The sequence below is a fragment of the Trachemys scripta genome, chromosome 11, assembly GCF_013100865.1.
Source record: "Trachemys scripta elegans isolate TJP31775 chromosome 11, CAS_Tse_1.0, whole genome shotgun sequence".
Taxonomy (NCBI): Eukaryota; Metazoa; Chordata; order Testudines; family Emydidae; genus Trachemys; species Trachemys scripta.
In genome coordinates, this window is record NC_048308.1 from 48,142,501 (window position 1) to 48,430,858 (window position 288,358).

The 288,358-nt window shown below is 40.1% G+C and overlaps 1 protein-coding gene across 3 annotated transcripts; it reads left to right on the forward strand.

Moving 5' to 3' along the window:
* The first annotated feature begins 102,630 nt into the window (after positions 1-102,630).
* On the forward strand, positions 102,631-235,258 carry GULP1 (GULP PTB domain containing engulfment adaptor 1). 3 transcript variants are annotated; one of them, XM_034785252.1, is made up of 12 exons: positions 102,631-102,653; positions 103,906-103,982; positions 120,369-120,430; positions 166,950-167,021; positions 175,671-175,769; positions 182,247-182,384; positions 190,464-190,580; positions 191,017-191,109; positions 210,485-210,709; positions 214,027-214,165; positions 222,976-223,070; positions 232,968-235,258. In XM_034785252.1, the coding sequence occupies exons 1-12, from the start codon at positions 102,646-102,648 to the stop codon at positions 233,037-233,039; spliced, it is 1,197 nt and encodes a 398-aa protein (XP_034641143.1). In that variant the 5' UTR covers positions 102,631-102,645; the 3' UTR covers positions 233,040-235,258. The 3 variants fall into 3 exon arrangements, with proteins under 3 accessions (XP_034641143.1, XP_034641145.1, XP_034641144.1); XM_034785254.1 differs by lacking the exon at positions 210,485-210,709; XM_034785253.1 differs by lacking the exons at positions 210,485-210,709; positions 232,968-235,258 and adding an exon at positions 224,020-224,124.
* Positions 235,259-288,358: the final 53,100 nt, after the last annotated feature.

Here is a 288,358-nt window from a genome sequence, read left to right on the forward strand (position 1 = left end):
CGGCGGGAAGCGGTGAGGGATGTGCTGGCCGCGGCTGCCGACGCAGCAGGTAAACAACCTGGTGAGCCACGTGCCAGAGGTTGCCAACCCCTGACATAAGGTTTATATTAGGGCAGTAAAGCAATTAAAAAAATTAATCACGTGATTAATCGTGCAATTAAACAGTAGTAGAATACCATTTATTTAAATATTTTTGGATGTTTTCTACATTTTCAAATATATTGATTTCAATTACAACAGAGAATACAAAGTGCTCACTTTTATATTTATTTTTGATTACAAGTGTTTGCACTTTAAAAAACCAAAAGAAATAGTATTTTTCAATTCACCTATTACAAGTACTGTAATGCAATCTCTTTATTATGAAAGTTGAACTTACAAATGTAGAATTATGTACAAAAAACCTTGCATTCAAAAATAAAACAATGTACAATTTTAGAGCGTGCAAGTTCACTCAGTCCTACTTCTTGTACAGCCAGTCGCTCAGACAAACAAGTTTGTTTACATTTGCAGGAGATAATGCAGCCCACTTCTTGTTTACAATGTCACCTGAAAGTGAGAACAGGCATCCTTGTGGCACTGTTGTAGCTGGCGTCAGAAGATATTTACGTGCCAGATGCACTAAAGATTCATATGTCCCTTCATGCTTCATCAGCCATTCCGGAAGACATGCATCCATGCTGATGATGGGTTCTGCGCGATAACAATTCAAAGCAGTGCGGACCGATGCATGTTCATTTTCATTATCTGAGTCAGATGCCACCAGCAGAAGGTTGATTTTCTTTTTTAGTGGTTCGGGTTCTGTAGTTTCCGCATTGGAGTGTTGCTCTTTTAAGACTTCTGAAAGAAAGCACCACAACTCGGCCCTCTCAGATTTTGGAAGGCACTTCAGATTCTTAAACCTTGGGTTGAGTGCTGTAGCTATCTTTAGAAATCTCACATTGGTACCTTCTTTGCGTTTTGTCAAATCTGCGGTGAAAGTTTTCTTAAAATGAACAACATGTGCTGGGTCATCCTCCGAGACTGCTATAACAGGAAATGTATGGCAGAATGCGGGTAAAACAGAGTAGGGGACATACAATTCTGCCCCAAGACGTTCAGTCAGAAATTTAATAAGCTCTTATTTTTTTAATGAAAGTTATCAGCATGGAAGCATGTCCTCTGGAATGGTGGCTGAAGCATGAATGAGCATACGAATGTTTAGCATATCTGTCACATAAATACCTTGCGATGCTGGCTACAAAAGTGCCATGCAAATGCCTGTTCTCACTTTCCGGTAACATTTTAAATAAGAAGAGGGCGGCATTATCTCCCTTAAATGTAAACAAACGTGTTTGTCTTAGCAATTGGCTGAACAAGAAGTAGGACCGAATGGACTTGTAGGCTTTGAAGTTTTACATTGTTTTGTTTTTGAGAGCAGTCATGTAAGGAACAAAAAATCTACATTTGTAAGTTTCACTTTCACAACAAAGAGATTGCACTACAGTACGTGTATGAGGTGAATTGAAAAATACTATATTTTTATCATTTTTACAGTGCAAATGTTTGTAATAAAAAATAATATACACTGTGTTCAATTACAACACAGAATACCATATATATGAAAATGTAGAAAAAATCCAAAATATTTAATAAATAATAGAATACCAATTGAAATTTAACAGTGCAATTAATTGCAATTAATTTTTTTGAATTAATCACAGGAGTTAACTGCGATTAATCAACAGCCCTAGTTTATATTATACTTCTCATGCTACCATCACAATACTTTAAACTGCCATTTCAAGGAAGATGAGATCATAATAACTATAGACCAAAGGCAGTTAATCTGTATCCAAGACCATTGTGGGTGGGAAGGATAGCTCAGTGGTTTGAGTATTGGCCTGCTAAACCCAGGGTTGTGAGTTCAATCCTTGAGGGGGCCACTTGGGGATCTGGGGCAAAATCAGTACTTGATCCTGCTAGTGAAGGCAGGGGGCTGGACTTGATGACCTTTCAAGGTCCCTTCCAGTTCTAGGAGATAGGATATTTCCATTAATTTAATAATTAAATAAAGATCTCTTGACTTATGTCAACTTTGTTTATTATTCATAACCCCTCCATGTCACTTTCCTTCTTGGTTACTTTTTATCTCATTTTCACATGCTGCTTATTTTATTTGTTGCTTTACTTTTGTTTCTTTGCTCCTCCTTGTCAGGTTAGATCATGGAATGTGCAGATGTGGCTGTCAGTACTTAAGACAGATAAAGGAATGTGACTGTTTATTCAAAATGACATTGTCACTACCGCTTTAAGAGATTAACAAAAGACCAGATACTTCAGTATTTCTGCTGCTTCTGAAAAAGTGCTTTAGTGAAAAAAAGATTGATAGTTGTGCTTCTGAGTACCGCTGTGCTGTTGAGTAACTTGCTTCTAATGGAACAGTGTGTAAATGTTTGTTCTCTCCCCCCACAACTTTATAATATGGGTAACTCGGAAGCAACTGTGGTGTGGGAAGCCAATGACAGAAGGTGCAGTCTAGTGGAGTTTGAAGTCAAAATGGATCTCCATTTGGTTACAAGGATGTGGTTGTGCTGAGATGATTGCTGATTAGACCTTAGACTGTTTATAAAAAACACAGAGCTTCTATCCAAAGCTCCAGAAGCCTTTGGCATGTTGAAGACAGACATAGAAATAAACAAACAATGGGGTAGATTCTTACTACTGCAGGGAAGTAATAGAGGGTAACAACCACACATCCAGGCTCATAGCTGTTGGCAAGTATGTTACTATGGGTAAAAATCCAAGTAATTATTAATTTGCATAGATTTACATAAATTGAAGTAGATCTTGTCAAGACTGGGAATTTCCCCAATTGTAGTCATTGGTGAGGCCGCATCAGGCAATCTCACTAGAAGACCGCACTGGTGCAAATAACAGCCTTTTCTGTCTACATTAAAGGTTTGCTGTGTTCTCTCAGGAGACGAGGGAGTGGAGATTGCCAGTTTAGAGGCATTTTCCATGTGGACTAACAGGTGTTCATTGTACACCCATAGGAGGGTCAGAGAACCTGCTGTCTCTGGGGAAAACCTGTAGGACTTGCAACTTTATAGTAGAAAGCAGGAACATTTAGTGCCCTAACCCTTCCCTAGAGCAGGTGGGAAAAAATGGGTGGGGTCTTGTCCAGTCACAGGACAAAATAGCTGAGTTGAGATGGGTATTAATGGACATGGACAGCAGTAAATTACAGTCTCTTCAACCACAGGAGTAAAAAGAAACTGGGGAGGAATTGAAATTTGGTCCTGAGACATTTTAGTTTACATACCACACCTTGCTTGTGTCTGTACCAAAAGCCCTGAATAAATAAAATGCTAAGATGTACTTTTCTGGTGTCATTAGTTGTCTTGCTTCTGTACAGCTCTGACTCTCTTCTTATCAAGGTAGCACAATAGGCAGGGTCTTCAGTCCTGACACATATGATTAGTGTCCTGAGAACCTGATTACCTTTTTTGAATTGAGCCCCCTGTTTTAGTAATGTATGGAATAGTTAGCAGAATACTAGTTCTGAATAGCTGTGACCTCTGCACACTGTCAAGGAATATCAAATAGAGAGGAGCGTCAGGTTATATAACCACTGCTGCTTGGAATGTGAAAAGTTTCAAAGGTATTATTTAAGTGTTTGGGAGAGGGGAAACGAAAAGCAGCCAGATTTTCTGAGAACATACCATGAAATGTTAGATTTGTCTTAGCTTAATGGAAGTTTTGTGTAAGCTGTACAGTTGAGTTGATATGATTGCTTCAAGCTTACTGTGGAAGGTCATTCTAATATGTTGGTTTGTTGCCGTTGTAGGGCCTGGTCCCCTGAGGAGCTGAGTACTCTCAGCTCCCATTCTGGCCTTACCTACTGACTTCGGTATGTTTGTAAATGACACCACATAGAAAAGTGCCAATAAGTATTTAACTTATTTCTTGAGGCTTAATCTAATGACCATTAAGATCAGTGAGTTTTTCTATTGACTTCAAGGGGCTTTGGATCAGGCCCCCAATGAGAGATTTCATCCTCATTACTTGTCAGTGACAGAGAATCAAATATAACGGGCATCTTTCACTTGTCACACAGAAAGACAGTCACTCAGTCAATCTTCCTTATATATAAGAAACTGTGACCTTCTGCCTACTTACTAAAATAAAGGTTTTTTTCTCAATTAAGTTGAGAATTAACATTAGGTCTTTTAATTATAGAAACCACTCTTCCAATGACTTTGTTTTAGTCTTTACTATACTTGAAGCTAGTTTAACTCCCATCTTTACGTTCTGTGTGTGTTCTTGCACTAGTGTACCACATTTCCTAGGAATACGGTAAGCAAGTAAAAAATGATTGTCTACAGTGTGATATGAGCTAAAACACTGTAAGTGGCACTCACTTAAAGCTTTCTTTCCCAGCACCCTGACTCTCCCTGTGGGGATAATGAAACAATCCAGTTGCTTGTTTTCTCCCGGAGATTGCACACAATCCTCAATCACTGTTCAGCCTAGTCACATCTGACTGGAAGAGACAGACAGAACTAGTGTTAAATATTTAATAAATTCAAGCACCAGATTCCCTTTCCTAAAATGTTGTTAGAGAGTGGTGCCTTCACCTTTTTTTCTAAGGAGGGGGGTGCATTCCAGTAGGGAGAGAAAAAAGATGGGGCTATGTTTGGAATGAAAAAGGAAATAAAATCTTACTCACTGCTCCAGAGCCAGGTGCACATATCACAGGAAAAGCCTTCATTGGATCAGTCAGAATTAGTCCTATCTCTGTTAATTACATTTGTTGGAATTACTTTAAGATGCATACGTTGTCTACTTTCATGGGTTAATTGGATCAACCCCATATACAAGAACCACATGCTTTCATACATATCAACTAATGAACTCTTCCAACTTGAATATATATCAATATGGCATAGGAAATGTAATGTCCTATAGCCAACATATACATTTTAGTATACCGGTGTTTGGGTCATGAAGGTCCCTTGAACATTCTGAATCATATGAATGGTATTTTACTTCTCAGACTTGATCAGAAGAAGTTTTAGGATAGAGTCTTCAAAATAAAACACTAGATAATTTTACATACTAACCAATATGTTGAAATCATTAAAGAATAGATATTGAAATAGCACAATATACAGAACAAACTGTCATAAGTTGGAAGTCTCAGTTCAGAGTGAACAGAACTAAGGCTGGCTGTATATGTTTCCCATTAGAAACCTATTGCACTCTTTTCAATTCCAGAACATAGAGTATGTATATGAAAACAGTGTGAGGAGGGTAAAGGGGGAGATGGGCTGCTTGGTAACAGAAGCACTTGTATATGCTCTTGCACTTGCTGGGCCAAGATTGAATGATGAACTGGGATGGATGTCTGTCGACAGAATAGTGAAGTTTATTGTCTAATTACAGCGCTCTGATACTAGCTGGAGATTTACATGATGTGTTGTGTGACAAAAGGTCTTGGTTAGGGTCTAAGCAAACCGCTGTGTTGTAGTAACATGTTTGCTTGTGCTTCCCACTGGATAGTTGTGTGTTTTCCTGGCTGCAAATACATTTTCTCTGTGATTCAGTTCATGCTGCTGTACGTGAAAAATCTGATATTGCAATTTGAAAAAGAAACCTTTACTCAGAATTCATGAATATAAATCCACTGGCATGGAGGAGATCTTAAAGGAAATGCAAGCACCTCTATTAGATTTTGTGCACTCTATTAAGACTGAATCACACCAGCAGCTTGTACTAGCCCTTGCAAGCTCTCTGCAATATTTGACATTAATGACAAACTCGGTGATTTTCAGGGTAACTTCTCAAAAGACAGCTTAGATCTTTAAGTTTTTAATTATTCTGTTCTACGCTCAGCATGTTTTATCCCTCCTGCCCATGGTACAAGCTGCTGGTCTGATATGACCTGCACTTCAAGACCCTGAGTGCATTGACTGACTGGAGGCTGATAAATGAAAGCTGTCTTCCCATCTCCGCTTCCTTGTGAACAACACCAAATGGCAATTGCATTTCATTCTGCACTTCAGAAAGAGCAAGATACATAATTAGCCATATGCATTCTTCCTGAGGTGCAGTGTAGTGTGTGACTGGCTAACTGTGCCGGAGGAATTTAGCAGACTGGTCAGGCAAATCATCTCTTTCTTCTACAGTTGGTGGTACTTAAAGGAAACTGAGCTGAAAGGGCATTTTACGTGGTAAGATGGAGGGGGATGTGTTGGTCAGCTAATGAACAACTGCAGGTTTTTAAGCTTGGCAGCTGATGTCTGATAGGCAGCAAGTGGTTAAATTTCACTTGTCTGGACTGGTGTTTTGTTTGTCCTGGACTGTAATACAATAGGTTATTTTTTTCCTAGCCTGTGCTCAGCCAGTAATTTTACTAATTTAGAAATATATTGTGATTCCCAAACAGAATAAACTGCCATAGCACTGGAACTAAACTTTATAGGGTAAAAACATTGATTTTTATTGTATTTTTCTATTCTGTCCACGTGGCAGTTAGGTGGCATACAGTTTAGTTATTTTATTACAGTTGAATAAGCTATTACAATATAGAACTCCAGTAACTTTTCGGTGAAGAGCATTGACACTTCATTAAAATGGACAGAAAGAATCTACTTACTATTCTTTAAAGAAACCCACTAAGATCTGGAAGGCCAACACCAAAATAATTTACCAGGATGATATATAGTTCAGTAAGACTATTCCATAGATGTAGGTGGCAAGCAGTGAGAGACGTTCTTAATTTTATCTACCACAAAAAGAATTAACTGTTACTATAGGGATTGAAACAAAAATCATGGCAGAATGATATAGTCTGTGTTCTGTTGGACCTGTTCAAGTTATGTGTTCCTTCTTATAAAAATTAATAAAATAAAAACAGATTAAGCAAGTATCATTCTAATGGATCCTTAATAAGTCTTAAGTATGCCTTCCTGTGGTTTAAGATATGGTAAATGACTGGATCCTAAACTTATCTCCTTATTTTTAGAGTAGTTTCTCAATGAGGCTTACAGTTCAGACAGCTGCTTCTTTGATTTATTTCATCATATCCTCATTAAAGATCCAGTTTGCACTGCTGGGGAGCTGTGTCCCATTTTTTTTTTCTTTAAAATATTCATCCAGAGGCATCCTTTCAGAAGAGGGAGCTGATCTGTTGGTGAATTCAGAAACATGGTGTTTCAGGTAAGAGTGGCTTTGAAAATGAATCTGGACACTTGGTGTCATTTGCTGAATGAAAGGCACAGTACATTTATTCAATGTTGTTATTTTTATTTATTGCTTGTGAATTACCCAGATTGTAAAAGGTGCTTATTGTGCAGAGGTTTTTTTTTTTTTTCCTTTATCTGTGTGTTGTCAGTCAGAGTTCTGTCTCTTTTGTTTTTACTGCTTAAAAATAAAAATAAAGTTATCACATCTTCCAGTTATTTGACATTTGCAGAACTGGAACTTTTACTCTATTACAATCCACATGGTGTTAGTTAAAAAAAAACAAAAACTATACAGTACATTATTAATAGGCATCTAGAAGTCTAATTATCTTGCAACTTGTGTGGTCATGTATTTCTGTGCAAAATGTACAGATTCTTACAAGGTGTAAAATGTTACTAAATCAAAGGTTAGCACTTCATACCCACTTTGAATTCAGTGTGAATGATAATACCAGGAGCAATGCAGTGGATAATAAGCCCCTAACAGGCTAACTTCCATTGCACTTTCCCTAGCATGGGAGAAAATATATATATTCACCTACACTCCTTAAGGCCCTAAGTGTCTTCTGACGCTCATTGTGCATGATGAATAACTTTACAGAAGTCACTGGGGTCATACCCGTGTAAAACCAGCATAAGTGAGTGGGGACTCGGGTCCTGAGACTATATTGCAAATTCAGTTTGAATTATGCACATGTATCTGATGATAGAATTGGCCCAGTTTCTGTATCTAATTACTTCTAAGTTATAAAAAAAAGTCATCCACTGGTCCTCTTGACCTAAGGTGTGAGACTGGTGTTTTGAAGATTATGTAACTAAGTTCTATAAGCAGCAAATCAAAGATTTTAAAAACTTTTAGCAAGAGGCACGCTAGGATTAATCCGCTGTTTACTGTAGTATATGTTGACAGTCCTCTCACATAGATGTTCTATACAAAATAAGATGAATGTGTTGGTTCCAGTGGCTGTTCTGCAGGCTAATTTTAGTGTTCATTTATATTAGGGATTTTTTTCTCTGATGGGGGTTCAAAAGTTGTTAATGTAGACACGCTCTTAGTTTAATGCTTCCTTCTATCATGCTGATTCTTTGTTGGTTAGGTCAATAGTGAGACCATTATTTTTATTAGAGCTTTTCAGTAGGAAGCATTCTACAGTTTATATCAAGCAAGAGTTTATCAAACTTCTAGTTGCATTTTAATAAAGGGTGGTAGATTTTAAGGGAAAATGCTGCACTGAGGATTTATTATTACTATTTTTACTATTTTATTATTCTACTCTGCTTGCTTAATGTCTCCAGGCTAGTTGTTGGTTGGTACAGTGGGTAGCATTTACAAAGACAGATTAGAAAAAAAAGAAAAGTAATTACAACTCTGTGTGTGAAAATATTAAACTAAATAATCTGTAACAATTGTGAGATATCTGGGTTAGAAACCAGTTCTCAGTGGGCCTGATTTGGCTGGGGCCAGTAGGCACAATTGAGATGTAACTTGAAACTTACATTGACAGTTCTCAAGCAGTGCCTTTACCTGAGTCCAGGTTGACTGACTTTTTCATTGATTCCATGCATCATTAATGCTAATAAACAATAGCAATATGCAGTGTTCCTCTGCCATATGAAATGTTCCCACTACTCTTCCAGGTTGGGCTGTAAACCCTCTGCTCAGATATAACAGGGCAGCATCCAGAGCAGAAGTGCTTCAGTTTCCTCTGCAGCCAGCCATGCTAGGATTATTTATTTATTTATTTATTTATTTATTTAAAGAATCCGTGTACAGGCCTTCTGAGCATTAATAGTGAAAAGAAAGGTCCAAGATTATTTGCTCTCCGTGTGTGTGTGTGTGTGTGTTTGTTGTGTTATATGGCACTAATGTCGTCTCCCAGCTTAACATTTTTCCTTTGCCATTGATGCCAGCCTGAAGGCCCCCTTGGTTTTATTTTCCATTCTCATATTCATTCATTCCCCCATGGAGATCTTATGCTTGAAACAACCTCCCTATCCTATCCTCTTTTTTTTAATCCTTTCTGAAGACCAGATTCTTGTATGAGAGTTTGAGACCTAACCCTCATAAGTATACTGCCATAAACCTTTCCTTTTCTGATTTATTTTTTAAAAAACTTTTAATTTACCATCTTCTGGGACGTCCAGTGAATTCTCATCTTTTTTGTGAAAGTTAGATCGTAAGTTCCTCAGGGCGGGGGAATTTTTGCTTTATTTTATTTATTAATTTTTTTAGTGTGTGGCGCACAACATGGTGCTTAACAAATAAGTATTAATATCATAACTACTAAGAAGGGCAATCTAGTGGGTGATAAAATTATACGTTTTGGTCGCTCCACTCTAAATGTTGGTGTCTTACATAATTCTAAGTGGAAAATACCAAATCTGCATGTCATTGTTATGGAATATTTTCATGATGACGGTGTCCAGAGACCCCAGTCAGGAGTGGGCTCCACTATGGTAGATGATGTAAAAACATAGGCCCTAATACTACCAGGACTTAAACAAGTGCTTAATAATGTGAGTAGTCCCCTGGGAATATGTGTACCTTTACACACTCTGAGTAGTTCCATTTACAGGTCTTTGAAGGACCAGGGTCCTAGGAGGTAGACATGGGTTTTCTTCTGAAGAGCTTTATGATCTACATTATCTCACCAATATTAGGACCACAGATAAAATTTTCAAAACCAACCAAGTTCCATTTTTAAAAGTTGACTTTGGCACTTGGGAGAATAAGTCTCACTAAAAGTCTATGGGACTTAAGGTCCTAAGTCACTTAGATGCTTTTGAAAAGTTTATCCAATGGTCCTTCACTTCTTGCATGATGTGGGGACTCTTAACTTCAACGGGAATACTCATGATATTAATCCCTACACTTGGTAGGAAGTGTCTACAGGATTAGGCCCCAGTAAAAAAAAAACAAAAACAAAAAACAGACACACACACACTCACTCTCTCTCTCTCTCTCTCTCTCTCTATTTCCCTTCTGACAGTACAGTATCTATATTGATACTTTTTGGTTACAGAACACACATTTCATTGCCTGACTTTATCAGGTCATATTATTTAATTGGCACTTTCCTTCCAATAATTAAAATTTTGCTCGAGTGATTAGCTGAATAATATGATAGCTATCAGACACAAAATATTTGTGTCTTTGCTGTTCAACAGAATACAATAAATTGAGTAATGTAATATAGAAAATTATTGGCATAGTAATCATGAGTATAACAGTAATTTACAAAGTGCTAGTAAATATATTGTTTGAAAATTTAAAATGCTGAAATATACATTTATCACTGTGTACATATTTTGTGTGTGAAAAACAGTTTTACATTTCAGAACTCTAAATACTTAAGATGAGATTTTTTTTTTCAAAAGCACTTAAGTGTCTGAGGAGCACAAATCCTATAGAATTTCAGTAATAAACATGTGACCCCTTAGATGGAAACTTTAATGCAAGAAGGTTATAATATGTTACCAGTGGTTAGGGCACTAGGAGACCCAGATCCAGTTCCCCATTCTACCACAAACTTCCTGTGTGATCACTGGCAAGCCTCCCTTATGGCCTGTCTACATGGCAAATTACTTCATGACAAGCCAGGGTGTGAATCTACAGCTTGCTGCTTGGTAATATTCTGCATGGAGTATGTCAAGCCTCATTCTGGAACTTTGTGCTCTGTATCCCTGTGCTGTGGCAGTGTTCACATGGGATGTTACTGTACAGCAAGCTGGCATGCTGTAGTGTCACATCTTGGCTTGCCGTGCAGTATCTTGATGTGTAGCAAAGCCCTTAGTGTCTCTGTGTACCTTGGTTGTCCATGTGTAAAATGGATCCCCACTTTCCTACCTCACAGTGGTGGTGGTGTGAGGATAATTACATTATCATAGTTTCTGAGCACCCAACATATTTAATGAGGACCATGTAAGAACCTTAAATAGATATGAATGGGATTTCTGCATGTATAATGACTGGATCATGTGGGGTGCTGCACATGCTCCTCAACTCCTACTGAATGCCAAGGGTGTTGACACTCGGCACCTCCCAGGTGGGCTCTGAGGGGCCAGTTGACGTCAATAGGCAAAGGATTGGATCTGAGAAATGAAGGACTTGCATCTACGTTCACTATACATCTAGAACATCAATTGATTGTATAAGAAATTCAGGATCAGGTCCTAAATGAAGACATGTACATGTGTGTTGAATTAATTTCCAAGTGTGAAGTGCAGTAAGAAAAGTAAAAGAAACAAACCCACTGAGGTCTTAATTAGCATAGCATAGCATTGAATTATGTGGTTTTAAGCTTCAGTGAAATGATGTTACTGGGTAGAGAGAGTTATTTTTGTATAAAGCATACAAACTCATTATCTGCTGCAGTAAATTAACACAGCTTTGATTTTTCAGAATGTGGTAATCAATAAATATTCATAACAATCAGTGAATATCTGATGTTTAATTTTTTACATTTTTGCGGACTCTCAGGTGCCTGCAACTAATGAAGTAAAACAAGGGTTTCAGGAATAAAATATTTAGTATTCTGAGTGCTGGCAGGCAGCATTTTAAAATTAGTCTTCATTGAATTAAACATGATGAAAAGTAAATTAAGTGTAAACTGACCTTTTTGTGTTTACAATTATGTTTGTTCAAGTTACATTTTTACAAACTGCCCTTCTTTTTTACTTTGTACGCTTTTTTTCTAAAGAATGTCTTTTCAAGTATTTCTTTTTCCTCCCAATGTCTCAGAAGCATCATTGAAGCCTTATTTGGCTCCAGCAGGCTGATAGTGGTCACAAATATGCTTATAATCCTATAGCAGGGCTGCAGAGCTGATCTTGATTACAGTCAAACTGTAGTAGTCCTGCTGCTCAGACATTGAGCAACCATGAAACAGATATGCAGGGGAACTGTATGCCCCTAAGCATGCAGGTTCTGCCTAAGCCACCATCATAGTTTGGCTTGGGCAAACTGGGGAGGTGCATGTCCACGAGCTCTATAGTCCTGCACCTCTACCTGGCCAAAGATCTGTAACAGGGCACTGGGTTTTGGGGGTGCATTCACATCCAGTGCACCTGTTACAGTCCTTGAGCCCTTTTAAGACTGGGAACTCTAGCAGGTCCCACTCTTGCTTCTAGTCATGTACCCTGCAGGAAGTTGTGTATAAGGCCTCCTGACGCTTAGGCAGTGGAGCAGACAGGGAGACCCAGAATGAGAGAAGGGTCAGAGAGTGGGCTCTCTGTACCTGTTATGCAAAAGGCCTGAGATGGAGACACCTGCTGGGAGCAGGAGTCAGCTATGTGGAAGCCCTGGAAGAAAGGCTTGTAAAGGCAGAAGTCCCAGAGATATGGACTAGTCCAGATTCTAAGAGCAGTGAGACTGCTTGGGGGTGTCAGTGGGCCTCAGTGGGTCACAACAGAGAATATCAGATTCAGCACAACTGCTGGGAAATAGCGCAGACTCATCCAAAACTGGTGGTGGTTCTATCATTATACCAAGCCAGTAACAAAAGTAAACTTCTGTCTCACCACACTGGTTAACAAGAAATAAAAAATGCAGTCTCCTTAGGTATTCCAGCCTTTGTCTTACCACCCAGACACTGAACTCTATGGTGAGTGGCTACTGAAAACCAATTTAATCAAGTATAGGGTCCTTCTAATCCCAAGAGATCAGCACTTAGCCAGGTCAATATATAACTCTGATCTTATCCAATAATCACGCTGTTGCCAATCTTTTAGTAAATAAAATCTAAAGGTTTATTAAGAAAAGAAGAAAAGAGTTAAAATGGTTAATAGATCATATACATATAATAATTGCAAAGTCCTTATATCAGGTTTGTAACAGTGATGGAATAGACTGGTGGTTTGTAAAATCTCTCTGGTAACTTCCAAAAGATTGGAAGGTCATTAGTTCATAGTTCAATATTCTCCTTTTAGTTGTAAATCCACAGCCCAAAGAATCAGGGCAGGAAAGAGCAAATGGAGTCATTCCAGGAATCTTTTATAACCTTTGCCATGTGCCTGAAAATTTTCTGTTTCAAACAAAACTCACAGCCCAGTTTGTGGAAAGTTACTGGCACAAGATGCGGTCTAGGGTTACATGAGTATATCACATGTCCTTACAAGGCTTGATGATTCACAATGGGTAGCCAATGGCCACTTGGAGGCTGAGGCGTCCGCAGAAAGAGATGTCTTGGTGGAATGAGTTTCTTCTATGGGCCATTGTGAGAGCTAAGGGCATGTCTGCACTACAAACTTAAGTCAACCTGTGTTAGGTCGACTTACAGCCATCTCAGTAATTACTGTGGTGATTCATGTCCACACCGCCCTCTTTCTGTCAGTGGTGCATGTCCTCACCAGGAGCGCTTCCACTGACTTAAGAAGAGTGGTGGGGAGGAGGGCTCAGAGCCACCGGAGCCTGGGTGTCTGCCGGGCTCCGAGCAGGGAACCTCATGCAGCCCGCTTGGGAGCCGGGAGCCTGGGCAACAGCTCGCCTGGGAGTGGGGAGCCAGGACCTTGGGACAGCCAGAGTGTGAGCGAGGAGTCAAGAGCCCGGGGAACAGGTGGGGTCCTCACCTGCCCCGGAGTAACAACCCGAGCTGTGAGTGGCTTTCTTTGTGCTGGAGCAGTGAAATTGACAAGAATGACAGTCAACAGCTGATGTAAGTAATGTGCAGTGTCTGCACAGACACAACATTGTCCTAACTACACTGATATAAACCCTACACCTCTCGTGGAGGTGGAGTTATTATGTTGGTGTAGCAAGATAGCTTACACTAAGGCTAGGTCTATACTACCCGCCTGAATCGGCAGGTAGAAATCGACCTCTCGGGGATCGATTTTGGGACGCGACAATCGATCCCCGAATCGGCGCTCTTACTCCACCAGCGGAGGTGGTAGTAAGCGCCACCGACAGAAAGCCGCAGAAGTCGATTTTGCCGCCGTCCTCACAACGGGGTAAGTCGGCTGCGATACGTCGAATTCAGCTACGCTATTCACGTAGCTGAATTTGCGTATCTTAAATCGACTCCCCCTGTAGTGTAGATGTACCCTGAGGGAAGCAATGCTGTAGTGTATACACTGACATAATTAGGTCAATGTAAACTGCCTTACATCGACCTAACTCTGTAGGGTAGACCAGACCTAAGTGTCTTTAATGGGCCGTGAAGCTTAAATAGTCCATTCCCAATGTGCTGGCTAGACTGGACGTAAACTTCATTGTGAGTGTTTCTCCAGGAACAAACCCATTTAAACTACAGATACATAAACTACAGCATTCATAACTTCAGATACAGTGATGGTACATGGATTTAAACAGGATACTCTTATTTAGCAAATCATAACTTCTCCATTGACACCGTATATGATATACTTTTTACAAAGATTTGTTGCAATTGCCTAGCAGTGGCAATATCAATGATATACATAGTCACATTTCACTCATACAGCATCACAGGGAGGTTGTGTTTGGTTCTACACCTTTGTTAATACAGATAGCTATGAGAACTGAGGGTATGGTATTCGGGGAGTGTGCTATTTGGACTTCACCTTCCCTAACTGGTAGATCAGCCTACCAGATTATTCCCTCCCGTAGTCTGTGCAGCTCTTTACACTGTGATTGCCCCTCTACTTCTACAAGCTTCAATCAGCCATGAAATAGTGAACAGCTAATTTAAATATGTTAACATGGTTAAATAGTTGTGATCATTGGCACCTTAACTACCAACATATTGAGATGAACAGGAGCACCGCAGTTATTTTTTTTCAGGCTGTATACAAACTCGGGCAGACATCACTACATCAGTTATATTCTGACTAAATGTTGAAAGTTCTGCTCTTCTAGAGGACAAAATGGCTGTTTGTGAAAGGTGGGCGTAAGCTATATACCTGTGCTAACCCCCTTCCATTTGGACTCCTGCCCATAGCGAATCATAAACACACTATATTTATTTAAAACTGAGTATTCACTGGAATCTTTTTTTTTGTTTTTTGGCGGGGAGGGGACCCAAACCCCATAGCTGTCATGTTTAATGTCATCTTCAAAAATATCCTGAAAATTTAAGTGTCTTTGTAAAACCTCACTTTCTTCATGTTCTCACATCACGGAGTATTTTACTTCACCAAAAGGGTCTTGCAGCAGAAAAATTACTTATAGATCTATCATATCATATATTAATTTAAAATTATGCAAGCATAAACCTTATTTCAAAAGTTTTCCAATTCAATTTTATGTTTCAGTAGCACAGGTACCTCACTTGTCACATGTTATTTCCTTCTGCTTACTGTCTAAATGAGCTTTAGAAGCTCTTAGTGTAGCAGCAGAATCCTCATTTTGCAAGGCATGGTGTCAGTAAGAATCAGATTCTTCCTATTGGGAAGAAAATGTAGGCCAAAAAGGCAGTTCTATTTCTGCCCAAGCAACTTCATAATTTTTTTATTATTTTTTAAGCCTGTTCCTGCTAATTCTTCATGAGATCTCTCAACATTGTGCCAACATAATCCTTGATGTATCACCATCATTGATTTAACTCCAGTATTCCAATGAATCTGGCTATTATTAAATACATTGGGCAAAATCCAAATCTGGCATTAGCAGGTACAAGTTGCATGATCTCACATCTGCTTACACTAGTTTTGTATCTTACTTTTTTCCCCTCCTTCCTTTCTCCATTCTCATTACCGGTCATTCTAGTTGGCATTTTGGAATTTTTCAAAAAACGTTTTCCTAACCACAAGTAATTTGAATAGGCAGGTGCATAAAAACAATGAACAAACTTTTCGCTTGCCCTGTGTATGAGGAATCCCTCCCCATCATGGTTTTCATTGCTGTGTAAAGACAGTGACTTATATACCATTTATATTATTTGGCTTTCAATATTTATTGTAATCACAGCAGACCAAGTTCATTCCTGGTTTTACTCTACCTATAGAGTTTTTAGAACTATTCAGGAAAATTTTTGCATGATGCATGAAATACTCGTATTAGCTTTTCTGATTTACTGTGGTGCTTTCACAATTCAAATGTTTTATCAGTTCATCCTTGGCCAAATGTTGTGGACAGGTTCTAGTATATACACTCAAGGTCTGAAAGATGCTGCTCACGTAACTCACTTTTATCATTTCCTTTGCCTGAGTGCTCTTTTAAATGAAGTAATGTTTAGAGTAGAAAATTCAGCACCAAATCCTGTTCCCACTACCTCCACAAAGCCCTATGTGACAGAACTGCCTGAAGGATGAGATAAAATACTTCCTTTTAACCCCAATGGAAGGCCTGGTGCTTTGACAAAGCCAGGTTACTGCTGCAACTCCAACCTTTGGGAAGAAGTCACAGGTGCAATCCTCTTTTCTCTCACACTCGCACATATATGTGGGCTTTTTGGCTAGTGAGTCCTAACCACATCTACTGGTCATGTCCCGTGATTCTCTTGGCCTACTGACTGTGTCCCCTTGCTTGGAGAACCTTTACAGAGCATTTCTCTGTGGAATTCTGGGCATGTAGGGTAGTGGGAGTGTTTGACTAAATTATGTGCAACTCTGAAAATTTAAAGGTTAAAGTCCAGCTCCTATTGGACAGTTGGGTTTAAAAAAAGCTTCACTGTTGAGAAATTTCCAAGCTCAGTTATCAAACTTTAAAAGATTGGTTATTAAAACGTCTGCAAGAAATTTCAAGTAAATTAGTACCACATAGCAAGCTATGCAGCACTACCTGCATGCCTCCAGTTTATTTGAAGAGATGTATAAAGTGCTCTTGAATGGTTATTCACCATGACTGCATATTCTCTTTATAAATGACTGATTGGATAATTGTGGTATTGTTGTAAGGCATTTTATCATCCACTCTCTCTCTCATTTATTTTGTTCCTTTGGTTTATCTTTTCTGTCAAAGGCACAGAAATGACTCCTGAATTTTCATCTTCTGTATCACACACCTGAAGTCTAAATATGAAATTTCGCGTACACGTGTTTGGAGAGTGAAATGTATCTTGAATGCAACTTTTTTTTTTTTTTTGAGGGACGTAAACAGAATTGTTGAGAAAATTCATCTATTTGTGCAATTTTCAGTTCGTGATATATTGCTGTCTGGCTGTGAAGCACGGTGTGTGAGAAAGATAAGTCAATTTATGAGACAGCGATAGTAATATTATTCTTATTAATTGATTCTACACAGTCTCCTTCATAAATATCAGGGTACTTCATAGGGAAACACAGATTATTAAAATAAACAATTAAAAGAGACTGGGAAGGAAATGTCTTAAAGCATAACTTTAAAAATATCATCACATTTAAAACAGGAGAGCATTCTACCCAATAGGTACAAAAATTCCAATCCTGCAAGGTGCTATGCACCTCAGTGAGAAATGACGGCTCAGCACCTTGAAGGATTGGTAACTACCATGGAGAATGTATAATGTTTGTTGTTTCAAATATTTTAGTGTCCATGACTGTATGTGCTATATGTGGAGACCACCTTCCCCAGCCCTTTCCCTAAAGAGTGCACCATTTGGTATTGTAAACTACACAAGTGCCAAATGGCACCGCAAAACAGATTATCATATTTAGACTGCAAGTCCTGAATGCGGACATTAGATGCAAGTTAGACCATACAAATTCAATGGGGTTGTAGAGTGAAGAACTTTAAATACCAAGGCTAATAACTTAAACCTGATCCTAAAGTTAGTGGGTAACCAGTTCAACTCAATAAATAAATGAGACACTATGAAGGATGGAAAATTTTAAATATGCTGTCGTATTTTGAACTGATGCAAACAAGTGATGGATGGCCAGGAAGACTGGCAATATGACTGTTGCAGTATCGCAGTTGGGCACTTAAAGGGCTTAATGTTTTAGCAACTGCAATGGTTAAGTATTTACTAGAGCTGTCGATTCATCACAGTTAACTCACGCGATTAACTCACAAAAATTAATCGCGATTAAATCACAGTTTTAATCATACTGTTAAACAATAGAATACCAACTGAAATTTATTAAACAGTTTGGGATGTTTTTCTACATTTACAAATATATTGATTACAATTACAACACAATACAAAGTGTACAGTGCTCACTTTATATTATTATTTTTATTACAAATATTTGTTCTGTAAAAATTATAAATAAAAGAAATAGTATTTTTCAATTCACCTCATACAAGTACTGCAGTGGAATCTCTTTATTGTGAAAGTTCAGCTTACAAATGGAGATATTTTTGTTACATAACTACATTCAAAAACAAACAATGTAAAACTTCGGAGACTACAAGTCCATTCAGTTCTACTTCTTGTTCAGCCAATCGCTAAGAGAAATAAGCTTATTTACATTTATGGGGGATAATGCTGCCCGCTTCTTATTTACAATGTTATCTGAAAGTGAGAACAGGCTTTTGCATGGCACTTTTGTAGCTGGCATTACAAGGTATTTACATGCCAGATATGCTAAATATTCGTATGCCTCTTCATGCTTCGGTCACGATTCCAGCTTCCATGCTGACGATGCTCATTAAAAAAATAATGCATTAATTAAATTCAGGATGGATTTGATTTAAATAATGTCAGGAATTTAAATTAAATAGTCAGGAAGACTCTATTTTAATAATGGATTTCTACATAAAATTGCATTCTTGTTGGTTGTTATAACCTTAATATATGTTCTTCACAACTCAGAGATAGATGTAGGTTTCATTTTTAGAAGGTACACACTGTACATTTTTAAAGTGATTTATTTTGAAAACTTTTCAGATTAGTTTTACAGCTATATCAAAAAATGAATGAATGAATGGTTATTTCATTCACCAAAGGTAATTGAAGCAGATATTTATGAAGTCATTGGGAGGAGAACTATCTCCAAGTCAGTGGGTTAATGATTAATATTTTGAGGATTTTCTTACAATGCTGTATTAGGAGGAGAACATCAAGAGACAGACATTTAAATTGTTTTATTTAACTAAAACAACAACATTATGTATTCTGGATTTTTTTCTTCAACAGCAAACAGATAATATTTTAACAAAACAAGCATATGAATTTTTGAATTTAGTTAAACATTCAAGATTTTTAAAATCAGGTTTGTTTTTGTAAACATTGTTTTTAACTAAAATAGTTAAGTGAAATATTTAAAAAAAAACAAAAAAATTAAATCGACTATGTTAGCCAGGTCAACATGAGAAACTTAAAATATTGGCTTCTGCCGCTAACTCAGTCATCTTCACCTTCATTTTCCTGTTTGTTCATAATCTGGAAAAGAAAAACAAGCTTTTCTGCTTTTTCAGATCCCAAATGATTTCTCAATTTGGAATGAATTAGTCCAAAGGAAGAAAATATTCTTTCTATATCGGCAGAAGAAGCTACTGCTGTTAAAAGTGAGATTATCACTTCAACAGTCTCTGAATCCAAGTGCTTAAGTGACTTCCACCAGCTCACAGTTGTGACTTTCTTTAAAACATCATCAGCAAATATATTTCTTGAATGGTTCACCCTTAGCTCTGCAGTTCATTATACTTGCCATTATGGAGGAATGATTGCTGGATGTCCATGTCATAGCCAACTCATCTTCTTCAGCAGTTAAGGTTTGACCCTGGTACCGAGTATTGAGAATATTTGCAAGAAAATGAGCTGGAGATAGTGCTTGTCCCATTTGTTTTTTTAATGCTTGTAATTTAACTCTATCATTGCATATTTCTCTTCTTAATATCTCACTCAGTTCCTTCCAAATTTCAACAGCTTCAGCAATAAAACAGCTATTTCCCTACAGTTTGTTTAAGGCTACAGAAATAGGCTTCTGGGTACTCAGCATGTGTTCAACATTTCTCTTAAGCCCAATGTGAAGAACTTTGTCTGTGATAGGGCCATCTATTTTTTTCACGATTTTGTTCACAAACTGTCATCAGATTAGGCCAGTTATTAGCTTGGAACTTTCTTCACTCTCTTCTGAATAATTTCTTCTCATCTTGCATACATTTGCAGCATTGTTTGTGACCAAGCTGCATGCTAGACATTTGAATTTTTTTCAATTTGTTATAGTTTTTACTGCTACTTCTTGTAAGTATTCTGCTGTGTGTGCATTTCCTGATGTATCAATTATTTCTGTAAGGAAGACATTCCCTTCTTCTGCTGTCGCACAAGCACATACAACAGGATCATTGTGGACATTGCTCCACCCATCAAGACTCAGGTTAACAATTTCACCCTCTAAACCTTTTGCACGCTGCTTAATTTTTCTTTCATACGCTTTATCCAGCAATTTGTCTGCGACATTTGCTCTGTTGGGTGGACTGTATCCTGGTCTTAATGACTAAACCATGTTAACAAAGTGTGGGATCTCAATCATACGGAAGGAGAGTTTGTTGCATAAACAAACCGGGCAATTTTTTCATCAACTACCACTTTTTGTAATCTACTGGTTCTTATCACAAACTTATCTATGGTTGTTTCTGGATGATGGAGATTTTTTTTTTCTTTTTGCTATAGGTGATATACTGTGACAGTTATCATTCAGATAACTCTGAAACTATAGAAAATGAATGTGATCTTGAAGGTGGATAGTCTTCAGAATCCTGTATGTTGAGGATGGATTCTCCTAAACAAAATAAGTCAATGCAGTTATTTAATTATTATTACCATACTGCTCATTTAGTATTACTCCTTGCATTCACTGACACTCAGTACTACTTTAAAGGTGAAATTGTAAAAGGAAGATCTGCCTATTTCAGCTATTTATTTTTTTATCACAACTGCATCTAAAATGATATTACCTTAGAGGGGGGGTCGGCAACGTTCGGCACGCGGCTCGCCAGGATAAGCACCCTAGAGGGCCGGGCCAGTTTATTTACCTGCTGACGCAGCAGGTTCGGCCGATCGCGGCCCCCACTGGCCGCGTTTGCTGCCCCGGGCCAATGGGGGTGGCGGGAAGCGGCGCGGCCCGAGGGATGTGCTGGCTGTGGCTTCCCACCGCCCCTATTGGCCCAGGACGGCGAACCACGGTGAGTGGGAGCCGCAATCAGCCGAACCTGCTGCGTCAACAGGTAAATAAACTGGCCTGGCCCTCTAGGGTGCTTATCCTGGCGAGCCGCGTGCCGAACGTTGCCGACCCATGCCTTAGAGTAACAACTATATGTTTTGCTCAAACATGAGAATTCAAGAATAGTCCAGATGATCTGGTGGCCCCATCTGACTGTAAACTCTATAACTCTATGGCATACTAGAAATTCAACTCCGTGCAGGCTGTGTTCATACACTACACTTTTCTCCCTAACATCGTCATCCCTTGCACAACAAAACTTCCCTGGTACTACTACTAGAGGTGATCAGCGCAAAAGACAAAATTTGGCTCTGAGAAATAAACATTTAGGGTTGGATTTTTTACAAGCACTTAGCATTGATCAAACTCTGCTCCCATTAAGTCGATGGTAAAGCTCCCATAGACTTCAGTGGGAGCAGAGTTCGGCCAGTATTGAGTGCTTCAGGAAATTCCATTCTTACTATATCTGAAAGTGTAAATATTAGTAGCCGTTGGAGAGCACCAGAGTGACCTAACATCTACATAGTGCATGAAATACAAAACTGGAGGGACCAGGCACAGCAGAAAGATTGCCAGGCTGCTCATCCTCCCGCCCTTTTAAAGCTAGGTTGCTCCATGTGTGGGTGTGCTTATGTATATGTTTTTCAAAGAACTGACTGAATGCAAGTAGGGAGAAAAGGATGAATATTTTTTCATCCTTCTGTAGTTGGGAGTACAGAAAGTCCCTGTTTTCATCATCACTGAAGAGCCTGGATGCAATGTGAGTGAGGTGGAGCAGAATTCCTAGAACCCACGCAGGGTATTCTCAGCCCAGAATTCACAGCTATGCTGATCCAGCATTTTTGTGTGTGGATTGGTGGTGGTCAGGAGAGATATTAAGGCTGCAGAGATAGCCATGGAGCAGCTATCTTGCCACTTTGCAGTCTGATGAGTGGAATCCATTCTTCTTAAATCCAGTGGTTTCCATCCTCTGTAAGAGTTTTTTTCCTCATGAATAAGACTCATTGTATTTCCAAGGTGAGGATAACTTGCTTATCTTGGTTTTATTTTTTTGAAAGACAAACATACGTTAAAGAAGTTACTTAAAGGAACCGTATCTTTTTTAGGTCTGTGCCTTCACACTGGCTCCCATCCTGCTCCATCACAGCTCAAGTTATAAAGTCAAAACTTAGAAAAAAAATTGAATGAAAAATAAGAATTCTTTAAGAAGAAGAGATTATTCCACAAGTCAGAAAGAGGACACTTTGGCTAAAAGTCCATCCTGGTTCAGTGGTGAGGTGAAGGCATCAATTAGAAATAAAAAATAAATATATTAAATGAAAAAAAGGGGAAATAGATAGAAATTTACATGAACTGAAAGCTATGAAGTGCAGAATGTTGATAAGGGAAGCTGGAGACATCAGAGAAAGATCCACTGCTGGTAGGGGCTAACGACAATGCGTAGGAGTTTTTAAAGTATATTAAGAACAAAAGAAATCCAAGCAATGGTGTTGAACCATTACTAGATGGAGATGGTAAAACTGTTAATGCTGCAGCAAAGGCAGAAAAATTCAATAAATATTTTTGTTCTGTATTTGGAAATAAGCAGGATGATGAACTCATGTCACATAAGGATGATAAAGTACTTTCCAGACATTAGTAACTGAGGAGGATGTTAAACATCTACAAGGGATAAACATTTTTACTTTGGGGCATTAATTGATTTTTTTATTTTCATAAAGAAACAGACAAGGAAAAAGAACAAAAAAGTAAATGAATTACAGCTTGTAAATTCCAAATACTGCACAATTCATGAGCTCGCCAACAGAATTATGGATTTATGCAATTTTACAACTTGTCAAAGCTCCAAAAATAGACAACATTACAAAGAGGTGACATGTTAGGGTGTGAAGAACAGTAAAAAAATAGAAGATGTACATTAATATGGAGAAAATGGAGGAGATGGGTGTAGAGAGAAAAAGACAGGCATTCTTTGAGCTGTCTCAACATTTTTATCCAAATGTATTTAGAAATGGAGTCCAAATTGTTTCAAATTCAAATAATTGCTCTCTCTGGTGACAAATTGCTCTTTTTTGGCTGCTAACTCAGACAGGTCCAAATGCCACTAACTTTATTCTGGGTGTTTGCCTATTTCTTCTGATTTTATAAAATGATTCTTTTGATGATGATTGCAGACCTCCAGAATCAAAGTCTTTGTGGCAGAGTTAAGCCCAATTTAGCTGTAAATAACCTTGGATATAATTTTCAGCAGAGGTTTGACTGCTGAAGCTGAGCACTATTTTAACTCTTATATCCACCTCTTTCCACAGCTGCCTGATGATTGGAGAGTCCCACAGCATATACATTAAAGTCCTTTTCTCTTTGTTACAGCACCCAAGAGTACTGAAGGAACTCAAATGTGAAATTGCAGAACTACTAACTATAGTCTGTTACCTATTATTTAAATCAGCTTCTATACCAGATGACTGGGGGATAGCTAATGTGACACCAATTTTTAAAAAGGGCTCCGGAGGAGATCCCGGCAATTACAGGCTTGTAAGCCTGACTTCAGTACTGGGGAGACTGGTTGAAACTGTAGTAAAGAACAATATTGTTAGACATATAGATGAACATACTTTTTTGAGGAAGAGTCAACATGGTTTTAGTAAAGGGAAATCATACTTCACCAATCTACTAGAATCTTTGAGGGGGTCAACAAGCATGTGGGCCAAGGGGATCCAGTGGATATAGCGTACTTAGATGTTCAGAAAGCCTTTGACAAGGTCCCTAACCAAAGGCTCTCATGCAGAGTAAGCTGCCATGGGATAAAAGGGAAGATGCTGTCATGGATTGGTAACTGGTTAAAAAGATAGGAAACAAAGGATAGGAATAAATGGTCAGTTTTCAGAATGGAGAGAGGTAAATAGTGGTGTCCCCCAGGAGTCTGTTCTGGGACCAGTCCTATTCAATATATTCATAAATGATCTGGAAAAAGGGATAAACAGTGAGGTGGCAAAATTTGCAGATGATGCAAAATTACTAAAGATAGTTAAAACCGAGGCAGATTGGGAAGAGCTACAAAAGGATCTCTCAAAACTGAATGACTGGGCAACAAAATGGCAGATGAAATTTAATGTCGATAAATGCAGAGTAATGCACATTGAAAAGCATAATCCCAACTATACATATAAAATGATGGGATCTAAATTAGCTGTTACCACTCAAGAAAGAGATCTTGGAGTCATTGTGGATAGTTCTCTGAAAACATCCACTCAATGTGCAGCGGCAATCAAGAAACCAAACAGAATGCTGGGAATAATTAAGAAAGGATAGATAATCGGACAGAAAATATCATGTTGCCTCTATATAAATCCATGGTACACCCACATCTTGAATACTGTGTGCAGATGTTGTCGCCCATCTCAAAAAAGATATATTGGAATTGGAAAAGGTTCGGAAAAGGGCAACAAAAATGATTGGGGATATGGAACGGCTTCTGTATGAGGAGAGATTAATAAGACTGGGACTTTTCAAGATGGCTAAGGGGAGATATGATTGAAGTCTATAAAATCATGACTGGTGTAGAGAAAGTAGATAAGGAAGTGTTGTTTACTACTTAAGACAAGAACTAGGGGTCACCAAATGAAATTAATAGGCAGCAGGTTTAAAACAAATAAAAGGAAGTATCTCTTCACACATGCACAGTCAACCTGTGATGCTCCTTGCCAGAGGATGTTGTGAAGGCCAAGACCATAACAGGGTTCAAAAAAGAGCTAGATAAATTCATGGAAGATAGCTCCATCAATGGCTATTAGCCAAGATGGGCAGGAATGGTGTCCCTAGACTCTGATTGCCAGAAGCTGGGAATGAGCGACAGGGGGTGGATCACTTGATGATTATCTGTTCTGTTCATTCCCTCTGGGGAACCTGACATTGGCCACTGTCGGAAGACAGAATACTGGGCTAGATGGACCTTTGGTCTGACCCAGTAGGGCCATTCTTATGTTCAATAAACATCACCAGGGATCACTTTTCCAAAGCAGTCACTCTGTATCTGACTTGTCAGTCCTCATTCTCAAAGGAAATCTATGCAACACTTCAAAAGACAAGCCTGCGAGCTTAAATTCATAACTTGGCTAGACAGTCATTGTCTTAATAAACAACACTGGTCACTGAAATCCACTGATCACTAGCTCCCGGAGGAGAACAAGCACTGCAGGTATCTGAACCCACTTGGACCTATAGGGACAGAGTGCTTGGTACACAAGTACTACAGGCCAGATTTGCAGTCTGATAGTGGGGGAATCGGGTAATTCCACCCTGAGGGATAAAAGGGATGAGTCCTGACACCTGGCAGGGTGCACTCAGGAAGATCACAGCGGGGACAGAGGTGCAACTAGCCTTGAACAGTGATACCTGTCATCAATCCCATACAAAATAATGGAAATCTAATATGGGATTCAATTGATAAAACCTCAAAGGATGGGAATATAATTAATAACATGTAGTTTTATGGAATATAGGTCTGATCAAACATACCTGATTTCATTCTTCAGTGAAGTTGCAAGTTTGGTTGATAAAGTACACTGCTTACATGTAATATACTTAGACTCTTGTAAGGCATTTGTTTTCGTGCCACACAAAATTCTGATTAGAAAAATACAATATCAATAGAGCACACGTTAGATGGATTTGAGAATTTGCTGAGAAGAGCTGACAGATCTTAAAAAGTAATTATCCGGGGGCGGGATCATCACTGAATGGGGGTGTTTCTAGTGAGGTTCCAGAGATTGGTGGTAGGCCCTATAACTCTAGTGAACGTTTTCACCAATGACCTGGAAGGAAATAGAAAATCTCTGCTGATAAAATGTGTAGATGACACAAAGATTGGTGGAGTGGTAAATAATGCTGAGGGCAGGCCTCTATACGGAATGATCTGGATCGCTTGGTAACCAGGGCCCATTAAAACAAAATTTGTTTTAATATAACCATATGCAAAGGTCTAGGAACCAGGAATGCATACTGTGCCTACAGAATGGGAGACTATTCAGGAAGCAGTTACTCTGAATAGGATATATATGGTGTATAAGCAACTTAATGTAAACTCCCAGTGTGATGCTGTAGCAAAAAGGGCTAATACAATCCTTGGATGTATAGGCCGATAATGCATCCAGTTCTGGTATCAGCATTTTTAAAAGGATGTTGAAAAATTGGAGAGGGTGCAGAAAAGAGCTGTAAAAAATATTTGAGTGATTGCGAAAATGTCTTACAGAGAGACTTAAAAAGCTAAATTTGTTTAGCTTGTTGGAAAGAAGACTGAGAGATGATTTAATTGGTGTACAAGTGCTTTGATAGATAGAAAATGAATACTAAGGGGCTCTCCACTGTAGTGGAGAAAGGCACAACAAGAACAAATGGCTGGAAGCTGAATGAGGACAAATTCAAATTAGAAATTAGGCACAGATTTTAATAGTGAGGGTGATTAACCACTGGAACAAGTGAAGTGATGGATTCTCCAACTCCTGATGGGGGCAAATCAAGTCTGGATACTTTTCTGAAAGATATGCTTTAGCCAGACTCAAGTTATTGGGCTCGATACAAGGGCACAGGGTGAGATTTAATGGGCTGTATTATACAGGTGATTCTAGATGATCCTATGTTCCCTTCTGGCCTTAAACTCTGTGAATCTATTATAGTGTTCCTAGCTGCATGCTTTGCAATTTGCTCTTGACCACTGGGAATGCAGAGGTTCTGTATTAGTTAGTGTTTTTTGCCAAAATGTATTGTGATCCTGTGGTACAGATATGAGCTTCTTGAAATATTTGATCATTTAATTACTTGCCAACTCAGTGGATGTTATTCACTTGGACTGCCGGGTCACTACACTTTTCATTGACACTCTCCACCTGTATGCTCCGTGCTTCTAGAAGATTGTTCAGAAGACTTTGAATTGTTTATTTTATTAGCATTTGAGAAAGAGCCATGTGCCTCTAGCCTTAAGAACGTGATAAGAAGAGATTATTTTGTTTCATTTCCCATTTTCCTAATAATCTATATTTTGAAACTAGATTGGCTTTTAATTTGCGGGCAATTCCGCCTTTTTATTATCACATGGAGATTTAGTATGGTGAATTTATAAAAATATGTAACTTGTATAAGTACAAAGTTATATAACATACTGTAGCATTGTTTCTCAAATACACTGCAATTTTCACATCTCATTCTTGAGGAGGGGAAGCATGAATCAACTTCTGACACAATTGCAAAAAAGAGGAATGACACATGCTGTATTTTATTTTTACATTGTAGTATTCTAGGTCCACATTTTATTCTGCATACTGTTTTATTTTTGTTGCAGTGAAATATTAGCTCTAACTCTCCAAATGTCATCTCTACACTGTAAATGCTGGGATCTTTCATACTCCTCAGTTTTTTTTAACTAAAATTTTGCATATGAGAAATAATTGCATGACTCTTTAGTTGTCAGCTTGCCCTGAAGAAGAGCTACCATACTAATGGTATCAAAGTGTCATGTGACAAATAAGCAGGATCAGTGATATCAAATATAGGAAATGTGAAGCAAGAAAAACGGCAGATGGCAGTAGCATATGTCCATTATGCTATTGAGAAAAATACACAAACATTTAACACCATTGTCACTTATAAGCAGCATAGGCTGCTGGCCTGTCTCCCCAGTCCAGGATGGACTGACACCATGCCCAGAGTCTGGGCCAGGCCCTTTTCTCAGCGCTTCAGTTTTACTTCCTGCAAATAATACAAATTCAGCACAGCAATCATCCGTTCCCCTGTAACCAGGGATCTTCTGCAGGGGCCTTTCTGTTCCCTACAAGTTCCGACTCCGCTGGCCACTTACCTGAGAGTCGATCTGCCTCAGGAGCCAACTTGCTTCCTGTATCTCTCTCCACCACTCCACATCTCCTGCAGGAGCCGTCCTGCTCCCTGTAACACTCTACTCTCCCTGAGTAACTTGCTGATCAGGCTGAGCTAGGAGATAGCTAAACCCCAGCTCCTCTTTAAAGGACCATCCACCCTGTGAAAAGCAGTAATCCCCAATAAGAACTTGTGCACATATTTTCTTTGCTAGAAAGGCTGTATGTGCAAATTTACAAATGCAAGGTGAGTAATGTGGTACAAAATAATTCTGCAATCACACCATGTATGGAATTTCAGTTGAAGTACGTTGTATTTTTTTTTTTTTTTTTAAAAGCTGAATCTCAAAACATTTGCAGAGTTAAAAGACAAGGGCAGAAGAAACTTGAAATAAAAAATGAGGTATAGGCAAGGGAGAAAACTTATGCTCCGCTGAGATTTGGAATGGAATGGAGAATTGATGAGTTTCAGATGGCAAGAGCAGCAATGGTGAGACTGGGTGAAAAGACAAAATGGAGGCCAGTAGTAAGTGCATGCTCAGAATGGCAAAAGGAGAAGGTAGGTGTGGGGCAAGTTCTGTTCTCTGTTGTGTATATACACAACCCCTCTGGCCCTACTAGGGTTTCATTTGTAACTGAGAGCAGAACTTAGTTAAATGTCTGTAAAATAGGATTTTTAGATAAGTCCATACAGAAGATTTTAAAAGCAAAGTTTCAGGATGGTTAGCTATACATCTTAAAATAGTTACCTAGCTCCTAATTATTTTGTTTACCTTATTGTTTCCTAAAGAAGCAAGTATAACCAAAAAGGGCAGTGCTCAAATAAAATTCCTGCAGCGTTGGGGTGGAATCATACCTTCCAAACTCAAACCTGTGACACTGCTGTAAGGTAGTGGGGGAGGAGGGAGTGGCAGATGTGAGCCCCTCCTTAATCCCCATTTTGGGTTACATGGATCTACAGTGTCTACAGCCTATGCCACTGGCGTGTCATTATTTCCCAATGAAATGCTTTGTAGAGATCTACAGTAGTGGCCTTCTCCAGGGCACTTGGGCGCATGCAGTCATTCTGTGCAGGTTCTCTCTTGTTTTTGTTGCCCACATAATGGTCCTTACAGTCTGAGCTACTGACAATGAAATATTGATCTCTTGTCTTATGAAACACTAAATGTAATATCATTTGCTGTATTGGTTTATACAAAGGTGGAAAACAGTAGCTGGTCTTACTAAAGCCATCTAGTATCAATTTGAATTTCAACCATATTGATTTTATTTTGCAGTGCTAAAATGTGATTCCCAGGCATCAAAAAACAATGCAAGTCTTTAGGAAATACAACTGAAAATAGAGCAAAGGTCAGAAGGAAAAGAAGTAGCAATATTAGACTGTACAAATTAGGTTTTGATTAAGCCACTATAGTGGCTTCACTATAGCAAGAGGAGCAGCTTATAGAGTTGGCATCTAACTTTATGAAGGAGGAAAATGTGAAATAAGTATGTATCTGAATTTAAATGAAACATTGTCCACCTTACTGCAATTTTATATTTTTACCACTTAAGATATATTGACTTGTATAGTGATTGCGTGGGGAGCACTGAAAAAAGAATTGCCAATATGGACTTGTATCTGGTGTAGAAGGAGAAGGGAGATTTGAATCACTTCAATGTAAATTGGAAAGTGAGTGCATAGGGATTGATGCAGCCTGCTCTGCCCTTATTCCGGTGCTGAAGGATTTAGCCATTGGGATGGAAGTTTCTGGTGGGAGCTGAAGACTGGAGTTTCAGAAGGGAATATATTAAGGATTATGGCATTAATGCATTCCAGAGATTTTGTAGCAGCCTTATTTTAGTGCTGTGTGTCTCTGGGGAAGACATCTAGTAAAACTGTCTTTTCATCTTTGCTTCTGTAACATTTTTTGCATTTTCAGTGACAAGGGTCATACTGTACTTGTGATAATTAACTAAATTGCAATCCTCAGCTGGAAATACCTTCACACCTTTTAGCCTTGGTAGTATCTACTGATGTTGGTTGTGATGAAGGGCATGCAGGAAGTATTATTTTTTATATAAGGAGGATAGGTAGAGAAATTTGAGTTCATTATATCCTGCAGGTTTTGAGGCAGCGATAAACTTCTCACTACTGATTAAGAAATTGATTTTAACAGAGTTTTTAAAATATATTGTATTGACAATTATGTAGACCATCTTTCCTTTATCCCAGTATTGTTTGCAACATGAAATTTTGGGACATAGGCATCTCAGTCCTGGAATAAACACACTTCTCACTCACTATTAGGATTTCATTGCACTCCTCTCATTATGCAGCCAGTGTTTCTTGGTTTCCAGCAATATGTTAATCATAGAATATCAGTGTTGGAAGGGACCTGAGGAGGGCGTCTAGTCCAACCCCCTGCTCAAAGCAGGACCAATCCTCAGACAGATTTTTGCCCCACGTCCCTAAATGGCCCCTCAAGGATTGAGCTCACAACTCTGGGTTTAGCAGGTCAATGCTCAAACCACTGAGCTATCCCTCCCCCTCCATCAATTGATTTAATTGCAGACCTGTCATACTCACAGGGATACACATTAATCGTGGTTGCACTGATCTGCTAACGAAGATGGCACTCTTCATCCCAAACTGTACCTTTCCTACCACATTGGGACCCAGCTTCACTCTTCCTAGAAAAAGTTTTTAGTTAAGTCTTATGAAAACTCACTTCATCGCACTGGTACCTCTCTAAAACCACGAAAATGTGCCACGCGTGCACTTATGTAATGTACTTTATTTCTATGAAATCTGGTAACATTCATATGCTAATTCATAGAAGTTCTCTTCCAGTGGACGTTTAGTTTGATATATTTGGTTGTGGTACAAGATTCTAGTGGGTTTAGCTGAGTCTGCTGAATAGGAATATACAGTGCAAAGTGTGCAGAAAAAAGACTTGTATTAACATTTTAGTAAACCTCTCTGAATCTGACAAACTACTTACATTTCTAACAGAAGAATCTAAGCTTTTTTAATTGATGGTGATATACAAAGGTGTGCCTATAGCACTAAAAAGAAAACATATTTTACATAAGACAAGAGAAAAAATCCGTCCTCTGTCTGCACAATTTTGTTTTTTACTTTAGGTATTTCTATTGTGTCTTAGTTTAGAACTAAATGCCTAGTGAAGTCATTGTATGTAGCCCAGCCTCGTTAAACAAATATTAAAAATAAAGTTTCTGTAGGTCTGAAGTTCTGCCATCCATATCTTGTAATCCCTTTCTGTTTCTCTCTCCTTTTCTCTTAAAACCTGTCCATCCATTGCTACCTTTCTTCTTCTATCTGAAACATGCCAGGAGATTTCTTGCATTTCACTTGGTCGGCTGCATGACCGTTACTGGCTATTTCAAAATTCATACTATCTAATTTTTATAATCTAGCTATACAGTGGCTTCCCTAGATAATTCACGTTGACAACACCTGTTCACCATATGAATCCAATAGCAAATATAATGCATCCGCCTTCTTTTAGCATCTTCATGAAGTGCATGCGCCTCACCACTTGTATCATTTTCACCCACAAGCATGCTTATAGTTAGTGCCTTACCTGCTTACTTCTAAAGAAGGGGTGGACAAACTTTTTGGCCTGAGGGCCAGATCTGGGAATAGAAATTGTATGGTGGGCCATGAATGCTCAAAAAATTGGAGTGCGGGAGGGGTGATGGCTCTGCTTGGAGGTGCAGGCTCCGGGGTGAGGCCAGAAATGAGGAGTTCAAGGTGCAGGAGGGGGCTCCAGGTTGGGGCAGGGGAGTGGGGTGTTTTGGAGGGGTAAGGGCTCTGGCTGGGGGTTCAGGCTCTGGGGTGGGGATGAGGAGTTTGGGATGTAGGACGGTGCTCTGGGCATGTACCTGGGGTTCAGAGGGTGGGAGGGGGGCTGGGGCAGGGAGTTGGGGTGCGGGAAGGGATGCAGGCTCTGGCTGGGGATGTGGGCTTTGGGATGGGGCTGGGGATGAGGAGTTTGGAGTTTAGGAGAGTGCTCTGGGCTGGGATCAGGACTGGGGCAGTGGGTTGGGGCGCGCAAGAGGCTTGGGGTGTAGGCTCTGGGCAGCACTTACCTCAAGTAGCCGCTTGTCCCTTCTCGGGCTCCTATGTGGATGCACAGCCAGGCAGCTCTGCACGCTGCCCCGTCTGCAGGCACCACCCCTGCAGCTCCCATTGGAGCGCCAGAGGGGCCATTTGAGCAGGGCTATTGGGGCGTGTAGGAACTGGAGGGGGGCCATGCCATGGCTGGGGCCATGCCGCAGCTTCTGGGAGTCGTGTGGAGCAGCCCCCGACCCTGCACCTCGGCTGGAGCGTGGGAGCAGGGCAAGTCCCAGACCCCACTCCCCAGCGGGAGCTCAAGGGCTGCCTTAAAACGGTGGGCTGGCCAGATCCGGCCTGTGGGCCATAGTTTGCTCACCCCTGTTCTAAAGGGTTCAAAGCTGCCTTCAATTACCTGCATTCACCTTCATTGACTTCCATGGAAGCGGTATGCTCTTAACTGTTATTACTTCCCTTGTAGTTCTGCTCCTAAAACCAATGATGTGTTTTCCAGAGTTTAACATATGTGATCTTTCAGTGCTTGCCCATAAGGAAAACCTGCACAATACCATCAAAAGGCAAGCCTGGGAACTTAAATGCGTAAGTCTGCTAAACACCAAAATCCATGGACTTAACAGGGATGCTGGCTCTATGGCTCCTTACAACAATTTATGACTCACCACACTGCCTGCTATCCTTAATTGCACACTCTAAAACTTTTATTTGGAATACCCTAATCCCCAATTGCCCTCTTCATTTCAAGTGAATGCCTCCTACATGCATTACTCCTTCTGCTTAACAATCTGTATTGTATTGCCCAACTTGTATTTAGCTCAGACTCTCTGCTTCTTCCCCCATATCTGAAGAAGAGTCCTGTGTAGCTCTAAGGGCTTGTCTACACTACAAAATTAGGTGGATTTACTGTCATTTAGATCAACCTACAGCCAATGCAGTAATTCAATCAACTGTTAGTGTCCACGCTACCCTCCTTCTGCTGGTGGAGTGCATCCTCACCTGGAGCGCTTACACCAACTGAAGCGGGGCACTGTGAAGCACTGACAGCTGAGTGTGGGGCATTGACAGCCACACGGGACTCACAGCGGGAGCTCCCCATCTGCCCAGCGGTGACAGCTCCAGCTGTGAGCTCCACATGGGCTCAATTTCACAGCACAGAGCCAACCAGCAGTGAAAGTGACATTTTTGTCAATTCCACATTGTGTTCCTGGGAGCTGGGAGCCCAAGGTCTCAGCGGGGACGCTGGGAAGCAGCCCAGCTGGAAGCAGGAAACTGGGGGAAAGCAGGGCCCCCAGCCGGGAGAGGGGAGCCTAGACAGCAGCCCACTGGGAGCGGGTCGTCGGGACCCCAGGGGCAGCTGGGCTCTAGCTGGAGCCCCTCATCTGCGCTAGGGTGAGGGCCTGAGCTGTGAGCCAGCTTCAGGGATCACAGCAGGGAACCTACCAGCCTTTCTTGTCAATTTCATGGTTCACACAGGGAGCTGTGAAATTGACAAGAATTTTAGTCAACAGCTGATATGAGTAGTATGGTGTCTACACAGACACTGTGTCACCCTAACTACACCGACATAAGCCTTACGCCTCTCGTGGGGGTGGAGTAGTTATGTCTGTGTAGTAGGGCACTTATACCGGCAGGAGCAAGGCTGTAGAGTAGACACTGTCATAGTTAGGTTAACATTAGCTGCCTTATGTCGACCTATCTCTGTAGTGTAGACCAAGTTTAAGGCTTGTACCTGCCACCAACAAAAGTTGGTACAATAAAAGATATGACCTCATCTGCCTAGGCTCTTTCATACCATTATTATTGTGTCAAGACGGAGAATATATAATTAAGACGGAGAATATATTATTGCCCTTATATAAATCGATGGTACGCCCACATCTTGAATACTGCGTACAGAGGTGGTCTCCTCATCTCAAAAAAGATATACTGGCACTAGAAAAGGTTCAGAAAAGGGCAACTACAATGTTTAAGGGTTTGGAACGGGTCCCATATGAGGAGAGATTAAAGAGGCTAGGACTTTTCAGCTTGGAAAAGAGGAGACTAAGTCTCTTCTGCAGGTCCTTATGTTTCCTTCTTGAATACTAGGTTATCTTCTCTGGGCTCATTGTTTCATTCATTCTGTTATCCAATTCCACAGTGTTCAGTTTACCCATCAATGTCCAGTCTCTTAAAGTATTATCTTAGGAGCAGGACTGGCTCCAGGCACCAGCGCAGCAAGCAGGTGCTTGGGGTGGTCAACGGAAAGGGGCAGCATGTACGGCTCTTCGGTGGCAATTCGACGGCGGGTCCCTCAGCCCCTCCCGGAGGGAAGGCCCTGCCGCCAAATTGCCACCGAAGAATGAAGTGGCGGCGGTGGAGCCGGCCCTGCTTAGGAGGTGCTGACCTTAACAATGCTTTTGTGAGGCCATCAGATGAAAACAACATAATGTTACTTTGCTCTTCCATAAGCAGCTTTCGTCAGAGGATCTCAAAACCCTAACAAACACTGATCACCTTTGTGTGACAGTATTCTTTCCATTTTACCGGCTGGTGAAACTGAGGTATAAAGAGGTTAAGCCCAAAATTCTTGCGTAGCCACAGAATATGAGTGTCTCGATTATTAGGCATCCAGTTAGACACATCTAGGGCTTGATTTTAGCAGTAGACAGTGGGAGGGCAGATGCTGATGTTTGTATCTTTAGCAATGCTGACTGAAGGTTAAGAGCCTGTTGCACCCTCAATTACATGCCCACAGCTCCTAATGAAGGTAAAATCAAGCCATAGGAGTCTTAAGTAGGGCACCCAGATTTAATGGGTTAAAGCTGTTAAAAACTTGGGTCCGGGTGAGTTACTCAATGTTGTGCAGCAAATCAGGGTCAGAACCATGTCTTCTAAAAAGTAGACCACCATGCTTTCTCTCCTGGACAGCTTCAAAATCTTGTAGGATGAAAATCCTTGGATAGCTATGACTTATGTTTCAGTTGTAACTATTTACTCTTTCTACTGAGCAAATGAATACTCAATACATATTCATGTGCAGATGGCAGGGGCTGATCTCTAGACCTTGCCAATACTTTGCAATTGAAAAAGTGTCAATGAAGATAATTGTCCAGCTGTAATAATGAAACCATTTTTCATAAATAGTTGTGTAAATTGCTGAATCAATACATTTTGACATCACATTTATGCGTTTTCAGTTTATATAACAGCAGTAATTATCATTTTAAAGGTAGCTAAATAACCTAATTAAGATCTTAAATAACATACATTTTGGGAGATTTATGAGATTTCTTTGCTACTTCGGGACCCCTAATCCAGTACACCAATGCAAAGATGGAGGAACTTGCACTGACATCAGTTACTCCAAATGCATGTACAGCTGGATATCAGAATCTGTTCCTTTTATCTTTATTGCCTTAAAGGGACTGTCGAGGTTATTTTGGAACCAACACTTTAGTTATTTTGAGGCTGTTATAATCTGATGAGATAAATTCTTCAATTGTTAAATACCTAGTGGCAAAAAGCAATACACACAGTATTAGGGCACTAAAAGTGATTTAACATTCAATACATTTGCCCTGTATCGTCTCTGCCTAAAGGAAAAGGACTATTTCCAGTAATTTAAAGATCATATATAAATTTTAGGGCATTATTTATTCAGACTACAACACAGTGCCTATAGTTTATATTTTCTGGGATAAAAATTCTACTTTTGTTGGTTTATTCCCATGAGTGCAAACACTGCAAACATGAGCCCATCACAAATTATAAGTAACTGTGCTTCTCAAACTCTTCATTTATTCATTTAATTAGGATCAGTACATTCACGCACATTATCAGGTGTAAGCATGCCTCATACAAAGTTATCCTATAATATTTTATTAGTTTTATCAGTATCAGCTCACTGAAAAAAAGTAACTCTGTCATTAATACGGTGGCCCAAACTGAATAAGTGATTTGTCACAAAATGTTTGAGTTTGAAACAAATCTTCTATTCAAATGAAGGTAAAATTACCATCATCAGCATGTGGAAAGCTGTCTGACCTTGGGCAAGTCACTGTCGCCAATTTTTAAAGAGTGGCCAGAGATAATGTATTGGGTGCTTTATTATTTTTTTTTTTTAGTGTTCCATTTTTTGTTGCCTGGGCCTCAGGATTGATTTCCAGAATATTGACTTCAACCATATTTCTGGATGTCCTGTGCTTTTAAATATGAGGCCAAAGGTGCCTGAAATTGGGCACCCAAAATCAGTGGATGGTTTTGAAAACAGATTCACCCACCCAGTCTCTTTGTGTCTCATTTCTGCATCTGAAAATGGGGGTATTTTCCTATTTCATGGGAGAGTTGTGAGGATAATCCATTATTGTCTGAGGTGCTTAGAAAGGCCCATGAATAAAAATAGGAGGATATTTGGACCACCATTCAGGCATTAATTAACCTGTTATGGCCCAAATGTTCTTTATTATGCACAAAACAATTTGGACACCAGTCAGGTTAAGTACAAGATTTGTTAGATTGAATGGGTGCATTGCCCCAATGTGGGGCTCTGGCTAAATGCCACAGTTTTTAGCACCATAGGTTAGTCAGTTTAGCGATTTGAAAAACCCTCTCCGGTGTATCTCATTCAATACTCAACCATGTCTGCAGGGTGAGCAAAAATAAAACTAATTTCTGAAGGGGATAATCCATTATTACATTTCTCTGAGGTTTGGGAAAAACTGAATTGACAGATGTGCCCACTAGAAGATGAATGATCTCTCTTCTATAGCAAGTAAAATGTGTCTTCCATGCCCATGCCTTCTCTCCACCTTCTCCAGCTCTATTTCTAGCCTTGTGTTCTTCTCTTTGGGCAAGATTTTACCAGTATGCTCTGGCTGTGTTGCCATAGCAGCTGGATGGATGAGTTGGGCTCAGTATACTTAAGGTTGTTCACCTTGTATTTATTTCTGCCTTTTGATAATGGTACTTCATATAGGCTTGTGCTTCATGTAAAAGTTTAATGTTCTGTGGAATGTTTCACTTATGATTCTATGATGATTCAAATATAATCTACAATAAAAACACTTTGTTAAATTTGGAAGGCCACTCTACACAGAAGCAAAATTTAACTTCCCTTTCCTACATTCAAGCCTCCATCCCCCTGCAGCGCCGAGGGCCCCATAGGAAGGGATCCTATGTGTAGCTCAGATGTGGAAGGGTAGGACAGGATTAGAAGGGGTCTAACTGGGAGATGCATATCTCCTGTGTGATGAAGAATTCAGATTGGTGACATCTCTGTACTCACAACTAGAGCCCTGCAAATCTGTGGATATCCACTTAATATCCACGGATATCTGCGGACCATGTTTGTGGATCAGATGCAGACAAAAATTTTGTATCCACCCAGGGCTCTATGCACAAGCATGCCAGTAGTGGGCTACGCTAGATGACCGCTGCGAAATTAGAAACAAAAGCATTATCCCAAAGGATTTTCCCACTCCCTTTCTAATGCACTCATCTATCAAAAGTACCAATTTCTAGTCCTGATGGTTCACAGAATATTAATCTTAAAGCTGTCCTTTGGCCAGGACTTTGGTCCAGGCAATACAATATAATTCAGGAGAGAAGGAAGGAAATGTTTGGGAGGCAGGTTGCTTGTTGTTGGAGAGCATTACTAATAGTCCCACAAGGATGGCTCAATATAGGGCTCAATAGAAATAGTCCCACAAGAATAAAATTGCAGGAGAGGCAGTTAAATTCCATTTATCTGTTGTTGTTTTTTAATCACATTGTTTAGCAATTTCCCACAGGATACTTTTATCATGTGTGATACTAGCATATACAGAATACCACATAATGTATACATTTTCTTTCATACTGACAGTAATATATTTCAATCCCTTTCTTTTTTTGTTGCTTTAATGATCAGTTTTACCTTGTGCCTGTGACCTCGGTGAGGCTGCTATGATCTGTTTAAACCAATTTAATTTGTTAAAGTGTTTTTGGCTGGTGGCTGTATAGAATTATATATATTGATTTTAAGTCTGCACATTGATTAAAAAGATTCTGGCAGTCAAATACTATTTGTTTTTTGTTTCTTCCTTACCTCAGATGCCAAAGGTTTTATCATTCTCAGTGTAGCACCTAAGCATTAGTCATCACAGATAACTATTTTAATGTCTCTTTACCTTGTTTCTATAGTGCCTGCTAGAAAATGGGCTGGAGGTAATTTTTTAACTGTTTTCTGGTTACAACTTCTATATGTGTAACCATTTGTTGCTATAAATCAACATTTATATGGACAAATAATTGCTTGCCTCTCTGCCTAATTTGCTTAGACAAAGCCAATTTATGAATCAAAAGGTGGATTTGGGATGTGTAAATCAGGTTGTGCACATAAAAATAGGATTAGCTGGGTATTTCGGTACAATCTGTGTGCAGTCGCTACTTGGATTGTGTACTCTTTGGGCTGGGGACTGTCTTTTCATTGTGTATCCAATATCTCGTAGAACTGAACCCTGACTGGGATACTACCACAATACAATTCCTTCTCTTAGTCAATAGCTTGAAAAAAAGTTTGGCTAATGAAAGAGACATAGTGGAGTGGAAGTGCTGTACTCTGCCATGGCACTGGCATTTATTCCTGGGTGGTGAAATTATATGTTCATCTCTGTCATTTTACCTTCTTCAGAAGTTACCTTTCAAAATACCTGTCAATTGTTTGATACCAAAAGCTACTGCTTTGTTCTTTTTTTTTGGTTTGAGTCAGTGTTCACCTTGGCTCTTATATAATTTTCATCTAGCGATCTTAACGCATTTTACAAAGGAAGGTTAGAGTCATTATCCCCTTTATACAGATGAGAAAAGTGAAGTGTAGAGAGGTTAAATGAGCTGCCCATGGTTGTAGAGCAAGGAACAGAACCCAGGTCTTCTGACTGCCATTCAGTGCCCTATCAGCTACAGCAAGCGAAACTATCAATATTTAGGCCTGGTTCTTTCTTGTGTATATAGACTTTGTTGCTCTACATTCCTAAAGTTTGTAAATAATGCTTGTTGGACCATAGACTCGTAGAATAGAATCCTAGAATATCAGGGTTGGAAGGTACCTCAGGAGGTCCCAGCTTTGTTACTGGTTCACTGACTGACTTGACTTAACCTTTTTTGTGCATCTGTTTACTCATATGTAAATAAAGATAATAATGCTATATAGCTAGATATGAGAATGTTAGACCCTGAATAGAATACTAATTCTGTTATATCTGCTGAGTTGGAGCATTTAAATTATTTCCAGCAAACCAGAAAAGGAGAAAGGTGTTAAAGTAAGAAGAATGACATTATGGGGGCTAATGGTGAATGTTACTTTTTGGGGACATAAACAGGAGTGGCAGTAGGGTAGCAGAAACGAGGGGTGTTGAGTTGAAAAAGGGTTGCAAGAGTAGGGCGTGATGTGTGTTTGTGGGCATGGAGTGGGGCAGAAATGAGGAAAGTTAAGGAGTGGGCAGAAGTAATTGATCGGTGTAGGGTGACCAGATGTCCCGATTTTATAGGGACAGTCCCGATATTTGGGGATTTTTCTTATATAATGCCTATTACCCCCCACACTCTGTCCCAGTTTTTCATACTTGCTATCTGGACACCCTAGATCAGTGGGAGTTTGGGGGAAGGTTGTTTGAAACCAGTGATTGCATTACTGGACTCATGGCGAGGAGACTGTTGCCTCCCTCCATTTCTCAAACATTCAGAGACAATGTTTAGTCTGCTCTGGTGAAGTAATCAAAGTTAGAACAACATTTGGATTGGGTGTGTTGTATGTATCTACCAAATCAAGTGTGGATGTTTATCCAAGAGTTATTGAGAAGCAGAGTTCAAATGAATTGGAACTTTTGCTCTGAAATTATGTCAAGCATACTGTAGCTAGGGCAGATTTTACAGTTTTGGCTGAAATGCTATATGTTTCCTTCTAAAATTGGCTCAGCTGATGGAAAACTATAACTACAACAACATGTTTTAGTTATATTGGAGCTAGTCTGGGAGTAGAACACTTGGGAAGGATTTTTACTATCCTCCAGGGTTTCTTAGACATTTTCATAGTGTAGGCACATGTTAATAAGCAGATTTGTCTTGTGGACATCTCCCTTCCTGTCTGTGATTGTACACGCTGCCTTGCATTTATTCGCAATCACCAAATGCCCTTACTCAGATAAGTAATAGGAACATATTTAATGTATTTTAGCAGTCTCTTAATGTGATTTAGCAGATGAACATGAGGAGAACCAGTCCCATATGGCCAGCTACCATTTCACGGCACACCAGCATGTACTCCACAAACCACTAGTGATCCATGGATCACAGTCTGAGGATTGCTGCTGTGCCAACTTTGCAGTGTAAATAAGAGTGCAGCAAAAAGACAAAGAACCAGAGCTCTTCTCTGATGCTGATTCTGCTTCATCTTCTTTCACATACTTTACGCATTTAGATCTGTTGCTGTAATGTCAATGGCCTGTGTGTAATTTGTGCACCGGTTTATGTTTCAAAAGCACTTAAGAGTTCTTTGGGATGAAAAGTGATATATAATATGTTACTCTTGAAATCTAAGTGACAGCGTCTGTGAACGGTGCAGTGCAAATTAATTGTTGGCTTATAATTTGCCAGCAGCCAGCTATGTCAAATACTGTACTTGAGTAACTGTAAGACATTTAGAACTGTAGAACAAACAGGGAAAGAGAGAGGAGTCATTGATCCAGTAGCTCCCAAATCCACTGCACACACCCTGTCCATGCCTGAGCTCTACAGTCACTACTGTGGTCTCTCAAGAGAGCTTTATGGAGAGAGGCTGCTCCCTGTCTCTGCTCTTCCTGCGCTGTGGAGCCTCCTGACCTATTATGTGGATTCCAAAAATATGTAGGGGTGAGCATGCATTATAGCTGCTATCTTATCTATATCTATACCAGAGCCTCCTTTTCATCCTTTATTGCACCCCTCTTCCTGCAGGAGAGGGATGAGAGTATTAGCTCTGTGGTTTAGTCCCTTTCACCTGGGGTTTTGATTTTTGAGACTGTTTAAACTTTGTAGTGCCTAACTTAACAAACTATATTTGATTTAAGGTAAAGTCCTTACCACACTCTTCCAACAGCATTACTGACCAAAATCTTCAGGTCAGGATCCCGATCCCAAAGTCCAATGGCTGTTTCTTTTGTCATCTTAGGTGAAAAGATGGAGATGGACAGGGAGATAGATATCTTGGGGTGTTTGCCCCTCCCTTTTATAGTTCATCCCCCCTCAAAAGTGCTATCCTGCTAAGCATAAACATGCAGTCTAGTGAAGAAAGATGCTCTTTTCTTTCATCTGTGTGTGCTGAGATGCAGATGTTCTTTGTCTCCTTTCTTTTCTCTCTCATTGTCTGAGAACTCTGTTTACAGCTAATATGCAAATTGAGGTAACCACACATCCCTTTGTATAAGACCTCTTTGACCACTTTTGCCTTAATTGGTGCTACATGAGTTTGAACATGTGCCTTTAACATTATACAGAGTGGATTTCATAACTTTACACGCAACATTGCTGCATACATTTTCCCAGGATATTATTGACCAGTGAGTTATTAGTTGTCAAATGGTGCCTCACAAGGCATATTTTGTACAAAGATTATTACAATACCAGGTAGGAGGTGAATGCAGGGGTGCATTCACTCACAGGGGGGGCCGGCTCCAGGGTTTTGGCTGCCCCAAGCAGCCAAAACAAAAACAAAAACAAACAAACAAAAAAATCCGCGATTGCCATCTGCGGCGGCAGTTCGGCGGGAGGTCCTTCACTCCCAGGCGGAGTGAGGGACTGTCCGCCGAATTGCTGCCGAATACCTGGACGTGCCGCCCCTCTCCAGAGTGGCCGCCCCAAGCACCTGCTTGAGAAGCTGGTGCAAGGAGCCGGCCCTGGCTGTCATAATGATTAAATGGTGGATTAAAACAACTCTTCATATTTTGTAGCTGCAGAACACATTATTTTAATAAATGCTGAAGGTCATTTATGTATCTCAGTATTTCTGTGAAAGCATGATGGAAACAAGTAAGATGGATGAACATGATATACCACATACTTAATAAAATTGGCACATATGCAGCTTGGCAGTACAACAAGACATTCAAATGATTAAAATACTTCAGGCTCCACAACATAACACTATATTGGATTATGTACCTTTTAGAAAATTCTAACATAAAATGTGTTTCTGATCTACTATAGCATTGTGTGTGCAGTTATTCTTTTACTTGTACTAGAAAATAGCAACCATTACTCATTGGTACTATAATTATTGTTTTATGGAAATTATTAAGGTTTACAGGTATAAGAGCAATGGAGATTAAAAAGCAGAATTTAGTAGGGCTGTCTGTAACACTAGAAAGAAAGGAAGTCAAGTAGTAACTGAGAGAGAATAAAATTGACAATGATTTTGAAGTGATCTACTCGGCTTCTTTTTTTCTTTTGTTTTTTAACAAGACTAGGTAAAGAAAAGGGAGAAAGTATTGGTGCCCTTCTTATTTTCTGTTGCTAAAAAGCAGGCAAGGGAATGCTTGGAATGGTCAAACTGTACAAATCAGCAGGTCTGAATGATATGCATTGTAAGTTGTTAAGGGAATTAATTAGTTAATGAACTTACTAAACCACTGGCAATTATTCTGAAATGTTATGGACAGCTGCAGAAGCCTGCAGGATGGAAATAAATGTGGTATCAGTGTTGGAAAGAGAACATTTTTTGTTCAGTGCATATAACTTCAATCTCTAGTAAAATAAATATTATGAGAGAATGTGTGAACACCTGGGGCTAAACCTGAAGTTTTTCCTTAATCTTTACTCAGGAAAACCCCTTGTGATTTCTTAGTAAGGAGAAAGGCATTTGCCTAGTCTTCAGTGAAAACGTTCGCATGCTTAAAGTTAGGCACAACCTTAAGAATCAGGGCCATAGCGAGACTTCAGGATTTGATCGTGAGGAGTTAATAAAACTGTGATTAATAAATATTAAGTGAGACATAGAATTCACTGTGATGGCGAAACATTGAAAGCCGTAGGAACAATAGTAAACATCCAGTTATTGTAGATATGAGTTTGCAGTGCAACATGGAGGCAAAAAAAGGCCCAAGTGTGATTTTGGTCTTCATATAGTATGCAGAGTTGTTTCATGGATTAGGAAGGTAATTATACAGCATTGATTAGATGACAACTTTATTATGCAGAGGTCTAGGTGTGACATACCAGGGAACAATCCAGACTAATTAGCTACTGTGTTACCCCTGCCCTGAAACCTTGGGTGCCTTACAATGCTTTGCTGAAGCACCTCCCATGTGGACCGCTCACAATAACCTGTCAGCATGCAGTCCACAGCCTGAGTATCTATGTGCTACTGCAGCCAAACCAGTCTTGGTTATACTGCTGGGTGACCCCAACACATCCCAGATATTCTCCAAGAAATGTATGTCCTGTACTGCCCAGCATTCTCCTGGACAGGACAAATGATATTAGGTCATTTATTTCTTTAATAGAAATAATATGTATACAACTTGTCACCCCAAATGGAGTTTCCCAGACACTTCAATTTAAACACACTGGATTAGATAAAACAATAAAACAAGTTTATTAACTACAAAGAGATTTTAAGTGAATACAAGTAATGAGGCATAAAAGCCAGATATGGTTACAAAAAAAATAAAGATAAAACACTACTGGTGCCTAATTTAACAAACTGTTTTTTCACCACATGTTTTCAGCACTCTTACTGGCCAAACTTCTTAGGTCAGGACCCCTCCCTCAGTCCAATGGCTACTTTCTTTTTGTTTCTTTGAGTACAGTGGGCGGGGGGAGGGGGTGACTTTGGCATGTCTGTCCCTTCTTTTTATAGTTCTGTCTCCACTTCGAGAACCATTCCAGCTGGGAGCAAGGCTACAGGCTGTCTGTATGGAAAGGAACTCCATGCTATTTCTTTGCTAAGATGTAGGTTTTTTGGCCCCCGCCCCCGCTCCTACCAAAGAATGGTCACTTAACAGGTAATGGGCATCACCCTTATTTACACTTGGGGCAGCTCTATGTATTTTGCTGTCCCAAGCACAGCAGTGAGGCAGCCTTCGGCGGCATGCCTGCGGGAGGTCCACCGGTTCGGCGCCTTCAGCGTACCCGCTGCCAAATTGCCGCCGAAGCCGCAGGACCGGCGGACCTCCCGCAGGCATGCTGCTGAAGGCTGCCTGACTGCCACCCTGATAGTAACTGGCAGGCTGCATCCCGCGGCTGGCCGCCTCCCGCGGCTGGCCGCCCCAGGCACGCGCTTGGTGTGCTCATGACTGGGGCCGCCCCGTTTACACCAGACTGGAGCGTCCGCTTACCCTTTGTCTCTGAGAAACTGGTTTGGCCACTCCCCAGGCTTCTCTGGAAAACATACTTTTAGTCATGATCTCAGCTTATGTTTATAACTTCACATATAACACTGCTACATGCTTGTTGCCAGGATTTTATTGACCATGAGTTTTTAAATACCTCACAAGACATGCCTTGTACAAAAATTGTTACAGTGGTGTGTAGGGTGTGAACATGGGAGTATATTCTGTCACACTAGGCATCTCACTACCTGAAATATTTTGACACATTGAGAGAATTCAGAGAACAGCAGCTGGTATAAAGAAAGGTTTGGAAGAATGACTTATCAGCAGAAGCTACAAAAATGAAATGTATCAATAAGGGTAGAGGAGAGTGTTTGTTTGATGAGCATCCATAAATATCTCAAAGATTTACAATCTCGTGGAGGGAGGAAAATTGTGTAGGGTGGTGGAAAAAACTCTCTCTGTCTCTTTGCCAGATTACACATTTGCCTGTTAAAATTAGCAAGGGTGGGAAAATACTCTGTGTGATTGGTCTCCCAGAGATTCCTTCACCTGGGTCTATCAGAGAAAACTAGCTTGACCTCCCGATTATGAAAGAGGTTGTGGAGCCATTCTGAAGAGCCTGTAGATCCCTGGAGATTTGTGTAGGCCATGGGGATCCACAGGAACTCACTGCCAACTCTTACTTATGTTTGGTGGTACCTTACTCTGCAGATAGTCCCCTTGACTTTATATGGAGTTAAGATACTACTCATTGGAAGCAGGAACATCACAGTTTGGCCCATGACTATTATAGTCAGTTGTTCTGACCTTGAACTATCAAAATGTGCATTCTGTATTAGCACAGTTGCTTGATTACTGTAGCTCCATGGTCTAATGCTGGGGTTGGCAACGTTTGGCACGTGGCTCATCAGGGTAAGCACCCTAGTGGGCCGGGACAGTTTATTTACCTACTGACGCGGCAGGTTTGGCCGATCACGGCCCCCACTGGCCGCGGTTCGCCGTCCTGGGCCAATGGGGGCGGCGGGAAGCTGCAGCCAGCACATCGCTCGCCCGCGCCGCTTCTCGCCGCCCTCATTGGCCAGGGACAGCGAACCGTGGTGAGTGGGGGCTGCGATCAGCCAAACCTGCCGCATCAGCAGGTAAATAAACTGGCCCGGTCCCCCGGGGTGCTTACCCTGGCGAGCCGCATGCCAAACTTTGCCGACCCCTGGTCTAATGGAAACATTTAAGCTCTAAGCTGAATATGATGGGTAAAAAAATTAATGATAATGAGATCTCTTAGGAGTAGTCTCCCAAGAGAAAGTGTGAAACCCTTGTTGGTAAGGATATTTGAAACTATACTGGAAATAGATATATTAGGGAATGCTCTTGTTGGAAACAATCCTGCATTGATGGAGAGAAGACTCAGTAACCTAACAGGTTTTTACCAACTTGTTTAATTACATGAAAAATAGGAACAGATGTAAAACTGCAATCCATAATTTATTACCTAGTAATACATAGATAATAAATGTATATGACTTAGACACTTTAAAAATTGAACGTATATTGATTCTTATACACATTCTAGTCTCATCACGCTTTACAGATATAGGCCCTTATTCTGTATGCTAAATGTCCTTTAAACCAATCTGACAGTGCAAATACTTTTCCCCCCCTCACCTTAAAGCCCCTTTATGCTTTGGTGTAACAGAGAATTGGTGTAACAAAATTAAGTCAACTTAGTGTAGTCTATGGACTAGTATTAGATGGTGTAATGTATTTTGGATGGAATATTTATGTGATAAAAGTTTACATATGTTCACAAGTTGCAGATGCAGTGACATTCTGTTTTCTCTTGCCCATTATCTTCTGGTAAAGACTGTCTTTGATGTTTATGATTCTCCTCAAAGTGCAAGCTGTTTACTCAAAATGTCTTGACCATCTTTATTTTCTGTTTTCAATGTAAATCTACAAAACCCTTTTTTGTTGAATCTTTTGGAAATGCTATATACTTCAGTCATGAAGGCTTAAACAGATTCTGTGTGGAACTAAGGCCAGAATATATTGTAGCTGGAAATGACTGTGTTTCTGCCTATACTTCCACCAGTCTGGACTTCTAATCAACTTTTAAATGCAGAAGGATTTGTGGCCCAATTCTGCATATGCTGTACATCTAACTCCCAATGAAGCTAATGTGAATGTTAGCTGTGCAAATAATGCATGATCAGACCCTTATTTTCTATAATGAACAGTCCTTTTGTTTATCTGAGGGATTTGTGCACAAGGAAGCCACAGGAAAAAAATATCTGGATTCAAACTTCCTTTTAAAAGCTGCAAGTCTGTAGCTTCTGGCATTTTTGTTTGATGACTAAGAATTCTGATGCTACAGAGGTCTATTAAAAATGTCTAGCATGAAGTACATTTGATGCCTTAAGCTATTTATATCAGTCTTTTTAAAATGAGAAAATAACCAGCATAATAAAAATAATTTCTGTGCTTTGTTACAGCATTAGCTCTTACCTGACATTTTTCATTGTTTCTCTCTCCCTTCACAGTGCATTGGAAGCTACAAAGCAGAAACGATACAAGTTGAAAGATGTTGACAAATGAGTGATATGCGATCAAGTGTCTGTTGTGCCCCTGGCCAAGAAATTTTAAAATACTAGGGTAAGGTTTGTATTTAACTTTATTTCCTTTGCAAGTCAACTGCTTTATGTAGTAAGTGTATAGGTCTGTTGGCTCACATTAGGTGAAATGATTTTGTCAGTCAACAGTTGAGAAGTAAAACGGATAATGCTTAACTTATTTCATTCAAATATAGATGAACTCTAATATCTACTAGTTCATTTCTGAGTTGATTGGTGACTTTGAAAGCGATGCTGATCACTTTTGCTAAACATTGGTCTCAACAACTTAAAAAAAGTAAGTATAATAGAAAGCAATTCAAAATTCCATAAAGAGTAGTAAGAAATAATGTGTGAAATCCTGAATTCACTGAAGTCACTGGAAACCTCCTCCTCCATTGACTTGAGTGGGTCCAGAATTTCACCCAGTGAACCAAATTCTAAGCCCCACTATAACTGCTTTGTGCTGCTAGTTGGCTTAATGCCACCTTTGCCTCCCCCTGAGCGGATGTAGCCCAGATTCTGATCCAGCATGTTCATATGTAAGTATTTATTAAAATTTTAGTGCTGTATTTTCAGTGTTATTTTGCATGACAAGGTCCATAAGAAAATCACTAGGCCAAATTCTTCCTTTGGATACAACTGTACAAGTCTCATTTAAGACAGACAGTTGTGCATGAGTAGATGAGGGCTGTCTTTGCTCCACTAGTCCAGTTCTACTTTAGCTGAAGTCCGTAGCAAAACTCCTCTTGATTTCAGTGGCAGGAGAGTCACGCACAATAGCACTGAAAATCCAGAACTTAAATTTTAATAAATACTTTCCTATGAACATGCTGGATCTGATTCTGGGCTGTATCAGCTCATGGGGAGGCAAAGGCGGCATTAAGCTTTTCTTCCACCATAACATTTACACTGGGGAAGAGGTAGAGGGATGACCAAAAAGAATAGAGAGCTTCCTCAATGCCCCTTGCCATACTGAAGATAAAATGTTAAGCTTCCTTAATGTGTTTGGCTTTGAACATTTGTTTAGAAGTTTCAAGAGAGAATGTTGCATATCACAGTCCCTGAAAGATAACCTAGAAATTACATTCTGCAATGAAATACTTTTGTTTTTATAACTTAAAATTGAAGTGGGTGAACTTTCAAATTTGGATACAGGGAGTTGTTCAAAAAACATCTGTTAGTTGGAAAGAAACAATAAATGTTAATGTATCATTATCTCTTAGATTGTACAAGCTGGCATTTTCCATGATCAAACATTGATAAAAGTTGTATACCTACTCAGGATCAAGGAAAGAAACATAAAATTAATGAAATGGTGCTTGAAAATATGAATTTAGTAGATGGCTGAGAGCTAAATTGTGTTGACCCTATTCATGTATCATAGTACAAAATGGAAATCATCATTTGTGTTGAGCAAACCTCTAAATTTGCCTGAGGGCTGCTTATTGTAATACGTTTCAGACTGTTGCCTTACCCAGAAAGATGTTATTGACCCTATCACAGAGAAGTCATCATGGCAGCAATCTGGAGCCACTGACTTTCAATGACTCTAAACCTTTGGCCTACCCTCATGGAACAGTGGTTTCTCACCTGGAGGGGGCTGGAGATTCCCAACTTGAGCATATGGCACAGAAGAGAGACCCTACTGAAGAACAGGATTCTGTACTGTGCAGAGGGGACCTAACATAGCTGCATGTAGGATGGTCTTGCAGGAGAGGACAAGAGGGACTCTGACCAGCCTGAAATGCTGACAAACCTTGGACTCATGTAAGGAGTGAGATCAAACTAGGGGAGGGAGCATTTGAGGACCTTGGATTATTTTCAAATATCTGAACCTCCAACTGCTTTTTAAAAAATAGGTCACAATGATTAAGAAATTCCTTTTGCTAAGCCGGTATTCCTTACTTTCCTGACATGTTGTCCCCAGAGGGGTTAACTAGAAGACCAGGATGCTCACAGCCTAGGTGGAGTTCTGGAGGATGGTGTGAAAGCAACTGGGTGTTTCAAGAGGTCTCACACATTGATTTTGGGATCTAGACTGGCTGTGCATCAATGCCCCATATCCCAAAGATGGATGTCAGAGAAGAGTTCTGAACCTGAGGGTATGCCCTATAGAGCCCCAGAGCTAGAAACAGTGACTAGACTTTACCCTGACCAGTTTGGAGGCTTGTGGGACCCAATATCTGGGACAACTTGCAACAGAGTGGTGACCATATAGTGGGGTTCTGGGGCACATTACACTGCTCTACAGCCAAAATGCTTCTGAAATAAATGAAGTCAAACTTTACTAATTCTGGGTCACTGAGAACGAAAATGATGCTTAAAATTGTTGATTGGCTCTAGTTTTCAAGATATGCTATTGGGTCAGTATATACGACCCTTGACTTGGGAATGGCGGACGATAAGTGAGTTATAAAGGGAAGGGATCTCAATTTAAACCAGAAATGACTAAAATACATCTTTGACTGGATCTATGAATAAATCTATGACTGGGTTTGGACAGTACTTGCTTTTTAGGCACAACAATGAATGATGCAATCTGAAGCTGGTATTGCGTCATACATGATATGAATTGCATCATCTTATTCCTAGAAGTCATGGATGATGCAATCAAAACGAAGCTTACATCACTCTGCTGAACAAATTGCCCTATATCAGCTCTAGAAATCCTCCAGTGTCGTGCTTTCTTATTTGTCTGTGTTTGATTTTGCAAAGGGACACATTTCTGTTTAGCCAAAGTGAGCAGAGATGCCTCGTACTTGTGTGAACAGTGCAGATAACTTCTGCTATGTTTGTGGTGAAGTGACTTTTGCATCACAAAAGCGCAGTATAACCATTATAGTTAAGAAAGCCTATCACCTTTATTTTGGCTGCAAAATTGGAGATCAGGACAAGAGGTGGGCCCCACACATATGCTGCAACACTAGTGCAACAAATCTTCACCAGTGGTTGAACAGGAAAAGGAAATCTATGCCTTTTGCAGTGCCAGTGATTTGGAGAGAGCCAACAGATCATACCAGCAATTGTTACTTCTGCATGGTGCCTCCAGTTGGGAAAGGTGTGTCATAGAAGAAAAAGAGGACTGTGCATTATCCAAACATTCCATCAGCTATACGCCCAGTACCCCACAGAGAAGGACTGCGGGTTCCTGATGCACCGGAATCATTCTCACTTGAGTCAGAGGAGGAAGAGGATGAAACTTCTGGTCCTGAACCATCAATGTCACAGGACCCACATTTTCTCCCATCCTCCTCCTCTGAACTACACCTCATAACACAAGGTGAACTGAATGACCTTGTCAGGGATTTGGAACTACCCAGGAGTAAGGCAGAGCTGTTGAGCTCCAGACTACAGCAGTGGAATCTCCTTTCAGGTGATATTAGGGTTTCCATGTTCCATGACCGTCAAAAGGATCTTGTCCCATTCTTCTTCATGGAAGGTGATCTTGTAGCCTGCAACAACATTGATGGTGTGATGGCAGCCCTCAACATCGTTCACGATCCAGATGAGTGGAGACTGTTCATTGATTCATCGAAGACGAGTCTTAAAGCTGTTTTACTGCATAATGGCAATGTTTTGCCATCAATTCCAGTTGGTCATGCAGTCCATATGAAGGAAACCTATGACAACATGAAACAACTTTTGAGGTGCATAAACTATGACTAACATCAGTGGCAGCTTTGTGGCGATTTGAAGGTTGTTGCTCTCTTGCTTGGTCTGCAGACTGGATACACAAAGTACTGCTGTTTTCTCTGCGAATGGGATAGTCGTGCAAGAGATTCCCACTACATCAAGAAAGATTGGCCACTCCGACAATCATTGGAGCCTGGGTAGAAAAGTGTTCAGCATCCACCACTTGTTGAATCAAGGAAGATTTTGTTACCACCCTTACACATCAAGCTGGGTCTGATGAAGAACTTTGTCAAGGCCATTGACAAAACACAAGCAGCTTTCAAGTACCTCCGTGGAAAATTTCCAAGGTTAAGTGAAGCTAAGATAAAGGAAGGTGTCTTTGTTGGTCCTCAGATTCGTGAACTTCTTCGAGATGATGCATTTGACCATGCCTTCCAGTTAGTGGTAATAAATTTTCTCGGAAACAACAAGGCAGACAACTACAGGTTGTTGGTGGAAAACCTTCTCAAGGCATACAAAAGCCTTGGTTGCAACATGTCACTAAAGATACATTTTTTGCACTCTCATCTAGATTTTTTTCCACCGAACTGCGGAGCAGTGAGTGACGAGCACGGCGAGTGATTTCACCAGGACATTGCAGCAATGGAGAAACGCTATCAGGGCAAATGGAGCCCATCAATGCTTGCAGACTATTGCTGGACAGTGACAAGAGATGCTCCATTTAATGAATACAAGAGACAAGCCAAGAAGCGCCGAGTAGACACTGAATAGGACTAAACTATGTACATAATAGTTTTTTGCCTTTTGTTTCATAATAAATTTAGTTATATAACCCTTTTGCTGATTTTTGAAGTGTTACATAAACTGGACAGGTGAAATATTATCATGTAAAGCAACCATAAACACATGAAAAGACCTAGGTTTACAATTTATGATTAAAACTCTACTATCTACACAATATAAATAGACATAAAATGTAAAAACTTAAATATCTTAGAAACAGTAGCCAATCAGTTGTTTTAATTGTCATATTTGAATTCAGCACATCAAAATACATAATAAATAGCACATTTTATCTCTGAAGCAGACGACTTCTCAAAAATTGTAGACCAGTGTTATAAGTCTTCTCACATATGTAAAGCGGACAGGATTTGGCTTTGAACATATTAAATCAGCATAGGGCGATGCTTGAGAATAATTGTTCAGTACTGACTAAGTTATAGTGTATTTGTTTTTGTTTTACACAAGGGGAATATACTTTATGTAAATAAGATTTTTTTCTCAAACTTCAAATTATAGTATACAAACATATTCAGATTTGATGCATCATAATTTCTTTGCGATAATCTCTGATCAGTGAATGAAGCAATGGAAAGCTAAAGGTAATAAACTGATCTCAACTCTCTCTCAGGCTGTGACAATCTAGAAGTATAATGCTGCATGTCAGTACTTTCCATTATCCGTGATAGAGTTTAAAAGAATGATTAAGATGTGTTTATATTGTATGCTATTGTCATGCATAGCATAAAAAAATTAGTATAACTTGATGACAAACTATTTTAAAGGTGCTTCAAATTCTACGGAGACTATTGTAGTATGTTTCCCTTTGATTTTCAAAATGATGTTGCTTAAATTGTCTGTAAAATAATCTGTAGGCACATCCTGGATGCTGTTAATATTTGTCAAAGCTATCTTTGATCAGCTGGTAAACCTCCTTAATTCTTTGACTGAGATTTCCCCTTACTGTCACTTTGCATCATACCACTTTAGTTATTCCTCCCCACAGTATCCTTAGTCCCAGAAATGCCTCCCCAGCCATATTCCTCCCATATTAAACCTCCCCAACCCAGTTCCTGCCCTCTGGGTTTTCAGCCTGCAGGCTGTCTGCGGATTACTGGTTGAGACAGCAATCTCTATCCTCCTCTTTTTCCCCTATGCCTCCTTTGCCGTGCTCCCCAGCCCTGCATCTGACTGTGCCATTCTTCAGACAGGAAATCACTGATGGTTCAGCAAGTGATGTTCTCTCTGGCAAATCACAGGTGAAAGTTTCCCCACAACATAACCCCTTCCCACAGACCCCAACTTCCCATTCAAAAGCAAACCCTATAGGCGCAACCTTCTTCCCAACCCTACTACTTACATTTTCAGTCAACATCTGCTGGGGTGAGCAGCTTGTCCTTTGCTTGCTTTTTCACTCTGTTGGAAGATGTTGGGGGAGAATCACGATCTTTGAGGGGGAGGGGCTGCTGTTTGTGATGCACCTGCAGACACAGTCTGTCAGCATGGGTGGTGAGGAATATGAGAGAACTGACTTTGACAGGCTCACTCATCTGCCTCACCCACCCATAGTGGATAGTAAATTGGATAGTTTCTAATTTTAAAAGAAAAACATGGATTAAGGCAACAAATGTCCATTTTAATTTAAAAAATAGGCTTTCAGATAGACCTTGTGTCATCAAATGATCCAGTTCCTATTTGCCCTGGCTCTTTAGCCTTTGTCAAAGACTTTATACGTTGTTTTATTGAAGAGATGGGGCTAGAAGTCACTGCCTCCACTTACACCAGCCTTGTATTTGGCCAAGAAAACTATTGTCAAAATTCTTTGCTTACTTTGTGTTTTGATTTTAGTGTGAATTTATGGAAACAACTTTGTACTGCATTAGGAAATGCTGTTTACTTATAACCCAGTCATGAAAGTTTATGGATTACTGATGAAAGACAGTAGTGGCCTGCTTTTCAAAAGTGGAGAGCTCCCACACATCCCACTAAAGTCAACAGCAACTACATGTGCTCAGTCTGATAGAGTGGGACATGCCTCTAGCAGATTGTGAACTCCATTTTCTATTGTCTTTCTTTTTGTGCCCTCTGTTATGTGTGCAAACTGCCATATTGTGTTCTGAGTTGACAAGGTCAGTCCATTTCAGACACAGCCCTGCCAGGGAGGGATGTGGGATACCTCAGAGAGGACTATCAGTGAGAGAGCCATCAAAGAACCATCACGAGTATAAGGAACTGGAGACTTGAGAGGGATGAGGCATTTGTTTTGGTGTCTAAGGTAGCTGGTCTGTGGACCACCACAGCCCAAGAAAGGGTGGCAGACACAAGGTCTAGCCCAGGGAGGGTACCTTAGAGACCCGGAGCTAGGGGCAACAACCCCACTCTGATTAGACCTGGTTTGATTAGGAGCACATGGGATTCACCAGTTGGGTCCATTCATAACAGATTGGTATCCTTCCAGAGACGGGGGTTGGGCCAGGTTGTGATAGTTAGCACCTTTAAAAATCAGGCCACCTAGATATTGTTTAGCTGGAAACAACTTTGTAGACATTTTATAGGAAAAGGAAAAGAAATATCTAGGTTCAAAACAGCTGCAGGTCTGCTCAGTGTGAAAGCATAAATTAATATGTTGCACTGTTTCTTGGCACCCACTGAAGAGTGAAAAAATACCATCCCCTCACAGAACATTGCATGGGGCAGTATAGACGTTAGGGGCTATTGGGCTGATGGGGAAGCTGGTTTCTGAGAGGCGCTTCTAATTGGAGAGATGGGGGCTGAGGCAGACTAGAAGCCAGGGTCTGTGGTGTATGGGGAAGGAGCTGTGGCCTGGGAGCAAAGGGAAAAAATCTGCTCTTTCCTGCTAGTTATAGCTTGGGCTCCCTGGGTGAGTCAGTGCTGGCTGTTTCCTCTCTCCCTCCTGCCCTGGACTTTGAGAGTATTTATTCCTTGAAGGAGAATAACCTCTGATTGGGCCCCCTCCTGTGCCTTTAGAGCAGGGGTGGGCAAACTTTTTGGCCTGAGGGCCACATCTGGGTATGGAAATTGTATGGCGGGCCATGCATGCTAACAAAATTGGGGGTTGGGGTGCGGGAGGGGGTGAGAGCTCTGGCTGGGGGTGTGGGCTCTGGGGTGGAGCCAGAAATGAGGAGTTCAAGGTGTTTGAGGGTATTGGGGTGAGGGGCAAGGGGTGAGAGCTCCAGCTGGGGGTGCAGGCTCTGGGGTGGGGCTGAGAATGAGGGTGTAGGAGGGTGCTCCAGGCTGGGACTGAGGTATTTGGAGGACGGGAGGGCGATTATGGCTCGGGCAGGAGGTTGGGGCACAAAAGTGCGTCAGGGGTGCAGATTACAGGCAACGCTTACCTCAAGCAGCTTCTGGAAACAGCGGCATGTCCCACCTCTGGCTTCTACGTGGAGGCGACTCTGCACGCTGCCCCAGCTGCAGCACCATGGCCAATGGGAGCTGCGGGGGTGGCGATTGGGGCAGGGGCAGCATGCGGAGCCCCCTGCCTGCCCCTATGCATAGGAGCTGGACAGGGGACATGCATGCAGAGAGCGGGGCAAGCCCCTGACCCCACTACCCGGCGGGAGCTCAAGGGCCAGATTAAAATGTCTGATGGGCCAGATGAGACCCCCAGGCCATAGTTTCCCCATCCTTCCTTTAGAGGAAGGGGTTACAAGGCTTCACACAGCCCCTTCCTACCGGGGCTGGGAGACAAGGCAGGTAGACACAACATTAGAGAAAAATTTAATTAACATGATATCTAGAACTTTTTTTGCAAGTAGATTCATTTAGTGCTGAGAAGCCGCTTTACTTAAGATGATTAGGCACAAATTCCAATGTAGATTTTACTGATTTGTTATAGGCTTATGTAGTACTTAGACTTGGAAATTTCAAGCCAGAGCTGTTGTCTCATTTTTTAAAAGTCTGTTTTTGAAATCCATCAAGGTAGGTTTGTTTTTTGGTGACTAGAAGACTTTAATATCATGGGAAGCAAGAATATACAAAAAAAATCCTCACCTGTAACATTACAATAGAGTTTATAGAAAGGCACAGTGAATTGATGTATTTTTTTAAAAAATATTATACATCTTGGAGAGAGAAGTTTAATTGCGAGTGTGTGCGTGTGCGGGGGAGGGTGCGGGTGTGGGGGGAATTCTTTCTTTATGCTGAATAGCACCTTATTCCACAAGTTGTCCCATTGAAGTCCTTGTTATTTAACATATGTAAAGAGATTACAGTTTGGCTCTTTATAATGAAACACATGTTTAAACTAGGGGTAACTAGTGTAATGCTTTATGACTGTATTTGTAATAAGCTGACGATAATTGCTGTAAGGGTCTATAGTAAGTCTGAAACGCTTAAAGTCTTGTAATTTCACATTGGCTACAGCGAGTTGTAATAGTTCAGTGGAAGTTCACAGCTTTCCTGTTTTCTGCTGGAGAGATGTAAAATTTATTTTTACTGCTGTAATAGTTTACAGTGGGGCTCTGGTACGCCTGATCGGTTTCAGCTGGAGAACACTATTGACTTTTCAGTGCCTCTGGTTTGGTTAATTTTAGCTACAGAACTCCTGCCTTTCTGGCACTTGATGTGCTCACTGACAGGTCGTTATTCTAGCAGTGGACCCCTGAGGATATGATTTAAAAGGGAAGGATTCCTAATGAAGGGCCATGCTTCAGCTAATGCACAACATCACTTAAACAATGATTGTGTCGGAGAAAAACAAAGTTCTCACTCTCGGGGTGGGTCCAGCATGTACCAAAATCTACAGTAGTGGACTCTGAGATGTTGGAAAACCGAGGGCTTGTCTACACTTACAGCACTGCAGTGGCGTAGCTGCACCAATACAGCTGCGCTGCTGTAGCATTTAGTGAAAACTTCACCTACACCAATGGAAGAGCTTCTCCCATTGGTGGTTGTACTCCACCTCCCTGAGAGGCAGTAGCTTTGCCAATGGGAGAAGCCCTCCCGTTGACAGCACTGTCTACACCAGAGGTTAGATCAGTATAACTGTGTCACTCGAGGGTGTGCATTTTCCACACCCCAATTGATATAGTTATACTGATGTAAGTTGGAAGTGTAGAAGACCAAGTCTGAGGTTGTGATACCGCAAATCATTACTTACTCCAAATAAGTGGTCTTTTTACACTCCAGTAAGAGGTCACTGGGATTACTTGTGAGCTTGGGTATTCATGATAAGGCTCTGAATATCTCAAGAAAGATACAGCAACCTTTAAATTAAATGAAAAATCAAATATATATAATCTAACATGGCCTGTAAGTGCTTTATTTATTTGTTTGGTTTTCGTATTACATTATATATTATATTTTATATTATTTATATTATATATTATATAATATAAAAACCAAACAAATAAATAAAGCACTTACAGGCCATGTTATATATGTATACAAAGTTAAGAAATGCCAAAGTTGTTGCCATAATATTTATTTGCTTACATTGCATGCAATGTAGGTGTTTAATGACCTATTCAAATCAAAACACAAATATTACATATGTGCCATGAGAGAGTGTTAATGAACCTTGGCTTTTGCATTTACTAATTTTGCATTTAATGTAACCTTAATGTTGCATTAACTTTGGTTATTTAAAGAAAACAGGATTAAAAATCATAACAAAATTTCCTGTACATGATGACATTTAAATAGCCCCACCAGGCTTTTTGAAATTGAGCTCTGGAGAGTTGCACTCACAGTTCTCCATTCTCCGCAAGATACGGGAAAGGTAAATTAACACCCAGGCTGCTGTTCCTTGACTAAACCATCACTGAACCCCAGCACTTCACCTAAATAAAACCCTTAAAGAATCTTTTATATAGGTTAAGTGAAATTCCTCCTGTGAACATGCTATAAAATAAATGAGCCATATAGATTCCTAGTGCAACTTTTTATATATTTTTAAAAAGTTGAATGAGGGATAAATTTGGTCCAATGTTTGGTCCAACGTTTAGCTGTTCTAAATTAAAATTAAATTGAGTAATTGACAGTCATAACTGGGTTAAAATAAGTGGCTACAGTAATTTAATAAAGAATGAATCAGTCTGGCAAATACTGTCCAAATTAACTATTTTTTAAATATAGGTGCATTTTAGTATGATTAAGCCAAAATGGTAATGAGTGTGATAGATAATTGATGTATTAATTCATAATTTAATTGTTGGGTTATGATGCTTGTGGTGTATTGTAATTAGTAATTGTTAATTATAATTATTGACTATTTATGAGAGAAACAACTTTCTTTACAGGAGTATAAAATTGCCCGCGCAGATTAATAATAACCTAATGTTAATAAAATATCCAAACTCTAATTGATAAGTAGAAATGGTAAATGTATCTCTTACAGACTTTTTGGGTAAAAAATTCAAAATTCATAGATGTTTAAGACCAGAAGTGTTCATTATGATAGTTTAGTCTGACGTCCTGCATAACACAGGCCATAGAATTTCACCAGGTGATTCCTGCATCAAGCCCATAACATCGGATTTGAGCTAGAGCATATGCTTTAGAAAGATGTCCAATCTATTTAATGACTGCAAGTGACAGATAATCCATTATATCCCTAGGTAAATATTTCCAATAGTTAATTATACCCTCGCTGTTAAAAATGTGCACCTTATTTCTAGCTGTGTTGACTTTCAGTGAGATTTAGCCTAAGTGGCTAAGTCACTTAGTGCTTCTTAAAATGTTACCCTTTAACCTGTCTGTGATGTTCTTTGCAAAACAAGTAGGTTGCAATGCTGATGCCTTTTGGGAGAATGCAGAAATAAGACTGCACTCTAGTAATTTTTTTTTTTAGGCTGAAGTTGCAGTACCTATAAGTCCAGAAGATTTGTTATTACTAATATCCTAAATAATCATAAGGACTGGGGCACCCTTCCTGTGCCCTGGACATCCACAGGAGAGGGAGTTGGACTACACCAAGATCTTACCTGGCTACTGGTGTCACAGTGCCCAAGTGCTCTGTCACTACCCTTCCCTATGAATAACCAGTATACAGCTAATCACCTCTATATAGTACATTGTAGGTAGCATGCTAGGAACATAACATACCCTTTTTTGGTTCCTGTGCCATGGGACTGAATTGTCATCCTATACTTGCTTTCATTATCTTGCGGCAGGGGGTTTGGGGCCAGCCGAAAATGGCCAAGAGGAGTATATAATTGGTAGTGGAGGAAGAGACAAGTGGTATAGGGAAGAAGCTGGGACCATCAAATAAGGATATCCGGAGGGAGGAGGTAATTTTTTCCCTGAGATCTGAGGAGAGAAGGCCACAGCTGGAATTCTGTCCTCAAGCAAGGAGGGCTCTGTGGTTGTTGTTGGGGATGGAAGGCTATAGCAGAGAGCTTTCAAAAGCTCCCAAATATAGTATTTTTCTGTACAACTTGTCGAAGAAAACATTGTCGCCAGTTCACAGGCAATGCACTTTTACTGTGCTGAGAAAAGCCTCTGTCACTCACAGTGGAGGAAATGTTAATTATCCTGCTTGTTTTCCATGTCATTCAACACTGTTACTCTTGATAATCAGGAGAGCAAATGAGCTGAAAGCAATGAGACAAATGAGCTGACTGGAGCAAAATGGAGTGGTTTAATACATTTAACAGGTGTAAAAACATTTTACCTAAAGCGGACTTCATGTCAGCCAGGTTTCGAAAACCTGAATCTAAAAAGTGAAACACGGGGGGATAAAAGGTATTTTCTATGTGAAAAATAACACACTCCTTTGCTTCCTTTTGGAAACTCATTTGCCCTATTGTGGGAATAAGTGGTGTTCAGGAAACATAAATCCTTATTTGCACAATGAAAGCATCCAGCTGATCAACATTTCTGTGTTGCCCTCAAGATAATACTTTATTTGAGCTGCTTATCTGAGATCCGCTGGGAGGATTAGCCCTTGATGTGAATGCACATGATTGTTTAAGGGAAAATATAAAACATATTGTTAACTGCATTACAACTTTGAATTGTTTTGTGCTTGAGCATCAAGCTCAGCTTAATTCTTTATTTCTGTTCTGCAGGCTTTTATAACAAATGCCACCCATAAGTAATTTTATTTTTAAAAGAAACAAAATACTCTACAGATAATCAGTAGCTGTAATTTCTTCTGCTTTACACATAAGGCAGTGGTAAAAGAACACTGTTTGTTTGATTAAAGCATAATAAACATGAGCAAATAAATTAAATTGAACAAGGAAAAGTATATTCCTTATGAAACTACTCTTTGAATCACATCCTGTTAGTAACCTAGACTGTGCATTTAATATTGGAATGTATAATTTTAATGTAAACAATTAAGTGTTTAGTTTTATTTAGTTCATAGGAATTTATACTAGCCTAATAAATTTCACAGTAAGTTTCCTTCATTTTTATGTAATCAGGAGCAGTTGGAAAACTGATGTACACTATAAAATGGTTTTAATCAAAATTTTATTGATAACAAATATAACAATAATCTTTATTATTATTTAACCTGCTAAATGGTTTAATTTGGATTGTGTTTTTCTTATTATGTCGGTATACGTATTTGCCCTCTGCTTTGTAAGGATGTTTCAGACTATCCTTCCTTCATTGTGTACTACTGCAGCAGCTGAGATGAGCTGCAGAGCTCATACTAAGGGTACGTCTACAGTACGAAATTAATTTGAACTTATTCTATTTGAATTTTCGGAAGCGATTTTATACATTCGGTGTTGTGTGTCCCCACTAAAGCGCGTGAATTTGGTGGAGTGCGTCCACAGTACTGAGGCTAGCATCAAATGTTGGAGAGGTGCACTGTGGGAAGCTATCCCACAGTTCCCGCCACCCATTGGAATTCTGGGATATGGTCCCAGTGCATAATGGTGCAAAAATATTCTCGCGGGTGTTTCTGGGTGTGTGTCGTCACTCGCTCCTCCCTCTGTGAAAGCTACGGCAGATACCATACTGCCAGCAGATGGTGCAGTATGGTGCACCGCCTGTCTCCTAGTACTTTGAATTCACCTCGCATGGCCTCTCGTCTTTCTATCTACTCTTTTATCTAACCATTTTCCGCCTTTTTTCGACTACCATGAACCGAGCAGCACAGCTTCCGCCGCAAACTCTGCTCTCCCGCTCTTGCATCGCTAGCTAATTTCTCCATGTTGTCTGTCCTGGGCTCCCATGGAAGCTACAGAAGGCAACAATTTCCCGCCGTTTTTCAGCCATTGTGAATTGAGCCGCACAGCTTCCTCCCCAAACTCTGCTCTCCCGCTCTTGCAGCTCTAGCAAGCTTCCCGCTTCCTTGAAAGCTACAGAAGACAACCATTTACTGCCTTTTATCAGCCATCTTGAGCCGAACAGCTCTCCTATGTTTCGTGCCCTTTTTCCAGATCTACCCTTGCAGGCGCCATAGTGCGGCACGTATGGAGCCCACTCAGATCTCTGCTGCAGTTTTGACCATTGTAAATACCTCGCGCATTATCCAGCAGTATGTACAGTACCTGCAAAACCAGGCGAGGAAGCAACAGCAGCGCAATTACTATACTAATGACAACATGGACACAGACATTCCTAGAAGCACGTCATGTGGCGATTGGGAGATCATGGTGGCGTTGGGCCAGGTTCATGCCGTTGAACGCCAATTCTGGGCCCGGGAAACAAGCACAGACTGGTGGGACCTTATAGTGTTGCAGGTCTGGGATGATTCCCAGTGGCTGTGAAACTTTCGTAAGCGTAGGGCCACTTTCATGGAACTTTGTGACTTGCTGTCCCGTGCCCTGAAGCGCAAAGATACCAAAATGAGAGCAGCCCTCACAGTTGAGAAGCGAGTGGCCATAGCACTGTGGAAGCTTGCAATGCCCGACAGCTACTGGTCAGTCGGGAATCAGTTTGGAGTGGGCAAATCTACTGTAGGGGCTGCTGTGCTGCAAGTAGCCAATGCAATCATTGACCAGCTGCTATCAAGGATAGTGACTTTGGGAAATGTGCAAACCATTGTGGATAGCTTTAATGTCCTGGGATTCCCTAACTGCGGCGGGGCGATAGATGGAATGCATATCCCTATCTTGGCCCTGGCAAACCGGGGCGGCCGTTATGCGAACCAAAAGGGGTACTTTTCCATGGTGCTGCAAGCACTGGTGGATCACAAGGGACGTTTCATTGACATCAACATGGGATGTCCGGGAAAGGTGCATGACGCTCGCATCTTCAGGAACTCTGGTCTGTTTGAACAGCTGCAGAAAGGGACTTACTTCCAGACCAGGAAATTACTGTTGGGGATGTTGAAATGTCTATAGTTATCCTCAGGGACCCAGCCTATCCCTTAATGTCATGGCTCACAGGCACCCTGGACAATAGTAAGGAGCAGTTCAACTATAGGCTGAGCAAGTGCAGAATGGTGGTAGAATGTGCTTTTGGACGTTTGAAAGCAGGCTGGTACAGTTTACTGACTTGGTTAGATCTCAGCACAAACAATATTCCAATTGTAATTGCTGCTTGTTGTGTGCTCCACAATATCTATGAGAGTAAGGGGGGTACATATATGGCGGGGTGGGAGGTTAAGGCAACTCGCCTGGCTGCCAATTTCACACAGCCAGACAATAGGGTGATTAGAAGAGCGCAGTAGGGCGCACTGCGCATCAGAGAAGCTTTGAAAGCCAGTTTCATGGCTGGCTAGGGTATGGTGTGACAGTTGTGTGTGTTTGTTTCTCTTGAAGTTACCCGCCCCCTATATATATATGAAAGGAAATAAAGTCAAAATTGTTTAAAAACCATTCTTTATTATTTGTTGCACAACACATTGAGAGAAACCAGAAGGTAGACCGGGGGGGGGGGGGGGGGGGGGGGATTGGGTTATGGGGGTGGAGGAGGAGGAAGGAAGGACAAGTCCGGAAACCAAATCAAAAGTTCGCATATGCCAGCTTTCTGCTGCTTGGGCGATCCTCTGGGTTGAGTGTGTGGGTCCCTGTAGCCTCCCCACTTGTGTTCTTGGGCATCTCGTGAGGAGGCTATGGAACTTGGGGAGGAGGGAGGGTGATTATACAGGGGCTGCAGCGGCAGTCTGTGGTCTTGCTGCCTTTCCCGCATTAGATCCACCATACAGCGGAGCATGTCAGTTTGCTCCCCCATGAGCTTGACCATAGCATCCTGCCTGCTCTCATTGCGTGTGTCCCTCCTCTCTTCATGTTCCTGTAATGCTTTATGGGACTCTGCAATTGTTTGCCTCCATGCATTTAGCTGGGCCCTATCAGGGCGGGAGGACTGCATGAGCTCGGCGAACATGTTGTCCCGAGTTCGTTTTTTCCGCCTTCTAATCTGGACCAGCCTCTGGGATGGAGTAGATAGGAGCTGCATTGAAACATTTGTACCTGTGGGAGGAGAAAAAGGGAGGGTAGTATTTTAAAAGATACAGAGAATAAAGGGGACACTCCTTCTCAGTGAAACAGGCAATTCATAGTACACAACACATGTTCTTTCTGTACAAGTTAGCATTTTGCCTCTTATACTGAAGTGCCTGCCACACACAGCTGGGCAACAGAATTCAGCTTGCAGGCAGCCTAGGGGCACGCGGGGTTCTGCTTCTTCTATATTCATTTCAATGCTTTCAAACTGCTGGGTCCCCTTTCCCATATCAAGCAATGTCTGGTGGTTTTGCCATATAAAAGGAGGGCCTGCGGGCTCTCTGGGATGATTGCTTCACACAACACCCCTCCCCCGCCTCCCCCCCCGCACCCACTGCGTGGCTCCGATGAGGCTCTGAGCAGGGATGAGCCCTTTAAACTAAACGCAAACAGCCCAGCATGCCTGGGTTCCCCTCCCGTCCCCCACCATGTGGCCTTGATCAGGCTCTCATTCACCAGAAGTTCCTTCTCCAGGGTCATTGCTTCATTGGTCCAAAGTTCCTTCTCCAGGGTCATTGCTTCCTTGGTCCAGCAGATCTCGGACTTGTTCATCTTAAAGGGATGTTGGGCTCAACAGCCATCTCTTTTTAGATGTTTTCCCAAGAGAGGAAATGGGCATTGGGGAGAACTGGTGTTGCCTCCTGGGATTTATTGTGTTTGTTGTTTGTCTAAAAAAGGGAGCACATCAGTCCTATAGATTATTTTAAAATGTATTTTACAATTGATTGTATGTGCTCCTTTTCAAACGTTACAGTTTACATTAGAGTGGAGGAAACGAGTAACCTGATTCAAATGTAGACACAAAGTGTCTTAATTGTTTGTTTTTTTATTATCCAACCAAAATTGGTCTATTGGGTTATTATTTTCCATATCCTGTGCAACCTTTGCCAGCAGGGCTCTTACAGAATCCCAGCCCCCTTTAAGGGGTGCGTCAGTCATACTGCTGCCTACCCTTCCCCATGTGGGTGAAGGGGGATTGCAGTTTTCTCCCTAGGTACTTCCAGATCCAAAAATCTTTGTGTGATGCATGTGTGGGTTGTGTACAAAGAGTTATAAATGTGTGCTGAAAATAAGTTGTTAAAATGTGTTTGGGTGGCACTGCATAAGCCCAGCCTGCTCTAGACAATGGTATTTACCTGTCTGACCAGCTAGGTTACTGGCAGAGGACAATAAAAGTACATTTACATAGAAGATAAACAAAACTATCAAGCTAGAAACAGGGGAGAAGACCATTTAACAGTCACTCCAGGGGACAGAATTTGTACCTCAGGAAGCCTTTCTGGGTCTTGAGCCAGAAACTTAGGGTAACATAACAGGAGCAAAAAGACCTTTTAATTATCCATCACTGATGGGAAATAGGGTACAACATTCTTCAAACTGTGAAAGTTGGATCTCCTAGAGTGGAGGACTAGGAATGTTGGCAACTTGATGTAAATAAGAAAACTGCTTAGGCAGAGCTTGTAACTCGTTAAGTTTTTTGTTTTAGTCACTAGAAAGTTAGTTTTTTGTTTTATTTGTAATCATGCCTGTGTCTTTTTCTCTTGCTTAGTACCACTTAAACCTCTCTTCTCTGTTAATAAACTTACAGTTTTATTAGACAACCATTTCAGTGCTGTGTATTAAAGTGAAGTGTGAGTGTTCATCTAACCTGGTGTGTGTGCTTCTTCTTTGGAGACAGCAAACTTAATTTCTGAGAGTGTCCAGGGCACTGGACACTGCAGGGAGATGTCTCTGGGAAACTCGGAAATTGGTATTCACTGATTGTTAGCTGTTAGGCAAGGTTAAAGCTGGCAGAGTCTTGAAGAATTTGCTGACAAGGCAGACAGGCTGGTGTCAGGGAACTGACAAACAGTTTAGCGAAAGCAAAGCACTCCCTCTTGATAAGGCAGAGTGGTAACACAGTAGCTCCCCATTCTTGGTGTTCTGAGTACAACATCACAACATGTGGATCTGGCACAGCAGGAACGTGTAATACACACTGACCAATGCACATGCAAATTCTGAACCACGATGTAACATCTTCTGGGGGTTGAAGAAGGATGAAGGGAGATCTTAAATGGTGGTGGGGACTATGTAGTGACTCTTAAGTTGTATTTCAGAATTTTCTTTTAGTGCAAGTGATTTGTCTATGCAGCATTTTATGATGCTCTGGCACTTTATGCAAAAACACATTTCTCTTGGGTAGAGGATACTTATTCAAAACTGGAAAGTGCAGTATTAATTACCTTATAGCCCATAAAGTATTTTGACTGAGATTCAATCCTTTAGGCTTGTGGCTTCAGGCATGCTATCTGAGGCTTACCAGTCCAGGGGCGCCATGCCACCAATCAGCCTGGCAGCACAAAAATCAAAGAAAAACTACGCTGGTGTAATGCTGTTTTGGGAATCTTTTAAAATTCCCTGTCCATTAAGCAATTTTCTGTAACCCCAGCTTCCCTGAATATTTGAGTTTACCCATCTGCAGCAACATTAACCAATAGGTCTACAAAACCTATGGCTGGGGCTCAGCAATTGTTGGGATACTATACTGGAAGGGAATTCAGCGAGAAAAGCAACAAGGGGAATCACATGGGCATGGAGAACCTGTGGAGCGGCTGGCAACGCCGTGCATTTAAGGGAAGCAGTGGTGCTGCTTAGCCTAGGTTAAGCATCTCCATCTGTGAGCCGGCTGTGCACAGCAATGGAGCACTGATTTTTGCCTTTGTCTTTGATGTTCTGTGTGACTTGTGTACAGGAACATTCACATGTGGATTCAGCTCTCTGGTTTAATGGTTTGGGTTCCTCCAGGGGTGATCCTCCATCTGCTCCTCTGTTACAATATGTCTTGAAATCTTTGATCTGGTTGAGATTTGTTTAGTTTCATGCAGTCTTTTGCTCCAGCTTTCTGTTCCTCTCTAACTTTGCCTCTGAGCCCATGCTTCATAACATGCACTAGCTCCAGTCTCTTGCACTGGTTGCATACATACAGTATGTCTCTGTTTGTTTTCGTGTAACCTGCAGTAATCCCAGGTACAGCCCAGTAGAGATTGGTTTGAGTAACAGAGTTTGGATAGAGTCTCTGATTCAAAATTTCCTAAAGTTTGGAGTCTGGATTTTGGTTTAGCTCATCATGGTTGTCCCCTTTCTCAGAAAGTTCAGATCTGAAGCTGAATGTCCCTTAAGTTTATGTTGGTTTTTAGAATACTTTTATTTTTGCTGTTTTAATAGGAAAAATAAACATGTGCCTTTGAAGGTTTATAAGATCTTTGCCAAGTCCGGTTTCCTTGTGTTCAAAACTGTTTTTCAGGAACAATTATACTTAGATCAAAATGTTGTTTTTCCCTTCGTGGCATCTGAGAGCTCTCTCCATCTCATTTGGGCTGGCTGTAAAAGCTCTCTTTCAGAAGCTTTCTGCAGAGAGACCTCAGCCTATGATCCCCTATGGTGTGATTATATGGTGCTCACCCTTCAAAATTGCAGTTGCTTTAGATAACAATACTGCATCTGCAGCTGGTTAATGTTAGTATTTGCAACTTAACTACCTCAGTTAAGAGTCTTTCCTATACTGCAAGTACAGAGGTGTAACTATCTATTTTGCTAAATTTAAATTGCCACGTTTGTAGGGGCCATCACCATAGCTCCTCCTCCTCTCACAAAGGACCCAATAAGATTGCAGAGTTCCTCATCAGATGAATTAGTAATAGAACAGGTTATTTTTGGGTGGCGGGTGGGGGACTGTATTAGTCAGCCTGAACATATTGAAGAGATCATCTATTCAGTAGAATATTGTGCTTTAGTTATGGTGGAAAAATAAGTTATTTCATATCCTTGCTCTATGCTGTACAAACATCTCTATTTATTAAAAATGCTTTTTCCTGTATTTAAAACTTAATATTCCATTTTTTTTTTACACAAAAGCAATGTACAAGTATTAAAAACATACTTATACAGACATATGGGCCAGAATCTCAGCTGGTGGGAAACAGCTGACAAAGCTTGAAAAATCTGTCCTCATGTATTTACATAACTGTTAGGATAAACAATACTGTTTTATTCTTAAATAACTGTAAAAATGGAAATTCACAGATAAATGGCAACATTAACCTAGAGTTGTTTTGAACTAGTGAAAATCAGAAAATCCAGAGGGAAATGAAAATCTGCCCTTAAATAACTTTAATCTATAGATATTTCAGTATCTTGGTATCACAGAGCTCATAAGGATGGATTTTCAGCATTAACTCTGAGAATTCCCTGACTTTTGTTTGTATAAGATGGTCCTGCTCACTTATTTTTGTGATTATTTTTTTAAAATATTTTAATAAGGAATATTTTCAGCCGATGAAAATATTTTATTTGCTTTTAAAACCTCTAAATAAGCTTTGTGTTAATTGGCTTCCAGACTTTTTAGATTAGTTTACTCTGCATTTTACTGAGAAACTACATGAATTAATATAGATCTTAATTACCATATTGACTACAGCTGTGCAACCATCTCTGAATTCACCCTGTTGATTGATTAGTATAATGCTAGCCAGCAGGAACTTATTTTGAAGCATAAAAGCACAATAACCTACAATGGAGAAAAAACGTAATGTGTGTGTGCTTAATTTGGCAAGAAGGTGGTGGGGGATTTACAGTAAGAAGCTGGCTTTTGCCTCTTCAAGCATTTAATGGAGTAATGCAACAGGAAAACCTAACTAAATCAGGAATTTGAGTCCCTTGAGTTTCCCCACCGTACTCCCACTTAAAATAATTTCTCATCTCTGACTAAATAATCTTCTGTATATACTTGACTCTATGTTCGTGGGCATTTTATTAAAGGGACTCGAAAATACAGCAAGAAACTATTTATTGTGTAATCCAGTCATTGCATATGCAATTTATGGACTGGAACAAATGAATGCTCTCATTCTAGAGGTCAAATTCTCACATCAAAATGCTAGTAGCACTGAGAAAAAAACAGCCTGTGTAGGGGTGATCCAAAGCTCATTTAAATCTGTGGAAAGACTCCCATTGGCTTCAGTGTACTTAGGATCAGGCCCCTATCCTGCAACTTACAATCACACACAGTTATTTAAATAATAATAATAATCAGCATGTGACCATAGAATTACTATGAAAAAGGAACAGACCAAGATTTAAATTATGAAGATTAGATGTTCATGAAAAAAAAGGTAGGTTAGGTCTTCCTAAGCTAGAACTGTTACACTGAAAACTGACTTTCATTATTGGCTCCATTTCTTGGATTTACTTCAGAAAGCCTACTTACTGTCATACATTTAGAAGCCCCTTGAAATAGCTCCTTTTCCAATCCAGTCCTGCAGTCAAATTCTATTCAACATATTCATAAATGATCTGGGAAAGGGGGTAAACAGTGAGGTGGCAAAATTTGCAGATGATACAAAACTATTCAAGCTAGTTAAGTCCAAAGCAGACTGTGAAAAGCTACAAAGGGATCTCACAAAACCAGGTGACTTGGCAGCAAGATGGCAGATAAAATTCAACATTGGTAAATGCAAAGTAATGCACATTGGAAAACATAAGCCCAACTATACATATAAAATTATGGTCTTTATAAAAATGAATTGTAATTCTGATGGGTTTTGCAATGGTTCATGCTGAGAAGATGGAAAAGCATTTATGGACCTCTGTAGAAAGATTGGTATATTCACCTGGCATCAGTTGCTTCACATGAACATCTTATTTATTAGATTAATGACAAAATGAAGAATGTCAGGGAAAAATTTATTTCTTGCCTATTTTCCTGTAGACTTGCAGTGAGAGGCAGATAAGATTGCAGCAATAGATTTTAAAAATTAATTTTCATATGTAAGGGCCATGGGTTCTCAAGACATGAGGACTTCATTAACTCAGCCAGAGGTTATGGGTCTACTGCCGGAGTGGGTGGGTGAAGTTCTGTGGCCAGTGGTATACAGGAGGTCAGACTAGATGATCATGATGCTCCCTTCTGTCCTTAAAGTCTGTGAATCTAAATGAAACTATTTAGAGACAGAAGGCCGCTTTGTCTGAAGGGTTTAAAAAATGTTTGCGTGCCTATATCCTAAGATATAAAGGGCTTCAGAGGAGGGTCTTTTCAGAGGAAAAAATGTCATAATTGCTGAAGAAAAGAAACCTGCAATTTACTGTTTCTGCAGAATATTTAGCTCAAAAGCTCCTATATTTGAGATTTTGAAATCTATTTTTCTTTTAAACTTCACTGCCACATTACAGGATATGAAAATAATGAAAAAATATGTAAAAAAAATGTGTCCTGTTAAACATACTCAGGAGCATTATGCACAGTGACCAGCAAAGCTGACATTAACAAATGAAATGTGAGTATGTAAAGTCTGCTTTGAATCCCTTAGCTCTTTTAATCCACCCTGGCCTTTGTATTGCACTCCTCTGGTGGCAGACCAGCGCCTTTCCTATGCCTTGATTCAGGTTAACATTACCTCCACCTCACTTTGTTTTCTATGTGATCAGAATTTTGTTCCTGTGACAAATGTCAGCTAGATATAATCCTCAAATTATTCAGGTTAGATTAAACAAAGTAACATCTTTTGGCAATTTTACAAAAATGAGAGAAAAACAGACATGAAAATCGGTTCCAAATTCATTCATGTCTAAATAACTATGAAAAGCATCCTTAGATTGCTTCTAAAGGTGAAGGTACTGACTCTTTATTGAAATATGAGTGCTTTCTTGCTGCTTATGAGAAATGCAACTGCATGGCTTCTGTTGGTGTAAAATAGGTGACAAAACACAAATTATTCTTTGATTATCCTGTGAATGTAATCAGATTATAGGGTTGTCTTAAAAAACAAAACAAAACCTAGTTTTATTTGATTAGTTTGTCCCCTGAAATTACTCACAAAAATGTAATGTTCTTTCTTCTGGCATTTTATGCTAAAATATTGTCTCTTCTCAAAATTATAAGTATTGGTGTTCTTTCAGTGCTGTGGTCCAGGCTTGGCAATCAAACAAGTTGCATGCCTATAGTTGAATTTACTGTTCTTTGGCTAACAATTCAAGATAATACTTCAAAGAAGATCATTCCCATGTAGCGTATCTCAATTAAAAAATATACACGTAGGTAGCAGAAATCTAGATAAAGCAAAGATTAAAAATTGGCTTGGCTGGACACAGCTCATCAGGTGGGCAGAAGCTGTACACATTAAGGACAAATTTCAGTTTAATTTATCCATGATAGCTTCTGCTGCTAGTTTAGAGGGCTACATGACCCTCTATACCAAGAAAGAATTCTTAGCAGGTAGTAATTGAAGCTACAGCACAGTTAGGGTCAGACCATCTCTTTGCACTCCACTTAGGGACCAGCTATTCTCTATATTCTCTATATTACTGAGTTCAAACACTGTGCTAGCACCTCCTAGAGTGTGGCTGGGAGGAGGTGGGAGTGAAGTCCCTAAATGTCTGGCCAGGGCATTCCAAAGAGGGATTAAGCTCTGCTGAGATGCCTCCTGATGCTCCCACCGGGACAGTGCATAGCCAAACCTCACTTTTCCAGATGAAGAGCAGTCTATAACTGTCACAAATAACACATGGAAATGAATTTTAATAAACCTCCCTATCTGTTTCTGTGATGCAGAAAGGCTTGGTTTTCTTGCATTTTATCTACACCCAGGATTTCTCAAACTTTCATAGTGTGGGTCATATTTTGATGCACAGGTTGTCGCATGGACTGCCTTCCTCCCAGTTTATAAGTGTATGGGCCACTGCCTCATTTGTGGCATATGGCATTATTGTGGCAAGCAGAGCAATTTTTACTTAGAAAAGAAATCTTACAGTATTCAGTGTACATGTAACCACATTGTAATGCAATTTAGTAGATGCAAATGGAAAGGAAAAGCCAACATAATTGAATAGCCATCTCTCTGCAGACCACAAGTGGTTCATACACAATCATTTGGAAACCTCTGACCTGCACAAGTGCATCCAAGTGGAGTCTGAAAGAATGTTTATAATTTGTGTTTTAATGTGTAAATTTACAAATTGAAAGAAACTTATGGAGATGCTATCTTCCCTTTGTTCATATTAAACCTTAGAAAAGAAAATGTCATGTTTAGACTTGGAAGATAATCAGATAAATCATTTTTGCATCTTAGGTTGAGAATTTAATGAAGATATTTTACTAAGTCAACTTTTCTCTATGGCCCTTAGAAGTCTCATTTGTTCAAACATTAAACATAATCTGAATACAATTTGTCTATTAAAGTAAGATTTTAAATGATACTGTAGTTTTGGAACCAAGTCCCAAATTCTGCTTTCCTCACAAAACAATGGGCTTGCACAAATATAGTAAAGAGCAAAGCAGCCCAGAGTGCAAGATATTAATCAGATGTCTTCATGATTTCAGATGAGTTTAGTTAATTGTTAACCAGTGGTTTGAATCCTGGCTAATATCCTGTTTGAATCTTAGAATATTTATTGGATTCAAAGACCTAAAAAGACAGGCTATAAAAACACAATATAGGCTGAACCGAAGGAAAGGAAGAGAGAAATAGATTAACATGACATGACATGACATGAAAAGAGGATGATACTGGGTGAGTTTAGTGCTTTATTAAATTGATTTTTTTTTAATGTATAGTACCCTTTTATTGGATTATGGTAATCATATAATTCTAGTGAATTACAGTTTATATCTACGTTTAGTATATTTAAGTTTATTGAAAGACATATTCTGTTCTCTCTGTTTCATGGTAAATTTGGACAGTCTTCTGCTGCTATGTCAAGACCTCTGTCATTTCAATAGTAAAAGAATCTCTTCCCCTTGTTGTTGTAGTTGTAGAGCATTTATGGGCCAGCTACTGGTCTAGAGGATGAAATATTCACACATATTTGAGTGCGATCAACAACCTATGCCTTGTCACAGAGTTTAGGTGCAGCTTGACATAGAATGCAACTGGCCTTTCATCTAGTGGAGGACATATACACCAGCAGGGGAGAACAAAACAACAGGGTAGAACATTTAAACAACAAGATTTAACTTCAAGTATCAGAGAGGTAGCCGTGTTAGTCTGAATCTGTAAAAAGCAACAGAGGGTCCTGTGGCACCTTTAAGACTAACAGAAGTATTGGGAGCATAAGCTTTCATGGGTAAGAACCTCACTTCTTCAGATGCAAGTAATGGAAATTTCCAGAGGCAGGTATAAATCAGTATGGAGATAACGAGGTTAGTTCAATCAGGGAGGGTGAGGTGCTCTGCTAGCAGTTGAGGTGTGAACACCAAGGGAGGAGAAACTGCTTCTGTAGTTGGATAGCCATTCACAGTCTTTGTTTAATCCTGATCTGATTGTGTCAAATTTGCAAATGAACTGGAGATCAGCAGTTTCTCTTTGGAGTCTGGTCCTGAAGTTTTTTTGCTGTAAGATGGCTACATCTGCTATTGTGTGGCCAGGGAGGTTGAAGTGTTCTCCTACAGGTTTTTGTATATTGCCATTCCTGATATCTGACTTGTGTCCATTTATCCTCTTGCATAGTGACTGTCTAGTTTGGCCAGTGTACATAGCAGAGGGGCATTGCTGGCACATGATGGCATATATAACATTGGTGGACATGCAGGTGAATGAGCCGGTGATGTTGTAGCTTAAGATTTAACTTAACTCTCTTCTGGCCAGCTTGCTGGAATGATTCTCAAGAAAATTTCTTACAAGTTCAAAGAGATCCTTGTTGGCTTCAGAACAGGAAATGCCACCTCAGTTATAAATGGAACATCCAGGCAATAGCTATGCACCAGGAAAAGCACCCAAACACAGGCAACTAAATTCAAGTGAGACCATAAGCCACTCTACTAATAGTTCCAATTTGATTGATCCAGACCACTTAGACCCTAGATTCACAGAGGACACAAAAGAGTTGGATAATGCTACAATTATTTCCATTCTCCTTAGTCTTTAGAGTTAGAAATTCTGGAGCAGAGAAACTAAGTAATCTGGGGGAATGTACCTTAACTTAAAAAAAAATAGTAAAAATAAATTCCAGGAGTAATTGCTTGCTTATAAAAACGTGGGGGGAGAGGAGGGACAAGTGCAGTTGTCTTGTGCCACTTGGTAGGCCTGTCAGTGATGTTAAAGGCATATTATGAGCTGGCTTTTCAGCTGTGATATGCCACCTAAGCTATGGCATGCCTCAGGAGAAAAGCCAGAGTGTGACAAGCCATGACTTTCACATCGCTGGAAGACATGCTACATGGTGAAATTATGCTGCAGTCCCTCACTCTCACTTTTTAGGTCATTTTCATTACATTATGTTGTGTCCTCACACCAGAAGCTGCTAAATACAATGAGGGATATTTCTAATTTACACTGAATTATACTTTGATGAGTGACTAAAGGAAGCATGTTACTGATGTTGCATCTATCACCCATGTGTGGGAAAACTACATACAATATACATATCTGTGCATACAGCCAATGAGATGAGATGTGACCTTTAATTAGGCTATACTTAATCATGACAGATCAGGATTGATTCAGTCAATTTAGTCAATAATTAAGACAGCAGGATGAACATATTAGCAGGATGCTAAATATGGACAGACAACTGTGGAAGATTATTTCTTCACTGGATGTTTTATTTTTTTATATTATTTACTGCATATGAGACTGAAAATTTGCTGTTGAATTCCCTCAGTGGGCCTGTTAAAGGCATCTTACCCAGTGGCACCCATCTCTAGCAAGGAGAAACACAGCCCCAAGCCTAATGTCCCCTTGTTGAAAATGGATAATTATAAATCATAGAGCTTACTGTGGTATAATTTTGGTATATCCTCAAAGGTTTCTGGCTACATTAATTGGGCAGGCATGGTACAGATGTGTGATTGGAGAAAGAAGCTTGTGACCTTTAAAGTTTCTGTTGTTTTAATTATTCAGGTTTGATTTTGATATGTAAGTTACAGAGAATTTCCCTAATGAATCCAAAGGATGCCCATTCTCCCATAACTCAGAGTACACCACTGTTCTAAAGTTGGCTAACTGAACCAATGAATGCTAAGTCTTTAGTATTAGGAAAGGCCTGTCGAACAACATTCTGTCTAATTTAATCAAAACATTTTAAGGAGAAAACATTAACTATGAATATTGTAAAAGCATTTGACTCCATTATACATATGTTTTGAAGTGGTGCCATATGTGTGAATATGCTGCCGCTGCATTTCTTAAAAGCCTTTAATCAAGTTAACCCCACAATTTAGTTTGTCCTCAGGTTGGAAGTTAGTTTTCTGAATTCAAATACTTCTAGGGAGTTGAGTTCACCATAGATAGCTGAGTTTACCGTATTGTGGAGTAGACACAGAGATGTGCATTGGGGATAGTTTTGTCTGGGGGAGCTGCCCGAGGAATTTCCCTAGTTTAGCCCCTAGTAAGGATTGTACCTCAAGAAAGCACATTTCTTCCTGGAACTCCCTGCTGTTCAGAGTGAAGTGTACATGCTACACTTTCCATTATTATACTGTGAGCTCCCTTCTCGGCATCCTGCCAGTAGATCTGGCTGGTGCCAAGAAGGATTCAGAGCCACCTCCTTTGGAGTGGCCTTTTCCCCAGTGTTAGGAGGGAGCATTCCCAGAATTTAGGAGTGAAGCAGTAAAGGGATATTGGGGCACACTTTCCACCTCTATCCCTTTTGTGCTTGCAGAGCAGCCAGACTCAGTCTGGCCTCAAATGCGGGTGACATATCCAAGCTGTTTCACAGAACAGATTAGGCGAGGTTATAGTAGGATAAAGTGACTTAATAAAGGAATCTTTATAGAATGCACTTCACTCCTGGCTTTGGAAATGAATAGCACTATAGAACAAAAAACTGGAAGAGGATAAATCACCAGTGAACAAATACTGGCTTTTATTTTTTTAACATACAAGATTGTCTGTAAGTCAGTAGTACTATAATAGCCAGATGGAAACTCTGAAACTCTGAACTCTGTACTATCAAATGCGAAATGGGTTTGTGTTGTCTGCCATAAATGCTGCAGTTTAAGCAACTGGCATTATAGCAAAATTGCCAGAACATGCATTTTATTTAAATAGAATGAAAAACAGATGCGGGGGACGGGGGGACTTGTTTTTTTAAACAAGTTAACATATATTATTTTTGTAGAACAGAATAACACTAGACTAAACTGTGGAGTCTACATTTGAAGTGACTTCCAAAAAAGGCTGTTAATTTGTTACAGTGAATGTAATGTGTTTTGATATTTGTATATGGAAGAAATCAATGTAAGATCATTTGTAATGCATGCTCTTCCAGGACTGTGATTTTGTTTTCCACTCCTTTTGAACTAAACATGGGTGAAATCAATCTGTGTTTATACTCAATATGTGTCCTTTGTCTGGCTAAATGCCAGCTTAAGTAATTACATTCTACCTATCAAAATTCTCCCTAGAAATCACACACTCACTTACCTTCCTTGAAAAAACAAGCAAATAAAAAAAACAAACAAAAAAACCCACCTCTCCCCTACTTTACCCCTGCAGAAAAACACCAATCCCAACTTGTTGCAAGTGCAAAATGGCTGATACATTGCACCCTGTAAATGGATGCGTTTCAGGGGTGGGTAAAGCGATCCCAATGAGTATAGTCTGTAAATCACTTTTAGATGAAAGGAGACATATAACAAAGTGTTATTATATTTGCCCTTATTTCCATCAGAATTTCCTCTTCACCCATTTTGTAATGTAAACAGATGTGTTTTAATAGTGCCTTGCCTTGTCTATCATCTATGTTATGACTATGTATATGGATTTTAGGGAGGATGCAAGATTCTTCCTTAAATAGAAACTCTGATGCTGCCTTAACAATGATTGGCAGTTGCTCCATAATACATTAGTTATGCATCTTGCTTTTGTTGTAATTTGTCCATTTAGGGGCCAAATTCTGAGGCCCTTTCTCAGGCAAAAACCTCATTGTCTTGGGAATATTCAAGAAAAGGGAGAAAGTAAGAGACAGAGAAGAGCCAGTTTATATGAACTACAGATGCAAATCCTTTCCTTCAGTTCTGCATAGATACAGTAGCTGCTCTAAAGGAAGAGAAATAACTGCTCACTTTGGGTCTGGTTGGGACAGAGAGATGATCCTTCCTCTCCAACCCACATACAGTTCATCCATAATTGCAGTCCATGACTCTGAGGAGTTCTGGGATTGCCACCTTTCTGTGCCCCTGGAGGCATAAGCCATCTCAGAGGGCAGGGATGGTCCAGGTGGAGCAAAGTGTATCACTTGAAGGAAAAATTTTTTGATGTGGGACATCTCCACGCCATATCTTATTGTGGACTTGGGGCTAATTGCACAATCCAATCTTTTATTTTAAATCAAGTCTGCTCTGAATTTTCATACTTTGATTCATGAAAAGTCTTCTTACAGTTGTGGTAAGAAGCACAGTAGCTTTTCACAATAGATGCTTATTTATTAGGTTAATTCACTTTAATCTGGAAAATGTTACATGATATCTGAAATTGAAAATAAAAGCTTATTTTAAAATTTTCAACACAGCACTTTCCATTGCCACTTTGTCTTTTCATTTATAAATCATATTAAAATGGAAATTTTCCTTCATAAAAATCTGTCACCCAATGAGTTTGTAAGGTTTCCACTCTCTTGAAACTAAATTTAACTGCATTATTATTTATGCTCTTGTTTTGATAGATGAATTGTTACATTTTGGATCTCTAACTACATTTACCGACTTAGCACTGCTAGCTTTTAACATTCCCCACTAGGAGCAAAAGTAACGAAATACCAGAATTTCACATAAGGATGTATCCTTGTTCATCATTGTCACTTCCATTGGTTTTTATTTTAATATTGTCTGTTTGTTTATTTATATATTTCTCACCAAAGATAGCATCTTTGTCTTGTTAAAAATGATCCCCCTTGAGACTGAGAGGGCAGGAAAATCGCTTTTGCTTATACCTTAGAGAAACAAAGTCCACAATGAGCAACTAAATATTGAGGAGCTGACAATAGCTACAAATAGCTGGAAATGTTTAAAGTCAACTGGACTCAGTTGTTTACCTCATGAGCTATTAGTACTCACTTCAGGACAAGAGCACAGAAGTGGGTTCTTGACTTCTTCAGCTCTTACCTAGAGACAGTGCAGACACACAGGTTGTAGAGACAGGCCAAAGTGGTTGCCCCACTCACACCATGTAAAGACTGCCACCCGGTATCTTTACTCTGCTTAACTAACAAGCTATATGAGCAGATGATAATGAGTAGAATAACACCAATAGTGGAAAGGCAACTGATGACCAAGCTGGTTTCTACCCACTATATCCATGCTATGGCCAAGTTGCGAACCTAATTCAATATATCGAAGATGGCTTTGAAACCTGCAAAATCACAGGGGCTGTGTTTGTTGATCTGTTGGCTGCTTGCTACACTGTGAACCATCATGCACTTTTAATGAAAACAGCTGGAGTTTTGAAAAAAGAGCAAGATGGTCCAAGTCATCACCTCACTGCTTGAGAATTGCTGTTTCTTTGTTGAGATGGATGGTCAAAAAAGTCAATGGCAAACTCAAGAGAATGGGTTGCCTCAAGGTTCAACACTAGCATCCTTGGAACAGCACACATCTACACAAATGGCCAACCAAAATTATTTGATTTTTGAGGATTTCTTTATGCAGATGATCTTTGTATTGCCACTCAGTCAGAAAGAGTTTAGGACATTGGGTGCATTCAAACTGGCTCCCTGAGAATGCTTGGAGAATACTATTTCACATGGCTACTAATTACCACACCTAGCAAGGCAAAAGTGTGCACCTTCCATCTGAAACACCATCATGGAATGGTACAATCCTTGAGCATTGTGAACATCTGGTATACCTTGGGGTCACATTATACCAAATGATGATATTCAAAGAGCACAGTAAGAAGCTGAAAAAGAAAAAGTGTACTCCAGCAACTGGGGAATTTGGCCAATACAAAATGGGGAGCAAACACCAAAACACTCCGAGAAACCGGTCTGACTCTGTGTTACTCAGTTGCAGAGTACTGTGCCCTAGTATGGTCACACTCGAGCCATGCACACACAGTTGATACTGAATTCAATTGTCGCAGTAGGATCATCACAGAGACTTTGAAACTGACTCTCACACTCTTGCTATTCTGCTTACCAGGGATTGCACCACCGTCAGTGAGGTGGGATGCCTTTACTAGAAAGGACAGACAAAAGAGAGGTGCATGATCCAAGACACCCAGTGCATGGACACATTGGCTGAAGTCCAGAAAGATCTCTGCCTCTGAAAATCTCTTTCCCCAAAATACCAGTGGAAGGCTGCAGAGTAACAAAAAGGTGGGAAATGCTGATGATTGTAGAGAACCTGGCTCATTCAGAACAACTCTCCCAGGCACCAACCTGGAATGAAAATACAGGTATACTCTAAATTGCGTGAGCGCTGAGGTGACAATATGACCAAGTGGAAAGGGAGGAATAACCCCAAATGTGAACGTGGAGAGACTAGACAAACACTTGGACACTGTCTAATGCAATGCCCTCTGTCAACATCCTGTAGCCTTAAGGAACTATTCAAGATCAGTAACTCCACCAGGTCTTGGAGGTGGTTTTGAAGCAACAAGCTACATGATGTTTGTTCTTACCTAGACTAAATTCTGTTACACACAGAAACACAATCCTGACTTGTGATTGACTGAAAACAGTCATGTGACAAGTGACATTTCTATTTTTTAATTCTTCAGAGGTCAACGGTGCTGTTGTCTCCAGAAATGTAGACATAGTCCAGTGCATAGTCTTCAAATAAATCTCCAATGACAATCTAATAGCTATAGATTACTCAATGAAAAGCCTAAAATGTTCAGACCTGGAGGAAACATTACTTTCTTTTCAGTAGACCCAGAAGTTTCACAATTGATTAGAGTCACCGTTGTGACATGTGTGTTACCTGAAGAAAGTTCCATGATCTCTCAAGGCAGAACCAAATATGCCTGGCATGCACTGAAGCAGTGGATAGGCAGCTGTATTAGATTATATTTATATATATAAAAATTAATAATACATGTGTGTGCATGCACACATGTTTTCCTGCAACTGTAGACTTGAATAGTAGGCCACTGTTGTTTATACATCTAGAAAATGCCTGGATCAGCACATACTCCCATTCAAATGCAATTAGTCTGTTTCTTGGTAAGCCTCTGGACTTCTGGGGAGTTATGTTCTTGCCGTGTTAGGCTCCACTGACAGAAAACATATTGTTAAGCACTGAATAGACTTAAAAAAATTCTCTTTTGAGGAAGCAGGAGAAAGACTTGTCACTGAACCTCAACATAGAGGCTTTCTTCCTTGGAGCATTCCTCTTTTGGCTCTACCGGAAGTATTGCCCAAAAACATAATTGAATGTGGGCATTTTTAAAACCAGACAAGATTTGTTTAATATAGTGTAGAATTTAAATTTAGTTTTACACTTCACAAATTATTTTCTAAAACATTTTGCTGTTTCCTCACCTAGTGGACAGTTTGAATTGAAAACAAACATTACTTTGATTACTTAAGTGGGTCATATTTCAATAACATAAAAAATAACCATGACAAACTAAATAATGAAAGTCAAGAGCCAGCTGATAAAGCATTATCTGTCATGCTGTTGGCAAAGTGCAATTGCTTCAGATGTTGAGTGCTCTGATGTGCTGCAAGCACTCAAATGACTGCAAGTGGGGCCTTCCTGACGTTCCCCTTTGCCATCATGGCCAGTTAGATGATGTAGATCATATTCTTGTAGGCTGCATCCATCAGCAAGGGCTGCCTGGTTCCTAGACTTTGCACAATACCCTCCCCTCAGCAGTTAGACTAACACTCTTGAGTTGAATGTCTGTGTAAATGCAATCTCAATAAAAAAGAAATCCATTACCTTTTGATTGTTTTAAGTAATCATTCTTCAAAAAACAATTGCAGAGGTCATTTTAGAAGGACACTGAGAACAAATACACATTGCACTACCTGAAATAGAAGTATTTATGGGCATATTTTTAATTAGTGTAGTATTTTTTTCTTTTTAGGATAACATGCTTATAATGGATTTTGACCTCTCCAGCACTGAATGTGGGTATAGTCTGTTTCTTCTTTCCATGTTGCTTTGGTTTCCCCTCTGGAGATTGTTGCCCTCTGTAAGATGGGTGACCTTGCTGCGGGTTGGTCCTCTGTCCAAATTTCTATGGCAGTAGAGACTTTTCCCTACACATGGGGAGTTTTTTAGGGTCAATCTCCAGCTATTTTAAGTTCACTTCAGCAAACTGAAGAATCTGACTCTAAGTATTTAATGGCAGAGAGACTGAATTGCCCCTACTGACGTTTGGCTGTGGATACTTGAGCAGTTCAGGGATGAGGCATATATGGATAGTGATGTAAGAAATCTTGCACTGTGGCTGCCTGTACTGTAGCTGTTCTGTGAAAAATAGAGTTGAATTACCGGTACTGCCAATCTGGTGCCTTTCTCAAACATTACATTATTTTGAAAAACTGTTTGGAGGTGTGATTTTTTCCTTCACTTGAATATTCAGGAAACACAGACTGTATTGCCAAGTGAACTGGCTGGCTAACCCATTGTTTGTTCCCCATCTGTAATATCTGTGATGCTACACATTGCTTTCAAATATTCCATTATTCTGATAAAGTAGTGCCTCCAACTCATTCCTCAAGTCACCATTGCTAAGAAGTGAGAAATATCTTGTTTAGAACATTAGTCTCTCTGTGCCTTAGTTTCCCATATGTAAAATGGGGATAACAGTACATACTTACTGTACTGGGTGTTGTGAGAGATAAATGCATTACAAATTGTGAGGTGCTTAGATACTATGGTAATATAAGTACTGAAGATGGATGGCTACTTTGTGTGATAAAACCTAGCAATGTGATCAGTTGCCTCAGAGTGATGTTGTTTTCTGATACTATCTGGTCCAACAGTTCTGTAATACACAAAACTTACAATGTGAGTTGCAGCTTCTTTAACAAATCCAGCTTGCCAAATTACTTTTGGAATTTATCATCTTGAACTAGGAAGACTCAAAATTCTTTTGCTTCCAGTACAGCACAGTGTCCTCTGAGCACAAAGATGTTACAAGATTGCATCATGTTGCGAAACATATTCATACTGTATAAGGTCCAGGATGTGTAACCACCTAGTGGATATTACATGTTGCACTACTTTTTCACAATGGCAGGCAGTTCTCAAAAAGCTTGTCTCTTGAAAAGCCCCTTTTGAAATGGTATCAGAAGTGCTGAGTGGATATTAGGATGTTTAAGCCACTGAGTCACATAAACAAGGAAATAATATTGGTGATCAGAAACCCCAAAAGTCCAGTGAATTAAAAAGCCTATATGTTGCAAAATAAACTTGATTGGCGGGGCGGGGGAAACTACTAACAGCTTCCCAGTTTCATCAGCCTTGAAGTTCAATAAGGTCTGGTTGCTGACTGAACACTTTTTGGTCACGCTGGAAAAACACAGACTAGCAACTGAACTGGGAAGGTGAAGATGGGGGCGATCCTAAGGTAAAGATTATTTCCTTATGTTCAGTAGTGAGAAAAAGAAATACTTAGCATATCTATGTCAACAATATGGGTGTTACACAGACCCTTAATGCACTGAAGTAACATTTCCTTCATCCTGAAAGGTTATATATGAACAATATATTTTAACACAACAAATCCCAGAAATAAAAGGCCAGAGATATGAATGAGAGTGTTAACTTCCATGAACAAGTTCAAAACATGAAATAATCAAATGATGAGTGCATACAGTGCTGGGGTCTATGGTTGCAAGTGGTAGTGTTAGGATATTAAGAAGTTAATCTAGATTTTCCATGTGCTATGGAGTTGTGTAGAGAAACAGTATAAATGCAACTGAGTGCTGCAGGCATAGGAAAAAGTACAAATCTTACTTAAAAAAAAATAAAGCAAGAAAAAAAAAGTATAAACATTACAATATAGATGCCATTATTTTGATAGGAAGTAGTTTAGGATCAGAGAGAAGTGCTCAGATTACAGAAGAATTACAAGAAAATCAATTTATGAAAGGCTGAAGGAAGCAAAAGTAGTTAACTAGCACAGTAGTAAAGTAATTCAATGACAAAGAGGATAGACTACAGAAAAACTGTATTCAGTATTGTATGTCATGTAAGGGCAATGAAAACACAATTAAAATGGTGGGTCATAATAACTAATATGAGCACTGACAAGCACCTGGATAAAGAAATCCTATGACAAATGGACTGTTGATCCATAGTGAATGAAACTTAATCAGTAGCAAAGATTACTGCAAAATAAAGCAAGACGGGAAGGTGACTTTTTAGAGCACAGTTGAGCCCAGCAAAATGTATAATAGTTCAGATGCTGCCTGTAGGCCAATACACATTGAACTGCACAAACAAGTATAAGGATCTCTGTGTACTCTTTTTGATAGTGGGGAAAAAATCCAATAAACCCCTCTTCTCAGTACAAACATGCAAAGAAACTTAAAGCAGTCAGAGATTTCTATTGGAAATTCCAATTCTCCGTGTAAGAGAAATCTCGACTGATGTAAAACTGGTGGAGGTGGTGCTACAGCTTCTAGTGCCAGAATCCACCTTCCATCATAAGGGAAATGTTGGGGGAGGAAATGGGAGAGGAGTTGGCGGGGGAAGAAATGAGGCTCCATGCTCCACTGATGTATGTTCTCTCAGGATCTTATATCAGAGGCTTACATTAAAACCACCCCACTGCATCATTAACATACACTAGGGCTGAGCAGCTAAAAATTAGGGAGCCATGACTAGCTCCTTGACAGCCTCCCTTCTCCGCGAGGCTTGAGCAGGCAACTTGAGCAGAGTTCACATGGAGTGGTGAATGACATCTTTTCTGTTCCAAGTAGATTGGTCTCAAAGGAAGTTCAAGATAGAAACACCTGGTTCTGCATCAGAAAAGAGACATCCTTCAACAACAACAAAACGAGAACAAATCAACTATGCTGAATTCCTCAGAGCTTCAACTTGGCCCAAATACAAATACAAAAGATGAAATACTGCAGGCAGCTAAAGCAATGGTTTTAGTTGGACGGCCAGATGTGAAGGACAAGGTTCCTTCCAACATTAGAGAGCATGGGACATATTGTGAGGAAACTGGTGTGCAACATGGAGTCCTTACAAATGACCGAAACTGATTATATACAAAGTTAAGAAATGTTAGCAAGAATTTATCCTAGCCACCCTAAGAGCAGAAGGACCTGCTTAGAATGCATGAACTGGTCAACTGACCTTGTTGCAAAGTGAGTATGGATTTTTTGAGGCATAAGATCATATTTATTTAATATATATTTTTTTAATATTCTGACTTCTACGAGGTCTCTTTTCATAGATATATAACAACTTGCGGAATATTGAAAAAATGAATGTTAGCTATAATTCTCCCCAGCAGTGGTGAATAATGGTCTACAATTCACAACTAATGAGCTTGCTAGGTTTGGTAAGGAACAGGCACATAATCTAATTTACATATTACATACAGTCAGATGGGGAAAGCTGAATCACCAGTAAAACCAGAAAAAAATAAAAAGAAAGCCAAAGCCATTTTTGCAAAGCAATGTAAGTATGGTAGAATACACTAGCATAAAATACAAATAGCAAACTTGGACAGCATCTAATGTCCAGTTGAGCCCCAGTACTGCTCTGGCTTGTGAGGAACTTTCTGCACTCAAATGTACTTTCAGGAATAATAAACTAGTAAAGTCAGTCTGAAAAAGGTGTACTGTGAGCCAGGAGCCAGGAATCAAGTAGACCTGCAAATAAATTAGCTGAGAGAGGGAAAGTGGGGAGGAGGAACCAGACTACTGGTAGCAGTATGCTTATTCACTGTGCAGCGGGACAGAAGACCTTACAGTGGAACTATGTTCTGAAAAGAAAGAGAGGCACAAATGAGGACAGAGGCAGGAACAGGTCCTACTGGTAAAGAGCCAATAGCTCCTCTTGTTTCTGTGGACAGAAGAAGCTGTGCATAACAAAGGCACAGCAGCATATGAAAAGGTGCCATTACAACACCTCAGCTGACAATGGATGATTAAAACATTGATAAACATGGGCTTGAATACCTCCTGTGGGGCCCAAGGTAGCTGCACTGAAGTAAGGATTCACTCCTGGAGGAGTGGTATTGCTACTGACATCCTGTGGAGCTCCACCAGGGGGAGATGCTCTAGTTATAGCCAGAGTTTCAGAAGAGCTAGCAGTGACTGCCAAGGAGATGTGCTGAATGAGCACATTAGCTGCCTTTTTTCTTACCTGTTTTTCCTCTGCCTGGCTGTGGAAACATTCTTAACCATAACCATTGGAATAAAGCCACCCAGTTAGTGGAGGTTATTGGCAGCATGAATTCCCCACAACAGAAGACTTTCCATCAGCACAGCAACACCCTGTATTCCACTGCCTCTGAGTGCAGATGCTACTTGTTTATACAATGAGTTAAATATACTTCCCACTTTGGTTCACCAGTCTAATATAAAAGTCAACAACAGACGGTTATGAGATCCTCCATGTGAATCATGTTGGCTGCATTTCTTGCTTTGCAATACTGTCTTGACATCTGTCATTTAAGGGCTTCCTAAGCTATCTATAAAAGTGTGTGTGAAATGGAAGAGATTTTGAATAACTATAGTTTTTTCAATCTAAAATAATTTTGCAAACTATGAGAAGGTTTAGTGACAGGCAGGGTTCATGGTTGGTGTCATATGTGATGTACTCACACCTCATACCCCAGTAAGAAAGGAAGACACATGGAAAAGAAATATTCAAAACCATTGGCAGAGAATGGATATTCCAAACTCAAAAAGAACTAGCCTGATTATTTTCTTCCTGTCCAAGGCAGTTTGAACTCCTTTAGTTCGTCCTGCCTAAAACAATGTACCACTTAAATAAAGGTATAATTAGAGTCACAATTTACTTGTACTTTTTTAAGTTTGTTTCATAGTTTTCAATGAGAATTTCAGATCTTTTTTCTCTTTAGTTGAATTACAATAACATTATCAAATAAGTGATAGGAAGAAACTTTTTATGCTGCTAACTTACATAAGATAGCATAATCATATAAAATAAACACATTTTAAAATTTCCATTTCCACAGTAGAATCCTTTCAAATTGGCAGTGAGCCTTACAATTCTGCTTTGTCACAAAGTTTGCAAGAAAATGTTCCAATTTACATGCAGTACACCAAGAAAGGTTTCTTACACCTCAGAAGTTGTATTTGAGCAATTCATCCAGAACCTGGCAGTCAGAATGCCTGGTTTGTATTCCAGAGTTGTTGACTGATTCCCTCTGTGACGTTGGGCAAGTCAGTTATTTTCTCTGTGCCTTAATTTATCCATATGCAAAACAGAAAACTAACATGGCTCTTATAGGGAATGCTTATGGACACACTGCAAGTACTCTCATATCCTCGGGTGAAAGAAGCAATAAATGTTAAGTGTTATAGAAGAGCAGCAACATCTCCATTATCAGTAACATTGCCACAAGCTTATTTTATAAAGCCTTGTGTTAGCTCCCCTGCCTCCATCACTTTGGCTTGGAAAACTGGTTTAGCTGAAGTTTGTGGTATTCACTGTGAAGACAAATGAGAATGTCTCTGCAGTGTCAAGAAAATTTAGATAGTGGTCTTTGAGGGAAGTCACTTTAATATTAAAGTGATTTTTTTTTGGCTATCTTTAATACAATTTTTTATTGTTAGTATTGTAATAGCACCTAATATCCCCAGTCATGGACCAGAAGTCCATTGTGCTAGCTACTGTAAAAACACAGAACAAAAATGTAGCCCCTGCCCCCAGAGAGCTTTTGTCTCCTACTTGCTTATAATCAACATAGCATTAACATTTCAAACTTTTACATATAACTAAAACTTTGCTATATTTGAATGCGCTACAGGTTACGTAGGAACACTTAATTTACCTCCCACTCAGAAGTTTTCACTTAGGGCATGTCTACATGGTCAGGTAATGCATTTTCTGGGGTGTGATTTCTAAAAATGTACTCAAAGGTGAGCATTAATTAATTGGTCCATGTAGACCCTGCTGGTGTGCTTTAATGTAGTATTGTTTCAAACACAACTATGTTAAAGTGCACCAGTGGGGTCTATAACATGTACCTGGGTAAATTAATGTGCATACACTAGTGCATTTTAGAAATCACACCCACAGCACATTAGACAAGCCCTAAATGGAAGATCCTTTTCTTATGTTCAATCACTGTATTAATGGAGTATTCTTTTGTTTTGTTTCTGAATAGTTAGAACCAACCCTGCTCCCTCTGATCTCAGTGAAATTATTTTGACTTCAGTGGAAATAGGCACTATGAGTTGGAAGTCAGTGGATTTACACTGATTTACAGTAGCTGAGAATCTTTCACTATACATCTGTTTAAGTCTGTTGCTATATGAGAACAATTGGCTGGCTGCAGCCTAGAAAGAACATAAAGGTATTTTTTATAGCTGACAGATCACTTCCTTTAGTTCAAGTGGCAGAGGTCTATGATTTTGGATTTGTAGGATCAGGTTTCCAGTTTCAAGTCTTCACTTGTCTTTCATTGCAGAGAGGCTGTGACTTAAGCCCATTATGAGGCTGATTTTAATCCCCCATTTAACATTCCATATACTTTCAACCTCTTAGGGTTAAGTCTGATTTTTTTAAAAATGCTTTTTATAGATAAACGCTTTTTAAATGGCTCCTTTTAAACATTTTTATAAATTCTGTCTTTTATTTATTTATTCATGCCTCTTTTTGCCCAGCAATATCATATTATGCCACATCATCTGAAACACAGATTTTTACATTGGCTCTGTGCAAGAGGCAGTTTTCAAGGACAGGAAATATAAAAATGTTAAGAAATTTCCATTTATTTGAAAACTAGAGATGATCCTTTGTCAGTGAGTCTGGTGAATAAAAACAAACATGGTAACCGAGGATGTTTTCATTGTTGATCATTTAGCTGACCAGGGCTACTTTTCAAAAGAGAAATCTAGACTCCAGTAAAATGGCTCCTCCTCGTGCATTCTCCACCAGAATGTCCACTTAGCCTGAGGAGAATGTACACAGGTGGGGTAGCAGAGAAGCAAAGAAGCTGCTTTTCCACTGCCTGGCCTTTTATATGGTCATTTAAACTTGTGCAAAGGATTGTCGTTCTGCTTTGGTTGCATTTTTCACACACTTTGCATGTCTGTAAGTGACTACACAAGGCAATGGAGAATCAAGTCCAGAGAGTTTAAGTGACTTGCCAATTGAGGGTTTGTGGCAGAACTGTGATCAGAGCTCTAATCTCTGTGGCTGTGCCCTATCTCTTTTCCACAAGGAGACAGCAGGCATTGGAAGCAGCCTGGAGGTGACTGCAGGTAATGCTACTATGATAAGTACTGTACAAGTAACTCTACTAATCAGCCAAGCAAACATTCCCAGGTTTTACAGAAATTGGTACCAACCCCTTAGTTTCAGTAAAACTAGAAGGACATCCAAACTGGGACAATCCTGTAAACTGGATATCTTGGTCTCACGTTGACCAGACTTCTGTTATGCTAACTAATCTATATGAATAAGTGATTACATTAAATAACAGCATGACTTTCTTAGGAAAAACAAATCTTACATTTCTCCTCCTCACTTTCTTCACTTCCCTGAGGACACCTACCTTCACAGTATTTATGTCTCTGAGGGGCAGGCAGTGAGGCATATTTTTGAAAATCCATTAATATATAAAGTATCCCGTTCCTCAGTAAAATAGAAAGATAAGAGGTAATTATGAATTTTGGTGTGTAATATGCAAGTCCAACAGGATTTAAATTTAGGTATGGTAATCTTAAGATAAATTAATAGGCTGCCTGTTCAAAATTCCAAACAAGCTAGCGGGGAGTAATATGGTATTCAGGGACTTCTATTCATAATACTTTAAGTTTTATGATCCAGTTTGTAGTATCACACATCGCCCAGCTGAGAGCCATTAAACCGGGCAACAATGCTTCCTCCTTCAGTTCCTTTGTGATTTATCAGGGCAAGTAAGTAGTTTCACATTTACCATTTTTAAATCATTTAGATATCAATAATTCGATACACTTGTGGTTTTCAAGGTAAATGCTAATCATTAATCTGTTGGGTATTTTTTTTTTAAGTATGCTTAGCGGCACTAGATCTGCTTTCTTTATATATTGTTTAGATTTATGTTCTATCCACTTTTATGATTTACAAAAATAGTGTTTGACTGAACATCTCATACTGAACACTTTACCTAAGAAATACAGCACCCTGGGTGGGAATAAAAGTACTGTCATTCCCACAACACCTTTCAAAAGTTTTAATCTTCCAAAGAGTTCAGTAACAATCCTCTTTTGTCTGCATATTGTCAACTATCTGGTGTAGTATGCATATTTATATAATCTCTAAAGCATGAGCTTCGGCTGAGTCTTGTCACATATGGTTCCCATTAAAATAGAGGGAAACATGGCTCCAGATGTGTTGCTTGGCTAACCAAGGTTTATATTTAATCTCTTTTAGTACAGTACCTCTTTAGTATATATCATAACAACTATTCACTGTTAAAAAGAAATTATTTTGAAAATAGCTAATGAATATCTGTTAATGTTCTTAAATTAGCATGCTGAATACTAACTGCAAAATTACATGCATCAGATTAAAAGCCATTTGAAATTATTAATAATCATGTCATATATTTTTTTAGCTCAACTGCTTCTGCAATTCTTGATCATCCTGTTATCGTATATTCCCCATTTTATGCTCAATTCATTTTTTTTAAATTTTGTTGCTTTCTGGGAAATGTCTATTGCATTAGACTTTAACAGAATAGAAGTTTATTTTGGTCTTTGCTTAGTACCCCCCACTCCTGATTATGAAAATGATCTACCATGAAATATACATATGTAATTGAATGTCTCTAGTGATATCTGGCTCATCGTGTGGGTTCTTTGACTGCTTAGTGAATTTAAGGTTTTGGTTGGACTGGTAACATGTTTGGATCTGGAGCTCAGCTCTGGTATTTTGATTTGGACTCACTTGTATGAGTAACTAATTATACTGATTGCAGTTTACTTTTGGGGCTAGCAGCAGCATGGAGCTAAGGGACCAGGCTGAGGTAGCATAAAAGGAAAAATTCCTTAGTCTCTGTAAAAGCCATAGTAATTATATTTTATGTAGCTGTCCGACAAAGGAGGAGGAGTATGAAATACAGCCCCCAATTTTGGGGCAGGTTACAATGCAGCCTCTTCATTGCATTCTGCCACCATATCTCTAGCCAATAAATTGGAGTCAAGTGTCTGCTTTCCCCCGCATGTCCCAGCCATGTGAATGTGTCCAGCTGTTGGAACTGTGTAAGTATAATTCCATTAGTCCAGGGCTAAGTTTAACATTCCTCTCTGTATTGGAGTATTTGGATCCAGCACTGAATGTTCCGGTCCTGCGCACAGGACTGCAGGAATCTTATTGCTGAGTGACTTCACCCACATCTTGCCAATGGATGTATTTCATCCTAATAGTAAATTCTACCAGATTCTACTGCATAGGGATGTGCATATCTATGCAAGAAATACAAAGGGTCAAAAAAAAAAAAAAGGTAAAGAAAAGAGGGATTCTGACATTTCTGTGCTCTACTGAAAACACTTCAATTAAATACAAATCAAGATAGCTGTTCAGCCCCATGGTTCATTTAATCTAATGTGATGTCTCTAACAGTGGCCGAGTGATTTAGAGGAGGCTGTAAAAGACCCTATAATGGATAATTCTGCAATACCATGCTTATGGGAGAAGTTTCATCTTAACTGCCATCAGTCAGTGGCTCTTTATGTCCTGAAGCATGAAGTTTGATAATCCTTATACATTTTTATCCTACCTAATTTTACTATGGGTGATATTAATATAAATGTCTGATCTTATGAATCCTCATTACTTCAACATCTTCTGGCAGTGAGTACTGCCAGATAATTATATGTTAAGTAAAAAGTAATTTCCTTTCATTGTAATATAAATAATCAAAAAGAATAAACAAGGTTCCCAATTAAAAAAAGGTCACAAAATACCTGTTACTGCAAGCTTCTGGATTCTTGTAGTCATGCATTAGACTTTGAGCGAATAAGTGAGGGTGGGGTAGAGGAAGCAATGGAGGGTTGGGGAATGGAGTGAGTGGGGAGGGGTCTCGGAGAGGGGGAGGAGCAAGGGTGTTTGGTTTTGTGCGATTAGTAAGTTGGCAATCCTATGTATATTCAAGTTCATATTTATAAATATTTAGGTTAGATTTTCAAGAGTGAAAACTACTCTAATACAAGTCAATGGGAACTTTATCATTGACTTCAATAGAAGCAGAGCTAAGCTAGCACTGAACACTTTTGAAAATCCCACCCATTATCTCTCTACTTTTGGCATTATTAATGAGAGCTGAAACCAACTACTAGTTTTCATGAATGCAAACTGCATACATTTCCCACGCTTGTGTTTATTTTTTTAAAAATGTATACACTTGAGTATTCAGAAAATGTAGACTTTGTATTTGTGGATGTACATAATCCACACCAATATGTCAATTAATCTGCAAAAATCAGTTTATACTACTACTTTGCAGTTGTCCTGGAAATAGCTTGTCTGTCTGAATAATTACATGAAAACACCTCTCTGGATGGGAGTGTATTGTATTTTTCAATTCTGCATGTGTGTGTTTTCTAGAAAAGAAATGAGTTCTTTGCAATTTGGTTCATAGATTAAAATCCACATACTAGCACTTCTATGAAAGTTTTAGGCAACAAAATAGATGCAGAATGAAACTGTTTGCAAATGGACTGTTTTAGAGGGCAAATATTCTCATCTCATATGTTTTTACTTTACTTATACTTCTTTTGGAAGCCAAAATGTTAGTCTAGGACTCATAGACTGGAATGTTTCATTTTAGCAACTAAAACTCAAGGAGTACTATATATCTTAAAATTCTAATTCTAATGTATTTAGAGGTCTAAAGTGTGTGTTATATATAAAAATAAAAAATCTGGCATATTAATTTATTCTAAACATTATTATTTTTTTTAAATTTTCTCCTAGCCTGGGACCTTGAAAATTAAATTCCAGCTCAAGGTGAATCCAAAAGACTATAGACCTAGATATGTTGGATCTTAAGTTTTCAAATATTGTGGGCTGGCAATTGAAGAAAAAAAATACATACAAATAACTTTTTGCATAATTTAAATACATTAATTCTTGGAGACGAGTAACACAAGGAAGTATCTTCCTCTGGTAGAAGGCATAAACAGAAGACAGTGAAAATTAAATTTAATTTTAGTTCTCAAAGTATCTATCTCTTAATGTTTTGAGTTTTTGTTGCTGTTTTCCCCTGAATATGTTCGGGACTGGTTTTTGAGCTTGATTTCTTCATAATGACATTTTGCTCAAGTCTACAACACACATGCACACACGTTTTCTATTCTGAGTTTTATTATATCTATTTTTAAATACAGAACATCTGGTGAGTTATATGAAAAGAATTATCTATGAGTTTGTGTCACATGGGCTACATGAGGGAGTAGGATGTACATTGCTGGAGCTTTGCTCCTCACACAAGAAAGGGCGAGATTTTCAAGAGTTCCAGATAAGATTTTCAAAATGCTCAGAACCCACTGCTGAGGCCAGATTTTCCAAAGCACCGACATGAGTTAGAAACACAAGTCCCACTTTGAATGCTTAGGTGCTTTTGAAAATCCAGTCCACTTATGGCCTCATTTTACATATTATGACCCAACATGCTGAACTCTTGAAAACTGGCACAAAATCATCAGCATCTAGTGTCTGATCTAGACCCCACTGAAGTTAATGGGAGTCTGTCCATTGACTTCTGAGTGTGTTATATCAGGCCCTTACATTTAAACAGAAAACTCTTCCTAGCAAGGTCCTTTCCAAAATCTTGGGTGTGACAAATTCCATGGGCAAAATTGAAAACAGAAAATGAAAATGCCAGATGATGCCATTATGAGATGACACAACAGAAGATGAACTGTCAGAGAACCATGCAGCTAAGAAATTGTATCCAAAATTACAGCAATCTCATAGTTCTGTTGGGTATAAAATTTGAAAAGCAAGCAGGGAAGACACATGAAAGAAAAAATCTTTCCATGGACAATGGTGAGCTGAAGCAACAGGTATAATAGAGGTTAATCTATCATTTACTCTTAAAAACCATCATGCTTTGATCCCATCTCTGTGAAAAACTATAGAGGACTCCTTCAATTTTTCCTGCCTATATGTTAAACCACACTAACTTTGGAATTTCTATTATGTGGGGTGTCAGTCCTCAGTCGCTCTCATGATTTCAATTAGTAATTTGCTCCAGGATGGAACACATACTAGTCTCTTCAAATAAAATCCCTAATAACCTCAACAGAATGCAAAAGTTTAACATCACTCCTTTAACATAAATTATTATTATTAAAGTAAGGAGATTAATCTCCTCATCTCAGTATTTGGTGGATCAACTAATGATTTTGCTTCCTTGGTTTTTATGCCAATCTCTTCTGTGTTTCTATAACCTAAACCCATATTGTTTCAAAATATTGTGTAAAGGATATTCAGCTTTCATTTGGAATAAAAGATAAATAAGAACTATGTTGTTACAAAATCCTGGGAGACTTTACTCTGCCAAATTTTAAAACTATAGTTTTGAGCTTGTCACCTTGGTTATGACTCAGAAAGGGTCATAGGATGTTCTTTCCAGTATGGTGACCTTTGACTGGATATTGAAAACAATCATGATCGTTCATAGCTCAGCAGAAGAATATATTTGTTTATCTCTGTCTATGTGATTGGTTGCCTCATACTAACCTATGCAGGGCTGGATCCTGTGTGCACAGAAGTGAATGGGAAACCATTGGCTTCAGTGGTGCAAGATCATGGCCTAAGTCATAAAGACTAGAGAGATACAATTATATTCAAAAAGAGGCTAGATAACATAAATAGATTAAGAGTATGTTAATAATTGATTAACAGACGCTTTAATAAACGGCTGATCATTTGTTAGACAATTATAGAGTCCAACAGATGAATGTCGCTTAATACTATCTTTGATGCTTCTACTAATATGCTTATAATAATCCAAAACATGTACTAGTCAAATATTTTAATAAACTATTTATAAATGTATCCTTAATAAAAAGTGTGACCCCAAAGTGTTATGCAACAATTGATGACATTAGGATAATTTTGATACACAACCCTCTGAGATATTAGGAAAATTGGAGGAAATGCTTTCTTTCTCTGTGAATGTCTTGCCATATCATAGGATCTCTATATTGACCTAAGTAAATGTTTGGGAGCCACTAATGGAGCTAGTTGGAAAATGGACACATTTCAGGAAAATCCTCAAGAGGCTTTCCCTTTTTAATTTGTTGATGTCATTTCTAAATGTTCCAACTTGCTTTAATCACTCAGGTGGCCATGTGTGCGTGTAAAGTAGGACTGTCCCTCTTTTTCAGAGCCTGTCTGTCCTGGTGTCCTTGTTAGTTTTGTGGAAGAAAACAACCAGTGCTGTGTCCTGGTTTTTGCATAAAATGGCTGTTTTCGAGGATCTCCCACATGAGGTCTGCTTCCCTGCACCAGCCCTACATGACTCTTCAGTTTCAGAGAAGAAAGGGTTGTGAATAGGCATTGTTTCAGGTATTGTTTGAATAGATTCATAGGGCTTGTCTTCACTACTGGGGAGATCGACGCTCCTGCAATTGATGCAGCGGGTGTGAATTTAGCAGGTCTAGTGAAGACCTGCTAAATCGACGGCAGAGCACTCTCCAGTCAACTCCAGTACTCCAGGTCCCCGAGAAGAGTAAGGGAAATCAATGGGAGAGCATCTCCTGTCGATGCAGGGCAGTGAAGACACCACGGTAAGTCGACCTAAGCTACATCGACTCCAGCTACATTATTCCCATAGCAGGAGTAGCATAACATAGGTCAGCTTACCCCGGTAGTGAAGACAAGCCCATAGAGTTTAAGACTAGAAGGGACCACTAGATCACCTAGTCTTACCACCTGTGTATTACAGGCCACCAACAGCGCCCAGTACTTGCACACAAAACCCAACAACAGCATAGGAAGAGGAGAATGTGGTATGATTATTCTGTGATTTTTCTCTCGCTTTTATTTATTGCTTCTGTGTAGCCTTTCACTGTTACTCCTGGCTTTACATCTGGAGGGAGTCGTTCATTTATTCATTTAGTCTGTTTGATTCGTTACTCTTACATACTTTCCAGATTTCCTCTCATTGTTGTGAGCCTTTTAGTTGGTGGAGTAAAGATTTTTTCTGTTAAGACAGACATCAGGGAGGTTTCAAATTGGAGAGGGAGGTTACAGCGAGCTCAATATTAGAGCAAGGAGCTGCTGGATAGGGATCAAGGTCTTCAAAAGGAGAAAAATTATATTGGAGAATGGGGGGTAGAAGTTGCAGAAGCTGTGAAGAATTGTCTGGCAGGGAAGTAAACCAACAGTGCATAGGGGGAATGTTTGGGAGTGGGAGGGAGGAGAAGAGCTGGAAAAGTGCCAGCAGATAACTGGGAGAGGAGGAGTGGTACAGAGAATGTTCAGATAAACAATTTCTATATGGCAAAAGCAATAGAATAAGCTATACTGATACTTGTTTTTGCAAAGTATAAGTCAGAGATGGGAAGCTGCAGAGGGAGCATGAAACATGCCATTATGTTTAGATTGTCTAGACAATCCATATCTAGTGTAATTTTTCAATGCATCTACTTTTTCTGCATCTACTTGCATTCCCTTCCCAGCCCACTGGCTTAGGGGCTGCAGTTTGTAATCAGTTTCCACATTCAAATTATTAGTGGCAGCAGTGTGTCTCATGGGAATTCAGAGACTGATGAATGATTACTGTTTCTGTTTGCAAGAACTATATTTTAATTTGTTTATTGCAGTTTTAACTGGAATTTGTAGGATTGCCACCAACTGATTAGTTTCTAATGCCTTTACATAACACTGGAGAGAAAATCAGAATGAGACGCTTCATTTCAGGTTTTTTTATCATCATGCCACATCTAATTGCCATAGTCAGTGTCATTCAATTCAATCGTGTACATTCATAAAGTTTATGAAGCGGAAGTAGTCGCTCTGTAGTTAAAGTTGAAGTCACCTTCCCATAATTTTAAGCTCAAATTTCAAAACTTGTTCCCCCCAGTTACTTTCCTCAAAAATAAAAACCCTGATCTTCCTGAAACTCCCTAATATCACATATCATCCCAGGATAGTTTTCCAAAAGCACAGTTTGATAAAAATTAGAAATGGAATTTTAAAACTATTGGTAAATTTTTCAAAAGCTCCAAAGTGAAACAAGATCCTAAGTCTCGTTTTCAAAAGTGACTTAATCAATTGGACTTATGCTCTTAAGTACCTAGGTCACTTTTGAAAATGGGAGTTAGGGTCTTGGGTCACTTGGATGCTTTTGAAAATGTTACATGTTGTGTTTGAAGGTTTGAGTTCACTGTTGATATTTTTCTTTTTCTTTATTTTTAAAACTATTTTAGTTCATTCAAAGTTCCAAAATGGCTTGGCCTGTATACTCCAACTTGGTCTGGTTTTGTTGACCTTGCTTAAAAGAACCTTTTGTATTTTGGAAGGGCAAGGAGTGAGGGAATCACAAATACCCAAACCCAGCTTGTGATGCCACACACTAAGGGTACATCTCCACTGCACAGTTAACCTGGGCTCCTATCCAGGTTTTAGTCCAAATTCCTACCATCCATACAGAAAAACCTCTGACCTGAGTTTGGAATTACTTTAAGACTGAGCTAGTTTACATGGGTGGGAGTTAGGGTAGAGCCCAGGCTTCAGTTTAACTCCGGTTGGAAGCTACCTTTTTGCAGTGAGGATGCAGGCAAAATCACGCAAGTGCAGATAGTTCGCCGATGCCCATCCCACAATTCCCATGGATTGGCAAGTTCTCCCACAACTGACACAATTGCCTGAGAAAGAATCCTAGAACATCTCAGCAGAAGGAACCTTGGGAGAGGCCCTCGGACACACATGGGTGAATACAGAATCATTACATAGATTGAATCTATTTCCCCATGTTAAGTATCCTCACACCTCTTGTCAACTGTCTGAAATGGGCCATCTTGGTTATCACTACAAAAGTTTTTTTTCTCCTGCTGATAATAGCTCATCTTAATTAATTAGCCTCTTAGAGTTGATATGGCTACTTCCACCTTTTCATGTTCTGTATGTATATATATCTCCTTACTGTATGTTCCATTCTATGGATCTGAAGAAGAGGGCTGTAGCCCACGAAAGCTTATGCTCAAATAAATTTGTTCGTCTGCCACAAGGTGCCACAAGTACTCCTGTTCTTTTTACAGAATCAGAGAGGACACAGTAGCGTGGGTAAGGCTTCGTAGTGAGGATGATCACACCCGGCTAGGAAAACCCAGGTGCTCAGACCCAGATGCCAAACACTCAGGTTTAAATGTGTAGTGAAGACATACCATAAAGTACCAGATAAGGTTTTAACTAGGGGTTCATTACAGCAGGCTTATGAAAAAGAGCCAGTGGAATGTGAGAGAGGGGCCCTGAGGTTAAAACAGGAAAAATGAGTGTCCAGCCCAGCCAGCAAAAAGGAAATGGGAAACACAAGATATGGTAAGTTAGGATAGTTTATTTCATCCCCTGCATAGCTGCCAGCTCTCCCAATCTGTTCAAAGCTGCCCTAAGTTATAAACAGCTATCCTGGAACTTACCATCCTCCCTGAACTCCTGGGCAGTTGGAGTTTTGTGTTATCCCTCACCACCCCACGTAGCTGTCCCAGGCCCTTCCCCTTCTCCCCACTACCCAAATATATTGATGAAGTGGGGACAAAGCGGAAAGGGAAAGAAATGCCTTTACATGTCACCGGTTACCTGGGTTAGTGTTAGTTCCTTTAATAGCTTCAAAGCTATATCTTCACATGCCAGGTGAACAGCCAGACTTCACACTGCTCAGAGGGTGATCTTTCATATAGCTCAGGCTGCTGAGTGTATTCTTACGAATTTTAGGTTATTTTCTCTGCCTTTTATATTCCTCTTCCTCAAAGAAGAAGACAGCCTAAAATTTCCCTCGGTGGATGCACATTCCTCATATGGCTCAGACCCTGGTTACCCACCCTGTGTGGAGAATTGTCCCTGCCAAAATTCTTTGCATGTTGGCAACTATGCTAGAGTCAGGTGTAAGTTAGCTTTTGCTTAATGAGGTTTGGTTTGGTTTTTTAAAGGAGGAGGAAGAAAATGCCTAGTTCTGGGATGGTGCCTAGTTCTCCACAGAGGCATGTGTTCCTTTAAGATACAGGATGCAGTAGTTTGTTTTCCCCTCTCCCTTCCCCCACCCTTTTTCTGTTACCTTTGCTTGTCGCAAGCTGCTTTACTCTTTCAGACATTTATGCCTCCCAGTGGCACAGTGAAATCTGTAACTGGAATAAACAGCATCTGTTACAGTTCAGGAATGAGCTGTCCCTCTGATCTCTCTCTGTCCCTCCATGGACAACTGTTTCAAGTGAGTCCTGCACTTCTCTCAGAATAGAATCCCGTGAGTCACCACACTTTTGACGGGTTGTGAAAAATCCTGTTTCTCAACTATGTTACCTACAGCAGGTTCAAATAGGCCCCTGCTAGAGAATTCTCTCCCGGAGCAGTAACTAGGGTTGCCAACCATCAAATCATACAAACCCAAACACCCTTGTCGCACCCCCTGCCCTGCCCCTTCTCTGAGGCCACGACCCCCATTCACTCCAGCCTCCCTCCCTCCATCACTCTCTCTTCCCTGCTGTCACTCACTTTCACTGGACTGGGGCAGAGGGTTGGGGTGTGGGTGTGGGTGTGGGCTCTGGCCTGGGGTGTGAGGCCGAGGGGTTCAAAGTGTGGGAGGGGGTTCCAGCTGAGCCTGGGGTAGGGGGTTGGGGTGCAGGAGGGGTGTGCAGGCTCCGGGAGGGAGTTTGGGTGCAGGAGGGGGCTCAGGAACGAGACAGGGGTTGGTGTGCAGGAGAGGGTTTGGGGTGTGGGCTCTGGGAGGGAATTTGCATGAGGGGGCTCAGGAGTGGGGCAGGGGGTTGGGGTGTGGGAGGGAGCTTGGGGTGCAGGCTCCAGCCAGGCGGCACTTACCTTGGGTGGTTCCCGGAAGCAACGGCATATCCGGCAGTGGCTCCTAGGCTCGGGGAAGCCAGGCAGCTCTGTGCACTGCCCTTGCCTGCAGGCACTGCTTCCGCCTGCAGGCACTGTTCCCGCAGTTCCCATTGGCAGTGGTTCCCCATTCCCGGCCAATGGGAGCTGCAGAGTCAGCGCTCAGAGTGGGGGCAGCGTGCAGAGACACACCCTGGGCCGCACCTCTGTTTAGGAGCTAGAGGGACATTCCGGCCGCTTCCGGGAGTAGCACAGAGCCAGGGCAGGCAGGAAGTCTGCTTTAGCCCTGCTGTGCCACTGGACTTTTAGCACCTAAAATTTCCCAGATTGGCATCAGTAGCCTCCAGGAGATCGAGCCCAATTCCGGGAGACTCTTGGCCAAAATGGGAGGGTTGGCAACGCTTGCAGTGACCAGCTGGTAAATGCAGTGATAGAGAACAGCTTGTTCACATTAGGGTATGTTTTATTTATTCTTCAGAACACCCTAAGTAGAGAGAAAAGAGTTAAAAATAACTCTAGCTTTAAATGCATATTGTCTTACCTAAGCTTATCCCTGACATTGGGTTGGGTGAGATAGGTGGTCATCTAAAATTGCTGTCTTTCTGACAGTCTGCGCCTCAGTCAGTCTATGTATCCCTGAAGAAAATGCCTGTGTCTCCCTGAAGACACAGGCTGTCTTTTATCCATTTCAAAGGTCCTTTGGTTGAAAGTTCCTGCCAGAAGATCTTCTGAGGTTTCAAGTAGGGCTCCTGAACCTGATCAAACTTATTCATGCATTTCTCCAGAGCGGGATGGAGGTAGTCTTCATACAGTGGATTCCTGGTATTATCCATTTGAACACCAAGCAGTTGTGTGTCTATAGCCATTCTTTTGGATTCCTGCAGGATTTAACCCTTGGCCACCTTTTTAGCCAGCAATAAATAACCCCCAAATCCATACAGTATATATACATACACTCTCATACTGTCTCGCTCACTCACAAATTAATGTAGCTGCCTCCCACGTTCTTCACAGCATTTCATAGCTAATTTACAGAAAGCCCATTCAAGTCAGTGGACAGACTTCCATAGATGATGTTGGGTATTAAATCAGGTCCTATTTGTGTTATATAGTGTCCTCCATAAGAGAACCATACAGCTGATAGCATTAAAATGGAGTCAAAATAATAAATATTAGAGAACAGTTAAAGGTAGCTGCAAGCTGGGTTCTTCTGCTTAGTTTTAAGAGCTGAGGCAAACATTTCCATTTCAGATAATAGTAGGAATGAAGTATATGCGATAAACATTTATTATTAATAAAAGTTGGAGTCAGTTTCCTTCCAATTTACAATCTGTTTTATTTAATCCCAGTTGTGTTGGGTTTGTTGCAAAAATAATTTCAAACTAATCTCTGATGAAAGATTCAGCAATGATTTTTTTACCAGTCAGGCAGTAGACAGGTTTTGGCTTTTTATTATACAGGTTTCTTTAAATTTTTATTATACAGGTTTCTTCGTCCTTGTTCTTTAAAGAAAAAAGATAAGCTTTTATTTTCAAATAGGTCTCAGAAATTCAACATATGTAAACACAAAATGAGGAACCAAACTGCAACTTGGTACCAGATTTTTTTTAGAAACTGATAAAGCAGCTATTTTAATGGTGTTATATTTTCCAGATGTTAACTTAATCTACCTTTGGTCTAAATTCCTTTTGGACTCAAATCAATAAAGTTGCATCAGGCATAAATTTGGCATCTTTTTAATTATGCTAAGACTTCAGTAACACAATGATAAATTATATTTGTAAATGACCTTCTCTTGGAGCATTTCTCAATTAGAAAGCTCCAGAAGTTATTCTTGGTTACTTTTATATTTTAAATCACGGTATGTTAACACACTCAGTAACTGTTATATATGTTGTTTTGGTTTACAATAGTTTCTTGAAGCCCCAACAGAGATCAGCTCCTTGTTGGGTAGGCTCTGTGTGTATTGTGTAGAAATGATCCCTGCCTCAAAGAGCTTACAGGCTACTCTAAGCCCAGATTCAGGAAAACATCCTTATTCAGTACATGCTTAAGTGCAATTCTGAATAAGGGCTTAAATAGAAAAGACTGGGAGAAATAAAATATTATTATCCCCATTTTTAAAATGGGTAACTGAGCCATAGACAGATTAAGTGATTTGCCTAATGTCACATGAAGCCTGTGGCAGAGGTAGTACATAGATGATCCGTAATCTTCTTACACCTTAAACACAACACCACTCTTCCTCTCTTTTTACTGATGCTCTGAGTCTGGTAGCATGTTAGTAAAGTATGACATACAAAATAGGGATTTTTTTAAATAAAACTTTCATAACTTAAAATGTAGAATAAAATGTAGTTCCTGCAAAGTCTTCTGTAGGCAAACATTTTGGCTAAATGCTTTCTTCTGTTGCTTGAAATTCATATGTTAGTAGCACTTCTGGCCACCTCACTTATATTAGATTAGCTACCAGCGTTTTCATTACTGAAAACTATTGATAATTTATCTGAATGTTCCCTGTCATGTACTAAATCAGGTAGCATTGCCTCTCATACCGCTAAACTCAACATGACAGCTAGCCATAACTGACACATTTAAATAAACCATGCTTTTGGTTACAATTACCTACACATTCTTTGTTAAAGCAGGTAAATTAAATCTGGACTTTGGGGCCAGATAACGTAACTGAAGTCAATGGCAAAACTTCCAGTGACCGTAATGTGAAGTGGATCAGGCCCTTAATCAGCTGATCTCGTGGTCCTTTGGTCAGCTGGGATATTATATTTTTTAGAGGGTACTAATCCTAAACCCTGTGAAAAATATTATGAGTTGACATTTGTACTTCTGTTTTAGTACATGGGCATTGCAAACATAAAACAGTAAAATTAAGTTAAATAATTCAGTAATGACTCTTCAGTTATACAAGAAGTACAAAAGTCCTGAAGATGAATAAAACAATTTGGGTTTACGGTAAGTTATTGTATTATTGTTTAAGTTAAATAGGGCATTAACTGTTTTTTTCCCTTGGTAAGTGGAATAAGTTTCCATAGTTTGTACTGTTTTGGTAAAGTTCTTTTAGGAGTTGCTATTATTTAATATCTGTGCTTAAATGGCTGATATGTCTCTAACATAGGGAGATAAGTAGAATAGTGTCTCATCTATTGTGTCAATGTCCTAATATACAGAAATGTGGTGAAAATTATGAAGTATAGTATTTTAGATTTGGGTTAACGGCTTTCAGTTTACATTGAAATTGTCAATGCAAGGACAGAAATGACAGTACTTTTAGTATAATAATGACTTTGTTTTAAGATTATTCGATTAATTACAGTTGTGTTTCATTGCCATGTAGATTTAACGAGTGTAATGATAAAGGGTCATAGGTTGTAGTATGAAAAGTATGTCAAAATTATATCCTTTTAATTAAAAGATCCATTGGAGCTGCTGGAAGAGTAAAAACCATGCTATTTTATGGGCAGGACATTTGCATGGCAGGTACAGTTCCTAAAAATACTATACTTAGGTTTTTGCTTAATTTGCAGTAATTTTAGTAATTTTATAGAGAGAGTGTTAGTTGTCCTTTAGTCAAGAAGGCATGTACTACTATAAAATCTGATTAAGAAAAATAATCTTTAACAAAAATGTACTATACTGCTGTTTTTAGATTTGTTAGCACCATTGATGAAATCTTGTCCCTGTTGAGTTCAATTGGAGTTACTGACGTCAGTGTGGTCAGAATTTCACCCTGTGGTGTGTAAGTGATTTCTCTGCCCATGCAGGGAGCTCAACACAGCTTATTGCAGGATCAGGCTCCGTTTTCTGAAACCCTTACATTGGTGAGAATTTATTACGCAAGTAACCTCACTGATGTGGCCATGATCCTGTTCTGACAATCACACAGATGGACTTGCCTTTGTAGAAGATCTGATTTGAAAATACAGAACTCCACCTCCCCCATCCCCACCCCTTACCTAATCTTGTCCTCTACACCTTTGCTACTTTACAGGTTTTAGTAAAAAATTCCATAAAACAATATTGGTAAATACATTTTAGAGATCATAGTAAGTTATTTGCAACTCAGGCTAATTCATCATAGAGTAAATAGGTGGTAATTATGCCATAATTTGCATAGTGTTACTCAGATATGAAAACTATCAAATATGTGGTGATTTTAAAATAAAATACAAAGGATTAAAGTATAATTACCTGTATACATTAATCTAAAAGACATACAATCTTTACATGAAAATAAGGATGTAATTACTGTACTAAGAACTAAATATAGTTATTTGCAAAGCAGGACAAAATTTGCAAAATCTATTCCACGTATTTGCATTCAAAAGCTTACACTAATTTGTCTTGGCCATCTTGACAATACTATTTGAAGTATTCAGTGTTGGCCTAACATTGCTCCCATCAAAGTCCATGGTAAAATTCCCATTGATTTCAGAGGGGGCAGAGTTATGGCAACAATGAGCACTTTGAAAATCCGACTTTGTTTTTTTTTTTCGTTCTTCCTCAGGCTCAGAATGCCATGGGAAGAGCGGGCTAGAGGGAGGCCATTTTCAAACACCATGGAGTGAGCATGTTGTCTGGGGCACCTGGACAGAGGAAGGGAGGATGGGCGAGTAAGAAACCAAACAAAAGGTGTTTTAAGCAAGGGGCTCCAAAGGAAGATTGCCCTGCCTACACTGGGAAGTAATGGGGTATTTCCAAATTAAGTGTAGGATTCCATGTCTGTAAAATGCTAGCAAAGAGAAAATACAATGCTAAGGATATTATCAGGGTTAGAGTCTGAAATCGGGATAAGAATTTTGTGTCAGAGGATCTATCTATCTATCTATCTATCTATCCAGTGTTCCCACCATATCAGACCTGTATCCTTTACCTATCTGTTCCAGTCTGGGAGGTAGATGTAGGTAAAGGAAACAAGTCTGATATGGTGGGAATACTGTCATCAGCAGATGACACTGGTTTGATGGAAAATCTTTCTGGGGAGCACAACTTGAAAAGAGTTGACAGTCTCAAGGCACAAAACAGGGCAATATAAATACAGGTTATGTTTTACTGAATGTTCTTATTAACTTTCACACTAGATATTCAGCATTCATTTTAAAACGTCTTCTTCTGTCTGTGTAGACTTAATGTTCGTTGTTTAGTATATATTTAACCCATTTCCACTTGTGTCTGTTAAATCTCAGTGAGGGGAGCTTTCCAATAATCCTATTCAGTTTCTCTGGGACGTTCAAAGAAATACCTTCCTGAATCACCTGATTTTTTTTTTCCCCATTCTCTTTCTTTAAATTAACTATTTTAGAAAGGACATGGTTTCCCTACTTAAGTCTCCCTTTTGAGTCTAGTAGAAGAGGATACTTTAGTTACACTCTATATGTGTACACAGGAAATCTGTCTGGCATGCATTTGCTTCCTTATACCTGTGCATGCAACCTGTGCAATTTGATAGGTATTTAGATTTACAAATAACCATCAATTTGTACAAACACCAATGTTCATATATAATAAAGGCAGGCATATGCTTATAGATATATGTACATGTAAGTTGGCGAATTCAGTTTAAATACATTTTGAATGTCACATAATAATAATTAATGGAGATATCCCATCTCCTAGAACTGGAAGGGACCTGGAAAGGTCATCGAGTCCAGCCCCCTGCCTTCACTAGCAGGACTAAGTACTGATTTTGCCCCAGATCCCCCAAGTGGCCCCCTCAAGGATTGAACTCACAACCCTGGGTTTAGCAGGCCAATGCTCAAACCACTGAGCTATCCCTCCCCCACATAATAGTTAAATAATCTGTTAACTTGACATTTTATTATAGATTTGTCTCCTTATTCTTTCCTTTTGTGCATTACTTCTCAGGTTGAAGTGCCACAAAACAGAAAACATATTTGACTGGCTGATTCTCAACATGAACCGTGCTTTCAGCAGAAAGAAAGGTAAATAGTTTGGCTTTCATTATATGGGAGACCAAAGCAATTCTGCATAAATACTTGTGAAGGTTAAAAATATTAGTATTACAGAATAATTCCTTTCTGAGTAGTTGTATTAGACCAATTAGTTTAGAAAGAAATGACTTTCTGGAAATTATATGGAGCAAGTCACTCCAGGTGCATACCTATAAAGAGTCTTCTGTCTGTAGTATAAGGCTGTGAGAGCCTGTACTGAATCTCATGCTATTTCCATTATTGATTTCTGATCAGAGGGAATGCAAGAGGGTGTTAGAACAGCTAAAGGGAGGCATGGAGGTCTCTGTGCTGCTGTTTATTGTTTCTAGTGATTGAGCTTTTATTCCCAGTGAAGCTGTTTTGGAAAGTCAAATTTTAATAGAACTAAACCACCCTGTGTTACAGCAACTCTTTGTTCATTCTAAAGGCCTGGGCTTTGAAGGCTAAAATTAATCTTGTGTTTATGTTGAAAAAGAGACTTTCTAAAAGTGTATGTATCTACTGCCAAATAGTCTATAACAGCTAAATTCCTACTTATAGATCTTTCAGTTCATTCATTCATTTTTTTCATTTGGTTGTTTTAATGTATTTAATTTTTGGACAGAGTTTTACAGATAGATTTTCTTTTTAAGCAAATACAAACAAATTTGTTTGATGTGACTGAAAACATTTAACAGAAAATGATATTTGTGTATTAATAATGAGGAAAACATTAACAATAAGAGCTGCATCTTCTGGGCTTATGTTCACAGAATTCAAATAGATCTTTGTTCTAAAGACCATTAAGTGATAAAGACCATTGACCAAAGTCTCTGTTGGTATAAATGAGTAAAACTCCATTAAAGTCAATGTGAATCCATCCATTTACACCACAAAAAAGCCTCATATTTGCCACATCTATCTATATTAAAGTTAGAAGCTTAAGGTGACTTATAATAGAATCTAACAAAATGCAGTAACAATATCTCTGTGACCCTTGTGGAGAATACATCTACTTAGTTTATTGATGCTAAGGCCACAGACCCATCTATATGCAGTCATAGATTTATTCTCTGGTTCAGAGAAGTAATCAGATGTTTTCCTGGAGACACATTGTGTTAATTGCTGTTGCCTAATTTTCCTTAGCATATTTGTTTTTATGTTTTTATAAAAAATATTCACACATTTTATATTAGTTTCCACACGCCCCCCCCTCCCCCCGCCATGGGAAGAGTTTTTTCCTGTAGATAACCTTTTCCCCTATTCTGCTCTATTGGCTGCTGATACTATTTGCAACTTGGTCCCTCCCTCCATGAGAAGTAGCCTGTTCTTCCAGACTCCTTATGTTTTGTGGTGGTTTTCTTGGTAGTTCACTGGGTTATCCTACGGTCAGATACTTCCTTACTTAATCATTGTGGCTCCCAATCCTCTGAAGCTCAGGGATACACCACAGAACATAGTCCCCATCCCTTCTGCGTTACCTCCCTTTCCCCCCACCCACAACATATTGTATGTCTTATGTGGCCCTTATATGTTTAGTTAAATACAGGCAGTCCTCGACTTTACGACGTTCGACTTAAGACAAATGGCACTTATGATATTTCTGAATTGACACCCTGATTCGACTTACGGCCATTGGTTTTGACTTTTCGACGCTCGGTCCCGCAATAGAGTGGATTGCAGTTCCGAGTTACAACCTTTCGACTTACGACGCAATTTTCAGGAACCAATTGTGTTCAATGTCCGAGTAATCAAATTAGGTGAGGGTTTAATTGATTAATTGAAATCTCAAATTGAATAGGTAATATCAACCCACCCATCTTTCAGCCTAATGATGACAACTGAAAGCATTCATAAGTTCAGGAAGCACTTATTCACACATGCGATCATAAAGAATTAGAATCTCCGCAGACAAAAGTTGTAATTGAAAATAATACGGGTATCTGGTGAGAACAGATTATAGGAACACAGGCTTCACTGAACAATACTTTCCCTGATTTCAAGTATCAGAGGGGTAGCCGTGTTAGTCTGAATCTGTAAAATGCAACAGAGGGTCCTGTGGCACCTTTGAGACTAACAGAAGTATTGGGAGCATAAGCTTTCGTGGGTAAGAACCTCACTTCTTCAGATGCAAGACCTGATTTGTTATGTTAAAGTGCAATATAAATGTAAGATCACCAAGTATCATGATGATTAAATTTTGATACTTATACTTTTGATACTTTTGATCAAAGTAGCATAGAACTCAGTGGGAACTTTTCCACTGACTTTAACAAGAGCTGGATTGCCTATCCATTTTTATATTTCATGGAGACAATGTACTTTGTGTTTGAGTTGCAGAAACTTTAAATAATTTAAGAACAATAAAAAAGAAATGAATATCAGAATGAAAACTGTCTACTTTTAAAATCAACAAATGCAAATTATATACCAATTTATATTAATAGAGTTTTCATGGATCTTATTAAAAACTAAGGGGAAAACTGAGATGTCATTGTCAATGATGTTGGAAAGTTGTTTTTCTCAAACGTTTTCAAAACAGCACTGTACAAATTCCTGCTTCTTCTCTGTCAAAAAGTGTGAAAGTTTTCTTTAGGTCAAACACATAACACATATATGTTTCTCTGTGTATTCCTCTGACCCATTTTTCTATGCCTGGTCCCATCCTTACGATGTATTACCTTTAATTTAGCTTTGTATAGTGATACCCAACCAAGCAAGGTGACTATTTTGCAAAACTTCCTCTCCTCAACTGCAGCAGTAGATAGTTCTATTAGTAGAGATGGGCAGAGATCACACTCTCCCTAATCTCAGCTGTTTCCGTATGTCTTGTCTTCAGTCTTAGTTGTAAGATCTTCTGGGAATTTAATATGTTTATAGTAAAGAAAAAGATTACGTATTGTAAGGGCAATCATAAATGTTGTGACTACATGTAGGGGATCCTTATTATTAATATTGGTATCCACCTTACATGTATATAACTGAAGGGATGATCAGGATCTAAATATATATATACACATACACACACCCCGTGTGTGTGTGTGTGTGTGTGTGTGTGTGTGTGTGTGTGTGTGTGTGTGTGTAAAATATATAAGCAAACTGAAAGCATTAGATTATTAACTTTTAAATGAACAATCATCAGTATTTGAGGCCGTATCTTAAAGGGTGTCTGTTTTTCTTGCTGGCTCTGTAGCCTGAAATTTATAGATATTACTGTAGAAAGTGATCATACTGATGCACAAACAGAAAAGTTAACAAAATGGAGCTACTGTTTGTTGATTTATGCTGCATTAGAAGCACAGGGAAAATGTATTATTTTTGTCATATGGAACGGGACATTTTTAAGCACAGAATAATCATGGTGGAAATGTAGGCAATTGAAGGCCACATTTTTTCACTCTGGGACAAATTCAGCATTGAATTACAAGCTGTGAAATCTCACTGAGGCTATGTCTACACTACCCGCCTGGATCGGCGGGTAGAAATTGATCTCTCGGGGATCGAATTATCGCGTCTCGTCAGGACGCGACAATCGATCCCCGAATCGACGCTTGTACTCCACCAGCGGAGGTAGGAGTAAGCGCCATCAACGGGGGAGCCGCGGAGGTCAATTTGCCGCCGTCCTCACAGCGGGGTAAGTCGGCTCCGATACGTCGAATTCAGCTACGCCATTCGCGTAGCTGAATTTGCATATCTTAAATCGACTCCCCGCCCCCGTAGTGAGGACGTAGCCTGACTTGTTCAGGGTGTGGCTCTACACTGAATTTGGCCTATAGTTTGTTATACTCTAATGCCCTGATTTAATCGAAAAATAAATGCACAGGTGTCAGCCTTAGTTTAGATATGGATACACAGGTCTATGTAAAGACTACTGTTCTGTGGGAAAATCTGAATTCTCTAACATCATGTGGAAAAACAACATTTTTAACAGTTATGATTGCTGCCAGGTGATTGATTCATGAAACCTGGAAGACCCTCACAACACTAACTTTAATACATTGAAGTAATTACAAATGACAAAGTATGAGAAATTGTATCTGTACTGACAGCTAAGCCAAATGATCATGGTTCTTTATGACAGTCATTTATGGAAATAGACAGACAAAATTTAATGACAAAGTTTGAAATATCACAAGAATGCCTCAAGGAAAAGTTACAGAATACAATTTCACTTGAATGGACTGTCTCTAAAATGATCTTCAGAATTATTATAATCTCATGCTATATTTCACAGACAACATAAGTTTAGTGTTTCCTATTCTTCCTGTGGACATGAAGGAAACAAGTGAAGCCATAAAAGTGGAGGAAAATACCTATGGCACATAAATAAATAATAGTAACATATAAAAACCAATTTCTTCTACTGCTAGTTTCCTTTGGTTTCACATTTCTTATTTAGATGTATGTAATTAATTTATCATAAATTTTTAAATATAAAATAAAAAAGAAAGAAGGGTATTTTCTATTGTAGTACAACCTGTGGAAACTCTCTGTGTGGAATGCATTAGCAATTTTCCAGAATTTTAAAAGTTGTTATCCTTGTTCTCATTGTGTTCTTGTTGCTGTGGTATTTTTTTTCTTAGATAGTCACTCAATAACATTTGTGTTTTTTTTTCATAAAAATAATGATCACCTGCCTAAGAGTTTTATTTCATTAGAAAATGAGACCTAAACAAAAATAAAGTAAAAAGCTAACACATAATGTGAATGCTTGGCTTTTTTTCCCTAGACAACCATACTTACCAGAATGAAACTTGGAGCATGTGAAAGGTACAGAATTGCATGCCAAATAGCCCTTTGCTACTCCAGTTTCGTTGGCCTTTTGATATAGAAATTGGTCATTTTCTTCTTCTTAATAATTTAACTAGCTTCAAATATTAGAATTTTTGCATGAAAGATTATCAGATGGTTTCAGTCATAGCCCTTCTAGTGTTTGAAATATAGTGACAGATGAAACCAGAATTTCAATAACAGAGGCATTTTTGGGTTAGTAACCCAACACATTTTATTTTCTAAGGGCCTCTTGTATCTATTATATTGTTCTCAGCAGGCTGCTAGTTTTCCTTTCCAATATGTAAAATATGAGAGAGAATTCAAAAATCTTTTACATGTAGGGACCAAATTATCTTTTCCATTGCCCTCTGCAGAGGGGTGAAAATAAGTGGAAGATGGGGCAAAAAAGTGAGATCTCTGCAATATGCTCTCATACTACCCCAGGATCTAAGCAAGTCCCCTGGAATGAGTACCAAGCAGAAGGCATCCATGGATTTGGGGCAAGGGAAGCAGAACTGGGCAGTGCACAGACATATAGGGAAGAGCCAATATATCAACATGATTTCTGAGAGTAACCATGAGCGAGAAATGCAAAGGGAAAGTTTCTCTGTAGGGATTTTCTTGGGTTTGTAGGGTTCTGGTCTGATTTCATTTTGGAACTTCATGCAGTTGTACTGCTACTCTTTGATCCCATATTTTTCACCATGTGGGAAGCATTAGGCAGCAGCTGGGAAAGTTCTAACTCGTACAATATTTTGCAATATATTCTCCTCTCTTTCATGTTTCTGTGGGTGAGAGGGTAGTGTGGCCCTTTAGGTTTTAGAATTTGGTATTTCCCTGTTTGTTAATTTGTCCAAAATATCCTTAGAGTATAATAATCCTTTCTTATAATAATCATATTATAGGTTCCTACTTATCAAAGTATTTTAGGCAGCTCAAAAGAAAGAGCTCTGATTTTCACCTGAATAAAATAACCAATTTTCCCCTCTGCTAAGCTTAGGAAGCTCCTTAGAGACATAGGTTCATTATTTGCTCTCCGGGCACTGAAGCTGTAGCTTTCTAGAACATAATAGTTTTTTTTTGAAGAATGTTGAGCCTTTTTGTCTCTTTCCATTGTGAGATTCAGGGCCTTAGGACAATTTAAACAGCTTAATGTACATAAGGTCAAATATTTTACTTAAAGGCTTTCAAGCCAAAGAATTTGAGCTCTATAACCAATAAATTATCCATTTAGAATTGGTGTTCATTATTGCCCATTTGTATAGTAAGTTGGACATTGTGGGCCAAATTTTCAAAACTGGCCACGGAAATGTGGCTTCCACAGTTGCACATGTGCCCGAATCCTGCAGTTATGTGGACAAAATGGGTAATTCTTCATGTACGTAGACAGGTACTTAAACATCTGTGTTAGCACATAGAGGTTTAGTATGTGTGTAAAACTTTCATATAGGCAGATATGTATTTGAATATCAGGGAGTTAAAGGTCTGCAGTGACTTTTTTGGTGGAATGACATGTTTTGACAATTGTTGTTAACTTTCTCTTGCTTCATACTAAAGCAATGGTTCTCAAACTTTTTTACTGGTGATCTCTTTCACATAGCATGCCTTTGAGTGCGGACCCCCCCCCCTTATAAATTAAAAACACTTTTTAACGTATTTAACACCATTATAAATGCTGAAGGCAAAGCGGAGTTGGGGTGGAGGTTGACAGCTTGCAACCCCCAATGTAATAACCTCGCAACCCCCTGAGGGGTCCCGACTCCCAGTTTGAGAACTCCTGTACTAAAGCATATTTCTCAATCTTTTAAATTGCTGGCTATCATGAAAAATTATTTCTTGTCTGTTGAATTAAATTTTGGAGATGTACTCACAATGCCATACCCTGATAAGAGTGATAAGGGTTATTTCATATTTTGCTCCCTCTCTTAGTCTTATGAAACTGCTGGAAATTTAGCATGAATATCCAAACTATGATTAAACTTACACCATATTTCTGTCAAACAAATGCTGTGCTAGAAGTAAAAAATGTTATATAGCTATATATAAATACATACACTCTCTCACATATACAGTCTTGTTTTTTATTTGGATCTTTTTTAATAGTCATCTCTACCATTTTTTCCCCTTTTGGAGCCTCCATTCTGAAATTTTGCACCATTGTGGTGGCCATTCGATGACTTTGAGTTCCTTTACCTTGGAATATTTCCAACAGTTCTATAAAACTAAAGGTGATTTAATAACATCAGATAAATGTTATTCTTTATACCAGAATAAAGTTTGGTGGATACTTTTCCCTTCAAATTTCACTAGTGAAAAAATGTTGCTTCATTGTAGTAATATCCAGCAATTCAGAAAATGTAGCAACATGCTAGAGTACTGAAAGGGAGAAAAGTAACAGAGGTCAACTTTTTACCTAAAGATTTCTCTTTTGAAACTTCAGGGTCAGTTTGAGCATAAGAATGTAGGTATGCAGTTGGGATTGCAATTTTTACAGACAAAAGTCTGTACCTTTCCCAGCCTGAATATCCTGTACATAATGCAGGCAGCAAGATTCCTGTCACCCATTGTAGAGGTCACAGCAGTCAATTGAATAGAGCCACCACTTTAGTTAAAAGCAACAGAGAGTCCTGTGGCACCTTTAAGACTAACAGATGTATTGGAGCATAAGCTTTCGTGGGTGAATACCCACTTCGTCAGATGCATGTGATGGAAATTTCCAGAGGCAGGTATAAATATGCAGGCAAGAATCAGTCTGGAGATAATGAGGTTAGTTCAATCAGGGAGGGTGAGGTCCTCTGCTAGCAGTTGAGGTGTGAACCCCAAGGGAGGAGAAACTGCTTTTGTAGTTGGCTAGCCATTCACAGTCTTTGTTTAATCCTGATCTGATGGTGTCAAATTTGCAAATGAACTGAAGCTCAGCAGTTTCTCTTTGGAGTCTTCTCCTGAAGTTTTTTTGCTGTAAGATGGCTACCTTTACATCTGCTATTGTGTGGCCAGGGCGGTTGAAGTGTTCTCCTACAGGTTTTTGTATATTGCCATTCCTGATATCTGACTTGTGTCCATTGGTCCTTTTATGTAGTGACTGTCCAGTTTGGCCAATGTACATAGCAGAGGGGCATTGCTGGCACATGATGGCATATATAACATTAGTGGATGTGCAGGTGACTGAACCGGTGATGTTGTAGCTGATCTGGTTAGGCCTGTGATGGTGTTGCTGGTGTAGATATGTGGGCAGAGTTGGCATCGAGGTTTGTTGCATGGATTGGTTCCTGAGTTAGAGTTGTTATGGTGCGGTGTGTGGTTGTTGGTGAGAATATGCTTAAGGTTGGTGGGTTGTCTGTGGGCCTGGACTGCCCTGCCTCCCAAGGCCTGTGAAAGCGAGGGATCATTGTCCAGGATGGGTTGTAGATCACTGATGATGCGTTGGAGAAGGTAGCCATCTTACAGCAAAAAAACGTCAGGACCAGACTCCAAAGAGAAACTGCTGAGCTTCAATTCATTTGCAAATTTGACGCCATCAGAGTAACAAGAGTCCAATCAAAAGTCCCAACAAAGAAAAAGCTTCTTCCACTCTAGCCTGAGCGTCTCTGCAGCCTGCCCTTGGTCCTACATCTCAGGCTAATTAATTATGGGTTAGCTCAGGCTGGCCCCATGTCCCCTTTAAAGGGGCCAGTGACCCAGTGGCAGGCTGACTTGTTCCATGCTTGGCCTCTCTCCAGAAGTGATTTTTTTCCCCTTGGAATACTCACACAAATTTCCTCTAATAATTTGTGATTTAGGAAAGGGTGGTAAAATATACTTAGAGCTGGTCAAACTTTTTGATTTTTTGGGGGGGGTTGAGGGGATGCATCGCAAATTGGAATAAAACATTGAATTTCAAATTTTTCCACAAAATGAATTGTTGAGCTGTGTTCCACACCTACGCAAGGGAGCAAGGAGGTATAAAACACACTTCTCTTTGCAGGCTGACTATACCACAAGTTTCAGTCCTGTGCTGAGAGCAGCCACTACAGGCCCTCTAACTCCCCCTTTTGCAAAGATGGGTGGGGAGTGGGGAGTCAAGGGTGAAGAATGGATAGAGCCTGGATTCCATCGGCTTCCTCTCTGACCCTGTTCACCTAATGTGCCAACCAGCACAGTTAAATTGTAATGGAAACAATAGTAGTTTGCACCATGCATTGGGCTGGCAAAAATTACTTCTCCCTCCGGAGGGGGAGGAACCTGGGACCACTCTCTGAGTCGCACTACCATCTCTGGCTTGCTCTTGAAGCAATACAGTCACACGCTGCCCCTTTCAGGGCTTCTGGCTAAGCCACAACATAGTCATTAGGGAGCACCAGAATTTGTAAGATGCACAAAGTGACTAGTTTAACAATTCTAATCCTTTTAAAAAAAAGTTAATACTTCATTAAACCTGCATAGTTAGTGTCACAAAAAGTGAAGAAATTCAAAAGCTGAGGATTCATGATCAGTGTTACATATGTATTATTTCTGTTCTTTTTTTTCTGCTTAAATATGTAGATCACTTTATTATGATCTATGTCCTAAAATATATGGCATAAAACACACAGTATATGAAATAAGGTTGAGATAATGTCACTGTTTGAATCTAGCATTTGCATTTCCTGACTTTTCGTAATTTTGTAACTATGCAAACTCAACATTGCCTTAACAACATTTTGTTATTTTAATAAGCAGCCATTGAAAGCCATTCATAAGGCCCTGAATCTCATGATGGAAGGACACTGAAAGGCTCTACATTCTGCAAACCTCATTCTGTTCTAGGAAGATAAGACTTCAGTGTCTTGACAAAGAATGAATGCTTGTCTCCAAGAATCACTGGGGGAGGAGAGATACTGGTGGTGGAGAAAAAACCACCAACAACACAACACTTAGTTTTTGTATCACATATATTTCACTGGGACTTGTCTATGCATACCTATGGGCAGAATTTGGCTCATAATTTTGATTGTGTGCTTAATCATAGTAACCTAGTAACTTTAAAAAATTACTTTTATTAAACACTTGGGTCGTAGTCAGCATCTGTAATTCTCTGCTCCTATTGTCATTGAGACACACACTGTGGTTGGGTGATAGCAAAATGGATAAATGTATGACCACTAATAACACTGTAATTACTGTTTTCAAGTCCTTTAGGGGTGAAGAAAAATGTATGTAATGTACAGCATTGAGTAATTAACTGATGTGCAAGTTGCAGGCGCTCACCTTTCTCTGCAATAAGTTACTAATGGAGGCAAGATACATCACCAGATGAACCAATAGGGTGTTCATTTTTGTGTCCTATTGTGAAGTTTTTCTTTACTGATATGAAGATAGATAACCAAATTCAAAACAGAATGTATACAGTGTGGAAGTGACCACCCTGATACCTGTTCATTGTCATTCATACAGAGGTATTGACCCTCAGAAGACTAACATTCTGAGATGTGCTGGGAGAGCAGAGTTAAGCGGAGTGAACTGTGGCATAAACAGCTAGGGCACTAAGATACTGACATTATTGTGAGGGAAGTGTTGATCCCCAACCGAAGTAATAATGCAAAACTGTTTTGGTCATTAATTGAAAAAATAATCTAACTATCCCTCTCCTCCCTCAGTGTAGCTGGCACAGATGGTAGTGCCATGCACTTTGGAGAGGGGGTCACCGCACTGAAAGTAGTAACCACTGACACCTTTAACAGTGCCCCTCACACAGATTTCACATGAAAGGCTCTCAAGGCCATCTTCTAACTTCCTGTGCTAGTAAAGACACTGTGTTTTAATAAATTTTATTGGCCCAAATCCTGTTGATTTCAAAGGGTGTTTTACCTTGGTAAGGATTGCAGGATTTGTCCCATAGTTAATGCATAAGTGATTTTGATGGTAAAGCTGCCCACAGTCAGAATGCCCCTGAAACACCTCTAATTGGTTCTTCCTGTTTCCATATACTGTGATACTTTGACCATGCATTAGGCAATGCAGGTCATGAAAGAATCTTTGTTCGTTCTGGAGGGGGATACGTGTTGTCGTGAGCTAAGCTAAAATACACTTGAACACTCCTACTATTCCTTACGTTTTCAGAATGTTATCCATGCAACTCTCATTGAGTCAGTCCTTTCCTTACAGCACTGGTACAGTATAGGAGAAGAGGGCATAAGGAGCCAATCCTGCCCAGCCACAGAGCATCTGTGTAATAGCAGGACATTAATCCAGTCTAGCGGCCAATAAAACTCTAGGAGAAGGGCCTTGCTATTGCAAGTGTTTATGCAGCATCCTCAAGGAGGCTTAGCCTGTTGGCTAGGGGTATTGCCAATCCACGTACATACCACTCAGGTGTCCCTTCCCTCTTTGCTGCCCTATAGCAGAAGAATATCTTTGGGATCCACTTCACAGCCCTCTTTCCAGTCTTTGTGCACTCCCAAAATATTCAGTGTAGAATTTTACTTTCACGTTTTAATAGGTTTTGGCTGAAGTTCATAATGCTCAGAAATGTATGGGCTTGTATCTTAGCCCTTTATGCACGTTCCTCTCTAATGTGTGTAACCAAATTCCTTTTTCATTTAAACAGAAGGCTGTTATTCCATGCACACCAATATTGTGCCTGCATGTTGCTCTTAAGTCTTAAGTCATTCATACTACCAGGGGTACTGAAAGCTATGAATTTATTAGTTCAAATTGCCTTTAGCTGCTCAGTAAACTCAAGCCTAGTACACTACATCATTTAAAAAAAAATTCTTTAGGACGATTATATGTGTATGTTTGCTAGCTTTATTTAGACTTCAAGTTCTTCAAGCTGGGGCCTTGCTGTTTTATATGTCTGTAAAGTATTAACACACAGTTGGTGCTATATAAGTGATACAATAATAATAATAATATCAGCTATTTGTTTTGTTGATTGCATTATAAAGTTCTGTTTTGTTTATTATTTGAAAATGAATAATTAAGTACTAAACTAAGAAGCCTGTTAAAATTAATTTTAAAAGGAAGGGATGAGGGAGCAGAACAAACTGCATTTTACTCTTGAAAGAATTCATCTGTTAAATTGAGTATCCCTGTTTTGTTTTCTCATAATGTTCAGTGTGGCTTTTTGATGCAATGTCTCTGCGATTTCCTGGATTTTATTTGTCTAAAATGGTCTTATTTTCCTGTTGCCTTGAAATGAGATGAAATCACAGCAAAATTTTAAAAAGATGCTGCAAGACACTGCCAGAAAGCAAATCAGAACTTAGCATGCAAGGGAAAAATAAGGATTAGGAGATATTCCTTGTGACTTTTCAGTACATCTTCGCCATTTATGTGAATTTTGCCTAAGCATGGTCTTGCTTAATATGCAAACAGTGCTGCCAACCTGCAGCCACAAGCAGCCCCATGCTAATGGGATTCCAATGCTAGTGTGACGTTTACAGCTAATGCGCCAGTTTCCCTATGAGGTGTTCACAAGCTGCTACCTGCTAACTAAGGGCATGTCTACGCTACCCCAAAGTTTGAACTATGGGGGTGTAATTAGGAGTATTACACCCAAGTGCTGTGCAGTCACTCCCCTGTGTGAACATTGCAGGCACAAACTAAAACGTTACTACCTCACTTAAATATAGTCCTATTGGAAGAGAACTATGGTAATGCGAACTAGGAACCTTTTAGTTTGCGCCTGCAGTGTCCACATGGGTGAGTTAAAGCACAGCTCTTTGGTGCTCACTGCTATTGACATATTGATAGCCCGAACTGAGGGGTAATGTAGAAGTGCCATTAGAGTTCTATGGTGAATAGTATGAGTCCTTCAAAGAATCAAGATGTCTCCCACTTTAACAAGACCCTGGCCAGGTACATCAGTTTTCCCCCTTCCTTCTTTTTTAACAGCAAAGCTCCATCCCCTTATCTTCCCTGCACAAACACAGAGGTCATGATGGATACATTACCCATAGTATTCCTTCCCTACCACAACCCCTGTAAGTCTCTTGCATCACATTCTGGAACTGGTGGGTAGGGAGATGACCTTGCACTGAAATCTGTAATGAAATCCTTGCCCATTGAAGTCAATGGGAGTTTGCCATTGATTTTATGGGGACCAGAATTGAACTGGTCCTGTTGGGGGAAAAAGTTGATTTTTCAAAGTGAAGCTAAATGAATAACCTAAGCATGATGAAGTTATTTGGACGTAAAATTAGGCCGTAATTATTATTTCTTCTGGCATTGCCAAACAAATTTGTGGGGGTCTGCAGGTGCCTTACTGACATTTCATGAGGGATATTTTTACCAGCAAAGACTTATCTTATGTACGTAGACATCTGATGGTATCCCACTTAAGTCAGTGGAAATTTTACAGTCATAAGAAATGCAGAACCATTAAAACATTTTCATAAATATTTTAAATTCACATTTCAAGATAGGTTGTCCTGTGTAATTGTGCAGTGTTTTGGAACGGCACTCATTTAAAGAACAGGGAGAAGTCCAGTTTTGGGTATGTCTTGTCTGTACTGTAATTGTGGGGTGTGATTACAGCTCATTATGACATACCTGAGCTAGTTTTAATCTATTTAGCTCCAACCCCAGAGCAGCAAAGCTATGGCATTGTGAGCTTTGGTGTGGGCTAGCTCCATGTGTAATTACTCAGGGTTCCTGATGGGTTTGTATCACCAGCGCTGGAGAATGAGCTGCCACAGCTTCACTGCTCTGGTACCTGAGCTAGCTAGATTAAAGCTATGTGAGATTGAGTTGTAATTACACCCAGTGATTACAGTATAGACACACTCATCTGACCTCTCTCTCTTAATCTTGACCCTCCTGCTACCTGGCAAACCCACTTTTCCCTCATCTTCCTCTAAATAATGTACCTATTTTTAAAAGTATGATTCTTTTACAAAATACAATATAATATATAAGATCAAATTAATCTTGGTTATGATGCTTTCTCCTTTATTTTTTGTCTTCCAACTGTATTTAATTTTTTAAATGTTCATTACATCCTGGTGATCCCAGAATAACACATCACATCATTGACAGCTGATTTAGGGTGGTGAAGCACTGGAATGGGTAACCTAGGGAGGTGGTGGAATCTCCTTCCTTAGAGGTTTTTAAGGTCAGGCTTGACAAAGCCCTGGCTGGGATGATTTAGTTGGGGATTGGTCCTGCTTTGAGCAGGGGGTTGGACTAGATGACCTCCTGAGGTCCCTTCCAACCTGATATTCTATGATTCTATGATTGATTCTATGATTTAATGTAGAACAGTCTTCAATTCAGAAGTAATGTTGAGAGATTAGCCCAGCACACAGCAAACCCAGGATCAGGGGAGTAGAAAGGTCACCATTGCATACACTTCCTCTCTCCCCACCTTACACCCCTGATATGCTCTGTGCTCCTCAACATAGCCAAAAGCACATTTATAGCTACTGTACAATATCAAATATTAAATTTTGCCACTTTAAGGAACACATGGCTAAATCTTGTTCTTTCATGCAAGAGCTTCACTTTCAAAGGGAACTACCTTGTATGCTACAGAACAGATTCAGCTTTTTTTATACACATGCCTTCCAATGAGTTGTGATTTTGTTATGAAAGTGACTGTGTAAAGATATATGTCTTACAAATCAGATCTGCTCCTTATGCAAATTCGGAGGTGTAGGTCTTTGTTTAGTTAAAAAAATAAGTGTTACTGCTTTTACTCCTGTTAAGACTGCGAGAGCAAGCACAACTCAGCGAGTATGAGCTGGATTTTGTTCATCCTTGTGTGTTATCAACAGAAAAAGTTAATTATTTAGTTATTGTGAAAACTCACTGAAGGCAAAGGGAATTGCATGTGCTTATCCAAAGGCAGAATTTTGCCTTACGCTACTCTTGTGGTGGTTCATTCAACAAAGTTCCAGATTCTGCAACCGTAACTCATACTAACTGAAATGAGAATAGTCATATGTATAAGTAAACGCTACTCATCATGAGTAAAGTAATTCATCACAAATTTTAAAAAATCAGGAATGCCATCTAGCCATTTGAAAAAAATGGCCCCAACCCAAATATTTAATTTCTCCTCTACATCATGTTTTATGTGGATTTCTAAAAATCTGATGTTCAGAATTATTCTTCTGAAACTTTAGCAGATTAGTTTTACATAAACTAGGCATTTTAAAATAGTCATTACAAAGAAAAGGAAAGGCAAATGTGTTTCACTGAGCAGTTAACACATGCTGTCAAAGCATAATAAAGTTCACAGCAGGAAATGCAAGACAATGGTGTATATTTCTTAGATGGATCATTAAAGGAAGATATGCAATTTTATTTAGGCCATCCAGTGAAAGATTAAAGTTTTAAAACTCTGTATCTAATTGTTAACATGGTTTAAGACATTATTTTTTTACAGGAACCTTCCCTGTAGAAACATTGGAGATAACAGTTTTGCTTTTGATTTATTGTTTTTTTATTGATTTTTGAATAAATGAATACAATAGAGAAATCTAAGAAAAATAGTCTTCTAGATCTATAAACATAATACATCAGAATAAGGGTAATAAGCAGTCAATGTTTGGAACATCTGCATGGTGAACAAAACATTAGAAAGACAAGGAAAACCCACCTTGGATTGAAATAGCACTTTCAGAGGGAGGAGGAGGAAATCCAGAGATGAGGGCTCTAGATCTGATTTTAAATTCAGTGAAAGGTGATTAAAATGGAAAATCTCATAAATGCCCAGGATGAAAAGTTTTTATATACCATTAAAAAGTCACAAAGCCTTTCTGGATAGTCAAATTTGTTTCTTATGTAGCTTGACATTGCTTATCTGGTCTTATTTTGTCTCCTGAAATAATTGAGTTACTGGACGAATTTGACGTTCCTTTTCCAGCAAGAATTTTACCTAGCGGTCAGTGTTAAGCATAGTTTGTCATCACTGTTCTAATATTATTCCCATAACATTTTGACATATTATAAGTTAGTTAGAAGCAGCTGAAGCCTTGTACAAACAAGGTATGTGATTTTAAAATGGCATGCGGGGATCTGCATTCATGCTTACAAAAGGAAGCTCTTTCACATGACTGTGTATCTGTTGTACCTCCAATACCAGACAACTCTGCTGATTATTTTCTGTTTGGTTAGAGATAATGTACAGCAATTCTACAAAGTGGTCGTACTCAGGAGAGAAAGGATACTCCGGTATACCAGTGTAGAGTACTACCCCGGGACTGGGGAAACCTGGATTCAAGTGCCTGATCTGTCACAGACTTTCTGTGTGATTATGGACAAGTTTGTTAGGCCCAGAATTGTAAAGGTATTTAGGTACCTAATGATGTAAATCGGTATCTTTTAGCATCAGAGAATCAGGCACTTTGGCACTTTTGAAAATCCCAGTAGATGCCTATCTGTATCTTTAGACACCAACTACCTTTACAAATCTGGCCATTAGCTGTGCCTCATTTCTCCATCTGTAAAATTGGGATAATAGTACTGCTTTACCTCACAGAGATAAATTCACTAAAGTCTGTGAGGAGCTGAGATACTGTGGTAATGGGGCCCTTTATTATTACCTACGATAGAAATATACTTATTTGAATAAAGTTAGGATATTTGTTGCATTTTAAGGTACAATAAGAATGAATAATGCATTTAATCTAATGCAATTTTTTTTGTTTTGCTTTTTTGCAGACAAAACATGGATGCACACTCCTGAGGCTTTATCAAAGCATTATATTCCCTACAATGCAAAGGTAAGAAAATGTCAATTAATTTCCTCTTTGTTTAAATTTTTAAAAATAAAATGAAAGGAAATTTTGAAATAAAAAGTCATTTTGAATAGAAAAATTGTGAAAATGTCAAAATGCTTCAATTTTTTGGATTTTTTTTTTTTTTACTGAAACAATTCAGTGAAATCAACCCAAATTCGTGAAATATTTTAGTGTTCCCAAAACTGCTTTTTAGTTTTGTTTGTTTGCTGGAAAAGCTTTCAGGCAAAAAATTTCACCCAGGTCTGTTTGGTGGATCCACTGCTGCCTGGATTCTCTTCCTCTCCTCACATGGAGTGCTGCCAATGTGTCAAGCTACTTCAGCTCATCAGAGAGGTTCCTCAGCCAGCTCATGGTCTTAGAGGTGAGGATTCCTTCCTCATCCCCCATGCATCTGACCACCACTTGTTGTTCTGATTGTGTTCTGGGCCTCTGATTTGTCCTATAGAGGCAGGTGATGAGAAACAGTTAGAAAGATTTCAAAGTTTGAAGGTTGTCACATCAGACTGATAACAAGAATTTTTGCTATAAGCTGGGGACTTATCAGTTGGAAGCAACAGAGGAGGACAAAGACCTGGGTGTATTGGTTGATCACAGGATGACTATGAACCATCAGTGAATACGCCGTGAAAAAGGCTAATGAAATTCTATGATGCATCAGGCAAGGTATTTCCAGTAGAGACAGGAAGTGTTAGTACCATTACGCATGGCACTGGTGCAAAGAATGACTACTATGAATGGAAAACCTACCTTTTGAGAGGAGACACAAAGAGTCTGGCTTGTTTAGTCTAAACCAGGGGTTCTCAAACTTCATCACACTGCGACCCTCTTCTGACAACAAAGTTACTACATGATCCCAGAAGGGGAGCAGAGACCAGGCCCCGCAGCCTTGGGTGGGAAGAGAGGGTACCACAGCCCGAGCTCTGCTGCCCCAGGTGGGGATGGCGCTCATGCTTCAGCTTCAGCCTTGGGTCCCAGCAAGTCTAATGCTGACCCTGGTGACCCTATTAAAATGGGGTCATGACCCACAGTTTGAGAATGGCTGATCTAAACAAAAGCAGACTGAGGGGAGGTATAAGTGTTCTCTAAATACATAAGAGGGATAAAGAAGGAGGAGTTATTTAAGTTAAGCACCAATATGGACACAAGAACAAATGGATATAAGCTGGCCGTCAACAAGTTTAGGCTCAAAATTAGGCGAAGATTTCTAACCATCAAAGGAGTGAAGTTCTGGGACAGCCTTCCAAGAGGAGCAGTGGGAACATAAAACCTAACTGGCTTCAAGACTGAGCGTGATAAGTTTATGGAGAGGATAGTATGATGGGACTGCCTACAATGGCATGTGGCCCTTCAGCTACTGCCAGTAGCAAAAATCCCAATGGCTGGAGATGGGACACTAGATAGGAAGGGCTCTGAGATACTACAGAGAATTATTTCCCAAGTATCTGCTTGGTGGGTCTTGCCCACATGCTCAGGGTCTAACTGATCACCAAATTTGAGGTTGGGAAGGAATTTTTCCCTGGATCAGATTGGCAGAGACCCTGTGGGTTTTTCACCTGCCTCTACAGCATGGGGCACGGGTCACTTGCAGGTTTAAACCATGTAAATGGTGAATTCTCTGTAAATTCCATGTTTAAGCCATGTTTTGAGGCCGTCAATAACTCAGCCAGAGGTTAGGGATCCATTACAGAAGTGGGTGGGTGAGGTTCTGTAGCCTACAATTTGCAGGAGGTCAGACTAGATGATCATGATGGTCCCTTCTGATCTTAAAGTCTATGAATCTGAGTCTTCCCTGTCATAGATATTTGGTGGGATCATTGTGTCAAGAGCAAAACTTGATCCATGTGTCAAGAGCAAAACTGTAACTGGACTTTGATCTCATAAAATAAATGTCCTTGTCAAAGTTACCTCCTCCATCTTCATTTTTCTTATCTAGTTCTGATTTCTTTCTTGAATCTGTATAGAGGCAAAGGAATCCCATAGATAGGTGTTGGTACAGGTATTTTTGGAAAGTATTTCAAAATGCAGAAGGAAACAAAGAAACAGTGGACGACACAGTAATGCCCAAAAAAACAACAGTCCAGAATCAACAATTGTTGATGGAAATAATATTCAGTGGAAGACTATCTTCAGGCTTATTGTAAAGGTCAGTCATTTCAAGCAGAGGCCTATTTGGCTGAATGCATTCTCTAGTATGTCTACCATTTAGTATGTGTTCACAACATCTAAGTTGTGTTGGGTCTCTCTATTACTTATCTTGAGCATTGGCAGATTGTGCAGCCTACTCACCAGGATATCTTTGTAACTTCTCCAGTGCTGAGAGCATGCTACTAGTTTCCATCAATGCAGCACATTGGTATAAAATGTTTGGCGGATATGTCATAAATAAGGTTGCAAGTCTGTCACAGAGGTCACGGATTCCGTGACTTTCATGACTTCTGCAGCCGCTGGTGCTGGCTCAGGGGCTGTCCAAGCCGGGAAACCCCTGGGCCAGCAGCAGCAGTTTGAGTGTGTGGAAGGGGACTAGGGGCAGAGGGGTTGGGTGGTGCAGGGGGAGGCACTTACCTGGGGTGGGGGACCCCCCGCCTCCCACTGGCATGGCCCCCCTGCAGCTCCTAGGTGGCTAAGGGGCCAGGGGGGTATCTGCACCCACAGGCCTCGCCCCCGCAGCTCCCATTGGCTGCAGGTCCCAGCGAATGGGAGCTGCAGGGACGCGGAGCCAAGTCAGAAACCCTGCTGTGTCGTGGTCACTCCCCCGCAGCACCAGCGGGGTACCCTGGCTGTGTGCTGTGCCATGGCCAGCCTCCTCCCCCTCCACCAGCACCAGTGGTGCCCCTGGACTCCCCTCCTCCCCCACCCCCCCAGAGCACCCATGGCCCCCCGCCCAAGTTTTAGTCACAGCGGTATTTTTAGTAAAAGTCATGGACAGGTCACAGGCCCGTGAATGTTTGTTTATGGCCCAACCTGTCCATGACTTTACTAAAAATACCCGTGACTAAAATATAGCCTTAATCATAAACAAGGCTCTGCAAATGCTTTGCTAGAAGCACCACAGCAATAATCGCAAGCTCATTAAATAGAATCTTGCAGAATTTCGCCTTAGTCCTGCAAAGACCAGTTGTTTCTCAGCAGTCAGCATTGTAACCATAAGTTGGTATATCACAAGTGAAACTCTTAAAGAGCTTTCACATTCTGGTGTGAACAAATATGATATACATTCATTGCTATCAATTCAGATGCCAGTCATGCTTTTATCTTGCATTTTGAAAACAATATTGTAAGATTTAGGGACCAAAAAGTATATAAAGATGGAACACCACCTGTAACAGATCGGTCAGTTAGAGTGCCTGAGTTTGAAACTACTATATTGATTCCTCTATTTATAAGCCTATATTTCAAAATAACAGCCCCAGAATTAAATGAACTATATTAAGTATAAATTTACGATGCTATAGTATGATTTCTATATGGTAAAGAAGAATTATTTTACTCAGTATGAGCTTTTTATATAGATTACAAAAACAGGCTGTTATTCATTTACAATATAAATATAAAATCCAATATACAGCTCCAATATTCGAAACACCTGGCTCCCCACCAATGGCAATAATTTTCCTGGCTACCTACAACAGAGAGACTGAGGTCCAGATCCTCAGCTGGTGTAAATTGGCATAGATCCACTGAGGCCAATAAGCTGTGTCAACTTACACCAGTTAAGGATCTGTCTTTTCAATACCAACTTTAAAGTGTCATTTTCGTTACTTTTTCTTGGCTTCCAATATATATATATATATATATATATATATATATATATATATATATATATGTTTTGCTTTTAAGATGAAGAACATACATACAAAAGTCCATCATTACTTTTTGTAGCACTCCAGTTTTGTAACTCTATAACACTAAAAAGTGTATCCAACCAAAGTAATATATTGTGTGAAATAATGGTACAAGCTTAGGAAGCATTTATGAAGTTCCCGAGACTGGGCTCATTAGTTTTTAGAAAATGCTTATTGGCCACATAAATAGTATCCCATTGAGAATTCTACAGTATTGCATCTCCTATCTCCTCCTGCATTTGAACATTGACAAAGAAAAATAACATGACACTATTTCTCATGGGAATGATTTGATAAGGTAATTAGTTTCGTGAAAAGAAATAGAGATGAACTGCTTAAAAAGTCAAATAGAATAAAACTTTATTATGTAAAATAATACCACATGCAAGTACATAACTCAGTTTAAATCAGCTAAACTAAAATAAATTCTCCAGAATAAGAAAAGAAGTATACTAAGAATTTTTCCTGATTTTTTTTTTCAAAAAGTTAATGTTTATTTTTGAGATGATGGAGAAGCAAAGAAATTGGTAATACATAACTGGAAATACCTTTTTTTTTTTTTTTTTAAAAAAAAGGCAGTGTATGTGCTATAATTGCTATGGGTCTTTTTATATAAAAAGGCCAAGCAAAAGGAAATTCAGTGCAAGCTGAAAGGCCTAGAACCTTGCAGAATGGAGCTTTTATGTACAAATTGTAGAAGATTCATTGATAGTTTCTTTTTCACTTATTTGCTTTGGAAAAGGCCTTTTCATATATTTTAGTAAAGAATTAGCAATCTATTGTACTTTACAGCACAGCAGAGGCAACTTTAGTTGGGATCCTTGGCTGCAATTATATCCACAGAAATCAGGCCAGGTCAGAACAAATCTGAGTGGTGGTATGACCTGGCACACGAGGTCGCAGTGGTACTCGGGCTTTGTGCCTGCCATTGATTGTGTGGGAGGTGACTAGCCTGCCCCAGCCAGGCCCAGATCCAGTTGTTGCTGCCACTGGCATCATTGCATCAGGCCCAAAGTGACCTGCAGGGCCGAAGTTCAGCAAGATGTGGGACGGGAAGCAGCCCCCCAGGAGCAGCGCTGCCCTACCTTTATTCCCCGCAGATTGGGCAGCAATCCCAGAGAGCTGGGCCCTCTCTGATCCTCCCCTCTCCCTTCCTACCCCTGTCATCCCTTCTCCATCACAAGAGGGATGGGAGCAACACCACAAGTCTGGGCACTCGCTGACCCTCCTTGGTCCTTCATCCACACACCTATTGAATTGAGAGGCTACACCCGCCTCTGCAACAAAGCAAGTCCTAGACTCCCCCCCCCACACACACACACACTGCTGATTTGTTATTTATTAAAGAAACTACCTCCAAAGGCAGCGTTCTATGATTTCATTTGTTTTCACTAGGGAAGAAATCCTGGCACTATGGAATCAAGGGGCGTTTTGCATTGTTCTCAATTTAAAATTCAGAGAAGTGCTTTTTGTTTTGGTTTTTATAAACCTAAACATTTGAGATTCCAACCAGAAAAGAGGAGAATGACTCCTGATGTTATTTCAAAAGAAGGGCTTTGTTTCCACCACTGTCCTATCCTGCTCCCACTGAAGTTGATGACAGAAAGCTTATAATGCCTTCAGTGGAATCACTGAAGGTGTTTTCAAGATGTAACTGTGTTGGAAGCTTAAATGGGTGATAACAAGCATTTTTGAGCGAAAGGGAGGCAAACCTTATCAAAAATTAAATATTTCTTATTCATGTAATTCTTATAGTGCCTTGTAATTAAAAAAAAAAGATTGATGAATTGTCTTCAGACTTTTGAGAAAAAATCTCCTTTGCCTTAAAGGTAATTCTGGGAGTTTTCAGGTTCAACACATTTTCCAAGACAAAATTATTTAGGATGATTAAAATAGGGTTTTATAACAGACTCTGGTTAGTGTTGCTCTCTCTCCATAATCTTCCCCTACTAAACTAAGGTATGTGTTCTGCCAATAGCAAGTTATTTCTTCCCAAAGCAGCAATAACTCTACGATGTCACTTCTGTAGTACATTATATTGTTTTTCGATGTTACATTATGTAGTCATTTGGCTATTCTCTGACTTCTTTCATATTTCCATGGGGCGGGCACACACACACACACTCACACTTGTGCTTTTTATTGGATCTGCCACGTGGGTCCAATATCTGTGCTAGTGGCTGGCATCATGGTAAGAAGATGGTTTGGGGATTACACTGAGGCTGGAGGCTATTACTGCCATACTTTACTATACATTGCCACACTAAACTCATGGGAATGTACTGCCCAAAGACCGATAATGGCTTGGTGATATATGCAACAACCATTTCTTCAAGTCAGTTTCAGGCTTATTTTCTTTTCACAACTTAAAACTTCAAGGTAGAGCTATGGATGAATTTATTCATTCTCACCGGTGATATATGCGACAACCATTTCTTCAAGTCAGTTTCAGGCTTGTTTTCTTTTCACAATTTAAAACTTCAAGGTAGAGCTATGGATGAATTTATTCATTCTCACCCAAGTTCAAACTTGTCATTTAAAATAATAATAACCTTTCAGAAAAAGTTGTGTCCCATCTGTGCTACCCTACCTTTGATAGTTAATCATTTGAAAATATTCCAAATAGTACACATATCCCTATGCAACATGCCATCAGGGATATTTCATCCCCATCACTAAATGTGCTGTTTGGAATTAGAAATCTATAATACAAGCTAGATATGTAACGAGCACCAAATGCATTACAATTAAATATCTTGCAACAAAATATTGCCTGAGAAAGTTATGTGGTATCAATCCTGGCCATAACACACAAACTTTGTTCATTGCAGTCTAAACTGATTTATTTTTATCTGGTAACACTTTCTCCATCATCTGTTAGGCCTGGACTAAGCTCAAAAGTTTTGCCAGAAGAACTATGTTGGTTAGCATGGTGAAAAAAATCACACCCCTAACCAATATAGCAATGCTGGGAAAAGTGCTGGTATAGACACAGTTATATTGGCAAAAAAGTGCTTTTGCTGGTATAGTTTATTTCACTCAGAACACTGGGAGAAACTATACCTGCAAATACTCTTGTCCAAATAAGCTGCATCTCCATTAGGAGGATTTGCTAGTATAGCTGTGCCTAGGTAGTGTCTAGTGTCAACAAGGCCTTATTCTCTTATAGCCTTCTGCCTTATAGGTCTGTCAGATTCTGAACATCCTTGGTTTATTTCCTTTTTTCTGTCGTGATTTTCCTTTTAAGCCAATACATTTATCTCTGTTCCTCTTCCTGTTACTGACGCTTTCCTCAGGAATTCCTATTTGTGCCTATTATAAATTAGGTTGCCATTGGATGAGGATAGCCCCATGATGGTTGTTATTAGGATGAGAAATAGTTCTAAAATTGTAATAAATATATCACAAACAAAGGAGGCAAATGGCAGAGTCTGGAATGACTATGGTCTTGGGCCAGTAAAAATAAATGAGACTATGCAAAGGGAAATTGTATACCATTTTCAAGAAAACTAGATGTAAAGAATGCTGGAAATGATAAGACACGGTAAAATAAAAAAAATAAAGATTAGAAGGTAAATGTTAGGTATAGTGAGACATTCTGAAGAAAGCTCCTAAATGTCAGAAGTAAGAAACTAATGAAGGAGAAAGGAGAACATAACAGGGCATATAATGAGATATAGGAAAAGAAGACAATGATAATAATAATATCAAAATAATTATATTAACATTGTTTCAAATAATTTTCATTAAATAATACCAAAATATTCTAGATATAATCTTCATATTAATACAGCAAAGGTTTAAACACATGAGAAACTCAGTATTGAAAGAAAAATTAAATAATAGGGCAGAAAATTAAAATTAGTACAAGAAAATGCAGATCAATAGTTATTCATTATTGTATTATGTTAGGATCCCTAGCTTTGGGTTCCATTGTGCCAGACAGAGAACAAACACATAGTAAGAGATATTCCTTTCTCCTAGAGAATCTTGAACTTTCGATCTTCAAAGAGAACTGCTTGGAAAAACCTTCTGTGACTTCAGATGGGCAGTTATGTTTGAGGGATCAAACATTTGAAAAACAAGAAAACACAGGGTGGGAGAAGGGAGGGGAACTGAAGTACAGAGGGATTAAGGAGCCAGATTTTGGGGCGGGGAGGGATAGCTCAGTGGTTTGAGCATTGGCTTGCTAAACCCAGCATTGTGAGTTCAATCCTTGAGGGGGCCACTTAGGGATCTGGTGCAAAAATCAGTACTTGGTCCTGCAAGTGAAAGCAGGGGGCTGGACTCAATGACCCTTCAGAGTCCCTTCCAGTTCTATGAGCTAGGTATATCTCATATATTGAGAGAGAGATTTTCAAAGGAACTCCCCTATCATGGAGGCAGCTAAGTGAAGTGGCTAGATTTTCTAAAGTTTTCAGATCCCAACAATTCCCATTTCTCTCATGGTGGATGCTGAGCACTTCTGAAAATCTAGCCACTTATAGGCGCTTTAGAGTACCAAACTCTTTTGAAAAGCTGGCCCTCAATGACTTGTCCAGCGTTACCCAGGAAATCTGCAGCAGAGTCAGTCCATTCTTTTTACCACAAAACTGATCCTCTCTGCTGATTAACTGTCCTGTCAATAATTAAGAGACTATGGTGCAGTAATGTAAATAATATGTCCAGAATATAGCACCTATGCAATGGAGGCTCCCAAATTCAAAAACACATGCACACTGTGTGTGCCAGTCAAACATACACACAAATGTCCAATGCATGTGCACAAGTCAGGGTAGCTTGTATACTTTAATAGGTATGTGGCTACTGGCTAGTGTATGTGTGCAAATGTTTGCCTTATACATGCATTAGTTTTAGCTCACCCACAATCGTTGGATAATTTGGACCATATTTCATATATGCAGCTATGGAGTTTAAACTTCAAAGATTTTGTATTCCTCCTTCCTGTTTAAGATATCTGCAGGCTAAGTTTATAATATCTATGCCCACATCAGAGTGCTACTGTTGTACTAGTTACAGGCATCCAGGGAAATATGTGCAAAAGGATGAGGCAAAGAGATACTTTCATAAAAGAATTAATATATGATAAATAATTGAATCAAAGAGAAAAAACTTAGCTTCTTTTAATTTCTGAAACCCAAACTTGGAGCAAATACTCCTATAACTGGAACTTGATCGGTAACTAAGCCAATGTGTCATCAACTAATGGTAGTTTTAATAAATAGGTGTCCAATGTGCCATCAAGGCATAGCCACAACTCTGACTTTCAACAGTATTTAATTAGTTTGTTCTAAAGTTTGTTCAGTGCTGGTGTAAATGAAATGTTATGGAATATAATTTGCTCATTTATCCAAATGTACATTCCTGTCCCTTGGTTTAAAAAAAAAGAAAAAAACAAGACAAAATAAAGAGACATTGGTCAAATATCTTTGTCCTGATTCTGATCTCAGTTACATTAGTGAATTATTGCCTTATTGGAATTAAGCCTTATATATATATAGGTGTAGGTGACAGAATCAGAATACTGACTACATGAACTGTAACAAATACACATTAGAAATAACAATTACAAGGCAAATTCTGATATTCAATCCACTCAACAAATCTCTCATTTGCTACGTATATCTCTTTCATATTCTGTACTTGGTCCCTTCACAATACCAATGAATAGGATATTGTGTAGAGATCAGGTAGAGAATATAAAACAGAGATTTGAAATGCAAATAAAAGGTATAAGCTATATATTCCAAAGGAGGACTTGACTTTACCAATTTCTCTAGATAGATAGATAAAAACATAATATAATGTATAGTATTTATATGTATATTACTGTGTAGTGTGTGTGTATATATATATATAGAGAGAGAGACAGACAGACACCAAACAGAATATACCATAGTATACATAAGCTGCCAGAAATCAGTGAGAGCAGCTGTATATATGTAGCTAGGTCTTCCATGTTTCTGTATCTCGTGGTCCTTGACTCAAGCAGTTAGCTCCATTTGTTTTGAGAAAATGATTATATAGGACAATCAGATATTGAGATGATAATCCAACATGCTCTGATGTTTTGTGCAATAACAAAGTCAGTGTAATAAAAATTACTTACAGAGAAGACAAGTGGAAATTTTCCCATTGTGGCAATATCCCTCTTCCTGCAGCAAGTTTACATGACCATACTTTGACATTTAGTATTGTACACTACATCAAAGGGGATATTTCCAGAAATATAACTTGAAGTTTAAAAATAGGCATTTGTTGAATCTTTATATAGCAATTTTGAAGGGCCTTTGTGTCAGATCCTGTCCCATTGAAGTTAGTGACAAAACTCCCACTGACTTCTCTGGGAGCTGGAACGTGCTTCTACCGGGTTAATGGGATACTAACTGGTCTCTGGATTCTTCCAACCTGTGGCACTTCTCCAGCCTGTGAGTCTGCACGCTGTTTATACTGCCCTTATTTCTTTGTTGCATTAAACTAGTGAAACACAATTGTTTAATCTTCTCCAGGATTATCTGAAAATACTTCATGAGAAAAATTGACTATAGCATAAGTAAATTTGAGGGAGGAAAGAAAATAGTACTTAATATTTTAAGCTAATGTAAAATAAATGATTTTCATCACTTGGGTTTATAAGAAAAATCAATAAGCTAAAGACTTGATGTTATTCCATATAAGAGTACAGTAGTTAGATAACTAAAAGATTTGCCAGTCATAGTAATTGAGTTGGAAGTAGGATCAATAAGATGACCTTTGGCTGAACAATGAAGAATCAAATAAGGTACAAGCGATCTGGAGGTATAAGATGCTGCAAAAAAAGTAAGGTCCACAAATAATTTTAGGTAAGGGATTTTGAAAGCTGGAATTGAAAATGATTTATCTGAGTCAACAGAGTCCTCAAAGGTTGGGGATGATGTGCTCAGAGTTACATGCCTGAGAAAAGAGCTGTATGTGGTAGAGCTTTGAACAACTAAAAGTTTGGGAAGCAGAAATAAATGGTGGCGTAATAAGGAATTGAATCTTGTGTATGTACTTCATATTACAAGATGAACAAACAAACAGATTACTGAAAATGTCTTTCCTACTGTTAAGCAGGAAGGTGTTTTTTTTCTGAAGCTCAATGAAACTGGTTCATTTAAATATCGTTCATGACTGGGTCTTCAGCAGCTGAATAAAAAAAAGATATGGTTGCTGGCACAGAATGGGGCTTCATGCATATTATGGCAATGTATACCACAACATCACATAGATGTTTTTATATCCTAATACTGGCATAAACATAGCAAGAGTAGAAAGATGGGAAAACACCTTTAGATGGCAGTGATCATGAATAGAAATGGAAGATGGCAGAAAGATGAAGGAATGTTGCTGAAAGCCTGGAGGGGCAGGAAAGAAACAAACTTAAGGATTGATCCTGTAGGCTGCAGAATTCCTCCTATAGAGGAACCTTGGGAGCTACCTTTTAGCTCCTTGCAATCTTTTTATAATCTGACGCCCCGAAAAACCTGCAAGGAGTGCCACATAGGCCAAGTTCTGCACCCAGGCAGTTCCTCACTGAAGTCAGAAAGGATCTTTGCAGGCTCAGACATCCACCTATGTCGGAGCAGGACCCAAATTTGTATTCATTACGTAAATATGTTTATTGACATTGACAATATTATATAGTGGTAGTGCTATTTGAACATTTCTGTGGTTATTTGTGCAAACCCAAGTCAACTGACCATTCATGCAAATACTTAAATATAGTACTACAATAATATTGTTGCTGTAAAACTGACCACAGTTTACCGAACTAATTATTTAGTACAGTGTTTATAAGGGGGAAAAAATGAATCCAGCTGTCAAAGCTATAATTTAAAACAATCGGTAAATACCCTTTAAAATGTCCATTTACCAGAAAGTAGTTTTCCAGCATGACTTTTTAGAAAATCTTTATAGGGAACAAAATAGCTATGCTGCATATCAATATTGGAATTGTTAGCAAATCTCCTATTTAAAACAATGTTCTTTCCCCAGAATACAACAAGGTATATTAAATCATTTTTGTCTATAACTTGCATTATCTTTACATTTCTCTCTTTTTAGTAAAATCTTATAGGTACCAGCTATGTTTAATTAGATTGTAATGACACCATATTTGTCAACTGAAAAATATTTTACTGGTGTTTCTTTTATTATTTAGATGCACAATAAATGCTGGCTAGGCTTTAATCTGCTTTTCTTTTAGTTCAGCTTGTTATATTTATGGATGCCAAATTCTTCATAAACTGTCTGTCCTGTTTATCTGCTTTTACCCCAAAGTTCAGATTTACTCTAGGGGCATGCGCAGGTTCTAATGTTTGCATTTCTTGTGTTTTTGTTTGTTTTTCACTCAGGAAGCTATTTATGACCCAATATAATGAGACATCTGTTCTTTTCATTGGCATTCACTTCGTGAATGGTGGAAATACTATGAGAAGACCTCATTTTGCCTTATTTCAGCTCTATAAATGACTTGTGGAGGCCAAAAAGCATTTGGGAAAATGCAAATACCAATACCAGATACTCCAGTGTAGTAACATTCTATTCTACACAATGTGCCAGACCCTGTCCAATCGTTGGATAAATGTGTAGGGCCCAAAAGACAGCAGAACAGGATAGTTTTTCCTCACAAATAGGGCAAGCCGGAATTTATTCAAGGGGATTAATATATCCACTGAGTGCTGTAGAGCTGGGGGAGGGACCAATAGATTAGCAAAGACTCCACTGGTGAAACTTCTTATGTGGAGATCTGGTGCTCCACAACCAGCCCTTCCACCACACAGAACCCTTGTGCAAGGCTCGGTTCAATACGGCTTTGTGAAGGGAGTTAGGAATCGGCCCAGTCTGAATAACTGATGAAATGCAAATGCCTATGCTATATTACAACAAGTACATAAAGCAAAGGATTGATACACACATGGCAGAAGACACAGCATATGAACACTTTGAGTCTGATTCTCCAACTGCCTTGCACCGTATATAGTTGTTACTAACTGTATAAAAGTGAATGAAGAGAAGGTGTCCTCAGGCGTTTTATGTTCTTTCTACACAGATGCAAATGACTACACAGAGTGCAAGGCAGTTAGAGAATCATGCCTTTAGTCTTCAAGCTGCAGAACAACATATCAGAATATAATACTGCTTAAGAAAGCTTTTTCACTTTTCTGAAGAAAACGGGGGAACATGCTGTGTTTGAAGCTACTGAGAGGTTTATACGCTTGGAAGTAGGGAGTGGAGCCTCGATTTTTGAGTGGACAGAATAAGAAATTACAAAGTTGCTAGATAAATTGCACTGCCATGTTTTGCATTCTGTTTGTTATGTCATCCTGCAATCACATGTCCCTGCATTTTATCACATGGGTATTGGTTATGCCACATGCATGAGGTCACCGTGTTCCTAGCCACAATGATTTTTATTTAATGTCTATATTCCAAATGTACATTGCGTGCAGTGGGAAATCATATTATCAGGAAAATGACTTTTTACTGAAGCACACAAGTTTTTAAAAAATTAAAATGGAATTTTCAAAACGATAAAGTAGGGTTGCTCCTCCTGATATATATTGTGGTTGTCACTAGCACTCCAACAGGGACTTAAGTATGATACTATTCAATTCGGTGGCTCCAGAGTTTATTACATTAAACAGATGTGAGCACTAAGTGTAGTGCTTATGCATGAGAAAATGAATCTAACTGAGAAGACTCCCATTAAAAAGGAAAATCAGTAGCAACTTTGTTAAAGCTTTTAAAAATCACATTTTCTTCCTCGTTAGAAGTAATTTAAATGTGTACACTACATCTGATATATGCAGGAGAGCAATCTTCTGAGGTCGTGAGTATCCCCAACTTCCATTGATTTCAGTGGGGGGTTGAGGGTACTCTGCATCCCCTGGGAATTCATCAGCACTTGAGAGGACTGGATCCCAAATTACTTATTTGGAACAAGATGTGTGATGGCTACTCAAAGATGTGGCTATTTGTTCCAGATCAAAGAAAACTAAACCACAGGGACTTGTCCACACAGAATGATAAGGCCTGTTGAAGATAGAGACAAACAAAATAAAGAGAAGTCTACAAGATGTCTGATGGGCTACTCAGAGATGTGGCTGTTTGTTCCAGATCAAAGAAAACTAAACCACGGGGATTTGTCTACACAGAATAATAAGGCCTGTTGCCGATAGAGACAAACAAAATAAAGAGAAGTCTAGGTGAAAAGGAGGTTGTTCCCTGAAGCCTAGTGAATAGAGATTTGTATAGTTCTCTTAGGCCTGGTCTACACTAGGCGTTTATGTCGAAGTTAGCGCCGTTACATCGAATTAACCCTGCACCCGTCCACACCGCGAAGGTATTTAGTTCGACATAGAGGTCTCTTTAATTCGACTTCTGTACTCCTCCCCGACGAGGGGAGTAGCGCTAAATTCGACATGGCCATGTCGAATTAGGCTAGGTGTGGATGGAAATCGACGTTAATAGCTCCGGGAGCTATCCCACAGTGCACCACTCTGTTGACGCTCTGGACAGCAGTACGAGCTCAGATGCTCTGACCAGCCACACAGGAAAAGCCCCGGGAAAATTTGAATTTGAATTCCTTTTCCTGTCTGGCCAGTTTGAATCTCATTTCCTGTCTGGACATCGTGGCGAGCTCAGCAGCACTGGCAACGATGCAGAGCTCTCCAGCACTGATGGCAGTGCAAGCTCAGAATAGAAAGAGGGCCCCAGCATGGACTGATCGGGAAGTCTTGGATCTCATCGCTGTGTGGGGCGATGAGTCCGTGCTTTCCGAGCTGCGATCCAAAAGACGGAATGCAAAGATCTATGAGAAGATCTCTAAAGACATGGCAGAGAGAGGATACAGCCGGGATGTAACGCAGTGCCGCGTGAAAATCAAGGAGCTGAGGCAAGGCTACCAGAAGACCAAAGAGGCAAACGGACGCTCCGGATCCCATCCCCAGACATCCCGTTTCTACGAGGCACTGCATTCCATCCTCGGTGCGGCCGCCACCACTACCCCACCACTGACTGTGGACTCTGAGGATGGGATAGTGTCCACGGCCGGATCCTCGGACATGTTAGCGGACGGGGAAGATGAGGAAGGAGATGAGGAGGACGAGGCAGTCGACAGCGCTCACAACGCTGATTTCCCCGACAGCCAGGATCTCTTCATCACCCTTACAGAGATCCCCTACCAACCCTCCCCAGCCGTTACCCCGGACACAGAATCTGGTGAAGGATCATCCAGTAAGTGTTGTAAACATCTAAACATTTATTTGTAACAGAACATGATTATTAACAATGTAAAAAATGGGTTTCTCATGATTACTTTGAATAACTTAACGGTTCAGTCATGGGCAGTGCAAGTATTTCAAAAAAATCTAGCAATGTCCGGTTTTGCATGATTGTCCTGCCCAAGCCGCTCTACTGTGTAGTCCCTGCTACTGCAGCTACAGTAAGATGCGGTCTATATGTCCGGGGATGGAGCAGAAATCCTCCTGGGACATCTCAAGGAAGCTCTCCTGCAGGTAATTTGAAATCCGCTGCATTAGGTTCTTGGGGAGAGCGGCCTTATTGGGTCCTCCGTAGTAGGACACGTTGCCGCGCCACGAGACTAGCAAGTACTCCGGAATCATTGCTTGGCACAGCATGGCGGCATACGGCCCTGGTCTTTGGAGGCTTTCCCGGAGCATTCTCTGTCTGTCGCTCTCAGAGATCCTCATGAGGGTGATGTCGCTCATGAAGACCTGCTTTGAATGAGGTAGGGGAATGTTATTAGTGTTGGCTGGTTTGCAGCCACGCGGTGGAGGCGGGAAAGGGTCAGCCGAAAGGGATCGTTCCCGGGGACAGCCGCGAGGGTGTGGGACAGGAGCAAACTTCCTGCTTGCCGGATTGCTGGCAGCAGGGACCGACATTGATTTCAATGTGAAATGAGGCCATTGCTAATATTAAAGTTTTAAGCTGCCACGAATCTACGGCTTACCATGTCTGCCTGCAACAGAAATTCCGTTGTCCTGACAGGGTTCTCAAAAGTGCTCTGCAAAACCACAGACAGTGAATGCGAAGGCCGAGAATTCGACCTTGTGCTGAGTGCGCATGTGATAGGTGCTGTGCATGGTCCTGTTCACAGAGAAAGACTATGTTCTTTGTTCACAACTACATTTATGTTTCTGAGGAATTCACTCCCTTTTTCCCATTCCCACAGCCCCATCTGCGACTGTCTCACAACCTAGCCTGTCATCACACTCCCAGAGGCTAGGGAGGATTAGGCATAAGAAGAAGAGGACACGGGAGGACATGTTCTCCGAGCTTATAGCCTGCTCCAGAGCACAGGCAGCACAGCAGACCCAGTGGCGGGAGAACTTGTCCCAAATGCACCAAGCCAACATGGATCGGGAGGAGAGGTGGCGTCAGGAAGACCAGCAGGCGACTCAAACCCTGCTTGGACTACTGAGGGAGCAAACGGACACGCTCCGGCGCCTTGTGGATGTTCTGCAGGAACGGAGGCAGGAGGACAGAGCCCCGCTGCAGTCCATCTCTAACCGCCCTCCCCCGCCACCAAGTCCCATACTCCCTTCACCCAAAGTGCACAGAAGGAGAGGCGGCAGAGTCCCTGCTAACTCTCACTGCACCCCTGCAGAGAGCTCGAGCAGCAGAAGGCTCTCAGTCCCCAAAGTTTGACAAGTTCTTTCCTTCCCGCCTGACACAAGCCCCCGTCCAAGTTTCACTTCCCAGTCCCCTGTGTAGTTGTTAATAAAAAATATGTTTCTGTTAACTACTGTTTCCATCATGTTCTTTTGGAGGAGGGGGGGAAAGGGGGTTGGTAATTGGACAGGACAGTCACCTTTGGCAGGGTACATAGTCGGGGGCAGGCACAGCAGCAGGGCACATACATAGTGCAGTGATGCAGTGACTACTTACCCTGGTTAGTCTGGGAGGTTCTTTTCATGTTATGTGGTGGGAGGTGGGTTGCTCTGTGACTTTGTGGCACGGGAGGGCAGTTAGAGATCTGAAGCGGCGGTCCTTAGGCAGGATCACAGAGCCACACAGCAGGGGATCTGTAAGCGTCCCCCCCCGCCACAAAGTCACATAGTACCCCCATACACACAGTCCCTATCAGGAGGGGTGACAGGCTCCGTTGAAAGAACCATCCCACCGCACCGGAGCCTGTCAGTCCTTCAGTTTAGAAGCTGCATTCGCGCGACTACACTACACCCGCTCCGCACCACAGTCTGCGTCCCAGTTTTAAAAAATTCCCGCGAAAACAGTATTACAGAAAACGGTGTGCTTTAACAAAGTAGAACTATTTTTATTTTGAAACGTGTGTTGGAAGTGGGGTGAAGGCTTCTCTGTACACAAAATTAGAAAGTCACAGGTTACCCTGCTCACTCAGGAACTTTGCTTTCAAAGCCTCCCGGATGCACAGCGCTTCCCGCTGGTCTCTTCTAATCGCCCGGCTGTCTGGCTGTGAGTAATCAGCAGCCAGGCTAATTTCCTCAACCTCCCACCCCGCCATAAAGGTCTCCCCCTTGCTCTCACAGAGATTGTGGAGCACACAGCAAGCTGCTATAACAATGGGGATATTGGTTTCGCTGAGATCACAGCGAGTCATCAAGCTTCTCCATCTCCCCTTGAGACGTCCAAAAGCACACTCCACCACCATTCTGCACTTGCTCAGCCGGTAGTTGAAGAGTTCTTTTTCAGTGTCCAGGGCACCTGTATAGGGCTTCATGAGCCAGGGCATTAGCGGGTAGGCTGGGTCCCCGAGGATGACTATAGGCATCTGCACATCCCCAACAGTTATTTTGTGGTCCGGGAAGTAAATACCTTGCTGCAGCCGTCTAAACAGACCAGAGTTCCTGAAAACACGAGCGTCATGAACCTTGCCCGGCCATCCCACGTAGATGTTGGTAAAACGTCCCCTGTGGTCCACCAGTGCTTGCAGCACCATGGAAAAGTAGCCCTTTCTGTTAATGTACTGGCTGGCCTGGTGGTCCGGTGCCAGGATAGGGATGTGAGTTCCATCTATGGCCCCACCGCAGTTTGGGAATCCCATCGCTGCGAAGCCATCTATGATCGCCTCCACGTTTCCCAGGGTCACTACCTTTGGCAGCAGTACATCAACGATTGCCTTGGCTACTTGCATCACAACAACCCCCACGGTAGATTTGCCCACCCCAAACTGGCTCGCGACTGACCGGTAGCTGTCAGGCGTTGCAAGCTTCCAGAGGGCTATGGCCACTCGCTTATGGACAGTCAGGGCTGGTCGCATCCGGGTGTCATTGCGCTTCAGGGCAGGGGACAGCAACTCACAAAGTTCAAGGAAAGTTCCCTTCCGCATGCGGAAGTTTCGCAGCCACTGTGATTCATCCCAGACCTGCAGCACTATGCGGTCCCACCACTCAGTGCTTGTTTCCCGTGCCCAGAATCGCCGTTCCACGGCATCAACATGACCCATTGCCACCGTGATGTCCTCGGCGCTGGGTCCCCTGCTTTCTGAGAGGTCTGTGCTACTCTCACACTTCAGGCCATCACCGCGTTGACGTAGCCTCCTCGCCTGACTTTTCTGCATCTGCCTCAGGGCAACCTGTATGATAAGCTGCGAGGCGTTGAGAGCGGCCACAACTGCAGCGATGGTTGCAGCGGGCTCCATGCTCACAGTGCTGTGGCGTCCGCGCTGTCAATGACTTGAAAAGTGCGCGAAATGATTTCCCGCCGGCGCTTTCAGGGAGGGAGGGAGGGCGGGAGTGAGTGATGGATGGATGACGACAGTTACCCAAAAGCACCCTCGACACATTTTTTTACCCAGAAGGCATTGGTGGCTCGACCCAGAATTCCAATGGGCAGCGGGGACTGCGGGAACTGTGGGATAGCTGCCCACAGTGCACCGCTTCCAATGTCGACGCTTTCCCCGTTAGTGTGGACTCACAAAGTCGAATTACTGTCCTTAGTGTGGACACACACGTTCGACTTTGCAATATCGATTCCAAATATTCGATTTAAGTAAAATCGAACTACTCTCGTAGTGTAGACAAGGCCTGAGTGTCCCTTTCTGTTCCTTCCCCCTTGCTGGTATATAGTCCTCCATTGCTCCCAAACCAGCTCTAAGCAACCAATTAGGCTCATTGACATTCCCCTCCAGGAATTCGTGCTGCACGATTAGATTGTTTGCTGAACTGTAGGCCACTCAAACCTCAGGTTGCTGTTCCCTCTGAAATCACAAGCAGCAGCTGCAGCAGTGTGAGGCTGCTTTAAACAAGGCTTTAACCGCCTGGCTGCCAGGCCTCAGATAGTTATATGGCAGCTATTTCAACTAACATGCTGCACAATCCAGTGAGAGGTTTCAGATTATCTCAGTGTCCTATAAATATACATGGCCCGGTTCTCATTTAAACGCAACTCAACTCTAAACTAATCTATGTTTGTGCACTGTACATTGCCAGGTGATGTAAGTGGCCTTTGTTTAAATGAGAATTGGGCCCACAGATGTTATATGGATACAGTATTTCCACCTTGTCAAAACCTTTCCATAACCTGTCAGGCAACAGGAACTATCACTTCCTTTTTCTCATTTACTATTTTTCTTCACTCTGTAAAATTAGCAAACTATCCTTTCCTCCTCTCCTATAAAAAGCTAGAAAAATATAAATATAATGTTTCTACATAAAAAAATGAAACCACTTCTTGAGCAGGAACAGCAGCAACTGCTGAGCAACAACCAAAAAAACCTATTCTGTTTACCAACAAAAAGAAAACTACAGGAATCCCACTAGCCACCAGTCAAAACAACATGAAAAATATAGTCAGCCATTTTGGAAAAATCCATTTCACACTTACTGAACTGTCTGTTCTCTTGTAGAATATCATCCTCAGAAGGAAACTGTTGGACAGTTCATTAGCTCCTCTCCATGACCAGTGAAAACTATCTTTACCATAAGAGTTACGTCCACTAGCCAGTCACAGATGCTGAATCACCCATTTTGCTGCTGCTGTCAGGAGCCTCTTCTTGAGTGACTCAAGATTGGAGAGTACAAAGGTGGCTTACAGCCCTTGTCCCACATTCCTAGCTGCATTTTGCACTTTGTATATGGGAACTGGGGTTAGGATTTTCAAAGGATTTCACTATTTGTGTTTCAGGACATAAGCAGGCCAGTAAGAAACTATTTCCATAGGCACAGTATTGTATAAACGTCTACTACAGTAGTTTCACACCTTCATCTGAAGTATTTAATATTTGCCCCACACAAAATTTTGAAGGAAACCAAGTCAAGTTCATTGTCTGCGTCCTAACAGGATTACTTTTCAGTTTGTTAATGTTGCTTTAATATCACTAAAGATATGATAACTGGTAGTAGAATAGGATTATTTAGTCAGATGATAAATGTGTAAATGAATGTTGCACTGTTATAGACAAACAATTTGAGGCACTGCGTAGAAACATCCCTGTGGCGTAGGTCTGATTATAACTTTAATAGCATATATGTACATTCAGAGTATCTGAAATTTGAGGTAGAAAAGAGATAAGTAGCTAAGCTAGTTATAATTTCAGTTAAGACACTGTAGGAGGGAACACAAATCTTGTCAACAATCAATTACAGTGTTATGGCTGGAATCTCACTGATACTACAGAACGGATAGCTTTCCTTAAGACAGGACTGCATACCCAACATGCACTAGGATAGGTCTTGGGGAATTACTGTAACTATTTGGAATATAACAGTTGAACATCTACATTTTTTGCAGAAGTATCTTAAGGACAGAATTACAACTTTCAAAGGGCAAACACAAAAGCATCTCCAATAACAACTCACGCTCTGCTGTCACTAATTGTGTTCAAGGCCACAGTAAGAGCAAATAAAATTAAGGCTGATTAAGACACCAGAGTGATAATCATTCTGAAAAGAGTGATCAGAGATTGCAACTATTATTATTTATTTGTATAATGATGACTTCCCCAGTGTACTACATGCTGTCCACATTTGAGTTCTTCCCTCCCAATATGTCCACACTGCAAAGACAGCCTCTCAGTAGCTAGACTCAGAGTCACTGACTCGGGCTTAGGATGACCACCTGTCCCAAATTGGGCGGGACAGTCTGGAAATACAGAGTTCAAGTTCCATTCCCAGGCTTGAGGAGCAGGAGTGAGGCCACAGAGAGGGCGGGATTCCTGCATGTGTCCCACTTTTACCTTTTAAAAGGTGGTCACCCTACTCAGTCTGAACAGGCTCGCACTACAGGGCTAAAAATACCAGTGTAGAAGTTTGGGCTCAGGATGAGAGCCCAGGCTCCGAGACCCTTCCTCCTCACTGCGTTTCAGAGCCTGGGCTCTAGCTGAAGCCCGGATGTCTATACTGCTATTTTTAGCCCCATAGCAAGAGCCCAAGTCAATTGACCTGGGCTCTGATACATGCTGTTATGGGTTTTTTTATTTTATTTTATTTTTGCAGTGTAGATGTACTCTCAGCTCACCATTAAGAATTAAAAACTGGTGAATCAAATTTTAAATGTGAGGCATAATTCCTCTTTTAAAAGTAGACAACCTGGCAGTCTGATTTACATCTACGCTTCAAAACACCTATACTTCACTGAGGATCACATTTCTATGCAGTACCTCATCACTTGATGACGCTTATTAAATAGCTTTCTTTTCTCCTTCATGCAATTATCTCCACTCCAGGAGTTGTGTGGTCCAACCTTCTCTGCCAGGAAACCAGCCACATCTGGGAATGAGCTCTGTGCTACCATGTTTTCCATCTGCTGTTTATTTAGCTTTGATGGTCAAACTTACTAGCAGATTGCTTAGGTCATTATGTATTAATTCTGCCTCAGAGCAGTAAAATGGACTAGATGATCTCTCAAGATCTCTTTCAGCACTACGTTTCTATGATTCTGAGTGGTCTTGGTTTCAGGATGTGATCAGTCTAATCTCCCAGCTCTTGACACCTTTTCCCCCCTCTCTAGGCTTTTTGGCTCTCATGCTCTTGCAATTTTTTTTCATTTAAGTTACTGGGGATAACCATTTTTAATGCCTTTTTCCTATTTCTTTCAGTTTTGAGCCTTTGCAGAAAGAGTGATGAGAGGCAGTGCACGCTATTCCATGTAATACTAGTTTGGATCAATCAGTTATGGTACTTGCACTTGCTAGCACTGCTGTTGGAACAGCACAGGTGGGCCACACATGGGCCAGGAATGTGGCCCAATGTTGTTGTTTGTATTTTAGCACCTGCCATTAAATGCGATCAAAGCTCCATTGTGTTGGGCACTATAAATAATTTATTGCAATTATAAAAGTTTACTTAGATTGTAAGTTATTTGGGGTAGGGACCATCTTTCTCTTTTGTGTTTGTACAGTGCCTACCACAATTGGGCTGTAGGTGCTACTGTGATATAAATAATAGAACTAATAATAAACATAATGAGACTCAGTCACTGCCTTCAAGAACTCACTATCTAAGTAACAAGACAAAGTGTGGGGACAGGGAAGTATTATTGTCCTCAATTTTATAGGTGATGAATTCAGGCAAAGACCTTGAATAACTTGCCCAAGGTTATACAGAAGATTGATTGCAGACTCACAATTTAACCCAGCTCTCCAGAGTCCCAGTCCAGTGTATTCAGCACAAGACCAATCCTCTCGCTATATATATTCTAGAATTATTTTGTCTGAAAGACAGAATTTATTATATAGAGCATTTTACAATAGTAAGCCTCTGCCTTATTTCACATTTAATTTAAAAATGTGAGTCCCCACTGTAATGACTTAAAATAAATTAATTTTACCTCTCTAATACTTGAAAATAAATCATTTATTTACAAGCAGAATCACTTTTATAAAATTTTATATCACCACTGCCAACTTTATCAACCAAATCTGATATCAAATTAGTTTAACAAGATGTATTTTCTATAAAACCATATTGATTTGCATTAATCATATTACCTTCCTTTCATTTTTTATTAATCCAATCCTATACCAGCCATTCCATTCTTTTGTCCTGGATCAATGTCAGGCTGATAGACCTATAATTACTGGAGTCATCCCATTTACCCTTTGAAAATATTGGTACAACATTAGCTTTCTTCCCGTTCTTGGGAACTTCCCCATTGTTCCAAGACTTACTGAAAATCAATATTAATGGTCCTGAGAGCTCCATAGCCAGGTCTTTAAAAGCTCTTGAATGCAAGTTATCTGGATCAGGAAGGATCTCCAGGAAGATCACTTGGACATTCTTCTCCTTCAGCAGTCTTCTGAATTCTCTGAAATCATTTATAACGTATGAGCTATCCCACAAAGCAAGTCGTTAGTGCTGATATGCACCATAACCATTGTATCTTTGCCCACCAAATTCAGAAGCCTATCTTAGACTCACATCTCAGAGGTTGTCACCATCTTTTAGTATCCTGTCCATTGTAGAATGTTCTTTCCATTATTCTTAGGATAGAGTGTTCAAAAGGCTCTTCTGTCTTCCTTGGGTGTTTGGAAATCTCTTCATTGGCGAGCTTGATTTTCTTATGGGTTGGGCTCTTATGAGGTGTGCTCTATACACCTCTTCATTCCATTTGACCAGTTGGATCTTCAGAGATATCATCCATAATTTCCATGAGGAGGCCATGGTAATGATTGAAAACTTCTAGCTCTGTGAAATTCCTCCTGATTCTCTTTTTTTCTGGTGGTCAAACCCTGCCCTTCCTCATCTGCCACAGCCTTGTAGAAAGCTGCCTTGTCCTCTTGTCTCTGGTGGTTATGATCTGCAAGACCTCCTCTCTGATGTTTACTCTCTGTTTCTTTGGTAGCCAGCTCCTTTCTTCCTTGAATCTGGTATTTCCCAAATGCCTCAGCTTCTCTGATACTCCATAGCATCTGTACTTGCCTTTCTAATCCAAGAATTTTTTTCTTCCAGGACAGTTACCAACTTGTCCTTCATACATAGGAAGTCCCTTCTGACTTCATGCACACATCTGTTGCAGGTCACAGCCACTGTTCCATAGCAGGCCATCACAATATTGAGTGTACAACTGTACCTGGAAAGCAAGACTGTGAAATTCCTGTTTGCTGCATATAAAATAATGAATGGTCCAGAAAAGGTAAATCAGGCATGTTTGTTTATTCTTTTCCATCTAAAAGAAAAAGGGAGTATCCAGAAGAATTAAAAGTCAACAAAAGAAATGCTTCTCTTCACAATGCATATTATCAGGTGGAATTCATTTCCACACCACATAATTGAATCCAAAAGCTTGAAAGATTCAGGACAGGATTAGATATTTGTGCAGATAAAGTGAACATCCAGTATTAATGTAGATGAAATAGATATGTCTAAAAACCCACACATTTCAGATCATAAAGTAACCACTAATTGATGATGTATAGGAAGAAATTTCCCCTGTGGGCAAGATATTTTATAAATGTTCTATGGGTGGTTTCTTGAACCTTCTCTAGATCTTTTACTGACAAATGACAGGGAGAGGATACTGCAATAGATGTACTGATGGACTGATTCACTGTGACATCAGTGAGGTTAAACAGGTATAATTTGCCCTCTTGAGGTCTTTCATTAACAAGGACAACAAGTGGAGTTTAGGAATTAGAACTAATAAGAAAACAAAGAAATATTGACATTTTTCATCAAGCAACTTTGAAAAATTCCCTACAAGCTCTAATAGAATGTTATCACCATGTGGTGCGAATGTAGTATATTTATTCAAGCATATTCCTGTGGACTATTTATGTGAGTAAGGGTTTACAGGATCAAATCCATACAAGGTGAGGTCCAAATTCTAACTCTCTACCTTACTGAAGTCATTTGAGTTGTACCTGTGTAACTGAGAAGAATTTGTTTCAGTCCATATGGTTACTTTGATTATAGTAACTACAGTAAAAGAAGAAAACATTCTGCGGTATGTCTTGTTTGTCATATCTATCACATTTTGCATAAGATTTGAATATAAATAACCATCAGTTTACATTCCATAGTAGTAGTAATATAATTTAAAGACCATATGATATGCCACAATGATTGTGCAAATTGTTTAACAGCTAATGTTCAGATAGCAACTTATTAAAAAACTCTACTAAACTTCTGAACATGAGTAGATTAAATTAACTGCTATGAACACTCTTATGTTTCTTTTCATCTTATCTAATTCTTTTTCTCCACAATGTTCATTTAGTTTGCTGAAGTATTTTTTTGTCTCAGATTGAAAATCACATATTTCCATGACACCAAAATTAAAACCAGAATATATTTTTAAATCTGTGGTACATGGATAAAACCCTAACTCACAATAGTAGCCAAAACTTTTATAAACTCTGTTTTAGAGCAGACAAAGCATTCTTAAAGTAGGGACTTCCAGGCTTGAGCAAATTTGGGGGGAAAAATGGGCCATTTAAACCAAAAAGCAAAGGACAGTAGATTTCTATGTTCCTATTACTGAAGATATTTGTGTTTGAATGAGAATTTTCTTCCTAAACATGACTTGTGCTTCTACTTGATTCCGCAGGGAATTCATATTTCTGTGTTTATGTAGTTGTTGTATATTGCTATGGCAAAGACTGGTCCATCGCAAGTTCAACATTACAGCTTCAGTGAAGGATAAAGGGAGCGGAAAATCGACATTAAAGGGGAAAAGAAATCTTGCTTTATTAATTTATTAATTTGCACAATTAAAAAACTATTGTTAAATATACTTTTGAGTGTGCTTTTATGGGATAGATTTTTAACATTTCTCAGTATGAAAGGGCCTCTTCAACATGGCCTAAATTCTGATTAAGCATTTTTACACACATTATCCAACAGTATTAGCATTTATATACAATGGAGCAGATTCTTTGATGGGTCTGGCAACACAGAAGTGTGGTCTCATGTCTCTTAGGACGGATATGGATAGCTCGCATGAGGCATTCAAATAATATGGCATATAGGAATCTTAATAGGCAGCTTATAACATCCTAAAAACTGACGGTTTCATTCTCAGCAATGCTGAGCAGCTCTGGAAATCAGTTTTTTAGTTTTTTAAATGCATGTACTCAAGTTTACTTACAGTGTGCCACAATAACCTGAGGAAATTTACCTTGAAAATATTTTATATCATAATGCTGCTGTTCAGTTAACTACAGCATGATGCTGGCTCATGTTTCTATTTTGTATTAGCATTGCCGGAAAACTATAGGAAATGAGCCATAACCTAAACTTGTGTAGTCTAGTGGCCTCATGCAGTAAGTAACAATGAAAACATTTTTTCACACTTCAGTGGTTAAGTGGAAACATTACTGATAATGCTATTCTCAATGGATTTACAAATGTATCCAAAGAGAATCTGAAGAGACGGAGGTAGAGGAAAAGCTAATCACTCCACCCATTTGTCAGTTTCTGCAAGGTGAATTTCACAGGCTTGTAGGTAGGTCAGATGCAAATAATTCTCCTCAGCTGCTGAGTCTGTTTACCTTTAAATTACCTTGCTCAGGTCATTTGGGTGGCATGTAAGAATTCTGAGAGTTATAATTATTGAAGTTATGTCATATGATTAGCTTACTAGAGCACAGAATTTATTGGCATTTACTTTTCAAAACCGAATGTCAAACAACATGACAACTTACTCATATTTGAAATATCTGAATATAAGAGAGCATCCTGGTAGAAAATAGTGGTTTGGTGAGTACTGATTACATGGGTCTGGTGATCTCATTTATGCCTAGCAATTGATATTGCCTGAGAAGAATCTAATTGCCGCTGTAAGAAATTAAGCATAATGGACTACTTTGTCTATTGTCTAATTATGTGTTGTGCTTGATGGTCCATGATTAAGGCCGTTGCTAAGTTTCCATTGTATGTGAAATTACTTCTCAGATCAATAGACAAAACTGATATATGGAGTCTATATATATATGGCTAAAGTGGAGAATTGGACAAGAGATTCCTGAATCACGATACCCTAAAAATAAATATATTTACTGAAGTTCAAGAACTCTTCTATTTTTTTAAGTGAACACAAATTCTTTGAGCCAAAAGATAAAAATAACTTCAACTGGTAACAGTTAGCTTAGGAAGTTTTGTGGACCAATCTAGATATGGAATCAAATTTTCTGAATTTAGGCATTCAAAGCATATTTTGCAGGTCTTAAATGTGTGGCTGCTTAAATGTCAACTTGAGCACCCATATGTGGAATTTGTCTTCCTAAAGTAGGTGCCCAAGTTTGAAAATTAGCCCACATTACCTATGCATACATAGAATGGTTCAGATTTACTGATACTACAGTAGAACCTCAGAGTTTTTAATACCTCAAGAATGGAGGTTATTCATAACTCTGAAATGTTCGTAACTCTAACAAAATGTTATGGTTGTTCTTTCAAAAGTTTACAATTGAACACTGACTAAATACAGCTTTGAAACTTTACTATGCAGAAGAAAAATGTTGCTTTTAACCAACTGAATTTAAATGAAACAAGCACAGAAACAATTTCCTTAGCTTGTTGAATCTTTTTTAACATCCCATTTATTCTTTTTAATAATTTACATTTAACACAGTATGAACTGTATTTGCCTTTTTTTTTTTTTTTTTTTTTTTTTTGTCTCTGCTACTGCCTGATTTCCTACCTCTGGTTCCAGATGAGATGTGGGGTTGACTGGACAGTTCATAACACTGGTGTTTGTAACTCTGAGGTGCTACTGTACACAACATGTATCATGAATATAGAGCTATTTGCTTGAGAAATGTCACTGAAGGCTTTGAGTTCCTGGACCTGCTCACCAAATCGTATAGGTAGGGATGTGCTAGAAAGGTTTACATTTCAGCAGTACGTGTAAAGTTGCCACACACAGTATTGTCAAACCCAGGTGTTCAAAAGTCATAACTCAAGGCTCAAAATATTACAGGATTGGCTTAAAATAATGATAATTTTAAAATATGCATTTTTAGTTTTCTTCATTTGTTTTTTTAGCACTTAGGGTTGCCATTTTCTAGCTTTTTCCCACTGCTATGAAGCCTAGAAGCTTTTTCTTTTTTATGAAAGCTGTGTATGACTCCAGAAGGTGAGGGCTTTAAGAAAACCACAAATACCATGGCACTTGTGATAAAATAACAAGAGCTGGTAACACTACATGTATTCCATTAGGACACTATGCAGTGCTGTCCTTCCTGATGGCTCTCTTGCACATCCTCAGAGAGATAGGAACCAGATGCAGAGACTAAGGGCTTGTCCACACTGAGACTTAGTGCGTGGCAAGCCAGAGTGTTAATGTACAGCGCACCAGCCTGCTGCATACTAAGTTTCTGTGTGGACCCTGCTATCACATGCTAAAAGCTCCATCGTGTACTTTGACTTTCTGCACAGCAGGGTGCACATGACAGGCTAATGCACTGTAGAGTTACACCCCAACTTGCCATGCAATTGTAGTAGTGATTAGTGCGCTATACATCTTTTAAATACAATTAGCACTGCTGACAATAAATGGTGACTGGCTGTGTAACCCCTCTTCCCCCCACAAGCAAATCCTCATAGGTCGTTAAGAAAGATTGGGAGCGCCCAATCAATAACAGAGGTTTCTAAACAAGTATAAATAGTGAAGACAAAAACATTGCAAGATGACTGCATTACAACTTGGCCACCCCCTCACATCACAAACCCACCCCTCAGGTGATTACCGAGAAGAGATGTCCTGTTCTAATTGTCTGTAATGTGTGCAGTTACACAGGAATGAATCGCGAATGGTCTTCATTTGCAGGGAAACAAAACCCCACAAAGTTACGTAGCCCACAAGTTTTGTGACAGTGTTCCCTCATGTGTCTCTTCCAGCAGCTGTACAGGATGTGAAGATGTCCATAAGCACAGGCAGATGTCATCCTCTGCCTTCCTGTTGTGCCTGCATGTGTGCACATATGGTATCCCTGATTTCCCTAGCCCAGTGGGAACCATGACCAGCATGCACGTGGGTGGGATCCAGCTGCCTGTACAGTTTGCAAACCAGGTTTGTCCTGAGCCCACTCAGGATGGAAGAACTACTTTTTACCCTCACAAATATTAGCAAATATGTGAAGGTGGGGGACAGGAAGGAGCAGCAGGGAAAAAAGGGAGGAGATGTTGCCTTATATATTGTATATATACACTTGGATTGAGGTTGAGATGGAAATAGGAGACAGACTTGTTGAAAGTCTCTGGGTAAGGATAAAAGGGGTAAAAAAACAAGAGTGATGTCATAGTAGAGGTCTACTACAGACTACTTAGCCAGGAAGAAGAGCTGTATGAGGCTTTTTTTTAAACAGCTAACAAAATCATCCAAAGCACAGGACTTGGTGGTGATAGTGCACTTCAACTACCCAGACATCTGTTGGGAAAATAACACAACAGGGCACAGATTATCCAACAAGTTATTGGAATTTATTGGAGACCATTTTTTATTTCAGAAGGTTGAGACAGCTACCAGGGGAGAGGCTGTTCTAGATTTGATTTTGACAAACAGGGAGGAACTGGTTGAGAATTTGGAAGCCAGCTTGGATGAAAGTGATCATGAAATGATAGAGTTCATGATTCTAAGGAATGGTAGGAGGGAGAACAGCAAAATAAAGATGATGAATTTTAAGAAGGCAGACTTAAGCAGACTGAGGGAGCAGGTAGGTAAGTTCCCATGGGAAGCAAGTCTAAGGGGAAAACCAATAGAAGACAGTTGGCAGTTTTTTAGAGATATTATTAAGGGCACAAGAGCAAACCATCCCACTGCATAGTAAAAATAGGAAGTATGGCAAGAGACTACCCTGGCTTAACCAGGAGATCTTCAATGATCTAAAAATCAAAAAGGAGTCCTACAAAAAGTGCAAACTAGATCAAATTACAAAGAATGAATATAAACAACTAACACAAGCATGTAGGGACAAAATTAGAAAGGCCGAGGCACAAAATGATATCAAACTAGCTAGAGACATAAAGGGTAACAAGAAAACATTCTACAAATACATTAGAAGCAAGAGGAAGACCAAGGACAGGGTAGGCCTGTTACTCAATGGGAGGGGGGAATAATAACAGAAAATGTGCAAATGGCAGAGGTGCTTAATGACTTCCTTGTTTCGTTTTTCACCAAGAAGTTTGATTGTGATTGAATGTCTAACATAGTGAATGCTACTGAAAATAAGATTGGATCAGAAAAGGCTAAAATAGGGAAAGAACAAGTTAAAAATTACTTGGACAAATTAGATGTCTTCAAGTCACTGGAGCCTGATGAAATGCATCCTAGAATACTGAAGGAGCTGACTGAGGAGATATATGAGCCATTAGCAATTATCTGAAAATAAGGACAATCCGGGGAATTACAGACCAGTCAGCTTAACTTCTGTACCCAGAAAGATAATGGAGCAAATAATTAAGCAATCAATTTGCAAACATCGAGAAGATAATAAGGTGATAAGTAACAGTCAGCATAGATTTGTCAAAAAAAATTTGTGTCAAACCAACCTGATAGCGTCTTTCACAGGGTAACAAGCCTTGGGGATGGGGGGGGGAAGCGGTAGACGTGGTATATCTTGACTTTAGTAAAGCTTTTGATACTGTTTCACATGACTTTCTCATAAATAAACTAGGGAAATGCAACCCAGAGGGAGCTACTATAAGATGGGTGCAAAACTGGTTGAAAAAACCCAGAGTTATCAGTGGTTCATAGTCATGCTGGAAGGGCATAACGAGTGGGGTGCCACACGGATTAGTTCTGGGTCCAGTTCTGTTCAATATCTTCCACAGTGATTAAGATAATTCATACAGAGTACACTTATAAAGTTTGCGGACGATACCAAGCTGGGAGGAGTTGCAAGTGCTTTGGAGGATAGGATTAAAATTCAAAACGATCTGGACAAACTGGAGAAATGGTCTGAAGTAAATCGTATGAAATTCATTAAGGACAAAAACAAAGTACTCCATTTAGGAAGGAACAATCAGTTCTACACATACAAAATGGGAAATGACTGCCTAGGAAGGAGTACTGTGGAAAGGGATCTGGGGGTCATAGTGGATCACAAGCTAAATGAGTCAACAGTGTAACGCTGTTGCAAAAAAAGCGAACATCATTCTGAGTTGTATTAGCAGGAGTGTTGTAAGTGAGACATGAGAAGTAATTCTTCTGCTCTGATTAGGTCTCAACTGGAGTATTCTGTCCAGTTCTGGGCACCACATTTCAGGAAGGGTGTGGACAAATAGGAGAGAGTCCAGAGAAAAGAAATAAAAATTGATTAAAGGTCTAGAAAACATGACCTATGAGGGAAGATTGAAAAAAATGCGTTTGTTTAGTCTGGAAAAGAGAAGACTGTGAGGGGACATAACAGTTTTCAAGCATGTAAAAATTTGTTACAAGGAGGAGGAAGAAAAAATGTTCTTAATCTCTGAGGAGAGGACAAGAAGCAATGGGCTTATACTGAAGCAAGGGAGCTTTAGATTGGACATTAGGAAAAATTTTCTAACTGTCAAGGTGGTTAAGCACTGGAATAAATTGTGTAGGGAGGCTGTGGAATCTCCATCATTGGAGACTTTTAAGAGCAGGTTAGACAAACACCTGTCAGGAATGGTCTAGATAATTAGTCCTGCCATGAGTGCAGGGAACTAGACTAGATGACCTCTCGAGATCCCTTCCAGTTCTATGATTCTATGAGGTTAACAACAGTACACAGCAAAGTGATTCCTAGAATGTCTCCCTGTCCTCACAGAGCTCTGGGATAATGCCCCAAATGGTAGCACAAACACTGTGAAAGAGCAGCAGCAGTGTGGACACGGATATACGTGTGTACACCACATTACACCCATGTCCAGCACAGTGTAATGTGGACACTTGGAACGGCAACAGGAAGCATGTACGTGGTCTCGTACTCATCTGTGCTGGCACACATACTCATAGCCTGAGTCTCCTGTAGACAAGTCCTGGGAATACCATCAGGCCAGATTACAGTAGCATCAATATTGTGTTTATTTTGTAAATTATTACTTGTTGTTAGTTATCCTAAATCTTATTGAGTCATCACTGAAATACTGCAAGGGGCTCTACAGGGAGGATAAATAATAATGTAAAAACAGGACAGGTTAGCTTGGTGCCATCTGTCCTAAGGCAATTAGATGGCTGTCAGATTAGTAGTGAACTTGATAGTTTTGGAATAGGGAATATAGGAACAGTAGTCTCTTGGGGACAGTGCCCTAAATGCACACACAGAGGCCCCACTGAAGTGCATGGGAAATGGTATGCACTCATGCAAGGAAAAAGTTTGCTCCCTTGTGTAACAGCCAGAAATGAAAAAAAAATAATTTATGGCCAAATAAAAATACAAAGGATTGAGCTTGGGAGCTTTGTCTTTTTTGACATTGATAGTTTTTTTGTTATGGTTTCTGTTTTCCCCACATCCAAAAGCAAAATTTTCTTGACTGTGAGGAGTAATGAATCATGTGAAGAGAGAGTAGTAACTCAAAACTTTGGACATTCAGAGCTTAAGACACCACCTATTACAGGGAATGTATAGGAAGGCATTATTTTCAAGAAATAAATTGTTACCATAAGGAGAGAATTCTCTCTCCCTCATAATCATTTTTCCCTTTCATGCCTATCACCAACTCTGAAGCTGTCATGTTTACATATCTGCTCTGGTCAGTTTACACATCAATAATTCAGAAAAAACAGCCAACAACTTGATGTGCATGTCACAGCAGTATCTGTTATCTTGTATCTTGTGTATCTTCCTTATACTTGCCTCCCCCTTATTATTCATATTACCATAGAGCAGAGTTTCCCAAACTTGATTCATGGCTTGTTCAGGGTAAGACCCTGGCAGGCTGCGAGACGCTTTGTTTACCTGAGTGTTCACAGGTATGGCTGCTCGCAGCTCCCAGTGGCCGCGGTTTGTCGTTCCCAGCCAATGAGAACTGCGGGAAGCGGTGCAGGCTGGGCCACCGCTTTCCACAGCTCCCATTGGCTGGGAACGGCGAACCGCGGCCACTGGGAGCTGCAAGTGGCCACAGCTATGGCTGCTCACCGCTCCCATTGGCCGGGAACAGCGAACCGCGGCCACTGGGAGCTGCGAGCAGCCGTACCTGCGGGCACTCAGGTAAACAAAGAGTCTCGCAGCCCGCCAGGGGCTTACCCTGAACAAGCCATGAACCAAGTTTGGGAACCCCTGCCATAGAGCCTATGAGCCCTACTGCCTGATCCTGCAATCCATGTTTCACGTAGGCTTAGACTGTGCCCAAGAGAAACATCCCAATCCACTTTTCTCCCCTCCTTGCTCCTGGGGAATAGTATTGTATTTGTTGCCTATGCCAGCAGTACATCACTACCCTTAGCCAGAAGGACAACAGGAACAATCCACCCATTCCCCATCCTCTTGTTCTAGGGAGAAAGTAAGTTTGCATGTAGTCCTGCTTATTCTTTCATGCATGTAGCTAAGATCCAGGTAGCCCTCACAAGTTGAAAGGGGTACTGTTTTTTCTGCCTTTCACAGACTCATGGTCTGAATCACAATCTGACTCTATAGGTTTTCAGGATTCAGGTTTGGAGTGTAAGATCTTCAGGGCATGATCATCTGGTTACATCTTACTAAATTAATTCCATGTCACTGCCATTGGAGGGGTCTTGGACATTGGTGCACCTCTGTCCCTCTTGTTTTCTGCCTGTGGCACATGATAGTTTAGTCTCCTGAGAGCTGTAATCCTTTGATCTAATTCTGATTGTTGGCTTGGTGTGGGGGTAGCTGGGTGGTGGTTTGTGGCCTGTGATGTATAGAAGGTCAGACTACGTGCTGTATAGAAGGTCAGACTACGTGCTGTATAGAAGGTCAGACTACGTGACCTTAAATGCCAACTCTTTTTTAAAAGTGTCTGTAAAATGCTGTTCAAATCTATAACACAGTAATGTATGTTTTGTTTTGTTTTTAATTACCAACATCTTCTGTAGTGAGAGTTCTTTCAAGATAAGCTTTGTCCTTTCCAGGAAGAAATGCTTCCCTCTCTTTGGTCTAATCTGCTCTTATCTTCCTTGTAGAGATGTGGGCAGTATCTTTTAATGTTATAATTTCTTTGGGATTTGTTATTCTTACTCCTATTTACAGTCTGATGGCTACACCATTATCTGATATATTTTTAAATACATCATGTTAATTGCTTTTCTTACAGATCCCGCCGTGTTCTTTCGCTGATAAACATGATAACATGAGTTTTGATTACTTACAAAGTTTAGGGCAATTTTGGAGACAAATTTTGCTTACAAATGAGCTGAGTCAGCTAATACAAATTTATACTCTAGAATCTAGATTCTTGCCCTTTTTTTTTTCTCTTTCAAGCCTGGAGGTGTGCCCAGCAACAGTGGGTCAAACTCAGTGTTAAATCAAAAGGAATCTAAGATGGTATAATTCACACATTCTTCTGGTCTCCTTGGCTTTTAAACTGCACCAAATTAGATTCAGTTACACTCAGCCTCTCTTACCTCCATATTCACTAACAACTAACAAATGTGTAACCTACACTGCTTTTCCCATAACCTCTGAATTTGGCCAGGCAGGAGAGGTCAGAAGAGAGGTGTAGCAAGTGAAACTATGAACTGAAGGGTGTAAGAAGACATAAGTTAAAGCAGAAGCTGGTCTATTTCCCACATTCCTATTCTATTGTGCTGAGGTGGCCTATTTTAACCTATGCCTTCTCTTTGGTTCGTTTCCCTCCTGTATCTTCTGGCCCATTGATATGTAAGTTACACCAGTTTAGACTCCCTTAGGATACGTCTACACTACAAGTTAAGCTTGTGTACACATAGTCGCAGTAGTTTGAGGAGGGCTAGCTTGAGTATAAATAGCAGTGAAGTCGCAGCAGCATGAGCTTCAGCATAGGCTGTACAAGCCTGGGTACTTCCTCGGCTAGTCCACACTGAAGTCCATGCTGCCACAGCTTTGCTGTTACCAGTACTCAAGCAAGCTGGCTCAGGGAATCTCTGTACTGCAATTGGAAGAGTGATTGTAGCTTGTGTAGATATACCTAAATCATTACAGCACCTTTAGACCCGTAGGAAAAAGTGCAAATTAAACCAGTTTATATTCCCTTGGATTAATTTAGAATTTGCCACAATATCTTCAGCATCCTCAGTGAACACGATAATTCCTTTTCTTATTAAGTAACTAAAAATCTGATTTATAGCCCTATTTCTTCTAACTTTTTTCCAGCATTTTAGTAGTTCACCAAATACAGTTTCCTTTCCCTGTTTTTCACTTACCCTAAATATTTTCTCTTAAATGCCTTCAACTCTGGCTTCATTTTACTGATTTATCACCCAGCTGTTTTTCATTTCCATTTATCTTTTGTAACAATAACCATGCTTTCCTTTCTTCTTTACAAATAGTTCCTGAAAAATCCCTCATGCCCAAAATGCTCTTTCCCAAGGCATGAGCACCTCCTCTAATATCCTTCCTCACCTGTCAATCAGGCAGGAGGCATCCAGTCTGCATGCAAAGATTCTTGGCTTCATTATATCCTCAGAATCGTTCTGCAGTCTGGGTTCTCCTGATCAGAATAAGATGTTTACTATCCTATCCATTTACTAAAAAAGATCACTTTCACAGCCTATTACTGAGTCTGGACTGTATTTGATTTATGATGCAAATCTCATAGAACAGCAAAGAAGGTCCCTATTCCCACAGTCTTAGAAGATGATCTCAGAGGGTTTTCAGTCAGTGGCCAGAGACTGCAAGCCGCTGCTCTGTGTCTTTCAGGGAATCCAGTAGTGTCCACGCGGTATTGAGCAGTTTCTTTAATGCGCCTCCTATCAGAGACCCCCTGGCCCTAATTAGGTTCCTTTCTGGGGAATTAATATTTATTCAGACTATTTTTTCCCAATATTTATTCACATCCTGGGAAGGACACTGCTATACAGGCCCTGTGTCCACATTAACAGCCTCCGTAATAACGGCAGCTGCACTTAGGGTATGTCTACACTACAGGATTAATCCGAATTTATATCATTCGAATTTTGGAAACAGATTGTATAAAGTCGAATGTGGCCACACTAAGCACATTAATTCGGCGGTGTGCGTCCATGTACCGGGGCTAGCGTCGATTTCCGGAGCGTTGCACTGTGGGTAGCTATCCCATAGCTATCCCATAGTTCCTGCAGTCTCCTCCGCCCATTGGAATTCTGGGTTGAGATCCCAATGCCTGATGGGGCCAAAAACATTGTCGTGGGTGGTTCTGGGTACATCCTCCCCCCTCTCCAGGGAAGCAACAGCAGACAACCGTTTTGCACCTTTTTCCTTGGTGAACAGTGCAGATGCCATACCACAGCAAGCATGGAGCCCGCTCAGCTCAAGACAGCAGTCATGAACATTGTAAACACCTCGCGTGTTATCATGCAGTTTATGCTGAACCAGAACCTGCAAAACCAGGCGGCAAGGAGTAGGCTATGACAGTGCGGCGGCGCGAGTGATTAGGACATGGACATGGAATTCTATCAAACCGCTGGCCCCGGTGCTTTGGAGATCATGCTGTTAATGGGGCAGGTTATAGCCGAGGAACACCGATTCTGGGCCCGGGAAACAAGCACAGACTGATGGGACCGCATAGTGTTGCAGGTGTGGGACGATTCCCAGTGGCTGCGAAACTTTCGCATGAGTAAGAGCACTTTCATGGAACTTTGTGACTTGCTTTCCCCTGCCCTGAAGTGCCAGAATACCAAGATGAGAGCAGCCCTCACAGTTGAGAAGCGAGTGGCGATAACCCTGTGGAAGCTTGCAACGCCGGACAGCTACCGGTCAGTCGGGAATCAATTTGGAGTGGGCAAATCTACCGTGAGGGCTGCTGTGATGAAAGTAGCCAAAGCAATCACTGAGCTGCTGCTACGAAAGGTGGTGACTCTGGGAAATGTGCAGGTCATAGTGGATGGCTTTGCTGCAATGGGATTCCCTAACTGTGGTGGGGTGATAGATGGAACCCATATCCCTATCTTGGCACCGGAGCACCAGGGTACCCAGTACATAAACCGCAAGGGGTACTTTTCAATGGTGCCGCAAGCCCTTGTGGATCACAAGGGACGTTTCACCAACATCAACGTGGGCTGGCCGGGAAGGGTTCATGACGCTCGCATCTTCAGGAACACTACTCTGTTTAAACGGCTGTAGCAAGGGATTTACTTCCCAGACCAGAAAATAACCATTGGGGATGTTGAAATGCCTATAGTTATCCTCGGGGACCCAGCCTACCCCTTAATGCCATGGCTCATGAAGCTATACACAGGCAGCCTGGACAGGAGTCAGGAGCTGTTCAGCTACAGGCTGAGCAAGTGCAGAATGGTGGTAGAATGTGCATTTGGCCATTTAAAAAGTCGTTGGCCATAGTTACTGACTCGGTCAGACCTCAGCCAAACCAATATCCCCATTGTTATTGCTGCTTGCTGTGTGCTCCACAATCTCTGTGGGATTAAGGGGGAGACCTTTATGGCGGGGTGGGAGGCTGAGACAAATCGCCTGGCTGCTGATTATGCGCAGCCAGACACCAGGGTGATAAGAAGATCACACCAGGAAGCGCTGCGCATCAGAGAAGCTTTGAAAAGCAGTTTCGTGACTGGCCAGGCTACGGTGTGAAAGTTCTGTTTGTTGAAAACCCGCCCCCTTGATTGACTCATTCCCTGTAAGCAAACCACCCTCCTCCCTTAAATCACAGCTTGCTTTTAAAGGAAATAAAGTCACTATCATTTAAAAATCATGTATTCTTTATTAATTGATTATAAACATAAGGAGAGAACCGACAAGATAACCTGGGAGGAGGATAGGAGGGAAGTAAAAGGCCACTAAAAAAATTCAATATAATGACAGCCTTTTGGTTGGGCTGTCCACTGGGGTGGAGTGGGAGGGTGCACGGAGCCTCCCCCCACCCCGCGTTCTTACACGTCTGGGTGAGGAGGCTATGGAACATGGTGAGGAGGGACGGAAGTTATACAGCGGCTGCAGCGGCACTCTGTTATCCTGCTGCCGTTCCTAAAGCTCCACCAGACACCGGAGCACGTCCGTTTGATCACGCAGCAGCCCCAGCGTTGCAGCCTGCCACCTCTCATCTCGAGCATCCCTCATGACCTCACGTTCACTGGCATCTTTCCTGTACTTAGATACCATGTCCTTCCACTCATTCAAATGAACTCTTTCATTGAGGGTGCATTCCATTATTTCCGAGAACATCGCGCCTCGCGTCCTCTTTCTCCGCCGCCTTATCTGAGATAGCCTTCGGGACGGAGGAGGGAGGCTTGAAAAATGTGCAGCTGCTGGAGGGATGAAAAAAAGGAGAGAAGTTTTTAAAATGATACATTTTACAGAACAATGCTTATACTCTTTCATGGTGAACAACACTATTCACATTACATAGCACATGTGATTTCAGTACAAGGTCGCAATTTCCATCTTAATATTGAGTGTCTGTGGCTTTGGTGTTAGAGATCACAGACGCAGGTCTGGGCAATAGAATTCAGCTTGCGTGCAGCCATGGTAAGCCATTGTCTTTCGGCCTCTGCGCCCTCCTTTCCCACATACCAAGCAAAGCCCGTTGACTGCTGCAGTTTTCCTGTTAACCTTCAGCAGCAGAAAACAAACTAACCCCGCCCCCCATCCAATTCTCTGGGATGATCGCTTTATCCCTCCCCCCACCGCGTGTCTGGTATCAGGGAAGATCCCTGCTAGCCAAAGGCGAAAAGCTCAGTGCCAATTCCTCCCTCCCTCCTCCTCCCCCACCCCCACTCTTGGCTAACTGCAGGAAAGGATTTCTTTTCAGCCACAGGCAAACAGCCCAGTAGGAACGGCACCTCTGTCCCCTTAATTAAATTCCCATATTTCAACCAGGTTACCATGAGCAATATCACTCTCCTGAGGATTACACAGCGAGATAAAGAACGGATGTTGCTTGAATGCCAGCAAACACCGGGACCATACACTGCCAGGCTTTGTCATGCAATGATACCAGATTACTTGCTACTAGCATAGCATGGTCAAGTGTCCTACCATGGAGGACGGAATAAGGCTGCACTGCCCAGAAACCTTCTGCAAAGGCTTTTGGAGTACCTCCTGAGAGCTTCATGGAGATGTCCCTGGAGGATTTCTGCTCCATCCCCAGACACGTTAACAGACTTTTCCAGTAGCTGTACTGGCCACGAATGCATCCCAAGTCCTCAGGGCAAATTAATCATTAAAAAATGCTTGCTTTTAAACCATGTTTTATATTTTAAAAGGTAAACTCACCTGAGGTCCCTTCCATGGGGTCATGGTCTTGGGTACTGGCTTGGGAGGGTACTTCAGTCAGGCTGAGAAAAAGATCCTGGCTGTTGGGGAGAACGGAGTGCTGTGTGCTCTCTGCAAGCTCGTCGTCGTCCTCCTCCTCCTCCTCTTCCCCATCCGCAGAATCCTCAGGTGTGGCTGATGAGATTACCCCCGCCTCGGAATCCATGGTCAGAGGTGGGGTAGTGATGGCGGCCCCCCCTAGAATTGCATGCAGCTTAGCGTAGAAGCGGCATGTCTGCGGCTCTGACCCGGAGCGACCGTTTGCCTCCTTTGTTTTCTGATAGGCTTATCTGAGCTTCTTGACTTTCACGCAGCACTGCTCTGAGTCCCTATTGTGGCCTGTCTCCATCATGCCCTTGGAGATTTTTTCAAAAGTTTTGGCATTTCATCTTTTCGAACGAAGTTCTGCTAGGACTGAATCCTCTCCCCATATAGCAATCAGATCCAGTACGTCCCATACGGTCCATGCTGGTGCTCTTTTTCGATTATCGGCCTGCATGGTTATCCTTGCTGATGAGCTCTCTGTGGTCACCTATGCTCTCCTGTGCTGGGCAAACAGGAAATGAAATTCAAATGTTCGCGGGGCTTTTCCTTTCTACCTGGCCAGTGCATCCGAGTTCAGATTGCTATCCAGAGCGGTCACAATGGTGCACTGTGGGATAGCTCCCGGAGGCCAATACCATTGAATTGCAGCCACACTAACCCTAATTCGAAATGGCAATATTGATTTTGGCGCTACTCCGCTTGTCGGGGAGGAGTACAGAAATCGATTTTAAGAGCCCTTTATTTCGAAATAAATGGCTTCGTTGTGTGGACGGGTGCAGGGTTAATTCGATTTAACGCTGCTAAATTCGAATTAAACTCATAGTGTAGACCAGGCCTTAGAGAAAAGTCTTGCCTGTTAATTCTTTTCCAAGGTGTGGCCCTCCTAGGACTCCCCTATGCACACGCACACTCTGACAAAGGTTTTAGCTAAGAGGGAGATCAGGCAGACTATCTCAGCTATGGAACTGATTGTAGTAGAATCATAAAGGGGAATGGCACAAGAGCCAAAAGTATTTTTAAAAAATGCATCCATATCTCATCGTAGGAGACAAGACACCCCAGCCCCAAGTCTACACTAATGTTGCAATACCTTGAATAATGATTAGCAAGTTAGAAATATATTCATCTAACTATTTTCAGCGTGAATTCAGAACAACTGTTTGGTTTCATTTGCAACTCTTACCCTTATGAAGCACTCCATTTCTGTCCCCCCATTATTGTTTTGTTTTGTTTTTCATTACATACCTTCATTATTGTAGTGTTGTGAGATATGGGTATGTTTAGTCTTACTTTAAGCAGTAAATCAACATCTTTCCAACTTCTGCTATTTTAAAGAGCTAATTTATCAGATTTTGGCAGCAGGTTTCTAGTGAAATTTAGATTGCTTTCTTCCTTTCTTTGTTAATTTGATGAGTACTTTATTTTTTCTATTGCTACCTTTAAATTCAGATAAATGAGAACTTTTAACATTCAGTGATTTCAAAGCCACAAGGAAATTCTCGTTGAGAAAGATTAAAAGCTTGGGTGTTTTTTAAACTAGGAATGTGGTAACAAAAGAAAACAGATCTTATTATTACATCAGTAAAATATCCTGCACTGCTCTCTACTGGGAGAGTGGGATTTAAAGTTTTAATGTCCTAAAATACATCTAAAACTAGTTTACCAGTCAGATTTATCATTAATGTACCATCATCTTTTTTAAATGATCAGTAGTTAATTATTGAAAATTGTTTTTCAAGATCTTATATTTTGAAATCTTTTTTTTTTCATTCTGAAAGATAGTTTTTTAGTGTAAAAATGTTTTAAAGAAGTAGAGTATATAATTAAATCTAAAATATAGTGTCAGGGGAGGGGAAGTATTACCTCAGTAAAAGAAGAGATTAGTGAAGTTAGCCGTTATGGACAATGGACAAAATATTGTAGGAGCTCTAGACATTATTATTTCTTTATTAATACGTATCTACTTAACATGCTAACATGTGATAAGCTGGTCAGGTAAAAAAGGATTCCAAGTTTAGACAGAGTTTAAACATACTTGGCTATGTTTCATTTAAACAACAAAAAAAGCAAATGTTAAGAGAGGCCTCTTTTTATGGAAAAAAATAAAAATGCAACTGGGCTTCAGCCAAAGTGCAATTACAAAGGCTCCCATTAGCTTCAATGGGATGTGGGTTGGCCCTAAATGCACCTTGCTTAAGCTGAATTGAAAACAAAAGTCTGAAATGTAACTGTTTTCAGTCAAGTTCTGGATGACAAATGATTCCCACCCTGAGAGGAGGGGGCTGTTTTCTAGCTCCTTGCCTGACACAGCCCTCTGGGCCATGTTTCTCTTGTTGGGCTTGATCCTCCTCCTATTGAAGTCAGTGATAAAACTTCCATTGACTTCAGTGGTGTGAGATCAGGCCTATAGTGTACTAATTGGCATGCATTAATTCTTCCCAGCTGGGCCAGGTTTGTTACCTTGCTGAAGGCAGGGCAGGTACATTTGCTCCTTCTTCTAACCTTTGATTGTAAACTCTTGGGGCAGGGACTGTCTTTGTGCTGTGTGCTTATACAATGTCTGGCACAAATGGGGCCCTGGTCCCTAATTGAGACACCGAGGTGCTACCACAATACAAATAATATCCAGAAGGTAATCTCTGATGAGTTCAATACATAGTTGTATATCAATAAAATGCAGTATCTGTGATGTAATAATGGGTCAATAGTAGTAACTAACAGTAGCAAAAATAATAAACAATATTATAAAATGTCAACGAGAGTAAGACCGTGTCCAATATGTTTTAAATATACAAGTCTTTATTATGGAGTCTGACTTGACCTGTCTCACTCACAGGATTCATTGACTGGATTCCTGATAGATATAGGTGCAAGTGAGCTCAGAATGAGTCCCATGGTTAAGAGCACAGCTTTTCATTCATCTGTGGAGAAAAATGTTTGGAAGAAAGGCAAACAACAATTCAAATATATAATATTTTGTATAAAAATAAATCAGCTTTACAATAGTTTAATATATGTTTGTACAAAGTGTTAAAATTCATCAGTTTTTAAAGTCCAGCTTCTAAAAAATATACACATGAAAACTTTACACAGCATTACTAAATGTTCACTTTAGCTCTAGACTTGCACTTGAAATATTTGACAAAAATAAATATAGTCACATAACTATTATACTGTGTGCCTTTTTGTTTGGAATGTTTAAAAAAACAGAAGGATAAATCTGTTACATGAATAACTATTTTATCAGTTGCAAATATCAAATATAATTAGGAAATGTGATCAAATAAATATATGTATTTTCTCCAAAGTCAATCCATGCTGTAAAGTGAGTAAGTGAACAATCTATTTGTTTATTTCAGTGGCGCCCAGAGATGCTAACCATGCCTGGAGACCCATTGTGCTACGGCAGCACAAACACTAATCTCTGTCCCAAAGAGGTTACGATCGAAAGCCCTGAACCTGCAAACACTTACATGTACTTCACTATCATGAGTAGTCCCATTGAAACCAATAGGACTCCTGATGGTCTTGAAATTCAACATGAATGTACGTGTTTGCAGGATTGGCACCTAATATTTGCAAAGGCTCAACAATTGGGCAGAAGGAAGCAATTAAAAAGAGGATGAGGGCAACGGTGACAGGAAATATGTAGTTACATAGAAGAGCTAGATGCACATCTAAATGGTTATAGTGTCAGGTGGTTTTTTAATTAGGATTAGGACTGATCAAAAATTTCTGAATTTTGAGTTTTTGACAAGGTTTTCGGATGAAAATTCAGTTTTAATTAGGGAAAAATCAAAAATATATCATTTTTTTCAGGTTGACCAGCTCTAATTATAATATAAATACTCCAACACATAAAATATGTTTTTGTTCATTGTTAAACTGTGCAAAGTTTGTAGCTTTACACTTATGTTTTACCTGAAGACCAAAGGAGACAGTTAATTTACAGAGGTCATGGGTGAGACATGACAAACATGTAATAGTTAATTACTAACATCATTACAAAAATAAGAACATACCTGAATGAAACAGTTGCAGTCAGTGGATACAGATACAGACAACTTAAATAATGACATTAGCCCATGAACTCAGATATTGTATGAATAATATTGACATTTATGCTACAAACTTCCATTACGTTTTTAGAATGAAATGTTTCCCATTATCTTTTCCTATGCTGCATACTTTATTATGTATAATCTTTGATTCCACATGCAGTATAAAATTGTTGAATTTAATAAAACCTGTTGTAGTGATGCTAGATGTCAAAACTAATATTAATCCATGAGGCACTGCATTACAAATGATTGGAAGAATTCTGATTAGTTAATTTATCTTCCATAAATGTTGATGTAACTGACAAAATATGTCCATATAATTTATGGGAAATGCATAGTCTTCATTGTTGATTTGTTTTTGTAAGATTTTGCATAATCTACATTTACATATGTTTTGAATGGGTTTGTCATGTAATCCTATGCTTGCAATACTTATCTTTCTATTTTAGATGTCTGGCCCCCTCCCTTTGCTCCCCACCGCCAAGTGTTCAGTCGGGAATGAACCTGAGAAATATTAAAATTAAAAAAAAGTTTATTTCTACTTTGTGGAATATTCATTGTGGATCTCCAAGTACGAGCTGTCATTTGAAATCCATTTAAATCAACAGTACCTATAACATGGATTTTTTACTGCCATAGCGAGGATTTTCAGATCCATACTGCTCAAATGTACGTGTACATGTGTACGTGTGGATACACAATAAGAGACAAATTTGAGAGTAACTTTGTTTGGCTTTAAACTTGTATTGAGAGGTGGTGGGCTGCTTAACCTGATAACTCTTTTGGACATGTTAGGTGCAACCACATAAAAGTATTAAGAGGCACCCATGGGAGAAGTTCCCATGTGCCCACGCCTGCACACCCATTTATTCATGCCACCTCCACACACACAACACTCAATACCACCTACATTGAGAGTATTACACTCAATACCACCCACATGCTCAAATACCCACACGTACACACCCCATCCCAATCACTCCTTGCAATCTGATCTCATGTATATCCATATCCCTCGTTCATTCTTACCTATCCACACTCATGCTTCTACCCTTTTACCCATCCACTCCTCACTCCTGCCCTCATGTTTGTGCATATTCCTTTGCTCTAGCTCCCACCTCCTCACACATACCTATCCACCCTGTCCCCTTCTTTCTCATCTCTCACACATACAGCATCAGAGAATTGTTCTTGTCCACCCATAGATACATGTCCACTCCATCACTTCTGCTCCCAATATATCACCTCCTCATCTAAAAGAAAAGGGGGAAAGGATATGAACTGAGAGAACCTCTTTACAGTCCAGGGCTCAAAGCTCAGGGGAGGAAGAGATGAGGAGGTTAGAGAAAGATCTTCACTCCCCCCCTTCACATAGGCCTATGGAACTAGAGCTACTGGACGGTCTTCAGTCTCCTTCTCTGATGGTACAGCTGCTGGAAGCCTGAGCTAGTTTTAGTTCCCTAAACAAGTGAGCTGCTGGGGGGTTGACTGAGCCAGAGGCAGGATAGGGCACTGGGGATAGAAATCTCTGGTCCCAAGAAGGTGCACACTTTGCTAAACACATGCATTTACTTTGGGGCAGGGAAAGAGAACTGCCACTGGGGCACCTGGCTATATTTGGGATGGAGGGATATCAGTAGAGAGAGGGGAGAAAAGGCACATACCTCTCCCTCATGTGAACTCTTTAAAATTATTCCCTTAGTGTCATTTATCCAGGGAAGAACCTGCCTTCTATTTTAAGACCTCAGGAGATGCGCTGAGTATGTCAACAATTCATAATAAAAACTAAAAACATTGTAAGCCTTTTGCTGTAGCAAAACCTCTCTCTCCCAAGTCGGGTATTATAATAATGTTGAGTGTTGATGACAAACACACATGTTGTTTTGCGCTACACGCTGTTGTACTCAAGATGACACATTCTAATCAGTTAACAGAAACAGATTTTTAGTGAGACTGTGTTGTTTATTATAAGATCTATCGATGGAGTAGGTAAACTTTTATATAGGTACACCGTAGTTTCTTCAAAATGATCACAGATAAACTACATTGCTCTGAGTACAGTAGCTGTACTGTAGCAAGAAATTTAATGAAATTCTTTATCAAGCACCTTAGGGAATTAGAAGAATATTGGAAAACTGCTGTAACATGAGCAGCTTGTGAATTGCTTTGAAGTCACTTTAAATTTACAATTCATGCACCTCTCTGTGCATTATATATGTTGGTGCAGCTGAATGAAAATCAAATATTGCACAAAGAAACCTGCTTTTTATTCATATTTAGTGTATGTGTGTATATGTATCTCTCTGATTACTATTCTTAAATTTTCCAGAGTCCCCAAAACTTACACATCTAAATCATCATCTTAAGTTTTTGTGTTCTTCTTTTCCAACCGAATTGTGCATAGGCAACCCCTCAGACATGGGTGAAAAAAACCTATAATTTTATGTAGAAATCAGGTAGCTAGGTATATAATTGCTTGATTTAAGCCCACAAACACAATCTGAGCACCTCCACTGCATCTTGCACATGCAAAGTTTTGGAAACCAAGCAATAAGCATGAAAATATCTTAAGAAAGGTGCTTTTGGCGATCCAATCTCGAAGCTAGGAGAGGTGTCTTTAAATAATTGGGCCTCACTGCACATTTTTATGTGCATACTTGTTTTTTGTTATAACACAATCTTGTCAAAATATAGAGCTAAATTACTAATATTCTATTATTGTGTAAATTGTTTGAATGTTACTTTTGCCAGTGTAAGTAAAAATTTATTCCATTGAAGTCAATGTATTCCATGGTGAGAGTGGAATCAGTCCTTTAATTATCCTTGACCATGCTTGTGAAGCAACCAGTTCAAACTGATAGCACATGCTGAATTTACATCTTGGAAACATCTTATTCACGGGAGCTTCTAAAGTACTTGCACTGTTCCATTCTTTCCCAAAAGTCATGACATTTCCCTTATGGCAATGCCAGAGGAAAAGAGTCAAATTATATTCTACAGAGGGAGGAAAGTAACTTGACCAGAAATCCAAGGACTTCTGTGAATTCAAACCAAGTAAAATGGGTTTCAAAGACTGCTTCAAAGAACTTTGATGTTTTCACTCTAATTAGGAGTTTAATTTCTGTTGCCTTCATTTCCTTTGATTAAAAATAAGTATATTAAGATCCATCATTAGACAACAAAATCAAGTGCTTAAAGAATTGTATTTCCAAAATATTATTTACAAAGTTAATCAGTAAATTGTGCCTTTCAGCATATAACATTTTTCTCACAAATTACAATATTTTCAGTTTCTTGGCAGTACAGAAGTGGAGCAACCCAAAGGTACAGAAGTTGTGAGAGATGCTGTTAGAAAACTAAAGGTAGGGAAGCATTTATAAATATAGATAAAACCAATGCGTAACATGTTATATTATATATAGCTAAATAAATGACTGTGGAGATTTACAGCATGTCAAAAGCTGTGACTTTTACTAACCTCACTAGTATGTAAATACTTCTGTATTCTGTATATACTATCAGATCTTCTACCCTTCTTCCCAAATGTTTTGAAGACTGTCTTGCTAGGAAAGATAACTACCAATAGTAGCATAAAGTTCAGTGCCTTCATGTATAATACCTTCATTTGGCAAATTGGACCTTATTAATTCTAAATTATTTATCAATAGTTTAATTTAGTTTCAGCTACCCATATGTGGTGATTGATAACCTTTAATCAGGCTATAAAAAAATCCTGTTGCCTGTCAGTGCAAGACAACTAAAACTTGTTTAGACTTCTGGCTCATTACTGAGAATCACATCTAACTTGAGGTTGAAAGTGAAGATGCCCTGCTGCACCAGTTTTCCTGGAAGTGCCGCCAAACTATCAAAGAAACGGGTGACTGGTGCTCTCAGCTTAGCACTTGGCTGAATTCCAGTCATTTTCATCTTGTGCAGAAGTTCAGGATGAATGAACAGAACTAACTAATCCTACAATCCTTATTAAGACCCGGTCTACACTACGGACTTATATTGGTATAACTATGTCACTCGGGTGTGAAAAATCCACACCCCTGAGCAATGTGGATATAGTGCCCTAATCCCTGGTGTAGACAGTGCTATGGCAACAGGAGAGTTGGTTTAACTATGCCAATGGGAGAAACTCCCCATCGGCATAGTGGAATCTTCTCAAAGGGCAGGCACGCTTGAAATGCTGCATCGGCCCAGCTGCAGCACTTAAATGAAGACACTCCTATGCCGATGGAAGAGGTGGATTTTTCATACCCTTGAGCGACGTCATTATACTGATATAAGTTTGTAGTGTAGACCTGGCCTAAAGCGCTATAGCAGCACAGCTATATTATCATGTAACCCTTAGTGCGTTCAGTGGGAATTTTGTATATTGGACTGCAAGTTCAAGGAAGAAATCAGATGGAAAAAAGGATGTTTCTTACAGTCTAGGGAAATGTACCAGCAAAGGGCTTAGATGTCCAAATGGATCAGTCTGCATGCATCCCTGTCCTAGGCAAATATTTGTGCAAGATCAAACACTAAATCTTACAAATGTATATTTATAGTAAGATTTCTGTGAGTAAAATGCTGTCCATGATTAACTGGTTCATTGATAAGCAACTACCTGATATCATAGAATCATAGGACTAGAAGTGGAGGAGGTTCAGGTTGGATATTAGGAAAAACTTTTTCACTAGAAGGGCGGTGAAGCACTAGAATGGGTTACCTAAGGAGGTGGTGGAACCTTCCTTAGAGGTTTTTAAGGTCAGGCTTGACAAAGCCCTCGCTGGGATAATTTAGTTGAGGAGTGGTCCTGCTTTGAGCAGGGGATTGGACTAGATGACCTCCTAAGGGGTCCCTTCCAACCCTAATATTCTATGATTCTGTGATTCTAAGGGACCTCGAGAAGTCATCTAGTCCAGTCCCCTTCATTCATTGCAGGACTAAATATTATCTTGACCATCCCTGATAGGTGTTTGTCTAACCTGCTCTTAAAAATCTCCAGTGATGGAGATTCCACAACCTCCCTAGGCAATTTATTTCAGTGCCTAACCACTCTGACAGGAAGTTTTTCCTAACGTTCAACCTAAACCCCCCTTGCTGCAATTTAAGCCCTTGCTTCTTGTCCTATCCTCAGAGGTTAAGAAGAACAATTTTTCTCCCTCCTCCTTATAACAACCTTTTATGTACTTGAAAATTGTTATAGCCTCTCTGTCTTCTCTTTTCCAGACTAAACAAACACAATTTGTTCAATCTTCCCTCATAGGTCACGTTTTCTGGATCTTTAATCATTTTTGTTGCTCTTCTCTGGACTTTTTCCAATTTGTCCACATCTTTCTTGAAATGTGGTGCCCAGAACCTGACACAATACTCCAGTTGAGGCCTAATCAGTGCAGAGTAGAGCAGAAGAATTACTTCTCATGTCTTGCTTACAACACTCCTGCTAATACATCCCAGCATGATGTTTCTTTTTCTTTTTTTTCCTTTTTTGCAACAGCGTTACACTGTTGACTCATATTTAGCTTGTGGTCCATTATGCCCCCCAGATCCCTTTCCACAGTACTCTTTCCTAGGCAGTCATTTCCTATTTTGTATGTGTGCAACTGATTGTTCCTTCCTAAATGGAGTACTTTGTTTTTGTCCTTAATGAATTTCATACTATTTACTTCAGACCATTTCTCCAGTTTGTCCAGATCGTTTTGAATTTTAATCCTATCCTCCAAAGCACTTGCAACTCCTCCCAGCTTGGTATCGTCCGCAAACTTTATAAGTGTACTCTGTAAGACATTATCTAAATCACTGAGGAAGATACTGAACAGAACCAGACCCAGAACTGACCTCTGTGGGACCCCACTCGTTATGCCCTTCCAGCATGACTGTGAACTGCTGATAACTACTCTCTGGGAATGGTTTTCCAACCAGTTTTGCACCCATTTTATAGTAGCTCCATCTAAGTTGCATTTCTGTGGTTTGTTTATGAGAAGGTCATGTGAAACAGTAAAAATAGTTTTAATAAAGTCAAGCTATACCACGTCTACTGCTTCTCCCTACCCACAAGGCTTGTTACCCTGTCAAAGAAAGATATCAGGTAGGTTTGACATGATTTGTTCTTGACAAATCCATGCTGACGGTTACTTACCACCATATTATCTTCTCGATGTTTGCAAATTGATTGCTTTATTATTTGCTCCATTATCTTTCCGGGTACAGAAGTTAAGCTGACTGGTCTGTAATATCCCTGGGTTGTCCTTATTTCCCTTTTTCCAGATTGGCACTATATTTTCCCTTTTCCAGTCTTCTAGAATCTCTCCCGTCTTCCATGACTTCTCAAAGATAATTGCTAATGGCTCTAATATCTCCTCAGTCAGCTCCTTGAGTATTCTAAGATGCATTTCATCAGGCTCCAGTGAAGACATCTAACTTATCTAAGTAATTTTTAACTTGTTCTTTCCCTATTGTAGCCTCTGATTCTACCTCATTTTCACTGGCATTCACTATGCTAGACATCCAATCGCCACCAACTTTCTTGGTGAAAACCAAAACAAAGAAGTCATTAAGCACCTCTGCCATTTCCACATTTTCTTTTATTATTTTTCCCCCTCATTGAGTAATGGGCCTATCCTGTCCTTGGTCTTCCTCGTGCTTCTAATGTATTTGTAGAATATTTTCTTGTTACCCTTTATGCCTCTAGCTAGTTTGATCTTGTTTTGTGCCTTGGCCTTTCTAATTTTGTTCCTACATACTGGTGTTAGTTGTTTATATTCATCCTTTGTAATTTGTCTCTTGCCATACTTCCTATCTTTCCTATGCAGTGGGATTGTTTGCTCTTGTGCCCTTAATAATGTCTCTCTGAAAAACTGCCAGCTGTCTTCAATTGTTTTTCCTCTTGCTTCCCATGCGATCTTACCTACCAACTCCCTGAGTTTGCTGAAGTCTGCCTTCTTGAAATCCATTGTCTTTATTTTGCTGTTCTCCCTCCTACCATTCCTTAAAATTATGAACCCTACCATTTCATGATCACTTTCACCCAAGCTGCCTTCGACTTTCAAAATCTCAACCAGTTCTTCCATGTGCATAAGCTTCTGAATCACAGCCATTGTCAGAGTTACACAAAGATCTTCAAACTGTGTGATTTTATATAGTTTTCAAAGGCCCAATCCTGTAATTGTTCTTCATGAACAACTTCCATTTTAATTTGTGTGAGGACATAGAATCCAGTTGAGAAAACTTATGGATTCAACTGAAAATTTTTAGAACTCCTCCCCAACCCCGCAAAAAAAAGAAGAAGAAAGAAAACCATAGATTAATGAAAAGGCTCTATGTAGAAACAATCCTCAGTAGATTAAAAACCTCCCTCTCAACATCACTTCCAATACATAGCATTGACTGTGTTCTGAATCTGAATTCCATGACAAAAAATATAGAGATACTAAGTTTATTCTTATTCAGAAAAATAGCCTTTAGTTTGCTTTAAAAAAATAGGAATGTCAGTTAAAATTTAATAAAATACAGTAAAATCATAGCTTCAAAATGGATTCCATTATATAGAGAAGACAAAAACATGCTTAAAGAATTTTTTGACCCATATGAAAGAGGAGTCGTTGTTAATGAAATGATTTATGATTAGCTTGTGGTATTGTATTTTTTGGTCACGTGGTTCTGGTTTTAATCAAAATTAAACTAATGTCTTGCACAAAAGATCGGATCCAGCAAGATACTAAGCTCCTCCTGAGACATGTTGAGGACTTTCCATGACAGGCCACATTAATTCATTTTGAAATATTAGTGTATTTAGACTGGTATAAATCATGTTGGTGTGTCATGTTTTCATTATTGAGCCAGCGTCACAGCAGTCTGTGTCAGAATGAAGTGTTTAGTGATAATTTATGATTTCTTACTTCCTTGATTCCAGGAATTAGGAGCTCCCAACTCACATAGCTTGAAGAGTTTAATACTTTCCTGCCAAAAAAAACCAACATTGTACAAAATCATAGTATACAACTATTTAGAATTTGATTTTTACCAGCAGGTGGAGCTGATGTTCTACAGCAAAACAATAATTGATGTATTTTTTTCTTAATACTTCCCAAACACACTTTCATTTCATATACTACTTTCATGTTTTTTAAACGCTCAGTTATTTTACTGGGTCATTTGCAGTTTTAACTCTGACATGGTTGTTAGAAGACAGCAAGCCACTTTCTCACTTTGTCTCATTTCTTGATCAGATCTGCTCAATTTTCTTTATCCAGAATGTTATTAAACTTTGCCTTGTTTTCAGATTATTTTAGGGCACAAGGGATGGATGATGAGACTCATAATTATGCAGGGAATAGAGAAAATTTGGCACTGTAGTGTTTTACGGCATGTGTTTATAAACACTTCTAAGATGGATAATGGGAACACTTGACCCATCCAACAACTCTACATGGGTAGGAACACAGACTTATGGCCCACTACAGTGTCTGCCAGACTGTGGGGCATGGAGAAATAACCTTCCCATCCACCTGGAAGAGATTCATCTGCTGGGAGTCTAAGGAGATTACTTGCGCACATATACCTGGCAGCCCTTAAGAGACCCTCCAAAGGGAAGGCAAAGGAAGCAGCAATAGAAAACTGCCTAATCTCTTTCCTTGCCTTCCATTACCATCCTGCCCCTAGCTCCTCATGCCTGCTGGGCTGCCATCCCTTGGGTCTTGTATACTTGGAGGGGAGAGGAGAGGAAATGGGACTGAGTCCCCTGCAGCACTTTACCATGCAGACTCAGTGGTGGAGCCTCCTTACCAAAGCTGGCAGATTTTTTAGGCTTCCTCCCAGCCTGGTATATATTTTGATAGGCCTAGTGTAACTATCTTTTTCTACCCACCCTAGCTGGTACATTTCTGAGAAACTTACCCCCTTCTACCTGTATCTTAAGGGATTCAAATTTTCTTCTCTTCGAGTGCTCTTCTTTGTTCTTGCTGTTTGAAGGCTAAATTCCAAGGACCCTCTTTCCTTATATGTATTTATTGCACCTAGCACAGTGGGGCCCTGATCGGGGATGATACATATAATGAAGCAGCAGCTACAGTCTAGCTAAACTCTTCTTCTACCTCCTGCTGATGTTGTCATGGCAGGATTGGGAGAAGCATCTTTCCACATTTAGGTAAAAAAGGTGAGACTTGGATGGCGGTCCCCAGATGAGCTAAAATTAAAGTGAGAACAGGATTTATTTGTAATTCCTGGCCCTAATGAAAGAGTCTAAGACACTTGCCCAAGTTCACACAGGAAGTTGGTGTGATAGCAGAGAACTGAACTCCGGTCTCCTGGGTCCCAGGCTAACAATTGAACCATCTTCCCTTTAAAAAATGAGGCTATAGGGAATACAATTAAATCCATAAAATGAAATATAAATGTTAAGTAAAATTATATCACTTTGATTTGGCATTTGATTTTCTTTAATCATTGTATAATCAAGGACTTCTCTAAGTATATCATCCATGCAGATTCTAAGATGTATGTTTTTGTCCTCATACAGTTCTGTTCCTGATTAACCCTCCAATTGCAGTTTGCTAACACTTAATGCATAAGCATTTCAAATGTAACTTAATAATCCCAAACAAGAAGGCAATTTTCCCAAACACTGTTGTGAAATTAATGAAATACATGCATATATACAGTGTTGCGGGGGGTGAGGGGTGGGAAGGGGGTGGAGGTTTGAGTTAAATGAAACCAGAGAAAATCAGTTTAAATACACCTTTACCCCGATATAACGCTGTCCTCAGGAGCCAAAAAATCTTACCGTGTTATAGGTGAAACCACGTTATATTGAACTTGCTTTGATTCGCTGGAGTGCGCAGCCCCACTCTGCCGGAGCACTGCTTTACTGCGTTATATCCAAATTTGTGTTATATCAGGTCGTGTTATATAGGGGTAGAGGTGTATATGTGTTGTGGTTTCCCCTTAAAAAGTTACATACAGGTAAGGACATCGTAAATGTCCATTCCAAAAACTACATAAAAAGGAAAGTTAAAAATTTTCACTTGTTTAATTCAAATTTCATTCAGCCCTTTACAGTTATTTAAGATCTGATTCTACCCAATGGGCTTCTGTTTATAATATTGAGCTAAAATCTGTTGTTTTGCCCAAGTGAGGATTAGGTAAAAACTAAACAAGAGCCTGTGAAGTTGACCCACTGTGTTTATTCCCAAGCCATGTTGTGATTCAATTTAACTTTATGTTCTAACCCTATAATCCTTGCCAATCTCAGCTCCAAGGATCAATCTGTCAACATGTTCTTCTCCAAGTTCCCAGTATTTCTTCCCACTTTCTGTTTTGATGCTAATATGAGGCTGCACATGTCTACCCTCTTAAAGAATTTTATTAGTGTGTAGGCTGCAAACCGGGGTGGGGAAGTGTTGAATACATGCTGATGGTAAAAAAATGGAGTTTGTAAGGACATTTGAGCTACATGGCCTTTTCCAGACACAGTCTGTTGAAGGAAATAGTGGAACTAATGGAGAGAGATAGAGGCAAGAAAAATAAAGGGGTAGATATTTGGAAAAGAATATTTGCACAAGGATCAATCCTTTGGAACCCTGTGATGCTTTTGGGATGGGTAAGGATGGGACACAAAGATAGGAGAAGTGCTCTAAGTTGCACCACTTGCAATGGCCTCCAAAGTGCCATTCCAGGAGCCAGGAATGACTGCAGTGCAAATATCCTCAATCCACAACCCCAATTCTGGGAGGCTGCAATGGGTGGTGGACCGATGCTGGCTATGTGAACCTTATCCACATGGGGGTGCCGTGGCAATTACCCAGCAGGTCAGTTAAGCTAGTTTATTATAATTTTGTTCTATTTGTATTGCCATAGGATAAGCCAGCTGGGACCAGGAACCCATTGTGCTACGTGTTGTACAAATATATAATAAGAGACAACACCTGCCCCTGAAGGTTTACAATATAAAAAGACGTTAAACTGAATATAAGCAAAAAAGTGGTGAAAGGGAGGAAAGAGGATAAATAAGAAAATGTGGGAATGAAATAGAAAATATCATAAGCTTTAATAAAGGCTTAAAAAAATCTATATGAATGAAATGCCTGTTTTAACAAGGACAGTGATAGCCTGCAGGCTCTGTAACCAACTGGGAGTATGGCTGCATGAAAAATGTAATGACATTTTTTTTATGGAAAACTGACACCGTTTTTGGAGGAAACCATTTTCTGTGGAAATTTTTGAGTTTTCATTGAAATTCCAAAAGCGTTTGGGCCAAAACATGAAAATCTTTTGGTTTTCAGGTTTTTATTTTTCAATTAAAACAATTTTTTTTTTAATCAAAAATTTCTTTGGGGGAAAAAAAACCATTTTCTGAGCAGCTCTAGTTTAGAGGGAATGGTAGCGATCTTCATCAAACTGTGCTTAACAAGAGATTTGTGAAATATGTTACCTGGACAATGAATCAGGACATAGGAAGTTTAATGATGAGGTTCTGCACTGCCTTAAACCTGCAGTGTGAATGTAAGTTGCTACCACATTGCAATGACAGCATTTTACACCCATTTTGTACAGGTGGAGACTGCACAAGGTGAAAGGCCTCGGAGAGTTACATGCTAGATATATAAATACAGCAGTGGTGACTCGGAGAATAGGAGTAAGCATGCCTATACTTCACGAACTGTGTGCAGGACACACATAGGAGGCAAAAGGAAGTTATTTAAACTATCTGTTGGGTTTTGGAGTTTTTTTAGACAATTGGTAGGAAGCTAAGTAGATTGGCTTTTCTCAGTGAGTTTGCTGTGGCCATCCTGTTACAAGCCAGCTTAAAAAGGGTCTTGCCAAAGATTATCACAGTCCTGGCTGCTGCAATTGAAAGAGAACATCTACGTCTATGAGTATTTTTTAAACTAAAATTGTATTAGTATGGAACTTACCAACTAATATGATGAGGGACTGATAGGTAATTAACGACCCAGTGCCATTTTAAACTGCACAACTGGTAACATGGTATAGTGATTGCATCTCTGCTCCCCTTCTTACAGTTTGCAAGACATATCAAGAAATCTGAAGGCCAGAAAACCCCGAAAGTTGAATTACAAATCTCAATTTATGGTGTAAAAATTCTAGATCCAAAAACAAAGGTAAGAAACTTAACTTCATAATTGTTTGTTACACCAGTAGTTAATTCAACATTGATTTAGAAATTATATTTTATAAACCACTCTTCTAATAATTTCTTGCAGTGAAAAACTCCCTGCTTATGGAACAACTGTAAAAATGCCTATGCTAGTTACTATAAATGATCATTTTTGTCAACATTTACCACACAGAAGTAAATGAGATAACACAGGTTTTCTAAATATAGAATACATACGGATGCTCACATTTCTGTAACAGAACTACACTGGGACTGACTTTCCATATAGCCATACAGGAAGGACAGAGTGGCCACGACCCTCTGACACCTGTTTCCAACCCTCCTGTGTCCTTCCGTTTGAGAGCATGTGGAATAAGAAATAGCTGTGGCAACTATGAGTTATGCGCTGGCAGATGTTGACTATTTAATGGTGATAACTAAATATGTACTAGTGTTGCAGATCAACTTTTGTAGCTGACTTTATAAGCCATTATATTTGCTGTGAGACTTCTCTTCCACTATTTTGGAAGGGCTACTTGTTTTTCTGGGTTCTCCCCCCTCTCCCCCCAGAAGGCTTTGAAATTCCAGTTGTGCTATAGATATGGCTTCGAAACAATGGCAGCAACTGATTTGGTGAAATATGGCCTCAACTGTGGTAATTTCTACTGTATTGTAGTTCATTGTCTCCCTATTCTGGTTGAAAATGTAATTTGACTTACAGAAAAAAATCAAAACTAAACAAAAAATCTTCTCTTGAATTCAAAGAGGAATAATGACATAAAGGCCCATAAACAGATCTTAAAAGTATTGTAGGTCTAGTCATTCTATAATTACTAAACTCTTTTATACATATATTAATTTTTGAATTGCAATGAACACTATACATTGCTGTGTATTGTATTATTATTTTTATGATGAATATTGGAATTCAGTATAATATTGTAGTTGGAGATAAGCCAAATTTAATTCAAGGACATTTCTACTTGCAAACCTTTCTGCTTGAGACCTTTTAAGTGACAGTGGGTGAAAAGTTGGTAGGCAGAAAACCCCCAGCAACTCTAAGTTGACTTCATTGTAGTTCTGTATCCTCCTTGTGGCATTGTGGGATGAAAAGTGGTTTCAAATCTTTGTCCTAGCTACAGCCATTTTAAAAATAACAAATGCCAAAAAATGTTAATTTCTTGCAGAAAGAAATATAAGGAGCTTTATAGAAAATTGTGGGACACAAATTACTAAGGGAACAAGACATTTTAAACTCTTGAAAATGTTGTTATAACAAGTTTTAATAGAAATCAACTAGGAGCAGTTTTTGTTCCTCTTTTTTCTTTGTTTTCTTAACGCTACAAAATTACACATGAATGAAGCCCTCATTTGCAATTCAGCAAAAGCAGATTTAAAATACACACAGTGTTATGACAATATCAAAAGGAATATATTTATTGTGTTTTCTGTAAACAGAGGATAAATAGCTTATTCCAACACAAACACATTATTCCTTTGTATTACATGTACAAATAGTTGAACTCACTTTTAATCAGTGTGGAGGGATTTTTTTATAGATGTTTATGGATATATTTTTCAGATGTTATAACAATCGCTTTTTTCTCTTCTTGTTTTTGTTGGGAATAATTCATTTTAATTAGCTTACTGACCACAGTGAGTCATAGTAGCTGAAGGAATCTTTTTTTCCCCCCCGAACGGTTTTGCATGTTGTTAATATTATTATTACTTTTAATTGTGCTAGCGCCTGGGAGCCCCAATCATAGATCAGATCTCCATTTTGGGAGGTTTTGTGCAAACACAAAAGATGTCCCCTGGCCCAAATAGTGTAGGAATTATACAGTGTTGAACAAACCTTGACTTTAAAAGTGGGGAAACAGAGGGGTTGGGGCCCAGTTCAATGAAAGGTGAAGATGCCAAGCCCATGAGGAAGGAGGCCCTCAGCATCTCACAGAAGCCCCAAATCACTTGCTCAGACCACACAGCAACATCAGAAGCAAGATTATAACACAGGACTTCTGGCTCCCACTTGCTGTCAGGCTGAGAATAACTTGCCCAGGAAAATCAGTTACAGAACCATGTTTAGAATATGGTCGTGCCTAGCTCAGTCCCCTCAACCTTTTCTTCCCCGGGTGCTGCCCCCCTCTAATTTACTGACCCAAAGGTTGAAGAGGAAACATAAAAGAGCTTTTCTTCTTCCCACTGTAGCCCATCTCCCTAAACACAAGGAAGAATTGCTTCTTCCTTTCCTAAATGGGGTTCTGAAGGCAGCTGGCAGTCGCTGCACAGAATTGCCTCTTCCCCTAGAACCGTGGTTCCCAAACTTGTTCCGCCGCTTGTGCAGGGAAAGCCCCTGGCGGGCGGGCCAGTTTGTGTACCTGCCGCGTCCTCAGGTTCAGCCGATCACGGCTCCCACTGGCCACGGTTCGCAGCTTCAGGCCAATGGAAGCTGCTGGAAGCAGCGGCTCAGCCCTGTGCTGCATACTGAGGTGGCACTGGGAACATGAGGAAACACAATCTATTGTTAAAGGGGTGGATGGAGAGAGTATAAGGTAAAGCTTGGAGAGCTGAACAAGCTGTGTGGAGAGGGTGAAGAACGGGAGAAAGCCAAGAGGGAAAGGGTGTGGAGAGTGTCTTGGGATGTAGGGGAGAGGAAGAGAGCCGAGAGCAGGGGGAAGATGCGGGAGATAGGAAGGGGAGAGAGCCTTCTGATGGGGGAGAGAAAACAGATGGGAATGAGACCAGTTTGGAAGGAGAGGGAGAACCTAGGGGATGTGGTGAAGAGAGCGCAAGCAGCATGGATGGAAAAGAATGTGACTAAGCTTTTTGGCCAGGAGGTAAATGAGAAAAATAGTTTTAACATGTGCGGTTTTTTTGACAAGCTGCAGGAGAGATAGAGGTTCAGTGTGTGAGAGACATTTTATTAGGGGACAAGGGGCAGGAGGATGGATGTGGAGAGAGTGTAGAGACTGGCAACAGGGAACATGAGACAGAGAGAGAGATTGAAAACATGGAGAAATGTTTGAAAGACTTAAATCCTGTGTTATAATCTTGGTTCTGCTGTTGGTCTGTGGCCCTAAGCAAATTATCTGAGGCTTGATTCTTGGAGATGCTGACTGCCCCTCTGCTGAGATTACAGCAATCTGTAATCTCTGCACAGGAATCCACAATTTTTAAAGTAGATAATAGCTCACATATCAACTGCAGTAGTTCCCTTCATAGCTGGTACTGCTGTCCCATGCTACTAGCCAAATGAAATAAAACACCAAGAGGGTTATTGAGAAAAATAAAATACTAGAATCTCAAATATTCTTTTTATTTCTGTAATTTTGCCAGGCTCTCAAAAATTAAGAACACTCTCATTGCCATCTTTTAAGCAGTTAGGCCATAAGAAAATATTGGGCAGTAGTTTTGGGGGGTTTTTTTAGTCCCATTCATCAAAAACAGTGGTTCACATGGTCACACTTCTCATTTAAAGTGTATGTGACAGAGTACAGGGAGGTTTCAGAGTAGCAACCGTGTTAGTCTGTATCCGCAAAAAGAAGAACAGGAGTACTTGTGGCACCTTAGAGACTAACAAATTTATTAGAGCATAAGCTTTCGTGGACTACAGCCCACTTCTTCGGATGCATATATGTACAGGGAGGGAAGATGGGGAGAGTGCGGGAGAGCATGTACTCTGCTCACTTAGATGCTAATTAGTTTCCCAGGGAAGCTGATTAGGGTAATTATCTAATCAGGCTGGTGGGCTGGGTGGGATAAAGATTCAATTAGCCCATCAGCCCAGGTCTGATAAAGAGGCACAGGAAGGAAGTGCCAAGAGGGGGTGAGAGAGAGGAACAGGGCTAGGTGAGCTCAGCCACACAGAGGTCTTAGAGATGTGAGACCTCTGTTCCCCTCAGGTCCTGAGGAGAGGGCCAAATGCACTGTGAATATTGTAAACCGACTGTCCCACAGGGATTGTAATAATTTTGGTGGATGGAACTTAAAATGAAAGGTCACTGAGTGTACACCTGGTGGAGTCTGCTCAGTTTCTCCGGGAAAGAAGACAGAAGTGAAGCCATGCTTTTGTCACAGTATAACTTGTGTGTGCTTTAAAATATATGTCTTGAGTTGACAGAACATGAGTGTACTTGTGTATAGAGGAAGGATTTGGATTTGTGCCTTTTTTCATAGAAACCACATGAAGGAATTTGCAAAACACCCCATTTGTTGCCAACAGAAACATTTAGAATTACAAAATGCATTCCGTAAGAAAAGCCATAGTTTCTGTAGAAATTGTTTTCTTTGATATTAACAATAGAATAGTGGATTAGAATGGTTCTGCCATGACACACACACTACAAGCATGTAGGGAGTTTCCTCTCGGTACTACTCCAAATTAAATCTCTCCTGGCTTTTAGGTGTCAAGAAGGTCTGGACTCCATAATCAGATTACTTCTTTGCTGGGTGAGATATTAATTGTCATATCAAAGTATAATTACAGGAGACACACTGCTGAGCAGAAATATTAAACTGAAAAAGCAAAACACAACTTATAACTCTCAGGCATAGCACATCAGAACTCCAACAAAAAGCTCTGTGTTCAAGTTCTTAACTAACTAGTTCTCACAAGAAGTGTCCCAAATGCCATGTATTTTGTGTGTTTTAACTGTCCTCCCAAACATATTAAATCCTTGGGTTATTATGTTCTGGTCTGACATTCAAAACAACAACTCTCCTAGGCACATGATTTATCACATTTATTACAAACCTAAAAGTTCTAAACTGATATTTCTTAGGCACATGTCTTGTCTCATCTGATAGTTAATAGTATGTTTTATTTTCCCCTCTTGAGTTATAGGTTTAAGATGCTGGTTTTGATTCGCCACTTTTACACTAGAAATAAAAATTAGTAAGCATCTAGACCATGAATGAATTTTATTGTTGTTTTCCAATATCCAATTTTACAATAACCTTTACCTAATCTAAATGCTTAGTTACTTCTCTCAGGGCTAAATAATTCCAGCTGTCTTTATCCGTTCTCATTTGTAAGCCTTTTTTGTCTTGCAGATTCTGCTTTTTAAGGTTTGTTTCTTAGGAGATTGAGGGCTTGTCTTCACCAGGGGGTAAGTCGACCTAAGTTATGCCACTCCAGCTGTGTGAATAACGTAGCTGGAGTCGCCGTAGCTTATGTCGATTTACTCTGGTGTCTTCACTGCCCTGCGTCAACAGGAGATGCTCTCTAGTCAACTTCCCTTACTCTTCTCGGAGAGCTGGAGTACAGTAACTCCTCACTTAACGTTGTAGTTATGTTCCTGAAAAATGCGATTTTAAGTGAAACAATGTTAAGCAAATCCAGTTTCCCCATAAGAATGAATGTAAATGGTGGGGTTAGGTTCCAGGGAAATTTTTTTTTGCCATACAGTACAGTACAGTATTATAGTTGGGAGGTGCTCTTGCCTTACCCCACAAAGGCACAGCCCACTGGCACTGGAGACAATGAGTCAGGCAAGGAGGCTGAAGGTGCTGTAGGCTAGGAGAAGCAGGTTGCACAGCAGCAGCAGCTGCCCCTACTCTGCAAGCACCAGGGGCGGGGAGCTCAACCCTCGGCCCACCCACTCCACCCCTTCCCCCAAACCCCCACTCTTAACCTGCCTCTTCTTTCCCCCCTCCTCCCCCTTTACTCCACATGCCGTGTCCTCGTTCCTCCCCCCTCCATCCCCTGCCTCCTGCCCGCAGCAATCAGCTGGTTTGCAGCATTCGGGAGGCAGGGGAGGGAGGGGGAGCCTGCACGCTGAGTCCTCGCTCCTCCCCCCTCCCTCCTGAACACTGGGGCGGGGGCGGAGGGGAGCTGATATGGGGGCTGCCAGCTGTGGACAAAGCAGGCGGCCAAACGACATTATAGCGAAGCATTGCACAACTTTAAATGGAGCATGTTCTGTAATTGAGCAGGGATGTAAGATAGAAACAACGTTAAGTGAGAGGACGTTAAGTGGGGAGTTACTGTATCAGGGTCAACCAGAGAGCACTCTGCCATCGATTTAGCAGGTCTTCACTAGACCTGCTAAATCAATCCCTGCTGCATCGATTGCAGCAGCGTCTATCTCCCCAAAGTGAAGACCAGCCCTCAGATGCAGTCAGTATTAGCTAGAATGATCACTAACAGTTTAAACAAATTTTGAATTCTTCAAACTGCAATAAAGGTTTAATTGATGAAATTAGGTAGCTGTCCTGCAACGAGTTCCACACAGGTGCACAGGTCCATCTGAACAAAGCTCATTGCAGGGCGGGGGCCTTCCCTTGTAACTACATGCACATTGAATGATGCAATATCATTTCCTAAAAGGAGGGAAAGGTCACAATAAATTTGTCACAATAAAGTAAACATCATATTACTATAACTTGTTCCTTTATAACAAGGTGTGTAAAGTATTAATTTTCTGAATAAAATACTAAAAAATTAACTCATCAAATGTGATCATTCTATTGTCATTTGCAGGAAGTCCAGCACAATTGCCAGCTTCATAGGATATCATTCTGTGCTGATGATAAAACTGACAAGAGGATATTTACCTTCATATGCAAAGATTCTGAGTCAAATAAACACTTGTGCTATGTATTTGACAGTGAAAAGTGTGTAAGTATGTCAGATGTTTTACAATGATTTTGGCATCTCAAATGGCCTGTTTTGAAATTAGTACTAGGAAGAGGATAAAACGAGCAGCTAAGTAGCCCCTTATATAGGGACAGCTTGATGTATTGTTTCATGTCAAGATGTTGCCTTTAAAATTGTACTTGTGTTTATTACAGATTTAAATTAAACATTTTGTTAATACTCTTTCACCTAAGGTCACAATGTTCTTTCTTGAGGCAAATCTCCTTCCCAGTACCCAGCCTCACTACCTGGGCCAAGCACCAGGCTGATACACAAGGTGGGGAGAGGATCCCTTTCCCTTCAGGCTCTGGAATGTTGCAAAGCTGCCATGTGGAGGTTACTGCAGCACACTGTGTGAAGTAGCCACATGGAATGTTGTGCAGTACACACATATATTCTTATGGGATTTGCACAGTAGGCGTCCTCCCCTCTGCTAGGTCACCCATGTGCTGATACGCCACTAGAAGAATCACTTCACCAACCACTGAAATGCAGTCACTTCTGGTGTGCAACATGGCAACTATTCAACAATGCACAGTTATATTCAAGAATAGTTTAGGACAGGAAGAGAAGAATACTGTGTCCATCTGAAACAGTAGGAGTTTACATAGGCAGAAAATAAATGCCTAATGGAATTTAACTAGGACATTGGTGCTAATGCACTTATTCTTATGAAGAATGACAAGTGATGTTTAATATTCACAATTGCCCAGGACCTCTATTTCATCATACCTCATTTAGGAGACTACAAAAAAACTCTTGACAAAATTTACAGCTTTTTTTCCTCTATAGCATTAGATGCAGTTATATAATCTTTTGCCTTACTGCTTATAGATTATGTTTGGTGATCTTGTCATTAATCTGCAATAGTACAGTGCCAATACCAGTAACAATGTGTATACTCACTGTACATTTCTGTTCGCTTGTATCTTCTTGTCTGTCTTCCTTTCTCTCTTCTTTTAGGGAGGGCAGCAATAAACACTGATCTCTTCTCGATCTCAGGTGCATTTCTTATTCCCTCCCAATAGTCTCTTTATGCTAGTACCTTTCAGAGGCTGGGATGTGAGCAGTTGTGCCTAGTGGTTGGTACAGGAGTCAATAGCCAGAAAAAGGCACCTAGGCTCAGAGCAGAGGCCAGAGTCAGATGCCAGTAATTAGATTTGAGGGTCGGAACCTGAGTGGGGAAGGCAGAGGAAAGGCTGGGTCCACCATCAAAGGCAGGAGCAGGACTGAAACAAGGTGGGAGCAAGGTTGGGAAGAAATAGGCAGAGGAGTTATCGCAGCTGTGGGCAATAACAGCCTACTACAGGCCAGCTGCACTTGTTAAGTTGCCTGGAGACTGGCTCTTCTACAGGGCAGGATACCTGACAATACCCCCAACTTGAGGATGCCTCCTAACCGGGCCCAGTTTCTCCGGGTATTTCTGATGGAACTCTTGCAATACATCCAGAATGTGCATGTTCTCTGCCCAATCTCAAGATCACTACTCCAGACTGTAATCTTCCCGGTCCGCCAGGTACTGGAGCCTTCCCCTAACTTGCTGAGTTGAGGATTCAGTGGACCAAATCCTCCTGTCCGAGAACGGTTATAGGTTGGAGTGGTTTGGAGATAGGTTCTAGATGTAGGGCTTTAAAAGTGTGAGGTGAAAAGGTGGATCTTTGAGGACTCAACCAACTGTAACCTGAAGGTCACTGTGTTTATCCATTCTATAACCGTGAAGGGGCCCAGGCATTGGTAATCTAGTTTGGCAAATGGGTAGTTTGATTTAAGGTTCTGGGCAGAGAGCCACACCATGTCCCTATGGCCAGATTGGGGACGGCCTGATGGTCTTGGTCCATGTGGTGTTTTATTGGCTTCTTTGGCAGTCTTCAAGTGTTCAGTGAGCTCTTGGTGCACCCAATATATGTTGGGGGCTAAATCCACAGTGGCTGGCACTGGGGAATTTATGGGTAAGTATGTGTGAAAGTGGGAGAGAAAGCCATAGTTTGCAAAGAAAGGGCTATATTGGGTCTGTTATGTGTTTGTAGTCAACAAAACATGATGTCAAATAACTAACTCAGTTGACACTTTATTTAAGTGAGATAATCAAGCAATATTTAATACAGCACTGTGCAGAAAAAGGAAATATACATATCAATCTCTGTAATGGAGAAGGGATGGCAGTGTAATTCAGTTCACTTCTGATTAACTTCCTTAAAATCACCCTTTGTATATATATTTAGAACCTAGAAAAATCCTCATGTTTTTCCCAGAGTTGGTTCTGCTGACATTTTGCTTATTTGAATATTCTTTCCTTAATCTAATCAATAAGTTAATAATGTCTGTAACTATATTTAACTCTTAATGACTTGGACATTAGTCAATTCATAACTTAATGGTTTGCTGTTACATTGATTCCAGAACACATCCACTATACCAAATGCTCCTTGTCCATTTTGTCAGTTACTAATTTTATCAATTACCATGCATTTATGTGTATCCCTTAACAATTGTCATTTTGTCCATTACAACACACATGTATAATAATAGGCACCCCTTTATATACAACGGGTGCTTACAGACCAAGAAAAAATGACCTATTGACTATGAAGTTCTTTTCATGTAATTATAAAGGTACTATAAAAGTATAGTAGGACTTTGGCTCATCTAGAAAGAAGCAGTGGGTTATAGTTAAGGTTAAGAATTTTCACAGTTATTTTTAGTAAAAGTTATGGACAGGTGGTGGGCAATAAACAAAAATGCATGGGAGCCCATGATCTCTCTGTGACTTTTACTAAAAATAACCAGGGGGAGGAATGACAGCTGGAGCCTCATAACAGCGGACTGATATCCTGAGTTCTACCGCCAAGGGAGGGGGCACAGCCCCGGCCCAAGCTGTGGGAGGGGGCGCACAGACCTGGCTCCAACCCCAGCTACAGCCACTGACAGCTGAAGCCAAAGAAGTCACGGAAGTCCGTTAAAAACACAGAATCCGTGACCTCCATAACTAAATTGTATCCTCAGTTATGGTAGTGTGGTTTAATTATTAACAGGTCAAGGTGTAGATTGCATTGTTATATTCAAATTTGGAGTAGCACATCAGGGAAGGCTAATTGTCCTGGTGGTAACTGAGAAAACAATAAAGGTACTGCTCCAACATTTGATTGACTCTCTCTGTTTGCCCATTGGTCTTTGGGTGATAAGTGAGTCTCTCACCTCAGCCAATCTGAGAAATTCCCACCAGAATCAGGAAATGAATGGGGACCCAGGTGAGATACAATGCCTATCAGTAACCCATTGTAACAGAAAACATTTTCTAGGAAGAGTGAAGCTGGGTCCCAATGTGGTAGGAAAGTTACAGTTTGGGATGAAGTGTGCCATCTTTGTTAGCAGATCAGTGCAACCAGGATTAATGTGTATCCCTGTAAGCATGACAGTTCTGCAATTAAATCCATTGATATAGTATACTAAGAATGCAGATGTGTGGGTAGAGGCTGGAGAAGACCTAGCGGTTTTGATTGTAGGTTCATGGTATGGGCGCTTTTGTAAATGGTTTCATGTGGCCTGCGTGAATCAGGACGAGTGCTGAGAGGAATGCTTTCTTTAGTTGATCAAAGGCTGTCTGAGCCTGCATGGACAAGGGAAACTGAGCCCCCTTGTGCAAGAACACTGTTATGGGTGCAACCAGGCTAGAGAATCCTTTAATGAATTGCTTTTAGAAATTAGTGAACCCCAGGAATTGTTGAACCCTGCGTACCTTCTTGGCTGCAGCCCAGTTGGATATTTCCACCACTTTATGTGGGTTCCCGGTGTATTCCTCAGGTGAAAAGATATATCACCGTAATCTTATCAAGCTTTTCTCAAGCTTCACGCATAGGTGGTTTTGGCAGAGTCTCTCCAAGACAATGCGCACGTGATTATTGTGGAGCCCAGAGAGAATGAGGATCTCATCCAGGTAAATGATGAGAAACTGGTCCAGCATATCCCTAATATGTCATTTATGAAATGCCGGAGCACCCAAACAGCATGACCAAATATTTATAGTGGCCATACCTGGTACAAAAGGTGGTCTTCTATTCATCTCCTTGCTAGATCCTCACCAGGTTATAAGCTCCATGGAGGTTCAACTCTGTGAAGACCTTGGCAAAGCGGAGTCTTTCAAACAGCTCATTTATAAGCGGTAAGAGGTACCAGTTTCAGAGTGTAATCTTGTTCAGAGCTCAGTAGTCCACACAAGGCTGGAAAGAACCATCTTTCTTCACCACAAAGAAGACTTTGGTTCCTGCTGGGGACGTGATGGGGCAAATGAACCCCTTCTGCAGGTTTTAGTCAAGATAGCTCCGAAATACCTATAGTTCAGGTTTAGAGAGGGAGAAAACGTACCCGATGGGAACCTGTGCACTCGGCTAGAAGTTGATGGGGCAGTCGTAGCGCCAAGGGGGCAGTAGGGCGTTGCTGAACACATCGATATAATGCTGCTACTTAACAGGAATCCACGGAGCTTTTGAGTGTGGTCATGGTGATTGTTGGGGTCGCCTTTGCATCCTATCTTCATGTCTATGAATTCTTTGGAGGACCAAGTGAGCCACAAAAGGTTTCTGATCTCCAGTTAGCTCTCAGGAAACAGGACTATTGGAAAAATGGGAGATCAAAGCACACCATGCCTGAGTGCCAGTAGATGCACGGGTCATGGGAGATGAGCCAGGGGATGCCAGTGTCAACTGATGAATGCAGTGAATAAATTACCTCAAACTGGAGGACTTCTCGGTAGCCTCAAGGGGTAGTTAATTCTAAGGGAGCCATCTGGTCCTCACAAAAGGAATGACAGCTCTGTGGACTTCGCTAACTGGGGGAGTCCTTGTGCTGGGTGGAGATATTGTGTGCTTGGGCAAATTCCAGATCCATGAAATTGCCTGGGATTCTGAATCCACCAGCTACTCTTGGTTGGTCTCAGGCATCACAGGGTGCCAGAGCTGGAAAGGGAGTTGAAGATGTGTTGGTTGCTGATTGGCCATCATCAAGGTACCGGTGGATGAGAATAGGCATGGACTGCTGGGGTGAGGGGAAAGACGCAAACCCAGCCCTGATCCCCATAGGTCCAATTCCTAGTGTCAATTCCTCTCTGTGTCAGAGAGGCAGGGCTGGACCTGATTGACTTGCTTGGGCTCAAGCAATGGAGAAGGGACTGGTGGTGGGGGAATGGAGCTGGAGCCAGCAGGGCTGGCAGAAACCAGGAGGACCATCTTTTTTTCTCGGTGGCATTCATCGATTTTGATGACTAGGTTGAGTAAGGCAGCCAGGCAGGATGGTGATTCCACCTATGCCAGTTCATCTTTAATATTGCCATTTAGGCCGAGCCAGAAATGATAACACTGCCTGGCCTTGTTCCACTAGGTGTCTCCTACCAAGCATCGGAACTCTGCTGCATATTTAGCAACTGGCCAGCATCCCTACTGCAAAACCTCACGTGCAGCTTCAGCTGTATGCTCATTACTTGGGTCATTGAAAATCACCACCATAGCTCAAATAAAGTCTTTACATTGTCCCAGAAGTAGGCTTGATTTTTCCAGGAGCAGAGATGCCCAAGCCAGAGCCTCCCAGGTAAGCAGGCTGATAATTAGTCCCACTTGGGCTTGGTCAATGGGGTACAACTGTGGGCATAGCAGAAATAGGAGCCAACACTGATTTAGGAACCCATGAAACATGATGATTGTCATTGAACTTGTCAGGCAGAGAGAGTTTTGGCTCATGAGGAGTGGGGGTTGGAACTGAAAGCATGGCTTCTATGCCTTCAGAGTGGTAACCCGGGCCTGCAAGATCTCTAGGGCTCCAATTATTTCCATCAGAGAGGTATTGGCCTTTGTAGGATCCATGCTCACCATATCAGTTCTAGTTCCCTGGTTTTTTGGGCTGCTCAAACTGTCATAAATTGGGACATGGCAGTCGTGCCTAGCAACTGGAGTGGGAGGAAAGTCTGGTGGTTAGGAACAAAGTGAGAGCAAGGCTGGGAACAAGCAAACTCAGGGGCTATCACAGTCATGGGTGAATGTTTTGAGCAGCTACCAAACTGTTGCGGCTGCTGGGCTCAAGAGCTGATCTGCTGGCTCTCTTCCCACTGGTCAGGCAGTGTAGCCAATCAGACAGCCTACTACAAGCTAGCTGCGCTCGTTAAGTTGCCTGGAGACTGGCTCTGCTGTAGGCCCTGATTCTTGACAGTACCTTTCTCATCCCATTCACTATTGCTCTTTCTCTGACACTTCTGTCTACCCCATGGTACCCTAAGTGAGTTTTGCCTCCTCCTTCTTTCCAGTCCGTTAGTTCCTTCAGCTTCCAAAGAAGCTCATTCAAGTTGGTGCCTTCCCTTGCAATCTACACACATTTCCTGGAAAGTACCCATAGTGCCAGCATTGCATATTCCCAAATGCCAATTTACCATTATTTAATTAGTGGTAAATATGGTCTTTCTCTAAGATAGTCAACATGCAGCTGATTGGTAATGGTAATTCTGAGCAACTGTCACTTTGTTGTGTTATTTGCAGCAGATAAAATGATTAAACCTGTATCAGTCATTTGGTATTACAGAAAGTTATCAAAGGGTAAGTCTTTACTTGCTTTGAAAATTAAAATCTCAGTCTTGCCTTGATATTTTCCCATGTTTTTCTTTGCTTTTCAATGACAAAGAAAACCAATAGTATAATCCAGTTGACATAAATCCAGTTTTTATAGTGGTTGTCAAAACAAAATCTGTTTTCCCACAAACACACCACATATATGCCAGTTTTTCCTGTTCTAAGTACAAGGAGAAAACTGAGCAAATGCTGACCATTTAATGGTGATTACTGGGATTAACTGAGTTTCCAAAAACATTAACAATTAATTAATATATTGTATTGTTGCATTTTTGACACTGCAAAAGTTATCCAAAGTAAAATCTTTCCTATGTAAAAGAAATTGAAACATTATGTATGGAGTTCTCAAATATGAAGAGAGAAACTATTTTATTTGCCTGGACATCCACAGGTTTGGTTTGGCACTTGTGGTCTTCAATACTTAAGCACAGATATACGATATATAGATATATCGACATTATGGAAATTGATACCCTATTTTTATAATATAGACTTTTGAAACCTAACTAAAAACAATGAAAGTAAAATATTTATTTAACAAAAGAAAGTTACAGCCATCAGCCACTTTCAAGAGATGAAAATGCAACATAAACAGACCCAAGCACATTGTTTATAGATATTGAAGTAGCATAATGTACACTGCAACGTAGATAATTGCATTCTGTCTACAGCAGTTTCCCCTGTAGTTTATTTGCTTCAATTATTCTTCAGTTATCCTCCTGGCTGCCATGTTTCTTTTCAAAGCTGACTTCATTTCAGTGGTGGGTGAAGCAATACCTAGGTATATTGTACATTATGTATAGGGCCCTACCAAATTCAGGATCCATTTTGATCAATTTCACGGAGAGAGAGAGATTTAAAATTGGTCAATTTCATGATTTCAGCTATTTACACCTGAAATTTCACAGTGTTTTAACCATGGGGGTCCCAACCCAAAAGGTACCCGGAAGTAGGTCTAATCTCCCCACCACACCCTCTCCTCAGAACTACCATGCAAGGGAAGGACAAGTCCTGTCTCTCCCCAGCCCAGCAGGGACTCACAGCTAAGAGCTCCCTGGCTAGGGCACCTCCAGGAGCAGGGGGATATTGGACCCATCTCCACAAGTGTCCTCCTGCTGCAAGAATCTCTGGAGCTTCCTGCAGCAGGGGGAGGCACTCCAAGGTGGGTCTGATCTCCTCCTGAAAGTGAGAATGGCCATGCAGCGGAAGGACAAGTCCTCTCCCAGCCGAGTCGGGACTTGCAGCTAGGAGACCCCTGACTAGGGTTCTCCCAGCAGCAAGGGGAGATCAGATTTCACAGGGAAGGGCTTATTTCACAGTCAGTGACAAATTTTTCACGGCCGTGAAATTGGTAGGACCCTAATTATGTAATATGTTTTGTGCTCCTGTGAAATGAAAAGCACTGTATAAGATACTCTTAACGTGCTAACTCCAATATTTTACTTGTATAAAGGCTGAAGAGATAACTTTAACAATTGGTCAAGCATTTGACCTGGCTTACAGGAAATTTCTGGAATCTGGAGGAAAAGATGTTGAAACAAGAAAACAGATTGCAGGATTACAGAAAAGAGTAAGTCATACATATTTGTTGTTTCTCTTGATGAAAATTATATACTACTGTAATTTTTTACAAATTTCTGTGAAGTATGCTGGAGCATAAGTTGCAATACTATACTGTACTAAGGACAGAAGATTATTGAGAGACTCCAGAAACACTAAAAAAGAGGACAGTAATCTAGGAAAGAATACAGTGTGCATCTTTCCATCATCCTGAAAATTCACAAGTGCTAAGAAATTTATTACATTTTCAAATAAAATGAGGCATTTGGGTCAATTATTAAACACAATCACTAGCTTTTTGGTAATTAGTTTGTCGTATAGTGTTAAGAAGAGCAGATCTCAAATAAATAAAGAAATAAAAATGTTACTCATGATTTGTAGCTAAAATTAGATACATCAGAGGATGAGTATCCCAGTAGCTGTTACAATGACTGTTTGTTTTGTAGATTCAAGAACTAGAAACTGAAAATATAGAACTGAAAAATAAGGTACAAGATTTGGAGAACCAGTTAAGAATAAACCAAATACATACATCTCCAGTAAGTACATGGATACAACTATGTTTTCCAGCCAAGATTGGTATAACTTAAAATTATTTAACAACATCTTTGTGTTCTGATAACAAATACAGTATTCACACTATTTTTGATTATTATAATTAACACACTATAATCCTATATTTAAGTAACAGTAAGATTGTGACAAACCAACAATTGTAGGAAAATTAAGTTATATTCAATAAATGATGCTTCCTTAACTCAGCCTGTTGTGACCTGATGTTGCTGTATATATGCAAACTAATTTTTCTCAGACACACAAGCAGACTACCTAAGGATGAAGAGCAAAGTCCTGTGTCCAAAGGATCTGGTTCAGTGTGCCAACCCTGCGCTTTGTAACTCAGGATTTCTTAATAACTTTCTGTCACAAACATATCGTTACTTACATCTACTGTTTTGTCTATAACTTACTTCTTGTTTTAACAAGTTTTATGTTCTTCTGAAATTCCCTAGTAGAATCACATAGCCCAAGAGCCATTATGATCTTTCATGCAAATAAGTACTTAAAAGATTGGCTTACTAGTTATGACTGTAAGCGAATGAAAATCCATTATCCATGGAAATATTTTGCCTTCTTCAGAATCAGTGGATATCGATTTTTATGGAATTTTTAAATGGCACATTTAGATATCTAGTTAGTGAACTATTAAAAGTATAGGTTGTTTAGCAGACTGACCCTAATGGCTCTAAAGCAGTTATAATTTATTGTATCCAAATATATTTACAAAGCTGTAAAAAAAAAAAAAACAGTTGATGTACATTTACAAGTCCTTATGAAAAGTATCTAATTTTTCATCTAAATATAATTGATGAAATGCTGTTCCTATTGAAGTTAATTGGGATAGAATTACATCCCTTGAGTCTATATATTTGTCCAAGTAGAAAAATAATTTGCCAATTTTTATTTTTTTATTTTCTTAAGTCAGAATATTTTTTTGAATTACAGAAGAATCCACACATTGTACAGTGCATTTGCTTTAATTTTTACAGTTGTGTAAATTAAAATTTGGTCCTACCACATATTCTGAAAATATTGAAATTTTTTGAAATTTTTTTCATCTTGTTTCCGGCCTGAAACTCCCTTATGCCTAGTATCAGCCTTAAGTGAATGTTTACATTTTGATCCACAAAGCCCCCCAGAGTCTGTTTATTATAGCAATGATAATTTATCAGTATTATCACTATCCTGAAATGAAGTTCTGTGGAGGTCTGTCTCCATAATGTCATCAAGTGTAATAGTAACATGTGACCGGAATGGATATGATTATATATATGAAGGTCTTTCTTTCATAGGGACTCATATGAATCCCTCAGTGAAAACTGTACATTATATATGATTTCTGACTTACTATGCATTCAATCAAAAGCACTAATCCCTCAGGCCAAATCCTCAACCTTTATTCAGGATTTTTTCCTATAAGAGTTGATCCTTTATTGGTAAACCTAATCATTCAATTTGTCTAATAGCAAAATCAGCTTTTATAGTAACCCTGTGATAGATACATTCTTCTTATAAAAGAAACAAAAAAACAATATTTTCCTGTTTAGCTTTTTGGTCCAAGAACCATGTGTTCATTATGTGTGCATCCAGTGTTGATCACAATGGGACCCAAGTACCTGATGGGGCCTCTTGATACTTAAACAAAACAAATAACATATGAGATTGTAAACTGCAATTGTATAATGGCCAAATTATGCACTTCACTGATTGGGTATTATTATTATTGGCATTGTGGTAGAAATGTGTATATGCTTTCTGTGTATTATTTCAATGTGACTTCTGGCACATGGTTCTGAGAACAGAATTTGACCCTTAGGACAGCTGTTATTTTGTGTGATGGAATGCCTGTGAGGAAATCTGCAATACAGTCTTAAAAGTACTGGTTTAAAGCATTTTTGCACATTGTTTTCTTTATTTTATTTGCTAGTGAATATAAGACACACAGATGTTAATATCACATTTACATTTCATACCCATTAATTACAAGAATAACATATCTAATCATGTATTTTCAAAAAATCATCTCCAAAATGGATACCCAGCAGCATAAATATTAATATATAAATTAATTCTGCCAGCCAGCAGCCTTAAATAATCAAACAGAGATAACAGTGTATCTCAGCTAATCAGCAATAAAAAAGAAATACTCCAGGAAAACTTCTCATTCTCATATCTTACCTCGTAACATAACTTTATCCTTCCCGCAAAACCCTATCAAACAAATAGCTTTTGCAGCATGCCCAGAAGATCATTTGAATAGGCCAAAGCTGTTTGTATTACCTCTATAATAAAATGAGCAGGTACATGTAAGAGAGAGGTATGGAATGAGAAAAAAATTGTTAAATGTAATAGACTAGTGCTTTACATAAACTGTTAATTAAATAAGTTTCAGTAATGGAAAATATCTGCAAAGATAGTGTGACCACGGAACCTGAAAAACCTCAATTCCCATTGTCCAGCCACACACAGGAAGACAGAAAAGATTCAATGGATGTGTTTAAATAAGGCTGCACCTTTCTTAATTTATGTGGGATCACCCAGCAATAAATTGTACAGCGCTGGTCACCATTCTTTTCTTAATCATTTCCATCTATTTGGGAGGGCTGCCATCAGCCCTTCCCCTTCCCAATCTGGTCCCATCCCATTGCTGGGACCTTTCCACCCTCCCGTCATAAGGGTTTAGAGGGTCTGGAAAAAGGGGGCTATCTCCCCCCTATACTAGACATTAAGAGTCCCAACTCCCTTTTCCAGCTTCCCTAGGAAACCAGATCCACTCCTTCCCCCACCACCCCTGCAATGAGTACCTGCACTGGACACCTGCCTAATTTGTGACATCTTGACCTCAATTCCTTACCTAACTCAACAGGTCCCTGAACTGCTGTGGGGAAGGCAAAACAATCCTCAGCACCTGGGCCAGTATGGCAGTGAGGGAAAAATTCCTTCCCAGCTCCAAAAGAGAAAAGGCAACTAGCACAGTGTCCACAGTAGATCATAAAATACTTGGTCCTACTCTGATCCCATGGGTGGGAGAGAGGGCTCTGCTGCTTCATGAAGAGAGAGGGTACAATTTGGATGGCACTGGATATAAATACCCTTCCCCCCCCAGCTGGTCTGCCTGGTGGTTCAGTGTCCCCACCTAAACCAGTAACTTCTGGTTCCCCCATGGCTCAAAGAGCTACAATCCCTTTTCTTCCTCCTTGCCAGACAAAGTCCTGCAGCATTCAGTTGTGATGAGCATATTATAGTTAGAAGAGGCACTAAAAACTTTGCAGGATGTGGACTGGTATGTGTTTAAGGCTAAATTATGCTTAGTCAAACAAGAATATCTAAATTACTATGTTTTACAAAAGTAAAAGTAGAATGAATGTATCTTTTCTTATATTCGCTATACATTTCTGTGAAAAAAATTCGTGATGTTACTTAAAATAGTAATAAAAAGTAATCACAGGATTTTGCTAAAATTCCTTTAATGCACTTTTTTAACAGGAGAATTTTTAAATTCATAGATCTAACCACTGGGAAATCTGCTTCCTCTTCTTTGCTTTTGGTTGTTATTTTTTTTGTTTTGTTTTGTTTTGTTTTTTTAAATGTATGACCTTTCTTGTGTTACTTGTTAATAAGCAGATACATTTTTCCAATTTGATGAAAATTTAACTTTCTGGGAAAAATATATTTCAAAGTCTGGACCTTTCTCAAAAAACTGTCACATCTCAATAGCCAGCTAACCACTTCTAATAATCAGAGTGAAAAATGCAGCTTCTTTTTGTTAATTCTGCTCATTCCCCATTGAGATCTGTGCAGTGAACTTCATAAGGATATAATCTTGTAATGATGTAACACAGAAGAATTACTATATTCAGTCAGAAAAATGTAAATCTAGTTTTGTTCATTCACATTTAAAATAGCAGATGGATTATTGTGTTTTATATGCTATAAGTGAAGTATGATAGATATGTGCTCTCAATACACATTATTAGGCGTTTCCTAGTATGACTCAATAACACAAAGAGTTTGTAGTTGTTCGGGGGTACTAATCGTCATAGCAATTCACAGCATGTATCATAATTATTTCCTCTTGTTTTACAATGTGAAATTATATTTAAATTTTTAAGTATAAAATAATTTAAATCCACACTAAGAAATGCTTAGGAAATATCCTTATGAAAAGTCCTACATCTAAATTAGCAATACTTCAAACGTCAGACTGTCAATTGTTTCATTAAAAAAAAAACAGGAAGAAACTAGCTGGCATGATGTATTAGTGATCTACTAATATTTTTAATACATATGCCTATTTTTAGAGGAAATTAAAACATCTGAATCCAATAAACTTGAACATTACTAAGTGAATTTTAAGTGGGCAGGACTTGAACCTGTATAAATATACATATTTACGGTTTGTTTTTCTTTCCGTTTTTTGAAGTAATAATTTAAAAAACAATTCTTTTTAAAAGGTACCAGTGTCGTGCTGGGTTTCTGACCCTCTTTTGGACATAATATCAAATAATTAGATCTATTCATATTTTCCATCATTTGGATATAACTATTTATATCTTTTCATAATATGGTATATATCAGTTTTATCTTACAATTATTTTGTACATGGAGCTCCCATTTAAGTTAATTAGTGTTTACATGTTAAGGGACTGCAGGACTGAGACCTAATACTCTGTTGCTGTGCAATACTATAATACCACATGTGCTACTGTTGGAACTAGGCTACCTTCAGTGAGGCAGTAGCAGAACTCTGCTCTCTTTCCTGGTCAGCCCCCAACTGGGTAGGTCTCCTTTTAAGCCCCCTTCTCCACAGCTGACAATGCTGGAGGTGTAGCAGGGGAGGGTCCATTGGCTGTCCTTTAAACTCTTGTTGCCTTGGCATGGGTATTGTCGCATCCAAACTTATTTATTATACAGAATTATAAACTATTAAATTAACAAAACTCTAACAAAAATTATAATTTAACAATTCTTCAGCTTTATATTTCAATATCAAAATTCAGTATGTATCCTCATAACTAATTTTTATTTGAATGGGGAATTATGAAAAAGCTGATGACCCTTTATGTCAACATTTCTTATCTTCTTTAAACATGAGTTTTCAGAGATCTTTTGCTCAAAGTCCAACATTATGTTTGTGAATTATTACCAAAAAAACCCCGAACTTGTTAGTAATTTCCCCTGCATTGCATTTTGAGCGGTATCTCAATTTTGGGGCCTTAATAATCATCATTCCCCAACAGTTCTCTCACGCGCAGATGAATGGGAAGGAATGAGGAGTGGTTCCTAGTTGTTCTAGTTCCACATCTGCTCCTGGGGCAGTGCAACTATGCACTGTCTCTTGTTCAGGGCTTCTGGCAAAGCTACAATTGAGCTCTATGTGAATATCGTTTTGAGCAAGAGGTGTGGAGCATTCATAGACTTACAGGCCAGTGCTCTATCCACTTGATAAGACTGCCTTTTTAATTATGAAATATTAACCTGATTCTATCTTGTTGACCTCTCCCAAGGAAAGGTATGGGTATGGGTTTGGCAGATATGGGTTTGGCAATGTATTGACTGGACTGGTGACCTGACTCAGCTCTACCTCTTAAGGAATTTTTTCAGTAACTATGAAGAACATATGCTGTGTGGATTCCAGATTCCTTCCCCTTCTCCCCAGATTCCTATGTCTTCAGTAAGGAATATTGAATTCTCTTAGAAAAATCTCCCAGGAACAGTTTTTTTAATCTTTGTTTAGGGATTTCTTCAGCACAAAAAAGAATTGACCAAAACCAGTCATCTTTGTTGAAGGCCCAGCACATGAAATTGAGATTTTAGGGGACAACTTTCCATATAGAGGATACATAACTGGCCTGAGTATGATCATCATTCCAGTCAAGTCAGAGCAGGTAGTCAAGGTAGCATGAGACCAGCTCTTCCTCCTGCCCAGCCCAGCAAGTCCTACCCATGGATGGACTGGAGGGCCACATATCAAGTAAAATGGAGGATTTCTTTCTGATAGATGTATCAGATACAATGTAAAAGAGTAGATGAAATGGAGTGCTGACACAGCTGCATTAACTTCAAAAGTGATCGGATACTCTAAACAGTATCTAATCAAATCATGTCTTTGAGTTTAGGTGTTGTAATTTTGTATGCAATATGTAGGATTAAATTTCCATCAAGTTGCATCTAAAAAGTCTAATCACAAGACATTACAATTATAAACAGATATGTTCTATTTGTCTTGGATCAACTCAATATGTTAACTGCATTTTATGGATACAAATGTATAATTTCATCTGTCATCCATGTCACATTTACTTTGTTTTTGATTTGTTTTTTTTCTGATTTGTCTTCATCATATTAAATTAGCATGATAGTTAAAGAAAAGTAAAGACATATGCTCCATTAAAACCATTTGTTTTATTTAATATTAAGGATGTGTTAATTTTTATTATCATGAGTTAAAGTACTAGTCCTCTTCCACTTTTTAAAATATTTGCTTTTTGCCTGTAGTGAATCTGAGGGATGTAAAAGGTTGTAAGTATATGTAAATTTAGCTCTCAAGGATGGCCTGATATGTATTAAACATTCTGGGCTAGATTCTGGTGCACTTTCTCATATGAAGTCCTATTAAATAATCCTTTTAACTTCATTGGCGCTATTTGTAGATTGAGGTGCTATTCAGCAGAAGTACAAATAGCAGACTCTGGCCTTCGTGGTAAATTTCAGTGGTCAGGACTTGAATGTGTGATCTTTGTATTGCATATTAAAAGGTTCTTTTCAGCTTCTCAAATTTAATTCCTTAAGTCTGTTTCCTTTCTTTGTAGAGTGTGATATTGGGAAGTGACGGAGACTATTTCACTCTCAGATTCTCAAGGTAGATTGTGACTCCAATAATCTGCCCTTCTTACATGTGGAGAGCTCACATTAATTTCAGTGGGTGTTCTGTGCATGTAGGAAGAACTGCTAAGATTTATAGAACAGATCTAAGGGAAACATTTTATCTTAAAGCTATACAACTATGATAGTGTATAATTGCTATTTCTAATTAATGCTGGTGATGTTCAGCAATATGAAGAATACTTTTGAGAATGAGATGCTCATTGTAATAAAGGTTTTCTAGATTTTTAAAAACTGATAGTCTCACAATGTTGCAATAGAAGTAAAAGGTTTTCCCTTTAGGTGTCATTATAATGTAAAGCTGCAGGTTTTTTTACAAGAGCAAAGGTTCCTATTCAAACAGAAGACAGTTACTGATATTCATATTCTAAAACCATGATTATTATTGATTTAATGTCATTAAAAGGTATTTAAATTATAAGGACTAAGTCTTGACATTGATTTTTACATAATAATTCTACAAAATTCCCATGCGAAGAGGGATGGCAATTTATGGTCCTTATGCACTACAGAGGGATACAGTACATTTAGGCATAAAATGAGAAGAGACTACTCGACTAAACTTCACATATATTACTTTTTCTCTTTTCAAATAAAGGATGCTACTATGAATGCTTGAATTTATTGCAAGAGTTCTACTCTGTGAGGGAAGACAGATGTATGTCTATGCATGGGTGATGTTGTGTGGCATTCAGCATGTAAACTTTTAAAAGCTAAAATTTGTTATTTGTTAACTGCCTGGCAGTTGAAATTTACAAACAAAAAAAATTGCTATTGAGGACCCTGGAAAAGATCACATGGTATCACAGAGCAAAATCTTACTAGTGCCTTCTTCTCTTATCTAGAGTCCCTGAAACAAGTGGGAATGGTAGGTTATTTGTCCATTGTAATCAAGTCCTGTTTTAACACATGGCATGGACATGTGAAATGTAATGCAAAATCATTAATTTGATGATAAAAAAAATAGAAACAAGACTTCCCTAAATATTTTAAGTAAAGATAGAGACAAGTTAAGTGGAGACAACTGGAAACTAAACAACTGGAAACTAAAATATACATTTTAAATGGACTTATTTAAAAGAGCGGAAATGTAGAAAAACAGCAGAAAATGGAGTTTGATATGGGCACATTATTTCTTAAACAATCCAGTCAACTCAAACTATGATCTAGTGGAGTGGTTCTCAACCTGCGATCCGCAGGCCACTTGCGACCCAATCAGCACAGAGCAGCAGCCTATGTGACATTCTTAGGGCCATACAGGTAGTATTGGATGCATCCCACATAAAACATTGCGAGCCACATATGGTCAATAGGTTGAGAACCACTGATCTAGTGAGTTTCGGTAAGTGATTGGATGGATTTATAATGCTATTGACTTCCTTCATAAAGTGCTTTGAGACCTACTGATGGAAAGCACTATATAAGGACTAGATATTGTAATTACACAGCATATGCTCTGCTGATATAGGTAACCCACTGAAACGACATGGAACCTGACAGCCACATAACTTGCAGTAATGGCAAATGCTAATAGATTGCATACCATATAATAATGTCATGCATTTATTGCATTTCACTGGAAGTTCCTGGCACACAAGACGTGTCCTTTTGATAATGCACATTATTAAGAAATCTGAGATAATGTGTTGTTCTGAGATGGAATACCAGTTTGTAAGAAATTTGTATAAATATATAAATAAAAGTGTAACTAGGAATGGAAGAACTTCATATTTACAGGTTCTAAATTACTATGTAACCTTTTCAAAGGAATTCTTAAAACATTACTTTGCAGATTCATTATCATATTTGGAGCATTATTTCAGCATGGAGCTTCCTTGGGGCTTTAAAGAGGCTTGTCTGAGGGACTTAAATAGAGCATCTCTGAAGTTATACAGCTCGGATACTGCTTTTCAGTCCAGTGGAGTATGACTGAGAAAGAACTGTGTTGCATGACAAAGATTTTTTCAAAATTATATTTTTAAAAACTACTTCTTTTGGCCTAGGATTTTACAGAGCTGTAAATTCTAAGTATTTTAATTTTTTAAATTTACATGTAGCCCAATTTCATCCTGAGTGTAAATGGATGGAAAACACTGATAGTAATGGAGATTCACCTGTTTACACCTGGCATTAATTTGGCCACAAGCCTTTAGCAGTGAATATATGATCTCTGATTCCCTTGTGTGAAATTCTGCTGTCACTAATTTAATCAACATCTATACCAATACATGGTTATGGCGACTGCAATACCATCAAAGTTAACACCCTAATAATGCAATGGTGTCCTGAAGTGAATTTGAATTGGAAAGGGGAAAACAACTTTCAAAATAAAATACCTCTAGTTACATTCATACACCAAGGCATTAAAAGTAATGAGAACCAAGGCAGAAAGCCAAAAGGAATTTTGATTATGCAGTCAGATTGTTCAGCAAAAGAACAAAAGAGAAAGTTAACCATCAAGTAGCAAGTCTTTTGCATGCATGTTTTGTCCATTACGGATTCTGTAACTTTATTATTTTTACTGTTTGGATTTATATTCAGTACATTTCTAAAAAATTAAATCAGTTTCTGCATAATATTATTGTAAATGTTATTTAGAATGATATCTATCAAAGCTGATAGTGATGATAAAAGCTTAAATAGTTGCTATGATATATATCTGTCAGTGGAGAAGTCTTATGCAAAATAGATTAACACATTTGTTACCACTTCCTGAATAAGTCTGTGAGAAGTATTAGTAATACTATAATGTGGTTAGAAAGATGTGGTTTCCTTAGTTGGGAATAGACCCTCAGAGTTTCTGTACAGCTATACTCCTGTGTGGCATTTGAACTGTTGGCATGGGGTGTTGCTGCTGGCTATTGGTGTTTTTTTCTCTGTTTCATGCAATCAGACACTTGGATATACAGCTGAAGTTTCCATTACTCTTGTGTATGTGCTGTTTACTTTTCCTCTGTGTTTTAGTGGTTTGGCAGTACATTAATCACGGGTCGTTCTTCCATTTGGTCTTGATTATGTGGGGGCAATCTGATTTTCTCTTTATTGGTTTCATATGGTGGTGCTGCTTATGTTTGTATCATAATAAGAGTTTAGATACTGTTTTTGAGAGAACTTGCACACTCAACCTCAATGGATCCCTGAGTTCATCTATTTATTTTAAATAAACCTATTTTCATTATTCAAAATATCTGAGTGTGCCTTTTTGCACAGTTGCTGCCTAAAGCAATCTAGAAGGGGATCAGCTCAACCCACCAGCCTTCATGGGGATATACAATTGATTGAAAGTGTAGTCATTCACAACCATGTTGACGCTATCTGTTTCCATAGGAAGTTGTATACCAAGCCCTGCCTGACTGCTAAGGAACATCTCACCAGACCAGCCAAACAGGCCTTGATCTAGAGACAAGAAGGATTTATTTTTTTCAAATGTTGGATATTTTTTCAAGACATTCCTGGAGCATCTGCAAGCATTACAGGATCTGAGTAACCAGAATTCCAGAATCAGAAAAAAGAAAACTGAAGGAAATGCCGTGACAGCCACAGAACCCCCTTGATGAGAATAAATAACAGGGAACAGTCAGGAAGGAGGGCAGTGTGTGAGAGAAGAGCAATGCAAGGGAAGTAGTAAAAGACTAAACCAACAGAGGAGTAGAGGAAGATACCAACCAAAGTGGAAAATAGTGTTGAGAGAGAAAAACAGACAGAAAAGATGTGTGCGCCTTTGGATCTCACTGCATCACAGGTGTCTGCTGATTCCTGGCCTGACCTTACCTTTGTTTAGTGTAAATAAAGGCCTGTTCAGGACTCTCCCCAACCATCCCCACTTTAGTTCTGTCTCTCTCTCTCTCTCTGCTAGATTCTGCACAGAAAGTCAACATTTTTGAAGGGAATTCACAACTGTAGGACAAATTAAGCAGCACAAAAATACACTTTATTTAGGCCTATATTTCCAACGTAGTTATTCTCATAGTGGAAGATACCTGACAATGACAACCATAAATACAAATAAACGTTTGGTTTCAGCAAATGAAAAGAAGAGGAGATTTGTTATAAACTGTTTCCAAAGATGCTGAGCAGCAGGCACTATCATTTTGTAAACTTCATGATCAACTCCTGCAATCTGAAATATAAAGTCAAGAACTGCATCTCAGTTCAACAAGCATGAATCTGTCGTCAAAGTTTAAATCAGGAAACAATTTGTGAAGCACCATTGAAGTTGCACCTGTAGTAGTAGCTGATGCTATTTCCAGAGAAACTTTGCTTGAAACAAGCACAGCTGAAGACCTGCAGGTGAGCTACAAAGCCAAAGATCCCAAAGATGATAGAAAACCCAAAAGCCCAAAGACACTGTAGACAAGCAGGTCAACAGTGAGGCAGGACAAAACAGACTTCCTGCTGAAATAGGTTTGACATTCCCATCTAATAAGTCACTTTCAAGATTGTTTTATCATCTGAGCTGTTGCGCAGAGATTGTATAGATTGTCTTTACCAGTCCACTGAGAATGATATGCCATATGGACAGTTTCCTTTTTGTCATATAGGCCACCATTTTTCATCTTCATTTTACAGAATGAGAAATGCACCATGTTGAAGATTTGCATGTCAAGTGGCTAGTATACTCATCTCTTTCAGATTATGCATACTGTCACATTTGTTGGTTGTTCAAGGATACAGATGTTCGAAAATCGGCATGGTTTACAGTGATTGAAAGAAGACTCTAAAGTCAATGTCTGTTCATGGCAGAAGCAAACAACATGTGTAGTCACATGTGGCAGCTCTGCAGTTCACGAAGGATCATAGTATCAATGCATGTCTTGATAAACAAGCATCTGAACATAATAGGAAATGGCAAGAAGTACTAAAAATATTGTTTGATGCTTTCAAAACTTTACCTAGTTTAGGTCTCCCCTTCATGGCTACAACGAAGTGCTTGAGAGCAACAATGGTGGTATTTAGTTGAGCATCATTACGCTACTTGCAAGGCACACTATCACTTTTGCCCAACATATCAGTGACACTAAGGGAAATCAAATACTTAAACAAGACAATTACTGATGAACTTAAGTCTTTTAGCATCAGAAGCCAGGAGGTGCAAAAAAGATAAGCTGTTAGCTGCGAATATTAGCCATGTTGATCTGATGACTATTTTCTTCTGTTTGTTAATATTGATCATTTTGAAGGAAAAGTAGGTATTAAAGAGCATTTTGTAAGCCTTGTAACCTTGTGCAGCAAGTAAGGCCTTGGCTACACTTACCCGCTAGTTCGACAGCTGGAAATCGAACTTCTGGGTTCGACTTATCGCGTCTAGTCTGGACGCGATAAGTCGAACCCGGAAGTGCTCGCCGTCGACTGCGGTACTCCAGCTCGCCGAGAGGAGTACCGCGGAGTCGACGGGGGAGCCTGCCTGCCGCGTGTGGACCAAGGTAAGTTCGAACTAATTCGAACTAAGGTACTTCGAACTTCAGCTACGTTATTCACGTAGCTGAAGTTGCGTACCTTAGTTCGAATTAGGGGGGTAGTGTAGACCTGGCCTAAGGCAGATGCTGCCTCCTTGTGTGACCATTTATCTAATATTGTATTCTGCAAGTATGGATTAGACCCCAAATATGTCTGGACAGGGATATGGTGGGGCCAGTGTTATGGCCAGAGTTTGTGGAGGATTGTAAGCAAAAAAATGAGAGAATATCTGTCAGGCAGAGGAGACAAAGTGTATGCATCATACATTGATTGCTCAGTACATCAAATGAACCTACTTTTGGTGCATGCTGCTGAATATAAGGCCAGTCCAGATCTGAAGGTTTTCTTCTGAACTTTGCAGGAAATATATCAATATTTTGCAGACTCTAACCATCAATAGGGAAAACTAATGATTAAGTCCAAAATAATCATTACTTTCATACTTTTGCTTGAAACAGTAAAGTTTTGCAAAGGGAAGAGGAACCTGATGATGCGCTTCAGACCCCTGAAGAAGTTGGCAGGCTAGATGCAGCACATGAAATTGAACAGGCTTCTGAAGAATGAAGGAGATCTTTACATTTAAAGACAATCTGCAATACTAGATGGGCAGCTCAAATGAAAGCCAATGAGGCAATGACAGTAAATTTTCAGAATACAATTGAATGCCTATAAGTTGAAACTGTTGCTGAATGCAGGAGCAGTGAGGACACACATCGAGAGTAAAAAACAACTTGTCTTTCATGTCCTGGATGTTCTACCTCAATCTGTTATGGTGGCATAGGATCTCGGTAATCATGGCTCCAGCCTCCGGAATCCTTCAGTCAAAGAAAATTAATCTGTGCCAGGACATTTGAGAGCACAGTGAATGAGCTCAGCAAACTGATCTGAAGAAAAGTACAAGGAAATTGTAAAAGAATCTCAGAACAGGTGTGAATCAATGGGTTTTGAAAATGGAAACTATCCAAGCCACAGGACGAGACATGAACGCCGCACATGATGAATTTGCACACAATCTGGCTTTGAAGCAAAGGATAACCATTGAAGGAGATATTTTGAGGTTTTAGACAAAACAGGGAATTAAAATCTCAATGTGAAGGATTTCAAGAGGTAGCTACGCTGTTTGGTTTCCTCCATCCCAAGCGACTTCAAAATATAACTTTAGAAAAGTCAACGGAAGAAGTTCTTAAATTCTTGGGAAAATACTCATAATTTTCTTCAGACTTGATTCAGGAGATTGTGTCTTTCAGGCTGTATTATTTTACAGAAGACACAGAGGTGTTCAGTTTGTCACTTGCAATCCAGAGCTACTTGAATTTCATAGTGTCAAATTCTCTCGATGATGTTTTACCAGAAGTGGAAAATGGACACGGCTCAGTGACCTTGCTTTCCTTGCAATTGAGGAAGACACGACAGCAAGGATGAAGCTCGACATCATTATTGAACAATTTGCCAAGAAAAAGTGTTGCCATGGTGATAGATTTCAGTAATTGGCAGCATGCGAGCCAATACAATTTGGGTGAGATTCCATTTTTGTTTAGGCTTGTGATTTTTGTTTCATGTTTTTCTTTTAACTTTCTTTCTTTAAAAAGCCTAAGGTGATGTGACCTTTGGGTCTCATGCTGCATGTTGGCTGACCTTGCTCTAACCCTTAAATCTGCCCCTGTAAATGCACACCTGTTACAGCACTGGCCCTGGCTAAGAGTTTCAAAATGAGCAGAAGAGAGAAGACAGTGTCCATGGATGTTTTGGGCACCTCTCTTTTTTAAAAGTGATCTGTAGCACCTTGTGATGGGCTGTACAAACCCCACACTGGGCATCATGGGGTTAAGGGATTATTTTGGGCTCAGCCAGCCCCGCCACAACTGCAGCAAATGCTCCATCTGCTGGAGAAATTAAAAGACAAGGAATTAGCTCATTTGAGTGGCAGAGCTGGAGGTGAGCAGATTTGCAGCCCACAGCTCCAGCAGCGCAGAGCAGAGGGAAGCCTAAGGCACTGACACAGCTGCCCAAAGGGGCCCTCCCTGAGGGAAGGGAAGACCCACCCCAGAGACAAACAGAAAGGGAAGTATCCTGTGGAACATTGGTAACCCCCTCTTACTTATTGTGTTAAAAAAGCAAGTATTGGATGAATGGACTATAAGTGGATAGAAAGTTGGCTAGATTGTCGGGCTCAACGGGTAGTGATCAACAGCTCGATGTCTAGTTTGAAGCCGGTATCAAGCGGAGTGCCCCAGGGGTCTATCCGGGGCCAGTTTTGTTCAACATCTTCATTAATGTTCTTGATGATGGGATGGATTGTATCCTCAGCAAGTTTGTGGATGACACTAAGCTGCAAGGAGAGTAGATACACTGATGGGTAGGAATAGGGTCCAGAGTGACCTAGACAAATTGGAAGATTGGGCCAAAAGAAATCTGATGAGGTTCAACAAGGACAAGTGCAGAGTCCTGCACTTAGGACGGAAGAATCCCATGCACTGCTACCGGCTGGGGACCGACTGTCTAAGCGGCAGTTCTGCAGAAAAGGAACTGGGGATTAGAGTGGACAAAAAGCTGGATATGAGTCAACAGTGTGCCCTTGTTGCCAAGAAGGCTAATGGCATATTGGGCTGCCTAAATAGGAGCATTGCCAACAGATTGAGGGAAATGATTATTCCCCCCTATTTCGCACTGGGGAAGCCACATCTGGAGTATTGCATCCAGTTTCGGGGGGCCCACTACAGAAAGGGTGTGGACAAATTGGAGAGAGTCCAGCGATTAGGGGGATGGAGCACATGACTTATAAGGAGAGGCTGAGAGACCTGGGCTTATTTAGTCTGCAGAAGAGAAGAGTGAAGGGGGATTTGATAGCAGCCTTCAACTACCTGAAGGGGGGTTCCAAAGAGGATGGAGCTCAGCGGTTCTCAGTGGTGGCAGATGACAGAACAAGGAGCAATGGTCTCAAGTTGCAGTGTGGGGAGGTCTAGGTTGAATATTAGGAAAAACTATTTTACTAGGAGGGTGATGAAGGTGGGGAGGAGGTGGGCAGCGCAGCCCGGGACCCCCACTGTTGTTGGGGGTGGCTGGGATGTGGCATGTGGCCAGGAACCCTGCTTTTGCTGTGGGGGGCAGGGAGGGTTGGCGGGGCTCAGCTCTGCATCCCTGCAGCTCTTAGGCAGCAGAGGGGGTCAGGGGGTTCAGCGCAGTGCTCCAACCACAAGCGCCGGCTGCTGCAGCTCCCATTGGCCGGGAACCGCAGCCCATGGGAGATGTGCGGCAGCCTGCAGGCACGGGCAGTGGGCGGCGTGGATCACCCCCTCCCCCCCCCTGTGTCCCCTCCACTGTCTAGGAGTTGCAGGGCCATGGGATCTGGGGAGCCTCTCACCCCGAGGTAATCATGCCCCCAACCCCCTGTTCCTCGCCCTGACTCCACTCCCAAACTGCTGCAGGTGGCCCTGGGGCTGCCCGGCTCAGGCATCCCCTGAGCCAGCACCAGCAGCTGCAGAAGTCACAGAGGTCATGGAAAGTCACGGAAGCCTTAATCATGAGCAAGACAGTAATCCTTGGAAGCCTCTGGGTGACTCTTCCTGTGTTAGGTCTCCAGAACACGAAAAATAGCCGTGTTATACAGCACATCAGTTTATGCTCTTAACACTGGACATAATGTAGGGTAACACACAAAATGGAAGTTCAAATCGCAGTGCAGGTGTACAATTACAAATTACTCACAAAACAAAATGAAATCCATAAGTTGATTCCTGTCTAATCACTCAGGATTTTTATTTGGCATAGAGCACAGCTATACTGCTATACAGTAACTCCTCACTTAACGTTGTAGTTATGTTCCTGAAAAATGCGATTTTAAGCGAAACAATGTTAAGCGAATCCAATTTCCCCATAAGAATTAATGTAAATGAGGGTGTTAGGTTCCAGGGAAATTTTTTTCACCAGACAAAAATTATATTATATATAGTATATGCACACACAGTATAAGTTTTAAACAAATGATTTAATACTGGTACACAGTGATGATGATTGTGAAGCTTGGTTGAGGTGGAGGAGTCAGAGGGTGGGATATTTCCCTTACTGCTAAATGATGAACTAGCAATTGGCTGAGCCCTCAAGGGTTAACTCTCTCACTCCACAAGGCAGCAGGAATGGAGGGAGGGGAGACAACCCAGACAGAGACACACACCATATGTGTGAGAGAGAGATATGCACATTTCCCCTTTAAGTACACTGCCTTGTTAATTAGATCAGCTTGCTGAGACTGCAGCTGCTGCAAGCTCCCTCCGTCCTGAGCCCTGGTGTCCCCCCCCCCGCTCTATGGAAGATGGGGTAGGTGGGGTGCAGGGGCAGGGGGGAGGGGGACACCCTGACATTAGCCCCCCTCTTCCTCCTGCAGCCCCCCCCCCCCACGGCAAGCAGGAGTCTCGGGGGAGCAGCTCCAAGGTAGAGGGCAGGAGCAGCACATGGCGGTGGGGGGAGGGACAGCTGAACTGCAGGCAGCTGCTGTACAGGGAACTTAGGGGAGCGGGAAGCTAATGGGGGGGCTGCCAGACCATCCTAGTTCCAAGTCCCCACCAGCTAGTTGCAACAGGCTGCTCTTCTTGAAAGCAGTAGACAAAGCAGGCGGCTGCCAAACGACATTGGAAGGGAGCATTGCACAACTTGAAACGAGCATGTTCCCTAATTGATCAGCAACGTAACAACGAAACGACTTTAAGTGAGGAGTTACTGTACTGAGTTGACCAGAATCAAATGCAAGGGGTGGGTATAGGGTGTACCACACATCCAAAGTTACACAGAAAATCTCTTCCTTTACATAAAATTACGTAGTACATTGTACTTAATATACATTTGGGGGATTGGCTTGGTTACTTTGTAGGACCCAAATGGTGACTCTGATGATTGAATAATCCTTCTCGGTTGTTTTGTATTTTAGACAGTATTTTGCTTGCTTAAGTCTATTCAAATCTAGTATCGCATAATATATAAATGTAATAACTGGTAATATGTAACATTAACAAACTCTACGATCTTTGAACAGTAGGAAAACTGTGCACCAGTAGACATAGCCTAGTGATGATGTTCTTCAAAATTCTACCAAAATGATGTAAATCTTGTTTTCCTGACTATTTATTTATTTATTTATTTATTTATTTTATTTGAATATTTAGGTTTTGTATGGCTTGGAACATAAAGTTTCAGCCTGGAAGCAAATATGTTTTTGCACGTTGTAATATAAGAAAACGAGTTTTTGCTATTTTCAGTTACAAACATTGAGTGGATACACTTGCAGTGTAGATTTTACATTTAGTGCTCTTGTAATTTAAAAACCGCTTTGCTGTTAAAGTTGCCAAGTTGTGTCCTTAACATGGCTTTGACCATAAAGAAAACAAGAAAAATTAAGGCACTTGAAAAGAAAGTGAAATGTTTCCTGAATAACCATGAAAAAACAGTTTAAGGACTTTATTATTTCAGGGCCAAGTCTTGATCCACCTATGGGTATGCAAGACTCAAAAAGCAATGATAATGCCAAATTTCAGTTGTACAGCAGGGTCAGTGTATGAAGAAGCCATGCAAGGTGAACTTTGCAACCTTCTCTATCAGGCCCACAGATTGGAGTCATTGTGGTCAAACCAGAAAGTGACATGGACAAAGTATTCAAAGCATAGATCCACCATCTTCAGTCCCCACTCCTCTTGGCCTTGCCAAGGAGTACTGGCTGTTCAAGAAATAAGTCCCTTTTTGCAGGATTGAAGGAGGATTCTTTTTTATATGCAGCTTCATATTTCACTTGTGCAAAGATGTTTTTCTCAGGGTTTGGGGCAAGAATCAAGATTTGGCCCCAAAGAGTGCCTGGTTAGACACATTTCCAAACCAAATATTTGTGAACTTTGCCCTCATTTTCCAGGACCTGTGTTCAAGGCTCAGTGTCTATAATGGGAGTGAGGGTCGGGGTGGGGCCGAGGGAATGATGACATCACAAACACTTAAAGCAGAGGATAGAGTCAACTCCCTGGTCTGATTGAGTTGTTTGTAATGCCATCATTTCTTTCATGAGCAACACAGAACCTTGACCTCAGCTCAGGACGTTGCAGGGAAAATCAAATAAAACCTTTCCACTTACTTTTCCAATAATGCTTGTGTGTTTTGTTTTTGAAATGACAAGCCTATAGAATTATAAATGAAAACACCTTCTAGGATAATTTTAAAACAGCTTCTTTTAAATCTTAAAATTCAAATAGATACAGGAAACAAAAGGTAGTAACAAGTTAAAAACAAAAGGAAATAAAATCGGGGAAGTAAGGTTTTACTGTCAGACTTTTGGTTGATAAGAATAAGTACACATCTTAGCGCCCACCACATCAAAGACATGATTCCCTGCTGACTGTGTGTTTGGGGGGCGGCCGCGGGGAGGGAAGGAATCCTCTCCCCACCTCACAGAGCAGACGAGGACCAGTCCCAGTGATGCTACTTAAAGGCTGCAGTAGCTATTCTGTGCAGGAACTGTACAGTTTTCATATTCTATAGCTGAGTAACCAAAGGAGTCAATATAATCTTCCTATTCAAAATAAAAGAAATCCTGTAAACTCCCTACATAGCAGGCTTTTTTTTATTGTATGAGGATTTTATTATATGAATTATTTTTTATTTTGGGGGTAAAAAGAAATGATCAATGAAACTGTATATTAACATAACAGTGAACCAGATTCTGGCCTGTACTTTAACCACAACAACTTTCCTCCCTAATTATGTGCCTAACTACTGTTTTGCATGTGCAAATACGGGGTTTTGTAGATATGTTGTTGCATGCAGATTTTTGTGGGTGCAACCCATTGTGCCCACATTTGAAAATGTATTCATTGTATGTTTTTAAGGTTCTTTTTTCATTTACAAAAAAATTCTTTAGCGTTCTGTTGAACAGCAATTTGCAAACAAATTTTTAAAATATAAAATGTGCATTTTTTCTTTCCCTTATGTTACCACTTTCTATTCCTTAGAATATTTTCTCTTTCTGTGATTCCTTTACAGCTGCTGCACATAAAGTCTGATAATGATCAACATATATTTCAAAGACCCTCCACCTTTTTCTGGTGTAATAATGAGGATTCAACTCCTTGTTTAGATATCTCTTCCATTACACTTACTCCTATGAGCTCTCCTGACTCCAGACTATCATCTGGACTATTAACACCACCACCTTCAAAAAGTGGTCTTCCAAAGCCAGTCAGTGAATACAGCATCCCAAGACCTCGTGTAATCCTGTTGTGCAAAAACTTTTTTTTTCTATTTTCCTATGTTCTCTGTTGTGTGTTGATTGTATTAAAATATACATTTTGTACAGTGGTTAAAGGACAGATCAGATGTATTGTAGGTTTTTACTGGGTACTGTTAAAATATGGAGACTTTTGAGATGTTCTATAGTGCCTGCATCATATCCTTAAGATAATATCTTATTTTCCAAACTTTTTAACATTTCTTTTTCTTTACATTCTAATGGTTTACCTGTATGTGCTATATTTATTGGACTAGTTTGCTATTTTGGTAGAGTAATTATACTAATAATAGGTATTTACATTATTCAAGACAGTGTCCCAAAAGTCTGATTTGGAGGGCTTTAATTTTTTCAGTAGAAAGAGAACTTGGATAAGTGAGAAAGTATTGATTAGCCAGAAGAGCAATCAGCCATTATATTTGTTTTACTATAGTTTATATGAACTCTGTGCAAAATGAAGGCTGCAAATTATTTTATTCTAAAATGATCTGTAACATGCATATTGACTGCCTTCTCATAACAATTTGTCAATACTCACAACCTTTTTTCCATTTGCAAATGACATTTGGCTGTATTTGGCAAACATTATCATGGCTTTCTGCATGTGTTTACTGAATAAAAATGCTTCTCATATTCATCCAGATTTTAATAGTATACATTTATTTTTTGAATTAACCACTAATGATCAAATTTATTAATGGTATCAAAATACCCAATGAATATGACAAGAAATTGGAATATTAAACAGCAAAATATGAATGAAAAGCTTTTATCAAAAAGACTCATTTAAGACTGACCTTAAATATTGTTTACGAATCTATCTAGTTTCTTCAGAGCTATTTATAACCTTAAGTTCTCAGTTATAATCTGGCCACAATTCACACAAAGATCTTCCATGAACATCAGTGGGAAATCTGCATGTGAATCTAGGGTAGTTTATGGCTCATAAATACATGCAGGGCCTGATATCATGCTCCTGATGCAGACAAACCGCCTCTCCCGTCAGTAGGAGTTCTGTTTGCATGAGGAGTGTGAGATCTGCCCACTTTTTGATTACTGTTGTTTGTGTTACACAGCCTGCAAATTACACACAGAATTCCCATGACATTAATGGGAGTTCCGTGTGCAGATTAACAAGGGTCTATTGCACATAAACAATATTCTCTCAAGAACCATTGGGCCATAGGCTGTCTCTGAAGTGCATGTGCTAACGCCTCTTGATGTCAACAAGAGTGTGTGCGTATGTGTGTGTGTGAAAAGTCCCATATAATTTAATCATTTTTTAAAAAAGAAGTTGAACTCTAATCTTACCACAAACATGCATCAGAATTATTTATTTTAAATAGAATGAAGTAAAAAAACAAGCCAAAATTTTTATATGTGGAACCCTTAAATTAGGCATGTCAATACATATAAATAAAAATGGCCCAATTCTTAGAGGGACTGAGTATGTCCAGATCCCACAATACGTATATAAAATATAAATTCCAAATTCATGAGCTGGAAATTATGTGGCTTTGAGAAAATAATACCACAAAAGGTTATTGAATCAAGACTATATAGATGAATATACAGGAAATAAATACTTTATGACTCTCTCCAGCCCAAGCTTTATATATTATACAGATTATATCTATAGATATAGACATAGATATAATTTTTCCAAGCAATACAGTCTGTAGAAGTCCAAGAGTCAACATATTCAAGAAATAGGTTAGCTTTTTGCAGAAAACAACACTTTAAAAAAACCTTGCCCACTGGGGAGTAGAGGAGCATCTCAGTGAGAGAGGAAGAAGTACTGAAAATGAGATTTCTGCCTCCAGTGAGTTCTTATCCAGAGCCTGTCTCTGCTCTATCTCCCCTTCTTCCCCACCACCTCCTGGAGTGATGCTGAATGAAAGAATGCTGTGGATGAGGGAAATATTTGTGTAGTCTCAAGAAGCAGAGAAGGCTGGTTCTGGCCTGTATATGGACTTTATGTTAAAATAATAATAGTAACCTAGTTATATGGGTAGAAGGTTTTATTTGATCCCGCACAGAGTGAATGTGCTGCTAAGGAATCGCATTCTGATCTCCAGCTCTGCCCTTCTTCTCTGGAGTGGAACTGTCTGTGACTGCATCCCTGTGAAGGGACAGTTTGAGCTACATAGAAACTACTAAAGAAAGGAAAATACCTTTCCAACATTCCTATTACAGCTGCATGGCCCAAGAGGGCTGTGGAACGCCCATGAGCCAGCATCTGTAAAGGCTGCTTATCACACAGGTTGTAGCATTGAGATAATCTGACTAAATCAGTCTGTCTTAATCCTGTGGTTACAACCTCTTTCGTGTCAGCATTTTGACCAAATTGTGAATTATTTTGCCAAGTTAATTAGGAAATAGGACATTTTTCATCTGGCATTATAGTATTTCTAGTTTCCAGAAGCTTATTTTCTATAATGTGAGTAAAACTGAACTTGCATATGTGTGTCCCATATCAGTGGTATATATTTTGCCTTAGTTTGGGTTGTCATTCTGAATTTTAAGCTGTTTTTAGTGTCTGTTCTGTATTGACTTGATTGCGCTGTATTCTATGTCCTGGGAGCGATGGTAGAACTCCTGTATGAGCTGTGATTAATGTTTTTATTTTAATGTGACTTTGGAACCATGGTAACTTATTTGCTTATCCAGTATTTGTTGAAGTCTGCTAAAAAGTCCTGGGCTTTCATAATGAAATATTTTCTGCTCCCCATTCAAGGATACATTTTTTTTATTTTGGATTTTAATATTACATGTTGTCAGTGTGTTAGATGTCCAGGTTATTGCTTATCACAAAATACATTCCACGCATTGAGGACAGCAGCTCTCATAGGTTGTCAAATAAATACTCACGTTATATAAGGAGAAATTAGTAAAGAAAAAAGTATTGGAATTATATCTTTTAATTTCAGGCACTATTTCTGTACATTCAAATGTGTAGCTTATTGCTGTTGCCCCGTTATCTTAAATGGGTCTTGGGAATAATACCTCTATTCAAATTCTTATTAATTTAGAGTTATTTCTTTCCAGCTCTTTTAGGTCTAACTGTCATTTATTTCTGGCTATCTCAGATTTACTGAAAATGTGAAATTTACAATGCTAATCGGGTTTTAGCATGTCCCATAAACTCTTTGTTGTGAATGCCATTTGCTTGGTGTCAGGAGCTGGTTTTTGCATGCTGTTATTTTTGATACTGTAGCTCTTATCTGCATGCTGAAAAGTTCAGTATTGTGATTTTTCATGTGAAATATTACCCTAATATTTATTGTCCTTATTGTAGGCAGGCAGTGTGACACCTAAATCACCCTCCACTGACATCTTTGATATGGTTCCCTTTTCTCCCATATCCCCTCAGTCATCAACACCTACTCGCAATGGCACACAGCCTCCTCCAGTACCCAGTAGATCTGCAGAGATCAGTAAGTTTTGTAACAACTGACCTAATTTTTTCATATATTGTTTTTTTAATAAAGCATCTAAAATGGTTTACTGACATTTTCGTGACAAGCCATTTACTGTTTTTGTTAGTCACATGTCTGATAATGCCATTTCATTTTTATACCCTCTGACCCAAATTCTTTGCAGTTCCTGCCAAGTTAAATAATGAATAAATTCATTGAATTGATTAAACTATCATATTCACAATTTGACGGTTGGGAATTAAAACTTCCTTACTTTTTATAGTATGTTGTTTTTTTTAAGTTAACCCAGGAAGTATTTTGACTTCCAGTTATATTTTCTTTATTGCTGCTCGCAACATTAATATTTTTTGTACACCTCCATTTGGTGGGGAGGGGGCGGGGGGAAGAGTGGTGATGGTATAGAAGGGAGAGTTGGATTCACAGCTGAATATTCAGAGTTTATTGGGGTAATAGTGTTCATGTAACTTTTCATGTCATCCATGAGAAACAAGGATAAAAGCTCAGAATCTCAGTATGAAAGTAGTGTGTTCTGCTTCCAGCATTTCACCATGATGGAGGAATATTACATTTTATTGCCTGGCATGGTCTAGAACAGGGGTGGCCAACCTGTGGCTCCGGAGCCAGATGCAGCTCTTCAGAGGTTACTATGTGGCTCCTTGCATAGGCGCCAACTCCGGGGCTGGAGCTATAGGCACCAATTTTCCAGTGGGCTACAGGGTGCTCACTGCTCAACCCCTGGCTCTGCCCCAGGCCCAGTCCCCACTCCACCCCTTCCTCCAAGACCCCCGCCCCTTCCCCTGAGTCTGCTGCACCCTTGCTCCTTCCTGCACACCACAAAACAGCTGATCACAGTGGGCAGGAGGCACAGGGATGGAGGGTTAGGTGCTGATTGGTGGTGCTGCTGGCGGATGGGAGACACTAGGGGCGGGGAGGAGGCTGACGGAGCTGCTGACGTGTTACTGTGGCTCTTTGGCAATGCACATTGGTAAATTCTGGCTCCTTCTGCGGCACAGGTTGGCCACCCCGGTCGAGAAGCCCTATCCTGAGAGTTGCTGAGCTCTCCGAATTTGACTCCAGAATGTAGAGAAAGTAGAGTACCCAATTCAGCCCAACTACAAGTCCACTGAAGTCATTAGTGTTTTGCCTGCTCAAATCAAGGTTCAATTTGATCTGCAGACTTTACAGAATGTGTCACTGCACATCTTCCACCTAGTGTACACATGAAGATCCATTTCTTGGTCTCATCTAGGTCAGTGGCAAAAGCCCATTGATTTCAGTGGAAGTAGAATCAGGCCCAACGGTACCAGGTACCAGAAATGGTACCTAATTCTGATCACAGTTACAGTGGTGTAAATTAGGAGTGACTCCAATTAAGCTATGCATTAACTCAGTGTAGAAAAGTGGTGTAAACTAAACTAACATCAGTCCTGCTTTTAATTTCTTTAACCTAACAGAAAAACACTGCAAGAAAATTTGACATTTACCGGTCAACTGAAAGGCTGTTTATAGTTGATGAAAGTATTTGCATTTCTTTTGAACAGCAATGTTGCAATTGTGCAACAAAGCTTTATAATGTTTGGTGTTTTTCTTAAAGCCCCATCTGTTGAGTCCTCTGGTTATAACATAATCTCAGTTTTCATTTTTTTAAAAGTATATTTCTAGCCCTTGTGGTTGTAATGAAAAACAGAAAGAAGATAATGAGAACAAACATTAATTTTGTTTTAAAATTTCATGATTTTAAAGTCAATCTCAATTTTGGGGGACTGATTTATGAGTTTTGAACATGAGATGATACTACTGCAACAGTTGATGTCATTAACACCTAACATGGAAGTCAGGTGTTGCACGTGTTAATGATTTCATTAACTGCTTAAGGAATACATGTCCGTAAAGGAAATACCTAATCCATATTTTCAATAAGTTCCTACAGATGCTCTGGCCATGTATGTGGCAAAACTAGTAGCCAAATTGTTGCAGTGTTCTAAAACCATTGGGCTACCAGAAATTTAAAGAGACACTGAATGATTGAGGTATTGATGAGTGTCTTTACAATTGCTCATAGCCCTAATGTTGCCACCCTTGTTCACACTGAGTAGTACTTTACTCCACTGATTTCAGTGGGACAGCTGGTACAGTTTGATAGCACCAAAGACTGGCAGAATCAGTTCCTAAGCATCATATCATATTAGTGTAGTCTGGCAGTAGAAATCTTTTCAAACATAGTCTAGAACTCTCTTTGTGCTGCCTGGTATGCTTCAGTTATAAGGGATATTCTTGCAATATTCTTTATGTTCTCAAAATCTCATTGATCTCATTGCAATTTGGGATGCACAGAAAGGACAAGTTTGGGTCTTTTATCTGTATAAACTTGTGTTATAGATTAATCTATATTCAAGTTGGGATTTTATAGCTCAAGAAAGGATACAAAGGAGGCTCTAAGCCACCTTTCTGCCTCCTCTGTTCATGAGGCTGGCTCCTGGTGAAAGTTATAGCATGTCCCATCCACACCCCCATTCCACCCAAGAATGGCTCCCTTTAGAGCTGGTCAGTAAAATCCCAAGAAGGCATTTTGTTCTCAGAATTTACTGATTTGTTGAAATTTAATGTTTCACAGGGACAGTTAGGTTTTGATGCTGCTCCCCCAGAAATTATACAGGATTTCAGCAGAACCCTGCCTAACAGATAATTTTCAAAACTTGACTCGTTTTCTGCCAGCTGAGCTCCTCAACGTCCCAGGCTTCCAGGCTCATGGTGCCTCAATCGCTGGCTCTACCCATCCCCATTGTAGATGAGAGAGAGCTATGTGGAGAATGACAATTCTGTTTCACAGGGGATTTCAGTGCTTTGAAATTTATTTTTATTTCAATTAGGAAAGCAAACAAAAAAATTAGACATTTTCTATGAAAGGGAATGCTCAGGATGCAAAATGGGGTTCTTCAAGGTGAATGGCAAAGCTAGTTAAATCCAGATTGTTTACTGAGTGCTTCCACCAGCCAATGATTTTTTTTCCACTTTGTGAAATACACCTCTACCCCAATATAACGCTGTCCTTGGGAGCCAAAAAATCTTACCGTGTTACAGGTGAAACCGCGTTATATCGAACTTGCTTTGATCTGCCAAAGCGCGCAGCCCCGCGCCGTTGGAGCGCTACTTTACCGTGTTATATCTGAATTTGTGTTATATCAGGTCACGTTATATTGGAGTAGAGGTGTAATCCAGAATCTTTCTGTCTGTAGTATAGCCGATAACATAATACTGCTAGAATGAGATTTGTGGTATCAGCATTGTCACAAACTGAGAAATTATGAGAGATCTTCAGCAAACCAGGAAGAGTGAGGCCTAAAAAGAATATTTAGTTTGAATGCAGAATGGTGTCACCAGCCTGGTTAGTGGGATTAATGAGTACAGAAATCTCAGTTGAACTCAATTTTAAATTCAGTTTTCAAGTTCACCTCCACAATATATAAACATTGCAAATACAAGGGTTGAAAAATCAGTTATTCGGTTCTTCTTTTAGTTACTCATGAAGAACTGAGTTCAGGTACTTCCTTTGTGAAAATTCCAATAAACAATATAGAATCCTTTAAATAATCATCATAGTGTGTCTCTGATATATCTATAAAAACAGCCATACTGGGTCAGAGTATCCTGTCTCTGACAGACACCTGTACCAGATGCTTCTGAGGGAGTGAACAGAACAGAGAAATTTATCAAGTGATCCACACCATCATCCAGTCCCCACTTCTGGCTGGGGGACAGAGGTTAGGGACACCCAGAGCATAGGGTCGCAGCCCTGACCATCTTGGCTACTAGTCATTGATGGACCTGTCCTCCATGAATTTATCTAATTTTTTTAGAACCCAGTTATACTTTTGGCCTTCAGAACACTGCTGGCAATGAGTTCCACAGATTATGCATTGTGTGAAGAAGTACTTCCTTTTGCTTGTTTTAAACCTGAAGCCTTTTAATTTCATTGGGTGACCCCTGTTTTTTGTGTTATGTTAAGGGGTAAATAACACTTTTTCTTCACACCATTCATGATTTTATAGACCTCGATGATATCTACACTCAGTTGTCTCTTCCCCAGGCTAAGCAGTCCCAGTCTTTTTAATTCTCTCCTCATCTGAAAGCTGTTACATACCCCTAATCATTTTTGTTCCTCTTCTCTGTACTTTTTTCCCAATTCTAAGTATTCATTTTGAGATAGGCTGACCAGAACTGCACGCGGTATTCGAGGTGTAGGCATATAATGGATTTATATAGTGGCAAAAAGGAATTGCCAGGTGAGAAATTCTCACTTCTTAAGTTATCTTACAACAAATTTGAATATCACCTGCTTTGTCATGTCATAGATAGTCAAAAAGGATCTGTGTTACCTCTATCCTAATCTACATAATCACGATGGGAAATACTATATTATTACAATGGTAACTCTCATTGAGGGACTGTTCTCAGTCATGGAGATAACACAACGACAGGTGCAGTATTTCTAAATCCTGTTTTGAAAATTGCTTTTATACTTTTCTCTCTCTAAGTGTAATGCATATGTGTAATATAGTTATTTTTGTAACAAAAAATTAGTTTCATTGTTAAGTATCTGCTGATTTTTAACCTGCTGTTAGGCTACATTTCATACAGGGCAAGTGCTGCACATTCAAACTTAAATGTTGTCTTACACTTCTATAGACCAGAGGTGCTTCTCACAGAGCGGGATGGCCACACAGGGAAGCTGCATCCCTTAAAGGCATGTAGTGGTTCACGCCTTATGCAGGGTGAAGGGCTCTGAGAGACAAGCCTGCGGTGATCCCCTGGTCAGGGTGCCGCTGTGTCCATCACACAGCTGTGCCTAAATGTTGTTAGCTAGCCCAAAGTTACCACACAGCTGACAACCTCTGTTCAGGAGAACAGCGACAATAATGTGGCTGCTCCGGACAAGGCTGTATGAAGAAAAATGAGCATGAGAGCTTTCACAATACCTGCCAGTCACCATGTCTGGCTCAAGGCAGTGTTGTCCATTTCTCTCATAACTCAGAGTATTATATCCACTCACAAACATGTCATGAAAAATAAATGTTATTTTTAAGTACAGCAAAGAGAGTGTGGAAGTACAAGGTCAATTTTCAGTCCTCTCCAAAGAATAGTATTTGATCAAACCCAACCCTAAAATAGATATTTAGATGCTGAATGTGTTCAGGCATAATTTGCTTTGGAAAGTTTACTTGATATGGCACTGGATAAAAGTTTATATATAAAGTTAATTTTGAACATTAATTAAACTGATGAATGGCATGGTTTAACTCATCTAGAATAAGTCTTTCTATGCTTAGTTTTGAAGGATAAAGTTACATAAAATAAATAATAGTAAAAACAAACCATTCCCTCACCTGAAGGGAGAAATTACTTATCAAACCCTGTAACCTGCAACCCTTACACATGTGAGTAGTTCCATTGACTTGAGCAGAACTAATTCTTGCAGGTTTGGGCCCAAATGAGAAATATTCCAGAATAACTGAAAATATTCCATATCAGTTGAATGTTCAGAAACTTCCTTCTAATAATAATGTGAAGTTATATTTCAGCCCTAAGAAATGCAAAAGCCATGTTTTTTTTTATTTCACTGCCCGTTTTGTAAGGCATGATATCAAAAACTGACTGCCTTCAGCTATCTGCCAAGGGCGAATAGTCACACTGAAAAGTATCATCTTCTTGGTATTATGAAACAGAAGTACTAAATAAAAATTATAATAACTCATATCTATAGTAATGAATATACATCTATCTCCTGAACACTACAGAAGAATGATGATTCTGCGCTCATTGTCAGTTAGAGCATCCCTCATGCCCAACATATGCTGGCTACCAGCTGGGGATCACCAGAACTGAAGAGTACTCCAGCCATATCTCTTCAGTGCACCCCAGATAAATCCTCTTTGTTGTACAGAAACCCACAGGTGCAGAGGCCAGTTAAATCAGCTCTATGCTAGCCAAGGATTCTCCTACACCATGGTGGTCTGTATCTGCCTACAATGGATAGCTTTCTGCTGGCATAAAGGAGCTGCACCATGAGCCAGGTTTTGGTCCTAAGGTTAGAGGCCACATATAACCACATGGACTGTAATGTAACCACAGCTTCTGAGGTTCTGGTTAACCAATCAAATTCCATCTTGCTTTAATACTTTAATGTTAAGTATAACAGAAACATTAAAATAGCCTCTTAATATTTGTTGTTTCAAATGGATTTTGACATACTTAAGGTTAGTTGTTAATCATGGCAAAAAAAGGGAAAAGTCATGATCCTATCATGGAAAAGATGCAAACGTTGTCATTTTAGTTAAATATGTTGTGGCACGTGATAATTTAAGTTGTTTGCAATGAGACATTATGAGAACTCTAATATTCTAAAATCAGAATATCTTAAAGCCATGTAATAATACTAAATTGTTAGTTTAAAACCCAAGCTCCATTGCAATGGACATATACGATAAAACTTCAAGAAACAGTCTTGTTCAGTAGTAGGCTGGCATGGGAACCACATCAGTGGGTGAAATCCTGGCCCTGCTGAAGTCAAGAGAATTTTGCCATTGACTTAAGTGGGGCCAAGACTTGAACCTGTGATTTTCTGTGAATCATACACATGCACACACCCACACAGAATTGCCATCGAAATCACGGCTCTCTAGACATACTGTTCTATAAACAGATTTCAAAATTAATATATTAATATTCTGTATTGTGTATCTATCCTGTGCAATTTCTTTCAACACTGATTGCATGAACAGTAATACATGCAGTCTCTTGAATTAGAAAATACTTTGTAGTTTGTTGTTCAGTGTAACATAGTTGACTGCTGACTCCCAACTCTTGACTCTAATGTTGCCGGTCATATTTTGGGCTAGAACATAAAGCCAGTCGTATCACAGGTATCAATAGCCCTCTTTACTTTTAAATTAACACACTTTATAATTGGATAGCATGGTTAGCAGATCAGGTGGATAAAAGATAGGATTGTTTTAACTTTCCTTCTGGCAATTATGCAGATGTAGTTACCTAGTTTTGCAAGTGATGCAACCAATACGTTTAAACTGTTAGCAAAATGGTTATCAAAACCAGTTTAGCTGGCTTCCAGTCTGGATAGGAATAGAATATTTACATGGCACTCATTTTATGGTGAAAAAAAATCTGTACCTGATGAGAAAGAAAAAATAAATGAACTTGGGCTACAAATCAGATGAAATTGGAGAAGCTGGATATGAGTCAACAGTGTGCCCTTGTTGCCAAGAAGGCTAATGGCATTTGGGCTGTATAAGTAGGGGCATTGCCAGCAGATCGAGGGACGTGATCGTTCCCCTCTATTCGACATTGGTGAGGCCTCACCTGGATTACTGTGTCCAGTTTTGGGCCCCACACTACAAGAAGGATGTGGAAAAATTGGAAAGAGGCCAGCGGAGGGCAACAAAAATGATTAGGGGGCTGGAACACATGAGTTATGAGGGGAGGCTGAGGGAACAGGGATTGTTTAGTCTGCAGAAGAGAAGAATGAGGGGGGATTTGATAGCTGCTTTCAACTACCTGAAAGGGGGTTCCAAAGAGGCTGGATCTAGACTGTTCTCAGTGGTACCAGATGACAGAACAAGGAGTAATGGTCTCAAATTGCAGTGAGGGAGGTTTAGGTTGGATATTAGGAAAAAAATTTTCACTAGGATGGTGGTGAAGCACTGGAATGGGTTACCTAGGGAAGTGGTGGAATCTCCTTCCTTAGAGGTTTTTAAGGTCAGGCTTGACAAAGCCCTGGCTGGGATGATTTAGTTGGGATTAGGTCCTGCTTTGAGCAGGGGGTTGGACTAGATGACCTCCTGAGGTCCCTTCCAACCCTGATATTCTATGATTCTATGAAATAAGATTAGTATAGTACTGAGCTAATATAGTAGAGTGATATTGAAGATATTGGATCTTGATTGGACCTTAAAAATAGGCAGTGACACAATTAAGAAAAACAAAGACTAGTTAGGAAGAAAAAATGAATAGTGAGAAGTTGCTGTAAGGCACTGACAGAAAGAGATGTATAGATGTATTGCTCCATTTCAGTTCCGGGTTCTTTGGACATGTATGATAACTGATCTTTCATGGTCCAGTACTTTTTGTTTTTTGATTCTTAATCTTATCTAAGAGTAAACTAAAATGACTGTGGGCTAATAGTTGTTTCCATTAATACCAGCTGTGTCTCAAAGAACTATGTCACAAGTCAAGGCCTTACCTGGTGTATACAGAGGGCCATTTGTCTTTATGTAAACCCTCTGACCGGACTGCAAGAAGCAACAAACAGGTGACCTGAAGACTGGATAGTTTTCAAGACTCTATTTCTGCCATAGATTAAATAAAAAAAAAAAAAAAAGATGACTGCTTGGTGCCCACTTCTGCACCTTTTTCATCTGTGAAACTCCCACACACAATAATTGCAGGACTATGCCATTAGGACTTACCTCACAGAGACAAGGGGTAAGGCCTGAACTTCCTTCAGCTAGGCTATGATATGATAATTACTGAACATTCCTAAAAAATATGCAAGAGAGAGAACTGAAAACAAATGAAGAAGTGAAAACATCAGCTTGGTAGCATTCTTAGAAAGGGAGGAAAATAAGCTAACTCAGGCTAGCTTCCAAGTTTATATTTAAACATTGCTGTTCATAAAATGGATGACTGGAAATGTTGTTGTTCAGGTTATTTTGTAGGGAAACATGCTTACCACGCATCATGCTACTCCTTCCATATGTCACTAACCTTTGACTTAATGGTTCTTTTCATTCTAGAGAGAGACCTTTTTGGAGCAGAACCATTTGACCCTTTTAGCTGTGGAGCAGGAGATTTCCCTCCAGACATTCAGTCCAAACTAGATGAGATGCAGGTAATTATTTATTTATCATTTCAACAAATGGTTTCCATTAGCACGTGAACACGTACCTAATAAGGGTAAAGTATACATCATAGAGCTGTCTTTGTGTTATAGCATGTTAAGAATTTGTTCCTTAGTATGCAAAGGAGAATGTACTTTGATCTTTGTGGATGGATCCCACTGACCTTCAATCAGAGTTGAACATTTGACTCCCTGAGGCAATCTTGAATATTCTCAGTGTCTTTAGAAAGAATGCATTTGGCACTTAAGTGTGCTAATTATTGCTGGTTGGAAATTTTCTGACATCATTTGACATTTCCTGTCAGAAAATGATGTTTACTTGAAATAAAAATGCTCTGCAGGACCGTCCTGATTTTGACAAAATTCCAAGCAAAACCAGACAAGTTTCCAATAGAAGCCTGCCTAATTTTCTGCCAGCTTACCTGCCTGGCTCCAGGTTCCTTGGCAGCTGGGGGCGCCTAAGTAATGGGCAGCTCGGGGAGACTTGGAAATGTTTAGAAAAGGTCATAATGAAACTCTGGAATTCTGATTCATGGGAAATGTTGAAATTTCATTTATCATTCCAATTTGGAACAACTTTTTCATTTTGAAATTTACTGTAGACTGGGAATTCAAGTCTCTGACCAGCACTAGTACTAATATTTGCATAGAGTAAGGTCAAAGCTAAAGTTAATAGGACATGAGAAATATCACTCAGAGGTTTGGCATCAGGAAAACCTAGGTAGAACAATTCTACTGTGGAATTTCCACAGCATTGTTTAAATAATTTCTTCAACAAAGGGGTTTGAATTTGATTGCATAATGCATGTTATATCATCCTATAAAGAATGTTAGCATAAATTAATGGTTTGGATTAAAAAAAAACCCTAAAACATGTTTATATTTCTTTATACTATTTCTAATATCTCTTTTATCTTCTTGTGCTTTCCTGGGTGTTTAGCGTCAGCGATGGTTGGTATATTGTATTTTAATATCAATATTAAATCAATTTGTTGTAATTAAAATCCTAAAAAATGGGCATGCTGTATAATTGACATCTTTGGTGAGGCTTATATTTTATGTCTCTAATTCAGGACCATTTTTATGCAAATGTTTTTGGGGGGCTTTGTTATTTTAAAGAGGGGGTTGGTGGGTTGGTTTGGGGTAGGGGAGTTGTCTTTCAAGTAATAATTTATAGACTTTTTTCCCAATTGTTCATTTCCTTATTTAAATATGGTTGCTTTTTCCTTACCACTTACACTGATATTGTATAAGTTAACTTTTGCATTTTCATCATCAGACCATTGCTAGTGAAAGTGTCTCTTCAGGCAAATATTATTTATCAATCTATTCTACCCAAATGTATCTGGAACCCAGAGTGGGGGGGGGAGGTTGCGGGGGAGGATGTTTCTGTCTTGGTTGTTGGTGTTAATTTCTCTTGTATGATCTTTTGACACAATATGAGGCATCTTCCATGCTGGCATATGAAAATATAGGGGTGTTGAAAAACCTGTGGCATTTTTTTGCTTCCATTTCACACTTGAACTTCAGAGGCAAAATTGTTGACATTAAACTTTTGTATTATATGATCTATATAATAAATTAGTTCTTGATTAAGATCAGTCAGTTGCTTGCCTATTTTGAAATGAAAAGAAATATGAAACAGTGCATGATAGGCAAGTTTGGCATCTTAGAAAAGTCATGAGTGGTTTCTTGGGCCCACAAGCCTATCTAAGGAGTCAGTGAGGATGTTAAAACAATTCGGAAGAAAAACATAAGCAGTTCCAAGAAACCTAGTGAGGCCAAAAACCACAATCTGAGGAATATGACAGTAATGGGGAATATGAGACAAAACTGAAGGCCTCGTTTATATTCTATAGTAGACATGTATGTAGAGCCAGCATGTTTGTACTCATTCACTTTGTAAAAATATAGATTTTCTGAGTTTCAGTAAGTGTATATTTGATCAAATAATATAGAATGCTGTTATTTATTGGTTGTCTGTCCAGGGAGACAATTTACATAGAGTTCAGCAGTGAGGGCAAGATAACAACTTAGAACAGCTGATCATTCAAGAGAACATAAAGCTACTGATATAAGTGGGGAATTTCTAAGTAATTTCCAGTGTACAGAGTTAGTATATCTTTATAGCAGGTAACGTTTGAGACAGACAAAGAGTGAAGGTATAACAAGAATGTCAATAAAAAAAACAGGTGATAAGAAAGCACTAAGTAGCTGCTGCTTGTTATTACTGTCAGCACTGCCAAAAAAGATGGGCTCAAATTAAATTCTCTGAACTTTTGGGTATCTTTCCAAATCCAACTTTAGTTTTGGTCCATATTTCACAATTATGATCTTTCTACTGTCACTGTGAATCCGACCTTTCAGGAATGGTCAAAATCTAGACATGGACCCAGATCTGAATTTTGCAGCTCAGACACATCTCTGGTAAACATGCTGTGACAATATCCTCCCGGGGTGCAGCCTGGGACTGTGGGACCACTGTGCCCCCTGAACTCTCTCCAGCCTGGGCTGTCTCTCACAATGCCTTACTAGTGACCAACAACAAACCCCTCCAGGCATTGTGATCACTCAGCACAACAGCATATGAAGCCCCACACGCAGCGATATTGCATGAATGCTTCCAGAGCCACTCATGAATCACCCAGAGAAAGGCACCAGCCAAATACCCCCAGCTCCCAGCACCGTACCTGAGAAATATACCATCTTGCACTGCTCAAGATGGGCAGTGCAGATTTATTAATTAGTTCACTACTTCAACAATGGAAAGTGGTTATACACCAGCCTTTGTCAAACCTGAGCAGATTTGCCGGACACTTCATACAAATTCACTGGTAAAGATAAACAGTTAAACAAATGTATTGACTATAAATGATAGATTTTAAGTGATAGGCAAAAAGTCAGAGTTAGTTACCAAAAGAAATAAAATATAAGCACGCAGTCTAAACTCTCAACCCTATTAGACTGGGCAGCAGCAACTAGATTAAGCAGTTTTTCTCACCCCACTGGATATTGCAGTCCTCAATATACAGGTTTGTTCCTTAAACCTGGGCCAATCTCCTCTGTTGGAGTCTTGTCTTCTTCTCAGTGTCTTAGGTGCTTGCAGCGTAGGTTGGGGCAGGAGAAGGGCCCAGCACATGGCCACTCTCTCTGTTTTATACCCTCAGTCCATGTGCTTGGAAAACACAAGTCCAGGCATGTCTGGGAGCATTGCTGAGTCTCCAGGCAAAGTTGAGCAATTCCCCTGGTGTGGCCCCATGCAGGTGAGTCATTGCATTGTAGCTCCCCTGCTGGACAATGGTTGTTGATGGCTGAATGATTCCCCACCCGGGTGTTGGTTACTTTCCTTGCTGTTGCCTCTGGGGAGATAATATCTGGCTGATTCCCCAATTTACAGCATGTTTTACTGACTACCATACAACACAATTCTCATAACTTCATATGCCTTAATGATACACATATATGGATAGAGAAATGACTTTCAGCAGATCAAACCTTTGCCCTGATACATTACAAAACATGCTTTTATATGTAAGATCATGAGGAATATGGGGGTTCCAGGACGCTCCCCCAAGGTATAGAAGGTCACACATTCCTTCTGTTTTGCTGAAACATTTTCATCCCTCTGTGTTTTTACCATACTTCACACATAAATCAAATTAGTCTTTCCATATTCTCTAATCTCCTGAATTTGAAGTTTCTTAGAGGATGTTACATGGACGGAAACTTTCCCATTTCACAAATTATAGCAGCAGCATCTGTTATATGTTCTAAAGTCCCACTTTAGCTAATCTTGTACAGCTTGCAGAAGATGTGGCCATTCTTCTTTCTCTTCCTAATGCAATAAGAGGCTTGCCTTTATTTTCCCAGAAATCAATCACATTTAGATAGAGATCATTATCTGCTCAAATACATGAAAATTTGCCATTGGATCTTTGGGTCTGTGCTGCTTTAAGCCCAGTGGGTGCAGTCAGACTAACAATGAAAAGCAAGTCAACCAGGTTAAAAAACAGAAAGTTCTACCATTTACCTGAGCTCAGGACTGTGCTACATCTCAGCAGTGCTGGCCATTGAAATGACTGAAAAACTATTGTTCACTAGTGTGTGTCCTCGCTAGAGCTGGTCAAGTATCTAGATTCCTCAGATTTCCAAAGGGATACAGGCCTGCGTATGTCACCAATACTGCCCTAGTTGGTTTGGTAATCTATCCTCTGCTCTCAACATTGTAGATCAGGTGTCTGTACTCATATTGGTAAATCTGGCCACTGTATGCAATACCAGTTGTCGTGAGATGATGTTGATGTGCTCTGAAAGGGCCTTTCAGTGGCTTAAGCTATGTTTACACTTAAAATGCTACAGCAGCACAGCTGCAGCACTGTAGCTGCACGATTGTAGCATTTCAGTGTAGACACTTACTACAGCGACAGGAGAACCCCTACCATCACTGTAGTAAATCCACCTCCTGAGAGAATTCTTTCATTAATCTAGCATTAGCTTCTTTGGGACTTAGGTCAGCTGAACTGCATCTCTCAGGGGTGTCAATTTTTCATACCCTTGAGCGACACAGCTGGATCTAACTTTCTAGCGTAGACCAGCCCTGGGTTTTTACCTCTTAGAGCAGGGGTCGGCAACATTCGGCACGCGGCTCGCCAGGGTAAGCACCCTAGCAGGCCGGGCCAGTTTATTTACCTGCTGATGCTGCAGGTTCGACCAATCGCCGTCCCGGGCCAATGGGAGCGGTGGGAAGCTGCGGCCAGCCCATCCCTCGGCCCTTAAGAGGCATAATCAAGAGGCCATGAGCTACAGTGTTTTCATTATGCTTTTTGCTTTCATCTCTGTTTCTGTTTCATCTGACTGTGACTTTCTTTACAAATCTGCTGTAAACTTTAAAAAAATGTAAAATAGTTATAAAAATATGTTAATAATATGTAAAGCTAATAATCAATATTTGTGTGGGGAAGATGCTTTAAACTAGACAGACAAGCACGTTTTTAGTTCATACAAATAATAGTTTTTGCATTTTAAATAAAGGGAAAAAATGTTAGATTTTCCTTTTTCATTGATATCAACATCTTGTTAGTTCTAGGAAAACATTGACTCTACCTACATATTTTTGCCCAAATATATCAAAATGAACACTTTGAAAACAATCTGAAAAAGGTGATAATATGTGAAATATAGTTGTCATTCCAAACGTATAGTTTGTTTAAGTCAGGAAATAAGTGGATTGAAGTTTTATGCTGTTCAACTACTTTTCATTGTGCCATTGTCAGCCAGATTTTAGGTCAAGTCCTAATGTCCTTACTCCGTTTTACTCCATGCTTTCAGTGGGAGTTTGGCCATAATAAGGAGAGCAGGATTTGATAGTAAGAATGCTTTTGATACGGATTAACAGTCCTATCTAAACGTATCTTCCAAATGGTGCATCCTTGATAAAGACTACTGTTCACAGAAACCTATTTAAGAATCATAAAAATGTAGGGCTGGAAGGGACCTTGAGAGGTCATTTAGTCCAGCCCCCAGGGCAGAGTCAGGACCAAATAAACCTTACCATCCCTGACAAGTGTTGTTTCAACCTGTTCTTAAAAATCTCCACTGGTGGAGATTCCACAACTTCCTTTGGGAAGCCTATTTCAGAGTTTAACTGACACTTGTCATTAGAAAGATTTTCCAAATATATCCCCCTTGCTGAGATTATACCCATTACCTCTTATCCTACCTTCAGTGGACATGGAGAGCAATTGATCACCATCTTCTTTATAACAGCCCTTAACATACTTGAAGACTGTTATCAGATGCCCCCTCGGTTTTCTTTTTTCAAGACTAAACATGCCCAGTCTTTTTAACCTTTGCTTATATGTCAGGTTTTCTAACCCTGTTGCATTTTTCCTGCTTTCCTCTGAGCTCCTTCCGATTTTGTCCACATCTTTCCTAAAGTGTGGTGCCGAGAATTGGACACAGCACTCTGAGCCCCCGTCAATGCTGAATAGAGCAGGACAATTACTTCCCATGTCTTTCATAGATTCCAAACCCAGAAAGGGCCATTAGGATAATCTAGTGAGTCTGATGATTTTTAAGTCAACTCATGTTAACACTGTAGTTCCTGGCATTAAAATATTATTTTATCTTGCCTTTTTTGGAAATCCTTCTTATTCAAGAAAGCTAGTTTTTATGTATGGTATTAGTTAAGTATCTGGCAGCTAAACCGGCAGTTTCTTTTAGTCCTGAAGTTTGCTAATTACAATCAGCCACATACCCAGGTCAATATATAACTCAGACCTTACCCCAAAATCACGCTGCTGCCAATCCTTTAGTATCTAATATCTAACGGTTTGTTTATAAAAAGGAAGAAAGAAAGGTGAGAGTTAAAATTGGTTAAAAGAATCAAATATATACAATAATTGCAAGGTTCTTGGATCAGGCTTGTAGCAGTGATGGAATGAACTGTTAACTGGTTAAGTCTCTGGTTGCTCCCAAATCATTGGAAGGACCTCAGTCCCTTGGTTAGAATGCTCCCGTTAGTATAAGTTCATAGTTCAGAGGTATGAGCAGGAAAGAGGACAAATGGGAATGTTTTCAGGGCCTTTTATAGCTTCTGCCGTGTGGACAGAAACCCATTGTTCTAGTTTGTGGAAAATCACCGGTAACAAAACGGAGTTTGGACTCACATGGGCAAGTCAGACGTCCATGCATGCTTTGCTTAGTCATAGCAAAAGCCATTACCTACACTCTCTTTAGACCGTTTACATGAAAGTCCCTCAGGTGTGAATAGGCATCTTCCATGGTCCATTGTGAGTTAAGTGTTCTTTAATGACCCATTCAACTTGAATAGGCCCTTCACAACGTGCTGACTGAATACCTTGTGGGTGTTACCGCAGGAGCAAACATTTGAAATACGGGTACATAGTTAATATTCATAACTTCAGATAAAAAACATGATACAGCCATACAGATAAGTTAATCATATTCAGCACACCGTAACTTTTTCATAGACACCTTACATGACACATTTTGTACAAGAGTTGTTGCAGTTATATAACAGTGGTAGCAACAATGATCTACATGGTCATATTTGAATCATATTACATCACAGCCTCTAACTGGATGTATTGTGTTTGCTTAGAACAATTCTTCTGTGTTTAAGGCTTTTGTGCTTTCATTCGGTGTTGCCAGCTTTAGTAAAATTCATTAAAAATGGGGCAAATTCACCAACATGCTCTGGCTGCTTTATGCCACCCAGGCAACGCAACGCAGTCGTACCCAGGCTGGTTCAACCAGGTCTACAACCGCTTAGTCTTGCTGGACCATAATAGTGATTCTGGCCTGTAATGTGATCTTGGTATGAAACTACTGTTAGAAAAAGCTTTTGCCTGGAAAATCTCAGACCACATTATAATTAAACCCCTTGAAGTTTATTTTATTTCTCTTAATTTTATTTTCCAGACATTAATAATCCCAAGTGGGATTATTAAATATTTTGACACTTTAAATTCTAGCATGTGACTTGATTTTTTTCATGAGATGAGTTTAGCTGAATCTGTGATTTGCCTTTTATCTTTAAAAGGTATCTTTTTGATATACAACACATGCATGGTATTTATTCATGGTAACCTAATGAGAGTTACAAGTGTACATAAACTGGAGACTATATCTTTGGAGTTTGAGTTTATATCTATCCACAATAAGGATGATTTAAAAATCATCCTTGATTATTTTGTCTTAGATGCTTTATAAAAACACATACTGCTTACTTCATACTGTATCAGCAACATTTCCCAAGTACATCCTACTTTCAGGAAAAAACTGAAATGAGCATTACAGCAGGAGCTACTGTAATTAAAATTATTTTGGCCTTTTCATGGGGCCCCCTACCTTTCTTCCAATTGCTCATGACTGCAATATTTTCACTTATCAGAATGAAATTTTCCAGGCTTAGTCTCTGCTCAAAAGTGATGTTTCTTTTAAAGTGCAAGCCAAAGTAGTTCAGCATTTTTTAAGGATGAGGAAAGTGGAGAAAGACTTTCTCCATCATAAAAACAAAATGCTTTGGGTCAGATTCCTGCCCTGACTTACATTGAGTAGTATCTTACTTCACAAGTAGTCCCGCTAGAGTAAATGGGATTGCTGATGATGTAAAGTACTTCTCAATGAAAAGGTGGCAGAATCTGGCCTTTAATTTGTTTTTAAACACCTCTGCCATGAAAACAGAAGGAGAAAGCTGAAATTTGACATGAAAATAGATAATAGTCTTGAGAATCATCTTTGAGTGTTCTAATAGCAATCAGTTTTGATTTGACCAAATTATGTGCCTTTAAAATGAATACCTTGAACATGCACAGTGGATCTGGTATGATTTTTTGCACTTTTTAGCAATGCTTTGAGTGAAGGTAGGTTGTGTAGCACTTGCACAGTTGATTTAGCTGCATAGTGTTTGTTAAAGGTAACAGAACCAGGTGAAAGAGAATGTTAGAGTTCCATGGTTCCGCACTGAAAACTGAGGAAACAATAAAGTTAAGGTTGCTTTTGTAACTTTAATGCTGACTGCTTGTGTGTATGCATTTTGCTACAACCTAGTGGTATGATCATATGTTGTTTCTCAATAACAATGTGATAACTATATAGTTGTTGCTACAAACTCAGATACACGGGTGTAACATCTTGAATATTTTATTCATTCTTGTACACTGACACTGTTTTAATTGTTATAACAGTCCAGTATATATTAGCTTAGACTTTTTATATGTTAAAGTTTCCTCTGTATAAGCTATGTAATATAAGAATGTAGGGCCAAATTGTGCCTGGATTTTATATGCATGAACAGCGAAGGAGGTGGCATAAGAAGCCTTCTTTACCGTTGTGTGATCCATATGTGATCTAGGACGATTTGCAGCCTCTCTGTTAAATGGAGAAAAGAGGCTGTTATATCCCTATTGCTTTTGAGTTGGGGAGGTCTCCACCTCCCCATGCATCTCCAGCCTATAGTGTTGGTGAACCATGTGGAGGTAGGTAGTTCCCTTGAGTAAGTTCCTTGAGATAGAATGTTTTCCGGTGCTTCACCAGTGTCTTGAAATGTTCAGGGTATTTTTGTTTTGTTTTGTTTTGTTTTCCAACAAGGAGGTTGACATTTCTTAGATTCAGTTCAAGATATGAGGCAGCTAACTTAGTTCCACACTCCTGGAAGTTGCAGTAACTGAAGTGGTAATCTCCCAGCAATATCCCTATTAAAAATTGTAATAAGGAGTTTAATATATTCTGGGATTTACCATCCCTGGAGAAATATAGCAGTATTAGTAAGGATTCACATGGTGAATTTTTGAAAAATTGTATCAGGTTAGTAAACACATGCAAAATACCAAAAATGCCATTATATGCCATTAAATCTTCAGAAGTTTTTCACATTAGCATAGCTACAAACCATTCTTTCATTCTTTTACCACTTGATATATTCATTTTGTCTTTTAGGTGCATATTGTGTTTTGCACTCTGTTTCATGTAGTATTTTCAGACATTTGTGTATTTGTGCTACATTTTTTTCTTCTGCACCTATCCTGATTAAAAGGAACTTATTAAAACTCAGCCTTGGAATATGACCAATTTTTTTAAATGTGCAAGATTCACTATGTGATATTCATTTTAAATTCAATTTGCATTTTTGCACAAAGCCAAAAGACTCTGACCTTCTGGCACTGAAATCTTGCATCCTTGAGACCGGTTCTTGCAGAATTGCTTAACTTGACTCACATGAATGGTACCACTGGAGCCTACGAGGACTACTTATATGCCTAAAGAAGAGCGTGCATTCAGGAGTTTGCAGGATTGGGGTTTATATCTGTGGAAAAAGACTACCTTTTTATTAACTATGTCTGATTTTTTTTTTTTTTTTTACAGGAGGGGTTCAAAATGGGACTAACTCTTGAAGGCACAGTATTTTGTCTGGACCCACTAGACAGCAGATGCTGATGTCATGACCAGAAATTTGAAATTCTTATATGATCCTTTATTTTTAATTCAGAACAAGTATTATAGATGTTATTCATGTGCCAAAAAATATATTTTTAAACATGGTAACTCTTGTGAAGTTTGCTTCTGTAAAACTCCAACTTAGGTTCCCTGTACAAATGTAAAAAGTCACACTTGTATATGAAATATGAATTAAATTACACTGTTGTATTTCTCGCTCTCATACTTGGACAAACATTTGCAATACCTAAGGAGTATTCACTTTAAGCTGGGAAAGTTCTTTAATGAACTCATAGATACCTCTTTCTGTTAGAAGACAATATAATTTTTGCATAATATTTGAGTGGTGACCTTTTAAAATTAATCGTCTAAAGCCACTATTTAATTTCAGGTCAATGGGATGATTATTGTACAATAAAAAATTTAAATACCACTTAAGGAAGTAAAACATACTGAAAATTAGTATGTACATAAAGGACAAATCTGGATGCCATGTAATTAATTCCAGTTAACTGTACACAATCACTATAATATATGAATAATGTTATTGTTAGCCTATTACATCTGTAATATTTTAGGCCTTTAATTCACATTTTAAAAAGTAAAAATATCAGATTAATTGTCAATATGCTAGCTAATGTTTGATAAGTGTGTTAGGGAGGTCTAGTATACATGTTACAGTTATTTTGTAAAATGGACAAACTTAATGCTATGCATTTCCGGTTTGATGTTTTACAGCTAAGCTAGTTGCACATATTATATGATGTTTGTAATTTGGAATTCATTACATGACAGCTATATTTAATGTTCTGAAAACTAAGACCTTCATGCTAAAGAACACATAGTAACCCCACTGCATTCACTGGGACTACTCGTGTGTAAAAGTACTCGCATGCTAACGTGTTTGCGGGGGTGGGGCCTTCAAATGTTGAGAAACACTGTAGTGTTACTGTTAAATGTCACACTGCAGCTCTACAGCTTACAGCAACAACTCAGTGCAAGCTAATAATGAAATCTTAAATACCCATAAATAGGTCACATAACAGAGTAAGATATTAAAAATATCTTGCATTGTGATGAATAATCACACACACAAAATATTGCTGCTGGGTGTTAGTATATTGTTGACTTGACTATGTGTACTTTTCACTAACCTTTAACATAAGCAGTAAGTGAACATATGATTTGTGAATGTTTGCATTCAGCCATGAACTTGTTCCTTAATGTTTATACTTTGCCATGATTTTGTTCAGTGTGTACCATGCCCAAATTTTATGTTAAGGATATTCCCTTCCATCCATAAAACCCTCATTAACTCCCCCCTCCCTATTAACAACACACATAAGTAGAAAAAGAACTTTCAGGGGATTTTTAGTATGGTTGGTTGGGGTCTTCCCCCCTTCCCCCTCCCAAAAAAAAGACTTACTTTTTTGGTACATTATGGCTCATTAAATGTTGCTTTTGAGCTTATTATCTTAAGGTTTAAACAGAAAAAATGCATTTATGCAATATTACATTTAAGCATATATACTTAGGCCCGGATTTAGCAAAGTACTTAAGCACATATGTAATGTTAAGGATAAGGGTAGTCCCATTAGCATCAGTGGAGGCTACTCATTTGCTTGAAGTTAGGCATGTGCTTAAGTAACTTGCTGAACTGGGATCTTAATGTTCAACTTTATGTAAGTCTTCCTCTCTTATTCTTTGCTCAACATATACATATACACACACACACTCATGCACACACACACACACACACACATATATATAATCACTAACAAATAGAGTAGTATATGTTTCATAAGCAAAAGTCTTTATAATTTTGTTTGTCTTATAGTATTTTGGAATTTGTATAATGAGGATGTTTAGTAGCCATATCCATGGCTTTTTTTAACAAATAGAATTTGTATTTTTATTGTACTTTAAAAAGCTTTACGTAATAAGCATATATTTAGTGGCCATTTACTATCAATGGTAACACAATACTAAGAGATTTGCACATTTTAAGAAACCTTTTTCTTTACTGATTTTTATGGCAATTGACTCTGCAAATGGCATGATGAAATATTATATAAACCGATTGATCAGTACAAAAATACTTAAATCAATGCAACAGTGCATTTTTAATGAAAATGTTTAGTGATCTGGTTCAAAATTGTATTTCTATGTAATCTCAATTGTCTGTTTACTTTTGCCTAAAATAAATGTTTTTAAATAAATTGTATTGTAGAACATACTGTTCATTCAGTAAATTAAACAGAACTCAGTGGTGGGAAAGTCACATAAACACCATCTCAATAAGCCAAGAATTGCATGGCAGGGGACCCAGTACTTCAAAGTCTTACACATGTGCTTAGCTTTACACACTGTGGCAGATCCTCGGCAGGTGTAAATTGCTGTAAGGTTACTCCTATTTATTGGAATGTGACCTCCTCTTCATGGGTTAGAGAAAGTTTCCAATAATAAGAGATGTCTCATGTCCCATACATCCTGATATTTCATACAGGTAAGTAAAAATATGCTCTGTTCCCCCAAATCGCAAGTCTTGTTTTCATTCTTTGCCTGTCACCCAATAATACTAATAAACCGAGGGGGACCGATCCTTATCTTGTTTAAATTGTCATAGTGCCATGGACTTCATTGTAGCCAGCGCTGGTAGAACCACTAGGCGAACTAGACCGCCGCCTAGAGCGCCTAGTGGTTGAGGGCGCCTAAAAGCCCGCTCAGGCGAGGAGGTGGAGTGGAGGTGAGCTGGGGCGGGGGGGGAGGGCCGCCTGCAGTAACAGGGGGGGTGGCGCACAGGGGAACCGCTCCCTGCCCCAGATCACCTCCACTCTGCCTCCTCCGCTGAGCACACAGCCCCCGCTCTAATTCTCCTCCAATTGGCGCCGCAGTCCTAGGAGTGGAGGAGAATTAGAGCGGCGCTGGCGTGCTCAGCGGGGGAGGCGGAGCGGAGGTGAGCTGGGGCGGGCTCCTCGGGTGGGGATAGCTGCCGCGGAGGGGGCGGGGTTAGCTTCCATGGGAGGGAGCTCCCCGGGCGGGATTAGCTGCAGAGGAGGGGGGGTAGCTGCTGCGGGGGGGCAGCAGCAGGCTCCCTGGATGGCGGACTGGGTTAGCTGCCGCGGCGGGTGGGGTTAGCTGCCATGGGGCGGGGCTCCTCTGTTGGGAGGAGCAGGTGGGCGAGGTTAGCTGCCGCGGGGCAGCGGGCAGGGTTAGCTGGGTGGAGGGGTGGCACAAGGTGGAAGTTTCACCTAGGGCGTGAATCTTCCTTGCACCAGCCCTGATTGTAGCTATGACCCATGAAGTCAATGAAGTAGGCTTGCTGCTGCAGGTGGTAAAGCTGGTCATGAAGAGAGGTCACTCAGGCTGTCATTCTGATGAGTACTGTCATATCAAAAATAATCTAACCTCTCTTTTTTTAATCTTCATAAAACATTACTGGGCACTTTGATTCTTTACTGGAATTATAACGTATTCATGCTTTTTTAAATCTGGAAACATTGAAACTAATTGCAAGCCTTCCACTGTCAGAAGTTGACTTCAGATGGAACTCCGCACATGGAGAGTTTATGGCTGTGGCCCCTTCAAGAGCTAGTAAGGAATGGGTATGTTTAATAATCTCATTCAAGTTTGGAAATGTGAACACACCTGTTGCTCTTTCCCACAAGCCAGGTGCATTTGCTCTTTTCTATCAATGTTCTAAAAGTGTTTATTCTTAATTTCAATCTGTTAAAACAACATGTAAGTGCACATATCAGATATTGTAGATTCACATTGTGCAGTACAGTCACTTGGTGGTTGATCCTGTCCTATTGAAGTCAATGGGAAATTTACCACACTTCAATGGGAACAGGATCATGCCTTCAGAACTTCTTGTTCATCAACTGCCAAAAGTACTTCCAGTTTGTCATTTTTTTTTCTTTAAAAGCATGCTCTATTTTCCAATGCTTCGGGATCTCTGCTGGTCTTTTTAGAAGAGATGGCATGTTGTCGAGAACTCAGAGCAGGTGACTGTGAGAATGGGAGGTTTTGTGTCCTAATTTCGGGCTCTGCTACTATCTCGCTGAATGACCTTGGGGAATTCACCTAGCCTTAGCCTGCTGAGGTCTAAAATGGGATTAACAACATTTACCCACCTCATACTTGGATAGTGAGGCTCGCTTAATAGTTTGTGTTTTGGATCCAGAAATCTGTGCTGTATCGAGCATAAAAGAATGTACTGCAACAGCTAGGAGCCGTCAGATTGGTCTGCTCTTTTCCTTCTTTCTCTTGAAGGTCTTTTTTTTTTTTCCTAATGGATCTCTGAAGTGCTGGTATTGACTGATAATACTACGCAGCTGTGACTAACCCTTTTCCTCCAGGTGCATTACAGTAACTCCTCACTTAAAGTCATCCCAGTTAACATTAACAGAGGGTCCTGTGGCACCTTTAAGACTAACAGAAGTATTGGGAGCATAAGCTTTCGTGGGTAAGAACCTCACTTCTTCAGATGCAAGTAATGGAAATTTCCAGAGGCAGGTATAAATCAGTCTGGAGATAACGAGGTTAGTTCAATCAGGGAGGGTGAGGTGCTCTGCTAGCAGTTGAGGTGTGAACACCAAGGGAGGAGAAACTGCTTCTGTAGTTGGATAGCCATTCACAGTCTTTGTTTAATCCTGATCTGATGGTGTCAAATTTGCAAGTGAACTGGAGCTCAGCAGTTTCTCTTTGGAGTCTGGTCCTGAAGTTTTTTTGCTGTAAGATGGCTACCTTTACATCTGCTATTGCATGGCTAGGGCCCAGAGGAAATTTGCCACAGCCAAAATAGCTGTCTCGATCACCTGAACTACTTCCAAAGACTGGTTCTTTCCTGTAGTGAAGCCTTTTTAGCTTAATTTCTGGGGGGAAAAGTGCCTGGAGTTTTCTCACGCTTGCAGAATAAACGTGATTCTGTAATCCCTTTGGTGACTGTAATTGCCAAGAAATGGTGTTTGCTCTCAAAAGTTTATTATAATTATTTTTCACTTCATTGTCTCAACTCTGCAGTATCTAGTTCCCACAGAGTGGATTCTATTTCACAAAAGAAGTCTCTGCTGCACATGAAAAGAGTACTCTGTCTAAGATGTCTCTAACCAAACAAGAAAGGGTCCCATCTTCATTACAGCTTATCAACCATTAAAAAACCTTTACCTGTGTACAATGCTTTTCTTAAAGCACAGGAAGACATTTCAGTACTCTTCTGACCTTTATATTAGCCAGAATTGGTGCCAGCCAATCGATCGGCTTCAGTTCTTTGATATTTCATGCTCATTGTAGCCAGTAAGACAGTGAAAGCTTTTCTAAAAAACAAACAAACAAAACCCAGGAAGGATGTTTCAGAGGACTTTGAAAATCCATCTAAATAGCTGTCCAGGCATTTTAAAATTCAACCAAGTATGTCTGTTTCCAATAAGTCATATCCTATAAATGTAACCCTTCTGCTAAGTGAAGACAGCAGCAACAAGGGCCGGGTTCGGTATCTAGGGGTTCCTTTTCAACAGGGCCAGGTTCAGTATCTAGGGGTTCCTTTTCAACAGTACAACACAAAACCAGCTCAAGACCTGGGACAATTACATACCATCCTCTGGGTGCCTCTAAGGCTGGAATTAACTCAGCATTAATTTGGGAAAACACTACAACTGGGGCTCATAAACACAAACCGTGAGCAAAAGACCCACCCCCAAGTGTCCTTTTCCCCTGGGGGTCTTAAGTCCAGCAACCCAAAAGTCCCTTTAACGTGCCTGTCCCTTCTCTGTAACCCACTCACAATTGCTGTCCTTGGCCAGTGCAGCCCCAGAGTTCAGAGGTTCATTCGCAGAGTTCACTCCCACCCTGTGTGCACTGCTCGGGCACTCGCTTGTCATCCCAACGGCCAATTGCCTCGCCTCTGAAGGGCTCTGCTCTGGCCCTCTCCACCAGCTTCTCTGCTAGCCGGTTGCTACACCTTTCCTCTAGCCTCCCTGCTGGCCACACCTCTCCACCAGCCATCCGGCTAGCCACTTTCCACGCTTCTCCACCAGCTGCCCACTCGCTAAGATGGCTTCAAGGCCTCCACAGACACTTAGCACACCCCTCAGTGATTTCAGCTATTAGTGGGGGAGCCTCACTGTTGGTGCACACTGGACAGTCTCTTGCAATAGAGACACTGTCCCAAAGTAGGTGTAATACTAGGTATCAGTGATTTCAGCTCTGCAGCATGTAACAACACTCTCAATTGAGTCTAAATTAGCTCTTTTATTATATCCTGGAGAGAGAAAGGATCAAATAGTGTCTAGGACACTTAAACCAGACCCACACCACCAGGTACAAGTACCTTGCCCCCATCCTCTCTCAACTCACTGGGCTTTGGAACCCATGTCCCCTGGCTAGTGAGTGCTGTTCAGTTGAGGGTGAGTCCCTCTATCGGAGTATGCCAGGTACAGTTCTGCTGCCCTCGGTTCACACAAAAAGGATAGCAACCCTTTATTATTCCTGCCCCAACAACAAGGAGACTGGGGATCCAACACCAGCCACAAATGATCATTTTGACAAGCAATCCCATCATGCTGAACACCTAGGCAGGGTGGGTGTGTCCATGCAAATGAGATCAGCTTCTGAAGGCTTTTTCCACAGTTCACGACTAGATGTCAGGGGAGAGCTCATCCAGACTCGGCTTACATAAAGTTCAGCCAAAGAAAGCACACAGACAGTTCTGGATAATTGTCCTCCTTTATAATTCACTGTTAAGAGAAATAAACCCATTCCTTTTGATGAGAGGTAAAGACTTTTATGATACATTATATTAATACATGAATGTTACACAGTATTTCTCATCAATTAAATATGTATCAGATTAGCCATTATTTAATTTTGTCCTATTCTTTTGGAGATATTTGGCAACTTTTGTCAAATGTTAGTGCCATTGCAACTGTGATCTGTAATTCACAAGAAAAATTCTGTACACCAGCAGACTTATTTTATGTCACATCTTACTAAAAATACTTGTATATCCAAATATTTTCATTGGACTCAAAATGCTCTCTGGACATAGAAACACACTTCTTTACCAACTCATAACAGCAAACTTAATGGCAATAACAAAATTTGTGTGTGATGGGTTGAAGATTTATGAACATGTGGAGTTGTAATTTACCTTTTGTTGTTTATAACACAACCACAACTTCATGAAGAAGTTTCTTGACAAAAAATTCTTGGTTTTGTCTTGACACTGCAGGTTTTTATGTAGTTGTTGTGGACAACATAATGAGAGTTCAGTCTCCCACAAGATGGATTTTGACATTTATCTCATATGAACAGACAGGACCAGTCTGTGGAATAGTGAGATTTCTAAGTTGTTTTGAGGATTTTGTCAGTTTTCTCAATCATTTTCTGCCTCACACAGTAGCCAGAATGATGGTTTGGCTCTCATGCTAATTTTCTTTAGTCTGGATTTCTCCCCTTAATTTAGTAAAGCCTGCCTCTGCACATGTAGAAAGAGTCTCAAAAACAGAAGGAAGTTGAGAGCAAAATGATTAAGTGGTCATCTACTGGCAAGATCATGCAACCTGGGGGAAAATTAGTGTGTGCTCTGTACCTACTGGCAGCCAAGCTCCCCTCACCCCCGACCCACTGAAAGAAGTACCTGGACGGTTGAGTGCAGTTCTCCTGGAAGGGGATAGAGGGCTGTGTCACTGAAGAGGACACCATGGTCCTGGGAGTGACGTGGGTACTAGAGCAGAAGTCATGCTGGCAAAGCACCACCAGAAGAGGGCGTAGAGCTAATTCCCGAGATAGTCAACAGGAGGCGCCGCGGTGGTGAGTCGCACTCCATCACAGTTAGGATGAAACTTTCTATTAGGATGGGTTGTGCCATAAAATGCTTGCTGCAGGGTTTCTCACAGTTTTCTCTAAGGCATCTTCTACTGGTACAGGAACAGAATAATGGACTTGATGGTCTGATCTGCTGTGGCAACTCCTATGTTTCTAGAAGTAGAACACCATATTCAATTAACATCAATTGTTGGTCTAATACATTACTTCTTAGAAGACCAATTGGGAATACTGAACATAGCCAGAGCAACCTTACACTGTTTCCCAACCACCACCACCAAAAGGATGATCATGGACTGGGAGCCTGGAGGTTTTCCCACTTATAAAAATTGTGGCTTGAAACAAATCACTTTATTTTCTGCTTCAGTTTTCTCAGCTCTAAAATGGGGATAATACGTGGGTGTCTACCTGATGGGGTGTTATGAGGATTAATTTAATATTATTTATTATTTATATTGTAGGATTTATAGGCCCAAATCAGGGGTGGGGCCTCTTTATGATGCTAGACACTGAACATGCACAGAGAGAAAATATGATCCTTCCCTCTTGGGGCTTGCAATCTGATTCATTGTTGTGTTATCCCACTTTGACACTGATGTAACATTTTGATGGATTGAACCAGTGTAAAACTAGAGTAATCTAGTGGTGAATCAGGTTCAATGATTTATAAGCCCTTTGAACATGTAAAGTACCATTTAACTGCTAAAATATTATTATTGAAAAGTCAGGAATATGTGGGCAGGAACCTGAATAAATTGTTCCTGGGCAGTACAAAAAACAAGTCAACGGGATCACTAACAACCACATGAGTCATATAAAATATGAATGTGCTTAAACTTAAGAAAACATAAAAGATTTCACTAGAACCACAGATTCAGTATCTCCCAGACCTCTGCAATGTAGAATGCCAAAGAAAATTAAAAATCCCATTAGACACACTGGGCAAATCTCAGACCCAGTGAAACTTAACTGATGTGAATGGGTTGATATCAGGGATAAATTGGAACCACAGTGCATTGCAAAATGTATAAGAGAAGATAAATCCCATAGTTCAACATTGGTGGCATAATAAGCACAGCTTTTTTTAGGAGGAGCTGTCCCATGAATAAGTATAAAAGAATATTAACTTCATTACAACTCTAGCAATCCTATTCTGAAATACAAATAGTGAGATCATTTTATATATACTCTTAGTGCAGTGATTTGGGCTCTTGGCCTGCTCCTAGAACAAGGAGCTATACAATATATCTTTTTATTTTGTGATAGACCAGGATGACAGCAGGATATCCAGAGCAATCATATGGGAGAGACAGAAAACAAGACAGCACAAGCTAACGTGAATGAGGTTTCAGCAAGGACCACGTTCATGCAAGTGGCAGAAGTCTCAAGGAGCCACAAAACAGCTTTGATAGCAGCATTGGACAACACATCACCTATAGATTTTTCTATTATTAACACAGAGGGAAGATGTGCCTGTGAGCTGCTATGAATCTTTAGAAAAATTCCAAACAATGTATCACAGAGCTGCTGATAGGCTCCTGTTTCAGAAAGTCTTCACTGGACAAAGTGAATACATGCATACATCCCAGATGATATTCACCCAGCAACCAATCTGTTAAGACTAGAATTTTGAAGAGGAAGGCCATGTTTTGTAGCTATCCACATTACAGTACCCAGGCTAATCCACTAAACTGCTACAGCATAAAGATTCAGCTCTCCTAAGGTGCCGAGAACCTCCTGCATAGTCAGGGGGAATTGAGGGTGTTTGGAATGGGAGATGCTTCATGAGATTGCTCCAAAAAGAAACAAATAACCTCCCAGTAAACTTGTAAGAATGTCAGGTCCATGATGGATCTTGTAGGCTGATGCAAACAACTTCAAACCATATGTGATCCATGCAGAAAGTGACCCCACTCCAACTGCAAGTTATTACAAATGTGTTAAGTCATCATTCGTCAATTTACATCTAGATCAAACTCACAAAAAAGGAGTCTGAGCCTGATTTATTGACAAGGAATCTTGGCTAATAAAAAAACAAAACCTATTTCCCCTCTCACTTTGCTATTGTATGAGAGATTTTCAGTCAATGACTTCAGATGTCAAGCATCTGATGCCATTTTTTATGGATAAACACTGGCGGGTACGTGGCTGGTTTTCTTATGTGCATTCATCTCTAATTACCAAATGTCCAGAACAATTATGTGGCATTAGCCCTTGATCATAACGATAGACACAGAGAGAGCAACATGATGCTTGGCTATCAAAACTAAGTCCAGACTTTCAAAACCGAAAAGGAATCTTTCAATCAATGCAGTCAGTCTGCAAAACAACTTGTCCACATATTGTAGGTCATTAATTAAAAGTAAGGAAGAGTTTTAAATAAGGTTGCACAAAATACATCCCATAGTCTATGGACTTGAACAGCTCCGTGCTTTTTCATAATATTTATTTAAATTTTAAATAGTGATTCCAAATGTACTCTCTTAGTACATGAAAAAAGTATTTGAAACCTTTTGTGTGGATTTCTGAATGCCTAAAGATAAAAGCATGGTAACTTAAAAAAAAAAAAAAAAAAAAGCTGAAATCCAGTCCTTCATTGGGATCACAATTCCCACATTTGTGTCTAAGGTTAAACAAATCTGCCAAAGAAATTATATCAAAAACATTGTGGTTTCCCTTACAAAAAAGATGTGTGCAGGCTGCCAGCTCTGATATTGCCCGTTAGCAATCCATCATCACACTTACAATTTACACTGTCTAGCACATATAATTATCTGAGTCCCGATTAGAATATTAGCCATCCTGTAAAGTAAGTGGGTACAGTGGAAATTAAAAGTTGTGTTCTGTAGTATGTAGATTTCATCTAATATCCAGAATGTTAGCATGTTGCATTTGCTTTGCACTGCCGTAAGGGCCAACAAGGAAGTGCAGGGCAATGGAAAATCCGGCTCCAAATGTTCTTAAGGCTAACTAGGGATGAATCGTGGCATTTGAGGTTTTACAAATTTCAGAAACTGTATTCCACGTTAGAGATATGTGGTGAGATACTAGAGGTAAGTAAATTCAACACACAGCTTTGTCCTCTGTCTTCAATGCCTGCAGCTTGCCTCTTCAGCATATTTCAGGGATTTGGCTGTGTGATGCTGTTGCTATCTGTGTTAACTGATTATTACCTGTTGTTTCCAGATGTGAGGCAGGGAGACAGTTCAGGCACCAGGTGAAAGATGGAGAGGACTAGACTGCCCCATTGAAATCAGTGGAGTTACCTTCCTGTAAAAATGACATCAAGTGAGACCAGAATCAAGCCCACAATCTTAATCCATTTGGGTCAATATGTAACCAAAAGAACATTCAAAGTAACTTAATCTCTTCAAAGTGCCATCGTTTGTTTTATTTTTTAGAAACAAACAAAGAGATCATTTTATAAAACAAAAGGTCCATTTTTTTCAGAATGGATTCATGAGCCAAAATATCTTCATATTTAATAATAAAAATAATGCCTAATTGTTATTGTGCGTTCAGAAATACCCAAACACTTGTTTAATCAGAAGATGTACTAGCTATTACCATAATTTCATTCATAAAATTACGGTGACTATAGAAAAGAATTAACCAAATTTAATATGAAAAATGATATTCATGTTATGTTTTGTCAGATAATGAGGCTGTCTGTAGTTAATGGTTCTCATTACCAATATTCTGCTGCAGTAAATTATCATATATAATACACGTGAATGTAAAATCTATTCCTTTATCTACTATTTGATTTCTTATTGAGTTTTGACCATTCACTATTTTTAGTTGTTCTGTATTTGGTCAAATATTTCAGTTGGCTCTTTGCATCAATTGTTTGGGTTCCTTTTTCACTCCTGATTCATGACAGTCCTACTATTTACCGAGTTGCCTTTGCAATACCACTATCAGTACCTGAAATTATGAGAAATCAGCTATAACACTTTGTTCCATGCTATCAGGCCTCTCTCTTGATAAAATAACAGAAATTTGGGGCTAAAACAGAGCCATGAACATAATTTTGAGGATGGCAGTTTTTGAAACAATGTAAACCATTGTCACCTCTGAACTTAAATTGCATTTTTCATATCAATGATTGTTTCGCTGCAAGCGTTCGTCTATATAGGCCTGGTCAATATGCATATTCAAGTCAATAGAAAGACTCCCATTAACTTCAATGAGTGTTGAATTTTTGCCCTAAGGCCAGATTTTTTCCTTTTTTGTTTAATGTTATATTGTATTCCACTTTCAGGAAGAGGAAACTTTTGCTGCACTCTAATGCCTGATCCAGCAAAGCACTTGAGCAAGAACAACATTAAGCATATGAGTAGTTTCATTGAAGCTAATAAGACTATTCATATGATTAATGTTAAACATTTGATTATGTGCATGCTGGATCAGGGCCTAAGAATATACAGCTGCTTCAGGATTACTATCCTGATTATAGATAACATGTGTGATATTGTAATTCTAGGTCATTGCATTATGCTGGATTTGATAATTAATTATGGCCAAGCTAGAGTGGTCATTTTGCTTCTGTACACACAAGAGCATAGCAACATGTCAATATTATTTCAACCTGATTCATGCACTTTTAAAAATGCTAATCTGTGACCATTTTTAGCATGAACATCACTTTATTATTAAATACTGTATTGTTCTGCAAGCTTGAAACTTTTTCACTAAAGGAACATGAAATTTCTTGCTATACATACTCTGGCAACACATTAAATTATAAAATGTTTTAATGGTTAATTAAGCACAAAAAATAGCACACGTTATGGTTCAATTGGCTTTGCTTAGCGAGTGCCAAGATTGATTTAAACGTGACACTAATTTTTCCTCTAAGACCATCCTGTATACAGGTATGAATGTATAAAAACATGGTATGCTTCTCTGATAGTGGTTGGGAGAACAGATTTCTAATTCCCTTCCCCACATATGGAAATCTCTATCATCATACCTTGACAGCAGGTTCTTAGTTAAATTCAGCTCCTATGTTCCCCTGTGCAATGAGGATCTGAAAAGGATTTGGATAATACTCACAGTAATAAAGTAACAACATGTTCATTGGTATATATTAAAGATATGTACAGTTTAGAGAACTCACTATTCAAATAGTTGATATGAAGATTTTCCTAGGGTGAGTATCATAGGAAAGGATATATCAGTAAATAGTCATTAAAACATCTTATTAAATTCCAGCTCTTGGTCCTGATCCTGGAAACACTTATATACTTATCTTTAAGCATGAGTAGTCCCATAGATGTCAATCTAATCAGGTACATAAATGTTTTCAGGATCAGGGGTTAACATCCCAATGACTCCTATGGGTTGAAATGCTACAGTTCATCCATCCATAGTTTGCTCTTGATCCCTCCTGTTTGTGTATGTTTGCAAAATATATTAATGCCAGTAGTGGGATTGTTGTTAAACAAAGTTATTACACTGTAAGGGGAATTATTTAATAAAGTCCTCACCTGTGACCAAGCCTTTAGATTGGATGTTCTGATTATATCACATTGTGACACAGTGATGGGATGCAGTATAAAGAAGCAATCCCTTACCCAAGAAGCCCATTCCTTTAGGACTACCTGATTCCTGCTCTCTCTCCCTGATACAAGGTTGCCCTTTTGGAGGGACCTTTTTTCCCAGCACATGTTTCAGTGTCTGGTCTTTAAATTTTGTAGACCCAATCAGCTCTACTTCTAAAGTGAAGCCATTTGCCAGTGGCAGCTGCCTGCATCATCTTCCTCTCTTCCAGTTGGTGAGTTGTTATTAACTCCTGCTGTGTTTGCCCGTTCTTATTCCTAAGGGGATGGCACATTCTCAAAGACATGAAATGGCTGGGTTAAAAAGCAAATTTGTTTGGGGGTGGAGGTGGGGTCTTTCCGCTTCCAATAGGGTTTTAAATCTTCTTCGATTGCTTCATCAGTTTATCAGCCATCTAAACACCATAAACAACACCACCATACAAAACTTAAAACAAAATCACAAAAGTCAATCAGGCCAAATGCACGGACAGACCTCTTCAAAGCAACCTGGTCCAAAGGGAAATCCAAAAGTTATCAGTCACCCACCAACAAAATGGGTTCAGTCTCCACTGGCATTGTACAAAATAAGGTAAAAAGATGGTGGCAGATGGAAATAGCATGGAAGAAGGGAGGGAAATAAAAAAAAACCTGTCAAGAATAAGCTATCCAAAAGAATTATGTTCTGGGAGGGAGGGTAATGACTGTGAATGCTTGACCAGTTAACGGCTGCTGTCAATCAACTTCTGGGTCAACTTGGGGAGAGAGAGCACATCTTCTCCAACTGACCAAAACATTTGGGGACCTGCCATTATTTTATTTTTTACTGGTTATTTGTATTGTGCTAGCTATTAGGAAGTCTAGTTATGATGGCCCCTTCTCCAGCGAGTTTACAATCTAAGTATAAAACAAGAGATGACAGGCTGATACAGGACGACACCGGCAGTCTGTTCAGACAATGGGGAAACACAAGGAAATGTGATAGGCAGTGGTCTCAGTGTACAAGCACCCTAACAGCTGTCAAGTTTTTGTAAGTATCTTGGCAAAGGAGAAATAGGCAAAGGAGCAACAGGCTCTGTCTAAACTAGAAGAAATAGGTGGTGTTTTAAAACATGTTGGCACATTTCTAAGCCCAGCAGAACATCTAGTGCAGGCAAAATTTAATACTCTCTTAAAATTGTGTTAGCTGGTTGTACTTAGCTCTAGGGATTCAATTAAAGAGGAACTACAAGCAGTTCATCTTCAATTATTACTGTTTTTCTGTGTTACCATAGTGCCAAGGGACTCCAAGGAAGAGATCGGGACCCCATTCTGTTAGGCACTGTGCAAACACATAAGAGGCAGTCCTGGTCCCAAAGAGCTTACATTCTAAACAGACAAGCCAGACAAAGGGTAGGAAGGGAAACAGGTGAAATGACTTTTCTATGCTCACACAGGTCAGGGGGTAAAACTGGTCTCCTGAGTCCTTATCTGTCGCACCAGGCTGCCTCCAACATTTAAATTTTGCCTCCTCTTTGAGGTACTCTCTTGTCCTATGTTATGACTGGAAAAGTAACCGCAAGCAAATCACCTTGGATTGGACAGATATAAGGAGGCACCTGGCATTCAACAAAGCCAATAGTTTCAAACATGCTTCATTCTCCTAAATCATAATTAAGCACCTGGATATGAGAGCTGATTATTTGAGAGGTACTGAGCATCTTGAATATGGAGATAGGTGCACAATTTTAGCCATCCACATTAGAAAATGTTTTCCTAAATGCTTAAGTACTAATCAATCCATATACAAGCAGAGGTAAAGGTGAAACACTGCTTGTATTTGCCATTAAGGTGGATATGGAAGTCCCACTCACAGCAGAGCAGAGCTGTTGCATGAGCTATTCTTTTCAGAAGCCAGAATTTAGCTTTTTATTGGTTCCAATTATGAAGCTATACATTTAAAATTATTGATGGCTCAAGAAGCCTTACCTATTATTTTTCCTTGGCTGGTCGAATTACTTCACAGGAGGTGATTAGCATCATTTTGATTTCATTGTTTTTGTATATAGCCAGGGCCAGATTTAGGGGCAGGTGACCCAGTCGACCATCTGGGGTGCTAGGCTTGGGGGGGTGGGCACCGGGATCAAGGTGCTGTAGAAAAAATAAGGTATTCAAAAGTTTAACAAATAGAGTGGGGGGAGGAGGAGCACCAAAGATGCTCATCGCCTGGGGTGCCATTTGGTCTAGGGCCGGCCCTGTAAGTAGCAATACGTCCAACAAACCTTTGAAAACTCCAACCTAGTTTTTCTCCTAACAAACACCCGAAGCACAGAATAAAAAGTACCTTGATGGCACAAAGTGCTTAATGTTTATAGAGAAGGTTTGCACAAGGCTAGGATTGCCCTGTCTGTACTAGATAAACCTGTCATTAGTTAATAAACTATGGTCCTAAAATGACAGTGTGGTTAAGATTTCCTCACAGAACCCCTATTCAATTTTTCAAGGCTCTGACTAGAGGATTTTGAACTAATGCTGTGTATCTTGGGCTTCTGAGGATAGATATGGTATAATCCTCACATAAGCCTCCAGCCAGCTTCTTTCCCTTCAGTTTATTATCAAAATGAAGAGATAAGGATAAGAATAATTGTGAGTTTAACAGCTGCTGTGGCAGCATATATTTAAATGAAAACTGGAAAATCTGTTTATTTCATATGCAAGAGAAATAAGCCAAAATATACACTTAATGTTTCATACACTTGAAGTGTGGATCGTTATAATTATAGCCTTAAACAAATGTGGTCAAGCAATACAAAATCATGGAGATGGAAGAAATATTTGGCTGTTCCAGCACCCTTCATTCCTGCATGTTTAAATTATCCATTTATGCAGACTATTCCCTCAGTTCTTTCCCCCTCTTTATAAATCATTCCTCTTCTCTTGGTCTCCTTGTACTTTTAAGAAAATGTCCTATTTTTAGATGCCTTGTGCATATCTTCCTTTAAACAAGCTTGTATTCAGAACTGTATATATACTGATTAGGAAGTACATGGTGAACCAGTTAATATACAAGTCTGGTAATATTTAGGGTGACCAGATGTCCAGTTTTTAAAGGGACAGTCCCGTTTTTTGGAACTTTTTCTTATATAGGTGCCTATTACCCCTCACCCCTCCCATCCCATTTTTTCACAGTTGCTATCTGGTAACCCTATAAATATTTAACCTCTACAATTATTTGTATGCAGGTCTGTGAAAATACAGAGGGACTTCAATATTGTATTTGAAAAATAACCGAGTGGGGGGAGTTTGTCTGGCTCCTTTGCTCCTATATAGGTTGGAGGGAGGATCCTTTACCCTTTAAACCCACTGCCACATGTGTAGCTGTTATAGGTGGTTAGGGTACAGTTACTACTTTCCTTGTTTGGACAGTCTTTTATTCCTTACTCTCATGAGAAGGGAGACCCTGGCCATGACTAATCTCTTGCTGCAGGCTGATTCTGGGTTATGTTCCATATCTGTACTACTTGACTGCTGCCTTCGACACCATTGACCAGCAGCCTCTTGAAATGTTTAGAGTAGATGGTGGGGCTGTCTGGAAGTACTTTTAATCACATCTTACAGATCAGGGCCAATTCATTATTTACATATCTCTAAAAATAGCTACAGCATGCTCTAACACGGGGAAAACTCACCAAAGCATTTAAAGGAAGTCATATTTCATTTCATTACTATGTAAAGTTGTGTCAGGACCTCAGATGTTTCAAAACACCATTAGTCTTATTGATGAATATTCACTTAGGATATGTTCTAAAGTAACTTCTTTATGGCCAACTTTTAAACTTCATTTTTCCTCTCCCCATGTTACTTTTAAAATGGTTCTTTATTTGTTGACTGAAGAGTGTCTTCAGGGACTTTTGTTGTGTGATTCAGAGTTGCTCTGTTTTTTTGATGAAGGGAGGCTGTGCACTTAACAGCTATCACTAGTGCATGGATGCATTATGGCATTGGGCGACGTGATGGCTAAATACTTAAATGCACCTGAGCTCCATGCAGTGCCCCTGAGGAGGGTAGAGATCTAGGTAGCTTTCAGCCACCTACGTACACACACACCCACACAGCTTATGTTGGCAGCTACTGGAAGCTGGTTCAACCCCTGGTGCAAGTTAGGGAAGTACACCCGCTGGAATATCCTCTCCTTTTCCTAGCAACCCCAGCACAACCAGCTGGGGAAAAGGAGGGGTAGGAGCAAGAGCCATAGAACCACCTTGCTGGCACATAAATGCTACCTTGCAGCCTTTGCCCTGCCAGTAGCACTCAAGAGCCCTGATTGGTCTCCTCAGCACCTGAAGCTATGTTGTTATTGCCCCATGGGAAGCAGAGGTGAAAAGGTCTCTACTAGGCCCTCTACTATCCTGAGCAGTCACCCAGGAGCAGCATGATATATCACTAAATCTGCTGTCTTATATCTTGTCATCCTTTCTTTAACAGTGATTATAAAATTTATACGCTCTGTGGTTAAAATGGTATAATGAAGGTAATGGAATGTTGAGGGACATCAGAGGAAAGGACAGTCTTTCACAACCTAATGCAGTACCATGATTTCACCTAAGAATGTCACAATTTTTCAAATGCCAGTTAAAAATTACATAAGATAAAACACTTCAAATTCAATTGCTCCAATTAGTGGCTAGCCCATCACCTAACCAGAACTAGGAAAATGGTGTTATGTATTCATAGCTTAACATAGGAAAACTTAACCTGGGATAATACTTGTACTGGTATTGTGACTGGGAAAATGGCGTGAACAACCAGCTGGACCACTTGGATAGAGAGGCCTATACAAGTTTACTGTGATTTTATCATCAACTTCCTAGACCTGGCAGCCCATCATTATATTTATCTATAGTAGTAATTCTAAAACCAAGAGCAAGTTCTGCCTTTGGATACACTGGCACATCTCCTATTAAAATGAACCCTGTGCATTGGGTGCAGCTACAGGTGTTAAAAGTTAATAGCAAACATTTTCGTATTAGTGGCCCAAAGAAATGTGATCACAAATTGGAAGGATTCTTCTATTTTACACTAGGGGTTTTGTAAAACCAGTTTAATATATAACTATTAAAAACCAGCAACTGAAACAACAGGGCTACATATAATCTTTTAATCTTTTCTTTTCTTTGGCTTGAACTTGGAAACCCCTATCAAACTTAATAGAAATATCCAAAGAATACAATCCCTTTAACAATGGTTCCTTCAATATTGCCTATGTTTGTCAAATATATCCTCCCTTTCCCTTAATAACGTATTTTCTGTCTTGGGAAAATGTGTGTGCGTGTTCTTTGGTGCATGTGTGTGTAAGTCATTCTTGCAACTGCTATATGAAGGGCCAGTAAAATACTATAACTGAAAGCTGTGCTTTGTGAACTTAATATAAATAAATGGAGATATCCTATCTCCTAGAACTAGAAGGGACTTTGAAAGGTCATCAAGTCCAGCCCCCTGCCTTCACTAGCAGGACCAAGTACTGATTTTGCCCCAGATCCCAAAGTGGCCTCCTCAAGGATTGAACTCACAACCTTGGGTTTAGCAGGCCAATGTTCAAACCACTGAGCTATTCATCCCCTGAAGGAACTATTTGCCATAGGGAATGATATTAAGATGTTTTCTGTTTAAAGACATCAGATAGTCTACATGCTGCCAATGGTTCTAAAACATAAACCCTAATTAAAACAATGGAGAATTTTGCTTAAAAATTGATGTCATTATATGCCGTAAGGTGTTTACTCTGATTTGAATCATTTGTTTTGTTTTATTGTTTCTTTGACTAGATTGATTATTTATCTATCAATAATGACACATTCCCCAACAAAGCAGACCTTACATACAGTTCATGTTATTAATACCATCATGCCATGAACTTTTCAGATATTAATGGCATTGGAAAAACAGGAAGAATTCTGCTTAGGTCAGTAACTATTTATTTAGGTATAAGGAGTAAATATTTATTTAGGTATAAGCTTTGTGTCACTGGTAACCTGAAATTTTTATTTATTTTATTTTATTTTGAATGATCTGACCACAGGCTGAACTCTCCACTGCAAAGTGCTGTTTCCCCTTTTATTTGTTCCCCGATGTGAAGTGATATCATATTTCCGTTGTTTCTGGAGAAGCTCAAGTCCAAGCTAAATTCCAACATGTCCTGTGGCTTTGATCTAAGTCCAGAAGTATGGTTTTCAAGTCTCACACTGCTTTACTGTAAAATCAGCTGTCTCTTTTATAGTAGTTACCAAAATACTAGATTTTGCCACAGTGAATTTTGGAGTCACTGGGACAAATTCATCCCTATTGCAACTCCACTGACTTAAATGGAGTCAAACCAGGGATGAATTTCTCTGTCATGTCATTGTCAACTTTCACTCTTTCAGCTGCTTGGCGGAAAGAGACCTGACTTCATCCATGGTCATGAATGGTCATGAAAGGTATTCTGTCACTATTGCTTATTAGTATTTTTCTCTTATTTGTTATTGCTGTACCACCATAGGTGTGCATAGTGCTTTATAGAGAACTATAAATACACAAGGGTCTCAAGTTACATCAATTTAACACCAATGTAATTTCTTTGACTTCACAATCACAAATCAGAATTAGGCACAAGACCTCTGCCCTAAATAGATGCAACCTAAAGTCAACTTAGAGACAAAAGAATCTGACAACAGGCATGGAGGGTTACAGGTAGGATAGTGGGCACAGCCCTTTTGGCATCTGAGGGAAAGAGCAATGCTGTGTGCAACTTGAATTTCAGGTTTAATAGAATGTCTGTTGGGATGAGCTATGTAACAAAGGAGCATTAGAGATGATAGGCTGACTGAAAAGTGAGTTTTGAGGAGAGTGTGGTCATTTGGCTCATGACGACAGGAGAGAATGTTTAAAGCATATGAAGGCAGTATGAAAATGGGGGCTGGAGAAGGAAGATATGACATAATTAAGGAAACCCAGCAGTGCCACATGGCCCTACCTCTCAGCAGTACTCTAAGCAAGATGTACCTTGAAATCACCCTGACATGTAATTTAATAAATAGCTCTAAATGCCATTGTGATGGAGCTGCATAACAGAGGACTACAACTCCTATCAGTGCCCTCCCCACTGCACTTCCCTTTGCCCTGGTCAGGTAAGAGAAAAGATCTTGAACCAGGAAGTGGCCAGGCTCTGTTTGGGGGTGAGAGCCACATGGCAGCAGGGAGGTGGAGAAAAGCCTTAAGAACCGTGGACAGAGTTGCATGTGGATCGGGCTGTGACTGCTGGACATCACAACTGAATTCAGGTCTATATTGGACTTACAGGTGAGCAGCAGCAGCTGGGCAAGAAACCAGTGCAAAGGAGACCCCATGAACAATGCTAACTGAGACGGGCCTGGAAACCTGCAAGCTCCTATTTGCTTGAAGGGAGAGAGACTGCAGAGGGCACCCAGGCACTAGGCCTGAAGAGCCCTGACTCTCAAGTGGACTGCTCCTCAGGACCCAAACAGGAACTGCTATTGCTCACTTTGAACTGTAACTGTTTATTCTCTGTACTTACGGCATTGGCAACCCTTCCCTCTCCTGCCAGCCATAATAAAAACCTTTCCCTTGGCCTTGGCCATGTGTCTGAGTGGTTATTGGACCTGCAAGGGCTAGTGCCTACAAGGCTTAGGTGCTAAAGCACCTACAGTGCTTGCCTTTGAGACACAGTATTCCGGGCACAGTACTGGCACCCTAGGATTTTGCAGTAGAGAGTTACCCCATTATTACACCATATTGAAACCAAAAGCTCAGTAGGATTATATATGAATAATAACTATGCTCTCAATTTTATTGATACACTGCTTTCCAGAGGGAGTGGGCAGATGGTGGCTTTAAGCCACTTTTATGGGTTTCTGTACCTAGGCAGGTATAATTTAAACAGCCCTGAGGGCCTAAGTTATGGCAGCTACCCTGGGCTGCCCTCTGGGCACTGCGGGAGCCCAGAATCTCCACAACACTGTGTTCTGTGTGGACCAAACCCCAATACACTGTCCCAGTTGGAACAGGGCCGCCCAGAGGATTCAGGGGGCCTCCGCCGCCGAATTGCCGCCGAAGACCCAGCACTTCGGCGGCGGGTCCCGGGGCAGAAGGACCCCCTGCCACAGGTCTTCGGGGCACTTTGGCAGCGGGTCCCAGAGCGGAAGACCCGAAGCGGAAGAAGCTCCAGGGGGCCTGGCCCCGCGAGAGTTTTCCAGGGCCCCCGGAGCAAGTGAAGGACCCCACTCCAGGGGCCCCGAAAAACTCTAGTGGGGGCCCCTGCGGGGCCTGGGGCCTGGGGCAAATTGCCCCACTTGCCCTCCCCCCTCTGGGCGGCCCTGAGTTGGAACCAGGGTTTTGAGGGCCGATTTGACTTCTGATCTTTTACAGAACACAAAGTGGCCAGAGTGTGAGAATCTCATCTCATGTTCCTAGTCAACGTTTAACTAGTAAGAGTAAACTAGTTGTTTCTACATAAAGTTTGTAACTGTAGCTAAGTTAACCTAAAGGGTTGAGTTCCCTTACTGAACATGAAGTTTGAACTTGAGCCACAACTTCTTTCCATAATTTGGTGATACATAATGAATATCTATAGTAAAAAGGCACATAGCAAAATTCTATAAGTTTTCAAAACAAATTCTGTAGCATCCTATAACAATTCTATAGGTTTCTATTGGTTTATTTCCTAATAAATCCTATAGGATTTTTCCATAATGGTAATGAGCTTCTACAAGTTGTATAGCATTCTATAGAATTTACTTTCAAAGCCTAGTGCATTTTACAGAGAATACAGAACCTATAAAAAGGTTATCAACAATCATCTAGAATTATATTGCAGGGATATTTATCAATTAAACTCCATAAGATACTTCAAAATATCTATAGGAAAGATATTTTCTGTTAAATCTTATGTACTTTTCCATTGTGGGGACTCCACTGGCCAGTTAAAGAACAGAGGCCTGTATCCCCCACAATCTTCCTCTGTCAGGTGGATGCTGTTTGCAACAACGGGCCTCAACAGGGATATGGGGAGAGAAGAAGAGAGAGTGTGAAGCAGAGAAAAAGAAAGGCTTTCGGGGTGCTGACATGATCTTGGGGAACTTCCTTAAGAAAAAAACGTATTACAGAATATGTATGTATGTGGTACTTCTGGATGTCTCTACTTCCAGGCTTCTCTTTCTTATATGCCAGACATGTTTCTCTGTTTCTAGACCTACCTTCTTCATAAGAATATAATGTCCTACCTCGCTTTCTTCTCCTCCCTCCAGGACTCATTTCTGTCACTCCTTAAGGCCCTTTTATCCTCACCTCCAGGTCCCCACATCCCTTCACTTCACCAGGCCATCCTCTTTTCCTCAAAATCTATACCCTACTGAAATATTGTGGTAGAGGCACAGGAAGTTCACTCCAAATGTAAGCAACAGTCCTATACTTTCTCTTCTCTTCACAAGGCTACCTTCTTATGCAGAGGAGAATAAGGTGACCATCAGGCAAATACAGTCCTTGGTGCATATGAGAAAAGTAGGACACTTATTCACAGTGGTGAATAAACTTGATGGCCAAATGTGAAAAATTCTGCAACAGCTTAAAGAATTCACTGACCAGACAAACATCCTGGGTCATTACTTTGAATGGAACCAGTTGATATATTGCAGACCCTTATCTGTGCCAAGTGAAAAATAATGCAACCCTCGGTCATATTCTTTGCTGTTGTAAATTGGCATTGCTTCATATAAGAAACATTTGTACCCACTTTGTATTAATTTTGCTTTGTTTGTGGAAAATGTTTCATAAATCTTTTCAGAACTTTATCTTGGAAAAAGTTTTGCCCATCAGGAAAAAAAACCTGTTGAACTTTATCATATTGAAATAAAGCCTACTAATGTACAGTTTGTGCCAAAATCCAGTTCTGCTTTGTTACACAGAGATGTAGAAGAGGGGAGTATCCTTAACATATTTGTCAGCTGAATCATCTAGAATTCTGATAGTCCCAGGCCCATTTCAGACAATATAAATGTCCAAAATATCATGCAAGTTTCTTATTCTCCTCCTCCTCCTCACAGAGGCGCTGATGCCTCAGGGTAAAGTTGGAAAAACATTCTATTGAGAGACAATATTGCCCTGGAACCTATCATTTTTGCATTATCTCTCATCCTTCTTTACTACTTAGTACTAAGGACATTTGCATGAAAATAGGATCTTCTTTGTGTAGAAACTTCCATTTCTTATTTACCATTTAACCCTACCTGTGAAATGTCACAATCACAAAAACCTGCGACCAGCTGTGACATCACAAACCAATTATCATGATATTAGCTGGTAAGTAAGAAGTGGGAGCAGGTGAACAATAAATCAAGGGTCTGAGCCAAAGCCCACTGAAGTCAATGGAAAGACTCCCACTGATTTAAATAGACTTTGAATCAGGCCCTACATCAGTGGTGGGCAAACTACGGCACGGGGGCCACATCCGGCCCTCCAGACATTTTAATCCGGCCCTCAAGCGCCCACTGGGAAGTGGGGTCTGAGGCTTTCCCTGCTCTGGCACTTCAGCCGGGTAGCGGTGTTGGGGTCTTGCCCCACTCCATACAGCTCCTGGAAGCAGGGGCATGTCCCCCTTCTGGCTCCTACACATAGGAGCAGGCAAGGGGCTCCGCATGCTGCCTCTGCCCCAAGTGCTTCCCACATAGCTCCCATTGCCTGGGCACCACAGCCAATGGGAGCTGCAGGGGTGGTGCCTGCAGACAGGGCAGTGCGCAGAGCCCCCAGGCTGCACCTCCTCAATAGGAGCCAGAGGGGGGACATGTTGCTGTTTCTGGGAGCTGCTTGAGGTAAGTGCCATCCGGAGCCTGCACCCTGACCTCCTCCCTCAGCCCTGATCCCCCTTTTGCCCACCGAATCCCTTGGTTCCAGGCCGGAGCACCCTCCTGCACCCCCAGCCCCTCATCCCCAGCCTCATCCCAGAGCCAGCACCCCCAGCTGGAGCCCTCCCACCCTCCAACCCCCAATTTCATGAGCATTCATGGCCCGCCATACAATTTCCATACCCAGATGTGGCCCTCGGGCCAAAAAGTTTGCCCACTTCTGCCCTACATCCTGTTTTCCTGCAAATGAGTGGAAGAAATAAAATTCATTTTTAAATGATAAATGCAGAGCACTCCCTAAATATGTTTTCAAAATTTCTCTACATGTGGATGGCTCTTTAAGCAGAGAAAATGCAATCTATTAACAGAAGAGAACCAGAAATCTTGACATGATCTCCACTGTTATTTACTTGTTGTGGCACTGTTCCACATTATTATGATAAGATATATTTCTTCCATGAAATGTGAGCATGTTTCATAGCAACGGAAGTTAAGGCTCCACCAGAGAGGAGAAAAGGTGTCATTGTTTTTGTGGTTTGCAGCTTGATTTTCTTTTCCCACAAAATATACACACACAAAATCAGACTAACTTTTATCTTTTCACATGAATAAAAGGATCTTAGTGCTTACTGTTCGTCACAAGAAATAGAATAGGGCCCTAAACTTCACCAGCAGAAATTGTCTTCCTTCCCTCTTCCCCACAATAATGTAGTCATCATTAACAAGCTCTTTTTGTTCCTTTCTATATATGGATTCAAACAGCACAATCTTCCTTTCTTGTCTAGCAATATTGACCATTAAATCAGTATTATACTATTTGGATCCCTTTTAAAATTTTAGTACTGGTAAATTAGTTATGACTGAAGCCCAATAAAGAAGCTTATGACTCTTATTTGTATCTCAGTACCTTGTTTGAGGCTCAGTATATAAGCTGGCAGAAATGTCTTGGCTTTCCAGTCTGAGGGAACTGTGGTTACCATCTGTAAGATATGAGTTTTGCAGCTGTTTTCAATAAGATAGTTTTGGATTAAATCTTGGAAAAAATGACTCATGCCAAAAAGTCTATTACCATGTATTTGGCTATGCCCTAAACTTGCAAATATAAATTTCCCCGAACAGTTGGGAAAAAATAATAAAGCCAAATGTCTCATTAAGCAATACATGTTTCATCTTAATGAACATATCATGTGCAAGATAAAGAACCATGCATAATTAATTATACACTTAATACCATGAAGAGAGCTCAAATACAGCCTGATTGACATTGGCCTATTTCCTAACCTTAACCCTTACACAAAAGATGTTGCTGTAAATTGGAAGGGCCAGTTCATCTGGAGCTTGTCCAAAGTAACTTTGCCAAATGAGCTGAATTAGAAAAAGCAGTATCCTGTAGTAGCAAACCCATTGTAAACTGACCTTTACTAAGCTCAATAGGCGTGAGAAAATTTGCATCTCTTTTTGTGTGACTGATTTCATAAACTGTCGTCAAAACCAGATGGAGCACATAACAATCTTTGACAGTCAGGCTTATATTAGGTCCTGACTCGGCAAACTCTTAAACATAATTTTAATCCTAAAAAGTAGTCCCATTGAACTCAATGAGTATTAAGTGCTTAAATGTTTACAGGCTTGGGGGGAATGGGGCTGATCCTAAATCCTTTAAAGTCAATGGCAGTCTTTCTTGGGCTGATGAAGTGGGTTTTAGCCCACAAAAGCTTATGCCCAAATAAATTTGTTAGTCTCTAAGGTGCCACAATTACTACTGTTTTTGCTGATACAGACTAACACAGCTACCCCTCTGAAGTTAATATTAGTAATTGAAATAATAAAAGCAACTATTTTAAAAGCTGTTATATAGCTATATTTTTAAAGGCAGTTATTGATTTTTCAGAATATATCTTCCACTATATTTCATGTCATAGAGACAGTGATTACAAACTGAAACTAAGTTAGCAAACTTAGCAGAGAGAAATGCTGAATATATGATGATTGCAGTCCAATTCACAGTGTATATTTTTCATCATTATATTTCATGCAATTAGTGAGGCATTCTTGTCTCATATAAAATGCTACTACACAATGATTCATTTACAATTTTCAGAGTCCTAATCACAAAGATTTAATTTTTCAAAAAAGAGCATGTAAGTTTCTCAAAACCAATATAATTTCATACTAAGTTGTGTTTTAGTTCTGTTCAGATTATTTGAAAAACTATGCACAAAGTTTTATATGTAAAGCAAAACTAACTTTGGCTCATTTTCCAGTTTAAGTACAAAGTAAACAATAAAATCACTATATGTTCAGATCCCAAATACATTTCCTCATGTAATAAAAGACAATTTCACCAACAGAAACTGCTTTTCACTTTGTAAGAACTGAACATGGCGCAAAAGACTCCAAATTTTGGAACACAGTAGTAAAAATCTCTGGAATATTCTATACATTTTACTCCAACCAATACATCTTTTTTTTCCTCCAGTTCCTCCAGTTTGCTCGTGGCAATCTTTGTATCTCTTTTCATTGAGGCTTTAACCCCACCCTAGCATCCATGCTTTCCCTTTCCCAACCAATCTGTCATCCCCTCTCTTTTACATACAAAGCTTTGCAAATGATAAGCTTGAAAAAAACACTTTACTTGGCTTGCACTACTTCTTTTAAGGTATTTTTCCCCCTTCCAAGGTTCTATTGGCCAACAGTGAGCTTCAAAGCAGTCTTCCAAGCAAAGACTGAAGAAGTGGCTGAAAAACAGAAACCGTCTGTCCTAAACATCTGTCTGGGAACCTTCGTAAACAAAGATTGTGTGTTAATTCCTGATGGTCATTGATTGAGATCATCTGGTGGAGATTTGAGTGTGTGAGTCATTGCACCTCACTGGGCTTAGATAGCAAGAAGCAAGCTGGGGCTAGGGTTATTATGCTATAAGGTCTGCTCAGGAGATTAAAAGTGAACAAAATGGGGAAGTATAGAAATGCAAACAATTTCTGAAAATGCAGCAAACATATTGCACATAGTATTCCAGCCATGGACACACCCAAGTTTTATAACAAGAAATGAGCCTCAGTGCATGGATGATTGCCCATAACAAAAAAATGAGACCATACAAACTTTTACACAACCTGAAATCATGTAGAGTGGGAGAGAACAGTATAAACTGTGTCACAATTTTGTTCACTTTGTAGAAACTGAGGCCAGAGATGCCTTAGAAGCCTAACATAGATGGATAGAGAGAAATATACACACACACATATATCAGTGCTACCATGTTTTCAGTCCCATCCACCCCTATCAGCCATACTTTCTTTTATGGATAGGGAAACCTGAATAAAGCCCTAAACTATTGCAGGAAGAGACATGTGGACAGTGCCTTGTTGACTAATAAGATTTCCCACTGGTTTCTACCCACACAGAGTCAATTGGAAGGTCAGGCCCTAAGTTATAAAGTGCCTGCCTTATAAATGAACCAGGTGGTTTAAAATACTAACAGTGCTATATTTATTCAATATCATCATACCACCATAGCTGCATAAACTGGTTAAATCAAGAAATATGAGGAAAAAAGAAACCTTTAAAAACAAATCCTCCATTTAGGCACACTCTTTTGCAACACATCTTTAAAATTCACCAAAGACAGGGCTAGACCTCACCTCTACGATGCAATACTCTGTGCACACGTTAGTCCTATTACATTAACATAGACAGTGATAATAGAAAGACACATAAACATACTAGGTAGTATAGTCCACCTATTACTATCCCCAGATTCTATTAATTTCAAGTCCATACTGAAGCAACATCATCCACTTGGGTGTACAGGACATGGTACTTGTCAAGTTTCTCTGAACTTCTCCATACTAGCAAGATGATGAATCTAACAGTGTGAAGAAATAGTTTGTGGTTTGCTCCAAGGATGGATGTATCACTTTGGTAGTGCTCCAACAGTGTGTTAAAAAGTTAGCATTTACCAATGCTTTACACACCACATCTGAGCTACCACAGTCACTTCCTGTTCCCAATGGAGAGGAATTGTGGTACCTCAGATTTCACAGTGTGATAACAGTTGGCAGATGCATCTTTTTGTAATGATAATCTCTCTAGTGTGTTTGGCATTTGAACTAATGTCTTCCCTGCTTCCGTGCAAAGATGTACCCTACGGCCACCAAGCAACTGCTTTTTAAATTAACACTTTCTCTGCTCTATACCACAAGTATGGGCTATGGACTTTGGGAAGAGACCCCCATCAGCTAGATGAAAGCTGAAACTGGAGAGGGTCCATGTTTAGAAATGGGAAGCAAGTGGGAACAGCTTCAAGGTCAAGATGCTAGAGGAAAAAAGAAATCTGGAAGAATCCCAAGGCATATTGCTGGTAGAAGGAAGTTTCTTTTCCAAGATGCTGTATAAAGCAATAGGGAGCAAGGCTGACCATATAGAAGCTAGACTATAGCCCAAGGAAGGGTCCCAGATGTTCAAAGGGGCCTAAAATAAAAAGCCATAGTTTGGAGTCTAGGGATACTCTAATATCCAGAGTTCAGAAAGCAGCAAAAGGTGACAATGAAGAAGTACTCAATAATGAAAGTAAAATGCAGCCTGAACTGCACTGACAGTTCACCCACAGATCCTTGAGGGAACCGGCTCTTCCCTCTAAATATCCAGCAAACTCTACTGACTGGTTCATGTGAAAGATGGTACCCTGATCCCTCCCCACCATTTGCCCATGGTGTGCATGGAGGGAGATGCCCCTGCACTTATCAGAACTAGAGGAATTGCCTTTGTGCCTGCCTGCTGAGAAGCGGCATAAGAAATAAGACTCCCTGAGCCCTCCCACTGGTACTCTTGTGGATAGGTGAGGCAATAGCAGGTCTTCGCACTTTAATATAAACCAAAACCAAGATACAGCTACCTTCAACTGGTAAAATCAAACTCACAAAGTTTTCTCTATCTGCCTTATAGAGTAGTTGAACAAATATTATATAGGATCTTATGGGAGTGCCACTGCTGCAGTACCTTCTAGTTTTGCAAAAAACATGACAAAAACATACATTTAAAAATCAAAATGTTCAAATAATCCAAATACTTATAATGTGTGTTGATCACTCATTGCAATATCCCATTATCTGCACATAGGGAGTCTGAATAACAAATATTCTCATTTGAAGATTTCAACATGATTTTGGACACAGTTGCAGTCTGTCCAAAAATATATACCAATTTTCAATATGCTAAAGGGACACTTACAGCAAGTGTTCTAAAAATGATTTCAGTAGACAATTAGTAAATTGGGTCCCAGCGTAAATGGATGGCTACATGGTATGAAACTACCAATCATTTTGTAGCCTTATAAAAATGCAGTCTGATTTAATTTGCAATAAATAATCAACAAATATTCTTAATTATCATCTTGTCCCTTTCCATCACAATCTATTTCCTTTTTTCCCAACAAATAACTTTGTCCTGAAACATATCTGAACACTGAGATGTATTCACAGGCTCGGATGATGTTTTTAATGGCTCCGTGTAGCATTGACTGCCGTATCTCTTTTTACAATGCCCAAAGTCTTGCAAGTTTATGGAGCTGTTTTGAAATATATACACATGCGTGGTGAAGCAGGGGAACCACCCACTAGCATGGAAGGTGTTAAGGAGAGCCTTTGGGCCCAGCTAGCCCTGCCCTGTTATGCCTGCAGCCAATGCCAGGCCTGGAAGGGGGAGAAAAGAAGAGAGCCTGACTCAGTTCAGAGCTGACTGGTGAAGAGGCAGGAACAAGCTGTTTCACTGTCTGATGAGATGACCGGGCCTGCAAGCTAGGTCAGCCACCTGGAACCAAGTGTGGGCTCCTCAGCCAATGGAGACCACAAGGAACCCTCAGCACCAGAGGTAACTGACTGGATGGACCCCAGAGACATTGTAGGGCTCGCCCTCACCAGCTTGCGGCTGCTCTGCCCAAAGGACTCTTGGACTGCACCAAGGTGCTCCACTGGACCCAAGATTTAACCCTACAAGAAGCCCAGTAGATTGGACTAGAGGGGCCATGTCCCAGACTGAACAGACTGGTAGGAAGTAGCCCAGGGCAGTTGATTCTGCTGGGAGGGACACAAGTGCCTGCTCCCCCTCCCCCTGATTCAGGGGTTGACATACACAGAGCCCTGGGCTGGGACCCAGTGGAGAGGAAGTGCCCGTGTCCTCCTGTGCCCCCTAACTGCCTGGCCTTAAAGACTGAGGCTACTCAGGCCAGCAGGGGACTGAGAGCCATGTGCTCTAACCACTAGGAACTAGGCTGCCCAAGCCCCTCTTACAACATAATTTTCAGTCCTTAATTTGACAAGCTCTGTGGCCTCATAGTGTCTTTGCCACAGACTGACTTGACGTCTCTTTATTTTTGATTGGTTTGTTTGCAGACTTTTATTTTCTTTCCCATGGATTTCTTATCCCATCACAGAAGACGTACCCCTTCTTGAGTTCAGCTGGCTTCCAGATTTCCCGTTAGTGGAGAGCAATACTTTGAAAACATATATGTTTCTAATTTATTTTTATATGTTTAATGATTATTGTCTTGAACTATTTGGTATTACAGATCTGTTTTCTCCTTAATCAATGGTCCAAAACTTCCTCCCACTGAAGTCACTGGCACAACTCTTGTTGATGTCATCTGGCGTATTGAGGCTCACATCTTGGGCATGTGGATCAGTCTGGACTCTCTGTTTCAGTCTTGGCCTGATCCTATAAACCCTTATTCATACAATAGTCAGGGGACTGTTCATAAGAGTGAGTTTAGGTGCTCAAGCAGAGCTAGTGCAGGTACTCTTATGCAAGCTAGGAATCACACCCACTAGTTCACATGCAGATATACCTTTAATGCTGCTGAATCAAAATGGCAGGTGCAGATGGGACAGTACCATGGCCTAGTATTCCCTTTTGTTGGCATGTAACAGCCTTGTGTGGCACACAGACTTGCAGGAATCTATGTTCCTACTAGGGGTCATACACTTCATAGCTTGTGTAGGCCGAGCTCACTGCACAAACCAGGGGCTTCTTGCATCCTCTCTTTCCCACACAAGCTCCCTGTATGCCACCCTCTCATCTGTCTCTATTTCAGGGACACCCTGCAACTTCCTCCACCAGCCCCCACATGCCTGGGGCTCTATGTGCTCTTATCCCCCCCCATGCCAGGGGCTGCATTCCCCCCATTACCTTGTTCCCCCTTTGTGTCCCCCATTGCTTCTTCCCTACCATGCTCTGTTCTCCTCTTTTCCTTCCCATCTCTATTCCAGGGACTCTGTTCTCCCTGTCCTTCATGCCAGAGGCTCTGTGCTAGCCATTCCTCCCCCTGCCCTCCCATGGCCCTTTTTCCTCTGCCATTATCATTTCTCTGCTGTCTCTCTGGGAGATAAGTCATTCATGTAAAACTCTATTGGGAGGATAGGCAGAGAGACAAGAAGGATGAGGTAATATCTTTTATTGGCCCAATTTCTGTTGGTGAGAGTGACAAGTTTTTGAGCTACATAGAGCTCTTCTTATTGTCTGGAAAAGGTAGCAGAGACAGGATGGGTATGCTTGTGTGAAAGGTGTTAATAGCTTCCATCAACCAGTTTTTGATCCCTAGGCAAATGCAGAGGTGCTTGAAGCTGTGGCTCTGCTAACCAGATGCTAACCCAATTTTCCCCCTTTCAGTTTCCCCCCAAAAGCAGTACGGTTCTGCCCATTGGTGAACTGCACATTCAGTAAAACCTGGGAACTGATTGGATGCTGCCTTCAAAAATTATTGCATTACAGGCAGACAAAAAGATGAATGCCATTAAGTTAAGTGTAGGTGTAACCCATGTGCCTAATAGGGAGATATCTCTTTAAGAGACCTATGGTGGGGGTAGGAATGAGTTGTGTCCGGGTCATTGTTGCTAGACAGATTTAGCTCTCCACATCCAGAAGCTTCTGGAATTGTCTGTGTGTGGTAATTTTGGGTCTGCTCCAATTGGTTACTGGGGTCAGGCTCCATGAAAGCAAGTACTCAGGGTGCTGCTTTACAAAGGGCCACGTGCCCTGGGTGAGTTGGGAGAAGCTGAGCCCAGGGGCAGAACACAGGCTGTTTTCCCCAACTCTGAAGCATTTTGCAGCAGGTTAGTGATATTGCTAACCCTCCAACAGCGAAGCATGGGCAATGCTAATTATAGCCAGGGGAGGGGAAAATAATTTCTTCTAGTTTAATTGCTTACTTTGAATGTTGTTTGATTTGGGACAATTTAACTAACACAGTTTGGCTAAACTAGTAGGGTTCACCAACTTTTCTTTAAATGTGATAATGGGGAAAGAGTTGTTTATATTTTGCTATTCTCAGTTTTGTATTTTCTTGTAACAGGTTTTTTTTTTTTATCAATATACTTAGCTGACTGGCTAACAGTGATTTCAGCAGTTTCCTACAAGCAAATGGAAGGAAGATGTTGCTTTTGACTCAGCATACTGTATAGATTTAATGATCAACAACTTTAATTGAGACACAGATGAAATCAACCTAAGCTTTTGGGAACTCTGAGTTTCTTCTCACTGTGTTTCTGTGGGGACTGACCTGTTTAGATTTAATTTTTCTTTATGTTTATGTATAATTGAAGATAATATATGTGGATTATAAAATAGCCATGTTATGTTGTAAAAATTAAATTATTTATTATGTTTATCATAAGATTTATAAAGTTGTTACTTAATTAAATTCCTTCCTTTCAAAATACTTGAATGTGGGGAGGTTGACAGTTGACAAGTTAACAAGATAAATATGCTTCACTGCCTTTCAAAAACAAGCCCAAGCCTCCCAAAAACAGGCAGCTCAGTAAGAGGTGACTTGAGCTCCTCCCCAGGCTGGCCAGCCGCTCATGGGCTCCAGGTTCCCCTCTCCGCATCTTCTCGTCTCCGCTCTGTCCCCTGCCCCCCAGGTTCTGTCCCCTTCCCCAATCACCCACCGCTTCTGTCATGCCTCTTTGGCCCCTGCCCCAGGCTCCCAACTGCCCACCTCTGGCTCTATCCTCTGTCTGCTCTCTCCCCTCCCCCCGCATCGCTTATGCTTATGGCATTTGACTTTTGGAGAACCTCCAGGTTGATAATTTTGTCCTGCTAGCAGATTCCCATGATGGTGTGCGGAGACTACATATGGAAGGCCTCTAGCTGTTTGATATGCCATTTGTATGGTGTCCAGGTCTCACAGCTGTAGAGGAGAGATGTGAGCACAAAAAACCTATAAAGTTTTATTTTTGTTGAGAGGGTTATGTTGTGGGATTTCAAGGCTTTCTTACATAACTTTCCTAATGACTGAGAAGTTTTCTGTATCCTTTTCGTGATCTCTTTGTCAAGAGATCCATCATGGGAGATGTTGCTGCCGAGATAGGTAAAACTGTCAACTTGCTTTAGTTGGTTTCCACTTATGGATATGCCAGGGAATATGGCACAGAGCGGTAAAGATGATTGGTGCAACACCACAATTTTCTCTAGGGTGATTGTGAGGCCAAATCATTTTGATGCTTCAGCAAAGCGATCTATAATGCACAGGAGATCTCCCTCTGTGGGCACTAGTAGGGCACAATCATCCGCAAAGAGTGCTTCTCTTATTAATAGTTCTGTTACTTTTGTTTTTGCTTTAAGCCTTGTAAGAGTCAAGACTGAGCCATCATGTCAGTATCTGATGTATATGCCTCTGTTGAGCCCATCTGTAGGATAGTTGAGAACTTGGGTGAAGAAGAAGGTGAACAGTGTGGGGGCAAGGACACAGCCTTGTTTGACTCCATTTGAAATGGGAAAGGAGTCAGTGAGATCTCCATTAAAAAGTACCTGACCTTGCATCTCCTCATGAAATAAACAAATGATCTTTACCAGTTTTGATGGGCAACCAAGTTTGCTGAGGATCATCCATAATCTTTCTCTATTGACTCTATCAAATGCTTTTGTCAGATCAATGAAAACACTGAACAGATTCATGTTTTGTTCAATACCTTTTTCTTGTATTTGCCTGATACTGAAAATCATGTCTATGGTGCTATGACCAGATCTGAATCCACACTGAGACTCAGGTAGGTTGGCTTCTGAGACAGCTTAAATCAGTCGGTTCAGGAGGATATGAGCAAAGATTTTTCCAGCAACAGATAGGAGAGAGATCCCACGGTAGTTATCACAGATCATTTTGCTGCCTTTATTTTTAAATAAAGGAATAATTGTGGCATCTTTGAAGTTTTGTGGCATTTCTTCATTGTCCCAGATGTCAATAAGGATCTTCTAGAGTGGTGTTATCAATTTTGGACCCACAGATTTATATATTTCTGCTGGTATTCCATCTCTGCCCGAGGACTTTCCTGAGCTTATCAAACTGATTGCCTTTTCTGCTTCTTCAAGTGAGGGTGGTGAATCAAGGTAGTGCTGAACAGGTTTTTGAGGTATCAGATTAATAGCACTTGTTTCAATTGAGGATGGTCTGTTCAGTAGTTTGCTAAAATGTTCAATCCATCTCTGTTCCATGCCATGTTTGTCTTTGACTGTCCTGCCATCAGCAATCATGAGCCAACCTGTGCCCACCTTTGGATGTACATAGACTAACTTCAAAGAACTTCTTCATTACATTTGTTTCTGCATACATTTGAGTGTCTTCTGCTACCTTCTCCCACCATTTATCTTGTATCAAGCATAGTTGTTTTTGTGCCAGGCTCTTTAGAAGGCTAATAAGGCCCAAACCCTGACCCCAAGGAGTTTACAGTAGGTAGACAACATACCAATGCAGGGAGATGGAAAGAAGGCAATAGAGAGCCACATACCTGAACATCAAAGTAAGGTGCAGTGTCTGGTTAGTTCCCTAATTTTTTAAGCATGTGTTGGGAGAGAAGTCGGAGGAATGGACACTAACATTTTGTTGGTGGGAAGATTTGGGTTTGAAGGAAGACATTCATATTAAAGGCGGGCATGGAGGAGAGAGTGGGTACATGGCAGCTTGGTGCTGAGAGAGGGGGATCCAAAGCACATGGAGTAAGAGTTGGCGGCTTCCTCAGGCTCTTGGTTCCCTGAATCCCGTCCCTCATTGGCCTGCAGTGACCTGTCAATCAGGCTGACCTGGAGTGTTGGCCTCTCCCCACTGGCCGTGGGAACTGTCAGTCTTCTCCAGATCCTTTCTTTTGGTTTAGGGGTTTTGCATCCGGGAGCCAATCATGCTCTCCAGTGGGAAATTAAAAAAAAAAAAAAAAAGCAGCAGCCACTCCTGCATTGGAAGCCCAAACAAGCTACAATGAATTCAAGCCACTTAAAGCAGGAAGCCCAAAACAAGAAGCAACAAGCCTGGTCCACACTAACCCCCCCACTTCGAACTAAGGTACGCAAATTCATCTACGTTATTAACGTAGCTGAATTCAAAGTACCTTAGTTCGAACTTACCGCGGGTCCAGATGCGGCAGGCAGGCTCCCACGTCAATGCCGCGTACTCCTCTCGCCGAGTTGGAGTACCGGCGTTGACGGCGAGCACTTCTGGGATCGATTATCGCGTCTAGACAAGACGCGATAAATCGATCCCAGAAGATCGATTGCTTACTTCTGGGTCCGGTGGTAATTGTAGACCTACCCTTAAAGAGCCAGAAAAGCCCCAAAACAAGCAACAGGCAACTCAAAGAAATTACAAGCCAATTTTCAGCCCATAATCAGTGCAGAGCATACTTTCAGGCTAAAAGGTCATTGCTTTGCATAGAGCTAATTAGGTCACTATTAAAACTTCATATAAGGGGAAATTTTGTATCTTTGGTTTTCCTGCAGACTTCCTTCATTTGTTAATGAATGCTAATTTACTTATGATATAATTCCTTGCTAATAAGAATGAGACATTCAATTGCAGTCTCTTATAGTACTCGACAGCTTCATATTCGTATTAATTTTGTTCACATCATATGCCCTAGGAAATAAAAAACTTCAATCTCTTTGTACAAAAAACTTTGAAGAGCAAGCAGAGGAGTGTTTTTGTCCCTTTGTCACTGATCTAACAGAGTGAAAAAACACTATAATTTAAAATATACTCTCCCTTGATTCATATTGAGTTGGAGCTCAGTCATTTCTGTAATTTAAAAAGTTTCTGACTGAACAGGTAAGAGGCTATTTCAGCTACAACCATTATTATGGTTATTTTAAAATTATCCCTTTCATGATCTGGTTCCTGATTCAAAATGGTATCACACACCAATCAACAAAAGGATGCTTACCTACCTTTAGGCCTCATGACTGAAATCTGATTTATTATTACCTGTACTGGTACACTATGGACACAGCTCACAGTATGATGGCATCACTTGTTTGGGAGGAATGTCTCTTTTTCCAAAAAGACTACACAGAGAAATATAAAAGAAACAGAGGAAGGGAAGGAAGAGTTAAAAATAAGGGGGAAATAGAGAATAACAGCAGAGAAATACAAGAGCGAAAAGCTATTAAAGAAAAGGAAGTGCATGGAGAAAAGAATGTCACAGAAGAAAGACAGCTGAAACAATTATCACTCAAAGGAAAAGGAAAGAAAAGCTATAAAAATGAGAGATGGGCTCAGCAGTTATGTTCTGTTTTCAGTTAGGTTTAAGCCAAGATTTGGGATCCACATCTGAGGCCATTCAGGGCTAAGGTTTGATTTGGATATGAGGTATTAAAATTAGAGCTGGCCAAAAAATGGCAAATTTGGAAATTTCTGAACAAAAAGACAATTTTTTCATGAAAAAAAATCCCATTTTTAGACCCACTTATGAGATTTTGGCTACTTTATAACTGGACCTGGAAGAAGCACACCTACTGATTTTTGGATCTGTTTTCGATTCTTAATCATAGAGCAAATTCATATCCTACCTGTCAAAGAACACAGAAAGCGAGATACATATTTTTCCTGTGGTGATTTCTTTTCACAATTTTTAGTGTCTTTTTTCTTCATGTTCATCCCTGTATATTTATACAAGGCACCCAGTTTACTGTTCCACCATTTTTGTTTGGGGAGGATGTTTTCTCCATTCTACTAGATACTGTTATGTTTATTGTCCTGTATCATAAAAACTGTTTCACAAAGCTAGAGGTTTTATAAAATGCCACAGGCTGTTGGGCTGTCCAGTCCATAAATACCTTTTAGAAAATAGCAGATCTTCCAACTAGGTCTAAATAATTATCTTCTATATTTCCCTTACTCCTACTGTTCATCTAACAATTATGGCACCACAACAAAATTCATGGCATATTTTCCACATCATTTCTTCTCCTTTTCCTCTCTCTTGGTCTGTGTCAAGCTTGCCTGTACTTTTCCTTTTGTGTACAGCTTCATCTCCCCGTTAGACCAAAACTGTGGTAGATAATCAATAAGGGCCATCGAATAACCCCCTTTAATCCTAATTTTCCTTCAGCGGCTTTCCAACCTTGGGGAACATTTTGGCTAAAAGAAAAGCTCATCTTGGCCTATATTCATCTGAACTTCTGACAATGTGGCAACCCTTCAGCACAACTCCTTTCACAGAAGAACAATTTCATATCTAGTGGGATGATTGTTTTCAATTACTTGACTGTGTATTCATGTTGGTGATGGTCAAATGCACAGATAATTGCAGCATGTATGCGACTGACATTTGCAAAATAATACAATGTTAAACTATCTTCTATGTTGAAATTTTATGACTTTCAAAAACATATACTAAATATACAAGTCAGAATGCATCAATTCTCCCCATATATAAATCTGTGTGGTATAAATCTGCTCCTTGAGCATCTGTCAGATACTTCTTTGTATAATGTATGAGAAAATGTAAGTGCACTGATATGACACACAGGATCACAACACAGACTGATGTACAAGCAGCAGGACATAAATAGACAAGGCAGAGGTGCTACAGTTGTTACCTAAACACAAAATCATACACAAGATGAAGAACCTCCACAGGCTATGGCAAAGGTGATTCCAAGTCACAGGAAGGATGTTTTTAATGCTCATATTCACAGAGTAAAAGATACTCTTCAGTCTAGATTTGTTTTCATTTCAGGTCAAGGAAAAACATCAAAGAAAGGGCTTAATCCTAAGAGGCACTAATTGCTTCCTGCAAGGTAGTGAGCACCCTGCCCTCCCACTGAACTAGTGGGTGCACAGCACTTCTCAGAATTGGGCCCAAAGACTGAACAAATAGAAATTTCCCATGACGGAGAAAACAGTGACTGTAACATGCTGCATCTTAAGGACAAGATGGCAGCTGCATTAGGCAGGGAAAAAAATCTACTTTTAAAAGTGTAGTATTTAGAAAACAGCCTTGAATTTACATTGCTACCTGTAGAAAGAATAGTTAGACATAATAGGCAAGATTCTGCCACCCCTATTCACACTGAGTAATACCTCACTCTAGTACCACTGATTTCACTAGGAGGGTGGTGAAACACTGGAATGCGTTACCTAGGGAGGTGGTGGAGTCTCCTTCCTTGGAGGTTTTTAAGGCCCGGCTTGACAAAGCCCTGGCTGGGATGATTTAGCTGGGAATTGGTCCTGCTTTGAGCAGGGGGTTGGACTAGATGACCTCTTGAGGTCCCTTCCAACTCTGATATTCTATGATTCTATGATTTCAATGGGGCTTTCTTGTGGGGTATTGTACTAGTCAACATAAGGGTGGCAGAATCCGGCCCAACATGAGAACAATGGGCCAGATCCTCAGCTCATGGACTGCAACATGGCACCATTGGCTGGCCCAATATCATTAGAAGAATCCAGATAACCCAGAATAGGAGTCAGTTACAGTGATTGGTATAAGAGGGTCAGGGCCAGAGCCTAACAATAAAATTCACACACACACACACATATATTTAGAGAGAGAGAGAACAACACTCAGAGATCATCCAGCACTCTGAGATAATAATAGAGATCCCCTGACTAAGCCAACCCTGATTACAGAATGGCTTCCACCTGAGAGAAATTAGGCATTTCCAGGTTTAACTATTAAGTGGGCCCAGCTAAGGAAGGGCTGGAAGAAAGAGAATGCAGGGAGTCAGAAGGTGCCTGCAGGGTCTTGAGTGAGTAGGGAGGTGCTCTGAATAACCAGGGAACAGATTGGGAGACCCAGAAGGGAAGTAAAGAGGTGAGAAAGGAAACAGCACAGGGAAAACTGAAATATGGGTAGAGGATTTGACTTAACTGTGCAGTACGGGGCCCTGGGCTGTAACCCAGGATTGAGGTTGGGAGTGGATTCCCCTACCAGCCCCAAGGAAGTGGTGTACAAGGGTAGCTGAGACCAGCGAGGGGGCTGCAGGCTGAATGTGACCTCGCTGAAGAAGAGCTGTGGAGAGCGTGGAAGCTTTTTATTTCTGTTAAGATAGTTTTGAACTTTAGTTTGGATAGCTGACCCAGAAGGACTAAAGACTGTGCCCTGGCTGAAGGGATGAGTTATCTAAAGAAACCACCGCAGCCCCATAGTGATTGTTGACAAGGGCTGCTACCCCACAAGGACACTGTGATGCCATGCCTGGCCATGAGGGAGTGCATAGTCGTGAGTAAACCCTGTTACAATGCTTTTTCTTACATTGCTTTAACTGCAGCATGTCTGAAACAACTATATTTTCTAGCTTTCCTTGTCCACACTCCCTTTTCCTACACCTCATGGCAAGCACCATATCTCAGCCCTAGTCTAGATCCAGCTCCTACTTCCTTCAAAGGCAGTCTCAGTGATGATAGCACCTTTTGGCAAACAGTAAATGACTGACTGTCCTTGGACACTTTTTTATATTGCGTGAGTACATGTGCTGCCAGACCCCTATCTGCAGAAGGGATTCTTTCAGCAGCAAATTAACATGAAGTGATTTACTTTGTCTCTATTGGATGCAAGGTTAAAGGGGTGGTGGGAATCATTCCAGGTTGCACTTGCTTTTGAAATCTTTACTTCCATATTCCATAAGTCCTTTGGAAAAAATTTCATACAAAATGAAATCAAAGATTGCCTACTTGGAACTTCTTTTTTGGATGGGATAAGTATTGCTGGTAAGTCATATAAATAATTGTGCTGCTAAGATTTGAATTTACTTAGCTCCTGGCCTAGCCCAAATTATTTTATTTATTTAATTCTACGTAAGTTGTGCTGCCTTGGAGTTTATTTATTGTTCCAAACTAGAAAAGACACATTCCATGAATTAAGGGCTGGCTTCCCCTCTCTCCTTTACTTTCACTGACCAGTACTTTTATTCCATGAGTCGTCCCCCTGATTTCAATGGGAAACTTTACTAATCAGATACTAAAAGTGTGTGCTGTAGCAGAATTGAGCCCTTGTTGCCACATTTTCAAGAGCTCAGTTCCCATTTGGGTGCTTTAATGAAGTGGCCAGACTTTCAAAAGTGCTCCACACCTGCCAGCTCCCACCATTCTAGCCTTTTGAAAATCTGATGTTAAATGTTTGTCAGTGCCCTAATTATGTTCTTCAAAGGCAGAAGGAATGTGGGATCTTTTATGGTAGAGTCAGGGCCGGCTCTAGGATTTTTGCCGCCCCAAGCAAAAACAATTTTGGCCGCCTCCCCCGTTTTTTTCTTACCCCACCCCTGGCCCCGCCTCAATTCTGCCCCTTCCCCAAATCCCCAGCCCTGCCTCCTCCTCCCCCCCTCAAGCCTAGGAGGGAGGGAGAGGGAAAAGCAGCGCGTGCGCCTCGGCCACTCGGGGTCTCCCCCTCCCTCCCAGGCTCTCAAACCCCTCCTCCCAGGCTCTCAAACCTGGAAGGGAGGAGGAGATCCCGAGCAGCCGCAGCATGCGAATCAGCTGTTTCATGCGCCGCGGCCGCTCGGGATCTCCCCCTCCCTCACAGGTTTGAGAGCCTGGGAGGGAGGGCGAGCAGCAGTGCGCGAGCGGCAGCAGCGGATGTGAGTTAGGGCGGCCGGGCCACATTTTTAGGGGCGGCATGGCCCGCGCTAGAATGCCGCCCCTAAAAATGTGCCGCCCCAAGCACCAGCTTGTTTTGCTGGTGCCTAGAGCCGGCCCTGGGTAGAGTACCTCTGAGACATAGGTCAGGATAATAGAACAGACTTGATGCTGTACTGGCAGGATCTGTTGTACTGCTGGTCTTGAAAGAATACTTTCACCTGGACATGAGAATGAATCTCCTATGTAACAGGAATATGGATTACTAACTGAGGTGGAGACACTTCATTAAAGGGTCTGGAAAGATGAATTCAACTTACTTTAAAAACAACTTAAAGTAGAAAAGCCTAGGAAAACCTTAGCAAATACCACTACCCAGTTAAGGAGTTCAAAACGGTGCATATAATCTGAGTTCAAAGCTTACACTTATCTCAGATTTACCTATTGTACCTAAGTTTCTGCCTGACTCCTTGTTCTGGAGCTCTAGGGAAACAGGCCACCTCTTGTGTTAACCTATCTATTGCTACAAAATAAAGTTTCACTTCCATGTGTGTGTGGCAGGGAACCACTCTGAGTAAACTTGCTCAATTATATCATGTGATGCATACCAAACCATTATCCCCATGTAGTACTAACTTGAAAAAATCCTTACAATCAGAATCTGTAATTCAGTTTGTTAAAATGATTGTAGCTGCTTGCTGAACTACATTTCCCAGGATTATTTCAACCTAAGCTCAGAACTCTTCTTCTTCCCAGGTATAAAAACCAAGCTCTGGAAAGTCTTGAGTGGGTTTTAAACCACATAGTGTGTAGAGAACAAAAACCAGGTACGCCTGTATGTCTAAATGACTCAGTTTCATTAGCCCCAATTTAGCTACTCCCTCCAAAAACTGTGTAATTTAATTTTTCCTGTAATTGTATGATTTCTTAAATACTCCTTTTTCACCAGCTCACTATCTGAGGTCATGACCTGCATGGTTCAGGATTGCTTGTGTGTGAGTCACTCTCAATGTGCTGGAAAAAGAAGTAGGGGGGTGGGGTGAAGCAGAACATATCCATGCAGACATCAGTTCATTTGTTCACATGCATGTGCCTATTCCAGACCCACATCTGAGAACCACCTGACTCATTTGCTCACTGGCATAGCAAGCCGTGATTCCCTAGCCCTAGGTAATTGTGCAGCTGGTGCCATGTCCAACTGATGCAGAGTATATATCTACCCTAGCCATAAGTAAAACAACCATCATCATAGTACTTTATATAGGTGGCTAACACCATTATTTAAAAAAAAAATTGTTCATTGCTATATAGAAAATGAGCGCTATGCGATGTATTGTGTATTTACGGAATGGGACACATTTTGAAGTTTTCCCCATTGACCTCTGTTAGGGGCAGGCCTTCAATGATGTTCCAGCATTTTATTTTGTAAAATATATGAGCTCTTCCTGATATCCAGCAGAGGGCTGTTCCACAGGCAAGGGCTCTCAGCTGTCACTCACTACCATTACAAAAATCACTAAAAGCCAAAATGTGCTGGAATTATTAACATGCAGATGAAAGTATTGTGCTATTAAATGATAGATAGATTCACCTTTCTCTAGAAATACTTCAACATCAATCTCAAACAATTTGGGCAAAAAAAAAACAAGCCACAATTTGAAACCAAGGCTGTTATGATTCTTCTGGGAGCTCTTCACTTGCCCTTCTCATTCCCTACTCCTTCAAAGCCCACATCATGGACATGTGGCTTGTGTATGGCTCCCTCTAGAGCATCCCACTCATGGCTGGAGGGGAATTGCTGGAATGCAATGTAAGGACACCTTCTCTCAGCCTCTACTGACCTGGGGTGGCTGGTTCACCAATGCTTGGGACGTGTGGTCAGCTTGCTGTTTAGACCACTCCCTATTTTTGTTCTCCCAAATAGTAAAAGCATTGTTTTGCCAAATAAATGCATTACATTTGAAATGTAACTGCATAATGGCTAGTAGACAGCCAGTGTGGTCCAGTAGCTAGGTCCGGGGTCGGCAATCTCTGGCACGCGGCTCGCCAGGGTAAGCACCCTGGTGGGCCGGGCCAGTTTGTTTACTTGCTGCGTCGGCAGGTTTGGCCGATCGCGGCTCCCACTGGCTGCGGTTCGCTGTCCCAGGCGACTTGCCGACCCCCGAGCTATGTTATGGGAATTAAGAGACCATGGGTCTTGTCCTAGTTTCCTCAGGAAATCATGTAGCCTCTCTGCCCAAAAAAGGGTTAAAAAAGAACTAGATAAATTCATGGAGGATAGGACCATCGACGGCATTAGCCAGGATGGGCAGGGATGGTATCCCTAGCCTCTGTTTGCCCGAAGCTGGGAATGGGCGATGGGGTGGATCACTTGATGATTACCTGTTCTGTTCATTCCCTCTGAAGCACCTGGCATTGGCCACTGTTGGAAGACGGAATACTAGGCTAGATGGACCTTTGGTCTGACCCAGTATGGCCATTCTTATGTCCTTCAGTTTTCCCCATGTGTAAAATCAAAGAAGCAGCCACTATTGTTAACAGATGTGATTCGCAGATAAAAAGCACTAACTTTATTACTATAAGTCAAAGAACACAAGAATGGCTATATAGTCAGAGGAATGGTCCATCTAGTCCAGTATCTGTCTTCTGACAGTGGCCAGTGCCAAATGCTTCAAACAGAGTGAACAGAACAGGAGAATTACTGAGTGATCCATTCTCTGTCATCCAGTCGCAGCTGCTGGCTGTCAGAAGTTGAGACACCCAGAGCATGGGGTTGAGGCCCTGACCATCCTGTCTAATAGCCATCCTGTCTGATAGCCACCTATCCTCCATGAACTTACCTAATTCTTTTTAGAACTCTGTTACACTTTTGTCCTTCACAGTATCCCACGGCAGCAAGTTCCACAGGTTGATTGCATTGTGTGAAGAAATACTTTCTTACATTTGTTTTAAATCTTCTGCCATTTATTGGGTGAGCCCTGGTTTGTGTTATGTGAAAGAGTAAATAACACTTCCTTATTCCCTTACTCTACACTGTTCATGATTTTATAGACCTCTATCATATCCCCCATTAGCTGTCTCTTTTCTAAACTGAACAGTCCCAGTATTTTTAATCTCTCCTCACAGGGAAGCTGTTCCATATCCCTGAATAAATTTTGGGGGCCCTTCCCCATATTTTTTACACTTCTATTACCATTTTTTTTTGAGATGGGACAACCAGAACTGCACATGGTATTCAAGGTGTGAGTGTGTGATGGTGCCCCCATAAGGCTTTATGGAAATATGCTTATGAATGTGTATATGTAACATAACTAGAATATGTTTTATGCTACGTAGGTTACATGACATATCTCTCTAAAGGTTATGATCTACTGAATCTATTAATCCTGTTTGTATGCATGTATCACTTTTGTATTCAAAGTTATGAATATTGGCTGTGTACTTGCTTGATTTTTAAGTAGCCTAGTAGAGTATTTGGTCAGCTACTTGAGAAAGGAATGTGCAAGTTAAGTACCCAGTCAAGAAGCACTTAATGGACAATGGATCTAGGAAGGCTCCAATCCACATAAGTTTACCTGAGGATGTTCAAGGCAGCATGTGAACCATGGCTCCTACCTGCAAGTTCTGAGTCATGCAGGGACACGTGACTTGCCCATGTGACTCCAAAACTACAACTTTGCATAGGAGAGAGGAGGGGATCTCCACCCGCAAGAGAGAGTCTATTTAAACCCCTGGGAGACTTCTCCATTTTGTCTTCAGCTGGCTAAAGAGAGAGCCTCTCCACCCCCAAGGATACCTGAAAGAGACTGGAACAAAGGACAGTAACTACAGGGGGTGTGAGTGATTGCTGGACCCAGACTAGAAGGAAACTAGTCTGTAAAAAGAATCTCACCAGTTCTAGTAAACTTCCATCTGTATTCAGTTTTCTTAGAAATAGTCTTGCGTGTTCTATTTTATTGGTAATTCACTTTGTTCTGTCTGCTATTACTTGGAACCACTCACTTAAATCCTACTTTCTGTATTTAATAAAATCACTTTACATAATTAACCCAGAATGGTGGAGAGGTCAAACAGCTGTGCATATCTCTGTTACACAGGCGAACAATTTGAGTTTACCCTGTATAATGTTTATACAGGGAAAATGGATTTGTTTGGGTTTTGGACCCCATTGGGAGTTGGGCATCTGAGTGTTAAAGACAGGAACGCTTCCTTAAACTGCTTTCAGGTTAAGTCTGCAGTTTTGGGGCACGTGGTTCAGAGCCTGGGTCTCCGTTGGAGCAGACTGGTGTGTCTGGCTCAACAAGACAGGGTGCTGGAGTCCTAAGCTGCTGGGGCAGGAGAGCAGGAGCAGAAGTGGTGTTTGCACATCAGTTGGCAGTTTAAAGGGGGTTTCTGTGATCCAACCCATCACAGTGGCGTAGTCGAGCAAGATCTGTGCACAGTTGATTGCTTTGAGATACTGGTAGTGATTTTAAGTGAGTTTTAAGTGAGGTGGCTAGAGAACAGAAAAAGTGATTACTGGTTTGTTTTCTGTTTGCTTATTTTGGGTAAGGGAAATAGGGACAGAAAAGGAAGCAAAATAAGTAAGAGTGAAGATCAGAAGAAGCTATAACTACACAAGTTGCAAATTGCCCAGAAAGCCTGAACACTGGAAATATAAAATATAACTGAGGGCCTAATGTAATTATGCAAAATGTGGGCCATTAATGGTGGTTTGGAATCTTGATGGCTCCCATTAACCAGGATAATTGTCTGTAGATGGCTCTAGTTTACTTGTGAGCCTTCCTGTATAGGTGCGTGCTGGCAAGTGGGTAATGAAGTCTTACAGTGACATGTGATTATGTCACCTGAACTAGGGTGACCAGATGTCACGATTTTATCGAGACTGTCCTAATATTTGCTTGTTTATCCCGCGTCCCAACCGACGTGCGGTCGGGACACTGGACAAACAAGCAATTTTGCGCTCCCGGAAGGGCTCTCGCCCCACCCCGACTCCACCTCCACCTTCCTCAATTGGCTCCCTCCCCAAATCCCTGCCCTGGCTCTGCCTCTTCCCCAAACACGTGGCATTCCCCCTCCCTCCCAGGCTTGCTGCCATTACAGCGGCAAGCCTGGGAGGGAGGGGGTGGTGGCCGGCTTCCAGTTCCTGGAGCTGGTGAGTACGGGCACCGGGCGGGCAAGGGGGCTGCTCCCCCCAGGAGGGAGACAGGGTGGGCTCCGGACCCCAGCAACGGCGGAGGAGAGCAGCTCGGGGCTGCACGAGTGGCCATGTAAGTTTATTGGCTCGGGGTGGACCCCGGCCGGTCCTCGCCCCTGTAGGGGAGTGGTAAGGAGCCAAGTTTCCCCTCTCTCCCCTTGTCCTGGCTTTTTTTTTTTATTATTTACTTTTGGTGGCTTTTTTTGCTCCGCCCTCCCCCTGCATCCCGATTATTTCATGTCAGTGATCTGGTCACCCTACATCTGAACTGGAATCCATCTTTAACCTGGTGCTTTTCCATTGAGAAGAGGGAGGGGGAGTGGGACCCCAGAGGGACAAAGGATTCCCACCTTATGCAAAAGATATATAAGTCGGTGGAACAGAGAAACAGGGGAGCTATCATGAGAAATCCCCTAACTATCACCTGAGCTGGAACAAGGGCTGTACCAGGGGAAAGGATTGTGCCCAGACTAGGAAGGCATCCATTCTGTGAAAGAAACTTATTGAAACCTCTCTGAGGGTGAGATTTTATCTGTATTCAGTTTTATTACTGTATTAGTCTTTTGTTTTATTTTACTTGGTAATTCACTTTGTTCTGTCTGTTACTACTTGGAACCACTTAAAATCTACTTTCTGTATTTAATAAAATAACTTTTTACTTAACCCAGAGTATGTATTACTACCTGGGGGGGGGAGGGGCAGGGGGGAAACAGCTGTGCATCTCTCTATCAGTGTTATAAAGGGCTAACAATTCATGTGTTTATCCTGTAAGCTTTATACAGGATAAAACGGGTTTATTTGGGGTTTAGACCCCATTGGGAATTGGGCACCTGAGTGTTAAGGACAGGAACACTTCTGTAAATTGCTTTCAGTTAAGTCTGCAGCTTTGGGGCCTGTGGTTCAGACCCTGGGTCTGTGCTGGAGCAGACTGGAGTGTCTGGCTCAGCAAGTTCGGGTGCTGGAGTCCCAAACTGGCAGGGAAAGCAGGGGCAGAAGTAGTCTTGGCACATCACTTGGCAGTACCCAAGCGGGTTTCTGTGATCCAACCTGTCACAGGGTGTATTATGGATTTGTATAGTGGTATTAGATATGTTCTGTCATATCTGTCCCTTTGATAATGGTTCCTAACGCTTTGGCTTTTTTTGATTCTGCCGCACATTAAACAGATGTTTACAGAGAACTACCTACAATGACTCCAAGATCTTTCTTGAGTGGTAACAGCTAATTTAGACCTATCATTTTGTATGGATAGCTGGGATTATATTTTCCACTGTGCATTACTTTACTTTGCATGTATCACATGAATTTCATCTACCATTTTGTCATTCAGTCATGCCGTTTTTTAAATTCCTTTGTGACCCTTTGCAGTCTTATTTGGACTTAACTCTTGTAGTTTTGTATCATTTGCAAATTTTGCTACATCACTGTACACCTCCTCTTCCAGATAATATATGAATAGGTTGAACAGCACTGGTCCCATTACAGATACTTGAGGGACCTGGCTATTTATCTCTCCACCTTGAAAATCGATCGCTTTTCTATCATTTGCTTCCAATCTTTTAACCAGTTACTGATCCATGATGGGACCTTCCTTCTCATCCCATGACTCTTTGCATAAGAGGGACCTTGTCAAAGGTTTTCTGAAAGTCCAAGTACACTATAGCCACTGGATCGCCATTGTCCACGTGCTTGTTGATACACTTAAAGAATTCTAGTAGATTGGTGAGGCATGATGTCCCTTTACAGATTTGTTTGGTATCAAACATAAAATATTACATTGCATGTTGTTTGTATGTAATATGTCACTTAGTTACTAAAAACTGTTTTGGGGAAAATACTGAAATTAAATAATGCAAAGTGATTCCATAAGTCTCATGTCTTGGTATAATAGTGGCTTAGTGCAGAACATATGTTAAACATTAAAATGAAATAAGTGATGGGAAAATCCATATTCTTAGAGTGAGCACTTCATGTGGGATGATGACTACTTGGAATACAAAGTCTTGATAATGATTGTTAGGCCAGGAAAAGTAGTGCAAGGATATCTGTACAGCCTGTAAAATATCTGTGGCATAATACATAGAATTTCAGAAAAGCAGCAGAGATGGTCCAAGTATCATAGGGGTAGCCGTGTTAGTCTGTATCCCAAAAAACAATGAGGAGTCCGGTGGCACTTTAAGGACTAACATTTATTTGGGCATAAGTTTTTGTGGGTAAAAATCCCACTTCAGATGCATCTGAAGAAGTGGGGTTTCTTTTACCCATGAAAGTTTATGCCCAAATAAATGTTAGTCCTTAAAGTGCCACCGGACTCCTCGTTTTTTGTAGAGACGGTCCAGTGTCACTAAACAGAATAATATGGCAAGAAAACTGAGGGATAAAGGGGATTGAGAGGGGAAGAAATTTAGGAAAGGGATGGATCCAGAAGAATAGCCTGGGTCAGATTCATGCCTGCTGATATGGGGAAGTAGTATTAGCATCTCCCTTTAACAGCCCAAACTGTCTGCCCTACCCCTATGGCAAAGTAGAAATTTCTACTGCACCCTTTCTTTGAGCGTTCTTCCTGGGGCAGTTTGTCAGAGCACTTCATAGGAGTTCTACCAGTAGAGGCTGCAGTCAGGCTACACTGAATTATATCATTCAATGGCCAATGTACACACACCCCTTCCCCAGACAGAACTACTCACTTTTTTGGCAAGCGCTGGTTGGCTGCATGCTCCGCACACCACAGGCGTGGAGGTTACAGCCAACTTGCTCACTGAAGTTTTACCTTTGGCAGACTCCCAGCTGTCAAGGGCAGGGCACCCTGAAGCTACACAAATTTTGGGACTCGTTTTCTGAAAGATAGGGAGGAACAAAGCAGTTAATCATAGCAAAGCTAGTACTGTAGTTGATATGAAACAGTGCAGAGAAAATAGGACAACTCCATAAAGTCATGTGGATCCCCTGTACCTAAAACATTTTCTATTGTTTTATCCCCAGCATTTATGATCCGCTTTGACACTGGAACGTAGTTTCTGGGTGAAATTGTCCAGGGACAGGGCAGAGAGTTCTCTTTGGAGACTACTGACCTTGGAACTTACTCTCTACCTGGTCTGACTCAGCCTCAGGCCTTGCAATGAAATGATCCCTGAAGGCCAAGAGGCTATCTCTTTTCCCAGTCTCTTTTTATGAAGAGGATAGGTTGAGTAAAAATTGTGTGCTGTTGAGTAACTTCCTCACAAAGTGTAGGGATACCATATTTCCATACTACTCTCTATGCCATCTGTTTTCCTGTGATGCATTGCATGGCGGGTAAGAAACAGGGCAATCACAGGTTCCATCTAGAGAAGAATAAGGTATCTGACTTCTGCACATATTTTTTGTTTTTAATAAAGGGTTTATCTTGAAACCAGTCTGATCATCAATAAGATACCGCAGATGACTGGTTGAGCAGAGTGTGATATTTGACGAACCCCCTGGATGATCTAAACTCTGTATTGAATTATGTTGCTACGTAGACATGTTTTGCAAACTGTGGATTTGAGGATGGGGGGCATGGTATTGCACCTCCTTCACCAGCCAGTAGAGTTGAGATAGTAAGAATGGAAATGGTGCTGCTCTCAAGGATACTATTCCAATCTCCTGAGTCGTCATTTCTCCAGGACTCCTTGATGCAGGGTATGAATGAAATACACAGTAGATGCTACGAAGATTTACCATAATCTTGGTTTGTTTCCAGTTCTTGCAATGCACTCTTTACAGGGTAAGTGAAAGGTGTGGGGTGAATACGCGAGGCTTCTACTGTGACAATGTAATTGCATCTCACATGTATTGTTTCAAAAATACTGCTACTGGTCATTTGCCCCAAAGATCTTGGTATAAATGTCATTTAAAAAAACGTGTAAGGTACCACTATGGCCATCTAATCTGAGCTGCAAAGCACAGGCTACAAAATTTTTCATCGTGTGATTGCTGTGGTTGAATTACACCATATAGTCTAGAAAGACGGCCAATCTTGATTTAAGGACTCCAAGGGATAGATAAGTTATCAGATCCATTAATTTCCATTCCAACTGCTAATTCTTGATCTTTGATGCAAAGTTTTATTTCCAATGTGAACTTTGATTTCAATTTCCAGTCACTGGCTCTTATGCTTTGGGTTCCTCCTCTTTTGATAGTATTTATTTACCTGTCACATTTTGGCAATGCTTTTATTCCTAGTTGTATTTTAAACTGAGCGTTTTGTCAGGGCTGAAGAATGTGGAACTCAAAAAAAAAATGCTTTTCTAGGGTAAGTATTAAAAATAAGGCTGTAGCCCATTGTTGATCTTCAGACATTATTCCTAATGCTTTCATTTGGTGTAAACATGGAATTAAGGCAGGATCTGGCTTTTACTGTATCTTACAAGGAAATATTCTACTCAAACACTTCGCATGGCTTCAGTAGCAAACTGAAATACTAAACTCAGCCATTTTGTATAATTGTTTGCTTTGAACACAAGCCATTGAGTCATATGAGCAGCTGCATCCTAACCCTGTCATCTCATCCATTTTGATTAACATAATTTGTGGACAGTTGGCAAACCAACACATGTGAGCTTATTTTTAAATTCTGGGGGGAAATGGTTACTTTAGTGTGCTAGTTCATCCAGTACATTTATCTTGAGCAACATTAAGTATAGCCTAGCAGCAAGAAACAAACATGCTATACTCCACAGCAGAATTTTAAAGGAGATTAGAAAAATAGTCTAATATTACAGTTTCATAAAAATGTGTTCAGCTATTGAGGATCTAATCCTCCCAGAAGAAATGGAACATTTCCATGGACTCTCATTGTGGCTGATGTTTTCACCCAATAGTATACGCAACTGCATTGGTGAAATGCTGTTTAACTAATATGAAAGTATAATTAGTCCAAACAATAAGAGCCAAATTATGGTAATCTTTGCTCGTGGGGTACTTCACAGTAAGGCAGGGAGAGCTTGTATTTAAACATAGTGGAACATAGTAACCCAGGCCTGCAGTTAGGGTCTGCTGTTCCAACTCTCAAGATGCAGGATGACCTCTGTCTCTGCAGTTATACCCTCATCCTTGCGTAACAATAGCTGCTCCACACAGCATGGGTATTTCTAGTGGTGAATGGGGTGAAAGCAACATCTTCTCCATAGTTTCTGTAGAGGGAGCAGACATAATATGTCTGTATACACTGAGGCTTGGCCTACACTAAAAATATAGGTCAATATAGCTATGGCACTGAGGTGTGAAAGGGCTAAATCCCTGACCACTGTAGCTATGCCAACTTAACCCCCAGTGTAGCTGCAGCTAGGTCAATAGAAGAATGCTTCTGTCCACCTAGCTACCATTGCTCAGAGATGGAGTTCCTACAGCAATGGGGGGGAAAAAACCCTTCCGTTGCTGTAGTCTGTCTACACTATGCACTTACAGCAGCATAGCTACACCACCATAACAATGCTGCTGTAGAGCCCATAGTGTAGACGTGGCCTGAGTGCAAGGAAGACACTGTTGGTATCCATCAGCCCCACGAAAGAGCCGGTGGGTGAAGAGCATGACCATAGACGCACCCCTTATATGCCCATGTGGGGGTGGGGGGTGGCTATAACCCTCCAGGCAAGTGTATGTAGGCCTGCACCAAAGAGAACATGTGTTATTGTTGGTCTGTAGATGCAGCAATTGCCCCTTGAGGGGCACTGTGAGCTTATGCTCCCAAGACTAGGAATGCCTTTAGCCTCCACCACTCAGGCAGTGCAGCTTCCCACCCCTCCCTCCCCACTTTTAGAGCCATAACTGAGTCCCACATGTATGTACTTATTATAACATTGCATTGACCATGAAACATCACTTACTCTATATTGTACATTGTAACTATATAAGATCATATTTCCTCTTGTAAAGATTTAACCACCTTATGTAAAATTGAGCAAAATGCTTTAAACAGTTCAGGCACATTATGTGAGAAATATACGCACTGAAAATGTGTTGCGGTTACAGAAGTATTTCACAGGCCTATCTCCTTCAGTCTTGCATCTTGGGATACAAGATACTCTTGATCTGCTATAAGCTGTACATATGGAGACTCTCTACAATGTAAATAGGTGAAATGGTATAAGAAATACTTGCTTTTCTTGAGCAAAACCTCATAAAATCAGATTACATGTCCTTCAATTTTGCTCAGTTTTGCTGTATAAAAGAATGAATGCTGGCACCTCCTAGAGTAGAAAACCTCCCAAACATTTTTAGAAACTAATCAGCCACTATATTAAGTCACACATGCTGCCCTGCCCTCTGTTTATATACAAAACCAGAATACAAGCAGAATAGCTGTACTGTGCTGAGAGCAGGGTGTGCTGGGAAGTCTCTATGCCCATTGGACTCGGTCATGCCTTTCTTTGCAACAGAATGGAGGGCTGCAGGTGTAGGCAGTAGACAGGTCTGTGCTGACAACCAATGCATGAGGTGTATAGGAACCCCATTTGTCTCTACCACTAGAGCACTAGTTCAGCTATTCCATGCCAACCCAGCAGGCTAAGGGCCAAAATATTCCACCCAAAGCCAGATTTGAGCTTTGTTGAGAGGTGGCCCCATTGGCCCCATGTGTTCTGTATTTATTGCCTCATTTTCTTGCTAAGCATATTTGCATACTATAATCATCCCTTTTCTGTGACCTCATAGCTTCCATAGCGAGTTGTTCCTAATGTCATAAGCAGTGGTGATATGTGATAGATAAGCAGCAGTTGATGAACTTAAGATGTACAATGTATAGCATGTCCTCAAGCTTTAAAAAAAAAAGCCTAAGTGTTGACTTGTTAATCCTTATTTACAACCTTCTACCAATTTTTTCAAATTTATTTGAACACATTGGATTAGAATTAACAATCTGGATCCTTGGACAATTAGGGTAGTTTAATGACTAATAGCAATAGAAACCAAGTGCTCCACCTAACAAAGAGCAGTAACTTAGGAGTTCTCAGAACTAGGTAGTTTCAGGGCCAGAATAAGGTGTATTGATCCCTTCCTCAAGTACAGGGTATATATCTAGTGCTCAAGATAATGTTAAAAGGTGCAGACCAGCTACCCCACGTTACTATGTTGCCCAAGGAAATGTGGTTCACCAACAAGGAATGCACTAGCTGGTGCATAGCTTTGCCCCCAAGTTGCTAATACATTCATCTCCTAAAAGGCTGCCTCATAGTCACACTGTGCTTCTGTGCAGAAGACAATATGTGCAGGGCCATGAACAAAATGATGCTTTTTTGACTTATGGCAAAATTGTCAATTCCATATCCATGCCATCTTATTTTATGCTTTTTGTCTGACCACTCTTCCCTGCCTAACTCTAAAGCAAAGATCAAGCAGAGTGCACGCTAGCTGTTCTGAAGCACCAAGGTAAATCAGTTTGATGTCAAAATTGCAAAACCGATATGGAGTGAGGATAACCCAGATATGATCCCATACTTTATTGCATTAGATAATGTGCTACCACCATTTTTAATTCTGTGTATATTACACTATATACAAACAAGTAACATCGTGGTTTTTCTATATTTCCCAAACTTGGATGACCTGCTGAGGGGGAAAATTGCTTTAATGAAAACACTAGAGGTTAGTATATAAAGTGTAGACACTTTATTTTTCTTGCCCCTTCTGTCAAAGTATTGGCCCAGCCAAAGCATAGAAGCAACTTGATGTAACCTCTCTTCAAGCAGAAGTAACTCTTCACTTTTACATACTCTCTTCAGAGGCTTTATGTAAGCTCTGTCAGTTATAACTAAACTGGGAAAAGCATAGGACAGAAAAAGCAGATAGACTGTTGACAAGTCTGTTTGCATCTACAAGAAACCAGGGAAGAACAAAGCCACCACTGACTATCTCCAATATTTCAGGAGAATTCTTGCAGCTCCCATCTGAAAAAACAAAAGTGATTTATATCAAAATGCAACTGTTTATCAATATAGTTAAAACCTTGGTTTTCTAATTTGTATTCACATGGCAGGTTTAATGGAATGTCAAGAGCAGAAGACACCATACACTGTAGAAACTACTGAAAGGTTATTCCCATAAAAGTCCTGTAGACCATAATATACCTACCCTTCTGGTGCTGTATTTTCAGTAGAGGGAGCCCATCATGATATACAAAGTATCCCTAAGAACTCCAGGGCATGGGCATGAGATTACTGTAACACAAGCAGCTACTTGCAGTGATAAGAGACCAGAGAAAAGGGACAGCAATGAAACATGGGATAGCTTTTGTCTTTAGTTTTTTGGGACTATGCTATCCAGGCAATGACGGTCTACAATGGAATTATACTCTCTGACTGGTAAATGGCATCTCAGCTTTTTCCTGTACAAATTTTTTTTAAAAAAAGACTTCAGGTTTGATCCTGCAAAGCACTGATAAGGAGAGTTGCACTTAGGAACAAAAGACTAGCTACACAATGGAATGCAAGGGAATCCTGGCATGCAGTAGTGAGTACTTATGTGCTGCTGCTGCTGCCACGTTACTCCAGTCTGAGCTGGAGGAAGGCGCAAATGGCATTAGTACTAAACACTTCAGTCCTAGTCCAGTAACACACTTGTGTTTTGCTTGACTGGAGCCTTCAACAGCATCATGAGTCTTATGCTAAGTCCACCTCTCCTCAGACACATTGTTCTCCAGTGATACCATTTGATGCCTCTTTGTATCTTGCCCATTGCAAGTAATGGCAGTGGGTACTCTCTGGAATTGAGATTGCAGGCACATCTATGTGATCTGGGAATTATACTGCCTACCTCAACTGTAGAAGTAGCCATGCTGCTAGTGACTAAACTGTAGTCTCCATGCCAGGAGCTTGGGCTCGCTATCTGAGTAAGCGATCAGGTGAAATTAGGCATGGCTAGCCCAAGCAGCTACTTGTCCTGCTGTGGACACACTGCTGTGTTTAGGTGCTCAAATAGAGCTAGCGCAGGTACTCCTATGCAAGCAGGAATCACACCTGCCAGCTCACATGCAGATGTACCTTTATTGCTGCTGAATCAACATGGCAGGTGCAGATGGGACAGTACCA

Bases quoted from the DNA above. Each gene is read 5' to 3' on its own strand.
- GULP1 (XM_034785252.1), top strand. The intron at 190,581-191,016 runs GTAAGTCATACA...TTTGTTTTGTAG, and splicing joins TTGCAGGATTACAGAAAAGA to ATTCAAGAACTAGAAACTGA. The intron at 223,071-232,967 runs GTAATTATTTAT...TTTTTTTTACAG, and splicing joins CCAAACTAGATGAGATGCAG to GAGGGGTTCAAAATGGGACT.